Raw genomic sequence first — 288358 nt, 5'->3', positions numbered from 1 at the left:
TCATCGGGCCACCCTGACGCCTAAAAGTGGGGTGGGCTCAACAACAGTGTTGGGAGCTCTTTGGATAAATGAAGACCAGGGGTATTAAAGGGATCCGGGGGTGGGGGGGATGTCTGTGAGGAAAGGTGAGGTGGATCACAGGTGTCTGGTTGGTTGGTGGAAGGTAATTCATTTTTTGATGTATGCTGGTCCTTCGTCATGCAGGGCTTTGTATGTGGTGATCAGTATATTGAACTGGCATCTCTGCTGGATCAGAAGCCAGTTTAGCTTCCTGGGATGCGAGGTGATACGAGTCCATCTGGGGGGTCTAGGATGAGTCTTGCTGCTGCGTTTTGTATTGGCTGTAGCCTCTTCAGGAGGTGTGCCGTGATTCCAATGTAAAGAGTTTTACTGTAGTCCAGCCTGCTGGTGCCAAGGGCTTGAGTGACGGCCCTTCTGATGTCAGTTGGGAGCCACTTGAAGAATTTACGGAGGTAGCTTAGGGTGTAGAAACATGTGAACGAGACTGTATTTACCCGTTTCTGAATAGTTAACTTGCTGTCATAGATGATGCTGAGGTTGCGGGCATGGTCTTTAATGGCGGAGGAAGGCCAGCAAGTGTCATTCCAAGATGAGAACCTCCGTCTTGTCCAAGCTGAGCTTGAGACAGTTGTCCCTAACCCAGTCAGCGATGTTCATCATACATCTGTGGTAGTTGGGTCTAGTGGTTGAGGGGTCTTGTGACAGCAAGAGAATGAGCCAGGTGTTGCCGGCAGGGGAGATGATGTTGAGTTCATGCGATCTGACAGTGTTGGCCAGGGGGTCCTGTACGTGTTGAAGGGGGGGTGGCTGAATGACGATACTTGTGGGACTCTGCAGATGGTCTCCTTGGGTTCCGAGGTGAATAGTGGGAGACTGATTCTCTGGGTTCTTCCGGTGAGGTATGAGGCGATCTATTTGAGGGTGTTTCCCTGGATTCTGATTTGGTGGTGTATATTGATCAAGATGTGCTGGGAGACGGTGTTGACGGCAGCTGAGAGGTCCAGGAGGATGAGGACCGCTGTGTCGCTGCTGTCTAGGAGGGCCCTGATGTCGATGGTGGCTGCCATCAGGGATGTCGCGGTGCTGTGGCTGGCTCAGAATCCAGATTGAGAGGGGTCCAGGAGGTTGTCGTGTTCCAAGTTTTTGGTGAGTTGCTGGTTGATTGCCTTTTTGAGAACCGTCACCGGAAAGGGGAGCAGGGAGATGGGTTGGTAGTTCTTCGGATCTGCTGGGTCAGTGGAAGGTTTCTTCAGGTTCACACAGGTCTTGGGAGAGGGCGATGTTACCAGTGGCTGCGGAGTTGGAGAACTCCTTTACGATGGTGAAGAGCTGTTTGCTGTGGTATGTGCTGGCTTTTATGAGGTCCGCTAAAGTGTTTCCTTTGTTTCTCTCAGGAGGTGATGGTACTAGTTGAGTGATGTTTTGAAGGTGGTATGGTCTTCTGTATTTTTGCTACTACACCAATTCCTTTCTAGATGCTGGCAGTTGCGTTTGGAGGATTTTAGCTCCGCAGAGAACCAGCTGGCTCTTCTGGCTGGTACTTTGGGTTTGGTTAGCTTGGAGGGGGCGATTGTGTTGGTACATTCCGTGATCCAGTGGGAGAAGTTCTTAGCAGCCTGTTCTGGGTCGGATGATGTGTCTGGGAGGTGAGAATTGAGAGCATTGTTGCACTGGTCTTAGAATACCTTTTAAAAGTTTCTGCGTGTGGAGCGGAGGGGCGTGGTGCCCGTGCTGGTAGACTTGCTATCCTGGAGGAGGCTTTCAAGTGCTTTGCGGCGAGTAGTATGCTACTCTGAAATCCAAGGTTATTGGCTAATTTAGTGGTTATTGGAATTAGTCTTGAGCTCTCAAGGAAACAAGATCATGTCTTTACTCCAGTGTTTTGTGACAGATTAGATTACTGTATGTAAAATTGGAGTTCATTTAAGGTCTTTAAGTACCTCACAAAACAACACACCATATTGGACCTATTTTGAGGTCACATCAGAGAGCAGTAGCACCATTAAAAAGACAACATTATGTTTAAGATACAAAACATTAGTTCAAAAGCATAGCTGTTCGGTATCCTTAGAATGGTAACATGTTATCCAAATTATTTTGCAACTTCAAGTTTAATTTTGTGTTTTAGTCCCTGATACAGAAAAATAAGAAAAAATACCCTTTTTAGGTCACAGCCTACCAGACAGCATAGCTGTCTGGCTTGCTAAAGACATTCAGAAAGCAGCCATAGGAATGCATTCCGCCTGTTGCTTACCATTGGCTTTTTGTTTTGTAATTCACACTTTCTGGCTTTCTAGTTGCTGCCTTTATTTGCTTTAAGCTGTCCAGGTTGAGTTCCTCCAAATCGGGTTTACTGTAATCTTCCAGGAACTCACTTTCTGTTAACAGGCCTTTAAATCTTGTTCTCATCTTGTCACATTTGTGGTGCATTCAAAGAAAGAGGTCAAATGTCAAGCTCTTTCCCACAGGGAGCTTGGTGTTTACTTATCTTTCTCGGACTTAAAAGTGAGAAAATATTTGTGACAATCCTACTGAGTATCCATGTAAGAGAAGAGGGTGTAGTATGCTTTTTTTTAAGGCACACAATTTATTTTTAACTGTGCTGATGTTTCAAAATATATCACAATTAGTACAAATGAAGCACTTTTTTTTTAAATTCTGAAGTGAGGTGGAAACAAATATTTGAATATGATAAAAACATCAATACACTAGGTGATGACATTTGCACACATCATTTGTACGCAGTAAAACTGTATTTCTGTGCAAATTTAATTGAAAACATGCTGTCTGTAAAGGCAGTGTGCTACCACTCCATGCATACTCCACACCACTCAACTTCACTCTATGCTCTTCCACTCTATGCCACACAACAACATTCTACAACACTCCACTCAACGATACCCCACTTGACTCTATGCCCCTCCAATCCTCACCACACACCCCACACCACCCCACTCCACTCCACTCCAATCCAATCCGCCCCACTGCTTACCTATAAATCCCACCCCACCCCGATCTCCCTCAATCTACACCATTCCAATCTACCCCACTCCAATCTACCTTACTTCACTCAAAGCTACCCCACCCCAATTTACCCACCCCACTCCAATCTACCCCACTCCGCTTGAATTTCCATAACTCCACTCCAAACTACCTTAATCCACCCCACTACGATCTAATCAACGCCACTCCAATCCACCCCGCTTCAGTACAATCTACCCCACTCCACTGCAGTCTACTCCAATCCATTCCATTCTATTCGAACCCACTCCACTTCAGTCTAACCCAACAATCCCACTCCACTCCACTCCATCCCAATCTACAGTAGTCGACCGCACTCCACACCAGTCTACTACGCTCCGCTCAGATCTACCCGCACTCTGCTCCAATCGTCCCCAATCTAACCCATTCCACTCCAATCCAATCCAATGTACCCCAATCCAGTTCACTCCAGCTGACTCCACTCCACTCTACTCTACTCCAACCTATTCCAGTCCAATTTACCCCACTCCATTCAAATTTACCTCACTCCACAGCAATCTACCAAACTCCTCTCCACTCTAATCTACCCCACTCCACTCCACCACAATCTGCCCCACTTAAATCTACCTCAAGTTACCCCACTCCATCACAATCTACCCCATTCTAGTGGTTAATTTGTAAATATATAAGTGCCAGGGCTCTGGTCAGGAGGCAGCTTCGACCAGCACGTTTCTCCTATTGGCTCTGCCTAACAGAGAACCAACTACTAACAGTGAATCCCTACAAGTGGGAAGAAGATGTGGTGTAATGGCAAGAGCTGCCGACTTAGGAGCAGGGGAACCAAGTTCAAGTCTCGGCATCGGCATCGGCTCAACATCCTGTGATTCTGGACGAATCACTTAATCTCCCTATTCTGACCAAAATTAATGTGTCCTTAACTAGTGCTCACGCCCCGGTGTTGATGATGAAGTGCTGGTGCTGAGTACCAGAAAACACAGGCTCAAATGAAGCACTGCCCCATTCAAATCTACCACACTCCAATCAAACCAATCTACCCCGCTCCAATCTACCCGACTCCACTCTATTCTACCCAAACGTACCCTCCTCCACTTCACTCTAATCCACCCCATTACAATCTACCTACCACACTCCACTCAAATCTACACCTCTCCAATCTACCCCTCTCTACTCCAATCTACCCCACTCCACCCCACTGCAGTCTATCCCATTGCACTCTACCCCAACCCACTCTATCACTCTCCGATCAAACACAGTCCACGCCAATCTACCCCACACCAAACTACCCTTCTCCAATCATCCCTCTTCCAATATACCTCACTCCACTCATCTACCCCACTCCACACCAATCTATGCCACTCTGCTCCAATCTACCCTAGTTTACCCCTCTCCAATCTACCCCAATATACCCCACTCCAATCTACCCCAATCCACTTCCTTTCCAATCTACCTGCTGCCACTCCAGTCTACCCCACTCCACACTAACCCAGTCCAAATTACCCCAGTCCATTCCCATTTACCCCACTCCACTCCAAACCTCCCTGCAATCTATCCAACTCCTCTCCACTCTAATCTACCTTCTCTACTCCACTCCAATCGACCCCACTCCAATGTACCACAATCTGACACACTCCAATCTACTACCATCTACCCAACACCACTCCAATCTAACCCAATCCACCCCACCCCACTCTACCTGCCCTACTTCACCCCACTATAACTGTCTCCAATCTACCCAACCCCAATCTACCCCTATCTATTCCACTCCAGTGTACTCCACTCCAATCTACCCCACTCTATTCTAATCTACCCCAATCTACCCCACTCCAATTCACCATACTCTAATCCACCCAATCTACCCCACTTCAAACTACCTCAATCCACTCCACTATGATCCAATCTACCCCACTCTGTTCCAGTCTACTCCACTCCACCCCACTCAATCTAATCAACCCCACTCCACCATAATATACCCATCTCCACCACACCATGATCTACCCATCTCCGATCTACCCATCTCCAATTTACCACACTCCAATGCACCCAATCTACCCTACTCCACTCCAATCTATCCCACTCCACTGTACCACACACCACTCTACCCAGATGTACCCCACTCCACTTCACTCTAATCCACCCCGCTCCAATCTACCACACTCCACTTCAATCTAACCCGCTCAACCCCACTCCATTTTACCCCACTCCAATCAACCCAACTCCAATCAACACCTTCCCAGTCTACCCCACCCCAATTTACCGTTATCTACTCTACTCCAACCTGTCCCTCTCTACTCCAGTCTACCATGCTCCACCCGACTGCAATCTACCCCACCCCACTCTAGCGCACTCCGATCCAACCCAGTCCACTTCAATCTACCACACACCAACTACCCCACTCTAATCATCCCCCTTCCAATCTACCCCACTCCACCATAATCTACCCAACTACACACCAATCTACTTACACTACACTCAATCTACACTGCTCTGCTCCAATCTACCCCAGTTTACCCCATTCCAATCTACCCCAATCCACTCCAATCTACCCCAATCCAATGCTCCCCTCCAATCTACCCACCTACACTCCATTCTACCCCACTCTACTCTACCCTAGTCTAATTTATCCCAGTCCATTCCAATTTACCCCACTCCCCACTTCCCTGCAATCGATCCAACGCCTCTCCACTCTAATCTACCCCTCTCCAATTTTCCACAATCTTCCCCACTCGTCTACCAAAATATACCACCACTCCTATCTACCACACTCTAGTCCATGCAATGTACTCCACTCCAATCAACCCCACTTCACTCTATCACATTCCGCCAAACTCTACCCAAATGTACCCCACTCTACTTCACTCCTGTCTTCCCCACCCCAATCTACCACACTCCACTCCAATCTACCCCACTCCAATGTAACACAGTCCACTAAACTCTAATCCAACCCGCCCCACTCCAATATACCAGACTCCAATCTACCCCTCCCCAATATACCCAACCCCAATCTACCCCATTTTCCCCACTCCAGTCTACCCCACTGGACTCCAATCTACCCCACTGTACCCCAATCTATTTGACACCACCCCAATCTACTCCACCCAACCCCACACTTCTAGAGTCTAACTCACTCCAATCGACCCCACTCCAATCATCCCTCTTCAATCTACCCCACTCCAATCTACTCCACTTCATTCCAATCTGCCCTACTCTAATCCACCCATAGCTGCCAGGGTTTCAGGTTGCTATGTGTGACATTTTCATAATTTCAGAGTAATTATGGGTGACATTTCAACAACTATGAGTGACTCTTTCTCGCAAGCAAAATCAAGCAATGACGACGAGGGAAACATAAATATAGGAAATCACACCCATTTGAGCAACGAGAAACTCTAAGAAGATCTTAAAACTGCTGCAAAGCACCAGAAACAGAAGAAAGGATAATAACCAGAGACAGACTGCATGACTGCAGTTCTCAGTAACCGAGGGCAGGCTGGCACTGCAGCTGCTCAGAAGATGATCTCATTGATCTGATCATTCATGGCCGCATGCTAGCCTGAACAGCTCATTTTTTAGCATACCAAGTCCAACTAGGAGATTATATCATCACTCAGTCTCAGGCATAATTGGTTGCTAAGGCAATAAGGTACACAAGAATGCTGGGAAGTTCCAGCTCAAAACCTTGAAGTGTAAAGCTCTAAACATGTGGTAGTGAAAATAAATGAACAAATACAAATTACCTCCAAAGTTCAGGGTAGGGTGCAGGAGCAGATCACACTCCCAGCTCTTCAAGGTGGAAAGCACTATTTATTGACCTATTGCAACACTCTGTGCCGGCTGGTGTGATTCCTGTGTGAATTCCTTCGTCAGGCCTGTCACTTCAGTCTCAAGACCTGTGACGTACACAAAAACAACCTCTTGTCTAACCTATATACTTTAGAACAGGCAACAGCTCTGCTATTTCTGGAATGCACAAAGCAGAAACAATAAAATAAGCAATACCTTGATTTACATATAGGAATTCTTTTTATTTATATGAGTTCATTCATTTGTCTTTTTTTTAAATAGTAAGGTAAAACATTTTTGTTAATTATTTTTGCTTATACAAATTTAAACAATTATTTTTTGATATACATGACAAAACAATCAATTGTCACTCGTGTATAAAACGAGTGACGATTGTTTTGTCATGTATATCAAAAAATAATTGTTTAAATTTGTAAAAGCAAAAATAATTAATAAAAATGTTTTACCTTACTATTTTAAAAAAAGACCAATGAATGAACTCGTATAAATAAAAAGAATTCCTATATGGAAATCAAGGTATTGCTTATTTTATTGTTTCTGCTTTGTGCATTCCAGAAATAGCAGAGCTGTTGCCTGTTCTAAAGTATATAGGTTAGACAAGAGGTTGTTTTTGTGTATGAATTTAATTTCCCCCTCCTCTTGAACCTAAAGTAATTAGGGGGTGCCTCAACTTTACATCAAGACATGTGACGTGCCATGATTTGCAGGTACAGAGGGACTAGAGAGATGACACCAGTGATTCGCACCAAGCAACACTCCACTTATAGCGTTACCTGTTTTAACAATCTACAGTTTCGAATAGACAAAAGGTTTGGTGGCTTACCCGTACTCCATGTTGTTAATTGCTAAGAGTGTACAGGCAGCAGAGAAGGTTGCAATGTTTTCGGATATTGCATGGGAGGCAAGGGCAGGGCTCTGTGTACCGGTTCTCGTTAATTAACCGCTTGAAGCCGGCTTCCTCCTAACAAAGGAAAGCTGCACCGTCAACAAACATCTCCTGGGCTGTACCATGAGTGTGCCAATGAGAAAAGTAGCAACTAAAGGGGCGTGACACACAGTTGAGTCCAGACACTGTTTGAATTTGAGAATTGCAACTCTTTTATTCCTTCGTTTTTTGTAGCTCTTACCGTCTACTACTTCTGAATATTACCCAGCCTGCGGGCAGCCTAGAACCAGCCCCCAGAACAACTTCAGTATTAACACCTACTGGCAGGCAGCTGATGATGAACGCGCCCTGCAGCCTAAAAGCAAATTAAATGAACAAACACTCAGCGGGCTGCACGCGCACTAATTCTGCTTACTTGCGAGGAGAGCCTCGCACGTTGTTACCACGGCGGCAGGCAGCCACCCGCCTCCTCAGAGTCCTGGCTGCTACAACAACTCACTCCCCTAGCCAACGCGGCGACAGGGTCATGATGATTGATTTTGAATTAACATCGCAGCTGTACGAGCATCGCTGCCATGATTTGCTGCAGCCCCCTGTGAGGTCTCAGGCCGCCGGCGCTAGTGTTACACGGCGCCGCGGCATAAGGAACACACGGGACACCAGATTTGCTTTCCGCGTGGTCCAGACTGACTTCGCCGGCCACGCCCCATTTATTTTATACTCATGAGCGTGACGTAGTACGCCCGCGCACACGCACCTTCTAGGTTGCGGGCAACTAGACCGCTGCCTCGCGATCCTCGACATTACACCCCCCACAAAATCTGCAGCAGGACTGGACGTCCCACTGCGCCTAAGTCTGACTCTGTGACTGTGTTACTCAACCTAACTAGTTGGCGGATGTCTTGGTAGTAACCATTTGGTACTGCCTCCACAAGACGTCATGTAATCACGTCACAGCGGGAATCGCCTTCTAGAGGTACATAGTAGTAGCAGCAAGTCAGCCAGCTGAGTCCCCATGCCTGTAGGGAGCAGCATGTGCATGTCACAGTGCGCTGACAGCTGCTACAGCTTAATTATATCAGTATAGCAGCATCAGGCAGCACTAATCGGCTTGACAGCCAAGGCACTATGCCTATTATGCATGACAATGCATTTCCGTGTAGTGATGCGGACCACCACACTGAAATGCGTTAGTCGAACGCCTGATGCGTGATACTTGGTAGGACTGTCCACCCAATCTACCTCACTCCACTCCACACTAATCTACCCCACTCGACCTCAATCTATCACCCTCCAACCTGCCCACTCCAATTCACCCACTCCACCCCAGTCTACCACACTCCATTCCATTTTACTCAAGCTACCCCCACTTCATTCCAATCTACCATATGCTACCCAAACTACCCTACTCCAGTCCAATCTAGCCAACTCCACCCCAATCCATCCCATTACATTCTACTCTACCCCATTCCATCCCAAACTACCCACTCCAATCTACCCAACTCCCCCACTCCAATCTACCCCAATCCACCCTACTCCATTCCACCCCACTCTACCCTACTCCATACTACCCCACTCTACTCCAATCTACCCCACCCCAAACGAGGACCATTAATGTTTAGCCATGCTGAACAGCAGCCACACTACACTGGTGTATATGACGGCTAAAACACATTGCCAAAACAAATTGCTCTGGTATATGCGAGATCTATTGGATTTGCCAATGCTTGTTTATGTGTGGAATCTTTGCATGACACAAGCAGTCCCTAATTAAACGCCAGCGCTGACTGAAGGTGCCCACATGTCATAAGGCACTTCACATGTATAAAATAAGGTTTTAAGACCGGTTTTACAACACTTCACATATTGTAATCATTTTTTCATTTTTATGGCAAACATTGTAGTTCCTCTCTGTTGACACGGTCTCAGGTTTGGTTTGAAAAATCTGGTCACACATGCACTAGCACCGGGTGCTGTTTAAATGGGCCTCTCACCCTTACTTGCCCCACAATGATCCCCCATCCTCCTAGGGGTGAAGCCTCACTTTAAAGTAAAAGGGGACACAAGTGGGTTAATATGTCTCCTGCAAAGCACATTATGCAACATGCAGATGACAGATTTTTATTTTATGTAGTTAGGTAAGTGGGTTACTGCCTTTAACATGGAAGTCCTTTTGTCACTTGCAGTTCATAAATTGCAGTCCTTATAATATAGCAGACTGAGCTATGAAAGGCATGAGACTTCTACTCCTTGTAACCCCAACAGTCTTATGCAACACACCCTCCACAAGATTTACACACAAATGATTTATTGTCTATCTATAATGTGCATTTGTGATGTAAAGCGCTCTAACACCCTGCATTGGGATGAGTAGCGATATCAAAGAAATAAAAGAAAATAGTAGTTAAATTGTTTTTTGTGTAAATACTGGGACAGACCAACACATCTGACATTCTTACAGTGCATGCATATCTCTCATGGTTTTGACTTTGGTCAGCCCCTGTATATGCCTTGTACTTGTGAAGTAACAAGCTGTGTTCCTTTGTTTCCCCTCCATTGGATTTGAATCTCGGTGTAATGCTCCATAAAGCCCTGGTTCTAGGGGGGGTACACCACCACCGTTGTGTGGGGGTGCCTTGTTTGCAGGTATATCATGACTTTAAAAATCACCTGTTGCCCCCTTGCCTCCAGCAAATTTCAGTCTACAATACAAATTTCAAAGATAACTCAGGTGATTGGAGTTTTCTCTAGTGGAAGTTTTGACTCATCCTAAGGTAGCGCAGAGGGTTAATATACCTGCTGCACAGAATGTGTACCTTGCAGGTCACAAGGGGCATATAATGTAAATATTGTCAGTGGGTTGCTGTTTTTGGTCAGAGAGACCCTTTTGTTACTTGCAGTTTATAAGTTAAAATCCGAATATAGGACAGTGAGTTATTAACTGTCAAAGAGTTGTATGCAAAAAAGCAAGGTATTGATTAGAGCGTTCAGATTATTTGTTCCGTCTTTCATTATCCTAATGTTGCAAAAAGGGTTCATTGGGGTAGAAATCAATTCTTATTAGTAAAGACAACCCCCCAAACCTGGTGTTACGTTTTAAATTCTGAGTTTGTGCTTCTCCAACCCAAGCACTCTTAAACTATACTGCTTACCATTATGGATGAAACGTGACTCCTACATCTTGTAGTCGGTCTTATATAACCTTTCATATACACTAATTTACACATGTATGATTGATTGTCTCTGTGTAATGTGTGTGTGATATAAAGTGCTCAGACACCCTACTCTGATATGAGCGGAGCAATAAAATAAATTAAATGCATCTGCGAGATGCATTGAGGGGCACTGTTAAAGGGTGGTAGTGAGGGAATCTAGGGAGGAGGTGGTCATTGGGGGGTGTCAACAAACATTTTCGCGCTAGGCACCACCAGCACTAAAACTGGCCCTGGCTCCCAGCCAGGGCACTCGAACAAAAGGAGGCCTGATGGCCCCTTAACTTCAGCCTTTGTTTTGTGCCCAGCAGGAATATAAAATAACAAAGCCCCCTTGCCGCCTGCACGTTGCTTCTCGGAACTAAAGCGGACAACTTGCAGCTGTGACCACATGTGTCCCGGTGTCACTGGGATGAGTTCAGCATACTTTAATGGGGTCTGCCTTCTTGGAAGGTAGGATGGCGTCCACTTTGTGAAAATAGTGGTTAAATGCCATCGACCCACGTGTACCTCCAACTTCTGCCCATAGTGCAGCGCTCAATGACTTTGCCTCTTGTAGCACCAAGTCTTCGATAATTCATGCAAAGTGCCCATCTTGGCAGGAACATTGCACAAAGCCCACCCGTTTCATGGCAAGCCAGATCAACTAAAGTCATGCCAACATGCTCGACACGTATTTGAAGAGAATTCTAATACCAAATGAAAACTGCTGCAATCAATGGGTAAAAGGAAAACTGTGTGATTTTCCAACTTAAATTGGTTTAATTTCAACTGCATTCTTTGCCATGCAGTTCTGCAGAATTGCTGCAGATTTCCACTCATTGTTGCATTGACTAACATTGGTTTAGACATTAAGATGCTTGGCATTACCTCTTGTGCCAAGGGCCTTTAGCGACCCCCATTATGGTTTACGTAACTCAGCAATAGGGGCTGCTCATCTATTGGCTGAATCTGGGCAAAATGCGATCCGTGGCAAATAAAGTAATCACCTCTGATCACACGGTTTGGCGGCTGGTGACATTCCAAAGCATTCACACATAGAATTGCTTTATAAACCTTGCATTCTCACAAAAATGTTATTAAAATTAGCTTTAAAATGCACCATTTCCCCCTCTTTTTTTCAAACTTTTCTCGGGGAAACAACTTCCCCAGCCTACCTTAAATGAGTCAGGGTTGCTTGCATTTCTCGCTCAGAAAGTAAATATGGTCACCAACTTACGGCTCACCACTTTGAAATGTCACCAGCCACCCCTGCTCTAGTCTATGATTGACAGGGGGCATATGATACGGCGTGCAGTGGACCATTAGTAAGTCGACAAAACACATTTCCTCCCAAGAAAACTTGCTGAGTCAAGATCATAGGCTGCTCTGTGGCGTAGCCTTTGTCAGCTGTGCGTTCCAGTGACGTGCTCTGCGCAAGATGGAGGAGTTGGTCAAACCAAGGGGATAAACACTGCTGACAGATACCCTGTGTTGCAACCTGATTGGCTAAGATCCACTCCTCTTGCTCCCAAGCAGTGTTTGCATTTCAGATGAGAAGACGGTTCTGATATGTGTTGTGGAGATGAATACTCGACAACGAAGGAGGCTGTTCATTGCGGAAAATAAAAAACGCCACGTTCCAACTCTTAAGCCGGGCCTGGCTCTGCCGCTCACCACAATACAAAGCCCTCATTTAGGCTACAAGGGAGACTGTGATGTAAAACAATGGAGGCGGTCGCACTGGGAAGTGATGGTTGAACAATTCACGTTTGAATCAGTCTTTGTTTTCGGGAAACCGAAATTCAAATTTTGATTTTCGATTTGGTTCTGAAAACAGACTGCCACAGGGAAAAGGATGGGATTTAAGCTTACCTTCCCATCTCCCCTCAAGCCTTTCCAGGAGTTTGAATCCATTGCTTTAACAGTCATCTGATGGTAACCTGGCAGCGGGCACCCTAACCTTCCTATTCACCCCTTCTTAGTCTGTGCTTAATTTGTAAGAAATTAGGTGCCAGAGCCCTCTTCAGGAGGTCACTGGCGTTTGCACCACCCATTGCACCTGCCAGCGTTGCCATTAACAATACCAACACAGCTACTAACCACCAGACTGTTCCAGGTCCCTAAAGCTATAAGATTGGCAGGTATTAGTCGTTGTCAGGCGGGCAACCAGAGCCAAATTTCAGGGGGGGTGGGGCTGAAAAATATTTCGGGGGCGGTTAATTCTTCAAACCATAGACAGAGTGGCTGTAAGAAGGGGTGAAAACACAACAAAAGCCTAATTTACAAGTAAATGGTCTTTTAAAGACCTGTTCAGTACTCGGGTGCGGCTGTAATTAGATGGTCGCCAGCCCGCAAAGCTGTGTCAGCCCGGGCTGACACACGACAGGGGGGGGGGGGGGGCTGAAGCCCTGTGCGCCCAATGGGTGTTGCGCGCCTGGTTGTTGTAATGTATTTTAAATTAATAAGCAACTGTTGTTGGGCTTATCTCTAAATTAAAGGAGGAGTGCCACCATGTGGCAGACTGTCACAAGTGCCGATGTTGACAAGTAAGTGCCGGTGCAGAGTATCGGAAACCACAGTCTCAAATTAAGCATGGTTAGAGTTTTTTTTGTTGTTGTTGCTAATTGAGTTTAATAAAGAAAGAACCACCCTGCTCTTGGTGCTACAGCCATCTAGAATAGAATCATAACAAATTGTCAACATACTTCATGGAACAAGGGCGGAATATGAGATGTGGGCTGTTGACTCGATTCAACGTGGCTGTGAGCCACACCCTCACTCCGGGAAGAAGTCACACTTAATAAAGCCTTTTGCTCAATAAGCCCTGGTAGTAAATAACGCCTAAGAGCATCATCAGTTAATAACCACTAGAGTGTAATTTTTGCAGCAGGAATGCATGAAGGTCACTTTCAAAACTAGCCTGACAACAAGATTCACATTTCTTACCATAGAAGTTGTGCACATAAAAAACAAGCATTAGAAATGCAATCGGGCTCGGATTTATTTGAGTTTGAGCTAATGGCATTGTAAATGCCAATGTATTGTTGCTATGTGTTATGGAGTGTGTTCATGTGGTGTGTACTGCCAGTGATCTCCTTGTGAGTGTGAGAATATTGCACCGTTACTGCCTGTGATGTCCTTCTTGTGAGTGTGAGAAGCTTGCACCTCTGCTGCCTGTGGTCTCCTTGTGAGTGTAAGAAGCTTGCACTGCTGCTGCCTGTGATGTCGTTCTTGTGAGTGGGAGAAGATTGCACCTCAGCTGCCTGTGGTCTCCTTGTGAGTGTAAGAAGCTTGCACAGCTGCTGCCTGTGATGTCCTACTCACTACTCTACTCACTACTCTACTCACTACTCTGCACTCACTACTCACTACTCTACTCACTACTCTACTCACTACTCACTACTCTGCACTCACTACTCACTACTCTACTCACTACTCTACTCACTACTCACTACTCTACTCACTACTCTGCACTCACTACTCACTACTCTACTCACTACTCTACTCACTACTCTGCACTCACTACTCACTACTCTACTCACTACTCTGCACTCACTACTCTACTCACTACTCTACTCACTACTCACTACTCTGCACTCTCTACTCACTACTCTACTCACTACTCTACTCACTACTCTACTCACTACTCTGCACCCACTACTCACTACTCTGCTCACTACTCACTACTCTACTCACTACTCTACTCACTACTCTACTCACTACTCACTACTCTGCTCACTACTCACTACTCTCCACTCTACTCACTACTCACTACTCACTACTCTACTCACTACTCACTACTCACTTCTCTACTCACTACTCTGCACTCACTACTTTACTCACTACTCTACTCACCTCACTACTCTACTCACCTCACTACTCTACTCACCTCACTACTCTACTCACCTCACTACTCTACTCACTACTCGACTCACTACTCACTACTCTACTCACTACTCTACTCACTACTCACTACTCTACTCACTACTCTACTCACTACTCTGCACCCACTACTCACTACTCTGCTCACTACTCACTACTCTGCTCACTACTCACTACTCTACTCACTACTCTACTCACTACTCTGCTCTGCTCACTACTCACTACTCTGCTCACTACTCACTACTCTCCACTCTACTCACTACTCACTACTCTACTCACTACTCACTACTCACTTCTCTACTCACTACTCTGCACTCACTACTTTACTCACTACTCTACTCACCTCACTACTCTACTCACCTCACTACTCTACTCACCTCACTACTCTACTCACCTCACTACTCTACTCACTACTCGACTCACTACTCACTACTCTACTCACTACTCACTACTCTACTCACTACTCACTACTCTGCACTCACTACTCTACTCACTACTATACTCACTACTCACTACTCACTTCTCTACTCACTACTCTGCACTCACTACTTTACTCACTACTCTACTCTACTCACTACTCTACTCACTACTCTACTCACTACTCACTACTCACTACTCTACTCACTACTCTACTCACTACTCTACTCACTACTCTACTCACTACTCACTACTCACTACTCTACTCACTACTCTGCACTCACTACTCACTACTCTACTCACTACTCTACTCACTACTCACTACTCTGCACTCACTACTCACTACTCTACTCACTACTCTACTCACTACTCACTACTCACTTCTCTACTCACTACTCTGCACTCACTACTTTACTCACTACTCTACTCACCTCACTACTCTACTCACTACTCTACTCACTACTCTACTCACTACTCTACTCACTACTCTACTCACTACTCTACTCACTACTCTGCACTCACTACTCACTACTCTACGCACTTCTCTACTCACTACTCTGCACTCACTACTTTACTCACTACTCTACTCACCTCACTACTCTACTCACTACTCTACTCACTACTCTACTCACTACTCTACTCACTACTCTACTCACTACTCACTACTCTGCACTCACTACTCACTACTCTACTCACTTCTCTACTCACTACTCTGCACTCACTACTTTACTCACTACTCTACTAACCTCACTACTCTACTCACTACTCTACTCACTACTCACTACTCTACTCACTACTCACTACTCACTACTCACTACTCACTACTCACTACTCTACTCACTACTCTACTCACTACTCTACTCACTACTCTACTCACTACTCTACTCACTACTCACTACTCTACTCACTACTCACTACTCGCCACTCACTACTCACTACTCTACTCCTCACTACTCACTACTCTCTACTCTCTACTCACTACTCACTACTCACTACTCACTACTCACTACTCTGCACTCACTACTCACTACTCTACTCACTACTCTCCACTCACTACTCTACTCACTACTCTACTCACTACTTTCTACTCACTACTTTCTACTCACTACTCTGCACTCACTACTTTACTCACTACTCTACTCACTACTCACTACTCTACTCACTACTCTACTCACTACTCACTACTCACTACTCTACTCACTACTCTGCACTCACTACTTTACTCACTACTCTACTCACTACTCTGTACTCACTACTTTACTCACTACTCTACTCACTACTCTACTCACTACTCACTACTCTACTCACTACTCACTACTCTGCACTCACTACTTTACTCACTACTCACTACTCACTACTCACTACTCACTACTCACTACTCTACTCACTACTCTACTCACTACTCACTACTCTGCACTCACTACTTTACTCACTACTCACTACTCACTACTCACTACCCTCCACTCTACTCACTACTCACTACTCACTACTCACTACTCTACTCACTACTCACTACTCACTTCTCTACTCACTACTCTGCACTCACTACTTTACTCACTACTCTACTCACCTCACTACTCTACTCACCTCACTACTCTACTCACCTCACTACTCTACTCACCTCACTACTCTACTCACTACTCACTACTCTACTCACTACTCACTACTCTACTCACTACTCTACTCACTACTCTGCACCCACTACTCACTACTCTGCTCACTACTCACTACTCTACTCACTACTCTACTCACTACTCTGCTCTGCTCACTACTCACTACTCTGCTCACTACTCACTACTCTCCACTCTACTCACTACTCACTACTCTACTCACTACTCACTACTCACTTCTCTACTCACTACTCTGCACTCACTACTTTACTCACTACTCTACTCACCTCACTACTCTACTCACCTCACTACTCTACTCACTACTTGACTCACTACTCACTACTCTACTCACTACTCACTACTCTACTCACTACTCACTACTCTGCACTCACTACTCACTACTCTACTCACTACTCTACTCACTACTCACTACTCACTTCTCTACTCACTACTCTGCACTCACTACTTTACTCACTACTCTACTCACCTCACTACTCTACTCACTACTCACTACTCACTACTCTACTCACTACTCTACTCACTACTCTACTCACTACTCTACTCACTACTCTACTCACTACTCTACTCACTACTCACTACTCACTACTCACTACTCTACTCACTACTCTGCACTCACTACTCACTACTCTACTCACTACTCTGCACTCACTACTCACTACTCTACTCACTACTCTACTCACTACTCACTACTCACTTCTCTACTCACTACTCTGCACTCACTACTTTACTCACTACTCTACTCACCTCACTACTCTACTCACTACTCTACTCACTACTCTACTCACTACTCTACTCACTACTCTACTCACTACTCACTACTCTGCACTCACTACTCACTACTCTACGCACTTCTCTACTCACTTCTCTACTCACTACTCTGCACTCACTACTTTACTCACTACTCTACTCACCTCACTACTCTACTCACCTCACTACTCTACTCACTACTCTACTCACTACTCACTACTCTACTCACTACTCACTACTCACTACTCTACTCACTACTCTACTCACTACTCACTACTCGCCACTCACTACTCACTACTCTACTCCTCACTACTCACTACTCTCTACTCACTACTCACTACTCACTACTCACTACTCTGCACGCACTACTCACTACTCTACTCACTACTCTCCACTCACTACTCTACTCACTACTCTACTCACTACTCTGCACTCACTACTTTACTCACTACTCTACTCACTACTAACTACTCTACTCACTACTCTACTCTACTCACTACTCTACTCACTACTCACTACTCTACTCACTACTCTGCACTCACTACTTTACTCACTACTCTACTCACTACTCTGTACTCACTACTCTACTCACTACTCTACTCACTACTCTACTCACTACTCTACTCACTACTCTACTCACTACTCACTACTCGCCACTCACTACTCACTACTCTACTCACTACTCTACTCACTACTCACTACTCTACTCACTACTCTACTCTACTCACTACTCTACTCACTACTCACTACTCTACTCACTACTCTGTACTCACTACTTTACTCACTACTCTACTCACTACTCTACTCACTACTCTACTCACTACTCTACTCACTACTCTACTCACTACTCTACTCACTACTCACTACTCTGCACTCACTACTTTACTCACTACTCACTACTCACTACTCACTACTCACTACTCACTACTCACTACTCTGCACTCACTACTCACTACTCACTACTCACTACTCACTACTCGCCACTCACTACTCTACTCCTCACTACTCACTTCCCTACTCACTACTCTGCACTCACTACTCTACTCACTACTCGCCACTCACTACTCACTACTCTACTCCTCACTACTCACTACTCTCTACTCACTACTCACTACTCACTACTCTGCACTCACTACTCTACTCACTACTCTACTCACTACTCTACTCACTACTCTACTCACTACTCTACTCACTACTCACTACTCACTACTCACTACTCACTACTCTACTCACTACTCTGCACTCACTACTCACTACTCTACTCACTACTCTACTCACTACTCACTACTCTGCACTCACTACTCACTACTCTACTCACTACTCTACTCACTACTCACTACTCACTTCTCTACTCACTACTCTGCACTCACTACTTTACTCACTACTCTACTCACCTCACTACTCTACTCACTACTCTACTCACTACTCTACTCACTACTCTACTCACTACTCTACTCACTACTCACTACTCTGCACTCACTACTCACTACTCTACGCACTTCTCTACTCACTTCTCTACTCACTACTCTGCACTCACTACTTTACTCACTACTCTACTCACCTCACTACTCTACTCACTACTCTACTCACTACTCACTACTCTACTCACTACTCACTACTCACTACTCTACTCACTACTCACTACTCGCCACTCACTACTCACTACTCTACTCCTCACTACTCACTACTCTCTACTCTCTACTCACTACTCACTACTCACTACTCTGCACTCACTACTCACTACTCTACTCACTACTCTCCACTCACTACTCTACTCACTATACTCACTACTTTCTACTCACTACTTTCTACTCACTACTCTGCACTCACTACTTTACTCACTACTCTACTCACTACTCACTACTCTACTCACTACTCTACTCTACTCACTACTCTACTCACTACTCACTACTCTACTCACTACTCACTACTCTGCACTCACTACTTTACTCACTACTCTACTCACTACTCTGTACTCACTACTTTACTCACTACTCTACTCACTACTCTACTCACTACTCTACTCACTACTCACTACTCTACTCACTACTCACTACTCTGCACTCACTACTTTACTCACTACTCACTACTCACTACTCACTACTCACTACTCTGCACTCACTACTCACTACTCACTACTCGCCACTCACTACTCACTACTCTACTCCTCACTACTCACTACTCACTTCCCTACTCACTACTCTGCACTCACTACTCTACTCACTACTCGCCACTCACTACTCACTACTCTACTCCTCACTACTCACTACTCTCTACTCACTACTCACTACTCTGCACTCACTACTCACTACTCTACTCACTACTCTCCACTCACTACTCTACTCACTACTTTCTACTCACTACTCTACTCACTACTCTACTCACTACTCTGCACTCACTACTTTACTCACTACTCTACTCACTACTCACTACTCTACTCACTACTCTGCACTCACTACTCTACTCACTACTCTACTCACCACTCACTACTCACTACTCTGCACTCACTACTCTACTCACTACTCTCTACTCACTACTCACTACTCACTACTCACTACTCTGCACTCACTACTCACTACTCTACTCACTACTCTCCACTCACTACTCTACTCACTACTCTACTCACTACTTTCTACTCACTACTCTACTCACTACTCTGCACTCACTACTTTACTCACTACTCTACTCACTACTCACTACTCTACTCACTACTCTGCACTCACTACTTTACTCACAACTCTACTCACAACTCACTACTCTACTCACTACTCTACTCACTACTCACTACTCTGCACTCACTACTCACTACTCTCCACTCACTACTCTACTCACTACTCTACTCACTACTCTGTACTCACTACTCTACTCACTACTCACTACTCTACTCACTACTCACTACTCTACTCACTACTCACTACTCTGCACTCACTACTCACTACTCACTACTCTACTCACTACTCTACTCACTACTCACTACTCTACTCACTACTCACTACTCTACTCACTACTCACTACTCTACTCACTACTCTGCACTCCCTACTCACTACTCTACTCACTACTCACTACTCTACTCCTCACTACTCACTACTCACTACTCTGCACTCACTACTCACTACTCTGCACTCACTACTCACTACTCTACTTACTACTCTTACTACTCTGCCCTCACTACTCTGCCCTCACTACTCTGCACTCTGCCCTCACTACTCTGCACTCCCTACTCTGCACTCCCTACTCTGCACTCCCTAGTATGCACTCCCTAGTATGCCCTCCCTACTCTGCCCTCCCTACTCTGCCCTCACTACTCTGCCCTCACTACTCTGCCCTCACTACTCTGCCCTCACACGGACAAACAGTTGTACGGCAACACTCTCCGTAGAAACCTTCTTTTAAACATAAATATATTTTATTTCATGTTAAGAAGTATATATAAATAAAACAAATATTGTTATTACAAAATATGTGAATAACTTTTAGTCAATGTAAGTATTTCTTTAAAAAACATTACATTATTTTAAATAAATTCTATACGTAAACTTTAAGATGCATGCAGAGGGGTGGGGGCAAACCTGAATTTGTCAATATTTGTGAAGCACAGCTTCGGCGTTTCCTCTGCACTGGGAGGGGTCAGAATTAAGGGTATGGAAAAAGTTTTGGTTTTTTTTTTTACACAGGCTACTTTTGCCAAGTGTCTGGATTCCGACATTCAAGTTGGAGAAGTTCCTCAGTTTAATTGCATCTTTGCCCGTGTAAATATGAGCCACAGGTCAAGATCATTTCCAACCTGATCGAAACAGCCAAGATGGAAATTGTACACAGAGCTTTTCTTTGCAGTTGTTTTTTAATGCACAAAAGCACATTAAGCAACTGCCTCTCCAAGTTTAGCTTCTGAGACACATTGTCCCATATTTATAAGGGAAAAGCATAAAAAATTCACAACATCGTAAAACTGCCAAGGTTTCCAAAGACGTTGGCTTCATGCAATGCCTGTTTCTGCAGCGAGTTCTGGATGTCTGCTACCAACGTGTAGCATTTCCAGTGTTCTCTCCACTCTCAATGTCCTTAAATTCTATTTTTTACTGAATGTCTTCGGTGAATGAAGTACCAAGTCGCCATTTTGAGAATGAAAGCTTCGACACTCCTTAACACTATTCCATTGCCAGGAAGCCCATTAAGGAATTTCCATATGGTTCATGGCATCATCTCTCGTTGCTGACATACCATCGAAGCCCAGCATGCAGGGGCTGAAACATTTTGCACTAACAGTGTTAAGGCACTAGGATTGCGAAGGGTGCCGCGGGCAGAGAGCCGGAGCGTTAATGCACCACACTGCGCTGCAGAGTCGATAGGAACCCACTCTACATTCTGACCATTTCTCTACAGAGAACATGCCCATCCTCAAAGAAAACACGTGCACTTGTCAGTGGCCAGACGAGAACAAGACATGACCATCCAACTTGAGCACTGACATTCCAACAAGGTGCCGTGCCCCCCTGAGTGAGGATGGCTGCAGAGCTAACTTTGCCTATCGTGTTTCGACGCAATCACAAACTTTTTAATTCCATGGTGACCAATAACTGGAACTATACATGCCTGGCTATTGTAGGCTCACAAAGCTGAGACGGGTCGCCACTTATATAACTTGCCTTGAAATTCCAAGGGTCAGGGTGCCAGAACAGGAACAGTGATTGGCAAGTTCCTGGCATAGGAATTCTAGCAGACGAATTAGCTGACATTGTAACTTTGATGCTTAGATTTACTTACATACAAATTGTGACTATTATAGTCCCCGGCACAAGAATGTCGAGCACAATATGTAGTTGTCAACAGCGCTGTTGCGATGCAAAGCTCGAGTGATGACCACCCAGACAGGTAGGTTCAGAGGATCTCGGATGTTCCCTCCTTAGTTAGTGGCTATTCCATGATCGCTACTGTGTTAGGAAGTATTTCTACTGAGCTTCGTCAATGGGACAGGTATTCTGAGGAGCTGATTGGTTGGCATCTGAATTCTATAGGACCATCAATGGAACAGGTATTCAGACGGCATATTGAAAAAGCGCCGGGATTGTGATGGGCGGGGGTAGAAGTACAGAAGCTCTCAAGATGTCCTGACAAAGCAGTTCAGATGGGAATGTTCTAATAGCACGGAAACCCACCAGAAGGGAATGTTTACCGGCTCAAATTTTGCCTGCGTGGCTTTTAATGGACTCATTCAGCACTATTGAGCTGTGTTCAGCCTCTTCCCTACTGAATTAATTAAAACATTTCACCGGCTTATCAGACCGCAAAAGTGGTCGATGTTCCCCAATCATTACGAGTGACCCTGCCTCGCGTGTGATTTTGCTTTTGAAAACCAAGGACAACGACTGTTGCAGGTTTATTTCCAAAGGTCAGAGCCATGACGAACAGGCGAGCTAATTATCTGAAATTCACCTCTTGGGAATTTAAGAATCACTGTATTGATTACCTCTTATATTGTTATCAATACAGTATTTGCACCCGTGATGAGAAGCCAGCTGGGGTGAGACCAAGTAGGATGCACTATTAACAGCGTTTAAACAAGACAAAAATAGTGCAGTGCAGCCAGCGTTCGAGGAAAAGAAGGAAATGGCGCCCTTTGGAAATGAGACTCTTCAGGAAACACAAGAACTACAGTGTGGACGAGCATGTATGAGTCATCTTCTGTGAGCCTCGCCTGCTGCCTCTCGTCATTTAACATTGAACGCGCTCACCGCTGTGAACGCGTTCGCATCATCTGGCTTGCATTACACGGGCACTCTGACAGCTCGTAATTAAGATTAATCACTCTGCCGTGCTCGTTCTCCCACACAAAATGCCACATCGGGCACGCGTAAATTACTTACAGCCTATCACTTCAAGGCTACTACATACACAGCACAGGGAAGACGAATCACTGACCAGATGACAGAAAACGCTAAGGAATGTGTGGAATTCCTCTCACCAAGGCCCTAGGAGATACTTCTTTTTTTTCTCCTTTAACATTAGTTCTCAAAACTCCTCCCAGTTTCACTGGGGAGGAGTCCAAGCCCTAAAAAGGAAAAAAGCAGTCATAGGTTTCAGAGTTTAAATGCAGATTACACCTAGGTATTACCCAAGATGTTGTATAGTGGATCACCTGCATGGCAAGGATGGGCCTGGACTTAGCCTAGAGAGCGTATGTCTCACTGAGTGTTAATTAAGATATAGCCAAAAGTAGAGTTAGAATCAAGTGCATCCAACTTTTTAATCAACCCTAGTCATAGGTTCAAAGCCATCTGCAACGCCCATGGAAAGCTTACGGTTACAGCTGGAGTGAGGTTAGCTCAACAGGACTGAATTTTATCCAGAATAAATACAGAGAGGACAAGAGCATAATACATAAAGACTATAGTAGAGCGATAGCATCCCTCAGAGATTAACATGATTACCCAGATCTGAGGATTAGGACCAAGGTAGTCCTAATTTCATGGTTGGAGTCCTTCAAATGTTTTGCAGTAGTGTTATGGAAGATGGGTCCGAAGGTATGAAAAACGTGTTCTAGCACATGAAGAGTCAGAGCATACTCTGATGGCTTTTCATTTTCTACGGGTGCATACAGGTAGCATTTTCAATGTTCTTTGGTTTAATGAAGAGTGAGGTGAGATTACCTAGGTCTTGCACACAATCTCCACCACAGAAGGATTTTGCTGCCATTTGTGGTGTTACTTTCTCTGACTGCGCCGCTGGTCTACAAAATTCCTTTACTCCTTCATGGCGTAGGATGACAAAGAAGATTGCCAGCGTTTGAGAGCTGTATGCCACAATATCAAGGTCATTCATATAGACCAACAAAAATATTGCATCCACTACATCGAGGTGAGCTTATATGTATAGGAAGAGTAGAGTTAGCATTAGTCATTCCACATCCACTCACCTTGACAATGTAGTGGAAGTCGATATCAATCAAATAAACATTTGTAAAGTGCGCTACTCACCTGTGAGGGTCTCAATGCACGGGGGGGGGGGGGAGGCAGCTACTGATCATACTGCCAGGTCTCGAGGAGTCTCCTGAAGGTTAGCAGGTCCTGGGTCGGTCATAGGTGGATGGGGAGGGAGTTCCATGTCTTGGCGGCAAGGTGGGAGAAGGATCTGTCACCGGTGGTTGTTCAGTGGATGCTTGGCATGGTAGCGAGGTCAGCAGAGCGGAGCAGGCGGTTAGGGGTGTAGAAGGTGAGTCGCTTGTTGAGGTATGCTGGTCCTGCGTTGTGGGGTGCTTTGTGAAAGTGGGTCAGGAGCTTAAAGGTGATCTTGTTGACGGGAAGCCAGTGCAGGTCCTTCTGGTGGGCAGTGATGTGACTGCAGCGTGGGATGTCGAGGATGAGGGGCGGAGGCGTTTCGTATGCATTAGAGTCTCTTCTGGAGTTTGGCTGTGGTTCCAGCGTAGAGGGCGTTGCCGTATCATGGTATTCGTATCTTTGCAAGTCGATTAATTATTTTGACAGCTATATAGTGACTTTCACATTGAACTAGAGTCAAGCCTCCGATATAAATGGATGCCTGCCCGCCCTGATGCTTTTCTTTTTTATATAAAACATCTTTGGGGCTACCTGTCTTGTTCGGAATCTTGTTAGCCTGGAGGAAAACAAATGCTTTTTTATGAAGAAAGATGCCCTCCAGCTAAAGGGCATGTTTTCTTCTGGTACCCAGATGAAAGATCATTACCTCAACAGGGACACATGACAAATCCAGTCCAACTCTATTTAGTGTCACTAATGAGCCAATAGGAGTTTCTGCGACAATGAAAAACATTGAATGAGGGCAAAACGTTTGACTCCACTAGGAATAAATCAGTCTTGGTTTCTTTCAAGGTCACTATGATATTACTCGAGAAGATACCCCACAACAAGGGTCAAACTAATCCCACCCAAACTCGTGATCAGGGTCTTTTTTTTCCTGAAAATCGGCAAGTACGCCTGGTACAAACTTTGGACTGGGCATACTTGCCGACTTTTTGGGAAAAAGACATCTGATTCCTAGTTTGGATTGGATTAGTTCGACCCTTATTGTGGGGTATCTTCCCGAGTTGTTATACGTTGATTTCAAATATTTAATGAAAGTGGTGAATACTCTTCGTAATATTTGAAGCCCTGATGAAGTTCCTTCAAAGGAACGAAACTCGTTGGCTGGTGGCCGGTTTTTACTCCTATGACCAATAAAGAAAACTGATGGGCTTCTATTTACGTTTTTCACTCCATTCGTGGTGCACCTTCCATTTTCAAAGAATTTGCTTTTTCCGGACTCCAGTGGAGCTCGCTGGCAGCAGGTTCCGGAAGTGGATGCACAGGACTCTTAAAGTTTGTGAATAGGGATTGATGAGCTGAACCTTGGGTCAACCGCTGTCAGGAGTATTTTGTTTATTGATATTTCAAAGGCTAATTTTGCAGGTCCATCAACTCGGACCACACCCAGGGTCCCTTTTCAATGTCCTTGCAACAAGAGATGAAGTTTTTTCTTTAAACTAGAACACCTGCTCTATCAGAGCTAGATGTCTCCTGGTGCAGCTTCTTATTGCTAATAACCGGAGTTTTATTTACCACTGTATATCCCAGAACTCCGCATCTCTCCACCCCACCTAAGCACCAACACAGCACCACCAGCTTAGCATCAGCACTGCACCATCTCAGCATCAGCACCACCTCCTCAGTTCACCACCAGCAATTCGGCATCAGCGTAGCCCTGCCTCACACCCAGAAATTCGGCATCAGCCCCGCCTCACCACCAGCAATTCGGCATCAGCCCCGCCTCACCACCAGCAATTCGGCATCAGCCCTGCCTCACCACCAGCAATTCAGCATCAGCCCCGCCTCACCACCAGCAATTCAGCATCAGCCCCGCCTCACTACCAGCAATTCAGCATCAGCCCCGCCTCACCAACGGCAATTCAGCATCAGCCCCGCCTCACCAACAGCAATTCAGCATCAGCCCCGCCTCACCAACAGCAATTCAGCATCAGCCCCGCCTCACCAACAGCAATTCAGCATCAGCCCCGCCTCACCAACAGCAATTCAGCATCAGCCCTGCCCAGCATAGCCTCACCTCAGCACCAGCAATTCAGCATCAGCGCAGAACCACTTCAGCACCACCACCCCAGTATCACTCAGCACAACCACCCCAGTTATTCGGCATCAGCACGCCTCACCACCAGCAATTCGGCATCAGCCCGCCTCACCACCAGCAATTCAGCATCTGCCCCGCCTCACCACCAGCAATTCAGCATCAACCCAGCCTCACCACCAGCAATTCAGCATCAGCCCCGCCCAGCATAGTCCCACCTCAGCACCAGCAATTTGGCATCAGCGCAGAACCACTTCAGCACCACCACCCCAGTATCACTCAGCACAACCACCCCAGTATCACTCAGCATCCCCTAGCACCATCTCAAAATCAGCACCACCACTCCAGTATCAATCAGCACCCCCACCACCATCTCAAATCAACACCACCCCAGTATCACTCAGCATCCCGCAGCATCTCAAAATCAGTAGCACCCCAGTATCACTCAGCATCCCCCCCCACCACCATCTCAAAATCAGCACCTCCCCAGTATCACTCAGCATCCCCCAACCATCTCAGCCCCACCCCAGCACCAGCCCCAGTGCAGCACCACCTCCTCAGTATCACTAAGCAGCACCTCCGTATCACTCCGCATCACCACACCACCACCTCATCAGTGCACCACCAATTCAGCAATAGTGCAGCCCCAACAGAGCAGCAATTCAGCACCACTTGTGTAGCACAACATAAGCATTGCTTCAGCACAGCAGCAACTCTGCATCACCTGAGCACCAGTGCAGCAACACCACCACTTCTGTATCACTGAGCACCACCTCAGTATCACTCCGCATCAGCACAGCAGCCCCTCAGCACAGAACCATTCAGCATCGGCCCCACCTCATCAGTGCACAAGCGCAGCCCAACCTCATCACCAGCACAGTACCACCAACTAAACATCACTTGGCACCACCTCAGCACCAGCACACCACAATCTCAGCCACACAATACCACATAACTATCATTCAGCATCACCACACACCCTGAGTATCACCTTTTTTTGCCCTTGGAATCGGTCATCTGTTGATTCTCGCCTAATATCCGTCTGCTGCTCATGTTGTATTCAGGTACTATTTCCGAACATCCACCTTCACATTGTTTATGGCCCCCCTCACCCCCACCATAACAAAAAAAAGGATATATAACAAACAAGCATTAGAACAAGCAGGAAGAAGTTGCCAGTATTTCAAGAACAAAAAAGAGAAACTTATGTTAATTTATCTTTAATACTGTTGTTCAGTTGTGCATAATGTCTTCTTGGTTATAAATAAGCAGGGCTGGCCTGGGCGCAGCGGGCACTGGAGGTTTTCCCAGTGGCCCGGAAGGGTGGGGCTGTTTCATTACTGGGTGCCAGTTTTGCAGCAGGCCTGGCGTACCCCCCTCCTCCCCCTCCCCCTCCCCACTGAAAAGGGGAGGGGGGGTTGAGCAGATTGCCAGGGCTGGGGCTGTTCCCAGTCAGCTTCTGTATACAAACTAACAAAATTGCTTAGAAAACTAGTTTGTTACTTTTCAACATACTACACAGCAGACCGCTCTACTACATAGCTGAAAGACATTAGCAAAGGCTATGGCTAAACACTTATAAAGTCACAAAGGCTAGACCTGTTGGCTATGCCAATGCTGGTTTAAATGGTGGGTCCATTTACTCCAGGAAGCTGCAAAAACCACCTATCCTAGGAAGAAGTTCGGTTTTGGGGACGTTTATTTCTCTCAACACTGAGAACTACCACTACAGCCAGTGGCTAATACTCAGCAAAACTTCAGAGTCTCGAGGCAAGCCTGCTAGTCTGCGATGCAGTGGCGCAACAAAACTTGAGGGGGTCCCCCTGCAAAGTACAGAGAGCCCCCTCCCCCCTATGCTCCAGACCCAGTCAGAAGCTCAAGGCAGGGGCCCCTGTACAGTGCTGGAGGGGGCCCACTGGAGCTCTGCACCCCTCCCCTACCACAGGGGATAATGTTACACCATTGCTGTAGGGCCAAACACTGCTGATTATCTAACAGGGATGAGCCCGTCCTCATTTGTCAGCCTAGCACAAGTTCAAGGGCGTAACACTCATCCCTGGAGCCCCCACAGGGAGACCAGCTTTACTTAAATATTTCCAAGTGCTTTGTTTTATTTATTTATACTAAATTAGTCTACTAAGCAGATTGCCTTTGTTTTACATACAAAGTTTCAGTAAATTAAATCTTTAAAAAAACATTTTAAGTTGCAGTATTGTGAATCAGCTGGGTCAGACGCCGATTTGGGGCGTGTTGTGTGCGGGACTGCGAGGACCAGTCTCCCCTGCGGCCAAGTGATCTGCCACACCTGTGTTCTCTTCCCGCCTCCTCCCACCTGGTGCTCACAAAACTACTCGCGGCCCCCGCTTCGTGGGAGCCGCTCGCAGTCGGGACAGAGCGCCGGAGTGTAATCTTTTGCTGCTCCACTTCCTGGGACATACCTTCACTGGCAGCTGGGTCAGACGCCGATTTGGGGCAAGTGTGTGTGGGACTGCGAGGACCAGTCTCCTCTGCGGCCAAGTGATCTGCCGCACCTGTGTTCTCTTCCCGCCCTCCTCCCATTTAGGAACACCCCTACCCGCGCACGCGGGACCCGCACGGGCAGCCGCCAGGGCAAAGGGCAGGCCTTCTAAGGCCGTCCGAGGTCAAAATTGGTAGGGCCGGGCCCCCCCCTCTTTGTCTGCTTCCTGCTAATGAACCTTTGTATCCTTCTATTTTTTGCCAAGTATCTATTCTGATTTTGCATGACCTTTTATACCTATGTTAAAGTACTAAGGAAGTAGTTAATATGTCTTTAAGGTCTGGGAAGGATAGACATGTAACTCTCTCCTCCTCGGGGGGGGGGGGGGGGGGGGGGGGGGGGGGGGGGTTACTGGTACCCTGGATCAATTCTTCAAAAGGGCTACCACAATCATCAAAAAGCCGATCGCCTTTACTGAGAAGCACTTGTCCCTAGATCTATTAACGGGGAAGCGTTCGTCCCTAGGACGTATTGGGACTGTGGTCTTCCCTGTACCTACAATTCAACCAGGTTGTGACATTAGCCCCCCGCCCGTCGACATTGTGGATGATGTGGGTAGTTCCATTGTAAATGTTTCTTCTTCCAGTCCGGTCCCTAGTAGCAATACTTCAGGAGTTTCTAATTCTCGTTTGGTTCATAGCTCACCCCCGATAAGTCAGAACTTTGGGACAACACCCAAGAATAAGCCTAATAATAAGAAAAGAGGGGGTGGTCCTCTGAAGGGTGGTCGGGCTAAAATACAAAAGAATTCCAGTATTTCAGAACCTCCACCAGTTGTCCAGCCCCCTAGCCCATATAAGGCTCCAACAGAAGTTATCCACCATTCCCCCCCTAGGTGTATTCGATGGAGGATTTCTGGGAAAAATTGAAATTTTGGTTAAATCCTTGATCTTACCTCTTTTAGAGAGAACCCGAATGATCAACTCCAAACTAGATCAGATTGAGAAACAGGTTAAAGATAACTCTTACATTGGCTGATCTGGTAAGAAAGATGGATAGTACCAGGGCCCCAGATATTAACAAATGTCTGGGTCCTGGTAATAATTCCAGGGTGGCTCTTCAGGTCTCTGGCGCTAAGTCTTGCAGTCAGCTGGAACGATTGTGCCTGAAGAAACAGCCAGTAGGTAAAAATGTCTCAGATACAATCAGGATTAGGGGGAGGGTGATGGAGGCGGTGCCCAAGCTACAGCTTACAACGAGCGTATCAAAACCAGGTAAAAAGACTAATGGGCAATCCTTGCAGGAGAAGGAGGACCGAAAAGAATGTCTCCCTTGTATAAATCTTCCCCCAGAGTCTGCACCATATTCCATAATATTGGTGGGAGTACGAGCATTAGGGGGTGAGAAAGTAGAGTCACATGGGGGGTTGAAAAATAAGGTGGTCTACTGGTGAAATAGAACTCTTCCTCCTTCTTCGAAAACAGACTTTAGGAGTTAGAAGAGTGAACTGGGTGGGCCACAATCCCAAGGATTTAGAAGGGGACTGCATTGTAGTGAACTTTAGGGATCCCTGGGTGGTAGACCACATCAGAAGAGCACCTAGGTTTGAAGAGAAGGTGATATTCAATCTCTGAGTCTGGATTATTTTTATCCGGGGAGAAAATATTGCCCCCAAATTCCATATCCTAATTATCGTCTGGGAGGACCGTATGGTGCAATTCCCTCCAATCGGGTGGCGCATCATCCTTTCTTTCCTGTGTTTAATAGGTTCGATCCTCACAGATTTAGAGGGTGTGGATTGATTCCCCAATGTATCTGATGGAACTGTCACACCCAGGCAACCCGGTAATCCACACTTAGTGATGGGTTTACATGGGGAGAATGTCATCATGGGGAATAGGACTGGAGTTGCTAGGTGAAGAATCTTTTTTGGTGGTTGAGAGCCCACCAGATTTTAATATAGTTCCACCCCAGTTGGCCAGCCAGGAAGTCCCCTTTAAAATAGTTTCGTGAACATTGCAGGGTTGAAAAGTAGGTTAGCAATTGGGGAGTGGGTTGAATTTGTGGACATTCAGGATATCCTATTGTTCCAGGAGACCTTCACAAACCCGCCATTAGGGCCAGTAAGGGTAGCACATCAGGTGGCCTTACTATTTGGGTAAGACAGTCAGTTAAATACAGGCCCACTGAGGTGACGGTGTACAACCCAGATATTCTTGGAATAAAGCTTACCAGAACTAACCACCGAGAAATTTTTGTTGTTAATGTTTATGCCTGTGGTTTACCTGGTGGACGGAGTCCGGTGTCCATTCGAAAAGAGCTCGATTCCCTACTTAGTTTGATAGGGAGGGACAAGATAGTAATTATAGCCGGGGACCTTAATTGTACTTTTGAGCCCCATGTGGGCAGTGGGGAGGACCTTGCTATAGAAGATACCCTTTGGAATGTTCCACCCCTTGAACTAAAATCAAAAATGCGACTGAGGCGGCACTACATTGGTTAGGTTTTTGTCTCGAATGGGGGTTGAGAGCAGTAAATGGGCGATCACTCTCAGACAAAACGGGTAGGGCCACATTCGTTAATGGGGTTAGAACGAGCAGAATTGACTCCATTCTTATAAAAGTAGAGTACTGGTCATCTTTGTTGGACATGTCTGTTCTTCCCCGTCCGGAGAGCGACCATAATCCCCTGGTCCTCAGTTTGAAGCTTGAAAATAGTCAAGTATATACTAGCGGCACTGAGTGCCACAGCAGAGGCCATATTAACAAATGATAGGCAGAGGGTAAGATGGAATAGGATAGTGGATGACCCTGCAATTTTGGATAAGATCTCCCACATAGTTTCATACACTCTGCATGCTATGCAGGCATTGGTTGACCCCTTGGTTAATAATCTAGCACTTATAAGTGCACTACATGAACACCTCTTTAGTTCTCTGAAAGCGCTTTTCTCTGAAAATACCAAGCCCGTGGATATCTTGGCCATGAAACCAGGACACAAATGGTACAACAAACAGTGCCGGCAGGCTCATAGTGTCCTGATTACTGCATTAAAGACTTGTGTTAGTGCAGATATTAGGAAGGCAAGGCTTGAGTATAAAAAGATCCAGAGTGAGGCAAAAAGGGAATGGGAAGATCTTCACTGGTCGGACCTATATGAGGCAAGTTTGTCTAATAACCAGACCAAGTTTTTTGCAGATTGTAAAGTGGGGGTGGAGCTCTGAATTGCAAACCCCCTCTAATAATGTTGCAGAAGAGGACTGGGTAGCTCATTTCGAATCCCAGTTTAAGGGTTCTGAAACAGTGGTCACTGGTGTATCGGAACGAACTCCCGCACTGCCCAGGTTGCGGTGCCCTCCAATGGCTTTTGAGTCCAAAGATACAGAGATTGCATTGGGTCTAACAAAAGCTGGTAAGGCCCCAGGCATGGACTGCATTCCGGTAGACTTATTCAAACATGCTCCCGGGTTGTGGGTGCCTTATATTACAATACTTGCGAACGCAATTTCAAATGGGGCTCCGATTCCGGACTCTTGGTTGGGAGCTGAAATTCTTCCCATATCTAAAAAGGGGGATCGTTCGGCCCCGGCGAACTACCGTCCAATTAGTCTGATAGACGCAATCCAAAATATATCTAGGATGGTGTTGGCTAACATTCAGGTCTGGATGGATATTGAGAACATCTTATCCCCCATGCAGGCCGGTTTTAGATCCTGTGTCAGCACGATCGACCAGGTGTTCAGATTTATTCTTATTTATTGGAAGGTGGTGTCCCTGGGTGGAGGAACAATCTATGCAGCGTTTGTTGACCTAAAGTCTGCATTCGACCTTGTCCCCAGAGTTAAGTTATGGGAGGCTTTGAGAAATATGGGTGGGCCTAGTGATCTTCTGGATCTGGTTATAAGACTGCATGAGGTAAACTTTGCACAAGTCAGATGCAGGGGCAGGTTTCCCAGATATTTCAGGTCCCACGTGGTGCCCGCCAGGGGTGTGTATTAGCTCAGACCCCGTTTTTATTATTTATTAACAGTTGTGCAGTTTTTTGTGGACACATCAACCGACGCTCCTGCTCTGGGTGGCACTAAGTTCCCACTCCTTATTTTTGCAGACAATACCCTTATCCTCTCCAAAACCCAACAGGGACTACAAATAGCACTGAATAAATTTGAGGAATTCTGTAAGATTAATGACCTACAGGTCAATGTGAGTAAAACCAAATTTATGGTGCTAACCAAAAATAGGCCCCAGGCGGGTTATGTTAGTATGAATGGTACTGGGTTAGAACAGGTGGAAACGATGACCTACTTGGGGGTTGTCCTAGAAAATAGGGCTAGATGGAAAGCTCAGATTGACGTACTTTCTCTGAAGTTGGCCCATCTGACTGGGTGTCTTATCAAGGAACAGAGAACCTCAATAACCAAAAGAATTGGTCCTGCACTCAAAATCTACAATGCTAAAATAAACTCTGCAATATGGTATGGTGCGGACCTTTGGGGTCACTCAGACTTGTCCTCCCTAGTTAGAGTACAAAATAAATTTCTGCGCTCCCTGGTTGGTTTGCCCCAATCTACTCCTATGAAACCCTTGTTATTGGATCTAGGATGTCAACCGATTGATGAAGCCGCACGTTTTAGGACTATTGCCCTGTGGAGGAGGATTTGGTCAACCCCGGAACTCGCATCTTTTGCAAAGGAAATTCAAGATGTTAGATCTGTAGTAGGTTCTGGTAGTCTCCCGTGGTTTAAGTCTGTTAAAACCCTACTAGAGAATATGGGCTTAAGTCAACTGTGGTTAAACCCTGGTGGTAATGTATTCCCCTCTAAAAAGTTATTTAAAGAACTATATTGGGCGGCCCAAAGGAACCAACTTATAGTTCAGTCTGATTTAGTATCCCTGACTGGTAGGTTCCTGAATCACAAGCTCGACCCCTTGTTTGAAATCTACTGGGACGTTATCACCAAGAGTATTGACAGGAAATTGTACCACCAGTTCAGGGTTGGGACGTTACCACTAATATCTTTTACTAAGAAATGGGGTGGTCTGACCAAGGCTACCTGCCCATGGTGTAGCGATCAGATAGAGTCTGTTGACCATGTCTTTTTTTGTCTGTCACGCATACCTAGCCCCCCGGAGAAAATGGTTAAAACCAATTTTTAAAAATTTGAGAACACAGGTGGGAAAGGAGGCTTTATGGCTGCCGAGGAGAATAACTTCAGCCCCGGTGGCTATAGCGGTTGCTAAATTTCTGGGCTGGACTTGGGTTATCAGAGCGAGGCACCTAACAGCTACATGTTTGATAATCAATTGATGTTTTAAACATTAATGTATTTTTGAGACGTCTTTATATGCAAATTTAATCCTGTTTTATGCATATTAATCAATTTGACCATCTAGTATTGTGTAATTGTGTAATTTTGTATAGGAAGGAGATGAGTCAGGGTACTTATGGGCAAATTAAATTAAGTTTTTAACACTTCAAATATTCTTTTCCTTATGGTAATTGTTGTAAATAGAAGATAAGTGTTTTAGGTTGTCTTTTATGATGAAATATATCAAAATAAAGACGTTTGAACTGAACTGAATCAGAGGTCTCTACCTCGGTCTTGTCAGATGTATATTTATATGCAAATTGGTACTTATTTTGCTTTTCCCATTATGATCTGGACTACAAGTGCCAGAATGCAATGCATCCACTACTCACACCTGAATTGGAAAAATGAGAGGTCACTGTGGGGCCGAATTAATGATTTCTGGTACACACACACCAGTAATAAATTCCTTATGAACAACCCCCTCAGTAACGACTGTTCTTCCTACCTTTTAAGATGTCCTACTAAGGTTTGCATAGCTTGCAGCATAACCCTTAGCAGAGGGGTGTTATGCTCCTCACTCTTACAATGCGATACCAAAGGCGATGGACGGAGCATTTGAGCAAAGCAAACTCACCCCCAGTCAACTGATCTGGGTTTAATCCATCATCATTCCTTAGCTCACTCCACCACCCCAGTTCAGACATGGCCATATGCAAATCAGTCTGACCCTGTGCCTCATGGGAACAGTCCAGCGCCGAACTGCCAAGCCATGTCTTCCCTGGACCAGAAACAAGCATCCTGGGACCGGTTTCGGGTTCATAACCCTCATCAGCCAGGCTAGATTGAATCCAGTGGCAAAGTGAGCAAGGGACCCACGTCTGGGCATACCCTGCCGACTTAGGGCGAACAAGCGATACCAAAGGCACACAATACCAAACATGATTAGATGTGTATTTGCCGGTTCCAAGAAGCTGTTGCCACTCAAGGCTCAATCGCCTTGCAGCATAGCTCCAGAAGGTCCCACCTTTGCTTAGAATGGCCATCAGCTGGTAATCTTGGACTGTAGTGGAGCCAGTGGCAATGGGCCCAATAGGACATGGTGGACGGAGCTCCATACATTTTCAGCAGTACGGATTGAATCCTTTCCTAATCAGAGGACCTCGACAGGGCTGCAACTCAGCTAGATTCCCAAACCACTTGCACACTGCAGGCAGGGCAACGAGCTGCATCCTTTTTGCTGCATGCAGTGTGGATGATAATTTGCTTGAGCAAGGCCATCTCCTAGCACAAAGCCTTGCTCATGCAAAGTCCTCCAGACCCCTCACACTATGCTGATTGACCGAGCAGGAAGGGACCTTCTCAGGATATGTGGGAACAGTTAATCATGACATCTTCCTGCTCCTGCTGACCGGCCTTCCCCCCCACTGCTACTGGGCCTGAGCACAGTGCTGAAGAGTCTCCTGAAGATAAATCAGAAGAGAATAGAGAAAGTGAAGAACCGTGTGCATGTTTGTATATGCACACGTATGGTCAATGGATACACATGCATGGATGTACAGTGGGAGGATTCCTGGCAACATTTTGGCTTTCCATGGCAATGGAGGTCCATCCTTGACATACAGTGGAGATTCTTTTGAATATTGCTGACATAATAGCCCACCCTCAACATAGTGCATCTGTTCTGGACAACTTTCCAATGATGGCATAAACGTGGCCCGTCGTTCAGTACTATCAAAATGGTTAGAATCCCTTCAGGCCATTGCCATCCATGGTTATTTGATGGTTAGGAGAAAGGGCATGATTGAATCTGTGAATGTGTGACATTAGCATGGTAAGTGCATGGTGAAAATGAACTGGCAAGTTGGTGTTTGGAGACCAATCACATATGTACTAAAAACTCCTTTTGAGCTTTCTATATTACACACGTTCACACTTTAAAAAAAACTTCAGATTGCACAAATTTAGCGTATTCACCGATAACAAAATTGTTGGATTTCACGGTGAAATGTCACGATTTTCATAATATATGATGCTCATGTTTCAGACTAAATACATTTCTGAAACTCATTAATTTGAAGTCGCTATGTGAGGAATAATTCAATCAGAGTTAAGTAGACATGTTGCGGATTTTGTTTCGTTGGTGCCCCAAGGCACTTACTTCTGGGTATTTTATTGGAAGACATGTGAGGCAGCACTTAATCATGTAATCTGAATAAATATTCTAGGACATCACTTCTGCTTTCTGTGCATCATTTATGACTGGTATAATATGTCTTGCTATCTGATACTGTAAGCTCTAGGTAATGCAGCAAGAGCATTGTATGAGGCTACAGGAATGGTCTAGCTCCGCTCTATAACTTGTGATTGTGAAATTTGTACCATGTGATTTTTCCACCCTGTCCCTTTCAGTAAGATTTTCAGAAATACAATGATACAATCTATATAGAAGGGGCAGAATGGAACATGAAGTAAAGAAAAGTGCAGTATACCATTGGAAAAATTAGACATTCCATAATCAGATTCCTTTAAACAGTCGGAGGACACTTTAATCAATTTCAGAGGAATGTGGGACCCAGCACTACAATTGAGACACGAGTTTGTCTGGCCCACCATGAAATTAAGGAAAGATTGCATTACTACCCTCTGCGATTTTCTTGGCGACCAGACAATGTATGTGGCATTGTGCTGTTCACATCACTATTTGGCTCAATTTATTTAAGAAAATTTGCCTAGGGACAAAGCCATCTTGAATCTCTGAAAATTCAGGGATGCTGGATTTGCAACTGTAGTCTAATTCGAGGTAGGTCTCTGAACAGACCAAAGCAATGGATCTAGACTTCCTTCAGTTATGTTGCACTGGAGGGGTGGGGCCGATGTTGAAGGGGGCCAGAGTGCAATGAACAGGGTTCTAACAGTTTAAACAAGCATTAGAAATGCAATCGGGCTCGGATTTATTTGAGTTTGAGCTAATGGCATTGTAAATGCCAATGTATTGTTGCTATGTGTTATGGAGTGTGTTCATGTGGTGTGTACTGCTAGTGATCTCCTTGTGAATGTGCGAATATTGCACCACTTGCCTGTGATGTCCTTATGTGTGAGAAGCTTGCACCTCTGCTGCCTGTGGTCTCCTTGTGAGTGTAAGAAGCTTGCACGGCTGCTGCCTGTGATGTCGTTCTTGTGAGTGGGTGAAGATTGCACCTCAGCTGGCTGTGGTCTCCTTGTGAGTGTATGCACTGTCATTGCTAGCCTGTAGATATGCACTGTCATCGCTAACCTGTAGATATGCATTGGCTTCACTAGGCTGTAGTTATGCACTGTCATCACTAGCCTGTAGATATGCTCTGTCATCGCTAGCCTGTAGATATGCTCTGTCATCGCTAGCCTGTAGATATGCATTGGCTTCACTAGCCTGTAGATATGCACTGTCATTGCTAGCCTGTAGATATGCATTGGCTTCAAAAGCCTGTAGGTATGCACCGTCATCGCTAGCCTCTAGATATGCACTGTCATTGCTAGCCTGTAGATATGCGCTGTCATTGCTATCCTGTAGATATGCGCTGTCGTAGCTAGCCTGTAGATATGCATTATCATCGCTAGCCTGTAGATATGCATTATCATCGCTAGCTTGTAGGTATGCACTGTCATCGCTAGCCTGTAGATATGCGGTCATCGCTAGCCTGTAGATATGCCCGGTCATCGCTAGCCTGTAGATATGCATTGGCTTCACTAGCCTGTAGATATGCACTGTCATTGCTAGCCTGTAGATATGCGCTGTCATCGCTAGCCTGTAGATATGCACTGTCATCGCTAGCCTGTAGATATGCACTGTCATCGCTAGCCTGTAGATATGCACCGTCATCGCTAGCCTGTAGATATGCACCGTCATCGCTAACCTGTAGAAATGCATTGGCTTCACTAGCTTGTAGTTATGCACTGTCATCGCTAGCCTGTAGATATGCACTGGCATCGCTAGCCTGTAGATATGCACTGGCATCGCTAGCCTGTAGATATGCATTGTCATCGCTAGCCTGTAGATATGCTCTGTCATCGCTAGCCTGTAGATATGCTCTGTCATCGCTAGCCTGTAGATATGCTCTGTCATCGCTAGCCTGTAGATATGCACTGGCATCGCTAGCCTGTAGATATGCACTGGCATCGCTAGCCTGTAGATATGCACTGGCATCGCTAGCCTGTAGATATGCACTGGCATCGCTAGCCTGTAGATATGCACTGGCATCGCTAGCCTGTAGATATGCACTGGCATCGCTAGCCTGTAGATATGCACTGGCATCGCTAGCCTGTAGATATGCACTGGCATCGCTAGCCTGTAGATATGCACTGGCATCGCTAGCCTGTAGATATGCTCTGTCATCGCTAGCCTGTAGATATGCTCTGTCATCGCTAGCCTGTAGATCTGCGCTGTCATTGCTATCCTGTAGATATGCGCTGTCGTTGCTAGCCTGTAGATATGCATTATCATCGCTAGCTTGTAGGTATGCACTGTCATCGCTAGCCTGTAGATATGCTTTGTCATCGCTAGCCTGTAGATATGCTTTGTCATCGCTAGCCTGTAGATATGCACTGTTATCACTAGCCTGTAGATATGCATTGGCTTCACTAGCCTGTAGATATGCACCGTCATCGCTAGCCTGTAAATATGCACTGTCATCGCTAACCTGTAGATATGCATTGGCTTCACTAGGCTGTAGTTATGCACTGTCATCGCTAGCCTGTAGATATGCGCTGTCATCGCTAGCCTGTAGATATGCACTGTCATCGCTAGCCTGTAGATATGCACTGTCATCGCTAGCCTGTAGATATGCACTGTCATCGCTAGCCTGTAGATATGCACCGTCATCGCTAGCCTGTAGATATGCACCGTCATCGCTAACCTGTAGAAATGCATTGGCTTCACTAGCTTGTAGTTATGCACTGTCATCGCTAGCCTGTAGATATGCACTGGCATCGCTAGCCTGTAGATATGCACTGGCATCGCTAGCCTGTAGATATGCTCTGACAATGCGAGCCTGTAGATATGCTCTGTCATCGCTAGCCTGTAGATATGCACTGGCATCGCTAGCCTGTAGATATGCACTGGCATCGCTAGCCTGTAGATATGCACTGGCATCGCTAGCCTGTAGATATGCACTGGCATCGCTAGCCTGTAGATATGCACTGGCATCGCTAGCCTGTAGATATGCATTGGCTTCAAAAGCCTGTAGATATGCATTGGCATCGCTAGCCTGTAGATATGCACTGGCATCGCTAGCCTGTAGATATGCACTGGCATCGCTAGCCTGTAGATATGCACTGGCATCGCTAGCCTGTAGATATGCACTGGCATCGCTAGCCTGTAGATATGCACTGGCATCGCTAGCCTGTAGATATGCACTGGCATCGCTAGCCTGTAGATATGCACTGGCATCGCTAGCCTGTAGATATGCACTGGCATCGCTAGCCTGTAGATATGCACTGGCATCGCTAGCCTGTAGATATGCACCGTCATCGCTAGCCTGTAGATATGCACCGTCATCGCTAACCTGTAGAAATGCATTGGCTTCACTAGCTTGTAGTTATGCACCGTCATCGCTAGCCTGTAGATATGCACTGGCATCGCTAGCCTGTAGATATGCGCTGGCATCGCTAGCCTGTAGATATGCACTGGCATCGCTAGCCTGTAGATATGCACTGGCATCGCTAGCCTGTAGATATGCACTGGCATCGCTAGCCTGTAGATATGCACTGGCATCGCTAGCCTGTAGATATGCACTGGCATCGCTAGCCTGTAGATATGCACTGGCATCGCTAGCCTGTAGATATGCACCGGCATCGCTAGCCTGTAGATATGCACCGTCATCGCTAACCTGTAGAAATGCATTGGCTTCACTAGCTTGTAGTTATGCACTGTCATCGCTAGCCTGTAGATATGCACTGTCATCTGCACTCTGCGCCGCCACTCTGCGCCGCCACTCTCAACTCTGAAACTGCACTCTCAACTCTCATGCTGCACTCTCAACTCTGAAACTGCACTCACACTGCACACTCACACTGCACTCACACTGCACTCACACTGCACTCTCACACTGCACTCTCACACTGCACTCTCACACTGCGCACTCACACTGCGCACTCACACTGCGCACTCACACTGCGCACTCACACTGCGCACTCACACTGCGCACTCACACTGCGCACTCACACTGCGCACTCACACTGCGCACTCACACTGCGCACTCACACTGCGCACTCACACTGCGCACTCACACTGCACTCACACTGCACTCACACTGCACTCACACTGCACTCTCACACTGCACTCTCACACTGCACTCTCACACTGCACTCTCACACTGCACTCTCACACTGCACTCTCACACTGCACTCTCACACTGCACTATTCAATGTTTTGATATCGTTTACTGCGTATTTGAGCTTGAACGTCACCATTTAACAATAACGAGTTTTAGTTTGTCAGACTTTCATAGTCTATGCCCTATTCAGTCCCCAAGAATGCTAAAATCTGTTAGTTATTTAATTAAAATTCTAGTAAATAACCTCATCTTTCAGTTCTTAATTAACCACCAAAGCCACTTCTCCATTCACAGAAGAAGCTTCGTTGTGCTTCTTTTAATGTTTTTGCTGATGTGTGTACTACTTGTCCATGCACGTGGACTCTGGAGCACGAACCAAGAGAAGACGGTTTTCGCATGACTGCCTTTTGTGAGAAGGGAGGGCGAAAGATGTAATTGTGCTCTGTGTGGAAGCGTTTTAAAATGCAGACGGCACGAATTAAAATGTATGAAATATTTTAACACAAAAATATATTTTATATTCTTCTTGAGCATGCCCCATTCCTTTGCTTACCTTCAGTAGCTTTACCGCAAAAAATGGAACCTGCAAGTTAACCTTAAAACCTTCGTCATCAGTTATCTTTTAAAAGTTGGCTACTCGTGACTCCGCCAGCATGCCCTCTACAATGGAAAAACATATCCATACAGGTGAAATGTCGGCCCCCGTGTCTTGCTGTCTCAGCGCCGGATGAGTGAGGCTAATGAAGCCCTTTCCCGGCCTGGCATGCAGCAGCTGCGCGCAGAGCGCTGCTGAATGGTGAACGCGCCCGGCCATCTGGATTCACTTACGGAGGCACCCTGACAGCTCCTAATTATAATTAATGTACTTCTGTGCGCGCACACGCACAAAATATGCCAAACATGGCGGACGAAAACTGTAGTAGCCTTGACGTGATAGGCTAAATGTAAAGACACCACAGCGAAGACGAATCACTGGGCAGATGACAAAAGACACTAAGGAATGTGTCTGGCCAAAGCCCTAGAGATACTTTTTTTTCTCTTTAACATTAGGAGCTCGAAGCTCCACCCACTTCGTGGGCGTAGGCCGAGCCCTAAAAAGGTTTATAGTCTCTTCAATTTTACATTCCACGTCCTATCGTTTTAAGGCTGCAGTGCTTATCACAGGCAATTCAAATGATATTGGCATGCAATTTCCCATAGAATCATTAGGCTTCATTTATTCGGTCATGTTTTCTCATTTCTAGTGCAGTCTTGGGGTTGTTAATAGTCAAAATAGTTTTGTATTCTGGAGTTTATGAAGCATAAAGGGAAGACTCGGTTCTCACTTTAACAATTAGAATGTTCCTAGGGCGTGGCCTAGCCGCCAACCTGTGGTGGCGCCGAAGGGGATATCGCAGCGAAAATGACCCCCAGAGGCGAGTGAGGCCAGGGGGTTGCGGCGGCTGCAGCTCCAGACCGCTTGTTGTCTGTGGAACGGACCAGCGCCATGCGGGGAGATGCTGCGTGGTTGGGCCTGGGACTCAATCCGGGGCCACGCGTGCTGCTGCAGGCAGGGCCTCAACATGGGCTGTGCCGCATCGGGGAAATTGCTGTGGCGTTGGCGGATGAGGCGGTAAGCAGCTGCGGGGGGAGGTCAGCGGTTCCCTAACCATTGAGGCTGTGTGCGGGCTTCCATGGAGGCCCCGCGGTGATAGAGGCCGCCGGCGTGTCAGCAGACCAGCGCCCAGCTGGAGCCCTACACCACTATGCCTGGAGCGGTCCCGCCCTCGAGTTGAATCCTTGGCTTGTGACTGCGGCTGCCCCGCTTGCAATATGGGTCTCTCCTGCGGGGGCCCCCACCGAGGCCCCCATTGACGCCCTTCTCCACTGCTGCCTGGAGCTAAGATCACTGGTGCCTCGCCCTGTGTTTGGCCTGCGTTGATGCCCTGCATCTTCATTTCTGGCACTGCATCATTATTGCTTTCTTGTGAAGCCTGTGTTTGTTTGGGGGTGCTAGTTGCTGGTGCCACATGACCCGGACCTTCGTCCTCCCCAGTCGGTGGCTGCTCTGGGTGCTGCAGGGATGCCTGCTGACTACTTGCCCCGGGGGCTGCGACCCTGCCTCGCCCTGGATTTCTACATATTTGTGACCGCTGGCTACCTATGGTGGCTGTCTCGTGCTGTTTCTAGCCACCTCTACTTACACTGTGCAGCCAGTACAGGGGTACACCCCGCCAGAGTACACTTCCTTTCAAAGCTTCGGGCCTAGCACAGCAGTGCAACAGTCTATCATGGCGGAGGGCAGCGAGGTTCCCGCGACAGCGGGGATGGAGAGCCTGCTAGCTGAGCTGCGAGCAGGATTTAATGCCCTGGACACCAGATTTGATGCCCTCGACCAGCACCTGGATGCGATTGGGGCCCGGTTGGACAAACATGAGGGGCATCTGACAGTGGCAGAAAGTAGAATCTCAGGAGGATGGTGCAGCCCAAACTGCCAAAAAGTATGAGAGGTGGAGAGGCTCCTTATAACGGTAGCAAAGAAGAATGAGGATTTGGAGGCCGGGGGCGCAGGAATAATATCCGCATTATGGGAGTGGCTGAGTCGACCAACACGGGCAGGTTGGACCTTTTTGTTGAGAAACTCTTCACAGAACTCTTTAACAATTGGAATGTTCCTGAGCTTTGGCATTTTGCATATATGAATCCCATATATGAAATCTGGCTGAATGTTTAAGATAACTACGAACCAACACGAGCACCAATATTGCCTAGCTATTTCCACACTGGATCAAAATGAATGATCGCTCGAATTACTGAGTCAAAACAGTAACTCAGGGATTGTATTTCTCCGGAATTAATCCAATACTTTTTTATTAATTTTGCATCAAAAGAACCATATAAATGAGCAATTTTTTCATTTTACACATACAAAACTATTTGAACTCCACATGACATTAATAAGGACAATTTCTTGCAATCTAACAACTTTCATTCAAACACTCATACACAACAGAACATTGATATATATACACACAAAATTTCTGGAACTATACAATGTTATTTACAATTTCCTGATTTTGAAAACATAGCATTGGAAAAGACAAATGAAATTTTTGATATTTAGTAATCAAATAGAGTATTCCTAATGCTGGGTAGGGGGGTCTACGCGTTTCGATAACCCCTTGGTGTGGGGAAATCTCATCAGGACCAATGGCCTCTTAGGTGCTCGGTTTTCTTTCGTTAGGTGAAATTGGTTAGGGCGAGTGTGGCGGCCGGACTTGGGTTCCGGGTATGGTGAGCGTGCTTTGCACTTGAATTCGCCGACTAGTCGGCATTGAATGACGGATGCCGAACAGTGTGGACCCCTGATTCACTCAGCGCGAGCGAATTTCAAAGCGAATTCAAGTGCAAAGCACGCTCACCATACCCGGAACCCAAGTCCGGCCGCCACACTCGCCCTAACCAATTTCACCTAACGAAAGAAAACCGAGCACCTAAGAGGCAATTGGTCCTGAGAGTTACTGTTTTGACTCAGTAATTCGAGCGATCATTCATTTTGATCCAGTGTGGAAATAGCTAGGCAATATTGGTGCTCGTGTTGGTTCGTAGTTATTGATTGTGAGGCTTGTCCTTATTGCCAGTGAGCCCAGACCCTGTCTTGGTAATGAATGTTTAAGATGGCATTTCTTCATTTGAAAACTATGCCTCAGTCAATGGAATGCCAGTTTCTGAAGGTATGCTGGGCCTCTGCCGCAGTGGGCTAGTTTATGCAAAGGATTTTATCCTGGACTCCACTTCAAGTCAACAGAAGTCTCACAGCTGGTTTGGTAGGCTTCCATGAATTTGAATCAGAGTCTGGCCATCTGGTTTTGCAATTGCCACTGCAAACTAGCTTGCAGCCGCCAAGCGAAGGCATGCTCTTAAGAGTTCAGTTTTATGGTTGGTTTCCAGAAATGGCAAGAATTTACTTTGCAGTGGGAATGGTGTTCCTGTCCATCTTATTAGTGAATTGAAAAGTTCTGGATTTGAATAGAATAGAGAATTGATCCAGAGTTACCTTCTGTACTGGATCACTGGTGGATCAGACTGTTGCGGACCTTTTCAGGTGCCCTCATAATTCTATATCAATATACCTCTTCTCTGCTGCTATAGATGGGTCATGCTGAATATTGCTGTTCTTATCAACAGACTGGTTTATTACAGATACGCTGTGTACATTTGCAAGGGAGGCGAAGACCTCTAGCTGTACGACCTGTATTCTCAGCTGCTGGTGATCCAATTATTACCAGGGGGCCCAATGGTTCTGAGTACTCCTCAGGCAACACTCCATCCAATACTTCTTTAATGTGAGCCTCTGAGAGAATAAGTTAGGCTTTCATAGTAAATTAGGCAAGACGGCGGACACTGCTGTGTCCGAGCGAGTCTGGCTGTAGGTGCTCTGTAGCTACCCATCTCTAAACCCCTGCCTTCATGAGACACGTGATCATTTTTAGGATGATTAGCATACCGGACGGCTTGTGAACACGGCGCGTTGAACAAGAAACCTCTCTTGGGAAAAGGTTCGGATCCCTTGGCATTTTTTACCTCTCACCTTCGCTGGACTGGGGCTGTCTCGTCATTGGTAAACAATGCAACCTTAACGGATTTCTTTACTCTGCTATGCGGCCATGCTAAGCGTTTTTACCCTCTGCAGAGCTGCCTTTCAGAGACGCCGTCTCCAGTTGCTGTTTACGGTCGGTATCCGGCGTCTCTGCCTTGCTTGTCCGGTAAACTTGGCGGAGAAATTAGTACCGGTGCAGTACAAATAAAGAATTGCCATAAGAGCTATTTTTCCACCGCTCAGCGCCGCAAACAGCGTATACTTAGCACAGAGAACCACGTGATTCAGCAGAGGGGAGTTTCTCCTACCAGAGTGCACGTGGAGGGCTTTGGTCAGAACCTGGAGCGGAGTGGTGCATCACGCATAATGAGACCCAAGAATACTGGCTCTAACCGCGCCAAAAGGCGCAACTACAAGGGCAGCGGCTGCCGCGAATACACCGGCTTAAAGTCTCCCTACTGCGCAGGGCTCACGTGGTTCTAAAGGTATGGATACCATTGGTAATTCGCATAATGGGAGAAAGGCGGACTGATCAAAGAATGGAGATAAGGGGCCTAACGAAAATGTGAATCATTTCGGATCTGCAGGGTCAGCTGTTTCTAGCCCTTCTACGCAAGTCCAAAAGGTAATACCATCCATTTTCAAAAAGAAAAAAAACTTGGTATGTGAGGAAGTGAGTGAGCGGGTGCCAGTAGCTGAGCTGCCTAATATCACGCTTGATACGCTCGTGGGAAGTATTCGGCAGTCTCTGGTCAATAATGCCCCTGGCCTCATCCTGTCTGAGTCTACCCCCATATACTCTAATAAGACTGTTGGGTCTGATGTGGTGAATCCTTCAGTGGAAAAGGAAACATTGAATGACTTGGGTAAAACTTCTCTCCAGAGTTACAAGAATCTATGTCAGATGTCTGAGGTATCAGGGGGTGAGGCTGGAAGTCTGGACCTCGACCGGGCAGATGATGGAAGTCTAGCGAGCTCTGCTTTGATGGAGGAAGCGGAAAATCTTTCAACTTCACCCGGGGGCGACAACACTGTAGTAACTATGCAGGAGTCTCATAACACTCAATTGACACAAAGCCCCTTGGATAATGGCTTTCCTTCAGTAGATCCTGGGTCTGTAGTGCTTGGCTCTGATGTGAATAGGGACGCAGAGTGTCATAGACTTCCTCCTGATGCAGCCGATAGTGGTATCACTCTCCACAATTTACCAGGCGATCATGATCCATCGGGAGAAGACAAAGGCTGAGAGCCTTTGCATTCATGGGGCAGTAGGAAAGCTCCAGAACTCAGTGCGCCGCATCGTGAAAACAAATGCCGAAATTTCAATTAGTGGCTGAAGGTAGAATCTCTACAATGGAGGATGACTTCTGTCTGTAAGGCTGATGTTGCTGCCCTGCATTCAGTTCGGGACAATATTAACTGGAAACTGATTGATATCGAAAACAGGGCAAGGAGAAATAATCTTCGAATATTAGGGGTTCCTGAGGGCGTGGAGGGAAAAGACATACATCAATTTGTTATAGAGTTATGTATGGAAGCCTTTCCTGAGTTAAAAGAGTGGAAATGGGAATGGCAGCTCCAACGGGTTCATAGATTTCCTTTTCAGATTCGTGCTGTGTCTAGGGCAGCCAAGGTTAAACAGAGGGCAATCTTGATTTGACTTAACAATTTCATTTTATGTGAGCAATTATATGATCTAGCTCGCCCCGACCGCAAACATAAGGCCAAAGGATGTGAGTTTTTTGTCCGGTCTGAATATTGTCAAGCCACGGTACAACTAAGATGGCATATGCGCCAACTTATTCCCACCTTCCAAAGTAAAGGGGCACAAGCATTTTTACTAAATCCTGCGAAGCTTAAGATTATCTCCAGGGATAAAACAATGTTCTTTATATCGGCGATTAAGGCAAAGGAATTCTTAGAGACTCTTTAACCTTTAACTAAAAACTTTTTTTTCTCCTTTTTCCCCCCCCCCTCGCTTGGTTCACACATGACATGTCTTTCCTGTGTTTGATAAAGACTTTTTTAGGATCTTTAAATAGTGCAGGGGAGAGGAGGTGGGTCGGGGATGGCTTACTCCTTTCCTCCCATCACATATAGGGACCCCTCGGTCCCTTTGCCTCACAGGGTTGGGTATGATGGGTTGTGGGGAGGGGGTGGGAGGTCGGGGGGTGGAAGGGTTTTTGGGTGGGGGAGAGATTGGGGTTTGGGGGCAAGGAGCAGAAAAAACAGGTGTGAGATCGGGCTATATGAAGGTGCAACTGCAGTGGTGCAATAATAAATGTTTAGTGTCACTTACAGGTCTTCTCTTGTATGACAATGAATACATTTTCTATTTGTTCATGGAATGTTTGCGGGTTGAACAATAGAAAGAAAGGGGGGGTTATGGCACAGATTCTTAAAACTATGGGGGTTCAGCTTTTAGGTCTTCAAGAGACATAGTGTGGAATAGCAGGGCTTGTTTGAAGGATTTGGGTTTTGAAGTTTTGGCATGTACACAACAGGGATCAACAACTAGAGGGGTGGCCATATGGTTGGGGGGGGGGGGGGGGGAGTGTAAACGTGAAAAAGCAGACCAACATGGGCGTTGGGTCATTGTTGAACTTAAGGTTAATAACTCTCCAATTACCATCTGTTCCTTATACGGACCGAATTTGGATGATGCAGATATGTTAAATGAGATCAGTATAAAATTGGCTTCTTGGTCCTCACAGCTCGTTATCTGTGGTGACTTCAACCTGCATTCTTCCTGCAGATTTTGATATTCGCAATGACCGTTGTTACGCTGGTAGAAAGCATAAGACCTTTAGAGCTATTCGGGGTATTATCAATGAGTTTGGGCTAGTGGATGCCTGGTGGCTCAAAAAATCTGGAGTCCCCGGCTATACATTCTTTTCAGCGCCACACCAAAAGTATGTTCTTATTGACTATTTTTTGCCCCCCTAGAATTATTAACCAATGCAAAAAAAATTATTTTTCCCAAAATTATATCCGATCACAATCCTATTATTCTTGAATTAGTCATTGATACCGTGTTTCGTCCAATTATGATTTCGTGGACTTGAGCGTCAGCTACTGCTGGATCATGCTTATTGACAACATATGGCCAATTGGATACCAAAGTTCTTTAAGTTTAATGCTGGCTCTGCCTCAGTTGGTATAGTTTGGGACGCTTTCAAAGCGGGAGTTCGTGGAGAAACATTCAGCTTTTCTATTAAGAAGCAGTGCAAGATTAGGGCCAAACAGGATAAAGAATTGGTCAAATTGCGTGACTTAGAGATTGGATTAATGCAAATAGATAGCACCAATCATGCCTATGAACAGAGGGTTCGAGATCTTGCCATCCAAAAATGAAAATATACGAATGGTTCGCTGATAAATTCGCTGCCCAAATAGATATCTATCGTGCTGATATGTATGAGGTGGGTGAGAATTCGGGACGACTATTAGCTAAAAGGCTAAGGCAGAAGGCAGTGGCCAGGAAAGTAGTTGCGATACAAGTTTGAATGGGTGTGATACATACTAATCCGGAGAAAATCTTGTGAACATTAAAGGAGTTCTATAGCAATCTATATTCAAATGAGGACTCTTTGGATAAGGTAGATCAGCTTGCTGACTTTTTGGGTGATCAGGAATTTCCCATATGCAGAGTGCATCCCTAGAGGATGATTTTCAATACAAGAATTTGAGGCTGCGATCTCTTCCCTAGCTTTAAGGAAAGCGGTTGGTCCCTTTGGAATTTTTTTGTACTTTTTTTTCCACTCCTGTAGGAACAACTGCTGATAGTTTGTGTAACTGCACAAAGAGGTCTACCACCGGCTTCCTGGCAGAAATCTATAATTACTATGTTTCTAAAAAAGGATAAACCCCCTCTATCTCCATCTTCGTATCGGCCAATTTCACTTAATACAGATAGTAAGCTTTATTCGAAAATCTTAACCATGCGACTTTAATTATTTCTCCCCTGGTATCACATTTACAACACGGTTTTATTCCAGGCCGCGATACGACAGATCATGTGCAGAGAGTCATTGCTTTGATGGACTGGGCCGAGGCCACCAAAACCCCTATAGGTGTTACCCTGTTGGGTGCCGAAAAGGAATTAGACAGGGTTGCCTGGCCTTATCTATGGAAGGTACTACGTCTGAAGGGGTTTGGACCAGGAATTTCTCAGGCAATCAGAACTCTTTATCTGGGCCCCTAAGGCAGCAATTAGTTTAGCTGGTAGAGATTCCGATTTTTTTTCCCATCCTACGTGGTACTAGACAAGGCTGTCCTCTATTATTTGCGTTATATATTGACTTTTTTGGCCAAAATAACAGAGTGTATGTTGATTAAACCAGTAAACATAGGTGATGTGGAATATAGGGCCATCGCCTATGCAGATGACATTGTTGTCATAACTACAGATCTTCCGCTGGCTTTAGCAACCATAGAAAACATTGCTGGACAGTTTGGCCAATTTTCAGGCTATAAGTTACACATGAATAAGACTCAGATTCTGTACATCGGGGGTGATCCCCCGAGCGATATTCCAATTGCAACAGAGGCAACATATTTAGGGATCAAAATCACATCACCAGTTAATAAGATTCCCGAAATTAACATCAACCCGGTTTTAGATAAAGTGAATTCCATCTTAGAGCGACTTAATCATCTTCATTTATCATTATACGGCAGAGCAAACTTCTTAAAAATGATGGTCCTCCCCAAATTTCTTTATTTAGAACTATCCATTTAGAATTTCCTTTCAGTTGCTTCAAAAGACTTGACAATATTTCCTCCAGATTTTTGTGGGGGTATAAGCGACAGAAGGGCTCTTAAAATGGCACTTCAAAGAGTCATCGGGGGATGGGGTATCCTTTATTTCTGATTTTATTGGGCATCGGTTTTGCAATTTATCTTTCCCTTAGTTGTAGGTGAAAAAACTATTGCCCTGTTACAGCCCATCAATTTATAATGTTGCTATTGACGAAGAGGTCAACAGTTGTTTCCTTAAAATTCTAGAACCTAGTTATTATAAACAAAATAAGTTTAAAGTGCTGATCTCTGCTTTCTTTACCTGGAGACGAATCAAGCGTCATTTAGGGCTTCCTCAAATAAATCGCTATACTCCTTAAGACTCAGTTGGTCTTCTCTCTATCGTTTTTCGAGATTTAATTACCAGGAATTGACGTCAGCTAGGTATTAAGAGTTTAGGGGATTTGTTTCTAGATGTCCAACCCCTGTCTTTTACTGAGATACAAAGTAAATATGGTGTGCAAAAAAAGGATTTCTTTACATTTTACAAATTTGTAGCTACTATGTGTCATTTGGGCAATATAATTCTCGGTTCATGAAAATTCCCCTGATAGAGGGGATGGGAAAAGGGATTTCCATTGTTTTTTTTTTATTCAAAGCTAATACAGCTACTGCCAGATGATTTAGACCAATGTCAGGATAAATGGCGAACCATCTTAAACTTAGGGTCAATCGATCTTCATCCCTCTATTATGCTGGCTAACGAAGTTTTGATTTCAGGTAGGATGCGGGCTCAGCATTACATGGTTTGGTATGTTTTGTATTATTCTCTCAGGAAAGTTTCTAAATGGTGTACCGGCGCTGGAGCTAGCTGTAGCAGATGTGGCTGTTATGCTGCAGACGCCCAGCATATGTTTTTTTTTTTTAGGTCTTAATATTTCAGTTCTGCTACAGTCTATCCAGCAATTTCTGATAGAGAGACTTGGTTCCCCGATAAGTATCTCAGCAGAGTTGGTGATGTTAGGCATCGATTCTAATGTTCAAGATAGACCTAAAGCACGTGTTGCATTTCTTTTTATATGTATGGCTGTCCTACGTGCCTGTATCACCAAGGACTGGATATCCCCTGATCCCCCGTTATTTTCTTCATGGAGGGCACAGTTATCCATGTATAATATTGAAGTGGCTATACTTAAAACTAAGAATACTCGCAAGAGGATTACAAATCTGGGCCCCCATAACTGAATGGATATAAAGGATTGTACCTCTACTTGTTTCTTTGTATGTAAATCTTGGCAAAAGATTAGTTTGTATTTTTGGACGCTATTTCTTGATTTGCTTATGTATTCAACCCGCATTCTTTTTCTCTCAGATGTTGATTGTATTGTTTTGTTTATCGTTCAGGTCTCTGTTCATCTTCTGCTTCTTGCATAAAAAATAAAAACTTTAATAAAAAATACATTTTAAAAAAAAGATACCATTCTAACCAACACAATACATCCAACGTCCTGGTGCGCTTTTGAGTTCCTAGTGAAATATGCAGACATCAACACTGCATAGCTAGTATAAGTAAGTAAAACACTTACTTTTCAGGAACATAAAAGTACTTCAATACATAAAGTCACATGAAAGAATAAACCATCACAGTAAAAAAACGTGCCTACAAAACCTCAAAACATTTCATTTGGACAGGATCCAGCGTCACTTTTCCTAATTTTTAAAATGTGCCATCTATGAGGCCATAGCACAGCAGACTAACAGATTATTCAATTGTTGCAGGAATAATGGAGCTGGTCTACACAACCTTATATTAAACATTTTAAAAAGGGGGAGGACACATTTTCTGCATATCTAATGTATTTTGCATGTCTTGAGGGTGACTGTGTAAGAGTCAGAAGGAAGACCAATTAGTGTTTTGTCATCCCAGTTATATAAAAAAATATCCATTTGTATGCAGTAACCCTAAAGCTAAAACCACAAAGCAATCTGTCCGACCAGTCTAGGTCTTTGGAAGACGGGGGCAGGGGCTTTAATCTGTAAGTCAGTGTTGCACTCCATTAGAAACAAATTTAACTATCATGAATTTAACCTCCCTGGCCTGAAGGACTATAGTAGTTTGAAGGCATTGGATGCCACATTTTTGTATCAGAAGGTGATCATGCAGTTCAGGGATAAACTATGTACCCTCCTACTCCTGGTTAAACTGATCATAGAATGGGGATCTTTAGAGCCATGCATTGAAGGCAATTCTCAGTTGAATCTTTGAAGTCCCTATTAAAAAGGGGATTATACTTACTCAAATATTTCTCTACACCAACAAGAAACTTTACCTCTATTCAAAGAGGACATACCTCGGACCAGTCCTCCTAAGCAGGTATGTATGGGAAGCACTATGTTTCAACCTGATTAATGAACCTCTTACTACTGGGTAGTGGCAAAGCTAACAGGCCAACCCACAACCTACATTCAAGGTCCAAGAACCATGTCACACAGGAAGACCTGCCCAAAAGCATGGTAGTAAATGGTCTGAAGAATTTGTTAAGTAAACTTGGTCGACGAATCCACCCTTAGCAAGGTTGCAAGTGTGAGTAGGATGGCCCTTTAAAATGCTCACATGGAGCTCCCTTTAACCAAGGCCTCCTGTTTGAAGAATATTAAAACAATTCAAACAATTTTAAAAGACAAAAATAAAACTTTATTACTTTAATAAAACTTGGTGAAAGGTCAACAGAAAACAGCAAGATAGACAGGTGTAAATCTTTGACAAAATGCAACATTAATGTGTTTAAATAAGAAGGTGGTCTATTGTCAAAACAGGCAGGGTAAGGATTTCACTTTGTACAAGAGAAAGTAACACTGTAAGCTTGCCCTACAAAGCACACACAAGTGTTCAGAGGGTCCTTCACAATACAAAACATTAGTATGGCCAACAGATAGCAAAATTGGTATTTACCCAATTTAAAACTTTCCTTCACTGCATCAGATTCACAGCCTTCCACGGTCCTATTGAACCCAGAAATCTATGTCTAAAACAGTCAGGACATTGGACTCTGTGACAAGGCAGTATTGACAAGCCTGTTCCCCCCCATGAATTCTGAAATTAAGATTTAATATTGAATTTTGTACAAGAATAACATTTTTTCATTGAATGGATCCAAAGAATTAATCCTTTTACTTTTCTGCCTTCATTTTCCACCCTGCTGACTTCTCTGGTATAAGTGCTGCTGAAGTCAACCAACTTTGGTATTATTTATCGAACCATAAAGGTTTGAAAAAAATACTTGGACAAAAAAAAAAAGGGAAGCATAGGCAGCAAAGGAGATCACAATATCAAATCATATTAGTTACAGTGGGCTGTAAGCAAATCAAATATAAATAAATCAAGGGAAATTCCCTTGGAAAAAATAGTGATGAGTGAAGAGTTGGTGGACGGAGGGCCAGTTCAGAGGAAGGGGGAGCGAGCAAAGCTGGATATTTATACTAGTGCTGCTTCGGAGTTAGTTTAAATGTCAAATAGCTCATTCATATAAGTAATGTGTACTAGACAAACTTCCTCCACACTGCAATGACAAATCCGATATATGCTGAATATTAAAGAAGTGACAGTTTGAGATTTCAATGTCCAAAACTCAAGTAAACACATAAAAAGCAAGTTAAAGTCAAGTGTACTAAATACATAAAAATATTTACAGAGGGTTCCCTTTAATGGCCTACCCTGTGAAATGTTAGCATACAAATTTAAAATACACTAGAGTGTATAGCAAAAGTTGAACATGTACTGAAACAAGTGCAAATGGATGAGGATGCACGCCTTCGCACACGCATGCCTAGGTGCCAACCTCAGTGGACCTAAAACTAAATGGATGCCAAAAAGTGGGTCATCTTTGGTTCACCAGACGCTTCCATTCTACTATTTTGGTTCTTTCCATATTGCCCACCCATCAGGTACATTGTGCCCTCGTCCCTCATGCCCACCCGCTTCAGGGGTAGCTAGACAGAATACAACCCTTGCAGGATACAGCTTCAACCGACCATTGTGGTTGTATAACAAAAATGGCAGCCTTCTGTCATCAAAACTGCCAGTACCGCCGATAATGCTTGGTCTAGGAGAAATGCAGAGGAGTTAATGAAGCCCTTTGTTATTGATGCTCAGTTACAATGTATGTACAGCACCTAGAAAGGCAACTATTGTGGGTTACATTAGTCCAAGGGAAAATAAATCTGGTTTGGAGCAAATAAATTGGATACGAAGGATCAAAAATAAGAGGGGTGGCTTATCAACTTTTTTTTGCGCTCAGATTGTGCTCTTAAGTATTCTCTCGTTTAAGTATTAGGCTCCCACTCAGGTTTTTTAACTTTCTACACTCTTAAAATTGGAAAAAAATAAAGTCAAATCCAGGTGTTGCTCCTCCCTGTGCACCTCTTGCTGGTCATGCGTGTTCTTTGTACTCGCTCACATCTTCCATTTCTTTATGAACTTCAAAGCTGTTTGTCTTCAAGGAGTTCTGTTTGTGAAGACCCTTCAGGTTCTGGAGAAGTTCTTCGATGAAGGCCTAAATGGACAGAAGTAGTACAAGCATTTAGAAACATAGCGGTAGTTCATCCAAATAGTGGCGTTTAACAGAATCAATCCTAAATGGGATTGCTGGACATTGTACATTTGTAGCCCTTTTCTGCATTAAATAGGTCTAATTTTCTTCAACATAAAACAGAAGTAAAACTGGACAGGGTTATGACAACCAAACAATTGATTCCTATATCCCAAAGACATTTTTGCCTAAGACTGCCCACAGATCGACATATTTGATGCCAGTTAAGGTACAAGAAATTACTTATGCATTGTGTATCTTAAATATTAGATACCATTTGAAATAAGTAAGGACACTTGTATAGGCAGAGTACCAATGCAGCACTAACAAATCAATGAAACACCTCAAAATAAAATAAGTGGTTCAAAATTTAGTAGGATGACTATTGTAAAACCTTTACTTGGGGTTCCATGGTCAATTAAGGTTACTGGGCAGTAACGGTTACTGTTGCCACCGGGGTCCTCTGACCACAAAACGACTGCACTCTGAGAAAATAAATGTTTTACTCAAGATGGAGCCGAGCAGTCAAAGCTTACTTAAGGAGGGGGGTGTCAGCCTAGAAACAAACTAAAACAATGGGTAGTAATTAATCAATGGGTAGTAATTAATAAATTGCTAGGGCAAGTCTTTACTTTAAAGAAGAAAGCTTTTTTTGCTGGTATGTAAGATATTCTAACTTGTAATACAGATATACACCAAAAAAAAAAAAAAAGAAGAAAGAGGTCAGGTTGTACCATATTATGGGTCCAGGTTACAACCCCCCACTAGGGTTTACACCGCTCTTACGCTAGAATTCTAAGATTCTAACATTTAACATTTTGCCCTCTACTGGGGATGTTGATCTTTGGAACAACTTTGGTTCAGCATTGGACTGGATTTTTAGTCGGTCTGACGTTGCCAGATAGGCCAGCTTGAAAGGGCCAATTTGCAGACTGACAAACACTGGGCCTTTATGTGAAACAGCCCGTCAAGGTCAAATTCAGTTGGCAGAGGTACCCACAATGGCTACTGACCTAGACAAAGAGGGATCTAGACAAATGCTTGAACCAGCGAGTGCTCGGTAAGCATAGCAACTAGTATGTTTCCATTGGTTCTGAAGTCAGAACATCAGTGTCTCAGCTGATAGGATTGGACCAAGGCAAGTAGTCAAAAAACCGATAGCTCCAGGTAGCACCAGGCGAATCGCAGCAGGGAAGTACAGTCACCTAAAGAGCACAGGGAGTGTCCAGTAGGATGAAGGCTCATCTTGGTCGCTTGATGAGACTGGGTTGCCCCTCAACCCACATTGAGGGTCTCTTGGGCATCTGGACTGTGGAACCTCATGGCTCCAGAGCAGGGATACAGATCTTCCACTGAGTTCAATCAGTCGGCTGAACTGGTCTGTGGCACTATGCTGCTACACCCTAGGGAGAGCATTCTTCAGACTCTAGGTACAAATTAGTGGGCCCTCTACCAACTCTCCCTTCTGGGAAGACATTAACCTGGCTCGGTGGATTTGTAACTGCCATTTCACAGGGGGCACTGTTCACAGGTGGTAATGAAGAGGTGGATTTGGCACGGGCAAGGGTACTCGGCCCACTGTAAAGGGGAAGGGCCATCGCTCTGCCTCCAACCACACTTGGGTTTGGTAAAGGGGACAGATGTGTCAGGTAGCGTGTCGGGTCGTAAGAAAGGGGGTTATTATTTGGGGTAGTGAGTCACCCACTTTAAGAACTAATAGCACCAACATGTTAAGGTGAACCCTGAAGTCACTAACTTAACCTAAGCTCAACCCTCTGGGCTATGGCACAGAACAGGCAGTCTTAACTTAGAGCAACGTGTGAAGTAAATATGCAATACCAAAACAGTAATAAAGTCAAAATGTCAAACAAAAATCTCAAACTGAATTACAAATGGAACAACATTTAATATACAAAATGACACCAAGGTAACAAAAATCCGATGAGGGGAAACCAGACCTATGAACTTTTAACGTTTTAATAAAACTAGCACCAAAAAGCATTATGCCAATGATAGTCTAAGGAAGCAGCAGACCAGGACATAGGCACAAGTTTAGGCCAAGCTCGATGGATTACCTCCTGACTTAGTCTATTATGGGCGAGTCAAAATTCTCCGACAGGGCAGGCCGGAAGCTGTATCAGAGAAAGGAGCATTGAACTCCAACACCTTTGCGGAGAGATCTCCTTCAAAGCTCTGAAGGTCTTGGAAGTCCGAAACTCCAAGGGTTCCAACATTTCAGGAGCAGCTCCTCTAGGTTACTTCTAAGGCTGCCAGGGTATCAAGGACCGCATTTAGGGACCAGGACTCATTGCAACAGATACAGCTAACAAGGTCTATCCCATGTCCAGTTTGTACTGGTCACTTGGTCACTTCAGGGAAATAACTCTTGCAGTTTGTGTGTACTGGTAGCCACATTGGAGGTCAGCCAACTGACCTTCGGAATCCACTTCTTTGACCTGGGTCCAATCCTTCAGGGCTTCTTTCACGTCACAAATAACAGGTCCAGTTAGTTTCCTATTTTTTTTGCAGTTTCAAAAAGTGTTTTGAGGGTGCCTTTGGGTGGCAAATTTATGGTGGTCACTAGCTAGGGGGTGGGGTGACTCCTGGCTCCTCCCTAACACCTGGATTAAAAGTTCCCAGGGGCAACCCTACCCACTTCGCAGCAGGTCTTGTTTACCAGACTTCAAATAATCCCACAGTGCCCTCCCTCCCAAAATCCAAGATGAAAAAAACCCTTACTAAGGCTGGTGTACCCACTGAAAGATGCAGCCAGGGAAATGGGCAATCCCCCTCTGTGGTTCCTCAAAACTGATTTGGAGGCTCCCCTTCCACTGGCTTTGGTGCCAGTCTGACTTTGGGGAAGCAAATGTATACCTTCTCCAGGTCTCACCTATTTACTTGTGAAAGGGCAAAACACCCTTTACAAGGTAATAACGTTTCTGAATCCAACAGTCTTCCTGTCAGGGGAAGGAAAATACCTCCCAACATCCAGGTAATTGTCCCTGCTCTGGGAGGAGTTTTCACACGTTATTAAGACCAAATACTGGCATTCCAGCTGTCAAAAGTGAATGCTAATTAACCAGCTGGAGGTCTAGGCAGGTAGAAGGTAACTTCCAAAATTTACATTTCCTTAATAGTTATTAAATATGTTACTTTACCACTGAATAGGACTTTTAATCAATATGAAAAAATTATTTGAATGACTATTTTTGCAGTTTTCTGTAAAATGTTACTTATTAAAGTTTGTAATCTGTGCTTTGACATTTTCTAGGATACAGCCTTAGCCCTACCAGTGAATAGGCTTTGGGGTCCAGTCACTAGAGGAGCATTCCAACTTTGTTTGCCCAGGTTTGACTTTTAAATATCAAGCACCATACCCTAATAGGCGACAGGGTTATTGACAGTTGACTTATTAATATTTATAAGGTGTGTTATGTTGATGGGATTGACCGTAGGGTTGTAGGCTGCTGCAGCGAGGCTACACATGGTAGGCTGCTGCAGCTAGGCTATACATGGTAGGCCTAAAGCCATGTTTTACAGGCCAACCTTGTGGATGGCACCATGGGTGCTGCAGTCGACTGATGGCACTTAACTTCGAGACCCTGGATATATTTCCTACACCATGTACTAGGACTTCTATCAAAGTTAAATATGTCAATCAGGGGTAACGAAAGATAACCATTTTAAAGCGGGAATCACATGAACTGTACTCCTGTTTAGTAGGGGTATGGCACACAGTGAAACAAAACAGCACAAATTGGATCCAGAAAAATGTGAAAAATCAGGTGACCATGCAGTAAAGGCAGATTGATGTGAGATCCATGGGGAAAAGCAGTTTGGGTTGATAATGGGGTTGCTTCTGATCCAGTTTAGAAGGGAGACTAGAGTATAGTCTAGATATTGTCCCTAGTGCGAGTAGGGCCAAGACTCATTTCAGTATGGTGCGCCCCATTTTAAATAGCACCCAAAAAATCTGGAAAAACATTGAGTGGAATGCAACCCAGAATAATTGCTAATGACCGAGATCAAGTAAAGTATTCCATGGAGTGTTTTGTGCTGTTTAAGTGAGTTTCTGGAGTGAGTCCTGAGCTCCCTTTGCCATTCAATTTAAGCTGCACCTCACAGATGAAATGTAACCGGGCCAAAACTGGTCATGGGTTGTTTGCATTTGTTTGTAGAGAATCTAAAATGGTAGTCTGTCCGGAGTATTCACATTTTCAATTTTGAATCTTTAAAATGAATGAAATATATACAAATAATGTATTACATTTTTTTATTTAATTTTGTAAAAGTCAGGGACCCCTGCATAGGCCTCCTGGACCCCCAGGTGTCCCTGGACCCATGGTTAAGAACCACTGCCTTCAAGTCTCATACTTCCCAATCATGGGGGGTGGGGGTGGGGGGGGAGGGACATTGTTTTTGGACCATGTAGCCAACTGATGAACAGCAGAAATATTAAGAGATCAGTTACATAAAAATGAAGTGCCAGTTTTCCAATAAGAGTTATCCGGTGCAATGGTGAGAAATGGTATCAAATAGCCCCTTCATGTTGGCAGAGTGGCTTGAGGATAGGGTTTCAATTGTTAGAAGTCACAGGGTCTCCTCAACTCCAGGGCAGATTGAAAGGCTAGTGGTAATCAATGTGAGGATGTCTACGTAATGGAGCACAGTTTGTGTCCAGTAGCTGGGATGACATTTTTCACACTAAAACCCCTCCAATACCCGGTCCATCAATTTCCCAACGAAGTGTAAAAAACCCAAAACTTAACAGGAAACCGTAATATCGGCCTATCTTGCCATGAAGGGCTTATGGTGACATTTACAAACCATGAGGCAATAGGATGAGTGGTTTATAAAGGTCACTGGATACTGAGGTGGCATTATAAGAACATAGGACACATTTTTGGAATGCATTTATATATTTTGTGAATTGGCTTTAAGATTTAGAGCATTTGAGAGTCATACGTTTAGTATTCATTGTTGCTGGAGATGGCAGATCTCTAGATTGAACATGGTTCCATGGTTACTGGCCTTCCCTAAAGGCTATTTTAAACCGGACTCAGCAAATTTGTGCACCTGTGACAACTTCTCAGAGCAAGACACTTTACATATTATGTTCTTTTGCACTCACTATGACCCCCTGCGCAGAAAGCACATTCTTCCCCTGTTAAGGGGCCAAAATGTTGTGCAAGTAAGACCAGCCCTGGTTTATTTACCAATGTTAGGCTCACCTATAATCTGTGTCGGGGCAGCAAACTTCTTAACTGGGGCAGTCAGACATAGGAATGGGATGACGCAATTAACCCCTCTGAATAAGTTGGTAGTTTGTCTAGGTCGATTACCACTCAATGTAACATTACAGTCATAAGTGTGGTTTTTATCCTTTTTTTATATATAATATTTTAACGGGTTTTAAGCACATCAAGACATGAATTGCTTTTCGATTTATATGATGCTTTATACTGATTTGCTGTCTTATGTTACACTTTTATGGCTCTAACCAGCCGAATAAAGTTGATTTTGACTTTGTGTGCTTTTGTAGAGGATAATGTGCTAATATTTAAAATGTGTTTTATGCAAAAATATGCATTATAAATCACATTTTAAATGGAAAACACATTGTAAGGAAATGAACAAACATGCTTTCAAATGTGATTTTTTATAGTACATTTAACAAAATACAGTGAAGTCTTGCAGACAGGCATCTGCGTTTACGTTATTTATTTTCACACACTGAGGATTCACTGGTAGCTGCTAACATCAAGAATGGGCCTGCAAGGGTGAGCATGTCAGGGGCGTGGTTTAATGGTCTAAGAACAGGACTATCATTGTGAAAGCACAATGGTGTGTAACTTTCTTTAGGGAACTTAGATACCCTGAATTTAGCACTGTTAATTAAGGGACATAATTCACAGTGAAACCTCTTTTCTGTGAAAGATGAGCTTTAAAGCCAATGGCAAACAGTCGATAAGAGGACTCGCCTGTGAGATATTATAGAACACACATACACACAAACACATGCATAGATGCTATTGTCGTAAATGTTGCCATTTGTTTTTTGGGTCTTGCTTGATTGACAGCAACTATTTGGCAGGCGTTATTCGAAAAATTAGTTTTCAGAATTAGTAAAAAGCGACACTGGCTCGGTTCAGATGTTGGTTCACCCAAGTACAGCTGTTGATTTGGACAAACTGTTCCCAGAATAGAGCGCTTACCCTCCAAACATCTGTGATCATTTTGTTTTTTGTTCATCACTAACAAGCAGAAAATGGACCATACATGCCACTGCGACGCTATTACACAGTGCCTTCTGATGTATGTGGTCCCCACTGAAACAACTGAGCCCGCCCCCAAGTCTTTGCTACGATTTTTTCCTTCACAAGAATAACCAAAACATATACAAATCTGTGCACACAATATGAACTAAGCACATCTACTTTCCTCTGAAACGTTTTGTTTAAACAGGAGAGTGACTAGACAACGGTATAAGACCCTGGTTGTATTCACAAATCATGTTCTCTGCAGAAGTGGAGGGACAGAAGTAGTAACTGGACTGCTATTGGCCTCTGGCAGATACAGTGCAGCAATGGAGCTTGGTATGGAGATAATGGTGGAGACCAGGCACAGTCTTAGTGTCAAAGGGTGACAAAGAATGTGCAGACTAGAAAGGTCATTTGGGCATGCTAGCCTGGAATATATAGAGACAGTGTCCTAAGCGCTCAGTGATCTAAGTGTGCAGTTGCATAGGATTTTCTTTAAAATATATATATATTTTTAAATAACCCAAATCAAAATTGTTCAGCCATTATCTTTTAAACATATATTTATTTAATTAAGACTTCTCAAATACATTGGGGAGGCACTACAGTAGACCAAGTATTGCTACTTGATGAAATTATCCACGTAGGAGGATACATCTTTATAGTTACTTTGCTCAAAATTTTTACGAGTGACAAATATAATGGTTAGATGGGATATGGGCCCCTGAACCACAAGTTAAGAATCTCTGTTCTAGATAAGTAAAAAAAAAAAAACGAACACATGTCTGCACACCCACAGTGCATGACATCGTTCACTCTACATTCAGAGTGAGCAATGTATGACAGTGAAGAGTTAGTGTGGGCGCAATAGGAGTGATGACTGGGGCAGAATGATCGGTGTGATTGCACGGTGAGTGGTGTGTATAAGCAGATGGTGAGTTAATGCAGGGTGAGTTCAATTTGAGAGCTGTTCGAGTGCCCAGGGTGAGCACTGTGTTCGCATGGCAAGTGGTGTGTGAGGGCAGAGTGAGAGGTGTGCAAGTGTTGAGGGTGAGGTGGGAGAGTGCAGTGTAAGCGGTGTTTTTGGTGGTATACGAGTGCACCGTGAGGTGGGCGAGTGCTGTGTGAGTGCAGGGGAAACCGTCATTGTTCAGGGTGAGCAGTGAACGAGTGGTGGGCCCAGTATAACAATGCAGGGTACATGGGTGGCGGGTGAGAGGGGTACGAGTGCATGGTAGGCATTTTGTAAGTGCAGGATGAAAGGTGTGCCAACAGGGTGAGTGGTGTGTCTTCAAGTGACAGGCTTGTCAATGTGGATGCAGAGTGAGCTGCATGCTTTTGTGCATGCAGCACAATCAAGCCAAGCCTATTGGCGTTGCCAATGCTTGATGTCTATGTTACAGGATAGCCTGGGTACTGTCTAACTAAACTAGGCCATCACCCAACTAATGCTCTCCAAATGCGTTAGGCAAAACATTTTTCCTGTTGCCGTTTTGTGCTGAGAGCAATTCAGTCAAATTAAACCATTAACTTGGAATGTTTTCTGGAATGTTCCTGTGGGCAGTGACGAACACAAATAGGCTGTTGATGAAAAACCCTTTATTCTCACGATCCACGCTGCGGAAGGAGACCTAACACTTCCAGCCCCCTCATGCGCACGGATCATCTTATTTAAGCTGTCTCCTGCCTAAAATTGCCTTTGCTTCAATAGGTCAGTGTGAAAAAGGTATCCCTCTTTTTTCCCCAAATACTCCCACTTTACAGCTTTAAAATGTTGCCATGTACGCGGCCCAGCTACTACTCCATGCCAATGCTACCCCTGGTTCCTGGCGTAATGAGAGCAGCAACAGAACAGGCATTGGCAAAGCCAATAGGTATCACCTATGCGAGATCTATCCTCTTATTTTTTATGTTTTTAGATGGGTTGCGTAGCTGCTGCGCAACATGGCTGGAGGTCAAGAAAAAACAAGCATTTGCAATGCAATAGGTCTTGCATTAGCGAGAGTTTAAGCTATTGGCATTGTAAATGAATGCTATTTTTATTTATCTGCTTTGATAATTGACACAAATAAAAGCCAGTGTCATTTACAATGCCAATAGCTCAAATTCTTGCAAATGTGAGACCTATTTAATTTTAAAAAACGGCTGCCGTTGTCCCGGGCTGCTTTGAAAGTTAAAGCGCGCATGGCGCTCTGAATATTGCAGGAAACCATTTTGTGCCTGCAGTAGGGGAAACTCATTAAAGAAAATAGTCCTTACAGACTAAATAAGACGTACTGTGTAACAGAAGTAAAAGGGCCAGTCCTCATGGGAGGTTAAAAATGAAGACAAGGCGGTACTAAGGAGGGACTAACAAGCCTATTAACGAATCAGAAGCCAGCATTTACAAAGGACAATGACCAGCCAATGAAAGATATGGGCGGAGATTGGGCAGAGCTTCAACGCCATACTTGAATACAGACTTGACCTAAAAAGATGCTATGACTAGGCCAGAGTTGGAGTCATCCTGTTTTTTTCAATTGAAAGAATGTTGCACAGTGAAGCCAATCAATGGGGAGTAATAGGGGAGCAAAAAGACAGTTTTAAACTTTTTTTTGTTAAAGTATTTCGGCAACAGTGCATGCCTTGCCTCAGGCGAAACCGAAGTAAACAGGACTTCAAGTACCCCATATGCTCTATCTATTGTTTCCATTCCTTCCTCAAGCAAAGAGTAGGCTTTTGCTGGCTGAATGCAGAGAGCAGAATCAATCCTGCCAAGTTATTAGGGGTCAAAGGGTGGCAGGTCACTTCCACTAGCCCTTATGTGCATTCCACGGCTCACTCCAAGTCATTAGGATGGGTAAAGGATCCATAAAACATTCACTTATGTGACTTGTACAGTGTGTAAACGTGGCATCTATCTCTGAATGCTCTTGAGATGACACTAAACCATTGACAAATTCATTGCCCTCTTCTACTCCTTTCGAGAATAAAAAAGTAATGTTCCTCTCTGAATGTATATCTTAAAAAGTAAAAACATCCCCGCTTTTCGTTGACTATATGCCGTCGGCTACAAAACCCTTAGCTCCTCTCAAAAAGAATTTTGGTGTTCACACTCCAACACCCCACCACATGTCTCCTGCATCAACCATCCCATAATCTCCCCTGTGAACAAATCCCTCCCATAGCACCAACACCTCAACTAAACTCTCCCACAACAAATTCCTGCCAACCCAGCACTTCCACAGCGCACTTCAAACTCATCCCTAGGCCCAGCCCAACATATCCTTGCCATTTGCACTGTCGAACCGCATTCCTTCTAGACTACCCCCCCGCCCCCCCCAACAAATTTCTTAAAACTCCACTGCCCAAACCCCATCCAAAGCCCCTCTATGTACATCCCGCCAAGTCCAATAGAACCCTCCTAGAGACCTATCCCAACACATACCTCCAATTACTCCCCCTGCCAATCCCCTTCCACAGCAGTCTTTAACCACTTGGCCGCGGAGGTAATTCCGCCGCGGTGCTAGGGGGCAAAGGGGGCTGCGCAGCACCACCATGCTCGTGACGGAAACACTCCGTCACGAGCCGCAGTGGTGCTATGCTTGTGATGGAATGGTTTCGTCACGGCCCCGCCTACTCAATGGAACGCTCAGCGCAGGCACGGCGGCCGGGCAGTGACGGAACCATTCGTTCACCAGCACAGCCCCACCGTGGCTCGTGACGGAATGGTTCCGTCACGAGCACGCAAGCGTTTAAATAAAGCACTGCTGCATCCCCCACAATACAAGGCCGCATTCCCTTGGTCCTCCACTCCCTCAAATAGGAACCTGTCCCAATAAATCTAGGTAGCGCCCCCAACCTTTGTTCTAACCATCCTGCATCTCAGTGCAGAAGCTCCTAGACTCTTCCGCTTTTGGGCACTATGATTACATACACTGACTATACCATTCTATCAGGCGTCGGGGTGGGGGGGGGGGGTTTGGTGACCAGAATTTTAATGCCAAAAACCGGTACCTTTCACAAAAACAGAAGGACTACAATTTTACTTCAAGTGATGACAGCGCTCCTCAGCAGAGAATTACAGAACACGCAGTAAGAACATACATAAAATGCAATTTTTTAGCCCAGGAGCTTGCCTGTTTATTAAATTGCTTTCTTGAAACAACTGCTAACTATCCCTGCTTTGTAAAACATAAAAAACACCTCCCACGGTTTTCAGTCGACACTCTCTAAAAAGACCACAGTCCTCGGTGATTAGGGGCGAACCGAACATTACGCGGGCGTGATCCGAACGACCAACTCACTGACTGCAATAATTAAATAACTCCAATCTCGGCAGACTAAACTGTTGTAGAAACATTTCCAAACCCATCCGCGTCCGTCATCCAGAAACAAATGCCTAAACCGCACGATTGCTTTGCCTTATAAAGGGCGGTTTGGACTCTGGGACGCAGGCAGTTGACGAGACTTCCTTCGCGGCCTGTGGTGTGAACGGGGCTATTGTGTGGCGAGGCCGCAGAGGCGCGCGGTGCACCCTACAAAGGCGCCTCTGTCCAAGACCAACCGCCCATGCTGGCAGCACAAACTCACAGGTGCCAATCAGAAGGAAGCAGCGCGAGGGTGACGGTTTAGAACACCAAGTGGTGGCGGGGACAAACACGCTGGCATAGAAGGTTTAAATACATTGTAGGACATGCAGGGTGCGTGAACTGGGTCAAAGGGGCAGTGGAAAGGGAAAGAAATGCGGATTGGTTGGAGTACTTAGGGGGACAGCACTATATTTTGTGAAACACCCAATTATTTTGAGGAGATTTAAAATAGAGGGAGAGTGTGTGGGTGTGTTTGTAAAAGTTTCTGGTGAAATCCCACCGACATCTTATCATACCCGTCTGAAAGCTCTTGTACCCAAGTATTTATTGGAAAATAAATTAGGGGGCTTCAATACCCCAAACACCCCCACTGATGGCACGGCCCTGCCAGTGGGGCATGCAAGATATATCGAAACAAAATCTAACTGCCGGATCAGGAATTTATCCGGTCCAAAAAATATCTAAATCGCACCAAAAATCCACAACTCCCTCTATTTACCGGGCCAGACTTCATTTTTTCACATTTTTGGCAGGTTTGTCCTGACACATTTATCAGGGGTACTGTCTTATTGCACCGGGTAATAACTGGGTGTGGTAGTGAATTCCACACCCCTTGCAATTTCAACCCCAAAGCAAACTCGTTGTTGTGCCTGAATCGTAAAGCTACGACACTTGTAAACGAGGTACCGGACAGATGTATGGATTAAAAAGGAAAATTAACGCCATTTTGGGGTATCAATGAGTACAGAAGTGTTCTAAATATACCAAAAGCCTAGGCCGAGGTTAATCACTGAAAATGAGGACTTCAGCGTTCCAGTATGTGAATGGGCCAAAAGTTCTTGGAAGACACTGTTCCTGGAAGCTTACAAACCGGCGAGCCAAGAATGCATTGCGTGACCTATTATCTCACTTGGAATAAGGAAGTGCAATCACAGCCACTACAAAAGGGTGTGGGAAAACCCTCGAGCACACAAGACGCGTGGTCACTTTCGGGCAGGATGACGCAATACTCCAAGGGCAGAGACAACAAAGAAAATTAGCGACTGTCCACATAGCATACATTCGTGGCCCATGTCAAGGAAGAAAACAGTACTTACAAGCAGAGAGATGAGCCAACCGGAAGAGCCAAGGCGAGGCTCTCTGGCTTGGTTCAAAGAACCTGTTCATGAGCAGAGCCATGAAAAAGTTTGGCATGCAAGTTGTGCAACAAACAAACTTTAAAAGATTTAAAGATAATGTATCATTTTTATTTTATTTCTTAACATGGGGAAATCTTTAGTGTCTGATTATATCACTGCATTTGGAGACATCTATTAAACATGATTGTTGTTAAACATGAAGTCAGAAACATGCATGACCTCCCAGCGCCCCAATGAAGGTCAATGTCATTAGTGAATTAAGTGGCAGCTGTCATGCGCCCCCTATATGGGCCTATGTTCTTTTCCATGGAGCAACAGTATGGTCTAGTAAATCAAACTCAAGACGTGAACTCCTGTATTTCCAGGCGCTGTCCCACGCAATAACGAAGGCGGCAAAGAGAAACAAACTACTTGCCTAGTATCACAATTTGGTCAAGTGGAGCAACTGTGATTGATCTTAGTTTTTCTTGTTCTACTTTGTGCGATTCGGCCACTAGTTGGGTATCTCCTGTTTTATATACTTAATAATCCATTAATTCTTGGTGCACGAGGACAGAGTGAAGGCATACATCACATGAAAGTCCACCTTGTTTTAGGCTTCACGGTCTGAGAGGCCCTCGAGCTGAGCCGGAGCCAGGCATCTTGCTCGAGCCTTCAGGGCTCGCCAGTGCTTAAATTGAGCCGGTGGTTGCTGGTGGGGGTGGGGGCACCGGCACCTATTTCCCATCAAATATTTAAAGAGTGCGAGTCTGCAAGATCACAGATCGGAAAGGCAGAGGAAGAGAAAGACAGCAAAAAAGTCAAAAGGAGAAAGCAGGTAAGGGTAAGAAAAAAGGTGCAGGGAGTGTGGCAGTAGATTAAAAACAGCTAATCTTCGTATTCGGCACGCTGATGTTTAATTGCACCGACCTGTTGGCTTCTGCTCAGAGCTTCGGCCACCTGCATTTTCTCACAAATTAAGCACAGCGGCTCACTCACATCTACATTCAACCATAAGGTTAGCCAAAGCCCCATGGTCACGCTTGCAAGCACAGCACCCAACCCCCTCTGGGCCAGCTCTGTGGATGTCCAGAAACCACATTCCATCAAGCCACAAAAACCCTTTACATCAGATACTTAAGCCCGCCACGGCTATTGATTGAGGCACAAAGGGTGACTGTGCCGGCTCCATGCCAGATTGTTAGGCTATTCACAAGAGATGATGCAATCTAACATTTATAAAAGGGTGTTTCCTTAAAATCAGACATTGTTCTTTGCTCAAATGTGTTACATCCCTGCTGTAAAGTGAGAGCTCAGAGGCAGATTGTCATGTTGGAATTTGACTGATTGAACTTGGATACAGAGTTATCAGTTTTATTCAGTGCAGGGTTCAGCACACCTCATGACAAAATTACATTTAAAAAAATGTTTTTTCAAAATAATGCCGCAGGGGCAAGAACACACAGTATGGTCAGCCTAAGGTCCAAGCCCAGTGATCTGTGTGAAGGAGCAAGACAACCCCAACTCTCCCCCCCCCCCGGGGGGGGCATGTTATTGTTAAAGGTTTTGTTTGGGAGGTAAATCGCTCCCCTCCAATTCCTCCTGATGAGCTAGCCCTCTTGAAGGGGCATATTCTGGGATACCATCTGACGAGTCCCTCTGCTCTCCACACATGCTGTAGCGGAGCATACTTTAAAAACTGATTTGCGTTCATTCCAAATTCTCCTTGGAGGGAGGAAAATGCCATAATATCTTCAATTAGGTTCAATTTGGTATCCATCCCTGGACATTCCAATCAGCTCCCAGGCCTGAGATCCCTTCAGTTTGCGTATCTTGGGAAGCTGGTTCCCCCTCCCATAGGGGACTTGTCCTTGTAGGCCATCCCATAGTAGTCAAACATATTCCAGGCTGCAATTGTGACCCAAGTGTCAGGGACGAAACTCTGGGTCCCTCTTTCTCCGTACAGATAGTGCAAACATGACCTTTTACACCATTGTGCCCTCTCCAATCCGAAGGTAGTGTTCCAGGGAGCGAATATCTAGTCATTGACATTCATAAGGTGGGCAGCACAATAATAAGCATATATATCGGGCAACACCAACCAGCCATTGTATTGATTTTGTGTTGTAGGGTTTTGAAAGCAATCCTGGGGTGTTTGCCATCTCATGGCAAAGTCTGCATGTGCTCTCTCTCTAAACATCTTGGGAGGGATCCGGTACTATGTATGTTGCAGTACTCCTTCTCAGCAGATCCGCATCACCCTTTAAAGACTGTGGTCTAAACAAACCACCCTCTTCAATGTCATTATACTTCTTCCCTGTGATGGTCAACCTCTCCTCCTGGTCCATCTCCAGTCTCCTGGTCGGGCCCACTCCTCCGTTCCGGGAAGTGTGCCAGTTTCTCCCCCACCCCACAAGTTTGGGGCACTCCTCTAGCAACTCTCAGGCTTCTGCAGGTGTTTGGAAAAACAACAATTTCCCTTGTAACAGGGCGTTCAATTTAACAGGGAGCAATAACATTTTGCAAATAGTGGTTTACAGAGTCGAAAGCGTGCCATTGTCGCTGGATCAGGAAAAAAAAAATCTGAATTTTGGACTTTTCATTATGCACCTCCCCCATCTTGTGTACTGCAGAAAAGATCATAATCCAGTCTTGGAAATTCAAGAATTTAGCCATCACCAGTTTCGGGGGGGGATGATCAGCACCCTGTGCACCAGTGCAATGATGAAGTAGAGAACTTGGTGTGGGCAGGAGTTTTAGCAAACACCCTTTGAGGAGCTGCACCACATTGGAGCCCTCAATCCCTTTAGGAAATCCAACAAATCGAAGGTTGTTGCGGTGAATGCAATTTTCAGCATCCTCTATCCACCACTCAACATCCTTGTTGGTAGCCCGGGATTCTGTAACTTCTTTAGAGAAACTCTAGACTGTATCGTCCAACTAGGATATCCTGGTCTCCTGCAATGAAACCCTTTCAGCCACGTTGCAGATATCTTGCGGCAGGAGGGACACCTCAGATCGTACCTCCCCCACTGTTCCTTCCAGGGCCTAACGGAATGACTGAATCCCCAATTGGAGAGCTGTGTTATTCGGCATCACAGGGGAGGCTTCCACCTCTAGCGGTGCAACTATCTTGTTATACTAGTCCGTCTTCCGCTGTCTGGGAGGCTTTGGCACTTTATCACAGGCCATCAAACCAGGCACTGTGGATCTTGGACTGAACCTGCCCTCCGCAGCAGTGGCAGCAGCCCAAGCAAAATTATGCAGGGGTAATGTTGAAATGCAAATCTATTCTGGCCTGCCACTGGCTTACAACGGAGGGGAGGGGACCCGCTCACTCCAAGTCTCTGCACTACTGGGACATATATTGCCAGGGTCCGTAGGTATCTTTATCCAGGGGTCACAAGGATAGTTAAAAGCACTCTGGGGTCTGCAGAGTATATATATCTCACATAGAAAGGGTTGGGGGGGGACCACTCATTTGTGTCCACAGTCGTGCAGAAACTGTTCTCCTCCAGTCCTATGAGGTCAGAGCCTGCCCATGTAGTACCGGTGATTCCAGGCCAGTCCCCCCTCAACCCCCCGCCTGCCACACCAAGGCACTGGAGGGGCCAGTATTTAATTTACTCCAGGCTGGCCTAAGTGAGAGCTCAGGTCTCCAGTTCGACTTCGTTGGTGGATCAAGCCCATTGGCAGGCCAGCATGGTGCAGACAAGGGCACAGTGGGCACACCAGCCCCCACAGCACCACCGGGTGGGTGGCAAAGGAAGGGAGGGGTGAGTGACGGCCAGCACCAACCGAGTCCTCCCCCCCCCCCCCCCCCCTGCGCACCAGACCAGGCCCTCACCTGCGGGATGACTGCATCCATGTTCAAGGTCTCAGTCCTAAAGGCTGGCACACAGGACCGTCGCTGCACTCCTTTAGCAGCCACAGGGTTGGGGTTAACACGGTCAGCCCAAAAGGAGTATCCTGGTCACGGCTGGATCAATCATTGTATCAAGGAGTACATCTTTTTCTGCCAATGTGGTCAGGCCTGCCCTCATCCACGGATTGTGACAGAGGAAGGAACGGGCCACCACCTTTGGTGCGATGCCGCCGGCGATCCCAGGCTCCTCTGCACACCAACTGTGCTTCAGGGCTGGCATCTTGTAGTCGCCCATCTCATCATCCCCTCAAGCAAGAGGACTCAATTCACTGAGGGCGCAGCTAGGTCCACCGTTCACCCAGGTGGGTCAGACTCAGCCACAGAGCTGCCACGTCACAGCCTTTGCATCCCACCGCAGCCCCCCACCCCCCAGGTTAACTGCTGTCTCCCTGAGCTGCAATGCCTGTCGCTGGTCTGCTACACTGCACTTGTCGGTCGGTGAGGATTAAGACCAATTTGCTATGGGGCCGGTGCAGCGTGTGCTTAAAAAGGTGTCAGACTCGGCCACCATCCTGGGCCCGCCCCCCCAAAATATGATACAATTAAACAATAACTGTAGCAATTTTAAAAATCGTTGTTCAACATTTTAGGTAAACCTGTAGCACCATCAGCAGATCATTAACATGCATCTGGAAAACTGACATTCTGCATTTTTTTGCATTTATTCGAGAAGACCAAGATGCCCCTCTGTGCTGAATATATAGACTGACCCCGAAAGCAAAATACTTTGTAAAGAAACAAAGCTGCTTGTATTTGTCACTTACATTTTACGGTAGCAACATCGCTCAGGCACCACCAACATCAGTCTTTTTGCACCTAAACTCCATCTGGACATCAGCTACCTGTGCTCCGATCACAAAGTATTGTCTCCTACAATACTGAACACATCCTCCAGCTATTTCCCAAAACCAAACACAGCTGCTAAGACACTCGAACACCAACATCACACTCCCAACTAACCAAAACCACCAAGCTTTTAATAGTTGGCTACGTGCTTCACTCCAACATAATTAAACACAACTAAATACGCTGAATCAAACTCAAAAGCGTGAAGGCAAGCATTAATCGGGTCTACACTAAAAAACCAGAAAGAACCAGAGGACCAACATTCATACAACCAACAGTAGCTAACGTCATACATGAGAAAAACGTGTTGTCCCACAGTACTATAAAACAAATACCTCAACACATGATGGAACTAATACCCTAACACAGCAGGTACTTTATAATATTCCGGATTAAACATCACTCCTAAAATATTCATGTAACGAATTTAGACGGCAAATGTAGGAAAGAGCCCTTTTTGGACATGGTAGACTCCCACTTTTTGCCTGTTCTTTAATGTGATTTTGACTGGAAGTGCACTGGGTTCCTGCTAACCAGGTCCCCAGTGCCAGATCTTTCCTAAAACTGCAATTGTTTTCATGAGATTGTTCAACTGGGTACTATTTGTGGCAAAAATATTTAAAAAACAGAAGTGATTTATTAATTATAATTAAAAAAAGTTCACATAATAAAATCTGTACTACTTACAAGGGAACTTATTTCAATCAGTGTTAGACATGGCATGTTTCTCCTGAGTTTTTGCTTTTTGACCTCCCGGTTTTGACTGTTTTTGCTGGCTTAGTGTCTCGGCGCACTTCTTACTGCTGATCAGTAGTAAAGTGCAAGTGCTCCTGTTGTAAATGGTGCTATGGATGGGTGTTTACATGATTGACATATTTGATTTACTGGTCAGTCCCTAGTAAAGTGCACAGAGTGTGCCAGGGCCTGTAAATCAACTGCTGCTAGTGAGCTGTAGCACTGGATTGTGCCACCCACCCAGCAGCCTGTAAACATAACTAAGCCTGTCATTGCAGAGCCTGTGTGCAGTCTGTGGCTGCAATGTCAACTTGGTAAGTGTATCCACTTGCCAAGCCCTAACCTTCCCTTTTCGTACATGTCAGTCACCCCTAAGGAAGGCCCAAGGTACCCCTGTGGGCAGGGTACAGTGTAATTGAAAGGTAGGACAGGCACTAGTGTGTTACATATCCTGACCGTGAATTACTGCCAATTACGTTTTTCACTAGTGCAAGGCTACCTGTTCCCATAAGCCAGAATGGGGAGTTTGTTTATAACATCTTATAAACATACCTGGCCCTGTGAATAAAGTAGAGAAAAAGTTTAGTATGCCTGTACCCAGAATTTAAATATGCATCTTTTAGTGAAGGTGATTTTTACATTGTTTGTGAAAATTCCACTTTTAGAAAGTAGGTATCTTCTTGCTCAGCCATCCAGTAGGCCTCTGCTGTGGATTGACTTTGGTTGACATTGGCTAGAGAAGAGCAGTTGCTCCAGATAGTGTAGGTGGGTCAGGAAAGGGCTGAATAGACCTGGGCTGCATTTAGGAGTAGGGGGAGATTTCCTTTCACCTGAATAGGCCTGGTCAGCCTCATTCAATGCGGTCTCCACCTCCTGCCAGGAAGCTACACCAGAGAGGACAAAACTGGTTCTGGCTGGGCACAGACACTCTGCCCAAGAGGACAAAGGATTTTGGGCTATAAAAAGTGGGCCCTAAACTCCTGAACTTTAGAACTCCTTTGGACCAAGAAGACTGCAAAGAAGAATAGCTGGAGAAGCTGTGAGGAGGAACTACTACTTTGCTGAGTGCTCTGCTAGGTTGGTCTGCAGTGTCTGCCTCTGTCTTGGGCAGTGAAAGGACTGGATTGACCTTTCTGCAATCTATTTTTGGGAGTTTCTCCAAGGACTTGAGGTAAAGCTTGCCCCCTGTTCAAGAAGTCTCCGGAACAGCAAAGACTTCAAGCTTGTCTGCCCTCAGCACTGGGAACTGTGTGTTTTGTGCTGCAACAAGAACAAGCAACCAGACGCAGTCTGCGACGTCGCTGCCGACTCAGTGTCCTGAAGGCCCAGCAGAGGGTACACCACACCACGACCCTGGTCTCATGGACAACACCTGCTGACGCTGCCACAGAGCTGCTGCTCACACCGCGACCTGTGGGCACTGCACTCCACAACGCCTCATGACCCCGCCTTGGAATCCCCGACGCCGCTGCTGCTTGCACTGTAGTGCAATGCCGCCACAGAGCCGCTGCTCGCACCGTGAACTGAGGGCATAGTACGCCGCAGTTCGCACCGCAGCACCCAAAGCCTGCAGACGCTCCTGACTTCAACGTGAGGAGTTCGATCTACAACACGTGTGACTTCAAGGGTCCGACAACTCCTGCACTGACCTCCGTAACAGACGCCTGCGTACGCCATGCTTTTGGAGCTTAACGAGAGGCAGCCGACGCCCTGCATTTCTAAAGGTACTATTTTGCGAGTCTTCCAGACACCGTAGTTGGCCCACTACGCCGTGGTCAGCCAGAACCGTTTGGATTGGTTTGTTCACGACGCCATGATAGCCCCAGAGGAAGCTTTCTACTCCAAGGAACTGCTTTTCAAGGTTATTTTGACAACAGAAGATTTCTAAATACTTTATTGTGGATTTCATCATTTTTGGTCTTGTCTTGAGTACATAAAAATATTGGATAGTTTTCTTAACTGGTGTGGCGTCTTTTTGTAGCACTTACACTTGGTTAGGTGCAAATGGGTTACACACTGCCTCCAAGAAAAGCCTGACTGCTCATGACAAGCTACCAAGGGAGTGAGCAGGGGTTATTTTAGTAAAGTACCTCCCTTATTTTGAATAGAAGGAAGGGTCCCTACTTGGGCAAAGGTGCAATCCCTTGCCAACTAGAGACCCCCATTTCTAACAATCGGATGTATGCATCAGCATGTACAAAATTCATATATTTAAATCATTCAGATTTATAGCATCTGTGTAGACATAACCACCTTCAAGCATCATTTTTGCTTCATTAGCCAAGACGTTTTGATTTCACTAAAATGATATGCATAATTAACTTACTCATATGGGCTTTCAGCCAGTCCTCTTAATACAGTTTTCTGTTAATCAGTGAGTCACTTTTTTTGCTGCCCGCTACAGCATGTAGCATGGGGCAGAGGGTCCGTCCACTTCAGCAATTTTATAATTTCACTGAGGGCATCCAGCTCTTTCACATGGAGCACATCCACACACAAAGTAGTTCCTTTCAGTGCCAGAGACTACTACGGCAATGCTTGCTATTCAGGCTAAAACATTTTTGCTTTAAGTATTGAGGGTCCAACATCTTCCCCTCTTTCTCCCAGACGAAATTCTGTCTCCTTCACTGGACATTCTGGACTCAAGCCCGACTCCATAAACTGTCCTTCAGGGAGAGCCCATCTTGCTGGATACGGCAAAGTTATAAGAGACCTACCCACCTACTCTTCCATTATAGAGCAGTTTCCCCTTTTTGGGTTTCTATATTCAATTGTATACACACTGTGGGGCTCAGCTAGAAAGACACCTAAATTCAAGGATTTCTAGACCCACAAATCAAAAATCAAACAACCTTCTGGTAGATATTCTTTTAACTGCTGCCTGTAAATCAGTGCTTGCTAACTGTAAAAACACAGCAGCCACCTCATTTTGCTCCTGGTTCAATTGGGTTTTCTAAACGAGCGGGTGGACAAAGTTTCCCGCCAAAAGTCCCTATGGATGTTTTGTAGCACTTCCGTATGGAAAAAGCTTGAACGATTTTGCAACCACCAAACCCCCTTGAACCTTTTGCCCACAACACATGGCTTGCATACTAGGTTTGATGAATCATCTGTAATTGTCCCACTTTTGTAGTTTAAATGAACTTCATCGTCAACGGATACAAACTCTCAAGTCTCTATCTACTGGCTGATCCACAAAACATATGTATGTAGCAATAGATCAGCAACTGTTACTATGCATGCTAAAAAGCTGTATTGGCAACTTACGCCTGTATTTAGGTCTACATGGCTAATGGATGAGCCTCCATGAGTACGTTAACTGATCACTAATTATTCTTGTTTTCAGTTTAGTTATTTACTTACTACTAATTATCTTATGTTTATATGTGAATTAGTCCTGATTTGATGTGACCCTTCTTGGTTTGATATCAGATTACTACTGCTTAGCATCCTCCAGACTTGTATAGGCATACTACTGCTCTGCTTTTCGCCATGTATACAGCATATGGTTTTTCCCAGGTTCCATTTGTTTAAAAAATAAAATTCTTTGAAATATATATATTTTTTTAAACAAACTCCGACCAAAACAAAAAAGGCTGACAACCAATGCCAGACCTATTGACCTTGCTAATGCTGGTTTAGTTAGGTTTCATCGCCCTGTGCCTGTGTTGGATAGGTCTGACGTGGGTTCAATTTATTAGCTGGACTCCGACAAGCGGACCACTGCTTCGACCTTAATAAAAATTCTTTCCATAGCATTAATGTCCTTAGACCGCAAAGCCAAAAACCTACCAGCTCAATGAACACGCCTCAATCAAGAATGACCATAACCCCCATAACCAATAACAAGCTCAGACTACCTGAGGTGGTAACACTGGAACCACGTGAAAAAGACACAAATGCAGCTAACACAACATTGGCGGTTCTGTGCGTGGCACTGGAGCATGCTATAAAAAAAAAATTTAAAAAAATGCAAAGCAGCAAGCAAAAAAAAAAAAACACAACCTAAAACGAACTAAACACCCCACAAAAGTGTGATTTTAAGGCCCTTGCCTTGCTTTATTTAGATCTTCCAAAAGAACGTTTCTGTGGCAAAGGGAGAAGTGGAACTTAGAAAAGATCAGGGTGTGCACATTAGAAAAGGATAATGTGCAGCAGGGTTTGGTTAACAAATTCCTCAATGGCAAGAGAATCTCTTCCACGCATGTTAACCCTACACGTCATTGTGCTGGAAACCAGGGAGTGAGTTGAAAGAGGGCAAAGCCGCTATCAATTCGGTGACATCTCCGAGCTTGCACGAGGCGAGAGCACCGGCCAAAAAAGAAACAAAAATAGCAACGGCGATGAGTCAAAGGAAAATTGAGAAAGAAAGGGGTTGAAAGTGGTGTGAGAAACCACAAACCACAAGGAATGTGGAGCGCTCAGTTACCCAACATGGTTACGAAGAAACACATCCTCGAAATTATAGTACATTCCAACCGCAAACTCGATGCTAGCTTTGAGGGCATGTATGCGGGCGGGACCGCTGCCCTAACACCGGTGTTTTTCCAAAAGTTTTACTTCGAAATGCCAATATGATATTCATATTTGGATATCTCTTGCAGAACACCAGGCAGTGTAGACCTCAATTATGGGCAAAACCGACCAGCAGAGACAGCAGCTTCTGTACAAACACTTTTGGGGTTGAGCTGGCAGTGGTTTAATTTGGGCCTAGACACTTTACAATTCGCACTAGGGTGATGGATGGCAACTTCGATGGATGGCAACTTCTCTAAACCCATATTAGAGTGCACAGATTAAATAAGTCTCTAGAGGCTACGATTTTCAAATAAATACATTCTAAAATTCATTTTTTCACATAAACTTACGCCTATAGACTTGAAGCTAATATTCACTGTTTTTTAAAACTACAAGTGCTTCTGGGAAAACTGCAACAGTCTGCTTTCCAGGAGAAATGCTGTAGTGCTTGGTGAAATCCAGGTCACATGCATAGCAATCTATTTTCACGTGCATAAATTTAAGTCGGTAAATGTATGCACTTCAGTACTTCGAACTTCCCAACCAACTGTTTCTGGTTCTCTACGGGTAAATACGTTTTCCTGTGGAAAACCCCCTCTCCCTGTGCCTCCATCTGATACTACGGTCAAGTTTCCTTGCCATTTCTACCCTGGATTTAGATCGACAGCAGAAGGGACAAGGGGACGGACTGGGATTCACTAAAATACTTTCCTAAGGGACGCACTAGATCCAATAAAGGCCCTTGGTCATTACCTCGTCCACAGTGAGGCCACTGATTAAAAACGGGGAACGGATTAAACAGAAATCTCTCCCCAAACAGACCATGCTTGAATAACGAACTGGTGTTTCTGAAATAAGACCTATGCACAGATACTTGTGTTTTGAACGAATATATGACGTTACAACGAATTCCGTTGCAACGCATGCCTTTACCACGCATGCGTTACAACGGAATTAGTTTACCACGCATTACATTTGCCACAATTACTAGCGTGGTGACGTCATACGCCGTTAAGAGAAAGCGGAAGTTTATTTTCCGTTTTCTCTTAAACGACGCTGATACCCTGTTAAAAGTTAGATTGAGAATGTCAACATTATCGGCACCATCTTGCTCTCCTTGGGCCCATTCGTGCACGTAAGCGGCAGCCATTTTGAGCACCATGGCCTCCTTGCCCCTCGCTGATAGCCAGCGCGCGTCTCTCTCTCTCTCTCTCTCAACCTCACAAGCATTCCCCCGCACGCTGACAACCCCCCGCTCTCACATGCCCTGAGTCATAAACCCCTCTTCAGCGCGACTCTGCCTCAGAACCCCATCCTGTTCCCAGCGCGACACCTCCCTTCATTCCTTTCATGGTCCCAGGCCCTTTGATACAAACCCCCTTTCCTGTGTGCCCGTTTGTCTTCCTCTTTCCCAGGCCGACACCTAGCTCTGCCGATACTGTTTATTGCCCCTCCCCGTACAGTAGAAAGCTTCCCTCATCAAAGGACCCCCGAGTTGATCAAAGCCCCCACCCTAAGGGATCCGATCAAACCCCCACATTCCATGAATCGGCGGAATGTCCAGCTGCGCGATAATCATCACCTGTTGTGACCGGGGTGGGGACTTCAACTGTAAATGTGTGTGGGAACGGGCCTGTAGGGGAGATTCAGAGGATGTCCTTTCATACTTCAAAGCATTACAAGACTGTTACCTGCAATAAAATTCATTTAACTGTGTATAAGAGGCCAGGCCTCTGAGATGCGGTTAGAGCACCTCGTGACGATACTTGCTGTCCGAACTGACGTGTTCTCCTCCGGAGAGATTCTGAATAAAAACCCTTGTTTCCTGCCTTCCAGTCTCCAGCGCCCGCCTCTTCATTGATTAATATCTTGTGGGTTTAGGAGGCGACACCGCCGGGCAATACTTAAGGATCTTCTAATCTGGTTGGTAGCCTGACCTTTTACAATTGGCGCCCAACGTGGGGCCCATCAGTGACTCATGGATCCAGGGGGAGAGGTCCTGACGACAGAGTGAACGACTGCAACGATCGGGAGCGCGCCTGTCCGATAGACCCTCGTCTGACAGCCGATCATCCGAACTTCACTGGTTCCGAACAGACCTCGAGTGATCTACGGTCCTGACTGGGAACCATCAGGAGTGCCGCGAGGAATACGAGGAAAAGAGGACGATCGGGCGCTGGATTCGGAAGACAAGAAACTGTCCATGCGGTCCGGGTAAGGTCGTGTAAACACGACGAATTGCGAAATGGTTATTTGAATTGTCCAGAAAATGCTAGTATTACTCTTTGTTAATTTATTTGGAGATCCTCTGTCTGCAAACGGAGAAACAGGCTCTCCCTTTGTAAACAGTGGAGGATAGGTAATGCAACTGTCGTGTCTCTTTCTCCCCCACTGATTAATTACTTGAAACTGAACTATTGTTCACAGACTGTCTTCTGGAGATTCTCTGTCTGCAAACAGGAAAGAGGCCCTCTCCCCCCCCTTTTTACAGATAGTGAAAGGGTAGGTAACGCAGACCTTTGCGAGCCTACTTCTCCCCACTGAATTGTTTTTATTTTTTTGATATTGGTTCATGAGGTATTCACTGCCTGCAAACAACGTAGAAAAGAAATATTCTGTCCAGTCTTTGCACGCAGTGATAAGATAGGCAGTGCTGACTTTTTGTCCCTCGTTGCGAGCCGTCATGTCTGTCTTCTCCCCACTGATCGGTAGCCTGTTTAGCCCGGACCGCTTATTAGAGATGAACCATCCGGCTCCACCGGAAGGCACCCCTAATAAGGACATGTTCATGAAGCATGGATTGATCGCTATAGCCTATAACAAACTGGCATAAATATACGAAAAAGAATGGAGAAAGTCAGTGGCCACTGATAGGATCCTTCGATGATGACAAAATAAACGCGCTAGAAACAGCCCTAGGTAAAAATAAGACAACGCCCACTATGCTTGATAGTTTCGGCATGTGGCGCAAAGAAACTGAACAACATAAAAGGAAAATTGAGAGCAGGTTGGAAAAAGAGCTGCGAAAAGCAGCCCACCTAGCTGCTCAGAAGCTAGAAGGAGAGATAAAGGAAAGAGAGAAAGCCAAACAGAAACTAGAAATGGAAACATCAAGCCAGTGCCCGGTTAGAACGCCCTCCATGCTCTACCCTGATTTATCCTCGAGACAAAAACGAGTGAGCGATGATCTGCTGTTAGGCCCTCCGGCCATCTACATGCCCCCTCCATATGCCCCTTCCCAACCCTTAGCACAACACCCACCACCCCCAGGTGCAAATGAGGGTAGTGCCACAGCTTCGGCCCCCATGGTCTGTGCCGGCCGAACCCCTTGTACCAAATACTCCGCAAACAACAACGTTGGGCGACCCTGAGACCCGGGGGGCCGGTTCCGCAAGAATAAACAGACTAAGGAAAGATGAGCGAACAGGGATCGATAAGATAGCAAGGACACTGGTACAAAAGGAAGGAAGGCGAAGAGTACATCACGGATATGTTTAAATCATATACGGGGAGTCACAGACGGCACTTTACTGTACGACTGTTACCATGTCTTGAACGCATACGAGGACCGATATCGAGACAAAGGTCCCGAGAGCCTAACGACTGTACCGGAAGGTCGATATCGGGGATGAGGGCGAGTGTGATGTGACGGACCTCCTTACACGCACGCTTGAGGTTTTCCGCCACCTCACTGAACGAGAATCGGGAACTAAACCCACGACATCCGTGGCGACCGAACCACAAACTGAGCAACCTAGCACCATGATGCCAATACGAGAGGCTGCCCCTTACTGGGTTCCTCCATGAGGTGCAGGGACTCACGATGATGCAAACCACCAAGATGCAAAAGGAAGAGTAGTGTACAACTGGGTCTACCAGCCATGGGACCGACAAGAGATTCTGACATTCCGAAAATCTCTGCCTGACCTACGTAAAAACCCCACTGCCTTCTATACTGAATTGGGTACAGCCCTAGGTTCAACGATTATGACCCTGGCTGACATCGACTTGTTTTTTGGGTTATGTCTACCAGCTGATGTATGGAAGCAAATCCGGAAAGTCGACCACCTTGAGCTGCTCGGACATACCTGGACACAACTCGAGGAAATTGACAAACAACGGGACCGGGACAAAAGCCTTTGAAATCCATTTTAGACCTCCCGGATAAAATCGTACAGAAATTAAAAACCCTGATTCCAGAAAAGAAAGTGGACTGGTCGATAGTAACGGCCTGTCGCCAGAAACCCCAGGAGGATGCATCGGAATACTTCTCCCGGTTCGAAACGGTGTTCTCCGATTACAGCGGCCAGGACATGACCACCGCAACCGGACACCATCTGTTTGTCCAGAATTATGTTAAGGGTCTGTCATCCGAGGTCTCCCAGAAACTGCAGGCTAGCGAGAGTAGTTGGGCAGCCTCCAAACCTACGGCTATCCTCCAGATGGCCCAATATTATGAACATCAGAAAAATGAAAACAATAGGGCAACCGAGAGAAAGAAGAAGGATTTGAAAGAAAGGGTGATGATAGCCCAGCTGCAAGGGGTGACTATAGGACGAGACCAATACCGGGGAAACTATCAGACGAACACCCCTAAATCCCAAGACCGTACTTCGACTCCCCACAGTGGACGTACAGACATTAGAGAGGACCAGTGTGCTTTCTGTAAAGGGACTGGCCATTGGAAATCCCAGTGCCCAGTTCTTCTGGACATGGTCAGAAACAAAGACCCCAAGGACATAGCAAATGGGCCGAGAAATAAGGGACAACAGCGAGGGCCCCCAAATGACACGACTAACGACAGATCAGGTAGACCAAATACATTTGATCGACCCAGGCAGAACCAATACCAGCAATCTGACTATGATGACACCCACAACTTTGCATAGGACTGCCAAGGGCAAGGGAGGGATCCAGTCGAGCTCTATGTTGACCAGCAAGGCCCTTACGTCACTGCTAAGGTCCTGGGTACCAAGTCTCCATTTCTGGTAGACACTGGCGCAACACGTAGTGCGTTATCTAAACGACTGATTCCGGGGGCACCCTTGTCTGACTCAATTATAACATCGACAGGTTTCGATGGAACGCCCTCCACTAACCCTTTGTCCGCCCCGATCCTCTGACGTAGAAAACAACACCACTGACACCACGTTTTTGCTTTCCTCCAATAGCCCTGACGCCATTATGGGACTTGACCTATTGAAACATTTCCGAGCGACGATTAGATGTTCTCAAGACGGAGTTCGAGTTTTTCTTTACGACAACCCTGTCCTGCTTAGACATTGCCCTCCCCGACGCATGTTTTCCATCACCGACACCGACACATCCCTACTTGACACTCTGCCTCCATATCTATGGGCCAAGACGGATTCGGACGTAGGGCGCATGTTGATCGACCCAGTGCACATTACTGTCCGACCAGACGCAACTCTCCCAAAACTTCCACAATATCGGATATCGCCGAGGGAGAGAAGGCATTGGTAAAAATTATTCAGTCGCTAGTCGACGCCGCAGTGGTGGAGGAAGTAGTTAGCAACGTTTGCAACAGCCCTATCTTGCCCATCATCAAGAAACAGGGAGAGGGAGATGAGAAAGCATACCGTTTTATCATTGACCTTCGAGAGATCAACAAAGTGGTGGTACCCCAGTACCCTGTGGTCTCGGACATCACCACCATCCTGACTTTGATTCCTTCTACTGCCACCACCTTCACTGTCATTGACCTCAAAAATTCATTCTTTTCCATCCCCATCCACCCAGACAGCCGATACCTCTTCGGCTTCACCCTAAAAAACCGCTCATAGGTTCTGCCGAGCACCCCAGGGCTACACAGAAAGCCCTAGCATCTACAGCCAGGCCCTCAAGAGACAACTAGATCAAGTCCAGTTACCCGACGGAGTGGCGTTAGTGCAATATGTCGATGACATCCTCTTAGCGGCCGACACCACTCCATTAGCAGTCACAGCCACCATTCAACTCCTGCACTTCCTTGCGGAAAATGGCCACAAGGTCTCCAAGAAGAAGTTGCAATTCTGCCAACCCCAGGTCACTTACCTAGGCCACCTTTTGTCCAAAGAAGGAAGAAAACTCACTCCTGATCGAATCCAAACCATTCTAGATACTCCTGTCCCTAAGACCCAGAAGCAGGTTCGCTCCCTATTAGGCCTCACCTCCTTCTGCAGACAGTGGTTACCAAACTTTAGCCTCGTTGTGAAACCACTGCTTTCTCTGCTAGGTAAAGACGTCCCTTTCCCACTCCCTTGGACCTTTGAGTGTCAAACCTCCTTCACGGAACTACGAGATGCCCTTTGTTCAGCCCCCGTCCGAGGTACCCCCGATTACAAAAAGCCCTTCTCCCTTTACACTCACGGAAGGGAGGGGTGCGCTTTATCTGTCCTGACCCAGGCCATTGGCCCTAAGCAACGACTGTGCGCTTACTTCTCTGCCACTCTTGACCCTGTAGCCAGAGCCTTGCCTGCCTTCGAGCCGTAGCTGCTACTGCGATCTCTATCAGACAGAGTGAGGGGATCGTACTCTCGAATTCCCTCACGGTACTGGTACCCCATGCAGTCGACACCCTCCTGAACCAAACCAAAACGCAACATCTGACGAGTGCACGACTGACTGGATACGAACTGACTTTGCTTGCACCCCATATCGCCCTGAAAAGATGCACCACACTGAACCCGGCAACTCTGTTACCCTTGCCAGAGAACGATCCCAACGTGCACCCTGTACATGACTGCGTGACTCTTACGGACGAACAGACTAGAAGCAGGGTTGACCTTAGAGACACGGCTTTCCCTGACCCTGACGGAGAGCTGTGGGTGGACAGTTCTTGCATCAAACTCCCCGATGGCACCACTTCCGCTGCCTACGCAGTCACCACGGCCCGAACTGTAGTGGAGACAGCCCGTATCACGCAACGATCTGCCCAGGCGGCGGAACTGATTGCCCTGACCCGAGCCTGCATCCTGGCAACAGGAACTACGGCGAACATTTACACCGACAGCCAGTATGCCTTTGGGGTGGTTCACCACTTTGGGCTCCTTTGGAGGGAAAGGGGATTCTTGACCTCACACGGCACCCCCATTTTGCACGGGGATCTAGTCTCTGCCTTGATCGAGGCCGTCCTTCTCCCCAACAAGCTTGCAGTCGTCAAATGCCAGGCACACAAAAAGGTGACAGACATCATTGGGCAGGGAAATGCGCTAGCCGACATCACTGCCCGAACGACAGCTGAAAATAGGACGACAACACATATGTACGTGACCAGGTCACAAGCAGAAAAATGGACTGACGCTAGAGACACTATTAGGGACATTCAAACGGCTAGCACACAACACGAGTTGACTGAATGGACACGGGTGGGATTAAAAGACGATGAAGGCTGCTGGCGGACAAGAGACACAAACAAATGGTTGCTACCTGATTCATACCTGATTCCCATACTGGCTATGGCACACTCCCCTGCCCACATAGGATCAGCCCCCATGATTGAACTTGTCTCCAGAGTTTGGCACAATGATAAAATCACAGATTCCGCCAAACGTCTGGTCCAACAATGCTTGATATGCCTGCAACAACCCCGGGAAAGGAACTGTAGTGCCCCGGGGTGGATTTGGGGTCCCAAACCACCCATTTGAGGTCCTGCAAATGGACTACATCCAGCTAGACAGGTGCCAAGGCCTGAAATATGTACTTGTCGTGGTGTGCGCCTTTAGCAAATGGGTGGAAGCATACCCAACCCGTGACAACACTGCTATGGCCACTGCAAAAGTTCTGCTGGACTAGTTGAGCGACACAATGCCACTCTAAAGCTTAAACTGGCCAAGATAGTGGCTACCACGGGTCTGAAATGGCCATACGCCCTCCCATTGGCATTGCTATCAATGCGCTCCACCCCCACCAGACATCACTTAACACCCTATGAAGTTGTTTTCGGTCGACCCATGAGTATCTGGTCTGCACCGAAACCAACTTCCATTCATGACGTCCCGGACGTCCTAATGTCCGATTATCTGTATAAATTGACTGAAACTCTGTCTGTCATTCATCAGCAGGTGCAGCAGGCCATCCCCGATGCTTCCAGGGGTCCGGGTCACGCCATCCAACCCGGGGATTTCGTGCTGATCCGAAACTTTCAGCGGACGAAAAGTTTGGAACCCCGGTGGACGGGCCCCTGGCAAGTGTTAATCACCACCCGGACGGCTCTTCGTGTGGAGGGGAAAAGGCATTGGCTGCACGCGCACCACTGTAAGACGGTCTCCCCGACCCTGGCCACGGCAGAAAACATCGGCGACCAAGAAGAGCTCCTGAACAAGGACCGACCGTCACTAACCTGCTATCCTGATACCGAAGCCCTTGAACTTTCCAAATTCTCTGATCCCACTGTGCCATCCAGAGAAGGGTATTTCCTGCGTCGAAAGGAGGGAGCTTCGGCTAAGTAGACCACAAACTAAGTTAAATCTCAAAACGGTGACCCAAAGCAATCAAGGGTTGCCTGGAGAGAAGCTAAACTAAGTCTGTGGTTCTGCCCACTACCGAGCACCTTGAAAATGAAGATGATGGAAGCGCCAGATAAGAAGATGATGGAAGCGCCAAATAAGAAGATGGGGACAACAGGAAATACCCACTACAGAAACCCAAGAACAGACAGACTCCACAGCTCAAAGACAATTGCACTCTTCATCGCAATCCTTTTTTGCTTTCTCCTCATGACCACACTCTGGATCGTGGAAGAAAATGCACCTGCTCATGAGACATTCCTGACCACTGCTCAGCCTATCACCACGAAGGAACATTATCTGATTTCGCTCTCTCCCCAACTCAGAGAGAGACGAAAGGAGTTTTGGAATAACTCTTTCGTACAGCTCCTTCACCAACACAATCTCGCCACCAATGCCACCAACTGTTGGATCTGTGGGTTGCTACCCCACGCCGCTGGACACTCGATACCATTCATCCCCTCACCCTTCTCGGTTCATGGCTCCTGCCTTGCTTGGCTGATCCTCCTGCAAGAAAGCTATAAGGACAATGCCACCTCCAGCAAACCCGTAACGCCTTTCTCCCACGGGGTCCGGCAAAACAAAGACACACTTCTGCCCACAGACCTCCAACGACTCCATCCACATGGACATCCCTGCTAAAGAACGAATTGAAATGCAGGTGTTCAACAATCCAACCAGACCCACCTTCTCCTACCTGCGGAAACGAACGGCTGCCACTCTGACTGTGGCCCTATCAGTCATCAACGTCACAGGCCACATGTGCATAGAAGGACATGGGACACAGCTGGTGGGCCGCAGCGCGTGCCGATTTACCCGAACTTTGGACACTGCGGATCCACCTTCCTTTGTGTCGTCCCCAAACATGTATTTCGTCTGCGGCACAAAGGCCTACACCTGGCTCCCCAAAGGCTGGGGGGGCACTTGTTTCATCTCCTTCGTCCTTCCTCCGACTTATGTGGCCCCAGCGAATCATCATAGGCAAAAACGAGCCAAGGACATTGAGCAAGCCGACTCAACAGGAGCACAGTTCCTCGATGCTATGAAGGGACTTGTTCCTCTTTGGGGCCCGATGGCAAACAGCCGGGCCATCCGACATTTGACTCAGGCAGTTGAGACAACAATGAATATCACAGCTGGTATCTTTGCCAACAACACCGCCGAACTCCAAGCGGTCCGCTTGGTGGCCCTACAGAACCGCCTTGTCCTAGATGTGGTTCTTGCGGACCGTGGTGGAGCATGCCGCATTATTGGGTCCAGCTGCTGTACATACATACCGGACAACTCGCCCTCAGTGTACAAAGCCATCGAACATCTTCACAGACTCTCTTCGGAAGTTCACCAGGAACAGGAAGAATGGTCGCTTGGTGGTTGGTTCTGGAACACTGTTAAGAACTGGGGCTGGAGACTGTTCACAATTATCCTGATTCCTATAGTTGTAATATGCGGTCTATGCTTAGGAATCCAATGTCTGCCACCCCTGTGTTCATTATGTGCACAATGTATTTGCCCTAAGACTGTGGACTTTGGAAACGAACACATGGGAGCATTATATGATGCCGAGGTTGGGAATTTGATGAAGATTGACATTGAGTAGGCAAGTTGGCTAGATATGTTGAAAAGGGAGGACTGTTAAAAGTTAGATTGAGAATGTCAACATTATCGGCACCATCTTGCTCTCCTTGGGCCCATTCGTGCACATAAGCGGCAGCCATTTTGAGCACCATGGCCTCCTTGCCCCTCGCTGATAGCCAGCGCGTCTCTCTCTCTCAACCTCGCAAGCATTCCCCCGCACGCTGACAACCCCCCGCTCTCACATGCCCAGAGTCATAAACCCCTCTTCAGCGCGACTCTGCCTCAGAACCCCATCCTGTTCCCAGCGCGACACCTCCCTTCATTCCTTTCATGGTCCCAGGCCCTTTGATACAAACCCCCTTTCCTGTGTGCCCGTTTGTCTTCCTCTTTCCCAGGCCGACACCTAGCTCTGCCGATACTGTTTATTGCCCCTCCCCGTACAGTAGAAAGCTTCCCTCATCAAAGGACCCCCGAGTTGATCAAAGCCCCCACCCTAAGGGATCCGATCAAACCCCCACATTCCATGAATCGGCGGAATGTCCAGCTGCGCGATAATCATCACCTGTTGTGACCGGGGTGGGGACTTCAACTGTAAATGTGTGTGGGAACGGGCCTGTAGGGGAGATTCAGAGGATGTCCTTTCATACTTCAAAGCATTACAAGACTGTTACTTGCAATAAAATTCATTTAACTGTGTATAAGAGGCCAGGCCTCTGAGATGCGGTTAGAGCACCTCGTGACGATACTTGCTGTCCGAACTGACGTGTTCTCCTCCGGAGAGATTCTGAATAAAAACCCTTGTTTCCTGCCTTCCAGTCTCCAGCGCCCGCCTCTTCATTGATTAATATCTTGTGGGTTTAGGAGGCGACACCGCCGGGCAATACTTAAGGATCTTCTAATCTGGTTGGTAGCCTGACCTTTTACAACCCGACGTGACTTCAGGTGTTTCTTTTGGGGGGGGGGGAGACCCCCCCCCCCCAAGCCCCCCTTTTTTTACTTTTTACCTTTACCACATATACCTTTACTACAAACCTCGTAGTAAAGGTATGCGTGGTAAAGGCTTTCGTGTTAACCACGCATGCGTTGTACTGCATGCGTGGTTAACGATTCCGTTGTAAAGGCTTCGTTGTAATGGCCGTTTCCCGTTTTGAACAACCGTTTTCCTCACTTTCACGTTGGTGTATTTTCTTTCACGAAGTTGATTCACGGGTTTGTTGGGGGCATGGTCAAGCACAAATAATTTGATAGAACGTCGAACGAGGATAGTGAGATGCAGTATGCTCTAACGTATTAATAAAAAATGTAAAGAGATTTAGTCAGTATAGCTAGCTGACTGTCTGACTGTCTCCGTGGGCGTGAGTGTGTGGGTTTGCAGGTGTAGGAGTGGATATATGGGTCTGTGAATGGGCGTGTGACTGTATGGGTGCATCCATGGCTGTGTAACTAGGTGTAGGAATGCATGTATGGATCTGTGAGTGGGTGCATGAGTCTATAAATGGGTTCATGAGTGTCTTTAAAGGTCTGTGTGGCTGAGGAGTCAGAGTAGGTGGGATGGCGAGTGGGTCTGTGGATGAGTGGGTAGATGTGAGTGGATATGCGAGTGGATCTGTAGGTGGGTGAATCGGTGAGTGGGTCAGTGGGTTGATCTGTGAGTGGGTCAGTGGGTGGGTCTGTGAATGGGAACAAGCATGTCTGAGTGGGTCTGTGGGTGGATGAGTGTCTGCATGAGTGAGTCTCTCAGTATGTCTGTGGGTGAATGAGTGCTTGAATGGATCTATGAGTGTGTGCAGGAGTGTTGGTGGGTCAGTCAGTGGGTGCATAGGTACATGAGTGTACGAGTGGGCCACTCAGTGGGTGTGTGGTAAAAAAGTAAGGGGCACACAGGAGCAGGTCCTCCAGCTTCCCCTGTGATGGTCCTCATGTCCAGCATGTCTGCAGTCTGGTACCCTCTGTGGCATTTGGTTTTGGGTCTCCCCTTCTCATTTTCTGCCTCTTTATGATGGCTCCAGACCTTTATTCTGCCTTTCTGCTCGCTCCTGACCTTTATCTGACCTCTTTCTGCTCATTTGACCTTTGTTCTGCCTTTTGCTGCAGGGTCCTGACTTCTATTTTGCCTCTTTCTGCTCATTTCTGACCTTGATTCTGCCTCTTTCTATCTACTCCCTTCTGACCTTTATTTTTGCCTCTTGTATCTTGGGAAGGACGGGGGCAGCCTCAAAGCACGGTGTTCCCAGCTGGCTCCCTGCCTCCTGCTGGAGCCGTCATTGCTCTTGTACAAAGGAAGCTGCTGGAAATGCAGCTCCCTGCGTGCGAGAGCAATAGTTTCATCTCGCTCCCTGCCCACATGTCTGGGCAGAGAAAGATGAAACCTTTGCTTCCAGCAAGCAGGAGCACTTGGACAGCTCCTGCTTACTGGAAACTGCTTTTGCTTTGTGGAAGCTGTGCAAAACAAATACTCAAACAGCTATGACCTTGGGAGGTGGCGTTTCTCAGGGTAATATAGGCTCCAGAAGCCCCCCACTTCTTTCATTCAATAAAAAGGGCCTGCCATTGGGAGGTGGTGGTCCCTGGGGCAGAGTGCCGCCAGGGAAGGGGCCACGTGACCCCCTGCCCTAAAACAAAGAAAGCCCTGGGGAGATAGTGATCTTCGGGTCACAGCCCATACTAATTTTTTAATATAGCCCGGTGGTGGGCTACACTGTGGCTGGGGAGCTTGTGCCCCCATACGATTTTATTTAATATAGCCCCTGGAGTCTGGGAGCCCCCCCATCTGTTTATTGTTAGTATGAGCCCCGAGGAGGTGGTCCCTGGGGCATCAACAAGTCCTTGGAGGGGGTGGGCCCATGCTACCCCTCCATTTATTTATAACAATCTGCATGCCTCCAGGACCTAGCCCACCCGGGAGCCCTTCTCAAAACAAGCATGGGAGAGACTGCTTAGTATTTAGTTTCTATAAACTTTGCTGCAAATTCACGAAATTTGTGAATTCATGGAATTTAAAAAAAAAATTCCCTGGAACCCCACCACTAGAGCATGAGGGCAGGGTATTTGTACCCCATCCCCTTTTCTTGGAGGTTTTTGGGGGGACTCTGCTGAAGCAGAGTCCCAGATGGCTGCTAACACTTCCTGGTTGAAGTGTTGGCAGCCAATCACAGCTCTGCACTACTCTGCGCAAGGTTTTTTGCAAAGTCGTTACGATAGTAGCTATGCAAAATTGGATTTCCTTTAACTACTCAGAGGATTTACACCAAATAACTGAAAGTGTGATCTGCTCAACAAAATCGATCTTTCTGCCAAATTCAGTGTCATTCTGTCCAGTGGTTTTGGCTATAGTTTTGTTCAAAACTCCTATGGAAATGAACATGGAAACACTTTTTAGAACCCCTTCCGCCCTTGCTTGAGGGATCATCCTAAAACTTTCCATGTGCAACAAGAATCACTGGCACACTTGAAAAATTACGTGACTATTCAGCAACGACCTCTAAGATAGGCATGTCAGAAAATGCATTTCCAATGGAACATGGGCCTAACTATACCTACCGGCGACTGCCACTAGGTAATATAATACCTAAAGGCGACTACCAATAGGTTATATATAGGGCTCCCGGTGTTATGGTATTTCTTTTTTGACATTTGTCGGTGTTTCTTCATATTTCTTTTTTGCCAACTTTATCTGTATTTATCCATATTTAATATGGATTTTGTGAAAAAAATAACTGGACTGGTATATTTCCACATTTATCTAACCAATAAATATACAGTTATGTATGAATACCTGCCAGGTTTCAGGGATATGAACACGCAGAAGATGAATCAATGCACTTCTATCAAAATATGCACATTTCAATATCAGCCTTGTGCATTTCTACTGCGGTTTAAGCCTCTTTACTAAAATTCCTTTTTTTAAAACCCGTACCTATCAATCCACAGTTATTGACCTGGCAGTCATGGTAAATTGTGTTTAGAATCACTCAAAATGCACCCAATTTCCATTTTTATCCACATTTTAAAATAAATACAGACAAGAAAATACATGGTTCTGTCTGTATTTATCTGTAAAAATCAGTAAAAATAGAAAACAAGGAGCATTAGTTCTATTTTACCCATGGTCGCCAGTGGGTATTTATAGTATAGTTTGGCGGCCCTGCCATGCACAGCGTGGTCATCAATAATGTAATTTCAGATGTTGCATTGATGTTATCAATAGTGTCAGACTATTTCATGAGTGATGTAATATGCAAGGTCATTAGCAGGGCAGGTCACGGGCGGGAGTCCTAGTTAATTTAGGGCCCAAGTTATAGTTACTTAAGATAACTGGTGAATTTCAGCAGCTTTATTCTTTTAAATCTGAAGGCACCCAAATAAAACATACCTTCAACTTTTTTTCCCAATGGTGTATGTATATACTTAATCTCAGTTACTTGCCCCCACCAGTATTGTAATTCTAATACATAAACCAAATTTACTGAGTTTACCAACAAAAAACATGAAACATTCTGGTGTGGATTTCTTTTTTATTCTTTATTCAATTTCTCTCGATGCATCATGATTATACAGCAATACTTCCTACGGCCAGCCAACACGCACACTCGCTTCAAGGCTTCTACTTTGTGTTTCTGTTCTGGTTATGTGTAGAATATGAACCCTTGTTTTTGTCCCAAAATTAAGTCTCAAAATGCAATTTAACTGAATCTCACTTTGTCTTCTTTCTAGATTTTGGTAAATTCTCCCTGCTCCATGTTTTCTTAGTATAGAACTATTCTGCACCGTTCACCTCTAACTTTGTATTCATGGTGAAGTTTCCATAGTGTCTCATGTGATTACCTGTATCAATTTTTCCATAATCCCTTTCCAGGGTAGGTCTACTAAAGTTGCTTCAGTGTGTAAGCACTCCCCTGATACGGGATACACAGCTGTCTCACGCCACGTTTGCTCTCCAGTCAAGGCACCCCCTGGACTAATTGTAGTATTCATATGGGGGGGGTGTCTGGCATTTTAATAAAGCAAACTCGTTGAAATAGACACGTTCTTGGCCTAAGATAACAAATCTAATTTAGAGGGGACGGAGGAGCAATTGCCCACAACTTGATGCCAATATGGATGCCTCTATCACAAGTTTGATGTCCTGGATTGGTGCTACAGTTTCCCAGCTTGCTCTGGTGAAAAACAATAAAAGTCATAGAAAGTGCACCTCTTCCCCTTGGTGTATCCCAGATTTAAAGGAAAGGTAACAAAAATGCAGAGCTTCAGAACGTAAATGGAGGAAGGACAATGATTTAATTGATAAAACTAAATCTATAGCAGTCTGCAAAGAATTTAAAACTGATACTCTGTGAAAACGCAATCTTTCTGATAAAATATAGTCTGCCCAAAACATACAGAATTGTTCAAAAGGGTGACCTCACTATCGTTTATGGACCAAGACAACTTTGCCTGGATCAATCCCTTCGTAATGAGTTGGCCGACTGCTTTCAAAGTAAGGTACATAGTATACATGCTGATTTTGCGGCCAACAATAAGACTTAAGCTATACACAGGGGGGGGGGCTCACTCGTTAGTGGATCCACATACCTACCAGAGTACTACAAATAGTCAGAATGGTCTGAGTAATTTCTCCCCTTTGGAGGAAAAAGTGGAAAAGTTGATTGAAACCACAAAGACTGGTACCCCCTCAGATCCTGTTTTTTTTATTTTTTCTCCTGGCACCAGACATGATTGCAGTTCACCTAAACAGTTTACTGAATAATATATTGGCAATATCCGGAGGCCTGGAAAAGGGCCTCATTCCACCCTATTTTGAAGAAATCTTCACTGGATCCCAGTCACTAACAACTATAACCCTATATCTTGGTTGCCTTTTCCTGCAAATATTTTGGAGAAAGCCTTAAATTAAGATCTCAGTTTTTCTGTACTTCAACAATATTTTGAACCTTTTCCAATATGAATTCATGCCAAAAGTTGCACTGAATCAGCTCTAGTGGTCGCAGTAGAGGAAATCGTCAGGTTGGTGGATGAGAGTGGCAGAGCAGTGTTCTTATTGTTGGACCTCTGACACAGTGAACCATGATTTGATAATCAATCAGCGATCAATGGTGGTGAGGGGGGCGGGGGGGTTGGGATCGGGGATACTTCCTTGGCTCTACTTAGCTCCTTTTTAACTAGCAGAGTACAAATGGTAGGGATAGGCAGTTTCATCTATAAGCCCTTTTTCTCTTTCGCAGAGTCTCGAAGGGGTTTTCAGTCTCCTACGCTCTATAACATTTACATCACTCCCTTGGTAGAATGGATTCAATCACTTGGTTTCTCCACCCTATCTTATGTTGATGACCCGCAGGTAATTGTACCCATTCCCGCAGAGGATGGCGTAGCTGCTAAAACTTTTAAGAATTGTTAGACTCCTATCTCAGTCTGGATTCAGGATAACTGCTTAAAATGAAACACAAAAATCGGAGGGGGTTCTATTTTGGAAAAACAAAATCAGTCTGGAATAACTTTTGTTGGTCTGACAACTTTGGCCCTCTACCTTGGCCTCTTCAGAAGGAAATAAAATTAGGGATTGTATTTGATGATCAGCTGAATCAAGATGTGAAAGATATTTGCTTTTTATTCCACACGATGTGCAAAAGATGGTGGTGGTTGCTCTGATCCTTTTAAGGCTGGACTATTGTAATGCCTTTTATTTAAGAATAAACAAGCGATAGTAAGCCAAGCTGCAACTATTACAAAATGCAGCAGCTTGGCTCCTATACAAGATACCCAAGTTTTGGCCAATCAGAAAAGTTACTGGAATTGCCCAGGTTGCCAGTGCCTGAAAGGATAGAGTTCAAGGCGCTGTGTACAATGCATAAAGCCATGCATGGACCAGGGCCTCACTACCTTCAAAATACTTGTTATTCCCCATGGAGAGAACGGAGGTCCTCTTTTACTAATCTGGTAACCATCCCAAAAATAAGGAAGGCTAGCTGGGGTGTTCGAAGATTTATGGGCCCGATTCAGAAAAGTAATCTGAGAAAATCCTAACTTTACGACTTTTGGTATTCACAAAAGGCATTTAGGAGTAGTAAAATTATTCCTAACTTTACTACTTCTAAATGCCTTTTGTGAATACCAAAAGTTGTAAAGATAGGATTTTGTCTCAGATACTTTAGTGAATCTGACCCTATATTCCTAGCTAGCAAACTGTGGAATTCCATGCCTTTGTATTGAGGAAGAGGTGTGGCGCCGCGGCCAGGGCGACTGACGCTGGAATCTGGGGACCACGGTTCGATCCCCGGCTCCGGCGGCAGGTTAGCCCAGCACCATGTGACTTTGGGCAATAGCTTGCTTAATCTTCCCGACGGGCCCTAGCGCCTAGAGACCCTTACGGGTGATTGTGCGCTTTACAAATGTGGACTTTACTTTACTTACTTTATTTAAGATTGGAACCCTGCCTTATCCGTTTTAGGAAATCTTTAAAGACATGGCTGTACGGTAGCCGTTTTAAGTAGCCTGTTTTGTTCTTTGAGCAGTTTAGTTAGTTAAGATACCTCGGATACAGATGTCTGGCTTTTATCGAAACTGAAGCACCTGTTTACAGAACTGTCCCCTTTACATGTCACAGCACTCGGCAAAACTAAATTTTTGATTGTTTATTAATCTGCGCTGCTTAGAGAAGCTAGTAATAACACCGTCCATTAAGACCAAGAGTTGTTATTATAAGCCCTCTGTCGATAGTAAGGGCTGTGGTTGCAGACACTGCAAGTACAAAATGCCCGCGAGCTGTCTATGCTCTGAGAGACATCTTGCAGAACAGGGGATTCATAGACCCATTGAGTATGGATGACCTACTTACCAAGAATTTAATTAAGAGTATCAAAGTGATATAATACACCTCCGTCAGGTTTCAGCATATGAAAGAACCCATGATATCACGAGCGATTATAGCAAATGACAGTCAATGAATTTTGTTTTGCTTCATTTCAAAAGTAAACAAGCATTGGCATGCCAATAGGTCTCGCCTTAGTGACCTTATAAGTGTTTAGTTATCCAGCACAATATCCTTGGTGAAACAACATCAAGTGTTGCATGGCTGGTGGCGGTAGACGTGGTGGGGGTAGACGTGGTGGCGGTGGGGGTAGACGTGGTGGTGGCGGTGGTGGTGGACGTGGTGGTGGTGGTGGTGGTGGCTGTGGACGTGGTGGTGGTGGTGGTGGCTGTGGACGTGGTGGTGGTGGCTGTGGACGTGGTGGTGGTGGTGGTGGTGGCTGTGGACGTGGTGGTGGTGGCTGTGGACGTGATGGTGGTGGCGGCGGCTGTGGACGTGGTGGTGGCGGCTGTGGACGTGGTGGTGGTGGTGGTGGCTGTGGACGTGGTGGTGGTGGCTGTGGACGTGGTGGTGGTGGTGGTGGCTGTGGACGTGGTGGTGGTGGTGGCTGTGGACGTGGTGGTGGCTGTGGACGTGGTGGTGGCGGTGGACGTGGTGGTGGCGGTGGACGTGGTGGTGGCGGTGGACGTGGTGGTGGCGGTGGACGTGGTGGTGGCGGTGGACGTGGTGGTGGCGGTGGACGTGGTGGTGGCGGTGGACGTGGTGGTGGTGGTGGTGGCTGTGGACGTGGACGTGGTGGTGGTGGTGGCTGTGGACATGGTGGTGGTGGTGGCTGTGGTCATGGTGGTGGTGGTGGTGGTGGCTGTGGACGTGGTGGTGGACGTGGTGGCGGTGGCGGTGGACGTGGTGGCGGTGGCGGTGGACGTGGTGGTGGTGGTGGCGGTGGACGTGGTGGTGGTGGCGGTGGACGTGGTGGTGGTGGCGGTGGACGTGGTGGTGGTGGCGGTGGACGTGGTGGTGGTGGCGGTGGACGTGGTGGTGGTGGCGGTGGACGTGGTGGTGGTGGCGGTGGACGTGGTGGTGGTGGTGGTGGCTGTGGACGTGGTGGTGGTGGTGGCTGTGGACGTGGTGGTGGTGGTGGTGGTGGTGGTGGCGGCTGTGGACGTGGTGGTGGTGGCGGTGGACGTGGTGGTGGTGGCGGTGGACGTGGTGGTGGTGGCGGTGGACGTGGTGGTGGTGGCGGTGGACGTGGTGGTGGTGGCGGTGGACGTGGTGGTGGTGGTGGCGGTGGTGGTGGCGGTGGACGTGGTGGTGGCGGTGGCGGTGGACGTGGTGGTGGCGGTGGACGTGGTGGTGGCGGTGGACGTGGTGGTGGTGGTGGCGGTGGACGTGGTGGTGGTGGACGTGGTGGTGGTGGACGTGGTGGTGGTGGACGTGGTGGTGGTGGTGGTGGCGGCTGTGGACGTGGTGGTGGTGGCGGTGGACGTGGTGGTGGTGGCGGTGGACGTGGTGGTGGTGGTGGTGGTGGCGGCTGTGGACGTGGTGGTGGTGGTGGACGTGGTGGTGGTGGCGGTGGACGTGGTGGTGGTGGCGGTGGACGTGGTGGTGGTGGCGGTGGTGGACGTGGTGGTGGTGGACGTGGTGGTGGCGGTGGACGTGGTGGTGGCGGTGGACGTGGTGGTGGCGGTGGACGTGGTGGTGGCGGTGGACGTGGTGGTGGTGGTGGTGGCGGCTGTGGACGTGGTGGTGGTGGTGGTGGTGGCTGTGGACGTGGTGGTGGCTGTGGACGTGGTGGTGGTGGCGGCTGTGGACGTGGTGGTGGTGGCGGACGTGGACGTGGTGGTGGCGGCGGACGTGGACGTGGTGGCGGCGGACGTGGACGTGGACGTGGTGGCGGCGGACGTGGACGTGGTGGCGGCGGACGTGGACGTGGTGGCGGCGGACGTGGACGTGGTGGCGGTGGCTGTGGACGTGGTGGTGGTGGTGGCTGTGGACGTGGTGGTGGTGGTGGCTGTGGACGTGGTGGTGGTGGTGGCTGTGGACGTGGTGGTGGTGGTGGCTGTGGACGTGGTGGTGATGGTGGCTGTGGACATGGTGGTGGTGGTGGCTGTTGACGTGGTGGCGGTGGCTGTTGACGTGGTGGTGGTTGTGGACGTGGACGTGGTGGTGGTTGTGGACGTGGACGTGGACGTGGTTGTGGACGTGGACGTGGTGGTGGTGGTTGTGGACGTGGTGGTGGTGGTGGTTGTGGACGTGGTGGTGGTGGTGGTTGTGGACGTGGTGGTGGCTGTGGACGTGGTGGTGGCTGTGGACGTGGTGGTGGCTGTGGACGTGGTGGTGGCTGTGGACGTGGTGGTGGCTGTGGACGTGGTGGTGGCTGTGGACGTGGTGGTGGCTGTGGACGTGGTGGTGGCTGTGGACGTGGTGGTGGCTGTGGACGTGGTGGTGGCTGTGGACGTGGTGGTGGCTGTGGACGTGGTGGTGGCTGTGGACGTGGTGGTGGCTGTGGACGTGGTGGTGGCTGTGGACGTGGTGGTGGCTGTGGACGTGGTGGTGGCTGTGGACGTGGTGGTGGCTGTGGACGTGGTGGTGGCTGTGGACGTGGTGGTGGCTGTGGACGTGGTGGTGGTGGCGGTGGACGTGGTGGCGGTGGACGTGGTGGCGGTGGCGGTGGACGTGGTGGCGGTGGACGTGGACGTGGTGGTGGTGGACGTGGTGGTGGTGGCGGTGGACGTGGTGGTGGTGGCGGTGGACGTGGTGGTGGTGGCGGTGGACGTGGTGGTGGTGGCGGTGGACGTGGTGGTGGTGGCGGTGGACGTGGTGGTGGTGGAAGTGGTGGTGGTGGACGTGGTGGTGGTGGACGTGGTGGTGGTGGACGTGGTGGTGGTGGACGTGGTGGTGGTGGACGTGGTGGTGGTGGACGTGGTGGTGGTGGACGTGGTGGTGGCGGTGGACGTGGTGGTGGCGGTGGACGTGGTGGTGGCGGTGGTGGCTGTGGACGTGGTGGTGGTGGCGGCTGTGGACGTGGTGGTGGTGGTGGCGGCGGCTGTGGACGTGGTGGTGGTGGCGGTGGACGTGGTGGTGGTGGCGGTGGACGTGGTGGTGGTGGTGGCAGCTGTGGACGTGGTGGTGGTGGTGGTGGTGGCGGCTGTGGACGTGGTGGTGGTGGCGGCTGTGGACGTGGTGGTGGTGGCAGCTGTGGACGTGGTGGTGGTGGCGGCGGACGTGGACGTGGCGGACGTGGACGTGGTGGCGGCGGACGTGGACGTGGTGGCGGCGGACGTGGTGGCGGCGGCTGTGGACGTGGTGGCGGTGGCTGTGGACGTGGTGGTGGTGGTGGCTGTGGACGTGGTGGTGGTGGTGGCTGTGGACGTGGTGGTGGTGGTGGCTGTGGACGTGGTGGTGGTGGTGGCTGTGGACGTGGTGGTGGTGGTGGCTGTGGACGTGGTGGTGGTGGTGGCTGTGGACGTGGTGGTGGTGGTGGCTGTGGACGTGGTGGTGGTGGTGGCTGTGGACGTGGTGGTGGTGGTGGCTGTGGACGTGGTGGTGGTGGTGGCTGTTGACGTGGTGGTGGTGGTGGCTGTTGACGTGGTGGTGGTGGTGGCTGTTGACGTGGTGGTGGTTGTGGACGTGGACGTGGTGGTGGTTGTGGACGTGGACGTGGTGGTGGTTGTGGACGTGGTGGTGGTGGTGGTGGCTGTGGACGTGGTGGTGGTGGTAGCTGTGGACGTGGTGGTGGCTGTGGACGTGGTGGTGGTGGTGGTGGTGGCTGTGGACGTGGTGGTGGTGGTGGCTGTGGACGTGGTGGTGGTGGTGGCTGTGGTGGTGGTGGTGGTGGTGGCTGTGGACATGGTGGTGGTGGTGGTGGTGGCTGTGGTGGTGGTGGTGGCTGTGGTGGTGGTGGTGGCTGTGGACGTGGTGGTGGTGGCTGTGGACGTGGTGGCTGTGGACGTGGTGGCTGTGGACGTGGTGGTGGTGGCTGTGGACGTGGTGGTGGTGGCTGTGGACGTGGTGGTGGTGGCTGTGGACGTGGTGGTGGTGGCTGTGGACGTGGTGGTGGTGGCTGTGGACGTGGTGGTGGTGGCTGTGGACGTGGTGGTGGTGGCTGTGGACGTGGTGGTGGTGGCTGTGGACGTGGTGGTGGTGGCTGTGGACGTGGTGGTGGTGGCTGTGGACGTGGTGGTGGTGGCTGTGGTGGTGGTGGCTGTGGTGGCTGTGGACGTGGTGGTGGTGGCTGTGGCTGGACGTGGTGGTGGTGGCTGTGGCTGTGGACGTGGTGGTGGTGGCTGTGGCTGTGGCTGTGGACGTGGTGGTGGTGGCTGTGGACGTGGTGGTGGTGGTGATGGTGGCTGTGGATGTGGTGGTGGTGGCTGTGGACGTGGTGGTGGTGGTGGCTGTGGACGTGGTGGTGGTGGTGGTGGTGGCTGTGGACGTGGTGGTGGTGGTGGCTGTGGACGTGGTGGTGGTGGCGGCTGTGGACGTGGTGGTGGTGGCGGCTGTGGACGTGGTGGTGGTGGCGGCTGTGGACGTGGTGGTGGTGGCGGCTGTGGACGTGGTGGTGGTGGCGGCTGTGGACGTGGTGGTGGTGGCGGCTGTGGACGTGGTGGTGGTGGCGGCTGTGGACGTGGTGGTGGTGGCGGCTGTGGACGTGGTGGTGGTGGCGGCTGTGGACGTGGTGGTGGTGGCGGCTGTGGACGTGGTGGTGGTGGCGGCTGTGGACGTGGTGGTGGTGGCGGCTGTGGACGTGGTGGTGGTGGCGGCTGTGGACGTGGTGGTGGTGGCGGCTGTGGACGTGGTGGTGGTGGTGGCTGTTGACATGGTGGTGGTGGTGGTGGTGGCTGTGGACGTGGTGGTGGCGGTGGACGTGGTGGTGGTGGTGGACGTGGTGGTGGTGGCGGCTGTGGACGTGGTGGTGGTGGCGGCTGTGGACGTGGTGGTGGTGGTGGCTGTGGTGGTGGTGGTGGTGGCGGCTGTGGACATGGTGGTGGTGGTGGTGGCGGCTGTGGACATGGTGGTGGTGGTGGTGGTGGCTGTGGACATGGTGGTGGTGGTGGCTGTGGACGTGGTGGTGGTGGCGGCTGTGGACGTGGTGGTGGTGGTGGTGATGGTGGCTGTGGATGTGGTGGTGGTGGCTGTGGACGTGGTGGTGGTGGCGGTGGACGTGGTGGTGGCGGTGGACGTGGTGGTGGCGGTGGACGTGGTGGTGGCGGTGGACGTGGTGGTGGCGGTGGACGTGGTGGTGGTGGTGGCTGTGGACGTGGTGGTGGTGGCGGCTGTGGACGTGGTGGTGGTGGTGGTGATGGTGGCTGTGGATGTGGTGGTGGTGGCTGTGGACGTGGTGGTGGCTGTGGACGTGGTGGTGGTGGTGGTGGTGGCTGTGGACGTGGTGGTGGTGGTGGCTGTGGACGTGGTGGTGGTGGTGGCTGTGGTGGTGGTGGTGGTGGTGGCTGTGGACATGGTGGTGGTGGTGGTGGTGGCTGTGGACATGGTGGTGGTGGTGGTGGTGGCTGTGGTGGTGGTGGTGGCTGTGGTGGTGGTGGTGGCTGTGGACGTGGTGGTGGTGGCGGCTGTGGACGTGGTGGTGGTGGCGGCTGTGGACGTGGTGGTGGTGGCGGCTGTGGACGTGGTGGTGGTGGCGGCTGTGGACGTGGTGGTGGTGGCGGCTGTGGACGTGGTGGTGGTGGCGGCTGTGGACGTGGTGGTGGTGGCGGCTGTGGACGTGGTGGTGGTGGCGGCTGTGGACGTGGTGGTGGTGGCGGCTGTGGACGTGGTGGTGGTGGCGGCTGTTGACGTGGTGGTGGTGGCGGCTGTTGACATGGTGGTGGTGGTGGTGGTGGCGGTGGACGTGGTGGTGGTGGTGGCTGTGGACGTGGTGGTGGTGGTGGCTGTGGTGGTGGTGGCTGTGGACGTGGTGGTGGTGGTGGCTGTGGACGTGGTGGCCGTGGTGGACGTGGTGGCGGTGGTGGACATGGTGGTGGTGGTGGTGGTGGCTGTGGACATGGTGGTGGTGGCTGTGGTGGTGGTGGTGGCTGTGGACGTGGTGGTGGTGGCGGCTGTGGACGTGGTGGTGGTGGCGGCTGTGGACGTGGTGGTGGTGGCGGCTGTGGACGTGGTGGTGGTGGCGGCTGTGGACGTGGTGGTGGTGGCTGTGGACGTGGTGGTGGTGGTGGCTGTGGACGTGGTGGTGGTGGCGGCTGTGGACGTGGTGGTGGTGGCGGCTGTGGACGTGGTGGTGGTGGCGGCTGTGGACGTGGTGGTGGTGGCGGCTGTGGACGTGGTGGTGGTGGCGGCTGTGGACGTGGTGGTGGTGGCGGCTGTGGACGTGGTGGTGGTGGTGGCTGTTGACGTGGTGGTGGTGGTGGCTGTTGACATGGTGGTGGTGGTGGTGGTGGCGGTGGACGTGGTGGTGGTGGTGGCGGTGGACGTGGTGGTGGTGGCGGCTGTGGACGTGGTGGTGGTGGCGGCTGTGGACATGGTGGTGGTGGTGGCGGCTGTGGACATGGTGGTGGTGGTGGCGGCTGTGGACATGGTGGTGGTGGTGGCGGCTGTGGACATGGTGGTGGTGGTGGCGGCTGTGGACATGGTGGTGGTGGTGGTGGCGGCTGTGGACATGGTGGTGGTGGTGGTGGCGGCTGTGGACATGGTGGTGGTGGTGGTGGCGGCTGTGGACATGGTGGTGGTGGTGGCTGTGGACATGGTGGTGGTGGTGGCTGTGGACGTGGTGGTGGTGGCTGTGGTGGTGGTGGTGGCTGTGGATGTGGTGGTGGTGGCTGTGGACGTGATGGTGGCTGTGGACGTGGTGGTGGTGGTGGTGGCTGTGGTGGTGGTGGCTGTGGTGGCTGTGGACGTGGTGGTGGTGGTGGCTGTGGACGTGGTGGTGGTGGTGGTGGCTGTGGACGTGGTGGTGGTGGTGGTGGCTGTGGACGTGGTGGTGGTGGTGGCTGTGGACGTGGTGGTGGTGGTGGTGGCTGTGGACGTGGTGGTGGTGGTGGTGGCTGTGGACGTGGTGGTGGTGGTGGTGGCTGTGGACGTGGTGGTGGTGGTGGTGGCTGTTGACGTGGTGGTGGTGGTGGCTGTTGACGTGGTGGTGGCTGTTGACGTGGTGGTGGTGGTGGCTGTTGACGTGGTGGTGGTTGTGGACGTGGTGGTGGTGGCTGTGGACGTGGTGGTGGTGGCTGTGGACGTGGTGGTGGTGGCTGTGGACGTGGTGGTGGTGGTGGCTGTGGACGTGGTGGTGGTGGTGGCTGTGGACGTGGTGGTGGTGGTGGCTGTGGACGTGGTGGTGGTGGTGGCTGTGGACGTGGTGGTGGTGGTGGCTGTGGACGTGGTGGTGGTGGTGGCTGTGGACGTGGTGGTGGTGGTGGCTGTGGACGTGGTGGTGGTGGCGGCTGTGGACGTGGTGGTGGTGGTGGCTGTGGACGTGGTGGTGGTGGTGGCTGTGGACGTGGTGGTGGTGGTGGCTGTGGACGTGGTGGTGGTGGTGGCTGTGGACGTGGTGGTGGTGGCGGCTGTGGACGTGGTGGTGGTGGCGGCTGTGGACGTGGTGGTGGTGGCGGCTGTGGACGTGGTGGTGGTGGCGGCTGTGGACGTGGTGGTGGCGGCTGTGGACGTGGTGGTGGTGGCTGTGGACGTGGTGGTGGTGGCTGTGGACGTGGTGGTGGTGGCTGTGGACGTGGTGGTGGTGGCTGTGGACGTGGTGGTGGTGGCTGTGGACGTGGTGGTGGTGGTGGTGGTGGCTGTGGTGGTGGTGGCTGTGGTGGCTGTGGACGTGGTGGTGGTGGCTGTGGACGTGGTGGTGGTGGTGGCTGTTGACGTGGTGGTGGTGGTGGCTATGGACGTGGTGGCTGTGGACGTGGTGGTGGCGGCTGTGGACGTGGTGGTGGTGGCTGTGGACGTGGTGGTGGCGGCTGTGGACGTGGTGGTGGCGGCTGTGGACGTGGTGGTGGTGGCTGTGGACGTGGTGGTGGTGGCTGTGGACGTGGTGGTGGTGGTGGCTGTGGACGTGGTGGTGGTGGCTGTGGACGTGGTGGTGGTGGCTGTGGACGTGGTGGTGGTGGCTGTGGACGTGGTGGCTGTGGTGGCTGTGGACGTGGTGGTGGTGGCTGTGGACGTGGTGGTGGTGGTGGCTGTTGACGTGGTGGTGGTGGTGGCTATGGACGTGGTGGTGGTGGTGGCTATGGACGTGGTGGCTGTGGACGTGGTGGTGGTGGTGGCTGTGGACGTGGTGGCCGTGGTGGACGTGGTGGCGGTGGTGGACGTGGTGGACGTGGTGGTGGTGGCGGCTGTGGACGTGGTGGTGGTGGCGGCTGTGGACGTGGTGGTGGTGGCGGCTGTGGACGTGGTGGTGGTGGCGGCTGTGGACGTGGTGGTGGTGGTGGCTGTGGACGTGGTGGTGGTGGTGGCTGTGGACGTGGTGGTGGTGGTGGCTGTGGACGTGGTGGTGGTGGTGGCTGTTGACGTGGTGGTGGCTGTTGACGTGGTGGTGGTGGCTATGGACGTGGTGGTGGTGGTGGCTATGGACGTGGTGGCTGTGGACGTGGTGGTGGTGGTGGCTGTGGACGTGGTGGCCGTGGTGGACGTGGTGGCCGTGGTGGACGTGGTGGACGTGGTGGTGGTGGCGGCTGTGGACGTGGTGGTGGTGGTGGCTGTGGACGTGGTGGTGGTGGCTGTGGACGTGGTGGTGGTGGCTGTTGACGTGGTGGTGGTGGCTGTTGACGTGGTGGTGGTGGTGGCTGTTGACGTGGTGGTGGTGGTGGCTGTTGACGTGGTGGTGGTGGTGGCTGTTGACGTGGTGGTGGTGGTGGCTGTGGACGTGGTGGTGGTGGCTGTGGACGTGGTGGTGGTGGCTGTGGACGTGGTGGTGGTGGTGGCTGTGGACATGGTGGTGGTGGTGGCTGTGGACGTGGTGGTGGTGGCTGTGGTGGTGGTGGTGGCTGTGGATGTGGTGGTGGTGGCTGTGGACGTGATGGTGGCTGTGGACGTGGTGGTGGTGGTGGTGGCTGTGGACGTGGTGGTGGTGGTGGCTGTGGACGTGGTGGTGGTGGTGGCTGTGGACGTGGTGGTGGTGGTGGCTGTGGACGTGGTGGTGGTGGTGGCTGTGGACGTGGTGGTGGTGGTGGCTGTGGACGTGGTGGTGGTGGTGGCTGTGGACGTGGTGGTGGTGGTGGCTGTGGACGTGGTGGTGGTGGTGGCTGTGGACGTGGTGGTGGTGGTGGCTGTGGACGTGGTGGTGGTGGTGGCTGTGGACGTGGTGGTGGTGGCTGTGGACGTGGTGGTGGTGGCTGTGGACGTGGTGGTGGTGGCTGTGGACGTGGTGGTGGTGGCTGTGGACGTGGTGGTGGTGGCTGTGGACGTGGTGGTGGTGGCTGTGGACGTGGTGGTGGCTGTGGACGTGGTGGTGGTGGCGGTGGCTGTGGACGTGGTGGTGGTGGCTGTGGACGTGGTGGTGGTGGCTGTGGACGTGGTGGTGGTGGCTGTGGACGTGGTGGTGGTGGCTGTGGACGTGGTGGTGGTGGCTGTGGACGTGGTGGTGGTGGCTGTGGTGGCTGTGGACGTGGTGGTGGTGGCTGTGGACGTGGTGGTGGTGGTGGTTGTGGACGTGGTGGTGGTGGTGGTTGTGGACGTGGTGGTGGTGGCTGTGGACGTGGTGGTGGTGGCTGTGGACGTGGTGGTGGTGGCTGTGGACGTGGTGGTGGTGGCCGTGGCCGTGGCGGTGGTGGCCGTGGCCGTGGCGGTGGTGGTGGTGGCTGTGGACGTGGTGGCGGTGGTGGCTGTGGACGTGGTGGCTGTGGACGTGGTGGCGGTGGTGGCTGTGGACGTGGTGGCGGTGGCGGCTGTGGACGTGGTGGCGGTGGCGGCTGTGGACGTGGTGGCGGTGGCGGCTGTGGACGTGGTGGCGGTGGCGGCTGTGGACGTGGTGGCGGCTGTGGACGTGGTGGTGGTGGTGGTGGTGGCTGTGGACGTGGTGGTGGTGGCTGTGGACGTGGTGGTGGCTGTGGACGTGGTGGTGGTGGTGGCTGTGGACGTGGTGGTGGTGGTGGCTGTGGACGTGGTGGTGGTGGTGGTGGTGGCTGTGGACGTGGTGGTGGTGGCGGCTGTGGACGTGGTGGTGGTGGTGGCTGTGGTGGTGGTGGTGGTGGTGGCTGTGGACATGGTGGTGGTGGTGGTGGTGGTGGCTGTGGACATGGTGGTGGTGGTGGTGGCTGTGGACGTGGTGGTGGTGGCTGTGGACGTGGTGGTGGTGGCTGTGGACGTGGTGGTGGTGGCTGTGGACGTGGTGGTGGTGGCTGTGGACGTGGTGGTGGTGGCTGTGGACGTGGTGGTGGTGGCTGTGGACGTGGTGGTGGTGGCTGTGGACGTGGTGGTGGTGGCTGTGGACGTGGTGGTGGTGGCTGTGGACGTGGTGGTGGTGGCCGTGGACGTGGTGGTGGTGGCCGTGGACGTGGTGGTGGTGGCCGTGGACGTGGTGGCCGTGGACGTGGACGTGGTGGCCGTGGACGTGGTGGTGGTGGCCGTGGACGTGGTGGTGGTGGCCGTGGACGTGGTGGTGGTGGCCGTGGACGTGGTGGTGGTGGCCGTGGTGGTGGTGGTGGTGGCCGTGGTGGTGGTGGTGGTGGCCGTGGACGTGGTGGTGGCTGTGGACGTGGTGGCGGTGGCGGCTGTGGACGTGGTGGCGGTGGCGGCTGTGGACGTGGTGGCGGCTGTGGACGTGGTGGTGGTGGCGGCTGTGGACGTGGTGGTGGTGGCGGCTGTGGACGTGGTGGTGGTGGCGGCGGCTGTGGACGTGGTGGTGGTGGCGGCTGTGGACGTGGTGGTGGTGGCGGCTGTGGACGTGGTGGTGGTGGCGGCTGTGGACGTGGTGGTGGTGGCGGCTGTGGACGTGGTGGTGGTGGCGGCTGTGGACGTGGTGGTGGTGGCGGCTGTGGACGTCGTGGTGGTGGTGGCTGTGGACGTCGTGGTGGTGGTGGCTGTGGTGGCTGTGGTGGTGGTGGTGGCTGTGGACGTCGTGGTGGTGGTGGTGGTGGCTGTGGACGTGGTGGTGGTGGTGGCTGTGGACGTGGTGGTGGTGGCGGCTGTGGACGTGGTGGTGGTGGCTGTGGACGTGGTGGTGGTGGTGGCTGTGGACGTGGTGGTGGTGGCGGGCATGGTGGTGGTGGCGGGCATGGTGGTGGTGGCGGGCATGGTGGTGGTGGCGGGCATGGTGGTGGTGGCGGGCATGGTGGTGGTGGCGGGCATGGTGGTGGTGGCGGGCATGGTGGTGGTGGCGGGCATGGTGGTGGTGGCGGGCATGGTGGTGGTGGCGGGCATGGTGGTGGTGGCGGGCATGGTGGTGGTGGCGGGCATGGTGGTGGTGGCGGGCATGGTGGTGGTGGCGGGCATGGTGGTGGTGGCGGGCATGGTGGTGGTGGTGGCGGGCATGGTGGTGGTGGTGGCGGGCATGGTGGTGGTGGTGGTGGCGGGCATGGTGGTGGTGGTGGTGGCGGGCATGGTGGTGGTGGTGGCGGGCATGGTGGTGGTGGTGGTGGCCGACATGGTGGTGGTGGACATGGTTAAAGACATTAGATCTGGCATGTTAAGGAAACACCCTCAGAGTGAGTGTGAGTGTGTGTACACGTACAATGGCTGAAAGGCAGTAGCTTTTGGGGCCAAAGCCTTTTGATGCCTCTGTTCCCTCTCCACTTCTGGCCACACACCGCGCGCATGCAGACGAACTGTGCCTCCTAAGTGTATTGAGGTTGAACAGCGTTCGGGTAGCAGGCAACTTGACAGGCAGGAAGGCACTTCACCAGTTCAAACGGCGGGCCTCGACAAACATGTGAGTGTTTTTATATTTCTGTAAACCGTATCCTGCTAAAATATATAGCTTCAAAATGTATTTGTGCTACAGAAGGCAAACACTTAACTATTGGGTGGGTTCTTGTATGCTGTAGCAGTATGGGTGGGCGAGAAACAAGTAATGTTACCTCTATCAGTTGGTGAATGAGCCCAATAAAAAAAGTGAATTCTGCCGGTCACCGAAGTCTAACCTTCTTTCAAGAATTAAGCAGGAAGAAGAAACCTTAGAAATCATAATGTAATACCAATTTAGTAAATGAGTTGTAAAGTCTGAAACTGGGATCAATCCCTGCTTGGCCAAAATGTATAAAGGCAAATACTTTACTTTTATTAAGGGCTACTGTAAATACTTCAGGATGGGTGCTGTACAAAAACCTGTTGCGTGTTTGAATTAATAGCTCAAAAAGTTGCTCCAAATATACCATAACATGTGTATTTGTAAAGCGCACGTTCACCCAGAGGCATCTTGGCGCTGAACAACATTTATTGTTACCCAACTCAATGGTTCTCATTTGATCGACCTCAGTTGGATGAAAGGCTGAGTGGACCTGTCGGGATTTTAACCTGTGACCATGAGGTCAAACACAGGCCCCTGCAGAGGATGCATTAGTCCACTGAGCCACCAGACCCAGTTTAAGAATCTAGGCCACGTTTATTTCAATTTTATATATACATGACAACTGACTTGCTTCTTAGTTTACTAATAGCACTGTCAGCCGGGAGGCGGAAGGAATGTTTCTTGCATCGGGTTTCAAAACCCATACTTTTGATAAATACTTTTCAAACAATCTGGCATATTAGGGTGAAAAACGTTTGTCTTAAAAGTTTTTCCAGCCATCACAAACCCTTTCAGTAACTTTGACACACGTTTCAGCACTCCGACAACTGCCACTGCTGATTAATATATAGTGAGAAATGGTTCAAGCCAATTAGCAGGCTGGTAATCATAGTTAGGCCCTGATCTTTTCCCTCCCACACTAACTTTGTGAAAGTATGTAGTCCAGGCCAGTAATTGATGAACACTTCTCACGATTGTGCACAGTATGTGCAGTGTCCACAGCTTCCACGTTAGTGATGGTGCCCTGTTCCTAGATAGGAGTGCATACATTTTTCTTTATGTTGCTCTGCTTTAATGTTGCATTATTTCAAAGTGATTTTGTTGTGTTGTACTGTTTTGGGAACCTGCAGGACGTTAAGTGAATTTCTTTAACATGATATCTTTGAGATAGTGCTTTATTTTCAAACACCACAGCTAAGTAATAGAAAGAGGCAAACCCATCCCATTGTTTCCAAGTTGTGCTATCTCAAAATAAATTACTACATTAAAAGAAAATCTCCAGTTAAACTCACTATGTTTTGCATGTGCATAAAAGAGGCAATTGGAGTATTTGTTTGGTATGTACTTGTTTGTGTATTTTTTGTGAGTTACTATTTAAATCTTACAAATTGCTTGGGGGTCCCCAGCTTCCAGTAGTGATTCAGTGGGGGTCCTCAGGAGTACAAATATTAAGAACCACTGCTCTACAGGGTGGGGCAGGGTAAGTAATGCACGCAGTGTAAACTGCAGTGCACATGCAACAGCACTAGCCGTCTGAGCCTGCCCCCCATGGACGCTACTGAAGCAGCCTGCAAGCAACTAACTTAAGTCCCGTCTCCTTCCATGTCTCCCCAGGCAAAAAGCCTTCCTCTATTCATTAAAATGTTTCCATTACGCTGCGGCCACATAGCCAGAGATTCACATTTGGTACTAATGCTCATATTACCACTGCCTTGCAAGTAAAAGTACAAATCGTGTACATTGAAAATTGTGAGCGGATAAAATGGCTTATTAAAAAAAAAAATGCACCAACAAAAGGACATAAAAAAGCACCAGAAATAAAACGAGTGCAGACGGGTGCTGCTTTTAACTTGCAAAGATTTACAGAGTGTCCAATTCTTTGCATTTGCGAAGCTTGCAGTTTCCCCATTTCAATACCGCAAAGTTGGTCTCTGTACAGTGTGATCATTTTTACTGCATAGCAATATATTTCTTCACATTCAACAAAGCTAGCCAAGATGAAAAATGTGTCAGAAAAGATCTGCAAAAGGTAAACTTTCAATGTGTAATAGCATTGCAGAGGGGAAGATACAGGCCACAATCTAAGGTTTAGCTATTGCTTAATTTTGTGGTACTCCTGGCTTACTCTTGAATTCTGTGAGCAAAGCAGGAGCAAGTCTACTTTATGTCTACAATTCAAGAGTAAGATAGGAGTACTATATGTGTAAGTCTCACCCATTTCCAGCAAATCTTTTGTGAATTGGCTCATGGATTCACAAAAGGTTTGCTACGAGTAAGTATGGCGTGTTCTTGCAGTACTCCTGGATTGCTTCTGAATGTCATAACTAAACCAGGAAAACTCCTGGCTTAGTCTTGGAATTCAGCCCCTACATCCCATTCCCTGGTCCCAACTTAACATCTTCTACTACATCAGAACCCATTGCCTCTAATTCCCCCTGAAACCCTACCCACCCTGCAAAGGCTGACCTGGTCCTGCACCCATTTATCGCCTCCTAATAGCTGTGTTGAATTGAAGCAGATGAATCCACAGAAGGGAGGCTCCACATGCTGTTTTGGACCAGGTAATTCCCAGTTCACGTGTTAATTTCACATTCTTCTTGGGACCAGTACTCAGAACAGCAGGATATACAGTCTGGAATCGATCTTTCTGGCTAGACGGTTTCCTGGCACCTCAATCCAAACCACTTGAAAGTAGGAGCGTAATGTTTCCTTTGATTTAAACCCTTTCATTTTCACTGCACTATTTTTGGTGAAATATTGCATTGGCTTCTCGTGCGTGCCTACCCGATGACCCTTAACTGCTGCATTTTCTGCTTTTATAACCATAGTGAGAAATACCACTTTAGCATTCAAAAGAGATTACAAAATATTTTAATCTTGAAGAGAAATATTAGTGGATCTGTTTTAGCAGGAAGAAACTCAAAATAGACAAAGTAAGATGAGATGATATAGAAAATCTGTTTAAGCAGGAAGAAACTCAAAATAGACAAAGTAAGATGAGATGATATAGAAAATCTAAGTGTTTCCTCAATTTATGGTACCATGCCCACCTCCGGCTCGAGAATAGTAACAAGCTATTTGCCTATACTATTCTGGTTTCAAAGAGGTTTTTAAAGCCTACAATCAAGATCTTGATTCTAAATTATTCCCCCCCTTTAAAGAATATGGTATCTATCTACCTACCTGGGGTGGAAAAGTCCTGCCTGTTTAAAGATGTATACCTATTAAAGATTTTTTGTCATAGGTGAGTAGGTGAGCACAGATCATGTGGGTGTGTCATGACATAGGCCTTTCTCACTGAAAGCGGTCTTGTTGGAATTGTAGGGGCACCCAAAGTGCTATAGTCAGTGGTGGAAGGCTACCGCCTTCAAAAGGAGTTGAGCAGCACAAGGGCAGTGGTGGCCGCATACTGTGTAGTGATCAGTAACAGTGAACAAGTCCTTTTAACCCAGTGTCATTGGAGTGAGGCCTACAGGCTCAGTTTTTTTTTTTAAAGTTCAGTGTGCTTGACTAACCCTTAGCCTACTTCAGGTAGATGTGCAGTGCTTCGCAGGAGTAGGGACTCTGGGATAGATGTGTGTGAGATGTGTGTGTGCACCTAGGTGGAGTACAGTATAGGGATTTTTGTATGCTGCTGCCTGCTGTACCTGTTATTGTTTTAACAGACACTTTGAAATATTTGCACCTTCATGCACAAACCAAAGGGCCAAAGTCTGATTAAACTAGTTTGATTTTTGTATGCTGCCGTGCTTGTTATTGTTTGACCAGTCACTGAAATATTTGCACGTTTATGCACAACCCAAAGGGGGGGTTGTTTGACCAAACTGGCTTAATTTCTGCATTCTGCTGTGCTTGTTATTACCATGCACTTTGTAAGTGTTTTCACCTTTATGCAAGAAGAAAGGGGGATTGCTTTACAAAACACGCTTAAGTTTTGTAGATTGCTGGATTGATGATTGTTTTATTATGCACTTTGAAAGTATTTGCACCTTTCCTTTGCTTCATCAGCTACAGTTAGTATAGACTCTTGTCATTGGGTACTTGCTGATATGAGGTGTTATGTTGGTGTTTGCACTGGTCTATAACATGTGCACCTTAAATCTTGTAATTAGCATGGTTTACAATACAGAAATGATAAATACAGACAAACATCTGCATCAGTGTTGTGAAGCATCCCAGCAGTTTATCCTCAGCCTTGTTTGCCTGCCTGTTTTTGTCCTGCTTACTAATAAGGCCATGATGGTAGAAATTTAAATTGCTTCCTCAGTTCATTTTAAATGCTATAGAGCGGTTATTATCATGCACAACCCCTGACAGACGCAAGTGTGTGGCATGCACATAATTCACACCAGTTTATTTCCCTTGGAGCTGGCAGGCTACAGAGTTAAATCTTGTGTACTACTTTTGTATATTGTCAGTCAAGTCTGAAATTGCAGGAGTGGGATGGTCTATAAAAGTTACAAATTATTTTCCATCAATGTCATTTCTAATTCTACCTTATGAAGTTTTCCTTTGTTTTTCAGCGATAGTCAGTTCCTGAGACAATAGGACCGCTCCTTGCTATTGTTCTGATTTCTGTCTCCGTTAAATAAAATGCTCTTAGCATATAAGCTACGCCATTTGTAACATTGTCAAGAGTGTTTCTCACTTTCTTATTAGAACTTTGAGCATGAGAATATAAACGCCTTTTATTAAATGTTGGAGGTTTCAATTCAAAATATACCAGATTTTTTGGCTGCGTGGCAAAGTGGTAGGTGGTGGGTCCCCTCCATGTACTTTGCAGGGGCCCCCCTCATGTTTCGTTACGCCACTGCTGGAAAGATAATTCAGGAATCTGGTTTATGGAAATTTATAGTGTGAGTTGAAATGCACCAGTCCCTTATCAAGACATGCATCATGTCTTGAGTCAGAGCTGATCATTGCCCTATGCTCGGCCCTGGGCTCAAAAAGGCAGCCATTGAAAGTGAAACACAGCAGTGATTGCCAGCTGCAAGTCACTGTTGATAAGAGGCAAAGTTTCCACATTTGCTGCAAGGACATCTTGGATATGAAGGGACCTGTAACAGCTAAAGCATAGTGAAAGTGTGCAACAAGTTCAACTCCAATCAATCACAATATTTCAGGACAAAGTCTTAACCAGAGAAGCAATTCAGCCACTTACCTCTGTGTTGTTGCTGCAGGACTCCAAGATTACCTGAAATAATAAAAATCATTAGAGGTGGTAGGACAGAAGGCTTTCGTTCAATATTCGAACACTACGGTCTGGCTATCAGAAGTATTTAATGAATTGTGACAAGTAACATTGTGCCATACCAAGATTTACAATAAAATATGAAACTGCAGTAGTACAACTCGAATAGTTACTAAGCGAATAACTAAAGCTTTGACTTTCAGAGGGCAAACGTGGATCCTGTTTTACTGAGGCCTCATTCAGGGAACTAATACAGTCTTTAAGCTACATTTATGAATTGTCAAAGGGTTTTCTGTGGTCATCTCCACCACTTTAGGAGGGTGCAGAGGCAGTCAAGAAAGAGGTACAGCTGCCTGTAAAAAACCTAACTAAAGCCAATAATGGTCCAGTATGAAGACCACGAGGCAACCCAGCATGGGCCAAATCTAGAACAAGCATTGGCATAGCCAATATGTCTCGCTTTTGGGACCTTATAAGTATTTAGTTATGCAGCACAATATCCTGGATGCAACAACAATAACTGTTGCATGGTTAAACACTTATAAGGTCCCAAAGGCAAGACCTATTGGCTATGCCAATGCTTGTTGTGCATGAACATAGTGCTAGGTGAGTGTGTAAGAAACCGCAAAAGGGCTGCAACTTAAAGAATGCGTCCATCCTCTGTGCAGCATGCTGCTACCAGTGCGTTTCACACCACTAAAGGTAGGCAAGTGAAAAGGCATTAAAAAGGCAACTCACAGCCAATATTCCCTACATCCTTTATGCAGTGCCGTATCCCTACAGATCCGCATAATTCTGAAGTTGCTCGAACGTTGCATTATTAAAGGGTCAATGTGCAAAACATCGAGTGTTGCCTCCGGGTACTTGTTTCAAAACCAGAAGGGTGGCGGGGGGCTCCATTCAAGCTTACGCAATCGGAAGGCTGAAATGTTAGTTTCACAAGCGAAGTTACACTGCAAGGGACTAAACCAATGGCAAAACAGCAACTGCCTGCTATAGCAATCGATACCTTAAAACTTCACACAAGGGAGGGGTAAAGGGTAACTGGGAATAGCTGGTTACACATACATATGCCAGAGGACGCCGCTCAAACCCATCCTGCCCAGGATTTCCAAACAAAGGCTACAATTACGAAAGCTTTGGGGGCTTCTTAAATACTTGGACATCTGGCAATTCCACTTTAAAAACGAGAGGAAGTGGGTGAAACTCAAGTTGCAGTGTTACTCTCACAGTATGTAGCCACAAGGGACTGTGTGTTGGCGTCACTTGTTGCTCGCACTCGATGGCTTTGTGCTGGGGTGTATAGTGTTAAAGCGTGCTCTGACACCGAAGTCTGGCCGTAGCATACAATACTAAAAGATAAGGTGGCCATAAAGCGTGCAACCTAAGCAAACAGTAACATGAGCTAGGTCCATGGAACCAATGAAAACAGGAACAAGCACCAGAAAATGTCTGTCTGAGGTGGCATTGGTTTAGTTGGAAGTGAATTGCTCCTTGAAGAGTTCACATCCGATGCTCCGAAGTTAAGAATAACAAGCGAACGAGGAGAGAGGGAGAGAAGGGGGGGAGAAGGGAGGTGGTTAGTGAGAGCAGACAGTAAGAGGGACAGTTGATGTTGCACCAAGAATATTGTGCTGCATAACTAAATACTCATAAGGTCCCAAAGTCGTGACCTATTGGCTATGCCAATGCTTGTTATATTTTGTCTTTATACAAAGTGTTACGTTCAAAGATATAAAGGCTGTGAAGAATATCGGTCTCCCAATATGCAATTAGATAAGCGCTTCTCCTTAAATTATTTTTCTTTAGGCCACTGAAAAGCTTATTAGAGCCTGCATGAATTTATTCCTAGAGGGAATTAAAAATGAAGGCGTTGGGCTATTTTTCAGCTACTGATAGGGCTACTTCAAATCCGAAAAGTAGCTCAACATAAGCAATAAAATAAAGACATATTTGATGAGTTGGAACTTCAGTGGCGGCTTTATCCCACTAATTAAAAGCACAGATCTAGCCGTATTTCCACTTTGATTTTTTTTTTGTAAACTGTTTTTATTGCAGAGTCATGGAGTATACAAACAATCGTTCCGACAGGTTAGCCTCTGGCATCTGCTGTCCACAGATCATAATGGAAACATCAAACAGCCATTCAGCCCACAACCCGGAGGTCGGGCGGCGTCAGCCATAAAATGCCATGGACATTAGGAAGAGGTGGAAAAGAAAACACATGGAAAAGCAATCATTTGTAGTCGGTAGAATGGTCTATCATCCGCATTTCTATGTCCTCTCAATCATCCTTCTTAACAGAACAGTTATAATCTTAAAGGAATCCCCAACTCCCCCTCCCGCCTCCCCCCGCACTGCTGTTGGTGTGGGCCTTGTTCAAGCATAAACATCCATAGTCCGAAAAGAAACAGAGGTCAAAATGCATTCCCAATTGTGCCTCACGGAACTTCTTATGATGATGGTCCCTCACCCTATTCCTCATCTGCAACCGTATTTCCACTTTGATGTTGCTTATGCAGTAATAAATATTTGAGTTATAAACATTCATTCTAGACTGAATGGTAATAGTATTATATATATTTTTTATTTGTTTATCTACTTCATAATATTATTGTCATTATGAGAGAAGGGTTTTAAAGGTACGAGTAACTACTCTAAAATGATGTTGCTGTGTGCATGACACCTATTTTACTTAGGGGGGATGGCATTCATTTCACAAAAGTTAAAGTCACCGTAAATATTTCTATTCAAACTTGCATAGCACCATGTGTGTCTTGTTATGGTACTGCAGCCTGTGGTGCTGTGGATGCGAACACCTGCATGTATATCAGATAAACTTGAACCTTTCCAGTAGTTGAGTTTGGTCCCCCATCCAGCTTTATTGGGCATTTGGGCCAACGCTCTTGATGGTTAATTAATATAATATGACAAAGACTTACACAGATATGCCAAGACAATTTTAGGAAGCATGTTTCACAAAACAATGCTTGGAAAACGCTGCCAAAAACATAATTCCTAAAATGATTCAGCATTGATTAAATACACTAAAAACTCTTACTTAAGTTCGGCATAGCTTCCATTTAAAATACATGAGCAACGCTTTACGACCTAAATTTGCCTACCTCCAAGATATAGTCATATGGCTTTCTCTTTTAAAGAGTCGTGAAAGGGTTTCCAAACAGTTTGATGGCAAGCATCACCACTCTTAAACTTGCAAACAATGTGTTACTAAGGCAATAGAACGATCTGGCCTTTAGGGGGGAATCTTCTATTTATCATACGTGAATTAAGCGGAAGAACAAATGTATTTTAGGGATGGTTGATTTGAAAAAAAAAATGTTTGCAGGTGCAAAAATATTTAACTGCGTATACAAATACAAAAATGTGTCTACATGATTATTAGACAACTAGACAGGACTGAGTGAAGGCAGCAAAGCAGCTGCCCCCCCCCCCCCCATTAGAGCAGGCTTCAGCCCAGACATGCATTAAAAAAATAATTTCTGCAAAGCGACAATCTAAAATGGAATAAATTACCATTTTCTAGGCAGACTCTTTAAGGCATGTCAATGGATGTGCCTTTCCCGACACTTGGGAAGAACTCATGTGGCCTTCTGGCCCGAGCAGGCTCCTGACTCTCTGATGTGCCAATAGCACATGTCAAAAGAATGGGCAAGTGAGACCTGCTTTAGTTTAGAATGGTAACAGAGTTACACCAGGCTGTGCAGCACTAGCCGTGGCCTATAGGCCCCCTTTGTGTACCGGGTCCTCAATTACAGTGGCTTATCTGTTAGTAGTGTACCAGTTACGAGGGTGCAGGGGTCTGAGGGGCATCTGCAAACCAGTTACGTTTGTCTTTTGTTTTTCAGCTGGGAGAAATTGGAACTCATTTCCCTTACTTTTACCAGGGCCCATTGCACATTAGATATGGGAGTGTTGCTGTACGCATAGTAACTTTGAACACACAGGTTTGTGATAATCACATTAGTGCCTTTTGCTCTTATGTATCAGTTCCTCAATACAGGCAGGGTTGTGAAATGTGGTCTTAATAAATAGGGAGCAGTGGTTACTAGACAAAGATTACCCTATTCGATATAAAACACAGCACCACTAAAAAATGTGCTGTAAAGAGAAGTTTATGTTTACACTGAAACAAGTCAGGTACTTGAGTTTACAGATGCTGCAAAATAGTCAAACTCGATTATTTTTATTTTTGACGTGCAATACAATGTTTTATAATTGTCCTTTGTTGTAGCAGGAAAAAGAATCAGGTCTCTGAAGTAAATCCCGTAGAACTTTTAAATATTCATAGAAAAGTGATTTAAAATCATGAAAACAGGAACAAGCACCAGAAAAGGTCTAGTGTCCGAGGCGGCATTAGCTTTGTCGGAAGTGAATTGCTCCTTGAAGAATTCACATCAGATGCTTCCAAAGTTCAGAACAACAAGCTAACGAGGAGGGAGAGGGAGGAGGGAGAAGGGAGGAGGGAGGTAGTGAGAGCAGACAGCAAGGGGGGGGTGGAGGAGCATGATTCACACGCTGGAAAGCTTAATGAGCCATGACAGAAAGGCAGATGGCGGCTGCGCGCGTGCACGCTCACGTGCATGCCAGCTTTAGCCCACCAAAAGCCTCTGGTGGTACTTTTAAAAGTCACTTACTAAAGGTCTCGAAGATTCAGCATGCGCAGACTCAGGTGAGACCTAAAAAGGATTTGTCTCTTCAAAGTGGATTTGTCTCTTCAAAGTGTTTTGCATAAGAGGCCATTTTAAAGCCAGCATCGGGACAACTAGTAAGCTTCGCACACTTAAAAAGCATTTTACACATGCAAGACAGATGGCGTAAAACAGGGTTCGGAATCCTGGGGCCACATGTATCAAATAAGCATTTTGCAAATAGCGATTCGGTAAAAATTGCTATTTGGTGATCACAAAATGCTAAGTATGTAAGGAATCACCAAAGATTCAGCGATTCAATATTACCAAATAGCGATTTGGTAAATAGCAAATCTTTTAGGTAATTACTCAATTTTTTCGTAGGTGCGAATGGTTTTGCATTAGCTAATTGGAGATGTTTTAATTGGCAATAACAAATTATATAATGCAAAGCCAAGTGTGCCCGGGGGCCTAAGCCCCCTCCTGTGAAGCACCACCAAAAAAATAAATGTACACATGTAAAAGCGCACAATGCCGTTGGGGCATGTGTGCGCTACATGGCACTTTGAAAAAAGCACAAAACGGCATTTTTCAAAGTTTGCACATGGTTACCATTGACTTGAAGTCTATGGTAACTGCATTTTCCTAAATGCACAGTTTGCATTTGGAAAATGCTTCATACATGTGCTAAGGGAATTGCTATTTGAGATTCCTTATTTGTACTTGCAATTTTAGGTAATTGCTCTTTTTTGCGATTACCTATAATTGAGACTACAAAGCTTTTCATGCATCATGAAAGGCTATTTTGCTTTCGCAAAGGCTAATATTACCGAATCGCAGCGTTTACGAATGCAAAAAAACAAAACATTCATACATATGGCCCTTGGTCATGTGCAGTAATTCAAAGGAATAGCCACTATCTTACACTGTAGAGCTTCTTTATGAACATAAGGTTCCACACAGAAACTCGAAATTTCTGTGAATGTGCCATCTAACAACGTCCATTAACTTTACACCCCTCTTCCCCATTTCACCTTTTAAGTAAAACCAAAACAGTCTCTAATGTTGTGACTTTTGTATCTTTGGTTTTATGTAATGGTTTTCAGTAACCAACAATAAAATATCATTCAGTCTCTAAATCAGTTTCTTACCTTGAGTTTTCTGCGCCTCTCCTCATTACTTTCAAGGTCCAATAGATCATCAATATTTACTTCATCAGGCATCTCCGATTCCTGTGACAAAGAAACATGGTCATAAAACATTAATATACCCGTATCAGATCATGTATCTATACACTATCCTTAGGCTCAAGGATGAGAACGGTTTCTACACATACAATATTAAACTGCAGACTCAAATTGCTTGATTTAATATTTCTATTTTCCGGGATTTATATAATGTATGGCTTCCCCTGAACGGGCCTCCCAGTGCTGAAAAAGACCTCCGCTTTGGTGAAATATATCTATAGGTTCCTAAAACAGGTACGTTTTCAATAGGCAGAAATTACCTTTAGGAAACTAATATTAAGAGCAAAAATTGAAAGGAGGTTCCACCATCCCTTACTCTTACTAATAAAGAATTACATCACTGAAAGAACTCTATGGAAGGTTCAATACCAGTCATTTCTAACATTTTCTTATACACCTGGAGATTAGAAGAACCTGCTAGTTTGCAACATCCCATAACGTCCGCTACAAGCAGGCCGACATTTTCATACTGAAACCCACCAAGCAGAGCAAGGTATATTACAATCTAGTTAAGGCAGATTTGATGCTCTAATATAGCCTATGAGACAAACCGGAAAAAAACAAATTCCCGATTCAAGCATTGCTGGTCTTGGCAACAAAAACACTGCAGAGACTAGATTCACCATAACAGAGGAAGGTCCCGCAAAGAAACTTCAGGCGGGGAAAACCCCATACATAGAGTGCCTACGCCAACATGTTTGTAAGTCACAACACTCACGTTTACAATTGTTCACTATTTTCCATAGAAAATAGGTACATTATTTATCTTGATAGTGCACTTATGATAAATTTCCCATTTCATTCTTCAACTAAATTCTTTAAAAAAAAGTCTTTGGGCCTACCCACAAGTGTTTACACTAACCTATATAAAACAAGTCACATTATTTCATCACCTTTTATGGCTCATGACTGACTTCACATTTATATATATATATTTTTTAATATCTTCATTTGCATTTTCTATCGACTAGACAAGAGTGAGGAAAATCTTGCATGTACAATTAGGGCTTCTATTCAAGTTATACAATCCAGAATGCAGTTCAGGTAATATTTTAACATTTTTGGTTTAAATGTGATTACATTTCACCCACCTAGCATATCGATATTATGTTACATTCAGCTCCTAGTTTACTCATTGTGTCTATGAGGAGACCGGAATAGTGCTGTTTCGTAGGTATCTTAATCTATAATAATCAAACATAACATTGTGAAGAGGCTAATTGTTTAATACTTTACAATCATATTATCCTTATTTGAATATATTTTCACTGTTTCTGTACTGGTGACGTAGGTTGGTGTCAAAATAATAGCAATCTCCAGTAAATACTCGAGGAGTACTAAAGAGGGTCTATATCGACTTTGTACTGCACATGGGCGATGACCTCTGTTCTTTGTCCAGAAAGCAGTCGGTCATAACAGTAGCACCGCCAAATCAGATGGCCCCACAACACAGGCATTGGGAGTGACCAGAGGTTCAGACCTGGATGTCAGCCAGAGTGATGTGTATCAAAAGGTCACCCCAGGGCCCCGGCACTGCTCTTGGATTCTTATTAGCACCATTTCCTTCCGAGATGTGCCCAGGCCCCTTCCTAGTAACCATTCTCTGAATCAAAGAACACCCTTTGAAGTGTACAAAGAGCATGGCTCTCCCTTCCTCCACCGTGTCCCTCAGTTTACAGGAATGCAGCAATACACAAATCTGTCTGGGGGATCCTTTACCTCTCTAGCCATGTTCCTCCATTCAGCTGCGGGTCTCCGGACAACGAACCAAGAGTCTTCCCTGTTTTGTGCCATTCACAGGCACACAAACACCCAGTACATGCATATAATACACTAACCGCACAGCACTACATTATCCTGTATTGCACAGTTCAAAGGCACGCATACACCCATCACATGCCTACCACACTCAGTGCACAGCACTACACAAAATAGATGCAGGTCAAGGATGTGCTCAACATAGCAGCAGTACTTTAAATGCGTCTCTTTAGGCCTCAGGATCTAGACAAAGGGTTTTTAGTCAGGTAGAGAAAGGGCGCACAGCTAATAGTTGGCGCTCGGTATGGGTCCGTTCAAGTGAGATGTGAGGTGCAAAGAGGTGGAGGGGATAAGCCCTATAACCCCCCCCAATTTCAGTAATAGCCTGAGCCACCACTGTATGAACTACAAGACAAATCACCTATGCACACTTGTGTATACAGTAGTTTTGTATAAGTGGACATAGAAAGCAAAGGACACAAAGCCTATCAAACAAATAATTTCAAATAACACAAAATGATAAAAAAATCTTGTCCTTGGAGTAGGTTGATTCAACAGTGGTGTCTTTAATGTTCGAAAGAAACTAGCCGACACGCGTTTCGTCACACAGGGGACAGTTTCCCGCGACTCCTCAGGGCTAGAAATACAAAGTGTTGTTGCAGAAGTCGCTCGGTCGGTGATGATTCCGACCAGACAGGGCCCAGGACTTGTAGGTGGGCAATGGTGGTCGTTCTCAATCTTCCAGGATCCAAAGATGCTGGAGAAAGGGTATTGGACGGGTATAAAGGACACTCCAGATGGAGGGATAGATAATCCGGAATGTTTAGTAAAAGCTCGCTGTTATTCAAATAGCTGATTTAGAAAGATAACGATAAGGAACGAATTTCTAGTTAAGTCTGTAAATGGCAGATGGGTGCATATGGTCATGGTTCCTCGTACCGTGATCTTTAGGCCTCACTCCAGTGTCTGATAAAAATGACCTGCTCGCTCCTACGGATCACTACACGGTATGCTTACACCAGCGTGCTTGTGCTGCTTAGTTCCTGGTAAAAGCAGTAGCCTTTCATCACTATGAGGGTACCACTTGGGGCGCCCCTCCCATAAAAAAAAAAAACAGACCACAGTTGGTGAACAGGTCTATGTCTTGGCATACGGGTATAATCAGTGTTCGCACACAAAAAGAAAAAAAATCTCCCACTTCCCGTCTCAAAATGTTGGCATGTACGGAAATGTGCAGACTTTGCCTGGTGCAATTTGCCAATACCAGGTCACATTGAGGCACCCGCAATTTTACTGCTGTGTGTTCAGAGCAGCAACCTTCAAGAGGTCTCTTGCTTTAATTTCCTGAAAGGACCAACAAATACTTCATTTAGAAGACCATCGGCACTCTTGTTCTAGTCCCATTATGGCTGTGGGCTAGCTGGAGTTTTAACATGTTTAGGTCATCGAAGAAATGCAGACATTCAACTTTCAACTTCATAAGTACTTGAGCTAAACTAGGATTTCAAGGCAGGTTTTTGTATTTTTTCAAGCCGTTTGTAAGAAATATGAATGCACAGTAAGAATATCAGATACATCTAGATTAGTAAATACACTAACATTTATACAGCATTTACTAAGCAGCCTTTATTACTACACAAACCCCTTTTTAGCTACCCTACAGTAATGAGATTGAGAAAAAAAGCAAGGTTCTACACTTATGCCTACTAGTTCATGAAGCTTTCATACTGGTTCCTAACTCCTTGAGCTTGATTATAAAGAATATAACTTGTGGGCATGAAATCAACATAAGCATCACTGCAGTAACCCACTGAGAGTTCTGCATACAATACAAATCAGCGACCTGAAAGTTACTTGGGCCTGCAACAGGCACATTAACCCACTATCCTATTTTACGACGAGTCAAACTTTCAACTACACTGCACACAGATTTCTCCAGCAAGTACATCAACTACTAGGTTTATTCGTGTTCTTAGAGCCTGGAAATTGCTGGTTACAAAAAATCTTTGCAATAGTTGTCTTAACATGAAAGATCTTTTAAAATGCAGTCCGTTTTGAGCACTTCGGTAACAAATGACAAGGTTTTCTATCCCGTATTTTCTAGTTTCTAAATTCTTAGTGGCAGTGTTGAACAATAAACGTGCAAGTTAAGTGCCTGATTTTGCTCATAACTCCACCCCTTATGACTCCACCCTTCCTTCTGCCATCTATTGAGCCCCAATTTATGGAATCCCAGAGTCATGTTTTCCATCAACAGGACTGTGGTGAACTAAGAAAAAACAGTGCAGTTACAAACCTTGACACTAAGGACTGCTGAAAAGAGACAATTCGTCATGAATGTCTGGCTAATACTGAATGTCTCAATTTATCAGATGAATACATACACCCATCAACAGAAGTGTTGCAGTTAAACTTTGCAAAGGGGCTGCCATTGCGGGTAACGTGTGTGGCACTTTTTTTTAAACTTTTATGTGTTTGAACTAGAAGCAACATGCATATTGGTTGAAACCTGCAAATTATGTAGAAGTCGGTCGATTATGTGGCAGGTGGGTTACATCTGTAATTATGCTGTAAACAGTGTGGCAACAGAATCCCATAATTCTAATGGTTCAGTGAATAGCAGGTGAGGTGTCTGGTTTTCAGTTACAAAAACAGGGTTATTTTATTTGGGCATTTGTAAGGGATAGAGTTCACTGTAAAAAAAAAAAGCTCGGTTGTGTTTGTTGTGCGGGTTTGGTGAGTTCATGTTGTGTTTCTTTGGCGTTTAAGTTACACTGCTTTCAGAATGGTGAAGCAGAGCATTTCATGTACAAGTCTGTTTTCATGCCTTCGGTCTAAGAAGAGTAAGATGTGGCGTAACAGCCAGAGCTGCCACTTTTGGATGAGGGTAACCAGGTTCTAGTCTCGGCATAGGCTCAACATCCTGTGATTCTGGGCAAAACACAATCTCCCCGTGCCTACCAAAAGTGAATGTGTCCTTGTGTAATGTAACTGGCGCTCACATTAAGTGCTCCAATACCTTTGGGTCGAGTTTGCGCTATATAAAACTGCAAAGAAAAAAAAGAATTCCAGCTACAGGGCGGAATGTGGAGGAAGCAGCAGTCACTCAATATGAAGTTGAGCCCAATGTCAACAAGACATTTTACTCGCTCATTTCCTTTGATAAGGCCGAGGCTGCTGGGAGGGTTTCCTGGTCCAGAACATTTCTTGTCAGCAGTTTTCCTGGACATCCAGTTTCCTGCATTAATCAGCAGAAAAGAAACAGGCAGACATGTGCCACCACTTATACTCACTGTGCTGACTTCCCTCTACCAGGACCAATGCCAGTACCGAGGTACAATTATGGTAAGAACACAGTGGGGGGGAAAACTAGGCGATTAGAAATGCTTTGTAATGGAATTGGATTTAGAATAGTTTTTTTTAATCAAACTTCTGCTCTCGAAGGCACAAACTGCACAGGTGAAATGTTCATACCAACATAATACATGTGATTTATTGGGGAAAAGGGAAAACTGGCCATAGTTATCTTTCTGAGAAGGGGAAAAACCCAAGAAACCGAGTTTTCTGGGAAAGGTGTATCAAGTGTTAAACATTTGGAGTAAGAAAAGTTGTTTCCAAAACAAAGTAACCAAACCAGTAGCAACAAATACACAGTACTGTTGGGAAGATTAGTGATAGCATTGTGGTATTGGGTTTGTCACATTCAAGACCTGGCAAAACCAACAGGTTTATCTTTGGAATGGTGGTATAGGTGCTGGTCATGTGATACTGGCTGCGATGGTATTAGTGGAGGCAATGTAGTATTGGAACTGGGGGTGGTAGTACTGGTGCACTAATGGTAGTTTTGGTGGTGGAACTAGCCGGTGTGATTAGCGGTGGTATAGATAGTTTCGTGGTGGGCCTATTGGTGGTGATTAAGCCAGTGCATCAGTATGTGCAGTGGTGAAGGTGCTATTGGTGTTGATATTTGAGGCGAATCTATATGTAATTGATTAGGTTATTGATGGTGGTACTGGTGGTCTTTCTATTTTTGCTGTAGTGTTGGTGATACTTGTGATGTGTGTATTGGGGATGTGTGGCACAAGTGTTGGAGGTGTTAGTGTGACTGATGGTGTTCGTGGTATTGGAGGTTCTCATCAAGTACCCACATAATAATGTGTACTTCTAATGTATGTACCTCGTAATTGCTTTTGGTTTATCTATCAAACTTCGTATGATTTTATTGCAAAATCGATTAAGTACAAAAAAAGTGATAAAACGCAACTAAAGTTGCAAAATAAATTTCACAGGCTGAGAACGCCTCTAGGAGTATTCCCCTAATGTACCGCTTTATAAACAGCCAAGAGAAACATTGTAACAAATTTAGTAACAAAAAGTCTGGCCTAACTTGATCAAAATCAAAAAAGGCGTTTTAAAATGTGCGACGAAGCTGTGCAAACATAGGGAATATCATCACAATGTGCAAAGTATCACATTTAAAAAAGGTAATTACATGAGCAAGACGGAGAATCAGTAAACTTGTACCATATTCCCTCTAGGTACAACAGCTGGTGGAACAGACCCAGTCTAAAGAAAGATAAAACTACACTGATGGATAGGCATGTCATATAGCAAGTATGGCTCGATCCCTGGAGCCGTCTTGGCCATAATAACTTTACGAAATAGTGGTTTAGCCAAGGCTAGAGCTTTTTCCTCAGATACCATTTTTACATCAAAGAACTCCTTTAACCAGGTTTGGTGATATTTAGTGGATTAAAAAATAGTTCCTTTCTGCCAAAATTTATAACATCTCGGTTATAAGCCAGCCAAGGTATGTTGCGTGCTTCGTCTAAGTTCATGCAATCCACTATAATCAATCTATTTAGACTTGAAACATTAACCAGACACTACACCAGAGCAAAAGGTGATGCAACATTATATGATCTAACATAACTAGATCCACGTTCATGTTAGATTTCTGTGGGGATATATTGACCCAGAAGCCCTCAGTTCTCAGCTACCCAAGAGATTCTATATTTGCGTAGCCCCATATTGCACTACCAAAAAAGTGGAAATTGGTAAGCATTTGGCTCTGTATACGTCCTTGTTTTCAAAGGTTTGACTCATGCAGGAAGAAAATTCCTTAACCTCAGCACATGCTCCCATAAGAGGCCATATTCTTTTTAGGTCGAGCCTGTAACAGCGCGCATGCACTGTTCTGGCAAAGACTTCATGTAGGGGCTTTCGAAATTGGCCTTTGCATGTGTCTTTTTAACAAGGACAGCACCCAATTGGCCAGAGGCAGCACGCAATTGGCCAGAGGCAGGCGCATTGCTCCGCCCATGGCCTATTGGTGTTTGTTACCCACACGGCCGCCATGTGGTTTCAATTATCGTGCCCAGACACGGGTGCGATAATTGAAACCAGATGTCTGGTTGTGGCGCATGGGCACGCACGCACCACTCGCGGGCTTGTTGCTACTTCCAGGCGAGTGCCCATGAGAAAGTCCCGGACGCAATCTGATAGGGTTTGGGGTGCAAAAGTACACCGACATGTGCATCCACTAGTGCAAGATTTGTGCTTTTGCATAGGACTTATTTTTGCCTTCGGTGGATGGTGTAAATGTCAAAATATATCTGCACTGCAGTAACTTCGGCAATCTTACCCCATGTCACATTGGAACTGCTCAAGTTGGGAGGGGGATGGGGTGAAAAATGTGGACTCCTGCACCGGCACTAGTGCAAGACTTTTTTGTAGTTGGCTGTTGGACAAACAGAAGTAAATGGTCGTTCCATTCGTCAGTCAGCCAATAGCGAGGAAATATTACATGCCACCACTTTTACATGTTCTAACAGGCACAGCTCACCTCGCTGTCCTGTTTGTGCTTTTCCAACGCGGGCGCTGGGCAGTACAAGTCGAGTGCTCTGCGCGCACTCCCAAGAGGCGTGCATGGCAGGGAGCCTTGGAAACGCGTCCATTTACCGCTCCCGTGAAGCACATTCCTGGGACTGGCGCCAAATGCCACTTGATGTTAGGGCTCACCCAGAAATACTGTGTCCTGGCAGCGGGACAGGGCCCGGCGGTGGAAAAACACAAAGAGCCGGAGCGCCACATCTGCCCACTCTTCAGCAGCGCACAGGCAGCGGATAAGATACCCCTGTTTAGACTTATTTTTTTCTGTTTCCTATTGTGCAGAGTTTGCACTCTTTCAAATAGGAGTGCTTTGTGGCTTGTGTTTTTTTTAACTAACCGTTCTGTCACGCAACAAAAAAAACCTTAAAACAATCCACCTAAGTTATGTTATTTCGGACATGTGTTTTCTGCATTTCATGCATTCGTTGGGCGAATTTCTATGATACATTACTGAATGACGGAGACCTACTTAGAGAAGAGCTGTGAAGGCCAATGAAGGCTCACAATGTTGTGCGTAATGTAAGTAACCTATACCCCATTGTTACAATGCTACCACCCCCCTCCCGTTGTCTGCATACCCTTCGTTCCCCCTACCCACTTGCAGCAACCCGTGAGGTATACCCCACCTCCCGTTGTCCATGTTCACCAGGCTGCCGCCCCCTCCCGCTGTCCGCATACCCTTTGATTTGTTTTCGCCTCCTCCCCACTTGTGGTGGCCCGCGAGGTGCTCCCCTGCCCGCCCCGCCCCCCGGCGGACCTCCACGGTTTAATAAAAGGCTGAACAGAGTGAGCAAAAAGCATTAGGAAAGCCAAAATGTGGGCACCATTGCCTTTGCTTGTTCCCGCAGTCTTGGTTAACCTGAGACTTCTTTAGTATTCTGAGCAGTAATATACAGGAAAGGCCCATCTTGGCTTATATGCAGCTTGTCTGTGCTGTTACAGAAGAGCACAACAGTATAAAGTCATTCATCCTTGTGCAAAAGGATCCTTCTGTCCAGAACCACTAGTCCTTGCCCGCTCTACACGAGACTATTGAGCCCTGAAACATGTGTGCCTCCTACCAGATTTGTGAGGAGCAGACCTATGTGTAGTTGAAAGGATTGTTACTAAAGGCACCAGAAAAAGAGCATTGCCATGCTTGAGGTTTAAGCCCTGTTTTAAAGTGTATGCACGGTTTCAAATAGATCCCATCAATTGATTTAAGTGCATCAGCATTGGGACATCTTGCACATTAAGTCGCTGAATCACCATATTGAAACAAGCATTGGCATAGCCAATAGGTCTCGCCTTTGGGACCTTATAAGTGTTTAGCTATGCAACCGTTTGTTATTGCACCAAGGATATTGTGCTGCATAACTAAATACATAAGACCCAAAGGCGAGACTTATTGGCTATGCCAATGCTTGTTAATTAATAGTTGGCAACCAAGTTTAGAATCAAATACCTAGGCATGTAAAACTATCCACCTTCCTTAGAATGTGGCCCTGGACATAAAAAGTAGCACTTTTTTATTCTTTGGTCCCACAACGTGTGACTTTTTAAATTTACACCCGAACGCCAGCTTCGCTCCGCCGACCTCGCCACAGTCCCAAACATCCGACAAACAACCGGCGGCAGATCATTCTCCGACCTCGCCGCAAAGACATGGAACACCCTCCCCATCCTCCTTCGGCAAACCCAGGGCCTGCTAACCTTCAAGAGACTTCTCAAAACCTGGTTGTTCGACCAGCAGCTTCTTCCCCCACCCCCTTAGCACCTTGAGACCCTCATGGGTGAGTAGTGCACTCTACAAATACTCGATTGATTTGCTCCTCCATGTCACTTCACTCTTCCATGTCACTTCACTCTAAGACACGTTACTCTATGCCCTTCCCCCCTAGTCTGACACTTCACTCCACAATACACTATGGCACTCTACACCGCTCCCCTCCATAACTATGCTGCTCCGCTCTACGCCCCTCCGTTTTCCGACACTCCATGCCCCTACACTCTATACATCTTCATCAATGTTCTCTGCTTCCCTCCACAACGCACCACTACACTCAAATCTATGCCCCTCTACCTACCCTACTCTATGCCCTGCCACCCTACTCTACACCCCTCCATTCTATGCCCCTCCGCTCCACAACACTCCATACCCCTCCACTCTACCCTACACCAGTCCACGCCACTATACCAAAATACACCACTCCACACCAATCTATGCCACAGAGTCATGACACTATGCCACTCCACACCACTCTACGACACTCCACTAACAATTAGACATGCTGAACAGCAGCCCCACTGGTGTACAATATGGTTAAATCACATTGGCAAACCCCATGGCTACTGCATAGGTGAGACCAAAGCTTGGTTGACTATTGTCCCAGTCTTAATATTTCTGTGCACAAGTTCGGCCCATTCCACATCGCATAAATGGATGTAGAAAAACTAACTGCATAAAGGGGGACACAATTCTTCTCATGGGCCCAGTGAACCGAGCCCCCTCTTTTCGTCATGGCCTGCAGCAAAGGGCCTGTCCTAAACCTCGCTGGATGAACACTAACCTGGAAATTTCAGGCTGTCCCTCTAAATCTAGTTCTTGAACTCGGCCTTTAATTTGTACAGTCCTACATGGAAATTCTAAAGTCCCCCATCACCAGTCAGGCCATGACTAATTTTCTCCAATCCTTTGTCATCATTCTTAGGGGTATACAGATGAGGTTATCCAACAGCATATTCCTGGGCCTTCAATCATATTGTTTACTGCCCACTGAAATATGCGACAACTACTCCCTTATTATGCGCATATATTCTAACACACTAAGGAGACTGAAAGATCTTATGCAGGGCCTTACAAAAACAAAAATAAAACAAAGTGCTCTACCAATCCCTTAAAAACAAAATGTGTGATACACTTTGCAGGATTTCCACTATAGGAGGCATTGGAATATATGTATCCAGTATGTAATCCATGAATTGGATGTTTTCGTGCCAAAAGTTAGTAACTCACGGTCAAGACTTAAACATAACAAAGTCTTTCTAGGAAACATTTAAGATCAGAGTTGTTTAGTAGGCCGACAGTCTGGTATTTCATTGTTGGTTTTCTGCAAAGATACATTCTTTTAATTAATAACTTTTAGGCACGAGCTTCAACTGTGCAACAAAGTCTTCCTCCCTTACTGGGATTAACCTAGTAAGGGTTACACACCAACACTGCAACCGTTCTTTGCTAACCCGTTCAGCTGAAATCCAGGGTTGATTGTATCAACACCCTCAGAGGCTAGGCGGCATGGGTGCGATTGTGCGGCAACCACCATGGGTGACTAGGTGTTCTCTGGCGATTAGTAAGGCGGTTTCAGGCAAACACTAATGTCATAAACAACGCCGGCCTTCACAGAGTAAGCCATTTCTCTGCAGAGGTGTAGAAGGTTGGTGAAGACAGTTTCCAGGCCATGCCTAATGCAGTGTAGCCACAAATGCAGATTTCAGGATAGTGAGGAGTGAGCATGTAATGTAGGGCGTTCAAAACCCATAATACACAATGGGCGCACTGCCCCAGTTTATATGAGGAACACCTTTAAACTGGTATGCCCAATTAAAAAACAAAGCTCCAACTCTGGAAGCAGTTTGTACCTGTGCTTGGGAAGAGCATCCATGATAGGATGGGCTGAGGTTTGAAACTGTTTCTCTGCCTTCACGGTCCTCGGAAGCTTGTTTCCGGTCCAGGGAAGGCATGGCTTGGCAGTTCGGGCTGGACTGTTCCCATGAGGCACAGGGTCAGATTGATTTGCATATGGCCATGTCTGAACTGGGGTGGCAGAGTGGGCTAAAGGACGGTGATGGATTAAACCCAGATCTGTTGACTGGGTGCGAGTGTTTGATTGGTTCAGATGCTCCGCCCATCACCACCCCCTTTTGTACCACTAGAAACAGACCAGCCTCTTTGAGGGGGCAAAGGCATCCCCAGTAGGTACGTGCCTGCTGAGGGATACCGATGTCCCTGGGACCACTGTGCATCCCTCCCAAGGGGCACCACCTGTGCGCCACACTTGAGTGACACACAGCGCTCCCTCCTAACTGTTTAGTTAGTCTTTGCACCCCTGGTGTGATGCAGATGCAAAGTGCGCCCTCATTTTCATGTGGCCGCACCCCATGAAAATGGCAGAACTGAGTCGTGATCAGTCCAGTGCAAATAGTGCGCCACTGAGATCTGTATCCAGTGGCGGATCCTCCGTTATGGCAGAGGGGCGTCACCCCAGTGCTTTCGAGCAGTGCGAAATACAGCAGAAACATAATGATAACTTATCCTCATTTTAGGTTTGTGCTGCTTTGCTGGGGGGCGGGTAGGGCTGCTCTGCTCTTGGACCAGGGCAAGAGTGGTTTGCTCACTCCTAAATATGCATTGACTGTTTGGTCAGCCCTCTCGGGCCGCCCAAACCAGTCATGAGCACTTCGCCGTTCTCCATGCAGGGTGCATTACATCCTGCATATAGAACATGCCCAGATCCCCATTCCCTGGTTGAGCGTTGAACCAGGATGCTCAAAACTAATCGCTACACTGCATTGCAGCACTGTGATTGGTCAGTTGGGCCTGGCTGTGCTTCCTGTTCCTCGAGGAGAGCAGGAGCAGATATGTGGGTCCCGGCGGTAAGGTAAGTTAATTTTTTTAATACATTTTATGCACGACTAACCCCCCCCCCCCCGTGAACGCCTGCCACCACGACCAGCCCCCCCCCCCCCCCCGGCCGGCTCTGCCACCCACGAATCATGAAAACCGCTACGGTCTCTACTACACAAGAACCTGCAGCCCCTTCTATTACACCCAACTGTACAAAGTGGACAAGCAGGCATAAACACCTGCTGCAGAACAATTTGGGCCAGATTCAGACTTTGGCGGTGGGTCGCATAGTCTGCCCTGCCGCCACACCACCAAAGCCGTGGTCAGACCGCCCACCATATTAGGTGTTTCCGCCCGGCTGGTGGCCTTTGTTTTTTACATTCCCACTACAGTGCCCTGAAAAGGAGCATGCCAAAAACAGTTTCTGCATGGTATGGACTGGAAAGTCTATGCCGTGCAGGAATTGGTTTGAATGGACACAAGGGGGTGTACATGTTGTGCCTCCCCTGTGTAAATCCACAGAGTGCGAGGCACCAGGTGGCCCTGAAGGGCCTCCTTGGTTTCCTCTCCGCCGCCGTTTTCATGGCAGTGGAATGGCCATGAAAACCATGGTGGAGATGAAACTTGTAATATGCTTGGCAGGAGCGAGACGGTCCCTTCTAGCATATTGCTGCCTACTGCCGGAAGCAACATTGACAGGGAATGGCTGTTCCATGGTTGCTGCAGCAGGGCTGTGGGGATCCCACTGCCCATAACTTTAATAGGGTGGTCACGAGACAGCCACTGCCGTACTCCTGCGAGTCTGGCGGTCCATGAACGTCAAGACTCTTAAATAGGGCCTTTGTCGCTGGTGTACTGAATGCTGAAACTTTCAGCAGCTTGACTATTTGTGGTCAGGATGGACAAACTCAGACTGGTGATCATCATAATACAGATGTCCTTGTAGGGGAATGGACACCTTTAAAAATGCAAAGTTTGAATTTTCGGATTTGTGAACTGTAATGAACTTCAGGAAGATGGGAACAAGGCTAGAGGGTTCATAACGTGAGGAAAAGCAACAGCCTAAAGGTGCCACTTTAGAGGCCAAACAAAGCAGAAACTAGACAGAGGTTGCTTGTGTTCCTGCTAGAGGGGATCAGACTTGGCAGTTCAGGGTGGACTGTTCAATTTGGAGCACGACTTAGTCGATTTGCATGTGGTTGGTCCCTCTGGAGTGGCAGGGTGGCACAAAAATGGTTTGCAGTTCAGCACAAGTACATTACCAATGACTTGGTTAATTCAAGCAACCCACTCATCTTTTCTTTTTCTCCTTAGTGAAAAAGGCAAATTTTCTTCCAGACCCAGTTTCCAGAAGTTCAGTGCAGCGTTCTAGTTTAGATGACGGATATCTGCGTTCATCTTTACTTGGTGGGACTGATCAGCCAGTGGGCAGATCCTACGTGAACCTTATTTAGATGACAAAGTAAACACAAGGAGATGGACGTCACAGATCTGGGTTGAATCCATCATCGTTCTTTAGCTCACTTTGCCACCCCAATTCAGACCCAGCCATATGCAAATCAGTCTTGACCATGTTCCTTATGGGAACAGTCCAGCCTGAACTGCCAAGCCAGTTCTTCCCGGACGGGAAACTGGCATCCTGGTACTGGTTTCAGGGTAAAACCCCTCATCAGCCAGGCAAGCTTGAATCCAGTGGCAAAGTGAGCAAGGGACCCAGGTCTGGGCATACCCTGCCAACTTAAGGTGAACAAAGCAAACCAGGAGTTGGACGAAGCGCTGAAACCTTTCAGACACTCACCCCAAGTCACCGATCTGGGTCGAATCCATTGAATATTTAGATGACACCATGTAACACTATTTCCATGTTGTGGGCTTCAATTCACCACACTAATGCATTCTGGGAGCTGCAGTATTGGCCAGCTTCAGTTTTATAAATGGAACCCGAGCACCTGGATATCAGAAGTCTGGGAAGTGTCCCAATGTCTGGGGTCCTATGGACATTACCCATGACTATCCAGGGGCAGCTGGCATGAATGGGGAGGTGTGTTGGGGTGTTTCCAAATAAAATGTAAAATTAATGGGCGCGCGAGACAAACGTAAAATATAATAAGTCAACTTACCTTAGGACAGCACCTTCTGCTTCTGACTGCAGCTTGGCCACCAGGCAACTCCCTAGACCAATCCTAGCACTGCTCTCATGCTGTGAGAGGGAGCCGACTCATTCAGTGCTCCACAGTGCCCTGGAGGTGTGCACTTACTGTAATCCACCTGTCTTAATACAGCTGGGTTAGAGTTTTCAAAGTGCGCATGTCTTGCTGGCTGTCGCAATTTTGAAAAATGCACATACGGCCCCCCTTCTCCCGGTTGCTGTCATGCAGTAGCAGCCCGGCCCCATCCTGACGCGGAGTTCAGGACAGGAGGATAAAAAATGGTTAATTACCATTTTATTTTTTATCTCGGGCTTGGGGGGGGGGGATTTTTACGTGGCGCGATGCTCCTCCACTCAGAGGAGCCGCCCCTGGATTTGATAGCAGTATAATCTTTTGGACGGCAGCACAATAATGAGATACCCGTGCAGACTGCGCATAAAACAGCCTGATCAGGAATGTGACGCTGAATCTTAAGACATCCGACCAATGAATAATTGACCTCAAGGAAGGCCGATTATTCTCTGCAAGGATTTGTAACAATCCGTCCTAACCTTGAAGAAAGCTGTCCTTTATTGAAGGACGAACCTTCATGGCTCGGTTTAATCTCTTGGAAATGGAACAGATAAAGTCTTGCCCAGTGCACTTTCAGTTGAAGTGGCTGGATCTCTGTTCCAATGATGGATCTGCAAACTCCTTAATCCTTCACTATCCTCTGAAATGGACCTTGGAGAAGCATCGATCAAGCATCCCTCTCGGATTTCACTAACCTCTCCAGTATGTCCTTCTCCCAGGAGAGAGCAAAGCTGCAAAGCATTTTTTCCTTCTTAATCTTGTGATTTTTTTCTTCACTTTACAATCCGAACAATTAAAAAAAAAAAAAAAAAAATCAGGATAACGTTCTGTAGATCAATGATACACTTTTAGCTGGAGAATCCAGTCATTTTGGTGGACGGATCTTGTAAGTGAAATTGGGAAAGTCCAAATGTATGCAGTTTGCCGGCCCCTAAATCTTTCCAAGATTAACAGCTATGCTAGTGTTTCTGGTGAAGACCATCAGAGCCAGCGTTTTATAAGAGTTATTTAGGGAGCAGTGCAAGGAATTTATATATCATGCTGGAGTGCTCAAAAGACACCTTAAACAAACAATTCCCGGGCCTTTTGAGCACAATTTCACATGTTCCTGAAGCACCACCGCTTATTCTCTGCAGCATTTATCCCAAGCCCCGTCTCTCATAAACTGCATCAGTAAAGGCTTATACAGGCCATTAATTAATACTGCACTGGGGGTTACTGCGCCACCCAGGTAAACTATCTGCATTCACACTCGCATCTTAACAATCTACTGGATATATAGGCCACCAGGCTGTAGGTGAAGATTTTCATTAAGGCAGGGTCTGCCCTGCCCGAGGGCGCATGCGCAGGGCTTAGATCATAACCTTTGGGTAGTTTAAGCTTTTCTTTATAGTATTCTTTATTGAATGTTGCCAAAGTTATAGATACATGAAAAATCCAAAAGCAGAAAAGTGCAACACAAACCTGAAATGAAACAGGACAAATTTACACTGATTAGACTACAACTTGTACGTTTCGTGGAGTACAATATTTAAGCTTCTTAAATGGAGTGCTAAAAAGGCATAATTGGGGTGGTCAATGTAGAGAATTGTGCAGTGGTGGCTGCTACGGAACGGAGGTGGGATTAAAAAAAAAGCTCTTACCTCTGTACAATTGCCGCCTCTCCACCGTCCATCCTCTATAGGAAGCACACAGGCTCCCAGACTGTCCTAGTCAATCACGACACTGCTGTCACAGCACATCTGCAGTGTCGTGATTGGTCTGAGTGCCATGATTCTGCACTCAGAGGGGGAGCTTGTGCATGTACTCCACCCAGTCTTGCAATACAGCCGGGTGGAGAAAATGCTAGGTACCCATGTCTGTTTGGCCGGCCCAAGACCACAGACATATCGTCATGTGCACTTAAGTGCACCAACCACTCCTCACCCTGCTGGCTATGACAGCCCCGCCTCCTAGAACTGGTTCAGTACAGAAGAATAAAGAGATGGTGTAATTTTATTTTTCCCTTTTTGCACTGCTCAGAGCAGTAGGACAGTGCTCCTCCACCTTAGTGGAGGGGTCACAAAGGTAATGTGTTAGTCATGGCTATGGATTTATTGAGAGTTTCTGTAGCTTGGAATTCTGGCCACTCTGCCTTTGATTTTTGCAAATAAATGGGGCTTGCACGTAGGGTTTCAAACAGTTTGACACAGACTGTCGTATTCATCAAAAGGTTGGCCAGTTTGATGCAGCAGTCCATTGATGTTGCTTGGATTTCTGCTGGCTGCACCTTCATTTCCTTGACCAGATTTAAAAGACATGCGCCTGTTTTGTACTCAGCCGGTATGTGCTGAAAGTAGTTTGTCCTTTTCTTTTAAGAACTTCTGCCTGAGGAAACCGTGCGTTTGGAAGAAGGTGTTTTGTATGTCTGTTGGTGGAGCACTTCAGCATTCCATTGAGCTGAAAGTTTAACTCTTTGTTTTTGTTTATAGGGGGGTATATTGTCATAGGCTGAGATTCGGGGGCCTCCAGCCTTTTCTGTATTGAGAGGTACTTCTGGTAAATGAAACGCATGGAGAGCTACTAATATTTGTGTTGTATCATTTCAATTTTTTTATTTGTATAATACGAGTCTTTAACCGGAGACTATGGCAATTGATTTTATATCGGAGTAGGTGGATTGGCGTGGACGTGCATCTTGAAGACACATTTTTAGTTGAAGACAAATGTATAGAGTGCACAGATGTTCCTGGGATTCTCCCAAAGATAGTCTAGAAGCAAGTAGAAAATTGCAGAATAAATGGTCAGGTTAAGATTTTTTTTAAATATATTTAAGAGCAAGTTCTGAACTTTCCTGCCTCAGATGAAGATGGAGTGTTCCAAACAAAGTGTGCCCACCAGTCCTCGTCCACCTCACTCTTGGCACTCTAAGGCCATATGCAAGGACCGCAGATTCTTGGCAGGCCTGAAAAAATGGACATGGGAGGCCATGAAACTAGGACCAGTGTTGTTCAGGGCACGAAAAATCTATTCTGAACAGAAATATCTTCCTTATTGGAACTCAGTGCAAGGGAAAAAGACTCCTGGTAATCTTTGTTCTCCATGGCAAATTCAATAAGAGGTATGCCACAGCATTTTGCACCATTTGAAGTCTGAATGGCACAGTCCAGAAGTCCAATATCTAATGCATTAGAATACTCCAGGCGAGAGGTTATCAGAGCCTGAATATCAGTTCTCCTGGCAGGAAAAGACAGGGGGGAAAAAAAAAGGAACTTTTTCAAAGCCCGTAGGATCGCAATACATATTCCAGTAATTGCGCTAATCTGAGTTTGTAAATTTAAGCGGATGTCGAACTTCACTCAAGTTCTTGGCTGTCTCCGTAAAAGACAAAGGCGGAGCACAGCCATCCGGTGGACAGTTACATTGCATTGAAAATCCAATTTAGGTTGTCCATGTGCTTTTTGTGCTTTATGACATTTAAACAGTGAACTGATCTTAGTGTCTGGCCAGTCTATAGCAACCGGGTTCTGGACAGTTGGGCATTTCATCTACTTTGATTCGGTCAAGGATACCACCTTGGAGGCAGGTGGGTTAGAAGAGTTTATGTACACTCCGAAAATGTTTCACGGCAAGAGTAGCCAGATCTTTTGAGTCCCAATTGGAGATAAGACTCTGGCCAAACAAAGGCATTAGCAAACCTGATGAAAATGGACAGGCATTCCAAATATTGTTCCATCAAGTTTAGTGATCTCCTCAAGCATGAGTCTACAATGGGTAGCTCGAGGGCTAATGGTAGCTTGCCAACACCCTGGAAGTAACTCCCTGAAGTGTAGACTAGCAGAGTAGAAAATTGAGGGTTCAGCCATTTTGAAGATGACAGAGCCACACATTTCTGTATACTTGAAGTGGTTGCCAGTCAAACGAAAGTCAGGGTTACATTCTTACAAGGAAACACACTAAGCCTGTGGTTCCTCCAAAATGCCCACTCAATTTAGTAGAATGACAAGGATATTGGTTAATTTGCAAGCTCCACTCCATCAGTCATACAATACCTGTGAAAACTGGGCCAGAAAAGAAGTTCAAGCAATAGCCAGAGTGGAGTAACTACTTTTTGGTACTGCCGGAGAAAGAGCAGAAAAATGTGTTAATAGTAGTGTTTGCAAGTAAAGAACTGACTCGATTAAGAGAGGCGACCGATCATGGCCTTGTCCCTTTGCTTCAGAAAGTGTTTAAATGTTTCACTCTACATATGTATCAATATGTGCGCTATTATGTATGAGCCATGGTTTCATCCTGGTGTCAGGGAATACCAAACTTTTATTGCGCTCCTAATAAAACGAGTTCATATCTGCACTACTAAGGCTATTCCAGACATAATGGCAATGGCATAACAATGGTAAGCCTTGACATAGGTTTGGCATCCTTGGACTAATTATGGCATAACTGCTGTCGTTAAACTAGTATGGTTGGTCCAATTGTGGCCATCTGTTGCATAATGGTCGCCATCCTTGGAATAATAATGTCCATGATTGACATGTGGTGGTTCTTGCATTATGGTGGGCAGCCGTTGCACAATTGTGGCCTTGACAGGATGGTGGGCACCCGTGCCATAATGTAGGCATCTATGACATTGTGGTGGGCATTCCTGGCATTTGATGGTGATACCTCGGATGTTGGGAGCAGAGTCGGTCAATGTGATGCATTTGTAATCGGGAAAATTCCAAGTTGGCATTTGGGAACCATGCACGAATACAGACGCAAGTTTTTTTGTGTTTTTTTTTTTTAAGATAACGTTTTTGTCGAGAATGTTAACCTAATATTGAAAGGGCATGTGATAGAAAACATGCATTGAGAAAACAGTGACGCAGACTAAAGATCCAAAACATATTTAAAGTTGCTCTCTAAATGATAGTTTAGAGCTTAGGAGATTTGTAGCCATTAGTAAGTAGTTCCTTTGTGCCTATGGGCACTTGAACTGAGGCTGTTATTTTATTAGTCACATGGGAGGCATTTTAGATTGATAAAGCCGTTAGCAAAACAATCTTATGCATTGTGGTGGTTAGGATTATACTACAATATTAAGATTTAAATATTGGATACAGAAAACAGACCACAATATCATGAAGGTAAGTTTTTATCGGCAAGTGTGATGTTATCTACTTTTTAAAAAATATTTATTGATTTTGAAGATGCATACATTTTTAAGGTACGTAGATGTGGAGTTAATAGTAACTATACGTAAGCACCTTCATGATATTTTATTAGTCAGTGAGTATTCTGGATATTCTATTTTGGCAGTCAATGTTGTGACATAGGTGGTCTCTACCAGTAATCCTGCAAGGTGTGGTCACTAGTGTCATTAGATTTGATGTGGTCACTAGTGTCATTAGATTTGATGTGGTCACTACTGTAACAATGGTCAAAGTCATTGGAGCTTGGGTATTGTTTCACAGATCAGAAATAGCCCTGGTTATAGAACAGGTTGGAGACTCTGGTCCCAGAGAATGATCAACTGCACTCGGACGAGGAGGACAAGAGCACGACATACACAGACTTATTTGTGGACAATAACAGAAAGACAAGTAATGTTACTCCTCGGAGTTTCATAAATAACTCATTAATATTATGTATTTGAACAGTAAGATTGAAGCGTTTCAACTTGAGCTGAGATTTGTTCCCCCACCCCCTACCCAACAAAAAACAAACAGTTTGTCGAGTACCTCTTGATACTGGTTACTTAAGCTGGACTTCAAGCTTTTCAGGAGTATGTCATGCATGGAGGTCTGCCTTAAGTTGGTTATAGAGTCAGGGTGAGCCAAGTGTTCTTAGAGGCGCATATTCATGTCTAATTGAAAGTGCATTTTCTTGGTCAGTGTTGACGTGCTATTTCGAAGCCTAATGGAGAAGTCGGATTAGATCTCAGGCAGAGTTTCCAGTTTATGCACATAGAGAAGTGCCGGGAACAAGTAATAGCCAGAAAAGCGGGTCCATAAACCGTACGTGCAGTACGTCTCATTGCACATGGATCGAAATGCAGCTATATGAACACTGGAGAAGGAGACATTGTTGGGCAGTCACCAATCTTTAACAGCTGATCTACTTTACTCTGATCTATAAGCGACAACTTAAGCCTCTTAAACCGAGGACGCTTCACATTCCTGAACTTGTAACCCCTTACCTCGAATGGGAAGTCAACCTACAAGTCGCACCATGCCAGTGCCGTCAGCTAGCCTACTAGGACCGGCTGATGTTGTCCCAATGCCCCAGGGTCACTTAAAACAAGCATTGGCAATGTAATAGGTCTCGCATTTGTCGGAGATGGAGCTATTAAAATTATAAATTCCCATATTTTTACATATGCAATAGATATTCCGTCCCCATCTTAAGATAAACGGTTGTGATTTTTTTAAGCAATACACTTGCTAGGTTACTGTAGTACTAGGAGTGAAAATGGCAATTCCAACTCCACGTGAGGAGACCTACTGATTGGTGAGCTGGGGGTCGGTGTTAGAGTCTGCTGGAAGAGGGATAAAAGAAGGGAGACGAACGACGAGACATTAAGTCTTATAAATACAGCAGAAGAGGGAATGAGATAGTTTGAAGCCAGGGGTACGAATACAGTGGAGGAGAGAACAGGAGATTGAGAGGGGAGGACATTCACTGAGGAGTAAACGTAGAGTGAGAACAAATAGTGAGCTAGGCTTAAATTAGTGAATAAAGCCAAAATACAGGGTGGGTCTTGCAAAATCTACCTTCCATATCGAAGAAACAAACCCCCCCACATCTTTCGAAAATTATCGAGCTTATTAATTACTGAATTTAGGGGGCAATGGGTGCAAGAGATTTCAAAATACATAAAATGCGTCCTCATTTGTAGAAAATGCAAAAAGAAGGAAACCTCTTCCACTGCGATAAAGGGCAGCACCTGAAAAGCACTCAGGTTTTCCATTAACACAGGAGCAATGGTTGATAGAATACTGGTGCATGTAGGAATTCAGAAATGAGGGAGTTCGTACCTTTGCTATAAGCTCAATAAAGCTCTCGGCCAGAGGCAAAAGTAGAAATCGGTGCAAGTGCCTCGACGAAAAAGGCAGTCACCTAGGATGCCATGTAAGGTGGGGTGTCATTCGATGAAAAAAATAAACTGAGAAATGTTTAAATAAAAAAAAAAATGAAAAAATAGTACAGATGTGACTGCATAATTTGCTTCCGGCAGTAACTGCTGACAAAGTTAGTCTAGGGCAGGCAGTATCCAGAGTTTAGACTGGCCTAGCTTTCAATGTGTGCAGTCTCAGAATATCCTGCAATGCTGCCAGCATTTCACGCAGTGGCGGGCACACAGAAGTAGGGTTGATGGAGCAAGGACACGTAGAAAAGAGATTTGCTCGAAGACAATCCTCATTCAACTTCCAATATTGTATTAAAAAATGTATTGTGTAAATGAATATTCAGAACATTAAACATGTATGCCTATGTGTATTACTAATGAGAAACTCAAGTGAAATTCTAAAATGGCCGCTAACTGAAAAACTGTACTGCGCATGTGTCTGCTGCATCTACGCAGTATGATGAGCTGTCGCTTGGAGGGAATTTCTTGCACTCGCACAAATGCTATTAATATGGCTGCCCAAAAGCTCACATGCTCAGCATCTGCTTTGCCAAAACTAAAAACACGCTATTTTACTAAGGCTAATGCGGGGAAAGTATAAATGAATAAAATGGGATTAGAGTAGATAGGTGGTATACAGTGAAACCATTTATATCCAAAATAAACAGGTCTTTTTGACTCTTATTAGTGCGTATCTTGGGCCTTTCATATGAGAAGAGGCTGTCGGCTACTTGATTTCCACGCATGCGTGATATGAGGGAGCTGAAAGAAGTGATGTCACTCTTGAACGTTGTCCAAGGGCAAAACGGATACATACCCTGGGAACCAGCTTGAGAACTTTTAAGATGAATGGGAACGGATGAAGTTTATACTTGTTGCTAATGTGATGTGAATATTGATAGGAATTACAATTTGTAAATAAAAATTAAGGGGTGGGATTTTGGAACAATGGACTAAAAGACTAAATTGAAAAAAAAGCATGGCTTGATGATCATCCCCCCTTGCCAGTCCAATCAGAGTTAGGAGTTTTAGGATATTGAAACATTATTGGGAGGCACATGAATATTGTAGGGTATAATTGAGGTAGTTCTTAGTGAGACATCAATGCTGAATGCTGCAGAGCTCGTGATACTGTCAGAGTGACGAGAGAAGCTGAAGAAGAATCAAATGCAGAACCACTTTATCTTAAATTCATTTACTTAGAAGATCGCGGAAGAATCTCGAAGAGGGAGAGTGTCAGAGAGGGGTGCTATGCAAGAGTCTGTGGAAGTGAGGTCATCTATCCTGTCCTGAAGCCTTTGTCACCTGATCTTTCCCGGGGGACCCTTCCCAGGTCTTTGGCCAGGGGGCTGGTTTTTACACCATCCTAGGTAATATAATCTCTACATATGTGCTAATGTTCTGTTCTCTCTATCCTCTCCTTTCTGAGCATAAATAATTGCTTGATATAAAAGTATGTTTTGATTGATTGAATCTTCCTTCCTAAGAGAGACGGAGACTGTACTTTGTAAGTGGTTCATATGAAACTAATCTAAATAAAGATTCAAAATATTTCTAGAGTCTGGAAATTTTATCAAATGTAAGAAAATTATATATGTCATTTCACCATCAACTAGTTCAACTAATTGGGTCCATTGACCAGAAGAAATAACTTTTCAGTGAAAGGTTAGTTAAGATTAAGAAACTAATCTTGAATGATAAAGAAGCACAAACAATTGACCCCAGTGGCCTATTGCCAGGTAGTGTGAATATGCGTTTATACGCCCAGGTGAGTATATGGTATTGGAGTACCTGTTGCTGGTAAGCCGCTGGATCAGGGTGACTGGGATTGCTGCCTTGTGATGGACAGTACAATTTAGCCTTCTAGCCAAGGGAGTCTTCCCTAAAGGACCCATGCAAGCTTTCTTTGGGACACCTTGCATGGGTAGGTGTCAGTCAGTGACCCTTGCAGAGCACTTTAAACTCTGCGTAAGCCTGCTGTGGCGGCAGGGCACTCCGACATCAAGGCCTGCAGCAGCTAGTTTCCTTTACTGTAATGGATCGCCCTTACCCCCATACATAACGATGTGTAATTGTTGAAGATTCCAGCTGTATTTCACGAGGGCCGTGTGTAAGCACAGCCCCAGTAATGGAATAGGAACTGCCATCACCTCAAAATTAAATAAGGTTACCTCAAGGAGGACTTACTCCTAGTCCATATGCTGTCCCCCCTATTCTAAAATCCCTCCTGCCTACCCCACTACCACTGATCAAGGCCGTTACATTCCTAGTGGATGGGCATTAATATTGTGGAACTGGTGTAAAAGCAGGCATGGTACCAGCTGTGAATAGCTCGTCTTCAACGGTGGAAGAAGCAGTTTCCTGTCCTGCCAGCAGGTGACAGTGTATCACAGGCTAAAATAAGCGACATCATATGGCCCAACAGTCACACTGCTAAAAAAAAAAAAGAAAAAAAAAAAAAAAAAGATGTTTATCCTTTTATTGCCCAAATAATTTGTATGCCGTTCCTTTAATCTGAAAAGTGGACAGACCGATTATACCCTTCTGGGACCATTGCTCCAATAATGAAGTGGCACTGGTGCCCATTTAAATTAGGGACCCACAGCACCCCAAAAATGGTGGACTTTCACGAACTAATTTGAGCCAAGAAGTGGTGAGGATGCAGTATTGCAGATTGTCACTAGGTGTCCCTTGGGACATCGATTGGCCACATATTGTACTGCACCCAGCAACATGACTAGGCAAAGGATATGGCGCAGTTGAGAGCTGCAGACTGGTGAGCTGGGATACATGTTAGAATCTCCTGTTGGGTCAATTTCCTGTGATAATGGGCTGATTGTTTAATTTCCCGCATCCCACTGTGAGGTGGGCTATATAAATGAGTGTTTAATGTAAAATAACATAATTCAATGCAACGTTCTCTGGGACGGTAAGCAGTGTTGTGCAGGCGGTGGGCGGTAGACGGCAAAGGGATATTAAACGAGGGCTCTGCTTTGCAAATTGAGTAAAGTAACAAAAAAGTTAGCAAAACACCAGTGGATTGGAGGGGTGGTGGCGGCCTGTGAGCAGTGTTGTGTGTGGGGGAGGCACAGGGAGATTAAAGGACATGAAGCAACCAAAGTAGTGTTGTGGGACGAGTGAGGGGGAGGCACGGGAATAAAGCGACAGCAAGCAAATGAGACTGACGCTTCATTACACAAGTAAATAGAACAAGTAACAAGCAAAGAGGCAGGCCAGCTAAAAAGAGTTCTCTCCAAGTATAAATAACCTGTACAGTAACATGTAAGAGGGGCAGTCCTCATGGGAGGATACAAAATTCCAAAAGGAGGCACTACTAAATGTATTCACCAATGGAAAGTCAGCATGTCTAAAGGACAGCAACAGGAACCAATGAAAAAGAGGAGCGTTTCTCAAGCCCATATCCTAGATACAGCACGTCTCAGAGACCTAAACAGTGAAGTTCCATTTATTCTCATGCTAAATGGTTTTGGCACACAGCTTTTCCAAGAGCCGTAACAAAGAACAAGCAAGCTTACAACAAGCAGAAACAAAAAAACGAACCCTCTGGTATAAACAAGGGGAAGCTAGGGAGGATGCTTGGCACCCAGCAGGGGTTAGAAGCCAAGGGAGCCAACAGATGATTTACGTATATTGCAAGCCAGCTCTGATCACATGCCAACACAACTTTGAGCCAAACGTTCGAGAGCAACACTTCAGCAGAGAGTCTCTGGTCTGGATTAAAACACAGGGACCCAGGTTTAAAAAAAATCTTGTGGCTTATCTAGGACAGAAGATCTTGCTTCCAAGAAAACACGAGGAGACACCTGCACAAAACAGACGTCCAGTAAACAGTTTATTTTACATATCGACACCCACACAGCAAGGTTTACTAACCAAAGACCCAGGGCACGGACAGGACCCAAAAGCAGGTAACCACACTGAGTGCAACCAGCTATTTACCCATTCTGCAGGGACCTGGTTCGCCTTGAAAAGGACCATTTAACAGGCTACCTGAACCCAAACTACAGCTACAAGATAATAAGGTGTGGGATCAGCCAACTACTACACATTCAGCTTGGGGGTAGTTCACATCCAGAAGAAAATCCAAAGGCCCAAACTGAGCAACTAGGAGGTACCTTAAGGAAAGTGGTATACTTTGTATTAGCCACTCAAGCCAAGCAACTGATGTGGTGCAGAGCCATGATGTGAATATAACAGGACCAAACTACATCACTCGACACTCATCAGGGCAGTGAACCAGATCGGCAACATTAGGCAGAGCCATTGGAATATTGCAATTGCACAGCCACAGCTATTTTCGCATAATTATAGATTTGCCGCATTTGTCAATCAATACATCTGCTGCATAATATTTGTTTTGTTTCTAGCTCTAACAGTTCAAAAGTTACAGAAAATTAAGAAACGTGTTGCTGGACAGCGAAAGGTCCTTTGCAAAGCTGGACTGGTCACCTTTGTTGCTTAAGGCTATATTTAAAACCGGTGCTAATGAGGAGCAACCAGTGCTCGACAGTGTTACAAAGTTTAAAAATAACAAAATAAAGTATTATAACCATATCTGCACATCATGCTGCATAATGAATATGCTACTTACCAGTATGCATCTGTTCTTGGCATGTAGGGCTGCTAACATTCATATCTTAGCATTAGATCGCCGCCTAGTGTTGGGTCCGGATGATCGCACATTGTTGTCCTGGAAGAGTCTTCGAAGTATCCTGAGATAGGTGGCTCCTCCCCTGGACTACAGTGCGCATGGGCATCGGCTCCATCCCCAGATTGTTTTTCGCCATTGTGGCAGAAGATGGAGTGAAAAGTGTAAAGGATGTCCATGCTAATAAGTGAATACAATAGTATATCTGCAGCTGCGACAGGCACCGGGGAGGAGGGTGGGCGATATGAATGTTAGCAGCCCTACATGCCAAGAACAGATGCATACTGGTAAGTAGCATATTCAGTTCGAGGCATGTGGGCTGCTAAATTCATATCTTAGCATAGAATACATAGCAGTCCCTCCATCAGCGGCGGTTGCCCGATCCTGGAGGGTGGACGGGGGTGGCCGTGGAGGGGAACGGCTCTTACTGGTGGGAAATGTAGAATAAGGCTGCTATGTGTCACCACCACTGTTTTCCTCCCCTATACCCTCCGTTCCCCTTCTCCACAGTGACACTAGATGAGCCCCGTGCTGGTGGCACCGTACAAATTTCTCACTGTATTTGCTCCTAGCTGTGGTTCCTATTATTCACTGCTGTCTCGCCCTGTACCGTATGTAGCTCTGTATTGTTACTATATGTTGAAATAACAATAAAAAACATTCAAAAAAAAAAAAATAATAAATCTGCGGCGGTTGCCCGTGCCAGCTGCAGAAACCTGAAAGAGTGTCTTGAGAACAGCCTGTCCGACAGCTGCTTGCTGCTTGGAATGTACGTCAACACAGTAGTGTTTTGTAAAGGTATGTGGTGTAACCCACGTGGCTGCTCTGCAAATATCCTCTAAAGGAATGTTCCCTAGGAAAGCCATGGATGCCCCCAGTTTGCGTGTGGAGTGCGCCCTTGGGGGTATCGTTAAAGTGCGCTTGGCCTTTTGATAACATATTTGGATGCACTTAACAATCCACCTGGCTATTCCTGCTTTGGAAATAGGGTTGCCTTTGTGTTGTGGTGCGAAGGCAACAAAAAGTTGTTTTGTCTTTCTAAAGGGTTGTGTCCTGTCTATGTAGTACATCAACGCCCTCCGTACGTCTAACGTATGGAGCATTCTTTCCGCCACCGTTTGTGGGTTTTGGAAGAATGCCGGTAAGTCAATAGTTTGGTTGAGATGAAACTGTGACACCACCTTCGGAAGGAATTTGGGGTTAGTACGTAGCACTACCCTATTTGGATGAATCTGAATGAATGGCTCTTGGATTGTGAGCGCTTGCAGCTCACTAACACGCCTTAGCGACGTGATAGCGATGAGGAAAGCTACTTTCCACGTTAGGAACTGGAGTTCACACGAGTGCAGTGGCTCAAAAGGTGGTCCCATTAGTCTGGTGAGGACCACATTGAGGTTCCACACCGGAACTGGTGGTGTTCTTGGGGGAATGACTCGTTTCAGACCTTCAAGGAAAGCTTTAATGGCAGGCACTCTGAAGACAGAGATGCTGCCTGTTCTGAAGATAAGCCGCTATGGCGGATAGATGTATCCGAATGGAAGTGTACGCTAGATTGCACTTGTAAAGATGCAACAGATAGCAAATGATGTTAGGGATAGATGCATCTAGCGGGTTGATGTCATTGGCTGTACAGTAAATGACAAAACGCTTCCATTTCGCAGCATAGCATGCTCTGGTAGTCGGCTTCCTTGCCTCCTTGATGATGTCCATGCATTCCGGAGGTAGGTTAAGGTATCCAAACTCTAGGACTTCAGGAGCCAGATTGCCAGGTTGAGCTGTTGCGGATCTGGATGCTGAATTTCTCCATGGTTCTGCGTCAAAAGACTGGGCGTGAGGCGCAGTCTTTGATGCGGCACCACAGAGTTCGAGGAACGTGGTGTACCATGCTTGGCGCGCCCACGTTGGAGCAACTAGGATGAGAGTCATCGCGTGCTGCCTTAGCTTTCTCGCGACCAGCGGTATCAGAGGGGCTGGTGGAAAAGCGTACGCAAATTTGCCTGACCAGTTCATCCATATCGCATTGCCCTGCGACTGTGGGTGAGGGAACCTGGCGGCAAAGTGTTGGCATTTTGCGTTTTCTTTTGTGGCAAACAGGTCTATCTCCGGATGACCCCACTGCTGGAAGTACGGGTGGAGTACAGATGGGTGTAACTCCCACTCGTGCATTTGATGGCTGTATCTGCTGAGCAGATCCGCCATCTGATTGTCCTTGCCCGGGAGGTGTTCTGCCATGAGGAAAATGTTCCTCTGAATGGCCCACTTCCACATGCCCTGAGCCAGATGAGACAGCTGTGGCGAGTGGGTGCCTCCTTGCTTTTGAATGTAGTACATCGCTGTCATGTTGTCCGTCCGGACTAACACTACCTTGTTGCACAGATGTACATTGAAGGACTTGAGCGCCATGAAGATTGCCATCAGTTCCAGATAGTTGATGTGCATCTTCTGTTGCTGCGTCGTCCATAGTCCCTGCACTGTGTAAGTGAGCAGATGAGCTCCCCATCCCTGGAGAGATGCGTCCGTTGTCAGGATAATTTGTGGCACTGGCTCCTGGAACAGTCGGCCCTTGCAAAGGTTGTGTGGAGTCCACCAATGCAGAGAGTCGTATGCCCGACTGGTAACCAACACTAGGTCTGTCAATTGTCCCTGAGCCTGTGTCCACTGATTTGCTAAGCATTCCTGGAGCGGACGCATATGCAACCGTGCGTGAGGGACTATGAAGATGCAGGAGGCCATCATGCCAATCAACTGCATGAACACTCTCGCTGGAAGTGAGTGTTGTGGTCTGAACTTTTGGATTAGAGACTGCATGCTGTCTATCCTGACTTGGTTTGGCTGAGCCATGGCCATCAGGGTATTGATCGTCGCACCTAAAAACTGCCGGACATGTGCCGGCTGAAGATGCGACTTTGGGTAGTTCAACGAGAAGCCCAGATCGTGAAGGAGGTGAATGGTAGTTGACATGTCTGCGGCGCACTGTTGTTCCGACTTGGCCTGAACGAGCCAGTCGTCTAGGTAGGGGTAGACATGAATGTTCTGCCTCCTGAGGTGCGCTGCTACTGTCGCCAGACACTTGGTAAACACTCTTGGGGCTGTGGTCACTCCGAAGGGTAGGACTTTGAACTGATAATGCTTGCCTTGGATAGTGAATCTGAGGTATTTCCTGTGGGACGGTGTAGTGGAATGTGGAAATAAGCATCCTTGAGATCTAAGGTTGCTAAGAAGTCCCCTTGGTTTAACAAGGGAAGAATTTGTTGCAGTGTAAGCATATGGAAGTGTTCTGATAGTATGTACAGGTTGAGGGGACGTAGATCTAGAATGGGTCTGAGAGATCCGTCCTTCTTTGGAATAAGGAAGTACAGGGAATATACCCCTGTGCCTTCCTCTCCCACCGGCACGAGCTAGATTGCGCCTTTTTGCAGCATCACCACTACTACTTCCTGCTGCAATAAGTGCAAGTGCTCTGCGGACATAGGCCTTTGCCTTGGCGGGATGTTGGGTGGAGTGGATTTCAACTCTAGGCAATAACCATACTGGACTAGTTGTCGCACCCACCTGTCTGTGGTGATGTTTCTCCGGACGGGCAGGAATTGCTGCAGTCTCCCCCCGACAGGTGTTAAGTGGTCGGGGGGCAGCGACAGAGTCACTGTTTGCTTGGGGTAGAGGAGCGGGAGCTGTTTCCTCTGCCGCGACCTCTGTTGCTGTTATTTCTGTAACCTCCCTTGTTCTGTTTTGTGAACGAGGATTGTGCTCCACCTCTTGAGAACTGAGATTGTTGACCCATTTGTCCTCTGGTGACTCCACGTGCACCTGAGCGACGAAAATTGCTGCCACGAAACTGTTGTGACTGTAGGGCCCCCATGGACTTAGCAGTTTGTGTCTTTTTTTATTTTTTCTAGGGTGGTGTCAACATCTGGACCAAACAGACTATCAGGATTGACTGGCTGATTAAGAATGGTTGTCTGAATATCTGGTTTAAACCCCGAGATGCGGAACCACGCCTGTCTCAGCATAACGCTAGTGTTGATAGCTCTAGCAGCTGTGTCTGCGGCGTCAAGTGCACACTTGATGGCTGCGTTTGAGATTAGCTTCCCCTCCTCAATAAGCAGTTTGGTGCCTTCTTGGAACTGGAGGCAGGTGTTGTATAATCTGTTCTAGGGTGTCGTAATGCGCCCTATCGTAACGTGCTAAGAGTGCTTGTGTATTGGCAATGCGCCAAAAGTTTGCGGCCTGTGCAGCTACTCTTTTGCCCCCTGCCTCTAGCACTTTGGACTCCTTATCCGGGGGAGGAGCTTCACCCGTCGTCTGGGAGTTGGCACGTTTCCTGGCATTGGCGACCACAAGAGAGTCCAGTGGCAACTGTCCCCGAATGTATGCGGGGTCTGCAGGTGCAGGTCTGTACTTTTTTTCAATACGTGGATTGACCACTCGTGCTCTGGTAGGCTCCTTAAATATGTCCCCAGCATGCTTGAGGACTCCTTTAAGCATAGGCAGCGTCTTTACTGTCCTTTCAGAGACTGAAAATGTGTCGAAAAGGAAGTCTTCCTCTATCGGGTCAGCATGCATGTCCACATCATGATTGGCTGCCGCCCTCTCAATTAGTGCATGAAAACCTGCTGAATCCTCAGTTGGGGTTGCACGTGCATTAAAAAGCTGCGGGTCATGCCCCACACTTTGGGAGCCCTGGTCACCAGTGTCATCATATGAATCCGGTTGTGCATCTGGTTCATTGATAGGGAAATTGTATTGCTCGTCCTCATCATACCCCTCACCCGCAGAGTGTTCTGGTGAGGGAGTAGGGCTCCGTCTCGGAGGAGGCTGGATTGGTTCCATGAGGCCTGAAGCGTCAAGGGGCACCCTTTTCTTTTTCAGTGGGATGACATATGAGTCCACTGACTGAAGTGATTTTTCTCTTATAGAGGGTCAATTTGCCTGTGTCAGCGTCGATGAAATGCTCTGAATCATCCTCTGATTCGAGTACCCGACGTGGAAGTGGGCCAGCCGTTGAAGAAACCGTCTTCTTTGGTGCCGATTTGGTGGAAAAGGCTTTCGGCGCCTCCTTCGGCGGCAAAATAAAGAGAAGTTTGCCAGAAGGCTTTGCTGGATTGTCCTTTTGCGCCTGCGGCGATGATATCGGAGCCGACAGAGCAGAGGCCTTCTCCCTGATTCTCTGTAGTGATTCGGCGATGGGGGACGTCGTCTCACTCACAGTGGGTTTTGGCGCCGACGAGGATGTCTTGACCTTTCCCTCGGATCCGACGTCTTTGTGGGCCTTGTGCGCTTTCGACGCGGATCCCGCTGTCACCGACCCCGATTCCTGGGACCGGTGCGCAGACGTGCCAGTCTTCGATCCGTGCGCCTGCGTAGCCTCCGTGGAGCCGGCTTTGGCGTGCTTGGACGGCGGCGCCGCTGTTGACCCGTGCCGACCATCTTTCTTAGAGGACCCCTCCTCTGGCGTCGATTTTGATTTTGCAGCAGCGGAATCGACGGACTTCTTCGACTTCTGCGGACCGGAGGTCGACGGAGTCGATGGAGTAGCGGGTACAGTCGTTTTCGCCGGCACGGCAGCCATCTTAGGGACACTCGAGTCCTTAAGTTTCGTTTTCGGGTCGGCCATCTTAGATGTAGTCGATCCCGATGCTTTCGGTTTCGGTTTCGATACAGTCTGCTCAGCAAGTAAGTCCGTGGCCGGGCCAGAAGGCGGGGCTGTGGCTTGCGGCACTGGGTCTTGGGTAAGGCCTACAGGCGATCCCGTGACCCGGTCGGTATCCTCGTAACCTTCGGGCAGAGCTCGTCCCCTGAGCTATCCGCCGCGGCCCCATAAATCTCTTCGTCGTCTCCTACCTCGTCGACGTATTCAAGGCCTTGACCCACGACTCCGTCGTCGTCTACCGGATCCGCCTCGACCTCCGTCTCGGGTGGGGAGATTTGAAGATGATGACCCTGGTCCTCTTCTTCCTGGTCGCCGAAGATGTTTTCCGGATCCGGGGCCGCTTGTCTAGCTTCCATGCGCACCGCGCGCCGAAGCTTGAGAGTCTTCTTAGACCGGAACTGTGCACAGGCTTTGCACTTGCCGTCGTCGTGGTCAGGCGAAAGGCATTTGTTACAGACGGGGTGTAGATCGATGTGTGGGTACTTGGACCCACAGAGCGGGCAGTACTTAAACGGGCTCCGCTCCATGTTCAGAAAAGTTCTGCAGTCGTGTCGTGATGAGAAGGCCTCAAAGTCCGAAGAGCGAAAGAAAACTCCGCTTATTCCGGCTCCAAGAGACGGAAGACTCGAGACCGTGCGCAGACAATACCGACGCAAAAAAAGCGAGGCCTTTTGGCCGCTAAAAGTTAGTTTCTCGGTTTCGACAGAAAGACGTCGAGACCACATCCGAACCCAATGGCGGAAAAAAACAATCTGGGGATGGAGCCGATGCCCATGCGCACTGTAGTCCAGGGGAGGAGCCACCTATCTCAGGATACTTCGAAGACTCTTCCAGGACAACAATGTGCGATCATCCGGACCCAACACTAGGCGGCGATCTAATGCTAAGATATGAATTTAGCAGCCCACATGCCTCGAACTCGTTTTTTTCTTGCCGCATCATTGGGGGGGGGGGGGGGGGGGGGGTTCTTGCCGCATAATTGACTCAAGCCTGCCACATAATATAGCCCGCTCCTGCCACTTATTTCCAGTGGCCCTGACCTTCGGCAACCAAGGAGGGAGCTATGCAACAACAAAAAGTAGCAATGCATAAGGGCAAACTACTGCGGCGGTTCTCTGCCTGTTGCCCTCAATGGAGTAACGAAGGTTGGTGCATGCAAAAATGGAAGACCACATACATTTGATGACCTCAGGTGACTGACAATCAGTTTCTTGCAAATTTCCTGACCAAAAAAAACGCAAAAACCAAAGGAAAGAGCAAGGAAGGGTGAAGAGAATGCAGAAATTGATACGAGTGAATGAACACGATGAGGGTTAAGAAACGAGGAGGGAGAAAGGCCAATGAGGACACAAGACTCCAAAATCTAATAGATTTAATTGTTTGTACTTGTTGACTTGAGCTAAATAGGTTCAGAAGGTTTATCTGAATTTGAATGGAACATTTTCGACTTCAATTAAATGCAGATACCCGTTGCGTAGCATAGCTAAAATGGCAGAACAGTATTAAGGGGTGTAGCCCACATGGGTGTGAATCCAAGCATTGCCAGCAGTTGGTTGGCTTGCAGGTCGTTTTTGTAATGATGCACAACCTGGCTATTGTTAATAAAATATTTGCTACATGGCCACAGTTTTATTTATGCCATCGCTACAGTATTGAGCTGCAAAGTAGGGGAAACCATAATCTTAATTGTGGAGCACACTACAAAATATCCTTTTAAGTGCATTTCATTTGTTTGCATTTTATTTCTATTTTTATGGTGTCTCAATACTGTACGGTAACACGATCAGGTAAATATACATTTGATGTGGCAATAAAGTGGATCTTCACTGGCTGAAATCAATTGATATACCAGAAACATCATTTATAGATTAAAAAAAACAACAAATTGCAGTATACTATCAATGTATGAACAAAAAAGCTGCAGCACTTAAATAGGACAGGCAACCCTAAAAAGGGCAACAACAAAAAAATATGCACTCTAGATTTTTAACTTTACAGATTAAACAGCGTTTGTGAATTTTAAGTGTCATTTCTGCAGAATGTGCGGGTCACAGTTATGAGGATTTCACACATCTGATTTACAGGCGCTCTTCAAAACGTAAACGTTTTGAGAGTGTGCCTTCCGTGAATGTGAATTCAAAAAAAATTAACTACATTGCAGAATGATTCGACTCCAGCAATCTTTGTTGGATGTCATGACATTTTGTGAAGCTGTTTAACGATTCACAAATTAAACCCGGTGTTGTTCTTACTGTACTTAATCTTACCAAGTGTGGATTCATGGGCTTGGGAACGGTTCTCTTATAAGAAAGGCCAGCTCTTTATTAGCTTGTACTGTACTACTTTAAGGTTTTTATTAGCATCGCACTAAACAGGTGTGCACTTTTGAACCTTGCAACACTGAAAAGAGACAAGTAGCAACATTCAAGTGTTACGAAAGACAATGCCTATCCATTTTAACAGTTGAAATCGAAAAATTAAAAAAAAGAGTTTAATTGATCATATTACATCTCTAGCAGTCAAACGCGGTTCAAAAGGACCACACCGCCCGAGTTTTCCTCCTGAAAATTCAAACACTGAAAACAAATCCCGGGACCCCTGCACCAAGAATTAAGGTGTCACTAAAACTAGAATTATGCGGCATTGTGGGCAAATTAGGCAGCAGGGTTGACTAACTTAAGCAGTAAAAACAAACTGATGCAGCGAAACCCAGTAAGTTTTGCCATAAAATTCACCTTTTCTTCATTTTTACACACTGCAACACTGTCGAGGTAAATATTTCACACATCAAGCTTTTAGTAACTTGTTTCCATTTGAGATGGAAACATTTCTGTTCAAATCTGCAGATTATCCAGCAAATGGATTATGTAGAAAATGCGATAAATAATGCTATAAACGTCGCAGCATCGCATAATTCCAGCGGCCCCGATTATGCTTCATCAATTTAAATCTGCAGATGGCCTGAGGTAGTTTAGTTGCGCGCACCGACCCCCCCCCCCCCCCACAGATCGTTCACTCCCAATTACGAAAATAAAATGGGGACGGAAACATTCTGAAGACAAGGAAAAAACAAACATCCGTCAGACATTCAAGTGATGAGCAGTGAAGGTCAGAGGTTCAACTTTCAGTGAAAGGGGAAACCACTAAGGCCAGCTGGTCCCGCAGACACCCCCTTCTGGTAGAAGCAGTCAAGACATGTAAATGTAAATGTTACGCATTTGTAGAGCGCACTGCCACCAATCGCTTTCCTGGCGCTATTACTCATACCGCTGTGGGCCCCTCCCTGGCTTTCCCTGTGAAGTGTCCACTCCTGGGCACCCCAGGGTGAAGCCAGGCATCCTAGCGCTGTTGGGGCCGGTGTGGAGGTTAAACAAGCTATTGCCCAGAGTTGCAGCATGGGGCCATGATTAGAATAGGTACCGAGGCGAGAATTGTCAGGTCCGAGGAAATTGAGCCCAAGACCCGCCGAGGTGGGAATTGAACTCTGGTCCCGGGCCAGAACTCTGCATCAGGGTCTGCCATTCTAACCATTGAGCCACACTCCTCCACCATGTGGGGGAGAAGCAAGACCGTGTCCCACAACATACAAACAGGAAGAAAAAAACCAAAAACACATAATGAGTTGGGGAAAGAGGTGTTAAAATCTCAAAGATTTAAATAATCCTCGATTGATTACACTTCCACAAAGGCCATAAAACTACCAGAAAGCTCTAAATCGCCACACATAATGCAATGCTGGCTGCCAGTCTCTGAACTTCCTTCAAACATGCAATGAAGTTTACACCACCTCATTTTTCAGTATTCTGAGACACAACGGCCGTTTAATGACCTGGTTGCTCTGATGTATGCAGTCATGGCCCTAGCTGCCACCCGTAGCATCCGCTGGACAAACAGCGGAGGCCGCTCCTTCGCCCATCTGGCGGCCAAGACCTGGAACACCCTCCCCTGCACCTCAGCCTCATCATCACTCCAGGAGTTCAGGAAGGACCTCAAGACATGGATGTTCAACCAACAGGAGAAAAAGCCGCATGATCACAGTGCCTCGAGAACCCAATGGATAAAGCAGCCGCACTCTACAAACCCCGATTGATTGAGGCGGCGAATCAATGGCTGAAAAGGATCGACCGAACGACAGAACGACCTTCCTTCTATGCATGGATTTTGTTTGGGAGGCTATTACAAGCACCAGGAAGACAACAAAAATGTCCTGGCATGTCCCAAAAAATAATTTGACACATCTAAAATACTGCACACAAAATTGTAATTGTGTACACAATAACAGTTTACAAAACAATATTCAGCCTCTAAGAGGGCTTAGAGCATAAGCTTTCCCATAAGGTAAAATGTGCAACTCAAGCACTCTAAGTGAAAACACACACTTTCGAGAGCTGCTACAACCCTCTGTAAGGGGCTGGACTGGCCATAGCAGTCACCAGGAGTTTCCCCGGTGGGCCACCAGGGTGGGGGCCAGTGTAGGACCCAGAGGGGGGGGGGGGGGAGGAGTTTATTACCAGGGCCGGTTTGCATGCAATATCAGCCCCTTGTAACAAAAGCAGCTGCAGTGTTTTCCATGCGCAGCCCCCGCCCGACCCCAACCCGCCTCCACCAACCCTGCCCCCCCCCAACCCTGGCCCACCTCCACCAACCCTGCCCCCCAACCAACCCTGCCCCCCCCAACCAACCCTGCCCCCCCCAACCAACCCTGCCCCCCCCCCAACCAACCAACCCTGCCCTCCCCCCCCCAACCAACCAACCCTGCCCCCCCCCCCCATGCGCACGGCCAGCACCACTCAATTGCCAGGTCCGGTTTGCATTCCCAGCTGGCCCGCCCTCGGTCTCAAAATTGTAATTGTGTATTTGTCTAACCTTAATCACTCCACCTTTTCTTAATATATTATCTTGAGTGAATATATCATTTGTCAATCTGTAATTTACCACAAGTAACTGTTGTACATATAAGTAGTGATACCTACTATCATGTAGGTCTTTTTCCTGATGTAATTTACTTTGTTCTATTGTAATGTGCTTTGACACGTATGCACTTATAAAAACGTATGAATACAACCAGAAGCTTTTGGCGAGGAAGCTAAACATATCGGAAGAGCCGAATGCCTCTCAGTACTGCTTCTCAAAACGTTCTGGTGATCACCTTAAGGCCTGGTGATAGTTGAGGCACCAAGCCAGAGCCAAACACAAGGTGGGTTGAAAATAATTTTTAACACCCCCATAAATGTCTACCACAATTAGATCAAGGGGGTATTACTAAACTCTTGCAATACAATAGCTTTAAATCACAGCGACTGGTAGCATGTAGACAAATATTCATCCAAATGTTTTCCAGAATCATGTAAATTAATATACATTTTTTTCACTGAACAGCTAATCCATCAGTCCCATCAATTACTTTGTTACCAAAAGTTACATGGCAGAAAAAGGGTATGGGTCCTTTATGAATGGTGCTCAGTTTTGCTTCAATTTGAGAGATTCACAGACTGGTCACCTACCAAACGACAGACACTAATCAAGCAACTTCTTCCAAGAAACTCAAAGGTAACCATTCAAAGGGCAGACAGCAGGCATTTACCACACATGAGACCAAATTCACAACCTCTATATAAAAAAAATGCTAACTAACGCAGTTTACAGGTGGCGGTGTGTGTTGGACGCTGTATTGTATTGTAACTGTGCCGCTGCTGATTTTAAGAGCACACATGAATCTTTTTTAACTACTTAGCTTATTTGCACATTGATCTCCAACGTCCGCGGCTGATATTAAAGCACGCTGGACAAACTATTTTAAAATTGCACATTTTACCTTTGTTATGTGTTAGCTGCATTTCCTGCACTCTACCGCCCTCGTGGTCCCGTTCCGCCCGGCTTGTGCAGTTTGTTGCGGAGGGCCAGTTCGAGGAGCGCACTTCCTGTAGGCTGACACCACTTCCGCCCTGCGCTAGTCCTTGCAGGTGAGCGGTCTAGTGGTCCCTCACCCCTAGTACTTAATGGTGGCATGGAGGAAGCGCAGCGGACGAGCGCAGCGGGAGCGCCGACTTCGCGCCGAAGTCGCGCACAAGTCAAGCCCGTCTGCGCCCGTCCGCGCCCAGGGCCCAGTTCCTCTGCCCACGATAATGTTACGTATACTCGTACCGCTTTATTGCGGTTGCGGGGACCTTCTTGTTCATCGAACATTGTTTTAAACTGTCACAACGCTCCAACTTCTTGTCCATTCTGCAGCCTCTCACTGGAATCTTCCACTTCAAGTATAGACTGTATGTCCTCTACTTTTTGGAACATCCCCTCCCGGAGTCACACTTCTCCCTCCATTCCACCCAATCCTGGCTCCTCCCTGAGGTTTATTAGCATCAATTGTCGATCTCTCGCTAAACACAAGAGACATTTTTGACCTTTTAGAGACAGTTAGCCCAGCTGCCATGTTTGTTACGGAAACCTGGTTAAATGACAGCTCTGGCCCTGACATCGCCATGGCTCTCCCCAATGATTACACCTATGTTGGGCGAAACCGGGCTCTTAAAGATGGCGGGGGAATTGCCATTATTTTCAGGAGAGAATTCTCTTGTAAATGGGAAGATCTCGATTTCCCTAATTGCGAAGCGGGTTTGTTTAAGTTATTACTTACCCCGCATTTTACTTTAACCGGCACGCTGATCTATCGTCCGCCGGGCTCTGCTAGTAGCTGGGCTCTCTCCTTCCCTGACCTTATTGCCCCATTCCTTGCGCAATCAAATAATTTTATTGTTGTTGGTGATCTAAACATCCATTTTAATTCTGCTTCATGTGCTATCTCCACACGCCTCTTACAGGATCTTGCAGCTTTAGATCTCCACCTTCACAATTCCGACCCTACTCATAAGGCCGGTAATCTTTTAGACCCCATTATTTCTAACCTTACTAGCATTTCCTACCAATCTTCAATGCCGGTCCCTTGTTCGGACCATTTTATTGTTAATTTCTCTATTGAAATGGCTACGTTAAACCCCTCTAACCCTGCTCTCCCTCACAAAGCCAGCAGGAACTGGAAACGTTTAGATATAGATAAACTAAACTTATTTCTGACCAATTCAATACCCACGTTTCCCAGTATTTCTACCAAGGAGCTACCTTCTGTCAGACGGTGGTTGACAACTGCTTTGGATTCTTGTCTCCAGATTCAAAAAAATAAATCTCATATCCATCACCCACCAGCACCATGGTTCACTGACGCCCTTCGCCAAGAAAAATCTAAATGTAAAAAACTGGAACGCATATGGCGCTCCAATTATGATGCTGTTCAGAAAGCTGAATATAAGGCTGCCCTTAAAGCCTATCACGCGGCTTGTGATAGTGCCAGAGCAAATTTTGCTAATACTACAATCCTCACGGCGCAGAATAGACCCAAGGCCTTGTTTAAAATTGTGAAGGAGCTATCAGGTGCATCTACTGTACCAAAGGCCCCCAGTCTGGACACTTCCCAGTGTGAAGTTTTAGCTAATTTCTTCTCGATTTTCTCAACGAAGATCTGAGACTTTTAACTCCACTCCCGTTGCGTCCACTTACCCTGTTCCAACCGTATGTACTCCCCCACCGGTCATCTCCCCTTGCTCCACTTCTATTACTCCCCAACTTCATGCTTGGGACCCCCATCTCCCCTACGCTTCTAAAAAAGTATCTGCAGGACATAAAATCTGGTTCCCCCCTTGACCCTATGCCTCCTCAAATTCTGAGCTCTTTGGACCCAGCCCTACTCATTATTTTGAAGGTTCTGAATGCCTCCCTTACTGAAGCCACCGTTCCCAACGAATGGAAGCACGCTATGGTGGTCCCATTATTAAAAAAGGCCAACGCAGATCCTAATAACCCATCTAATTTTCGCCCTATTTCTTTGCTTTCATGTTTCTCTAAAATTTTAGAGAAACACGTTAATTCTTTGCTCAATTCTTACGTGGAAACCTCTAGTTTGCTTCGTGGCTCTCAATCCGGTTTCAGGGCGGGTTTCTCGACTGAAACCACTCTCCTTGGTGTGTCAGAATCCATCAGGCAAAAGGTGGACAATGGGGAGACTGTGGCACTCATATTGCTTGATCTGAGTGCCGCATTTGACACCGTCTCCCACTCCATCTTGTTGTCCACCTTGAAGGCGGCAGGTGTCGATGGTTCCGCCCTGGCCTGGATTTCTAATTTCCTTTCTAATCGCATGTTTCAAGTTTTTTCTTCTACATCTGTCTCATCAATATTCCCCTCCAATTACGGTGTCCCACAAGGTTCTATCCTCAGCCCTCTTTTTTTTAAATTTATATGTTAGACCTTTTGCTTTTTTGGCGGAACAGGCAGGTCTCACTATTTATTCCTATGCCGATGACACACAAGTCATCTATTCACTTTCCACCAACAAACATCTTCCCTCCTCCTCTCTTCAAGCGGGACTGAAACAGATTTCGGCATGGATGTTTGAGCACAAATTAAAACTGAACGGGGAGAAAACAGAACTGCTCTTGTTTGGCTCTGACACCCCGCTCTGGGGCCCACAACATTGGCCCCCGGAGATGGGCCCTCTTCCTACCCCAACTACTACTGCTCGTAATCTTGGGGTCCTCCTTGATAATCAACTATCCTTCAGGCAACACGTCGTGAAAGTCTCCGCCACCTGTACCACCATCATCAGGTGGCTGAGGAAAATCACGTGGATGCTGCCTGCTGACACCCTGAGAACTGTAGTCCAGGCTCTTGTCATCTCACGCCTGGACTATGGTAACATCCTACTCCTGGGTGCCTGCAAGGAGGTAACTAAGAAGTACCAGGTGGTACAAAATATGGCTGTTCGCCTTATTTGTAACCTACCCGCCAGAACCTCAGCCACGTCTTATATGCGTAAACTACATTGGCTGCGAATTGAGAGCAGAGTCAAATTCAAGGCACTATGTCTTATGCACAAGATCATGACTGGAAAAGCTCCACCCTACCTATCTGTTCTAGTGCAGCAATATCTTCCACCTCGCACACTTAGGTCATCTACCCAGAACAATCAGGGTACCACGTGTTAAGAGAGCTAAAATGGGAGGTCGCTCATTCTCCCTGTTGGCACCTTCTCTTTGGAACTCTTTACCCCTCCCTCTACGGAAAGTCAAGAAGCACATTTCATAACGCAAAGGAATTAAAACTTGGCTCTTCAATATGTAAACTGCTGTCCTGACGCTCCTCCCATTCTGTATACTGTTCTATTTGCCTAGCGCCGGGAAACCTTCGGGTAGCTGTGCGCTTAAGAAATGTAATAATAATAATAATAATAAGCAAAACTATCATGCAAAATCACATCACTATCCTCAGGAACCACACTACACAGGACAAGTTACCTCTTATCCCTATGGCTGATCTCACTACGCATTGCTATTCTTGGAAGGACTTCCACCAATAGGAAAGTGTAAAAGAACCAATCCATAGCTTAAAAATCGAGGCGCCATGATCAAGACTTGCAGTCGAACGGGAGCTCACTGAGATGGATTCTCAACCAAAACAGACTAGTCAGACAGGACAAATCTACTCCAATTATAAAATCAACCCACAGGACAGCCAATGACCCCCAACACACAGCAAAACGTAGAAGTGAAAAAATGACCAAAGACCAGATTCTTCCAAAACAGAAGACTCCTCCCTTCAAAAGAGGGTCATAGTCAACCCCTAGCACTATTCAACACCCCACTGAGTGGAAAACAATGAGTAATGGAAAAATAATTAAATTCTGAACTATAATGGTTCATATAGCTAAACACTAATAAGGGCAACCGAACATGCCCCGAATAAATCAGGCATCAGAAAAATACATCACAGAACAGCAAAGTTATCCACACCGCAGGATAGCTCAGGGAGCTTTAACATTCGCGGCAGATTAATGCAGTGGCCAGGAGACCATGAGTTTGCATCCCAGCAAGGCAGGCACAGCCTTCCATTCTTGTCAGCTGGGTAAGCGTAGTACTTCTAAACGTGGATATTCTTCAGTGCTTATAATCACAAGCATCTTTTAGGCTATACGAAAACAAGTTATTCTCCCATCAAGATAGGCTAAAAACAATTACTATTAAAGGTAAAGTCAGTCGATAATTTGTCAACAAAGTGTTATTTTTTCCCCAGAGGTACACATTTCCAAGTAAAAAAAGAGTATTGCTCCTGTCATTTGAATGGCGCTTTAAAATTCATGACATTCATAAACAGTGCCCAAAACAAGTCACCATAATCAACACTAAGAAGCGGACAACCAAAGGGTGATCGCAAGACCTTCACAGTTCCCCGATGGAGCCATTCACTAACCAGAAGGATTCATGAAAAAGGAATCTTTTCCTGTTAAAGCCTACCTGACTCACAAAATATGAAGCTACTTGAGTAGTAGGCCCACACTCCGATCCAAGCCAAAGTCCTGTGGTCTGAGCACCCGGGTAGGAATACAGCATATAGAAGATTCAACAAGGATGCACAAAGCAAGCATAGCTTCAGCGGCGGTCGCCACAATGAAGAGGTGGTTGGTAGAGTGGGCGCTGGGAGCACGGGGGTAATTCATTTTTTTTTTTTTTAAACAACTTATTTGAAGATGTTGGCCGCATTGCTACTCGCACCTCTGTTCTGCTGTGCTGCTTCCTGGTCCCAGCAGGCAATGGGGCAGCTGTGCAATCCAAGCTGCTCTCATTCTATGAGAGCAGCGCAGGGATTGGTCTGAGCGGGGAGAGGCCACTCCGCTCAGGACAGGGAGTCTGTGCCGTTTCTACAGCCCGCCTGTAGAATACAGCCGGGCTGGAGAAACTTAAATGCACGTGTATTTGGCCAGCCTGAGATGGCTGGGCAAAGACACATGGGCCCTTAGAAGTGCACATAGCACTCCTCCCCCTCCCATGCATTGGCCTCACCCTGCACAAGCTGGCTCAGAGTTGGCAAATGAAAAATAAAGCTATTATATAGATAATTTTTTTTTACCTGCTGGCTCGGAGCCAGTAGGGCAACGCTCCCCCGCCATTGCGGAGGAGCCGCCCCTGCATAGCTTAAGCCTCCAGAGTGCAGACCTCAGAAGTACTGACATGAACTAAAGGCATAATCACAAATGTGCGTCTGCCAGAAGGGCTTCTTTCATAAACATTATGCAGTGATCCAACTCTAGAGGTGTAATATCAATCTGCCATTTAAATTAATGCATTTTACGGGAGCTAAAAAAAAAAACAAAAAAACATTTAAAACAAAAGTGTACGCTTTTGACACTCCAGAGGACTGCAGAGTTCAAAATGAAAAGACATTTACATTCATGGCGTCTACAACTGGAAGACAACCTTCAGCAAGATTACGTTTATCTACTAAAATAGTTACAAATCACTTTCTGTTCCAGGTCGAGATAAGCAGACAGTATCCCTGGGACCACTCTAAAATGATTGCAACTTTGTGAAATTATCTGTGCAAGGTCTGTCAGTTCGTGGCCTAGGAGATACAGCAATGACCAGATACTCCGGATAACATCATAATCCAAGCGATGTGACTGGATGGACAGAAATCCGTTCCTTCATCCTTTTGCAGGAGCTCAAAACACTGGGACAGGGTATCCTATATTCAGGTCATGGCAGTTAGAATAAATGTGGCATCTTAACGCGTGTTATTTAATACAAGAGCACTAAACACCTTCTCATTTATTACTACAATGCAATGGTGAAATTGTTTATTACCCAGCGCAGTGTAAATGACTTGAGAAAAACAATGCGGTTTCAGATTTCTAGTAGTATCCTGGCGCGTGAAGGGGACGCGAGGTGGAGAGTGGGGGCAGAGGCGGCTCTAGGCTCATGGTGGCCATGGGCAGGGAGCATGGGTAGTGGGCCCCGGAAGAGGGGGTTGGGCTGGGGCAGAGCCCCCCGGAGCTCAGGAAGGTGTTTTAATAAAATTATCCAGAAAAGGCGTTAGATGGCCAGTACCTGCGGCTGCTCCTATCCTTCCGAATTAGTCTCAGAAGGAGATTTAGGAGGAGGAGGATATTGTGACATGACCTGAGGAAGTGGGTAGGGAAAAAAAGAAGCCAATCAGGAACCAGGAGTAACCCAGGCCCGGAGGCCAGTGAAGAGGGGGGGGGGGGGTCCGAGTGTTTGGAAATGGAACAGCCGGAGGCCGCCAAATCTCTGCCAGGGGCCGCCACGCAAATATGTATCCATCCTCAGAATTATCATATTAAGGATATATATTGGCGTGGTGGCCCCTGGGGTTTGGTGGCCCTGTGCAGGTGCACAGCTTGCACATGCCTAAGGCCGGCTCTGATGGGTGAAATCTAATAAAATCAGACTTGCCACGGCGTTCCTCTGCTTCCTGGTCCCAGCAGACACTCCCTGTGCAATCCCCGCTCTCCTCATTCGATGAGAGCAGAGCAGGGATTGGCCTGAGCGGGCTGGTTTAATGCTCGCTCAAACACAGGGAGCCTGAGCAGTTTCTCTAGCTGTGCAATACAGCCAGGTCGAAGAAACCTAAATGCGCATGTGTGTTTGGCTGGCCTGCGATGGCCGGCCAAACAGACATGCACACTTAAAAGTGCACATACAGCTCCATTCCTCCTCCCTAATGGCCCAGCACCACCCCTCCCTTCACCTGGTTCAGCCAGCAGCCAAAAAAAAAAAAAAAATCGCAAGGTCCAGCCTTATGATCATGCTCTAATGTCCGCGTTGAATGGACTGCCAGCTAAGGGTTTCTCAGCTCTGAACCAACAGCCTCCAAAAGTAAATGGGACGTAGAGCCTAATAGATGGTGTCCTTTTTAAATTATAAGTGTAATATGCTAATCGGAGTCTGCAGCTAGCACTCTTGATCCTTTGGCTGGTTTGTGTGTCAATTTTCCTGCCCACTACGGTATTCAGCATATGTTCGGAGGGGGAGGAGGGGTAAGCCCATTACAGACACTGTTTAACTTCATTATGAGGGACTGATTTCAGCCCCTTCAAATGGAGCCTACCTACACACAGAATCTCCATTCAGTGCCAGAGAGCAATATGGCAAAGTGAGCTTGGTTGAGACCCAAAATAATATTAGTTTTAGATACTCTTAAGATTGCAGAGGGTGTGGCAACTTTCAAAACAATATACCTTTGCAAAAATTATGAAAAGAAAACAAGCATTGACAAAGACAAGATTGACAGCTAACAGATCCATTGGCTTTGCCAAGGATTGTGCTACAGGGGTGCCAAGCATCAACTAGGCCATTAGAAGGTAGGAGATTATATAATATAAAAAGGTGTGCATTTCAAGCCAAGGTCAGTTCAGTCTCTCACCAAATTCATAGCAGTAATGTGGAGCTGCAGCCAACTGGCTGTGCAGTACCACACTGCACAATCTGACAGTACCACGAGTTTTTGACTAAGTTGATTTGAGAATCTGTCGGACGGACCCTACACCATGTTCAACTATAGCGGTCCCTTCCACAATCGGCTATTCCTGCAGGGTTGGGGCTGCCTTCCCTCACTCACTGGCAGGATATCATGGCTCCCGGGCCAGTCCAGTAATTCCTCTTTCAGCTCAGACTCCAGGCGATATTCCGTCATCTCTAGGAATTAGCTGCCAGTGCAACACCAAACCTTGGCTGCGTAGTAGTCCCTGACCACTTCCAGGGAAAGCCGGTCTCCTCTTTCCTCACCATAGCACCAGGCGCTCCCCTCCCCATCTAGGAGATGCCAGCCATACACGTGCCGTCTGTGGAAAGCACGCACTCCTCCCTACTGTACTCAGGCTGTGGGCTTCTAAAAATGGAAGACATGGGCCTGTATCACTCATGCTTAGCTGACTATCACATCTAGCACCTATACAACACACAATGCTGCATACAGGATTCGGGGTTCATAGGGTGCAGCTGAACTATAAGTTAAAGGGTATGCAAGCAGGATTCAGCAGATGATCCTCAAACCATATATCCCCATGGGCCATTAATTTTTTGGGTGCAGGGCTCCGGAAGCAGGACACAAGCAGCAAAGTTCGCTCAAATTCCCAGCTTTGAAGCACTCTGACCACGAAGAGGACATTAACAACAAGCTAGTTACTGGTCACTCATGAAATAAGAAATCCTTGAATAAATAGAAGCTTTGCTTGAAAGAGAAAGGGTCTTTAGAGATTGGCAGCCAAAGTACTCCAAGTACTCTAGCAAAACATGGCATATGTCCTGTCTGCGGTGGAGTGCAAAAGACTAATGCAATTATAATACGGTAGAGGGTGGCGAGGATAGATGAGATTTCCTTAAAACCAGCTTTTTAGGTCTGGGCTGAGACTGTTTTAACTGACACCAAACTATTTCCCAAACCCCCCTATACATTATATGTAAACATAGAAGAGGATTTATCCATTGGTCTGGTAAATGTCACTCATATTTCACTGCCGCCCAACACAGGATACAGCATGGGGGCAATGGGTCAGCCATTTTCCTTAATGCCTCCCTTCGCTTTGAGTGACTGCACTTGGCTTGTGCACATTGTTTGCATCCACCTGAAAATAGCTCCTTAAAAACGGTTTCCATTTTTTTTTTAAATGAACTTAAAATTCTGGCTATTTAGTCTTCAAGCACGGCTTTATTAATATTGGTTATTATGTGTTTAAGTGACATTGTAACACTATAGCTGTTAGCAATTTGAATACGTGGCTCTATTTTTTACAAAGAATTACAATAGAAATAACAGCACAATTGAAAAACCAGACTCCGCAACACTGATTTTTATTTTAAGCATAAAGCAGCTATGTTTAAGAAACTGCATTTTTCCTTTTTGTTCTTCGCATATGCGAGTAATAGCAAAATAAACTTGCAATAGAAAATATATACCACACTGAGGCGAGATTTATTAGGTTTGTCAATGCTTGTATCTTAGGACAAGGTCACTCAATGAGTTAAGGGCTCACTACATCTGCAAGTCACTGGTGCCACCGCTAGTATGGTCACCTCAGAAATTCATCCTGCCCTGGTCAATCAATGGCGTACTACTGAATTGTGATTACTTCTAGTACTCAAACCGTAGTACTCTATACTTCTAAATAACGGAGATGTTTATTGCATTCTTTCCAGATAGATGTGCACGCAGGGCTTTAAGTGGGATGAAGAAACTGGGGGGGAAATCACTCAAAGGGGCGTGGCCAATGTAATTAAGGGCATGGATTAACTCGTAAGCTAAAAATCTGTGTTTAGCATAGTGTGCCGCCCAACTTGTATTTTGCTGTTTCTGGCATTGCATCCAGATGTGATACAACAAGTAACATCATACTTAGTACTATTGGCTTTGTCAATGGTTGTTAGTTGCATAAGATAAACAAGCAGCAACTATGGCTTGTATACAACATTGAAAAAGATTCCACCTAGAGCACTGGTGACACCACAACAAAATTGCGCCTCCTGAGTTTTAATAGTAGAGGGAAATCGAGAGAAAATTACTTTAAAGGATTTCCTTTCCCCTAAAACGCTCACCTGGCATGACGTCATGACGTAACTTCTCCACTAGTGAGAAGTGAGCAGTGTTAGCACGTGCACATCGATGTGCTCGTGCTCATACTTAAGTCCTTAAAAAAACAGACCGCCTGTGCCAGGGCACAAAACAGAGCCCAATAGAGACCAGTTTCGAGTCCCCCCTTTAAACAAGCATTAAAAATGCAATAGGTCTCGCCTTTTATTAAGTTAAAGCCATTTGCTTTGCTATACAATACCATTAGCAAAGCAAATTGCTTTAACTTAATAAAAGGCGAGACCTATTGCATTATCAATGCTTGTTTTACAAAAGCTACAGTCTCTTTATTTGTAATATGTCAAAAAGTTTATGGGCTGTGATTAATTGCAGATAGTTGTTCAAAGTTTTCAATTCGGTTCTCGATGAGTAGTTTTACTCTCATATGCAATTACTATCAGCATCTGAAGCTTGCAGTATAACGAAAGTACATATGGTCTGATGATTTTATTCTGGAGGATGATTTTTTGTATTTTATTACGTGCTTTTATGATTTCTGAAGTAAAATGGAATGTCCGGCAGACTATCATCTCCCTCTACCCACCAAGATTGTCCCATAGGTCACTTTATAAAATCCTCTCATTTTGAAGGCAGAGAAATAAAAGTAAACCCTAACCTCCCTTTTAAAAGAATGTACAGCAATTTGTGCCAAGATGAAAATAAAACTTAAAGGGCTCTTTATTGCTTATTCACCTTCTGCACTCCAGAATAGTCAGACATGCACTAAATAACTCGTACCAATTATTGTGCAAGAGTTGGCCACTGGTCTGCTCGTGGAGGTGGCAGAAGACGACCAGTCAATACAGGTTACTAAAAGGCAGAAAATTATTTAGTAACAGTTAAGCTAATTTCCATTACCACAGTGCTGCATTAGACGACCAACATTACACACCAGTCTGGCACAAGGCTACACACCAGTCTGTTCGCAAAACACTCCAGGATTCACAAAAGACAGTTTTAATTTAGAGCCATTGCATTATGGAATGGTTTTAAAATATACAAATGGAAAAGACCAGAAGGGTGGTGCCGATTATAAAGAAGCAGTCAGACAGCAAGGCAAGCATGGGGGATATAAGCAAAAAGGGAGCGGATGTAGCCTAACGGCTACGGCGCTCGATTTCAAATTTGGGGAACCGGGTGTGAGTCTTGGAAATGACGCTCAACATCCTGTGATTCTGGGCAAATCACTTAATCTCCCCTGCCTACGTGTCCTTGTATAACGCAACTGGTGCTCATGTAAAGCACTCGGATACCTTCGGGTCAAGTTCGCGCTGTATAGAAGTACGAAAAAGAAAAAAATATTGGAGCCGGAGGAGAAAATATTTTTAAAAAACCAAGAAAATGTGTAACACGAAGTGAGAAAAGATGAGTGAAATCAGTAAAAAGTCAAAATGAAAGACTTCCAGGAATGAAGTAACAAACAAGCCAGAGAAGAATTAGACAGACTGCCAAAAACAGGGGAAGAGGTGTAACTGATGGGCTAATGGGGAGAGGAGACTGACAGACTGGAAGGCGGAAGCAGGTATTAAATAGATAACGTTCCTTTATAGTGACTTACTTTTAGTCCGCTGGGTCTTTACCATTATCAACAAATGGCTAACTTTCCACTCAAGTGGCAGGACCAGAAATTGTTCCCAAAGAAATAAAATATTTGAGAGCTTGTGTGTTGGTACATACACGTTTGCAAACGTGACAGGGAGCACACACCCTCAACCATGCACGCATACAGCAACAAACCGTTTTCTTTCACTAAGGCGGTGGCAACCAAAATACGAGTTAGCTCATAACTGAAGGGTGAGAAAGAGTGTTGGAAGTTGAAGGATTCTAAGTACCAAGGCCAAACAAGGAAGAAGGAAAGAAAGGATGGAGGCTGAAGGCACGCTGAAGGGCGAGGGAGGCGAGGGAGGGAAGAGATTGAGAAATGCGAGAAACGTGTGAAGCAGGGGGCGGGGGTAGCGGATACCTTTGAAGTGAAGCTAAGCTTCACTTCAAAGGCTTGTTGGCACAGCGCACGCTGGGCAATGACTGTGGGAGGGGGGCTGGTGTCTGCATGCGCTTTTTATGGCCATGCACATGCGCATTGAGCGAGCTTTCACGGGCACTGCATGGAATCGCCCGATCTCGGTAAGCTCTGTTTAAGCCCCTTTATCTCTCGCTCCGCTCAATGCGCATGCGCATTGATAGGTCGCGAGACCTAAAAACTGCTGGTGCTCCGACCCGGTGAGACCCGGCCCACTTAAAGCCCTGAGTGCACGAGACGGTGGCACCATTCCAGCGACATGAGAAAGGATTCCTATGGCATCTCAAAGGGTACTTTCAGTGCAAAAAAAAAAACACACAAGGAAACCTCAATTAAAGAGTTTCAGTTTACACCTGGAGGCGGCTGGATTGGCATTTTGCTAGAGGGCTGCAGGGGTTGGAGGCAGAGGATGAGTTTCAGCAGCTGAAGGCTCAATCAAGAGCTTCAGGCTCGACTCCTAGGTAATGGCGCAGCGACAACAAAGGTGTACTGTTGCAAAATGAAGTGTAAGTGCTCGTTTGAGCAGACACTAGGCCTGGGGGTGTCCAATATTGGCCTGCATGGGAGCCAGCCGTGCCAGTTATGCCATCCAGAAATGAGCACGGTACAATTAATTAAACTAAACGGGAAACAGTTTACATAGCGTTCATTGTAAAAAACCTGGCACGGTTCAGGGCGCGTAATACAATACTAAATGTATTATAAATAGGGTGACCAAATCTTGAGAACCAAACACGGGGACATTTTGTAAAAATAAAAGTACAATTTCACATCAGCGGAGCGGCGCAGAATGACAGCTGTTAACAGAAACACAAAAAAGGTTTCTAAAACCAATATCTTACTTCTAAAGCAGTGCTATTAAACAGCTGCTATAACACCCAAAAAGTGCCTCACTGGTTTCAGTCTGTCCCCTCTTAAAATAGGGACAGCTGGCGAAATCCCAGGAATGTCCAGGCAAAACCGGGACGCCTGGTCACCCTAATTATAATATGAATTGAAACCACAGTCACTTCACAGGCAACAGTATAGAACACATACATTGTTACATAAGACCTGTATGAGGTTCTCTGCAGTGATAAAACTCAATTCTGATGTAAAGCACCTTCATTTAAAAACTCAATTGTTTCAAGAGTATTCAGAACAAAACAAAACTACTCAAAACCTATAAAAATGTGGCTCAATGCAGCAATAAAACAATTCTCTAATCCCGTTTAAAAGACCTCAAACAAAATCTCTAAACTATCAAGGAGTAAGTCAAGTCAAAAAATAAAGTTTATTTAAACCATCTCATCTTTAAACCACAGCACATACATCATCATTTAAAAAAGAGAAAGAGAATGTCTACATATTACAAAGTCATTTCTTTAAGCAATAAGAACATTAATAACCTTAAAACTACTTTCCTAGCAAATTAAAACCACAGATTTTTGATTTAAAGTTACATGGCCCCTTGCTTCCCTTAGGCCTCTATTGGACCAGGGAACCTATAGACACCCTGCATAAATTTCCCAATGGCTATCGTGATATCTAAATATTCCTCATCAGCGAGACGCTCCCATGCTTGTGAACGCGCCCTCGCATCATACTTTAAAAAATTGGACGGAGTATTAATTTCCGTAAATATAAAAATTTCCGACAGTCCAATAAAATATGTAAAATACTACATTTCATCCCTAGATTACACTTGCATTTGCAATCTTCTTGAATTAGGCCAGATTTTATTGCACTATTTATTACGTCCGGATTGATACAGATTCGGTAATGTAGCAAGGTAGGGATAGCTTAGGTATTTCTCCCAGCTGTTACTCATACATTTTTACAGAGTCTTTCATACTCAAATACTTTGTCGGCTGCTCGTGACAATTCTTTACCCTGCATTCTAAGTGCACTTTGTTACATTGATTTGCAATGTCTTCGGATCTATTTCCACATTCAGGTGATCACAGATGGTCTTAAGATTGCATCTTGTGGCTTTAGCCCACTTTCGCTCACTTGATTGAATCTTTCATGCACCACTGGAACACCTTTGTGACCTCCCCACGACCCAAACGGTTCAAAACCTAAGTAAATTTAATTGCACCTGAATGTTCCATGCAGTCAGTCCGAGTTCCAGTCTAATTGCCTGGATCATTGCCGAGTTAGGGAGAGAGTAAAGGATTAAGCATTTCCCTTCATCTCTATCCCAGGAACTTTTACAATCAATACAAAAATTTTCTGAACCATATTGGAGCTGCGGAGGGATCATTGCTTTATAGGCCGTCAATAGAGGTTTATGGGACATATCACCATAGCTATGATTAAATCTTTTCAGCCCACATCGCCACGTGAGCTTTTACTTTCTGCGATTCTAGGTGCATACCCCCACTTCAAAGAATTTGTAAACCACATCCCGAGGTATTTATATTAATTTACAATGTCTAGTTTTGTTTGACCCAGTTACCAATTAAACTTCCGATTTCTCTTACCAAAACAGTATTTTTGTTTTGTCCATGTTTACTGCTAGTCGTTTTGCCGTACAATATTCACTGAATTTATTCAGCTTCCTTTGTAAACCCACCTCGGTTTGGTCCAGTATGACTAAATCGTCGGCATACAACAGGACAAATGCCTTCCATTTACCTTTGGACATGCGCCTCTGGCAGACCCTAAAATAAGGGGCAAATCTGCTAGGAATATTGCAAAAAGGAGCGGAGCCAGGACACAGCCTTGCCTCAATCCGTTATTTATCGCTATTGCAGGCGTTATGCCACCAGAAGTGTCTTAATCGCCTGCACCCAATTTTGGCTATGCAATTCCTGAATTACCAGCAAAAGATCTGCAGGGACCTCATAATTTCTCAAGGCCTCCCACAAACACTTCCTATCCACCAGATCAAAGGAGAAAAAAAAAAACACAAAAAGGAACATTGTTAATTTGTACTAAACTCTACCCTTAGTGTGCCTCGGCAACTTCCATTTATGAACTAGATTCACTGTCATTTGTAGTCTGCTGCACTTAATGCAAATCTCAAAGTCACTATTGCCCGACAGCACCCCCTTTAGATGAACAAGGATTGGTCAACAGGTCTTGCCTATTGAGAGTGATTGACTTTGGCAATGTGTTTTAGCCATGTTGTACACCAGTGTGGCTGCTGGTCAGCTTGGCTAAAAGTAGGGTGGAGTAAGGTAGATTAAGTGGGGCAGACTGAGGTAGAGATGAGGAGATTGGTAGAGTGCAGTACATTGGAGTGGGGTGGAGTAGATTGGAGGGGGGTAGAGTCATTACAGTAGGGTAGAGTAGGGTAGCAGAGGCGCACCTAGAGTCAAATTTCGGGGGGGCTAAGAAAAATTTCAGGGGAGGGGGCTGATTCTTCAAGCAAAAGGCAGAGTGGAGCTGCAGTGGCCCTAACAAGGGGTGAAAACCATCAAAGCCTCACTAACAAGCAAAAGGTCTTTAAAAGACCTGTGAAGTGCTCAGGTGTGGCTGTGTGCGCGCCCGGGAAGCTGTCTCATCCAGGCCTGCCACACAACGGGGGGGGGGGGCTGAAGCCCTTTGAGTCCAATGGGCGTTGCGTGCCTGTAGGGTAGGGTAGGGGGCAGTGGGGTATATTGGGTTAGACTGAGTGGGTTAGAGTGTAGGTATGTAGAGTGGAGGAGGGGTAGAGGGGAGGGATGTAAAGTGGAGTGACATATTGGAGTAGCAGGTCTTGGAGTGTCATACAATGGAGGGGCATAGAGTGGAGTATGCATGGTGTTCTAGTACATTGACATTACGGACACCACATTTTGAAATGACAATGACATAGTTTTACTGCACACAAACGTGCAGCAATGTCACCCCATCTGTATTGATCATATTCAAATATGTTTCCACCACACTTCAGAATTACAAAAAATGAAACTTAATGTGCTTTCCTAATTCTAATATATTCTAAAATTAGAATACAGTTCATTGTGTGCTAGGAAAAAAGGCTTTTTTGTTTCAAAGCAAGATTGCACATTTCTCTCTCGGACTTCAAAGTGATAGAATTAAAGTAAATACCAAGCAGCATATGTACAAGGACTGGCAAAAACTACAGCTAACGCTAGTTAGCTGCAGTTCTCTTACGCTATGTACCGCTGAAAACTATTGCCTTGTTGGCGACGTATGTACAAGATGTCACTACATGGCGATAGCTTGAGGGATCAGCAATGAAAACTGTCACTAACAGTGTGATGGCGATAGGAATTACGGCATTAGCGGGCGAAAACCAACGAAAGGCCCATTAGTGGCAAAAAAGAAAATGCACCTTAGTCAGCCCAATGTGAGTTTTTTTGCCTCTAATGGAAAAAATAGCCTATCCGTCGACCTCCAATGACCTCCAATAAGAAAATGGGCACAAAAAACAATGAAAATCAGAATGGAGCAGCCAGGGCCAAGTGCAGCACCCATCAACAATCCCCTCAAGCCACCCAACATCCAGGATGAGAGCATGGTTGCCTCACAGGCCACGCGCCTGGAGCCTGCATGCCTCTGGATGCCTCGCTGGGCCGGAGCCTGGATGCCTCGCTGGGCCGGAGCCTGGATGCCTCGCTGGGCCGGAGCCTGGATGCGGCGGAGCTGTGGAGTCGATGACCTGTGGTGGTAGACAGACCCGATAATCGCCCGTACCTGGGGGTGAAGTTTGGCTGGTCGCACGGAGACACATTGCGGACCTGTGAGTAGACAGTCTTGTGCCCCTTGGAGCTGTGAATGGTAGAGGTGCTCCTGTGCAACAACGTAGGGAGGTCTGCATCACCTACTATGATCCACCACTACACCGGGGTGCACAGAGGGAATTACCAACGGTGGGCAGCACATCTCTGCATCACAGGCTGGATGAGGTTGCGCTGGACGGACGCTGTGGAGGGTGAGGCCAGAGCTGCGCCAAACTTGTGTTGTGAGAGTGCTGCAAGTTCCCGTCTAAGGGGGCCCTGCTGCATCAAATGCATCAGGAGGTTCACCAGCGGACTTGGCAGCGACTGCTATATCCAGGCTTGTGCAATCCCACCTGGCTGAGTCACAGATTTGGAGAGAGTTTAGTGGAGTGCGCCACGTTGTCAAAGTCCAGGTAAAGAGAAGGTGGGACACGTAGCGGAGGAGGCCCGGGGGTAGAGTTGCCCAGGCCTAGCAACTGTAGATAACGCACCCCCGGTGTCGGCTCATCAGATGGCAGAAGAGTCGCCCCACTGCTTTCAAGCAGTGCAAGAAGAGGAACAATCACATTATCATAACTTCCTGATGTAATCGTGCCTAGTTTCCTTTGCGGGCAGGAGGGTGGGTAGGCAGGGCTGCTCCACTCACGGAGCAGTGCAGGGGCAGAGTGGCATGCCCACTCAAGTGCACAGTGACTGTTTGGTCAGCCCGCTCATACTGCACAAAGCAGTCATGTGCACTGTCCTGTTCGCAATGCAAGCTGCATTACAGCCTGCATGGAGAACATCGAATCACCTCCAGCCCCTAGCTGAACGCCTCGTGCCGGCACCAATGACTAGTCCAAACGCCGCATTGCAGCACTGATTGGCTTTGGGGAGGGAGCCTAGCTGCGTACTTCCTGTTCTTGGAAGCAGACTCAGGACAGCAGGAGCAATGAAGACAGTACCCAGCCTGGAGGTACGATTTCTCTCATTTAAATGTTTATATACACACACACACACACACACACACACACACACACACGCACACACGCCTGCGTCCACGCCCCATCCAGTGTTCATTCCGGCATTTCCCACCTCCCAGCGGTCTAATCCCGCCCACAGGACTTTTCAATGGTGGCCACAGTGAGGCGCAGCGGGCATACCACTGGCATGCCAAAGGTATATATGGAGTTACGACGCATACCATTATATCGCATTTCAATACATTGTATACTAATACTAGGCATATTGCAACAGTAGGGAAGGTATTGGATTGCAGAGATGTTAAACATTACTATTCCCAATTCAGTGAGCGCAACCCAACGGCGACCATGGAACACTAACTTCCAGATCTATACCAACCCCATCCCCTGCGGCACCCTCATCTGCAGGACCCCCGGGCCATGGACACCCATTCTCCGATACCATTGTAGACCTCATTGCACCCCGGGCTCTCCCAACCACAGACATCCTACTCCGCGAACTCAAGTTCCACCTGGACAACCCCAGTGACCAGACCCCCCCCCCCTCGGGTAGCTCCCCAACACCAGACTACAGCAGCTAGTCACATCAGCAAGCTCATATCAGGACACACGACGAGCAAGTCTCCTCCGCCAGCGGGACCTTCAACTACAGCAACGGACTCTCCTGGACCGACCATTATTGTATACATCACATCTTCACCATGCCCACTGTACACACCCACCATCATCGCCCCCCTCGCAGCTGGATCAAGGCCACCAAAATGAGTCTTGTCAACTCCCTCAGCACCACCACTTTGCCAACACTTGCAGACTAAGACACCACAGCGTGCAACAGATGGATGCCCAACTGTGCTGACACCCGGGCACCCCTCAAGAAAGACACTGAGTCAATACCTAACGCCTGCATGATGGCAGGTGCAAGGGTGACACAGTGATAGGCTGGCCCCATGCATTGCTGGAGTTGCATCATGGTTGTGACACGACTGCAGCAATGCGCGACCATAGTGCAGACAGATACGTCATGATTCCAGACGTATCGGTCATTACTTGTGTCATGGAGTGCTGTCCAGTGAATATAGCGCATAAGTGGTGTCGCAAGAAGGGGGTAGTGAGGAGTGCTGCAACGCGGTCTTGTTGCAGCGCTGCAACACTGAGTGAGACCCAGGAATGATCACGGTCTTATTGATTGTGCGCAGTCTTGCCCTGTAGTTTTGTCGTAGGGTAGCACAGCAACATTACTTACAGGGTCGTCCAGCAATAAAAGCTGCTGAAATGAGGCCCCATGGGTTATCTCCATTTTTAAGACCAGCTATTTTCTGGTCTTAAAAAACTGCTTCCAACTGTAGTTCGAGACAGTTTTTTTGTTCCTCCAAACTGAAAGAATCCCCTTGTAAATATCGCGAAGTGGGGTTAGCAGCAATTTTTGCACGGGAACGCCTCCCTAGCATGTCATTATCGCCAACAGAAGTGGCGATCTTTATAATGGACGTTTTTGCCGGAAAACTGCCGCTAACAGAGGTTAGCGACTGCTGGTACATATGGCAATAAAATATCACAGCAAAAACGTCTGAAAAGTGCTGCTAAGAAGGCGTTAGTCCCTTGTACATATGCCCCCCAAGTTCCCAAAAGAGGAAGCCTGACATTTGACCTCAGTCTTTGAATGCACTGCAAATGTGACAAAAACAAGGTTAGTCAAACCCTAGGTGGCAATATTTCCTTAGCCTCAACTAAAGTATCATTGATTTCCCACCTTTTCCCTTTGCATCACTAACAACGTGAAAGAGTAGCTTTACCAGCATCAACTGCTAATTTGTTTTTTATTTCATTTGTTGATGACTGCCAGGGACTTCTGAAGGCCTGATGCGTTTTAATTAAAATAATTGTGTCATCTGTGCGTTGCTGCGACTGAATAGAAAGTGTGTAGCTTTAGGGTGTGACTTGCCCTCGCTCTGATGGCATCTCGCAAAACTGCCATGTACAGACTGAGTAAGAGCAGTGCCGACACCCACACCCACTACATTGTCATTTGCCTCGGACATGGGCCAGTTTGACCCTTACCCATGTGTTCCAGTATAAAGACTGGATGGTCTGAAGTAGCGGTGAGCAAATGTCCCATCTGGCTAATTTTGACCAGACAATAGCGCGATGCACTCCATCAAAAGCCACACAGCAGTCAATAAAGCAGACCGATTACTTTAAAAAAAATTTTTTTTTACTGTCGTGAGTTAGCAAGGATGTCAGACGTGTTACTATTCAGTCTAAATAGAGTCGGTCACCGGTATTAAATTATTTTGATTTATCCTAAGTATCAAGGTCCCTCAGTAGCTATTTTTTGCATAGGCAAACGGTATTTATGGATGATTGGAGAGGATTACGAGAAATGTAGCCTTATATGCGTCATTCCACTCCCCTCCTTCCTATGTCCTCGACCCAAAGGGAGGCTGCTTTGTTAGAGTTTAAAAATACATGAATTTGATCCCGGACAAGGGTGTATGTAGTAGGCAGTTTATTCAGCACCAAAGAAAAGGGTGCATTTGCTTCCATTCGAAGTTTCACAAATAGATGGGGTTGAACAAAGGAGCGAGGCCCCTCTCCCCTCTGGCAGGGTCAGCCATACATTCCACAAAATAGTAGACAAAGGGTACGTCATGTCATCACCTCCTCGAGGCAATTCTGCATGCGACTCCCCGGCCCAAGCATGGCCGTTCTCCATGACGTATTGAGCCACTAATGTGACATGAAGAGCTCTCTGGTGTCTATTGATGGAGTCACGTGACCTTCCTTTGTTAAGGATCGATTAGACGGGTGCACGTGGGAATAGTCCCGATGGAAACAAATCGCTCCATTTTTCCGCTCACCCCTAATCCATTTCGCAGGTGCCCAATCTAGACCTTTACGCAGAGTATTGTGTAAAGCCGGATTCAGGCACAAAGCATAGTTTCGACTCCAAGATGGCGTTAGACTTTGGCGTCAATTGCAGCACAGCCGTTAATGTAACGTGGGGAAATGGTCAAAGAGACTAAACGTAGGTTAAACGGGGCGCATGCATCAGGGCTGCAGGTTATGCCTCATTCCAGCCTTTGTAACACAGCAAGAGCAGCTAATACTGCACGCGGCAACTACTGCAGCCTCTGGTAGCTGTATTTACCCAGGGCAGTAGTACCATGGCCACTGGAATATTACAGAAGTGGAGGTCTAAATTATGCAGCAGGGCTGTCTAAATTAAGTGACATAAAATTGTACATTATGGGGCTTAATGTGGCATATTCTGTAGCAGCAGGTCACCATTTGGCCATTTAAAACGTAATACCCCAGGTAAGTTGCCCTCCCAAGTATCAGATGGGACTGAAAAACCGCAACTAAAGGTGACCTGTTAACCCCTGCAAATGATCGTGTACTGTACAAGAATCCTTTTCCCCCGTAACTTTGATAAGCATGCTCAGGGCCGGAATGCCTTAGCGGGCATCGGGCGTTTCCCCGGGAGGCTGTTTTGTTACTGGGGCCGGTTTTACAGCATTGCTGCAATATCGGCGCCCAGGAACAAAAAGCACCAGTGCTTCACACTTGCAAACTCCTATGCATGATCTCGAACAAAAGATTTCTATGTATCAAAGGGTTTTACCATTCATTGTCTAAGGTGGAAAAGGTTGATAAATTAATGAATACAGTGATTTTTAGCATGTGGCTACGGTCAGTGTCCCGGGGCTAGACAGAACGCCCAGAAACGGGGATGACAATCCTTGAAAAAGTGAATTGAATGGTTTGCGATACTATTTTTTTGTTCGCAATGCATTTGAGGGGAGAGAGGAAGATTGCCCCAGTGCTTAGCTGCCAGGATAGAGCAGGTAGATTCGCCCCACCCAGGAGTATAACTCCGGCCCCCACACCCCCACGGTGCGGGAGACCCCGAGCTGCAGGGGGCCCCCTCAGCACAGTACTCTCATCTGAGAGCTTCTGGTAACATCCGGAGCGGGGTCCTTCCATGCTCCTTGCAGGGGGGCCATCTCAAATTTCGTTACACCACTGGCCCCATCTTACCAGGGATGGCTAACAGATGTGCTGATTGGCTACTGTCTTCAAAAAGCCCTTGGCTCTCAATTAGTCAATTTTTCTGGTAGTAGGGACTGGTTTTGCAGTCCCTGGAGTGAGCCATTTGGAGAGCAAAAAATAAACAACCAATTTTTCTGTGGTCTACAAATTATGCAGCAGTTGGTGGATTTCGCTGCTCGTGTTTGTACATCCAAAATTATGCAGAAAACGCTGCGCCTGCAGTATCTATTTCCAGGCCACACTGAATGAGACTTCTATAGTGGTTTAAGCTTAACATAGTCATAAAGATTACTTTACCATATGGTTAGATTTTTTTTTGTGGTGAAATTCTAACAAGGCCAATAGATCTGCCTAATATAGGTTGAAGTGCTGACCGCTTCCTAACGCCAATTGGCCAGCCTTTCATATTTTGGTGTTCTGACTGACAGCCAGTAGGTCTGCCTTAAGGCATCTCTTAATACTGTTAATTTTGTCTATAATATTAATTTTAGTTGCGGTGTTAAAAGAAACTCCGTAATGCACAAAAAAAGTTACAGGGATGTTCGATAGGTCTAATATATTACTTTACATTTAACCTCAATAGCCTATATTTTTATAAATGCATGTTTTTTCTATTTAAGGATGGGAGTAATCATAGCACCCCCCCCTTCCCCATATACAGATTTTTATGCGGTACTTCCCCTTCCATAATATACGTTTAATTATGTGTGTTTGAATACCTAAAACCATAGGTCGATTTCAAGTTACCCACGTAAACATGTGAGAACCACTACATTAAAAACTGGTTTAGAACCCAAGGTGGTAGAGAAAATGTAACGCCAAAAACCACCACAAAAATATTGATGGGCAGCTCTATCCAGTACAAGGCTGCACCCTCTGAACTAGCTCTTTCAGCAAATGATGGAAAAGGGCTCCCTGAAATCCAAACAAAGCCTAAAAACCTCTATTTCTCTTAGGGCCTAGACTACAGACCTCTGCTGGCCTGCTGTTTGACTCACTCATGCACATTGAACAACTACTTGCCATTCAGGGATCAAGACTGGCCCGTTATCGGCATAGACTTTCCACTTCAAGGCTTTTCCACTTCTAAATACAAGGACTCAAGATCTGGCACTTAAACTGAGACATGGAAACCTCAGTACCCAGATAGCCCGGGTGGGGGGGGGGGCAGTAATGCGCTATACAAATGATTTATTAAGGACTTTGCTGGCTGGATCACTTCCATTTCATCCTCCCCTTGGTATATACAATTAAGCAATGTTTAAGAGCCCTCTGGATCCCAGTGCTGAGACCTGTGGTTTGAGTGCTCTATAAAAGCTATGAATAAATAAAATACTCCTTACGAAGATATTTTATTACCAAGGCTTGAAAAGACCAGACCCACTACATGCATTCTAGAAAACCATCCGTTAGCAGATTTACAGACAAGTTTGCATACACCAGACTAGAATTTTATATGAACATCTTTACTTTTGTTTAAAGCTTCTTTCATTTAGAACACGGTCCAACACTAAGAGTACCCCCTTAAGCCTAGCAGGGCTATCAATGCTACATTTTAGGAGATCACGAACGATGAAAAATTACATTTACGTTCCTGCATGGCTATTCTGAACATCTGTCTTGGACACACGTTCGACACCTTGGGGCTAACAGGGTCATGTCCCCAGCTGTTTCAGTTCCTGTCTCACCCCCTTGCACCTTACTCTTCTCTTGAATTCATGATTCACGGGTGGAATGTTCAGGCAGGAGGGAGCTCAGCAGATTCTGAAAGTGCCTAGTAGCAATTTGGATACCATAAAAAAAAAAAAAACACCCGGGAGCCAAAAAACAAGTGAAGATCAATTCCTGAAGAAAATGCACCTCCTCTTCATTTTTGTGGACTTGAGTTTTTGAAGTTTGCATTGTTCAAAAAACAATCCTGCCTAGTTTGGAGAAAGGCGTGGCTTGCTTAGTGTGTGGCCCAATTCTTGGAAAGACTGCGTTAACCAAAGACCACCTGTGAGCTCAGACATACCCTTCAATGGACTAGAGAATGGAATTTGAACATACCCTGCCCCCTCCAATCGGCCTTTATTTCAATTTACAGCAGCTTAAGCCAAGGCTCTCCTTTTACGTTTTTTTTAATATCCAATTTAGCTCACTGCAGTGGCGGCTGCAAACGTCGGCGAGTGGAGGGCAGGCAAATGGGTGGTTTAAAAAATATATATATTTGTATCAAAACAATGAAGTAAATAAAAGTGTACGGACCATGGTTGCTGCGTCATTGCCATCGACTCTGCCATCCCTAGTAACTCCAGGGCCCCAGCTAACTCTTAACCAATCCTGCCGCTGGTCTCACAGCATCAGAGCAGCACCAGCATTGGTGGGAGCAGCCTCTATCGGTGCTCACAAGAGCACTGGAGGCTTTTGCTTTCTCTAAGCCAGCTGTCTTTAGACAGCTAAGTTAAAGAGATTTAAAGTGTGCATGTGTGGCTTACCGTCGCAAGACGGCAAGCCAAGGAGACATGCACACTTAAACAAGTGCAAAAGGCAGCACACCCTCCTCTCTGCTGCCATTCAGCAGCAGCTCCACCCCTGTCGTGACACACCGTTCGGGACGGAGTGATGGGAAAAAATATATATATAATGAATGAACTTTATTACCATTTTATTTTTCCCAATCAGTGAATATTTCAGTGAGGCGATGTTCCTCAGCTATAACCGAGGAGCCACGCCTGGCACTGGATACTTGGTCACCTTAGCGCAAACTCCTGCAGTCAGATTTCTGTTCTCATCCCTTTTACAACTATAGCAATATCTTTCATTGTATGCAGACTAAAATCCATAAAATGCGGTGCTTGGGGACCAGATTCAACTCAACCTGCAGCGGGTTTGGAATCCACCAACAAGGCAAAGTGTCCACTGCTGACATGGGCTCCATGGATGTGGCTAGCCTCCAGCGTTATAACAGCAAGAGCATGACAAACAAGCATTTGCAATGCAATAGGTCTCGCATTAGGAAAGTGTGAGCTATTGGTATTGTAAATGACACTTTTTTTTAATGTGTTGGCTTTGAAAATATATAAAATAGCATTGTTATTCACAAAGCCAATAGCTTACAGTTTCCTAATGAGAGTCCTATTGGCTATGGCAATGCTTGTTGGTAGCAAGCAAGGACCGCGATGTGGTGGTGCCCCAAGTGATGATGTGGTGGTGCCCCGAGTGATGATGTGGTGGTGCCCCCGAGTGAGGATGTGGTGGTGCCCCCGAGTGAGGATGTGGTGGTGCCCCCGAGTGAGGATGTGGTGGTGCCCCCGAGTGAGGATGTGGTGGTGCCCCCGAGTGATGTGGTGGTAGAGTTGGAGGGTGGAGTTGGAGGGAGAGCAAGGAGTAACAGAAAGAGCGTGGGTGCCAGAGCGAGAAAGACGTAGAGGGGTAGGAGGAGAAAAAAAAAAATAACACGAGTGGTGCGCACGTAGAAAGTAAAACAAGCATTGGAAATGCAATAGGTCTCGCATTAGGAAAGTTTGAGCTATTGGTCTTATAAATTAAATTCTTTTTTATTTATGTGTTTGTTAAAATAGCTAAATTATTAGCTCTGTCATTTACAATGCCAATAGTTATAACTTTCGCAAATGTGACACCTATAACATTTGTAATGCAACATGTTTTTTATTTACGTGACTTAGATGTATTAATTTTACAAACAATGGCTTTTATTTTTTGTTGTTAAATTAATTGTTAATTTATTTAATTTGTAATGGCAATAGCTTAAACTTTTGTAAATAACTTGTGAAGATTATATTCAGTGTTTTTTATTGTGACGAAAATCCAAGAAAAGTGAAATATTAACATCTTTTTTGTGATTTGTAATAAAGCTTGAAAGCTTGAAAACAGCTTGAAACAGTGTCGCCTGTCGTGAACTGAGGGCTGTAACTCACTGTGTAATGCACTATGTAAAGGCGACGACAAAATGCAGAAACTGTGAATTTAACTTTACAGGAAATGGGAGCCGAACAATGGGGAGAGGGAGGGCGGGGTGATTTATGCTTCCAGATTATGAGGTGGAAGTGCTCTGGCGAATACACCGCCCCCTCCCCACAGTTGCAAGTCAAATTAATTGTGAATCCGCATCAGCTATTTGGCCATTTGTGTGGTTGCATAGCGGCAAAGAAAAAAAAACACATTTAACTGCTCCTGGAAAAGGCAGAGAATGTCCTTGTCAAAGCTCTAGGGGAACTAAGTATTTAATTACTCTTCTATTCTGAGTACTTTAGCATACAAAATTACATAAAAATACATCCTACGCAAGAGTTTGTGATATTTCTCGTATGTGGCAGAAAATGTGCTGCACGTGCTTTCCTTGTGATGGGAAAACATAACACTCCTTGGATGCCGCTAGTTGTGCTAGTTTGCGTGTGTGTCTGAGTGGGAGTATTCATGTGAGTGTGTGTGTGCATGTGTGTGTGTGTGTGTATGTGAGTGCATGCATGGGAGTCTGTTTGCAAGTGCATGTGTGTCTGTGTGTGCGTGCGAAGAATTCTCATGCTGTATTTTGAAGAAGCTTTTGTGTATGCTGTCTATGTTTGTAAGCGCTGTGTTTAAAAACCAAGACGGAGGGAAGGCAGAGAAGGGGAGGAGAAATGTGACACGGCGGGCAGGGGAGGGGGCGGAGCGGGTAAAAAAAATAACAAGACTGAGGGAAGGCAGAGAAGGGGAGGGGGAGGAGAAATGCAATGACAGACTGCTATAGCGCGATCACTTGCTTCAATGAGATCTTATCACTTCAGTTAATTTGCAGGAAATAAAAAGTACAAGAAATCTACTACCACTAATCAAAGTATTCTTACAGGAAAAGGTGAAACAAAAGCATATTTGTTTGAACAAGACGGAGGGAAGGCAGGGGGGGGAGGAGAAATGCGACACGGCGGGCAGGGGAGGGGGCAGAGCAGGGAGAGCGGCGATGAGGGTGTGAAGCAGCAGGGGCCTTTGAAGTGAAGCTAAGCTTCACTTCAAATCGCCAGTCAATCACCAGCAGCACTCCTCCCACACCTTTGATGAGGTGCACGCACATTTTAGGTCAATGCGCTTGCGCATTGACCTAAAAAAGCACGGGCACAGCATCAAATCGCCAGTCAATCGCCAGTCTAGGTAAAGCTAATTTAAGCCCCTATAGTCTCGCTCTGCTCAATGCGCATGCGCATTAAGAGGCGAGACCTAAAAAACTGAGTTAAAAAACCCTGGTGACTGCTTATATTTTTCAATATTCAGCATTGAAAGGGAAAGTAGGTTAGCGAGAGGGATGTTACGGGGAGCGTGAGGGAGAGCGCGCAAATGAGAGAACTACAGGGGAGGAATGGAGATAAAGAGAGCAAGGAGTAACAGAAAGAGCGTGGGTGAGAGCGAGAAAGACGTGAGGAGAGGAGCTTTTAGTGTGGGGCAAAAGGCCCACTGATGAGTTTTAGCTAATGCATGGCGAGTGTAGTGCTAAAAGAACAAGATAGCGGGGAATGCATTCCTTTAAAGTCTGATGCGGGGGGGGGGGGAAGAGGCAGCCTTTGAAGTCTGATGGGGGCGGGGGAGCAAATGGTGAGGCACATGCACTGGCTATAATCCGCATTCCAAAGCCCGCTGCCAGCAAAGGAAGGGTGGGAGGGAACGAGCATATGGGGTGTGAGCGATAATGAAAGTAAGAGGGGGAGCAGGTAGTGAGGCAGAGTGCAAGCTGGCGAAAGCAGTTCAGATGCCAGCTTCGCGCTTGAATGCCTCACATGCACTGGCCATAAACCGCATTTTTAAAGCTCTTTGGTAGACTTATCTTTTCCCCTTACTATAATCGCCAGCAATGCGCAAGCTCATTGTCTCAGGAGAGACCTAAACAACGCATTGAACAATCATGACACATGCACATGTTAACCAGTACTCTGGTTTATCTTATTATTGTTAAGGTAATGCTATCTAATATCATTAGGCTATTTCTATATTCTTTGTGCTAACTACCCACCAATATTGACATATGTACGTCGTTAGTTTAAATTGCACATCTCTGTCTACACCATTTTAACATTTTCTATGTTGAGACGCATGCATCTGTTTTGTGTCTGAAATAATTCATGTACTCTGAAGTCCTTATGTAGTGTAACTGGCTAGATTGTAAAACGTGCGGACTCCTTCGGGTAGAGTATGGGCTATATTAAAATGCATAGTTTTGCGAGCGTGCATGAAAAGAGCGTGAACTTTAGCTCCGAATGGTCCCTCGCATCTAAAGTGAAGAGGGGTTGGCCTAACGGCTAAGGCGCTTGACCTGGGGAACTTGGTTCGAGTCTCGGTAACGACGCCAAAAACCCCTTGTGATTCTGGGCAAATCACTTAATCTCCCCGTGTCTAAAATGAAAGTGTGGCCTCATGTAACGTAACTGGTGCTATGTAAAGCGCTCTGATACCTGATTCGGTTTGGTTCGGTTCTAGTTCGCGCTATATAAAACTCTGCAAAAAAAAAAAAATGTAGGGACTCATTTAGCTCTAAAATAGTGACAAATGCAGTTTTGCATAATTATACTAAATTGTCAGGATTTTGCTAAATTAAGCAAAAGCAAATTGTACACATCCTATTATCCGTCTTGAATATTGCAATATAGACCTCAAATATCGGGCAGTTGTATTACATTTAACATGTCCAAAGATTTAGTTTGTGTGAGATACCTCGGTGTCCAGCACATTGGTGGTGCGGTCATAAACCAAACCATAATACTGTATGAATTGCATTTCCAAATTTAGATTTGCATTTTAATATCTTGGGTGAGGGGAGCTTGTTGGTCCCATCTGGCAGAGCTTTAATGCTTAACCCCTTAATTGCTGCCGTCGGCCAACGGTCGTCACGGCCACTACCTCCCCAGTGCTGCGCACGACCGTTGGACGTCCAGTTCAGCACTGGATAATGGACAGCGCAGCACTGGGGAGGTTTGTTTACAAGCTCTAAAGGGGTTAATGGACACATCGGAAGTCAAAACAATTAAATACTTGTGATTCAATGACCTAGTGCCTGGTGGTGAGGCTATGTGCCTTGGCCTAGAGCACAAGGATTCTATTTGCCTCCTATAGTCTCAATAGGTGCAGGAGGGCTGTATATGCGCGGTCCTACGGGTTGAAGATGTTCCCAGGAAGGTCACATCTTAATTTCCTTTTCTCTATATTTTTTTTAGTTGTACAAGAAAAGACCCCTGTGGGTGCTCCAAGATCCAAAACCTTTTGTGTTCCTATAATACACTGCTCGCTCTACTGATGCTCCAGGATATGTAGACTTAAGCTGACCTGAACAAAATGGACTTCCCATTTGGTGGAATAGAGGTAGCCTCCATTTCAGAATGTTGGCCGGTGAATCACTACCTTGAAATGATGGAGAGAACCTCAAAATGGAGGCAGCAGAAAGATTTCAAAATTAAGTTGCGACATGTTCTCCATTAAACACAATATCTGATCATCACCCAGAAAGTCTTATGGACTAGAGGATCTGTAGACCTGCCGGCTCATATGGTGCCACCATGTGACACAATGTTGGCTCCTTTCACACCGTCATCTGGCGAGAAGCTAATATCACACTGGAGCAGGGAAAACGAGCTGAAAACCACAGTAAATTGTGAAATTCCAACTCGTTTTCAGAGACTTTAAACTGCTGACGCCCATTAAGTGGTGTAAAAACCCCAGGAGATCAGGGCCAGCCTGCGTAAGCTTTTTTGGGGGAGTCGTGTGTTTGGGACTGCGGGGGGGGGGGGGGGGACATTACTGACAATACGCACGAAAATTACTTAGACACTGCCCTGGTCAGTGTTGGAGTTTGCGCTCAAGTAGGTGCACCTTTTACAGACCATGGCAGTGTGCCAAATTAGTTAAAAAAAAAAAAATACATGACCTGCCCCCAGCACAGGCACAAAGCTTGCACCTGCACTGGAGAGCGTGCCCCTGAAAGACTTAACCTTGCTTTGAAATCATGCCTCCATTTTTCAATTCAATAAACTTAATTCGGCTCAATAGTGCCATAAAAGAACACAGTGCGAAATAAACAATACATGTTTAAAAAAACTGAGCTTATGAAAAAACATTGGGGATTATCGCTAGGCACCCTAAGGCACAAGTTCCTGTTAAAAGCAAATAAAACCAATATTCAGCCAAAACACTAATAAGCCCTAAAAGAAATTGGGCTAAAAAGAGTGCTTTGACATCGTACCTCCATCTTTCATTGAAATCTGACATAGCCTCATATGAAGAGGAGGCAGGGGTTATAATAATAATCCACATTTGTAAAGCGCACAATCACCCGTTAGGGTCGCTGGGGGTTGTCGGGAAGATTAAGCAAGCTATTGCCCAGAGTCACATGGTGCTGGGCTAACCTGTCGCCGGAGCCGGGGATCGAACCGTGATCCCCAGATTCCAGCGTCAGTCGCCCTGGCCTCGGCGCCACTCCTCTTCCACCCGGTCCCTGGCCAATTCCACCAGCAGGCTCATTTTCTGCTCCAGTCTGACCCTTCCGGTAGGCATCATGGCCTAAAAATCGCTGCGGCGGCTATTCCGCTGCAGCGCTAAGGGGGCAGGGGGGGGCCACGCGGCGCACCCATGCTGGTGATGGAACCGCTCTGTCACCAGCCGCGGTTGAGCTGTGCTCATGACGGAGCGGTTCCGTCATGGCCCCGCCCGCTTAATAGAACACGCCGCGCAGGTGCGAAATCACCGCTGCGTCGGGCGGGCCATGACAGACCGCTCCGTCATCAGCACAGCGCCACCGCGGCTGATGACGGAGCGGTTCAGTCATCAGCACGGAAGTACATTTCTCACAGGCCCCTCTGTGGTCTTAAAAAGGGCATCCGCTTGGGAAAGGGAAAAAATAAATAGGACATTGGGTCACACCCCACAGTGCTAGAAAACTTACAGAATATTCAAAGAATATTGTCGTCATTTGTGGTCTTCTCTGTTAGAAGAGCAACTATGGAACACGCAGACCATAGTTACAACCGCATTAGCATGGGGCATTAGATGGGCCGCATCTGTGAAGGGCTTAATTAGTTTTAAACACAGCAATATCTCCCCGTTAGGGACACAGGGTTTCGGTAGACTGAACAGGAAGGCGCATTAGGGCAAGTGTTACAATAGGCTGAACAGAAAGAACGTCCATTGACCTCTATTTTCCTGCCATAAAAATCAGTGAATAAAACGGTCCAGTAAAAGCGGAGAGCAGTGGGGAAACATTGCCGGATTTACGACCAACCACAGCATTGCCATAAAAAGACCCGGCACGCTGCGAGCCAAGCAGGCCTCACACCCCTTTCAGACATTCCTCGCGCGGTTGCTGGTCAGGTTTGTGAACATTCCTGAGCGCCTCTCTAAACAAAACCCGCCAAACACCATAATAGCGATGTTGACTTCCACAAAGTGGGACGCTCGAAGTTTACGTCACCACCCGCCCTCTTCTTTCAACCGAGCTTCCGGGCCTTGAGGGGTAAGGTCACTGCAGAGCACGCCGTGTCTAGCATCAATTTAACGAGACCTTCCCTCGACCCACCAGTCCCTCGGGGGCAGCGTTGACGCAATTAGTGCAGAATCAATAATTTACACACAGCTGCCACTTTCGGCCACCATTAAACGGGTTATATTGTGTGGGGGAGGGGAGAAGGACCCGGCTGGTCAACACCATTTCCAGTCAAAGGTTATTAAAACACACTTGGGTCGGGGCAGGGAACAAAAAAAAAACAAAAAAAAACCACCCACACACAATTCGCCTCGTGAAAGATTTTACTGAAAAATCCATATTGCACAGGGTTAGTGCAGCAATGGGCCCTGCCATCACCAGAGGGGAATCGAAGAAAAATAACAAAATGACTCGCTTTGCAGTATATTTTCTCTCATACATTGGCGAAAAGAAATGCTTCCACACGCCATCCTAAAGGTAAACGTGAACTTTTTAAACAGTTTAGTCTGTTCATTACACAAGAGCAGCAGATTGTGCGACTAGAACACAGTTGTGAGCTAGTTTCACAGTTGCAGGGGCTCCTCAGCCCTGACGGACGTCCGTTGTTCCCGGTGTCACACTGAGGCAGGTTGCCTTTCAGTTGCTGACATTAATTAGATTAAACCTTTGTTCAGACAGTCAACATGTAAAAGTGACAAAATAGTGAAGGGATACCGCTTCAAAATGTGTAGCATAATTTGCTTTTTCTTGTCACATAATTTAGTCCGCCTGCCACAGGATTGGATTCTTCCATATAATTCCAGTGGCCTCACCTGTAGTGCTGCCTATCTAATCAGGGCGGCTTTGGCACCCCTTTGATAAATGTTAAACTGTTATGTAGTCTGAGGCACTTGGCCTTGCCAGGCACCCTGTTCTCTCTAATCAATGGGGTGCATTATTTCCCTCACTGGCAACAAGCCAAATCGTACATGTCCCCCATTTACTCCTTTCCACACCTCTTATTTCTACTTTAACTGAATTTTTAGGGTCTTGGAAGCAGGGTGTCCCCCAGGGTTCCAGCCTCAGCCCTACCCGGTTTAATTTGTACGTAGCGCCGGTGGCTACTATCACCGAGCAGTATGGGATCGAGGTGGTAACCTATGCCGATGATACTCAGCTGGTTGTGGCTTTACTGGCTGCATGCTCAGCTGGCTGCGACAGATTTGCATCCTGCCTTCAAGACCTGGCAGGATGGATGGCCAAAAACTGTCTCAGGTTGAACGGGGACAAAACCGAGGTGCTCATTGTCGGCCAGTCCCCCTCGGTGTTGACCTCTGCCTGGTGGCCTCAGGCTTTGGGCCCATTACCTGTCCCCAAGAATCAAGTGAAGAACTTGGGCATGTGGTTGGATTCCAGAATGTCCTATGATCATCATACTCGGCGTGTCGCAGGGACATGCTTTGGAACCCTCCGCAGTCTAAGAAAGACACTAGACCTTCTCCCAGCGTCTGCCAGAGGAGCCCTGGTCCATGCCTTGGTTACATCTAGGCTGGACTATGGGAATGTCCTCTACATGGGAGCTAACGCGAGCTGCACCTTAATACTACAGCATATCCAGAACGCAGCCGCGCGACTGGTGCTACAGCTTCCCAGGAGAGCCTCCTCAAAAAGAGCCTTGGAGACACTGCATTGGCTCCCTGTCAGGGAACGCATAGAATTCAAAGCACTTTGAATCAGTCACAGGATTGCCCATAGAAGGGGGCCCTTTTTTGCGCAATTTGCTTCTTCCATACAAGCCTACCCGGCTCCTGCGTTCCATGGGCGCAGGCCTGTTCTCGGTCCCTAGAATTAACAGGGCACGAATGGGAGGACGCTCTTTTCGCTACTTAGCCGCACGAAGATGGAACTCCCTCCCACAGAAGCTTCGTGCGGAGCCCTCTGAGGTGTTGTTCTGGAAAGAGCTGAAAACTCTGTTTCCCGGCGCATGTCTTGCGCCAACTCTTAGCTGCTGCTCAGGCCTTGATAGCGCGGGGACACACCGGCAAGTGTAACCAGGCGCTTTAAAAATTCAGAATTATTATTAGTGCTCAAGTGCCAGGGCCCTCGTCAGGAAGCCACGGCTGCATGCACCACCCATTGTCACTACCAGCTCTGCCAGTGACAGTACCTGCAAGTAGTATTCTTGCATTAAGTTTCATTTCCTAGGTTAGCCCCTATGTTACCATGTCCTAGCTGCTCAGCCTGTGTCTGTCTTCTGTATGGATTGTTGGTGAATGGGCGATGAGTGGAATGCCTGTGTGACTGGATGAGTGATGACAGTTGGTGGATAGGGCTGAGCAGCTAGCAGGCGGCTCCTGGTGGGGCTGCCCTAGAGGACTTTTATACATACCTGTTGATATGGACCGATGAAGATTTATACTACCTGTGTCCTTACCTGAATAAACCTACTTGGATTACAACTTAACAGCGTGTCATTTTTACTACACTACACAACTACCAACAATCACACTGCTACAAGTGTGACAATTCAGACTGCTTCAGGACCCAAATGCTACAAGAATAGTGTATGTGACCAGTATTAGTTCATATTTATTAAATAACGGTTGTGCTGCACATCTATAAATTACACATATAGCACCACAATGTGGCAGCTGTCGTGCCAGTGTTGACAATTAAGAGCAAGGGCCGAGCACCGGGAACAATCTGCTCAAATTAAGCACTGCTTTGAAGTCCCAAGAGCACGGCTCGATTTTCCCCAGGCCTCTAGCATGGGGGACCAAAAGGCTGTCCGTGGTTGGATCAGTTTTGCTTGCACAGCACTTTGATGGTCTCCTCGCCAGGCCAGTCCTCAAGCATTCCCTGATTCATAAGAAAAGTCTCTAGAAACCATAGCTGCATGCTAGAAATCGAACACTATAGTGTTCTAACTTCTAACTCAGAGGAAGTGCAGGTGTGCACCAGGAGAGTTTAAATAGGTCCTTCCTTTATACCAGATGACCGGGCATAGGTGTCAATAGCGCAGCAGGTGAAGTGGCACCAGGGACCAGGTCTGCGGTGCCCAATTTATCCCAGTTAGTGGTGGTTTTTCACTAAGAAACCAGAGGATAGGGGGGCCAAAACCTTGATTGCATTAGCACCTCCTGCACCCTTGCTAAACTGCTGTAGCCGACAATAGTATTTTAGTGCTTTGCAAAATGTTTTGTAAGAAAATAAACTTCACTTCGGGAACTGATGTGTTGCTTTCACCCAGTGGCGTCTGCCTTCCTCCAACAGTTTCTGTAAATGTGGCAGCTCTTTACTTGAAAGAGTGGAGACATGTTGATGGCTGCTCAGCACTGCACCATTTTCCTGGACTGAAAAAAAAGCCCTTGGGTTAAAGTTTCTTGCCCATCATAGTGTAACACGTCGCCGGGCACGCCCTGCGACGTTACATGTACACACGCATCCTGAGCCAGGGGCTCAAAGAATAAAGCCATGGATAGAGGATGAGCAGTTCAGACAGCACTGCAGTGCTCTGCGTCCCTCATTTCGCCCGCTATTTGCTCCGCCGTTTCTATTAATACACTGCCGACGAGGGGAGTCAACCCCTCACCACAACATCTTTTGCCCCCAAGTACCGCATAATGCACGGGGGTGAAAAGTAAAGAAAGCCGTTGCCGCCATAAGAAAGACCTGCCACCATAAGAAAGACCTACAGACACGTGGTCGTGTGCCAGCCAGCCAGCCGTAAGCACCACCCAAGGCCTCAGCCACCCGCAGGATAGCAGCACCCCCTTTTAATGCCGCCTGCCCATAAAAGGCCCGATGAGGAGCGAAGGGCTACAAGGAGGAACACCTACTGTGCCCAGCCAGCAACAGGCACCCCTTCATGCGGGAGCAGCTGCCCACATGCAAGTCTGGCACCATCCCAATAGAGGTGCCTCCATCTCATTAACCCCTTCGGAGAGCTGAGTGACCCTGCCACGGACGCACATGGGAGGCCCACGTTGGTGGCGCAGTTAAACAATTTCAAAGCCACCAAGGAAACAGACAGTGACACTAAGAAACCCATCCTCCTTACTGTGCAGGGGAGGAGATTTTTAAACCCTTCAGTAGCCTCCCCAACACAGGTGGGGATGTGGACTAGGATGGTGCAATAGCTGCATTGAATGCTTGCTTCAACCCTTTAATGAACCCAGTATTTGAGCAGTTCAAGCTTTGGCAGGTCCACCACCGAGAAGGAGAATCCATAGAGATCTTCTATGCTAGGCTGAGGAAGCTCACCAACACCTGCACAGCAGACGACCCTCAGAATGCGGTGCAAGCCCAGCTCATCCAGGGCAGCAGGTCAGCCTTCCCCTACACCACATCCTCGTCTGGGTCGGGATGCCCCTGGATGAAATAATTACCTTTGCTTGCTCCCACGAATTCTCCAACAGGTCAAAACCAATTGAGACGGCATTCAACAAGTGGTCAGAGAAGCAGGAAGCTGAACAGGCCACCAAAGGCTGACACTGCTGCTACTGTCTTGAGATTCCCACCCTGAAGTCACTCACCCTGGAGGAATGGGGACAGATCTGGGCAAATACTGTGGGATCTCGTCACATCACCCTCCAAGTGTCCAGCCATGAGCAAGAACTGCTCCGCGTGTCAATGACTGAAACATATCGCAAAAGTTTGCAGAGGCAGGGACTGGGCCTCTGAGCAGCACCTCATGACAGCAAGGGGCGCATGCCATCATGTACATGAACAGCCCGAACCAGTAAAGAGAATGACACCATGCCTGAGTGACAGCATCTACAGAGAAGATGACAAAATATTCCTCATCACATGTGCCTTCGGCTGCCATGACGGCCCGCAGCGCGCCCGGCCAACATGGCAAGTCAATAGACAAGAGACCAATAATATCCATCAGACACAGGCGCATCTGTGAACATCTCCAGCAAGTCCCTATTCCAAGCACTACAACCATGCTACGACCTGCTACCCAAGACAGCAAAGATGCGTATAAGGTGGTACCTTTTCTCTCACTAGAAGGGATGTTCTGCTGTACCCTCACACACAAGGTGGCATGTGCCACAAAATTCTTGGTCATCTCGGAAGGCACAGAAACAATCAGCTGTGACATCACTGAGAAACTCCAGCTCGTCAAGTTTGCAACCACCATAGACGACAGTTTTGTTAATTGCATCTTGAGAGACTTGCCTCACCTCTTCAAAGGATCTGGCTAACTGAGTGTACCCTATATGTCACTCCACAGACTAGTCAGTGAAGCTAATGGCTCTGCGCCTTAGAGGGGTCCATTTTCACCTTCAGCCCACAGTAAAAAACGAACTGCAGTGACTAGAAGAGGAGGTCTCCTGCCCAATTCTGTGGGCTTTGGAGATGGTGGTTGCTGGTTAACCGCAACAGTTGGGCAGCAATGGCATCTGTCAACATGTGGCTACTCAATAGGGCCATTAGGCGGGAGCGGCTAATCACCCGACCATCGATTACTTGATGGCTGACCTAAACGGCTCTTGGTGGGTCACCAAACTAGACCTCAACTTGGGCAACCACAGTTTCAAAATCAAGGAGGTCTGCTGATACAGAACCCCTTTCTCGACCCACAATGGTCTCCACCATGACAGATGGCTCAACTTCGACATGTCAGTGTCGGAGGTATTCCAAAATGCCATTCAAGAAGTACTCTCTGGGCTGGAAAGAGAAATAAATGTCAATGCGGACCTTCTCATACATGTCCCACAATCAAATGCCAAGAACATAGACTAATGGTTGCCCTTAGGTGGATCAGTGATGTGGGGTTGATCAACTAGCAGAAGGGCCAATTCCTGCAAAAGGAGACCGAATTATATAGTTACAACTTCTCAGGCAAAGGAATCTGTTTTGGCCAAGAAAAATTGGCTGACAGCGAAGGTGCGGCAACACCCTCACCCACTCAGAAATCTGCAGCGTCAGATTAGCGACCTACTGTAGGAGATTTATCCCCAACCTGTGGACTCTGGCATGCCCATTGAGATGCCTTACAAAGTTGACTGTCCTGTGGACAAAACCAATCTTCAAGCCATCAAGGAAGTGCTTCTCCCAAATACCATCATGGCGTGCTTTGAGCTGACTAAGGGATCGGAGCTAGTCATGGACACAAGTCCAATTGCACTGGGGGCAGTGCTCCATCAGAAAATTTGATGAGGGGCAATGGGTACTAATTGCATTCACAGTAGGGTCCACAGAGGCTGAAGAGATGAGGCCACATTGAAAAGGAAACGCAATCAAGTGGGGATGCACTCACTTCCATTTATACTTGTATGGTCGGCCATTCAAAGTAGTGACAGATCAGAAACCACTGATACCACTGTTTGCAGGTACAGCACTGCATCCCCCACCATGCACTGAAAAATGGGCCCTTCAGCTCCGAAAATATCAACTGTCTGGTGCAAATTGAGGTGCACAACTATCTTTCGAGGCACCTCAAACCACAGGTGGAAACATCATAGGACATAAACCTACAGCAGGATAGGAGGACTATCTCCATTAGGTGTAGAGAATGGATGCCCATGCACGATACAGCTTACCAGTGCCCACCCTGTCAAATAAGTGGAAGGAATTTCTCAGAAACTTTCCTACCAGCGCAACCCAACAGCACTTTGGAATGTGAGAAACTAACTCCACGTCACAAACCAAGGGAACCTCCTGAGAGGCCACCGAATTGTGATCCCATGACAAATGGGACTCTGGTATTAAACCTGGGTCATGCTGGCCACCAGGGGGCAACAAAGACCAAGGCGTGGTTGAGGCAGAAAGTCTGGTTCCCAGCCATGGACACAGACGTGGATGAACTAGTGGCCAAATACCACTGATGCCAAGTCAGCAGAGCTCAAGAGAGGCAAGCTCCAATCATCACAGAGCCCCAGTGACGGCCCCTGGTTCAACATCAGTGTGGGCTTCGGGGCGCTGGCCAATGGGCACCAAACGTTAGTTGCATCAGACTGCTACTCCAAATTACCTTTGGTGGAGGTGCAAGCATGATCGTCTATCACACCTTGAATGTGTTGGATAAAATATTAACAGTTTTAGAAATCCCATAGTCCTGTAAGAGCAAAAGTGCCCCCCCTTGCAAGGCCAGGAGCTTTGAGATCACAAGGAAGCACTGGACATCAAGCATAGAAAGAAGATGCCTCACTGGCCACAGGCCAACTCAGAAGTAGAGAGGCTAATGGAAACACAAAGAGGCCCTATGGATGGGGTGGAACACGAAAACGGAAGACGTCCTGAACTGAACCCTGGGGGCCTAGTGACACCCCGCACAGGGCACCCGCTGATGTCCTATTGCGAAAAGCCTGCAAGGACGACATTCGTAAAGCATGCACATGTTCCCTGGAGCCTCTGTATGAATGGGCCAGCCAAGGCCCCAGAGAACAATCCAATGCAATGCAATCTAGAGGCAAGACCTTTTCGTATCAAGCACCACTAATAGGGAATTGGTTCCCTATCTCCTTAAGACAATGCCCAGACCATCGAACATTTAGGAAAGCCTTGAAACCGCTCTGTTCTAGACTAGCCCACTACAGTTGCCTCTGCTGTGTATCCAGAGCGCTGAGATAACCTTCCGAGGGGGGATTCAAGCACTATACAACACTATAAACTAAACTATATAAGACTATAAACTAAATACCAAGGTCAGTAAGATCCTAAGTCAGAGAGAGTCCAACATCCAAGTGGGCAAGTGGCTGCTGATATACAACCAGGAAACTGGGAGCAAATTATGCCTCCCCTTCAAAAGCCATCCCCTTCAGGTAACCCAGAAGAGTGCACGAAAATGACCAGTGCAACACTTACGTAGAATATATATGTATTCACAAAAATGACAGTCTGAAGTGAGGGAGAAACACCGCCCGAGGTCCCGAGTCCACCCGATAATGACCCATCTGGGGGGGGGGGGGGGGGGGGCATTTTCCCAGTGGCCCAAGGTGCGGACACTTACTGTTTGGCAGGACGCTCCTGGGGGGCTAACGCTGTAGGTCACCCCGCCGCCACCATCCAGATCACCGCGGCCGGGGACTACAGCTCCCAGCGAGCTTTGCGAGGACTTCCTGGTTCCCGCCCACATCGCGCCCGGAGGCGGTTCTTAATTGGAGTTGCTCCCTCGGTGGAGCGGGGGGCATTTTCCCAGTGGCCCATGGTGCGGACACTCACTGTTTGGCAGGACGCTCCTGGGGGGCTAACACTGTAGGTCACCCCGCCGCCGCCATCCAGATCACCGCGGCCTACAGCTCCCAGCGAGCTTTGCGAGGACTTCCTGGTTCCCGCCCACATCGCGCCCGGAGGCGCTACTTAATTGGAGTTGCTCACTCCGCGTCGCGGGACGCGCGCGGGTGACGCCGGGCGAAGCCCGGGACAAGGGCGGGACCATCTAAGGCCATCATAGGCCAGAAGAGGTCGGGTCACCCCTCCTGGCCGTGCTACGAAAGGAGGTATAGACCTTGGTATACCATATTTAGCTATATCGTGTTAAAACATTCCCTGTAGGTGCCTGTTGCTGTATACGTGCTACTTACATCATGACATGCAAGGGGGGCGGCAAAAACTCTACCCTGACAGGGGACTTGGCTAAGGGGACATTGGACCACTACTTAATCAAGACAATACCACCTAGTGTCCAACAAACAGTAGGAATAGAACAACGACGACTGTCTACAGACTGTTCCATCAGCGATTTCTCCCCCTCACAGTCAGTTGCTGCACTACCAAATCTATCACTGCTGGAGGAACTTAATAGCTTATGCGAAACCAAGTATACTGTCGTCTAGTCGACAACTGAGCAATGTAGTGCTTCTATTTGCTCTACAGTCATCACAAGTCCCCCGTCCAGTATATTATCCCCACCTAATGGATGTCTCCTGGGTATTCCGCTCTGTACACCTGTTATAGGTAACATGAATCCCAAAATGTCCCTTACGGACCTTCCTGGTAAAAGGAAACGACTTGTGGATAAACATATAGGCAGCCAAGCAAAACAGCAAGAATTGAATCTGAGCTCTCCATTGCTGATCACCCTTTCCCCGGAAACATGCAAGGATCCCGTGAAACTGTTAGTTCCTGCACCCTCTACCCCACCAACCCTCTTGGCCCAGTTAGAAACCATGATCAACTCTCTGATATACCCCCTGATAGAAAAAGTGAACAATCTAGGGGATAGGATCGTGGCAATAGAGGAAATGACCAAGACAAACTCGCTACTACTAAAAAGTATGGCAGGCTCCAATCACATACAGCCCTTATGTAACACTGTAGCGCCTTTAACAACTCCTCAAAGTAATGTTGACCAACAGCAACCAGCAGTCCCACGTAAGCCAACCCCACCCATCCTGAAAGCGCCCACCAAACCTACAATAGCACATAGCTCTTCCTTTAAAACCAGGCAGAATAAAGAAACTATACCATCCAAAGTGTCATATCCCAATCTAGGGGACATGCCATCGAAATCTAACCACATACAATTACCACCGGAGGCTGCCCTGTTTGTGTGCGTTCTTTCTGGAGTGCCAGTACTCACACTTGGAAAAACTGAAAGTCAACAGGAACTAAGAAATAAGGCACTGTTCTGGCTAACAAAGAACAGACCCTTGCCTACTGATATTGACGGGAGAATACAAAGTGTTAGAAGGGTGGGTTGGCTAGGCCCGCTTTGTAAAGAGATACCTGGCGATCTGGTGTTGATAAAGTTTAGAAATAGCAATGTTGTCCCATACCTCCAGACCTGGCAACCGCAAATAGGAGATGGACCTATACACACCTGGGGACTATGACTTTTATCCCAGAGTATCAATTCTCCCCCATTCAAAGAGAGTAACCTTTGGTTGGTCTAAAACGGCTCCGGGGTGAGGGGCGTTATCATCCAGATTTTGATTTGATACACTCTGTAATGCAAAGATTTTATGCCATAATGTAACTTGCTGTGAAATGAAATGACATGTAATGATGTATACTGTTATTAAAAAGTAAACAACAAAGAAGGTCAAGGGGAAATATTTTATGACCATCCACTGATATTATCCCCTAGAACAATGAAAGAACAAAAAATATCAGGAGGTCAATCGGTTTTCATTCCGCTTTAGACCTTGCATGATTACGATGTGTCCTAACTCTACTGGCGGTCTGCCCGACATGATCGGTATAGTTTACAATACAATGCGGGTCACACCGGGGCAATCGTACACGTGGGACGCCAACGCTCTGACTAGTCAACTCTAGAGAGCCCATTTTGCGATGTCCAGTCAATGTGTTTTAGTAATGGATAATAAGATTAATGACGACGTTTCAGGAGTGATGATTAGGCTACTGTTGTAGCTAATGGTTAATGAGATTAAACACACTACCCCTGAATGTACGATCAGCTTTCTTTAAATGAAATTGATGCATTGTTAACAGTTTTATATCTTTCCTCGATTTGTTTCCTCTCTCCCTCCCTCTCCCCAGAGCGGTGCTCCGTCTATACCTGCGCTGTAGCCAGGTGAGGTGGGGTATGCATTCCCCATAATTTGGGTGAGTGAAGCTATTTTGTTTTTCAAAATACAATTTCTATAAAACCTTTTTGCTATAAAAATGGCACTCAATCTGAAAGGTCTACTAATTTGAGACCTAGTGACTAATAAAACTATTGGCTATTCATAATTTTACACATAAACAATGTGGGTTGCAAACTGTCGCAAATGTTAATGTGTTTCATTGTATCTTATTTTTTGCCCTGTTTTGCCACTGTGATGATCTGGATCTTGTGAACTGGCGAACTTCAGGTGACACCTTTTTCTTATATTGTTAAATTTCAAACACTCAAGCAGTAGCATTAAATATAGGTCCTGATGAAGCAGGCGGAGATCGAGACTCCACGTTACTGCAGAAACATGTTGACCTTTTTTCCATCTGGGTAGCTATTTGTATAAAACTACCTTGCACTGTTTTTTAACATTGGGTATGGATAGGATACCATTAAATCATATTTTTCCACTTTCATAACCCATTTTATATCACTCACGTTTCCAAGCACTACTATTTTGCTTATTTTTTGTTGCACTGCTAGTCATTTACCCTCCTGATGCATTCACAATAATTCCCTACTTGTAGATCCTGTTTGTTCAATTGGGTGGCACATCACTCAGTTTGTGCTTACATCTCACAAACCTTGGTTGAAGGATCCCAAATGATGTAGGGCGGCACAGGATGGGTATCTGATGGGAATCAATTGATGGTCACGTTGTATCATTTCCATATGGACTTTGTGATTGCTCCCCAATGTAACACTTTGTATTTTGGACAGTATACTGTTATTAAACATAGGAAGCAGCTGTAAACTGTAATTATATTACTGTATCATGATGTCAGACTTTAATAGTCTAAGCTTTCACATTTCTTATAAGGATGAATTTTGTACATTGCTTTAAATTGTATACTTGGTCATTTTAATCATTGTATTGCTGTATTTTATGATTCACTTTGTGACTTCGAATAAAGCTTATTTTGACTTTGACCCATCCAGTGTGGACTCGGGAGACCCCACCAGCCCAGAAGAAGGATACATTCAACAGCTTGACAGGAAGGAATCCAGAGAGCAGGCACAGGATTAGTCTGGGAGATGTTTTCCAGGTCACCCGAGGCCCCAAATCCGTAGGCTTCGAGGCTGTCAGTGGTGTAGACTATAAATAAGAACTATCTACCCTTCGGTAGCAGAGACAGACGCAAGTGTTTTGATTACGTTCATTGTTCAGCATTTTTCAAAACGTTTGGAAGGAATGTAATATTGTGACCCCGAGCTGGGGTCAGTGGCGTTGTAAACAGAGCCAGTAACGCGCAGGGCGGAGGCTGTTCGGACAGCACCTCGGTGTCCTGCGCCCCCATTTCGCCCGCTATGAGCCCCGCGCCCATCACCGCCACACATAGAACATCGCACATCATGTCGAAGTTAAAGACTTTATCTGACCGAATTTATGGATTTGGCGGTCATGAAAACGCCTGCGTACGCCTCAGATTGAGAACGGGGCGATGAGGCCACTGCGTGGAAGAGCCGCCGCTGCAGTGCACACGACCAGCAATAATTTAGCGCAACCTAACCTGATGCGCACAGGTGCGCTACGCACGCAGCGCCAATCCCCGCAAGTGCACCGGGCAGGGCCGTCAGACAGCCGCTCCCAGTCCTTGATGAATGATGACGTATGTGGCAGATGGCCAGCGTAACTGCGGCCTAGCGTAGCCATGCTTTCGCCTCTTAACTTCCAGAAGCTTCTGAAACCACATAAGCGTCCGAGGATTCATTCCAGTTTAATTTCCCACCATCACTCAGCTGTATTATGAGCCGCTGGGGGTGGGGGTGAGGGGGGGGGGGGGGGGGGGGGGGGAAAGAGAGGGGGTTGTTTTGAGGGTCTGCTGCTGCAGGTCCAATCTGCCTCCGATCTGTTCCCTTATTTGGTGGCAGCGTTAATGCTCGGAAGGAAAGCGCGGCCATTCCTCGGAGGCCCCCATGCGCAGCTGTATTTGGCACGGCTGCCGCACCAAGGGACAGGGCTCCTTTTAAGGAGAGTGGAGGCGCCTGTCCAATCTTGGGGGACCACAGGGGTCACTCCACAGTCCCATCTTTAAAGGACCGCGGGGAGCACGAAACAAAAATGTGCAACCTAACGGTTTTAACAAGCCATGAGATCACAAAGGCATGGAAGGAGTATGAGCAACTCTAGACAAACTTAAGGCTGCAAAACAGGGGTGCCCAACATGGAACTGGGAGCCAGGTTTTCAGAGTATCATCAGTTCAACCAGCTGACTCTTAAAGAAGGGTGAAGCCAGATACTCCGACAGATGCTCTCAATAAAGAATACGAAACTAAAGTGTTTGGAGGTTGATGCATGTATACAAAAAAGCGTGCTAATGGAAGTAGCAAAAGTCGAGGTTTATTGCTACCATGGGGTATAGATTTTTGGTAAGTAACATCCACCAAATGTGGATGAGTTCATGAGTAGGTTTCCAAATACAATTCATACAAATGAAATGGATCTGAAAACAAGCTCTGGCTGTCCTAAAATCCTGGCATGGATCCAGGCAATAGTCTTAGAAGTCTGTTTGGTATAAACTCTGGGGACACAGAGGTAAATAAAGGCTGGCATCATGAACAGGGTGTCACAGAACATTACTGCCGCCACCTGCATCAGGGGCGCCAACGATTAATCAAATTCATGTTTTAAAGGCTGTGCAAATTTGCTAATCCAAGTGAAAGTATCCAGGGCACACATACTAAAACAGATAGGCAGTATGCAGGTCCTATCATGGGGAGTCGCAGCACAGGACGTCACATTGTGCAACATCACCGGAGGGGACAGCATATATTAAGGCCGCACATATGTTTAGCAGATCTGTCATGAGTACATTTAAGCACATTGCAAGATTTAACAAATGAGATTTTGCATTGGGTTGTACCAAAAAAGTGGCACAACCCCAATGCAAAATCTGGGCCTCAACAAATACTTTTATTTATAACTCTGCCACAAAGAAATGGAAAGCAAGGAGAAACATGGCAATAGATCTGTTCTGCTTAATTGGTTGCAAAGTCAGTGTTTTATATCATATGGGGGTTAAGGTAACAGCTGCAGAGATCTGTGTGTGCCCAGTAAGCCTCAGGGAATAATAAGAATGGTAAAATAACATTGGAGGCTAACACTTTTGCTGGAGAGATCTGGGTTTTGTCTAGTCCTAGATTTGAATCAAAGTAGTACAGAAGGTTAACGAGTCTCCTGTTCAGCATATCAAGTAACATGCAGATGACCGATTTTTATTTTACGAGATAGATAAGTGGGTTATCACTTAACAAAATTGTAATCCTTCTAGTATAGCAGTGAGCTATAAAGGAAATGCAACTCCTACACCTTGTAAACCTCACTGTCTTCAGTAACATCTTGTATATTAATTTACAGACAGGATATATTGACAATGTTTAATGTCTATGTCACATAAAGCATTCAGACACCCTGCATTGGGATGAGCAGCGCACTAAAAGAAATAAAATAATGGTATTCAAAGGGTTATTTGTAAAACCAGGACAGAACACATGGCATTCTTACAGTGCATGCATATGCTTTATATACAGGGACTGACATTTTTCTATTTATTTAAAAAGCATGTCTCAAGTACTTGCGAAATGAAAACCAGCACTGTGCCTTAGTTTGCCCTCTGTTGCATTAGCATCTGCATCCAAGTGTGATGCTACAGACCATGTCCAGCCAGGAACATATAGGAACAAAAGTAGGTCTGGATGTCCTATTATCTTCGGCACAGTAGGAGGAGAAAATAAACAACTATTGGAAAAGCCAATAGATCACACCTAACTGAGAGCAGCTAATTGGCTTTGGCAAAGTGTTTTAGCCATATTTACACCAGTGTGGCTGCTGCTCAGCATTGCTAAAGGTTAGTGGCATAGAGTGTTGGGGGTAGAATGGATTGAGGTAGAGCCGAGTGGGGTAGACTTGCATAGCGTGGAGTGGTGGGTAGAGTGGAGTGGGGTGGATTGGTTTAGTAGATTGGTGTGGGGTGGATTGAATTGGGATAGATAGGAGTAAAGTAGATTTGGGTAGACTGGAGTAGACTTGAGTGGGCTAGATTGGATGGAGTAAAGTAGATTTGAATAGAGTGGGGTAGATTAGGGTAGACTGGAGGGGGGTGGGGTAGACTGAATTGGGGTGAAGTAGGATATGATATATTGGGGTATAAGGGATTGGAGTGGGGTAGATTAGAGTGGATCATGGTAGGGTAGAATGGAGTGGGGCAGACAGGAGCAGAGTGAGGTGATTGGAGTGGAATTGATTGGAGTTGGATAGAGTGGAGTGGAGTAGATTAGAAATGGGGCAGATTTTATGGGGTAGAGTAGGTTAGACTGGAGTACAGTGGCGTGGGGAGGAGTGGAGTTGGATAGATTGGAGTCAAGTTGAGATTGGAGTGAAAGATTGGGGAAGAGTGGAGGAAAGTGAGGTAGATTGGAGTGTAGAAGGATAGATTGGGGTAGATCAGTAACTAGTGTTTTCTGCACAGCTTAAATTTAGAAACACCTTTATTTTCAAAGAAAACTGGCAGCAAAAGTGTAAAAACAGGATAGTCTGTTCAAAATTTGAAAAGTCTACATCATTAACATGCAGAATGGTTTAAATTGTTTTCATTCAACGATTGTGATAGTTCTCTAACATTATTTTAGAAACTTTTACCTCTAACCACCCCCCCCGCCAATTGTAAATTAAAGGAAATTCAGTTACGTGCACTCTTTAGGTAGCCTCGGTTTATATTGTAAATGAACATTATTAAATGTATATGCTTTGCTTCCACTACACCGACCTGACAATCCCCACAAACCACTGACTGCCATCCTACTGGTATAATGTTAGCCCTCCATCACAGACCAACCTTTGTGGCCCCTGGGAAAATGTTACTCATGCTATAGAACTTAGCTTGGCGCGTGACCTACAGACTAAAGGCCGCTCCTCAGGGCGCCGCCGCCCGCTGCTACAGAATTTCCGCTGCTACAGAATTTCTGCCTCGTTGCGCGCGCAGATAGTCCCACCCATGACGTCCTCCGCGTTACTGTAGGCCAGTGGTTCCCAAACTTTAACCCGTGGCTCCCTTGACCTAATTGGCAGTTGGCCGTGGCTCCCCACCATTTTTTTACCGGTGGGCGGGTTGTAAAAGAAAGAAAGAAAATGGGTTTTCGCTCGTTACAAATTAAGCCTGTGCGCGGCGTTTGTTCAGTTGGTGGTGTTTGTGTGTTGGTGCTGTAGGTGTTGTTAGATGATTGTTGATGTTTGATATTGGTGGTAGTGCAAAAGGAGTTGTTGGCAGTATAGTGTAGTTAAATATAGTAAATGTTTGTTAGATCTGTTAATGTTACATGTTAGTGCATATTAACAAATCGTAATACAATTTTGTTTTGAAAGTTCACGTTTATTAAGTATACATGCGATACAGCGAGTGCTGGAACCTGCCTTAAACCCGCACATCTGGCCCGTGATCCAGGGGTATTTCCTCTTTAGTGGCTCTCCGCGTGCTGGGCACTTCGTAGAGGTCTGTAGAATTTCCGCCCCTCGGTCGTGGGGTATTAAGATAACAAGAGCAGGTGCTGCCTTTTCATGAGGTTTGGAGGGGGTGGGGGTAGCTATGACAGGATCAATCACCCTAAACTGCAGTTGTCAATCGTGCAGCAGGTGAAGTGGCACAGGAGTGAAAAAGTCGAGCCAGCAAGAGAGAAGGAGTGTTAGTGGGTGGATGGAGAGACTGAGTCGACGGGTGGATTCATGGATCTTTTGGAAGGGGTGGTAGATGGACGGTTATGTCGGTGAGTGGGTGGCTTGGCAGATGTCTGTGGGACCGCCATGACATGAATCCTACAGATAAGAATGAGGCACCGACAGAAGGGGGGGGTGCTCATGAGAGGGTAGCAATGGAGAGGCGATGTGATGAAAAGTGGGCTACTGGGCCAACCGAGAAGTAAGAGATGTTTTACATGCACCAAGGGCTTTCTCAACCCATATTTATTTATTTATAAAGTTTTATATAGCGTGAACTTGATCCCGAAGGATATCGGAGCGCTTTACACAATACAATAGTGTTTGCACTACCGTGTGTTACAATTGATTTCACTCCTTCCTTCCTCCCTCCAAAACCGTACAATAAACTATGATAATTAGAATACAGATCATTGAACTATATAGTAGACCGTGCTTTTCTTTACTTTCAAGCTGAACACATAAAAACATACTCAGGTTGCACAATTGTTTATACCAGAACTTCATGTCAAATATATATTTAGAAACCCTCGTGGCATGCTTAAACAGCCAGTATAAGTCTGTTTTGTAGTTTGTACAATTTGAAAAATCAATTTGCATCACATAAATCTCACTTACAATGAAATACAAGGGAACTTCTCAAGGCACCATTCCTGTTTTATGCACCTCTTTCCGAACCAGACCACTAACCTTCCACGCCCCTACGAATCCATCTGTCCATGAGCAACAGCGAGATAGGACTGGAATGACCGGACCACCAGCAGGTCGGTAAACCCTGCAGCCAATCCCTTACCCACCTCAACCTCTTAGACAGCGCAGACATCAAGAAACACAAGATGCCAGTGCGCCATAATGTTAGCTTTTTCTATGTATTTCGTCAATTTACCCCTAGATTGTTCAAGAATAGGAGCATGAGTGGATTGATTGTTTTTTTGCCTCTCCGCATGATCTTGGAACTGCTGCCTGTCCCAGGAGCACAGTGATGGTGTGACCCCCGGAGTCTAGGCGCTGGCCGATACTCACACCTGCAGTGATGGGTGAACGCCCCGAGTCAAAGTGCTTAATTAGGGGCAGGGCAGCCTATTCATCCCGGAGGCAGGGGGGCGAAAGAAAGTGGCACATGCTCAGTGTGACTTTCACACTTCCTTTTCTAAATCGTGCGCGGCGCCCCTGGCTCCTGATAACGGCGCACAGTTTGGGAACCACTGCAGCGTAGGCACTCGAGCGAGGCATGGTCATCACGCACTGCGTAGTCACAAACCGTACCTCGGCATGCACGGCTAAAGCTCAACATACGTTGTGTGCAGATTCAGAACACATCTGCCCCACCCCATAGTGGCATCTGATACAAATCGTGCATCCACTGTATGCAGTTTTGATTTACATTACATGCATTTTTTTGCTTTCTGTAGCACCAGAATTTGTGTTGTCGCAGCTGAAGTACCCTTGACCGATAAGGAACAGAACGGATGTTTGACAGCTCTGTAACCCCGCAGCACGAACCCTCACGACGCGAGTTAACTTGGAGAATGCCCGCCCGCTGGCCCAACAATCTACCTCGAGTCAAGTTTGGCACAGAGGAAGGAAGTCTGGAATGACTGTCGCTTCCTCATCAAGGAGATTGGCTTGCAGGGTTTCCTCAAATTGGAATTAAAAGTCACTTAAATGTTCGGTATGATTACACCCTGCAGCTTCCTTACTCCCAAAGCTCTCCCTCTCATAGGAACAGGCCTTCTGCTGATAAAGTTTACAAACGGACCAACAGCTCCATGTAAATATAATCTTTAATAAAAAATTACGGAAAAAAAATAAAGCAGCACCTTCACAGCCTCAAAACAATCACGGACACCAGTATTATAAGACGCCAAATTATAGTTGAAAGCATTTTTTTTATAGTTTTATTTTGCACGAAGTTTGCACAAGGCCTTAGGGGGGCTATACACGAGCATTATATTAAATTACATATTTGAGGCAGGAGATTATGAAGGAAGGAGAAGAACAGAGAAGCAAGAAGGAAGAAAGGAAAGACAGGAAGAAGGGAAAGAAAGGAAGAAGGGAAAGAAAGGAAGAAGGGAAAGAAAGGAAGAAGGGAAAGAAAGGGAGAAGACAATACTGGTATCAAAATAAAGTTTAGGAATGTAGTCTTTGCTTTTTCAAGAGAAGTGAACAGACAGTATTCCACGATTTAAAAAGGTACCTAATTTATCAACCTGGGATTCAAGATTGGTCCTATGATTTAGTGATACCCTTCACTTTATTCGCACACAGCTATAGGATGGCCTATGGAAGGGGTTCATCATTAACTCCAGGGTCTCTGCCTCAGACCAGAGTACAGATAGAAAAGCCATGGATCCAGCAGCACAAGTTAACGCAATCAGAAAACAAGCATTGGCAAAGCCAATTTGTATCGAATTGTTGACCTCTTGATTTGGCTAGTCCTTTTTGCCAATGCTGCACAGCATAATTAAACAAAAAAAGCACAAAGTGTGATAACAAGGTGCCATTTTATCAAACCAAAAAACCAGAAGCCCCTTAGCAAGAGTAAAAAATATTAACTGAAAGCACCTTTTGAAATGCAGCAAGACCCAGAACCAAATAAATGGCAGATTCTGAGCGGTCCCCCAAAAATTAAAATTGTAATAGTTTCAAGAGAGCGTGGCAGGGGAGCAGGAGCTGTGGTGCGCGGGTGGGGTGAGCACCTGGGAATGGGCAGGAGTCGAGGAAGCTGCACAGGTGTGTTAAAGTGCAATTTGGAATGTGTAGTGGACCGTGAGCAAATGTTACCTGCCAGATCCCTCCAAAAAAAGTAGCCCTTTTATCCAAGTACTGCAAGGGGGACGGGAACAATAGAAGTGCTGAAATAGAAGCAACGGAGAGCAAGCACACATACACTTAGTGCTTAATAAAAAAAGGAAAAGATAGTTCCTTCCATTTGAATAGTGCAAGGACATAAGTACGCAGATCAAACAAGTTGTGATCTTATGACAAACAAGAGGAAGGAAAGCCATTGAATAAGTACAAAGCAAATGAATGACAAAGCCGACAGATGGTAAGCAATGGCCTCCAAGCCTACTAAAAGTTGCTGGTATTGTCCACAAGTGATCTTTAGCAAACACAAAGAAAAGACTACAGGACCCATATGGCAGAAGCAGTCTGGTCATGGAGGAAAAAACAATCCCCTCTGAACTCAGATCCTGAAGCCACCCTTAAAGATGATTGGCTCCCTTACTGATCACTGCACACCTAGTATTTCCATAGATCTTTCAGCTACATCTGGAGCAATTTCAGTTTGAACAAAAAAAAAAAAAAAACACACACACCAGACTTCACCTTTAGTAGCATCCAAGACAGCTTAGGCTAAACCTTTGCTACAGAAACTAGGACTAGATCGTATGGATCTGGTTCTCTGCAGATGCTTTGCTAAGAGACTCCTCTTCGGATCGAGAGCAGCTTTTAAACTACCACCACTATTCAGACGTGACAGCACTGCATGAGACTCCAGACTGCTTTTAGACTCAGAAAGACAGATATCTGAATAGAGATTGGCAGTGTCAACCTGATCAATTAACCATATTCAAAAATGAATTGGCTTGTGTCTCAATTAAGAGGCCAACATTGGCTAGAGGAATGTTGTGCTTTGTAAAGGAGTCCCTCTATTTTCCCATGTAAAAATGAAAGCATTTTGAGAATGTTACGGTTGACTTGCCTTGGTCCTTGGAACATCTAGAAAAGGTTTTACTTTTTCCCCCAATTGAAGAGTTAAATGGTCTGTACAATAGCTCAGCCTATCCACTGTGATGATACAATTCAATCAATTACTCTTTTTAGTCTCAGATTAAATCAAATGAGATTCATCTAAATCAGAACATGACAGATCCAATAGTCCAGAGAGTTAACTAATGCAAAGATTACACAAAGAAACCAGGTGAATATGCCTCACAGAACTCCGGCATATTGACCTGGTTTCTTTGTGTAATCTTTGCATTAGTTAACTCTCTGGACTATTGTATCTGTCATGTTCTGATTTAGATGAATCTCATTTGATTTAATCTGAGACTAAAAAGAGTAATTGATTGAATTGTATCATCACAGTGGATAGGCTGAGCTATTGTCTAGGACCAATTGTTGACTGTAATACATCCAAGGATTTGGGCAGACAGTAAAGCGACAGATTAACTTCCTCCACTTTAGGGCCTGCTGCATAAGAGCCGGAGCCAGGCCCGAACTGGCCGTTGCAGGCACCGGGCAATCCCCAGGTCGGCTGCGAGGGTGGGGGCCGGTTTTGTTACAGGGTACGGCACTAACAAAAATCGGTCGAAAACAGGCCCTAGCAAAGAGCGCGGTCGCACCCCCGACCCCCGGGGGGGGGGGCGGGGGGGGGGGAGGGGCCGGCCGAGCACTTTGCCAGGGCCGGTTTCGGTTCCCAGTCCGGCCCTGGCCGGAGTCTGAGAACCAAGTATGTAGCAGGCTACATGCCCCACTGTACAGAACTGTACTGCAAACCCTGTGGGACGTGGGCTCTAACACGTTAGTCTGAGCTGAAGGCTTCCTCACTATTCTCCCAAATGTCAACTAGTGATGTCTGCAGAAAATTGTGGTTAACTAGAGCGTATCACTGAGGAATAGAATTGAGGCAGGCTGGAAGGATAGTCCTGGGGGTTAAGGCACCGATTACAGACATCTGTGTGACCTCATGGAAGCATCTGTAAAGCACAGTGGGATTTAAGTAGTGTTAGAACCGGCTATTTCTGGTAGGCTAAGGCCGATGCCAAAGCCAGGCAGAAACCACCATTCTAGTCAGGGCAAGGAAGTCACACGCCAAGATAACCCCTGCTCACCCTCTAGGTAGCTTGGCACGAGCAGTCTAGGCTAAACTCGGAGGCGATGTGTAAAGCATTTGCGTCAGCGCACAACAGCCACAACATACTAGGCACACCACAAAAGAGACTCCACACAAGGTTATATTAAAAATAACTTTTGTATTGTCAAAACATATCAAATAGAAATCACATGTACATTGTGCCAACTGGCACGGCAATATTCACAAGGGATTTTTTTACACAGGACAGGGCCACATGGGCCGCTGTCATAATCAGCACTAATAGAAATAGTACTTATAGAACTTAGAATAAAAGTGTATAAAATCACTGTAACACAAAGTAACAGTTATAGATCACATCCAGTAACTACTGGGGACAGGTAAGTACCACCTACGTAACCCTAACCCCTTAGGAGACTGTCACGCAAGGGACCAGAACCTCACTAGGACCACCTGTACTAAAAAGAACCACCTAAGTATCACACAGCATTTAGGGGTCTAAGCAAGAAGACATTACCCATGATGTATGAACCACATTCAGAGGAGTAGTAAAGAAAAACACATAATGTATAAACCTACACATTCAGCGGTGTTAAGAATAAAGCACATGATGCCATAAAAATACATTCAGAGGTACCATAACAATACAGTTGCACAAAAGTCATATGTCTAAAAACATTCAGAGGTGCAGGAATAAAACAGGATGCAAGGAAATACATTCAGAGGTGCAATAACCATACAATTGCGCAAAAACTCACATAAGCCACCACCTGTGGCAGTCCCTAGGCCAACTGGCCTTGTTGGGGCTAGAACGCCCTGAGTCTCAATGTCAGGGGCCTAAACGATGCAGGGGCCCACTACTTGCTGGGCCCCTGGGAACACTCACAAGGGCCTAAACGCTGCAGCTGGCACTAAGTGCTGCGCAGCTGTGACTGGCCGGGCACCTCTGTGCCATCTCTATCCCTCTCAGGGACTCCTTCTCCATCTTGCGCCTAAACGGTGCAGCTGCCCACTAATTGCTGGGCAGCTGGAGAAAAACTGCGCCGGGCTGGAGCCACATAGGCTGGGCGGGGAGTCCCTCTCGGGGGACTCAGTACAAACTGCCCCACGATGCGGCCGCGGGGCTGGCAACCCAATGCCCCCTGGACGTTGGAGCCTCGCTGGCTCTAGACTACGTTGGGGCGACCCGCTGCCAACTGGGGCCGCCCTGACTGTGCCCCGAAGCGGCACCAACATCCAGCAATGCGGGCCCTCAAGAACCCCTCGCGGCTCTGTAACCCCCGGTGGGGCGACCCACTGCCATTCGGGGCCGCCCTTACTCGGTGCCTTGACCGGCACCGCACGGAGCTTCCTCCCCCGCAGCCCTTCACTCACCGGCTCTGCTGCGGGGAAGGCTCCATCGTCGCGCCGCTCTCTCTGCGGCGTCCTCCCGGCACCTCTCTCTCAGCTCCTAGTGAGTCCGGTCTCCCTCTCCACACGGGAGACCGGCGACGAGGCAGCCAGGCTTTCCCCTTCTCTCGGGGCTCCCTCTTGGTCACGGGAGCCCCGCAACGGCCGCCATCTTCTCCTTGGGGCTCCCTCAGCCGAGAGGAGCCCCACGAACGGCCGCCATCTCCCGCACATTCTTCAGCTTCCAGGGGCCGCCTCGACCAGCCAATCCCGTCGCGGCCCCGATGACGAGTCTCCTCTCCTCCTCCAATCACGGCACGACAAGGGCCATGACGCTGCGCCGCACGGGCCTATCCCGTCGCAGCGTTGGTGAGGGGGCTCGGCTCTCAGCCAATGAGAGCGCGGCGCCTTCGGGTCTTCAGGCGATTCCAAGCCCGGGCGGCGGCGGTGAATGGGAGGCAAATGCCGGGTGGGCACCGGCTTCTTTAAAAAAAGAATAAATCGAGGTAGACACTCGATCGGCCCACTCCATCAAATAAACAGAACACAATAAAGCGCTCCTAAGCGCTATGGCCAAGGATAAAGCGCTCCTACGCGCTAGGGGGAAATAAAGCGCTCCAAAGCGCTAGCAAACAGGCAGAGCACTCAGGGGGAAGCTCAGCGCCTCCAGGCGCTAGAAACAGAAAAATGCAGCTCCTCCATGCTGCAATGGTCCCAGAGCTTCCCAGGGGTAAAGCCAAGTCCCCCCATCAGCCCAGGTAGGGCAGAGGGGTCCCCCAGGAGTCCAGGGATCCAGGAGAGTCCATCAGGAGTCCTCCAGGCATCCAGGGGCTGGGCAGCGCCCGTCCCTGGTAGATTCAAGTCAGAAGAAGAACAAGACAAGAACCTTTTGGAAGGGGCCACAGCCCCTTCTCATACACAGAAAAGGCTTTGAAGTCTTTTGAAGTCTTTGTGTAAGCGAGCCCTAAACCCTGGGTGTATCTGGTTTCCCTCTCCTGTCAGCCTCAGGTCAGAGGTGACAGTGGGCCATCAGGAGGGAGAGGCAGCAGGGTGGGCTGACAGGCACAGCCCGGCACCACCAGAGCTCTTCCCTCCCATCCGTGACAGCAGATGGGGGCCTTTCATCTACGGCCGACTCACACCCCCTCCTCCAGGGCCCTGCAGACCCCGTCCTACTCACCAGACAGTCCATCTACCAGCAGGCCCAGGCACTCCTGGGCCAGGCCCATCAGCCAATCACGTGCCAGCAGACTCACTACACAATTATGCCAACTTCTAAAAGTGGTGCTTCTAGACTAGACAGCCATGCCGCATACACCATTCTGCAGCATTCCTTCTCACTAGTCATTTTATTTATTTTATTTTATTGAATTTGTATTGCGCTCAGCTACCCGCAATGGGTTTCCCGGCACCAGGGACAGACTGAAGAAAGAATTCAGGCAGGCGCAAAAGAGATCATGAAGGAAAGAAATCAAAACAGAAAAGTCTTCAACTTTTTACGAAAGGACAGAAGATTAGTTTCTGTTTTTAACGCCAGCGGGAGAGCATTCCACATCTTTGGCCCAAGATAAGCGAATGAACGGCCTCCCATTTTTGCCAGTCGGATTCTTGGAATCAAAAAAATTGCCATTATTGGATGATCTTAAAGAACGGCCAGGTAAATAAGGCTGGGCAAGGTTATGCAGGTAGGTAGGGGCAGAACCCTGACGGATCTTGAACAAAAGACAGTGTTTTAAAAGTCACACGATCTGAAATTCTCAGCCAGTGCAGGTCACGCAAAGCTTGCATTGCGGACGTTCTCCGTGGAACATTACGCAAGAGGCGAGCTGCTGAATTCTGTACCACTTGGAGTTTATAGATTGTTGCTTTATCCGCTCCAAGATAAAGCACGTTGCCATAGTCAATGCGAGACATCACAAGGGCCTGTACGACAATTCTTCGGGTGGACTCAGGCAGCATCCATAGGATCTTCTGCAGCCATCGTAAGGTGTTAAAACAGACTGCAGCGACCTTGGTCACCTGCTGCCTCATCGAAAGGTTGTCATCAAGCAGGACTCCGAGGTTACGAGCGACAGGCACGGGGGTAGGCAGAGGACCCATGTCACATGGCCAGTGTCTAGAGCCCCACAGATCTTTATGCTTGCCGAATATGATAACCTCCGTCTTCTCGCCGTTTAGCTTCAGCAGATGGTCTTGCATCCAAGCTGCAACGCGAGATAAGCCAACTTTAAGGCCAGAAACTTCCTGAACCCTGCTGCTAGAAAGAGAGAACACGATCTGCGTGTCGTCTGCATATGAGTATATGGACAGACCGGCGTCCTCTACGATGGAGGCAAGAAGTCTGATGTAAATATTAAACAATGGGCTTAATATAGACCCTTGAGGGACGCCGTAAGCTGAAGAATGAATCGCAGATTCAGCCTTGTTTGAGAAAACCTGAAAGGTGCGCTCATTAAGAAATGAGGCCACCCAGGCAAGCGCAGATCCATCAACACCAAGGGAGCGGAGGGACTCCAAAAGAATGGGATGGGACACGGTATCGAATGCAGCGCTTAAATCAAGAAGAAGCGCAAAGGTCTCACTGCAATCGATAACGTGTCGGAGTCGCTCAGTCACCCCGAGGAGTGCGGATTCGGTGGAATAGTTAGCGCGAAAGCCTGATTGGGATGGATGGAGATATCCCACGTTTTCAACAAACTCATTAAGCTGGGTGTTAACATGGCGTTCCAATATTTTGGAGCAAGCTGGCAGCAGGGATATAGGCCTGAAGTTGGCAAGGTTTGTAATGTCAGCACCAGATTTTTTGAGCAGAGGAACAACCATGGCATGTTTCCAATCCTGTGCCACCCGAGATTCAGTAAGAGATGTTTAGTAGCCTCATTAAGAATCTCCGTGGTTCAAGGTCTAGTTGTTTTAGTATCTTCATAGGAACTGGGTCCCGAGGGGGAGCCAGACCTGACACTATTTAGACAGGACAGGAAAGGAGTCATCAAATGGTAACCAGTTATGAATAAATACAGTGGGAGAGAAAAAAACACTGCAAGAAGAGCCAGGTTGGGAGGACTCAATTGGCAGTGGAAGAGAGGCCAGGGATTGATGGATACCCTCAACCTTGGATATGAAAAAATCCGCAATGGCATTACATTGCGTACCATTTAAAGCCAGCAAGGAGGGGATAGTATCTGCTCCTGTAAGTTTCTTTACAGTGGCGAAGAGAGTCCGAGGACAATTTTGCGCTTGAGTAATAGTAGAAGCGATGTAAGTGGCCTTGGCATGTTTGCAGTTTGCATGGTAGACTTTCAACTCATCTTTATAAGTCACCTTGCAAGGGGTGGAATATGAAATCCTCCACTTCCTCTCCAGGGCTTTGCATTTGGCACGTTGGATTTTCAACTCGTCAGAAAACCAAGGTGCAGGGGGCGTAGGGATCTGTACTTGCGACTAGAGCGGGGGGCAAGAGCAGTCACGGCATCTGTCAGCCAGCAAGCAATGGGAATGTTCAGATCCTGGTCTGTCTTGACAGAAGCCGGAATCGACTCAGTCAAATGCAAATTAAAAGCAACCATGTCGAGCCTATCCCATCGGTAGGACGATTTAATTTCCTCCGCATGAACGCTGGCCGAAAAAAGACCAGGAGGTAGCATAAAGTGTATCGCATAGTGATCAGACCAATGTAGCGGACGCGCCGATTGAGTACAATCAAACGAAAGAGTGGAAATAATAGGGTGCAAGAGGTGGCCTGCGATATGGGTAGCCCCTGAATTACAAAGTTTGAGATTAAAAACCTCAAGATCAGATAAAAAAGATTTATTCAGGGGGTTATTAGCATCTTCCAAGTGGATATTTAAATCACCAAGAATAGTGAAATGGTTTGATTTCAATAGTGTTGCTGAAAGGCAATCAACAAGTGAGGGAATCCACGAAGCTGCATTCCCGGGCGGCCGATAAATAGCAGACCGGAAAGCGTCAATCGGGGATTAATCCTTAGTTTAAATAATGCTGCCTCACTACCTGGAAGATGTACATGTTCCAGTTTACATTGATAAATAGATTAAAAAATGATTGCGATTCCTCCACCACCTTTACCGGAGGGTCTATCCTGATGCAACGCAACATAGTTGGAATGGATAGCTGTAGCAATATCCGGACTCGAGCTAGCATGTAGCCAGGTCTCGGTCAGGAACAATGCATCAGGAGATTCATCACTTATGAAATCATAGATGTTTAATTTGTTCTTAGGAAGCGATCTACAGTTTAAGCTCAAAAAATGGAGAGGAGAAAGAGATGAGGTACAGCCCTTGGTAGGCTTCCTTTTCCCCCGGTGATGCTTTATATTTAATTGCGTCTTAGAAAGCTGCATTTTACCGGTGGAAAAACCACAACCAGCACATGTGAAGTAGTGAGAGGGCAGAGTACATAAAGTACAAGAAGTAGAGGTGGGGGATCGCAATGAATGTAATGCCATAGAGGTGTAATGTATGCGGTCCTCCCGAGTTGACATACCTGAGAACATGTTGGCAGAGAGCAGCCCGTCCTGCAGCCCGTCCTCAGCGCAGACGGGCAGGACTCTGGCACGACTCCGGCCACGCGAGGACGCGCCCGCTGCGCGAACCCGCTGCGCTAAGGGAGGAGCTTGAAATAGGCGTCCCTAGCCGGCACCTGCGCACTGAAGCGCGCGTAGGGAGTGTCTCCAGCACAAACACACCCCGCTCTAAGATGGCGGCACCAGAGATTCCACCCACAGATCCCGGACCCGCCAAGCGGCGGTGAAAAACAATTAAAATGCAGGTAAGGGGGCTAAAATCAGGGTATTACAAAGCGAGACAAAGTAAATACAAAAACGGGCTCTTAAAACGATTCCAGGACTGTGCGCGAAGCACTCCTGCAGCAAATGCGCTACCTGACTTCACACATATCAAACTCGACCCTGCACTCCCCACGCATCAGGAATCTACCATGGGCATACATATTCCCCATTCATTCCTATGAGAGGGCAGGTCACTCACCACACCTACACAGAGCACACGCACTTTACACTGTACCACAGTGAAAAAGTGCACAGAGGCCTAAAATCACGATCCCAGGTTCCAAAAACAGGCTAGGAAAAAGCAAAAAGTCACCGGGTGAACCTGCCCAAAGGACCGGGTCCAACAAGTAGGATAAACATGAAATCAGTCTTAAAGCAGAGGACGTGTTTAATATCAGATGAGCCATCGCAGTAGCTTGATTATAGCCAATATGTAATCTTAAGAAAAATAATAATGTAACTTAGTGTTTTAAGATCTATAGTTTGGCAGCAGCGCAGCGGACCTAAAAAAACAAAAGCGCGGAGCAACGGATTATGGGAGTCTCACTATTCCAAATAATCACAAGCGTTGGCAAAGCCAATACGTTTGACTTGCACTTTGAGTAAAACTTGTCAAAAAGCCAACTGCGGGGGGGGGGGGGGGGGGGGAGCTACGCGCGGATCCAAGATGGACGCGTGAGCGCAGGGCTCTCGAGACCCCTTCCACCTCCTACGACTATCCTGATTTAGACGACGGGTTTGACTGGAGGAAGCCCTGCTGATACGAAATAGTCCTTCAAAACTTCGATTTGGCCGCCGGACGCCGGACTCACTGCATCTCGAACTTTAAGGCCTACGCCGGCGGATGCCCACGGTCTCGAGTTGCCTTAATGCCCGAGTGGTAATCGAACAACAACGGTCACGGAGACTTGATCGCAACCCTCGTGCTACTTTCGGTTTTGGTCGCTGTCCTCCGTGGCTTCCTGCCTGCCAGTACTGCTGGTCCACACTTGGCGGCCCGCCCCCAGCGCATCTCCTGTCTCTCGCATTTCCCGACTGTACACGGCGGATCTCTTGAGGGTTGCCTCGCTGTACCCTCTTAGGGGTCTGCTAGGATTCCTCTGCCATCATGTCGGGTAAACCTGAGAAGCGGGCCACCAGGATTACGAACCGAGGGGGGTTCTACTCAGTCTAATACCCTTGATCGCTTTACCCGCCCGAAAGGCACCCCTGGGGGGCTGGGTAAAGCCCCGGGTGAATCTGGAGAGGACCTTCCTGCGACAGATGACCTGACTTTGAGAGACGTCATGGGCGCCATTGCACAGACCTCCATGGGCAAGCAGTACGAGACACTGGCCTTGAAGATCGACACCGTGGCTATCGAAGTTAACCTCATCAGGACGGATCTCGCAAAGACTAATGAGCGGGTGAAATCGCTGGACATTAAAACAACGAGTCTCACTACTGATGTTTCGGACCTTCAGGCTGAAGTCCACAATCTCCGGAAATTTATTGACTTGTTTGCTCGTCGGCTGGATGATTACGAGAGCCGTGCCAGACGAAACAACGTCCACATCATTGGTGTTCGAGAGTTCCGAACCCGTTTCTATGGATCTTTTAGTTGAGGACCTCGTGCTGAATCACCTGGCACCTAAAGGCCTTAGCAACTTCTTCACTGTGGAGCGTGCCCACAGAGTCCCAGGTGGGAAGCCTAAATTGGGCGCGGCGCCGCGGCCCATTATAGCCAGGATCTTCAACTTTCGGGACAGAGATTCTATCCTCCAGGCTTCCCGCACTGGCAGGCCCACAAAATTTGACAATGCATCCATCAGTTTTTACCCGGATTTCACGCAGTCAGTTCAAAAACAACGCATGAGCTTCACGGGCGTGAAACGACGCCTCCGTGATATGGGCCTAAAGTACGCTATGCTGTTTCCGGCCCACTTGAGGGTCGAATACGAAGAACGCACTTTCTTTTTTGATCGCCCGGAGGTTGCTAGTGACTGGCTTGATGCTCTGCCGACGCCGCGTGATCGATCTGAACATTCCGGCGGTGCTGAAGGTGGACTGGAGGAACGGGTGGAGTGAGTCCCCGCCGGGGGGACCGGCTTTATAGACTTGCAGCAGTGGTTTGACTACTATTGAGCGCATGTATATTGTCTACCCGGGGGTGGGAGGGTTCGGGTCTCTTCCTCCTCTAAGGGGTTCTTCTTTCTTCTCGTAGACTAGTTTAATGGGGCGACAGGCACACTGCAAGTTGGGGTGGTTCTTTGGATCGACGCAGGGGTGCAGGGTGGTTGTGTGTTGGGTATTCTTTTGGGGGCGGGGGGGGGGTTCTGTTCTTGTTTACTCCGAGGGTTCATTTTCAACCATGATTTCCTGGATGTGACTGTCCTTATGCAGGGGGGAAGCTGGGTACACTTTTGCAATGGGGGTAAGGGGCTGAGGGTGTATAGTTGGAATGTGAACGGGTTGGGCGATGGGGTTAAACGGGGGATAGTCTTGCAGTATTTGAAACGTCTTTAACCCGATGTTGTCTTGCTTCAAGAAACTCATTTGATAGGGAACACTTGCCATGCGCTGAATAGGAGGGGGTATCGTCTGGTGGCGCACTCCGGTTTCACCACGGGTTCTAGGGGGGCGGGAGTCTTGGTTCGTAACTCCCTCCCCTTGGAGAAAAATGACGTCGTGCTTGACGATCGTGGCCGATATGCGGCCATCATTGGGCGCTGGGAGGGGAAGACGATTTCCATACTCTGTCTATGTCCCTCCAGGTCTACAGTCCACTACGTTCTCTGATTTAGGTGGGGTGGTTCTGAGCTTTCCCGAAGGCATGTTGATAATGGGTGGAGACTTCAATTCAGTGGTCAGTGGTGCTGATGATCATAACCCCCCCAGGGCTCTCTTGAAGTCGCAGTCATGGTTGGGTGATTTCCTTGATGTGATGGGCTTAGTGGATAGCTGGAGGCACTTACACCCTGGACAACTGCAGTACACCTTTCACTCGGGAGCACATAGTAGTCTTTCGAGGCTTGACTATATCCTTGTGCCAGCGGTGCAGATGGTCTCCGTAACAGAAGTGCGTCACCTGGCTAGGGGGACTTCAGATCACTCTCCACTCTGGCTTGGGATTGATTTGTCCTTGGGAGCGGAGGGCCGTGTTGCCCCGATTAACCCCTGGCACCTACGCAGCCCCAAAACTAGGGCTGCGGTGGTTAAATGCATGGACCACTACTTCAATGAGAACGTGGGCTCGGTGTCCTCTTCCGTTTCCCTCTGGGAGGCCTATAAGACTGATTCGGGGTCAGGCCCTATCCTTGATTGCTAGCGCGAGGAAGAGTAAGAATGGGGAGATGGTTTGCCTTGAAAATGACATCACAGCTTTGGAGGAAGATTTGGGATCTGGGGTTACCCCTGAGAAGTTGCATGTTTTGGCCCTTAAACAGGCTGACTACAAGGCTCTGGTGACGGATGCGGCCAGGATGATGTTTCATGTGCAACAGGGGCGAATGTATGATGTTGGTGATAAAGCCGGGAAGTTGATTGCTTGGTTGGACAAAAGGGAATGTTTGAATAGGGTTGTGCCCGTTGTAGAAGGGGTGGATGGTTCGTGGGTTGTGGACCCGGCTGAGATAGTCGCGGCTTTAGCTCAGCACTTCCAGAGGGTTTACGCGCCGGTCTCGGACAGGCCGGAGGACTCTCATTTACTACTGAAAGATATTGCGCTGCCTAGCCTCTCGGAGTCCGACCGTGAGCTTATGGAAGCGGACTTTTCCGTGGATGAAATAGCACTTGCTATCCGTTCCCTTCGTTCAGGCAAGGCCACTGGCCCGAATGGTATTCCGGTAGAGCTGTATAAGCTGTACCCGGACAAAATGGCGCCGCATCTACGTCACATGTTCTTGGAATCGCGAGATCTCGGACTCCTTCCCCGGGATCAGAGATTGGCGTCCATTGTGGTAATTCACAAAGATGGGAAACCCCGTGAGCAATGTTCGTCGTATAGACCGATCTCGCTTCTGAATGTTGAGCCTAAGGTTCTGGCGAAAGTATTGGCGAATCGTCTAGTCAGTGATTGGTGACTTAGTACATCCAGACCAGTCGGGATTTATCCCCCATCGTAATACTGCGCTTAACCTTCGCCGTCTTAATGGCGTCTTGGCGCGGGCCGGATCACTTCGTAAGCCGGCCATCTTGGTTTCTTTGGACGCCTCGATGGCCTTTGACACAATAGAGTGGCCGTATTTATGGGCGGCTCTCACAAAGTTCGGCTTCGGCCCGCGTTTCATCGGGTGGGTTCAGCTCCTCTACGAACAACCGTTGGCTCAAGTGGTGGTGAATGGCAGGGCTTCGGAGCCCTTTGTTCTCGGCAGAGGCACGCGACAGGGCTGCCCGTTGTCACCGTTGCTCTTCGCACTTGCTCTTGAACCCCTTGCCGCGTGGCTTCGATGGGAGCCGTCGCTTAAGGGCATTAGTTGGTCCCCGGGATATGAAGATCGTGTCTCATTGTATGCTGATGATATTTTGTTATACTTGACGTCCCCTCGTAAATCACTGGGAGTTTTATTTGACGTTTTGCGCTCCTTCGGGAGAAATTCTGGCCTGTCCATTAATTGGACCAAGTCCTGTATTTATCCGCTCACCGGAGAACTGCCCTTGCTGCCCAGTGTCTGCCCGATACCGGTAGTACGTGACGGCTTTAAGTATTTGGGGATTTATATCTCCTTGGTCGCAGGTTGGTGTAGCTTGCCGCTGTCCCCGTTGGGGAGGGCCGCCCTGTTTAAGATGATGTCTCTCCCCCGATTCCTCTATGCCCTTCAAAATACGCTCGATCTGGTCCCTGCTAGTTATTTCCGTGAAGTTGAGGGCCTCCAGAGGCAATTGGTATGGAGCGGGCGGCCTCGCATTGCGTTATCGAAACTGACTTTACCTTGGTATGATGGCGGTATAGCGCTGCCCGACATCAAGCGCTATTACTGGGCGTCTCAGTTGAGTGCTATCAACCACGCCATGTATGGACCTACCCCTAACCCTAACCCTGCATTTGAGATGGATAAATGGCAGCTGCCGGGTGGCGACTACAATAGGGCGCTCTATTCTAAAACGGCTAGGAAGACACTTACTGGCCCTACTGAGGTCGCGGTACGAGTTTGGATTAGTGCGACGGCTGCCACGGGATGGCCTGATAAGCTGACTAGAGCAACTCCGCTTTACGCGGCTGAACGTCTGGGGAATCTTTGGGCGACGAACGGGTTTGACAAATGGGATCGTATTGTTATCAGCCGAGTAGGGGATCTCCTGATCAAGGACAGGATCAAGACTTTTGCCGAACTCCAGCGGGAATATAGCCTGAGTGATAGGGAATACTACCGCCATCTTCAGATTCGCCATGCACTTGCTTCGGTATTTCCGGCCGGTGCCGTTGTCCCGGAATCCTCCCCCCTGGAGGATAGGGTGCTTGATGGACATGTCCCCGATAGTACCATCTCTCTTATATATAAGAAGCTTATTAACGACTGCTTTGACCTCCTAGTACAGCTCCGCAATGCCTGGTCCGCGGATGGGCTTGAGTTGGATGACTAAGACTAGCAGGCCGCGGTGTCGTCTCCAAAGGAAGTCGCGATTCCGGCGCGTCTGCGGCTAGTGCAATTAAAGATTTTACCCCGCGTCTATGTCACGGGTCCACGCCTGATGAGGATGGGTTATTCACTGGATGGGTTGTGCAGGCGTGGCTGTGGTATGCTTGCTACTTTTCTCCATATCATATGGGAGTGTCCGAATGTAGTGTCTTATTGGAGAGGCGTGCATGACATTATGGAAGAGGTGACGGGTGTGTCTTTGATGCCGGAGGCTAGGAGGTGCCTTCTGAACGTCTCGGAGCCCAATGACTATAGCGCGGCGCAGACTCGGTGGGCTACCCTCAGCAACATGATCACCAAAAGGGATATAGCCCAATTGTGGGGGTCCCAGAGGGCGCCTCAGCGTTGGCATGGATGGAATGGTGTATGTTTAGGGAGAAAACGGTGTATATCGCCCGTGGCAGGCCTAGGAAGTGGGGGAAGCTGTGGGGTCAGTGGAATGCATATCGAGGAGAGATTTACCCCCCCCCTCCGTAGATACCGCTACTGTCCCTCTGTCTCCGTCACCTCGCGGTCTGCCGTTCCACTCTTGGCCCTCCTTTCCACCCCCCCCCCCCCCCTTAGGATTTATCCTTCTTTAGATCAGCCTTAATGGCTGGTTCCCCCCCCCCTTGCTAGTGGAGATGGTCACTTCTACAACAGTCTTACCTCGGATTTGTTTGTGATGTTTTGTTTTGTTTAAAATAAAAAATGTGAACCTTTTTATTATCCTTTACAGCAGCGTACCCTGTTAATTGATGTGTAAACCTTGCGCTTGTTTCCAGGGGTTGATGGGCCTTGTACTGTTTGTTGGCTTTGCTGCGGATTATTACTGACCGGCCCTGTGGGGTTGTAGGTCTGTATTTGTATGACTTTTCTGAAATAAACGTTTAAAATAAAAAAAAATTTAAAAAAGCCAACTGCAGTGTGAAAAAAAACATGATTTATTTCTATACACTACATATCTATGAGGTAATACATTTAACGAGTGATGGTTTAGAGTATTTTTGGAATGGTACACTAGTCCCTGAAGCATTACAATGCAGGCAATGCTTAGGAGGTGTAACGATACACCTAACAGACAATAGCATAAGGTGAGAGAAGTACTCTTCTTGGTGGAACTAGAGGCCAGAGTGTATATTTGAGAGACTTGCTTACAGCTATAGGTCTTACAAGCAACTACATTGTGAAGCTGGAAATAGGACCCGAAGCTCCCAGACTGGATCGCACCTCCCCCAATCCGAACGAGTCAATGACAGGACAACAAACTGCTTTGGGAAGAAGTTCATGTTCATTACAACTGAAACACTCAAATCTTACAATTTTATTAATTTTCCTTGAATGTAGAAACAGCAAACACTTCGGTCAGAAGACAAAAACACATTTACACTTCATCGATCAAAATTGGAAAATTGTTACAATTTGTCATTATGAGAATTGTTGTTTTTACAGTTCATCACTGTTGGGCCTCCATTGGCTCGCCAACCAAGACTAAGGCCCGTTCAACCTTCCATCTCAAGAAGAGCCATAGGTGGATTCCACCAGCATCCCTGAGGGTCGGTCCCCACTCCCTGTAACCTTGTCCCCAAAGCCAGGGGCCCAGCCGCTCCAACACCAGCCTGTCTGCGGGGCTCCTAAAATGGGCCCAGGGGCTGTAGCCCCATGCCCTACATTGTAGAACCAAGCGCCCTTGCCCAAAGCTGGTGTGAACATTCTCCCTCTGGATTCAGGTTGCCGTCTCCACCCCTCAGTGCTGTCCTAGGTAAAGAGTTTGAGGACTGTCCCCATTGTTGTAAAGCGATCTTGGTGTTAACTTTTCATGGTAACAGCATTAGGCCTTACATACAGCTACATTGTTAAGCTGGAGCAAACGAGGTGCGGCTGAATGTATCCCACTAAAAACTCCACATTAATCAAAGACAAAATTTGCTATAAACTAGGTACAGCTTGACAGCTTCACATTAAAGTTCTTCCTTCAGTCTAGCTACTACTCATACAGTTGAAACGGGGCACACCTCATGAGGCAAAACTAAGTAGCATAGTCCTACACAGCAGCGGCCGGTGTAGCGAAGAGCAGTGGTCCGGGGAGGGAGTTTGACAGACGACCACGAGGGAAAATTAAATTATTCATATTCCCTAGTCATAGTCGGTCGAAATCTCCCCCCAGAAGGCCCCACCGCCCTTACCTGCACGGGCTGCTGCTGGTCCACATGATATATGCATTTCTCCTTCATGGGGCCACGTTATTAGCACATCTGACCAGCAACCCCTTGCATGCACATACTTGAAATTCCATGTGTTTCACAGAAGGTATGGGGAACAAGAATAAATAAATGTTAGAACCGATTGAAAACATGGAGCCACTTGACAAGTAGGCCATGCTGCCTGAGTTTGTATTGCGGACCTTTTCCCTAAAGCGCTTGTTTACTCTAGGTGCCCTTTTCATTTGGTTGTGGGTTCTCCAGCCATTGGTTCGGAAGTGAAGCAAAGCTTCGCATATTTTGCGGCTTGCCGAAGTCATGAACCTCGTTTATGTGTAATAAGGTAACAAATGTGTGTTTTACTAACGTTTATTTTGGTTTGAGTAAAGTTTACGAAGCTTGCCTATGTGTATTTCTAACGCATCTAATCCGTGTACTTAAACATGGCCGCCGCTTGTATTTAGTTACTGCGCATGCGTCAGCCATACTCACGTGTCCAGACGCGTCTGCAGAATTGGAGGGAAATTCCTGCGCATGCGTAATACATAGCTTCTACTGCTCGTGCAGTTCGCTCATGTCATGCATTCTAAATGTTAGCTACACAAAACCAATAAGTAAATTTCTTGATGATAAGTTTAAAGTACCAACCATGTGATGTATTTTCATGATGACATTATTATGTATTAATTTGTTTTCGCTTACTTTTCATGTACCGCGGGGAATTGGGGGTCTGAGTGAGAGGAGAGCCATATTGGAGGTCCCTTCTGCGCCTGCGCAACTCAGAGGCAAAGAGGACCTTGACTGATGGAACACAGCCAGTTGGCAGTGATGTGCAAGATGTTCCTGAGAAAGTCACCTCTGCCCCGCGAGAACAGCGAATGTGGCTTCTTATATGTTACATTGTAATATTGTCCTACTGTTTGCAGTGTAGCTTCTCATGGGAACCCCAATCTTAATAGGCGGTGCCCTAGCATGCAAATACAGGCTTGAAATGTAGTGTTGTGATTGGTGTGTTACCCAAATCCTACCTTAGGACCAATCCACATTGAGGGATTTTGACACTTTGCAACATTGGGGGGTGGTACACTGCCCCAAAACAGTATATCTACCCTGGGTTCACCTAGGGAAATCGTCCGACTTGTCTGGTTTAGCTGACCTGTCACTGACCCATCGTACTCAATAGGTGACTGAAGATACAGAGAGCTGCGGAGCACTCTGTCCGAATTTGACCATAGACTAAGGTTTTACTGAACCTTAAAGTGCTGGCGAAGCACTTTGCTGGGAGTTCGCTGACCCAATCGGGGTCTTGATCGATAGCTGCAGAGAGGGTGGAGCGCAGGCGTTGCTTCCAAACTGCGGGTGCGGTCCTGTCCTGAGCGGTCCTGTCCTGAGGGTTTGCTGTCCTGTCCTGAGGGTCCTGTCCTGATTCCTATTCCGAGGGTATCCGGTCCTGTCCTGGGTGTCCATTCAGCACCTGCTGTCCTTTGAGGGGTATCCTTCCTTGAGGGTTTCCTGTCCTTAACTGACCCGTGGCCAGGGTTTGGTTTCCACACCATTATAGGTAAATACTGTTCTGAAACTCTTAAAATCTTGATCCTTCTGAATTTCTAACTTTTGCTTCAATAAAGTTTCCCATTGCATATGTTATTTTTCCATGCCTTTCCGCAACTATTGAAAGTTATTTGCATTTTTCTCATAAAATTGTTCCTATGTCTTCTCACTTGTTAGAAATTATATTTTGCATTGCAGTTTGTCATTTTCTGATATGGTCTAGAACTTCATTGCCTAGACTGTTTAAAGGCCCCTTTACCTTAAGTGAAGCGTGTTACTCGTTATAGGCCCTCCTATAGTTACACATGCATAGTCTGCCCATGCTTAAATATTACTGAATTGCATAGCATTTTTCCCTTGCATTTTATATCAGTATTTTCAATGATTACCCTGTCTTTATTTCTCTATAGTTACATAATTTACATTATCTTGGTCATTGATTGTCTTATTCTGGTGTACCTTATGCATGATGAAAACGAACTTTAGATAAACATTTTAAAACTTCCAGTTGTCCGTGGTCATTTAAACAGTATTTGAATGTTATTGGTTGGGTTTGTATTTTGTTGCCTTTCCTTTACAGCTAGCTCCCTGATTCATTGTGGTCATTAGGTACCCGTGTTAGTGGATGGTAAGTCGGGTACATTGAAACAATAGTAGGGAACACACAAATTGGTAGAGCTCGTGGAGTCACCTGGTCAATGTGTATGGTGATTTGAAAGTATATGGGCCCTGAAGCCGGAAACGGCGAAATTATTGGTCGGGTGGCCTCGCGCGCTCTATCAGTTTTTCTGGTAGCCAGAGGATGGTTAGGGACTAGTTGAAAGTAAGGCAGGGACTAGTTAGGCTAGTTAAGTCGGAAGCTGCTAATATATCGATGCTGCTACAAGAGTAGGCACTTCGGGAGGATTGATCACCCACTTGAAATGTTTGCTTTGAAAATTCATGAAATGTTTTAAACTGTTTTCTTGCTGTTATATTGATATATGTATTAACCCATGCGTTCGTAAATTGTTATATGTCGTCTGGAACTCCGCGGGGAATTGAAAGGGCAAGTGGTGAATAGAATCCATTGTCCAGAGGTCACAGGCTCGAGGAAAGTTAGGTGCAGGTTAGGATAACCGGGAAGCACTAACTAGGGTTTTCTGAATACATGTGTGAATAAATGTCAGTAACGAGGTTCATTGGCAAAATTCCCATAGTGGCGTAACCTAGTAAGGGTCACATCGGAAGAGTAGCAGGTTCATCGGAGCTTGGGTGAAAGCAAAGGGGTCCGCTGAGAAACCTTAAACTCGGAACATATCCCGGAAAGAAGTGGATGAGTTTAGGGGAATAACAGGTTCACCGATGCTAGAGTGAAGGGTAGGCGGAAGGGATCTACCCGCAGCGTGTGAAAAGTAAATGGAAGTAGTTTACTTGTAGTAAAAGAAATTTTCCTGTCTAGACACTTGAGCACTGTGGCGAATGTGTATTTGTTGTAAAATAACCAAGCACTGAGCACTTTAGAAAGAAAGAAAGTTTCCGTTACCTTGTGAAGGGAGGGAGTCAGCCGCGAAGCGTCTGACGTCACTCCGTGCCGCGCTGGGATTGGTAGACGCAGCGGGCGGGTAGCGGGGCTGAAATTGTAAAGGAGGGGTGAAGCGCCGAGGAGTGAGAACTGTCTCACGAAGGGGCCGCGCACCCATTGGTCAAAACTATTTGAACGCGTGCACCCAATTGGTCGCACGGCGTTGCAAGGCGCATTCTGATTGGAGGTAGTTTGTAAACAAGATTAAGCGTAGAAGTCGTATGTGGCACTCGCAGACTACAGGAACTCGACCTGATCCAAGGCACCTAGGGTTTGAAAGGGATCAGTGGAAGACTAATAGATACAATATTATGTACGGAACAAAGAGAAAATTGTCCCTTGTAAGTAAGGTGAAAAATTATTTCAAAACGGACAAACCGATTAAATCTAGAGAGGGTGTTCTTGTCCCACCACCCAATACTCCCGCCTCATTCATGATGTTTGACCGAGGGTACAATACCTGTGTGTGGTTGGAGAATTGGGTGAAGTACACAAAAGATGACGGAGTATTGGCTTTTCCGTTAGATGGTACTTTCAATGGTAGGATCTTATTTAATTTAAGAACTCGGATGAATGAACTGCATCCCAGACCGAGACTAACGCAGTATGAGGCATTAGAGGAATGGGAAATTGAGGCTTTTGAAAGAGAAAGACCCCGAATGGACAAGGGTTTGACCAAGTGGTACCCCAGGCTGAAACAGGAGTCCAGGGATAAAAGGATGAAACAGTGGAGGCAGAGCATGATTGTTGAGGGTCTGTTTCCCATGATGCCAGCATGTAATAACCCTGCAGCGAGTGAAAAGGGTACTGAAAAATGTAAGCATTGGGGAGCCACTGGGGAGTCAGATGATGAATTGATGGATGAAATCTGTACCAGAAGTCCGCCACCTTATAATGAGGGAACCCGACCTTCCAGTGTAGGAGATGCCCCCCGACGCCCCTTCCTTAAAGAAGAGGACAGATCCCTAGGATTGGGAGGGGGTGGTCGGGTATTACCTTATTTTGAAAAACCCGAATCAGCGGAAGCAAGGGATATATATCCCAGAATGCCCACAAACGAAGAAGAAAAATACTCACGTACAAAGGTTTTCTTTCCCAGACCCCTGTATGAAAATAAAGAGAAACCATCGAGTTCGGGACTGCCTTTCGTTCAACCTCCATATGAGGAAGAGCGCAGGTCCTTTGACACCGGAACTTTGTTCCCGAAACCAAATTATGGTGGGGGACAAAGTGAAACGCATCCTACTGCCCCGAGTTTTACTCCTCCTTTGACCCCACAGATATTGCATGACACAACTTTAAGAAGAATACTAGTGGAAAAGGAGCAAGAGGCTCTAGCTAGACAAAGGACAGAAATAATTCAGAAAATCTCCCAGTTGAACACCAGTCCTGAGGCATTGACTATTCCAGTGACTATTGGACCAGTGGTTCCGTTATACGGCAATGGTCAGGGAAATCCAATTACTCCAGTTATGACCCCAGTCATGGCACCCCCGAGACAGGAGCCTATAATCATAGATGATCAGTCCAGTGAGTGCGAGTCTGAAGTAGCGTTTTTGGACTTGCCCAACAAACAGACCGGAAAGGGAATACAGCCGAGGCATAATCCTTTTAATGCGAAAGAAATTAAAATGGAATCAGCAACAGGTACTAGGAGTGTCTCTCTGGTAACTCCGGATGAAATTGAGAGTTGGAGTCGAGAGTTAGAGAAACAGACTCCGCAAACGAAACCCTTAGACCTCTACAAGCTGAGGGTAGAAATAGAAGAATTAATGGCAGGTAATGTGGGGTTGGAACGATTGAATACCTACTCTGAAGAAGAGTTGTCGTTTATGTGTAAAAGCTTTACAAGGAACACCAGAGTGCTCCACGAGAAACTAACAGACACAGCAGCCAGTATGGGAGTAGATATTTCAAAATCCAAGCCCTTGCAGAAACCGTACAGAGCAGACTTCTCAGATAAAGATATAGAGCACCTGAATGTGGCAGGAAAAAAGTTACAGATCAAAGAATTATTGGGGTACTGCAAAAAATGGGGAGATGTGGAAAGATGGAGAAGCAGGTGGGCAAGAAAGAAAGAAGAGGCTCGCTCCCGACAAGCGACTCCTGAGTTTGCTTTAAGGGAGGTAGAAAAACCTGAGCAGTTATGCCCCATGCGCGAAGTACCAGGAGGGAAATATGTGCATGTCCCTTGGTCCAGACAGGATATTGTGTCCTTCACGAATGATTTTCCAAAATTACGAGAAAAACCAGTAGACTGGTACAGGCAGGTAGAAAGGTTCGTAAAAGTACAAAAATGTTTGTGGAAAGACCTGGATGGGTTTTTCGACATTGTGGTTCCGGTAGATCTATGGACCCAGTGTAAAATAAACATAGACTGGCCTAGTGAAGAGTACCCAAGAAATAAAGAAACAGGGGAGCCATCAAAAGATGGCATGCGAAAATATGAGCAGGTAATTCAGCATTTGAAAGAAAAAGTGCCCGCAAAAGAAACTGATTGGACCAAGATAGATAGAACCACACAGGAAAGGGATGAGACAGTGCACTCCTTCTATGAGAGGTTATTGCAGGTGTTCAAAACATACAGTGGTATCGATAACATCGAGATGAAAGACATGACGCATTTTATTTACAGGTTTGTAAATGGTTTAAGACCCGAAATTTGCCAGTGGATAAAAGATAATAAAATCTGCTGGCACACAAAAAAAATGGATGAGGTCCTGCGGTACGCAAAATACTGCGAGGACGAGATGGCAGAAAAGAAAAAGGCCCTTAAGGAGAAAGTGATGTGGGCTCAAGTTAAGCTCGCAGAACAGCAGGAAAAACAGTTGAGTAACCTGGTTAAAAATGCCGAGAACAAAGGTCCTGGGGGAGGGGGTGGAGGAAAGCCCCGGCCCAAATTTAGCAGGGAAGAGGCTATGAAGAAATTTCCCTGCCATCAGTGCGGCGAATTTGGACACTGGCGTAACGAGTGTCCCTATTTGCTAGAGGATAACGCAAAAACACCTGATTTAACTCCACAGACGCAGAAAGAAAGACCAAGAAAGACCAAGAAAGACCAAGAAAGACCAAGAAAGACCAAGAAAGACCAAGAAAGACCGAGAAAGACCGAGAAAGACCAAGAAAGACCGAGAAAGACCGAGAAAGACCGAGAAAGACCGAGAAAGACCGAGAAAGACCGAGAAAGACCGAGAAAGACCGAGAAAGACCGAGAAAGACCGAGAAAGACCGAGAAAGACCGAGAAAGACCGAGAAAGACCGAGAAAGACCGAGAAAGACCGAGAAAGACCGAGAAAGACCGAGAAAGACCGAGAAAGACCGAGAAAGACCGAGAAAGACCGAGAAAGACCGAGAAAGACCGAGAAAGACCGAGAAAGACCGAGAAAGACCGAGAAAGACCGAGAAAGACCGAGAAAGACCGAGAAAGACCGAGAAAGACCGAGAAAGACCGAGAAAGACCGAGAAAGACCGAGAAAGACCGAGAAAGACCGAGAAAGACCGAGAAAGACCGAGAAAGACCGAGAAAGACCGAGAAAGACCGAGAAAGACCGAGAAAGACCGAGAAAGACCAAGAAAGACCAAGAAAGACCAAGAAAGACCAAGAAAGACCAAGAAAGACCAAGAAAGACCAAGAAAGACCAAGAAAGACCAAGAAAGACCAAGAAAGACCAAGAAAGACCAAGAAAGACCAAGAAAGACCAAGAAAGACCAAGAAAGACCAAGAAAGACCAAGAAAGACCAAGAAAGACCAAGAAAGACCAAGAAAGACCAAGAAAGACCAAGAAAGACCAAGAAAGACCAAGAAAGACCAAGAAAGACTCAACCACAGGTAAAAACAGTTCAGGTGCCTCGCGCACCAAAGCAGGTATACAGGGGAAAACAGGCAGAGGGTGAGGAGATAGAAGTTTGGGAAAGCGGGGAGAACAGAAATGCAGCAACTTCGCAGTATCTGTTGAATGATACCTTCCTGGGTAATGATCAGTACTGACGGGGCCTGAGAGGGGAGGACGAGGAGTGCATACTTGGCGCTTCCTTGCCGGTAGACCAGTCCGGACCATACATTGAAGGAAAGGTTGACGGGAATGATGTCACCTTTCTGTTGGACACTGGCGCTACCCGTTCTACTGTGAGAACAGTGGACGTTCCAAACCTACCCCTCTCGGGAGAAAACATCCAAGTAGTGGGTGTATCTAATCAATTGATTAGTACTCCTGTTACCGAACCAATGGAGATTTCAATCGGAAATTTCAAACAAATGCATAGGTTTGTCGTCTGTGACACCAGCCCAGTGATTCTACTGGGTCGTGATTTGTTGTGCAAAATGAACTGTACTATCTTTTGCACACAAAAGGGGGTTGAAATTCAGACCCCGGATGAAGATGGCATTTATAAATTGTTGTTGCTCAGACCTGACTCAGAGATTAAAAGATTGACCCTGCTGGACTTGCCCAAAGAACTCCAAGAAGCAGTAAAGCCAGAGGTGTGGGACCACTGGAAAAGATGTGGGATTAATGAAGGATGTAGACCCCATACAGATAGCCATCAAGGATAATGCAGTATACCCTAATACCAAGCCCTACCGAATGAATGCTGAAGTGAAAGCAGGTGTGACACTGGAGATACAAAAATTGCTAGAAGGAAACATCATACAGGAAGTAATGAGTAGCCCATGCAACTCACCGATTATGGGCATCAAGAAGCCTAGTGGCAAGTACCGGGTAGTGCAGGACCTGAGAAAGGTAAACAAAATTGTAGTTCCCTGTTGCCCTATTGTCCCGAACCCTGCAGTGATTCTGTACCAGATTCCCTGGGATGCTGAGTGGTTCACTGTGATTGATTTATGTCATGCATTCTTTTCGATACCCTTGCACCCCGACAGCAAATTTCTTTTCTCGTTCGCCTTCGAAGGTCACGTGTATTGCTGGAACCGGGTCCCTCAAGGGTATACAGAGAGCCCCTCTATCTTTAATCAGATCTTGAAAAAATGTCTAGAAACTTTGATCTTACCTGGGAACTCTGTCTTGGTGCAGTACATAGACGACCTTCTACTGGCGTCTAAGAGTCATAGGGACTGTGTAGTTGACACCATTGCCCTACTAAATCACTTGTGTGAGAAAGGACATAAAGTGGCCCCTGACAAACTACAGTTGTGCAAAATCAGTGAAATATCTAGGACACCAGATAGAAAAGGGCGTAAGAAAAGTAACATCAGAAAGAGTGAGAATAATTCAAAAGATGCAGTTGCCCCGTACCCAAAAAGAGATCAGAATGTTCCTGGGTGTACTAGGATACTGCAGGCAGTGGATTCTGGGGTTTGCAGTCCTAGCCAGGCCTTTGATAAAAATGACCAAGAGAGGAATGCCAGATATTGTAGAATGGGATGATGAAAGCCTAATGGCCTTCACCAAACTGAAAAATTGTCTGTGTACAGCCCCTGCGTTGGGAATGCCAGATTATTCCAAAGAGTTTGCCCTATTCTGTGACACTCGCGATAATTGCGCATTGTCTGTCCTGACATAAGAACATGGCACGACCAGAAGGCCTGTGGCCTATTTCTCTGCCACTTTGGACCCAGTAGCTGCTGGGTTACCAGGCTGTCTAAAAGCAGTAGCAGCTACCTGTGCAAGTTTGGAACAAAGTGAGTCCATTGTCATGGGACATCCTGTGACTGTGTATGTTTCACATGGAGTGGTAATTTTATTGACCAGAACAAAAACTCAGTATCTCACCCCTAGTCGGCTGACTAAATACGAGAGGATTCTCGTGGGTGCAGCAAATGTAAGCATTGTTAGGTGTGGTATTCTGAACCCTGCCACTTTACTCCCCGACCCCATAGACATGGATGATGGGGATGATGATGAACATTATTGCATCGATCTGACAGAGTTCAGTACCAAGCCACGCCCAGACATTAAAGAAACTCCATTGCCTGTGCATGACATGGAATTATTTGTGGATGGTTCCTGTCTAAGACATGAACTAGGAGGCCTGAGTGCTGCCTATGCTGTAGTCTCCTTAACTAAAATTGAAGAAGCAGGTTATCTATATAACAAAGTCTGCACAAGTAGCCGAATTGATTGCTATGATAAAAGCTTGCAAAATTGGGAAAAACATATGCATAACAGTGTACACTGACAGTCAGTACTGTTATGGTGTTGTGCATGACTTTGGCCAATTGTGGCTACAAAGGGAATTCCTGACTTCCTCAGGTACTCCCATTCGAAATGGAAAGGTTGTTCATGACCTTTTAGAGGCCATCCAGTTACCAAAGGAACTGGCAGTGGTAAAGTGCGTTGCTCATAAGAAGAGCATGGACAAAGTATCACTGGGAAATTATTTTGCTGATCGCGTGGCCCAATGGTGCGCCAGAGATCAATATATCGTTAATCCTAAACGAGGGGGAATTGGAGCCAGCTGCCAACTTCAGGTGTTTGAAGAAGTGCCCACATGGGATGAAGTGAGAGAGTGGCAGGAGTCGGCCCCATGGCAAGAAAGAGAGAAATGGAAGGAGGATGGGTGCAGACCGAGGCGTGTGGATGGTGTCATCTTGGGCCCAACTGGTATGCCTGTATTACCCAGACACTTGCTTGGCACAATGGCAAGATTAATACACGAAGGATCACACATTGGTAGGGATGCCATGATTCTGGTATTTCAACAGACTTGGTACAGTAAAAAGTTCAGGAAAGTAGCAGAGTCCCTCTGCCAGAGGTGCCTGTCATGTCAACAGATGAACCCAGGCAAGAGGACAATGGTAGAACTGAGCAAGATTGGGAGATCAGGGGGTCCTTTTGTAAGGATGCAGATTGACTTCATCACCATGCCCCGTTGTGAAGGGAAGCGATATGTCCTTGTCATTGTTTGCTTATTTTCAAAATGGGTAGAAGCTTACCCTACTCCCCAAAGTGACGCACTGACAGTAGCCAAGTGTTTACTAAAAGAACTGATACCTAGATTCGGGGTGCCATTCATTATTGAATCAGATAAGGGTGGACATTTCCAGAATGAAATAATGGCTGAACTCTGTAAGGCCTTTGGAATAAGGCAGAAACTTCACTGTGCATATCATCCAGAGGCTTCTGGAGTAGTGGAGCAAGTAAATGGAACTATCAAAAACAGACTAGCAAAGCTGTGCGATGCATCTGGCATGAACTGGGTGAAGGCCCTGCCCCTGGTCCTGATGGGAATGAGAAGTGTTCCTGACCGCAAGACAGGCCTAAGTCCCCATGAAATCATTATGGGAAGAGTGATGAGACAAGCATGGGTGCCAGGAAGCAAACTGTTGAGTATTACTGATGATTTGGTGCTTGAATACTGCAGAAGATTGGGTGACCAAGTGCGTTCTATCTCTCGCCAGATTGGAGACGACGGCATCCTCAATCCAACGACTCCTCTCCACAACTTGGTTCCGGGAGACTGGGTCAAAATAAAGAAGCACACTCGGTCAAGCTGTCTGGCACCAAGGTGGGGAAAGAAACGCCAAGTAATCCTGGTAACAACCACCGCAGTGAAGTGTGCAGGTGTTCCCCAGTGGATCCACGCCGGACACTCAGAAGGTATTACCAGACCAGGAACCTGAAGTAGAAGGGCGTCCAGCAGAGGACTCTGCAGGAGCCAGACCAGAAGCAGCTGTCAACGAACAGCCCAGCACCAGTCAAGCTGCAGGAACAGCAGACGTTGGCCCAGGAGTAGTGGACTACGAACTGCCAAGAATCCAGCCTGCTGAAGAGGTCCAGGAAACTGAGCCAGGAGTAGCTGATGACGAGCTGCCAAGCATATGGCCAGAAGAGTGGATACCATTGATTGATCTGACCGAAGATCCCATCCGAACAAGAGAGCGACTTTGTGAAGGTAGAGAGTGGACTAGTCAGGAAAAGCAAGGCACAGGCGAAGAACCTCAGCCTCTTGAGATTCACATCAAAACTGAGGAAGGAGAAGGTCAGACAGGGACAGAACAGGTGTTCGATACACCTCCACTAACTCCTGATGTGGATAAGGGACAGCTTAGACATAGAATAATAGTTCAAGCAGAAGAAAATCAAGAGATCGAAGTGCTTGAACAGGATCAGATAGGGATAGAAGAACGGGTTCAGGAAATAGAAACTGAAACAGAAACAATTGAAAGTCAAAAACAAAATATTCCTGAACAAGGCCAGATTAGTAACCAGGCAGAAGAAATAGATGCTAGCCCTGGAACTAGCCAGATAGAAGAAGAAGAAGGAAGTGAAGCAGAATTGCCACAAACGAATGAAAATAAGAAGGCAAGAGAAGAAAACGAAGTCCAAGTGCCAACTAAAAGACTTAAGAAAAGAAAGCACCTTGAGCCTAAGTTCATAAAGAAATTGAGGCTAAGGATAAAGACAGTGGAAGAAAAACGTGCAGAAGCAAGGAGAAGTGCGAGGATAGCCGAACAAGAGGAAAACTCTTCCAAAAGAAGGAGTGATTGAATAAAAAGACAAAACAAAAAATACAAGTCTCCTGAATGGACACTGGTTTTGGAAGAACTTGAAGATCTTGATATAACTGACGTAAGCGACGGAGAGCCCGTCCCTGAGTACTCTGCTGAAGAAGAAGACGAGCCACTGTGAATTTGCACAAAGTAAGCTAGTTGTGTAAAGCCACAAAGAGGGGTCGAAAAACTCCTTCTGAGCCAAAATGTCTGATTCAACAGTGAATGGTAGACCTAGTTGCAGCCGTTTCAAGACGTGCTGCAAGGTGTGTATATGTAGTGTAGTAGTACTGATAGTCATCTGGATAGGACTAACAATTTTCATTCCCTTTGCTGTAAGTAAAGATACTAACATTGTCCCTACTGAAGTTGTAAATACTGACAGTGAGGAGCTGACAACACAGAGTGTAGCAAGACATGAGAGAGCACTGAGACAGACCAAACAAGACTTAGAAACATCAGATGAGGGAGGACTACATTATCATGGAGTTAAGAACAAGATACACTTAAATGTTTTCGCAAACTTGTTAATACACTATGTAGAGACTATGGAAATTGAAGATTGCTATGTCTGCATGAAGCTACCCACTTCTGTAGCTGAAGGCGTGACATACCATCACTTGCCGTTGACATATGGAATCTCCTGTAGCATTTTAGCTAGTTTATTTTACAAAAGAGGACCGTTACAGTACTATTACTCTAACAATGATGTGATCTTTTCTGAACTTCCTATACGTGGGAACTTGAATCCTGTACATACCAAAAGTGACACCATAAGATATATGGGAGACTACTTTCTGACTATAGGTAACATTGACATAGCAGACGCACACAGAGATAACTTGACTTGTTCTTTGCGTGAGCAGGAAAAGATGTTCCTGAACATGGCAGAGAAAAGGAGAATTAAAATTCAAAAGAAGGCTAATGACGAAAGTCAGAAAAGGCCAAGATGGGCAGAAAACATGGAAGGCACCTCTTCTGGTGGAGCGGGTCCTGCTCTGTTGCTGGATTTTGAAAAGAAAGGCAAGCTATGTCTTCACCGCGAGAAGACTAGCTATTATAATAATGTTTTCATTGGTTCCAGTGAATGCGAACACAATTACAAGGTAATTGGGGGTTGGGGTTTCAAAAATGGGTCAGAGCCTGTGTTTCCTGGAATTTATTATATTTGTGGGGACAAGGCTTATTTCAAATTGCCGGATCACTGGTATGGAAGCTGCTATTTTGGCATTGTCTTCCCGAAAATATACCATGTGAATGGGAAAGCTGGAAGTAATGAAAATACTAATGGCTTAGTGCGTAGTAAAAGAGAAAGTATAGGTGAAATTATGGGTAGTATTTTCAGTGCACTGATACCTGGAGTGGGAGTGGTTCTGAACACTCATAGAATTTGCAAATTGTCTACTATAGTGGATGTATTGTCTACTGAGACAGCTCATGGATTTCTGCTGATCAACACCGAAATGGTTGCGATTAGATCAATGGTTTTGCAGAATCGACTTGCTCTTGACACCTTATTAGCGAAAGAGGGCGGAGTCTGCCGGATGTTGAGGGCGCAACATTGTTGCACTTATATTCCGGATAAAAGTGTACAGATCAAAAGATATGTGAAAAATATTACTAATTTGACAAAGGAACTCAAACCACTCGAGGTTGATAGTGCCTGGAAGAGACTGGTAGATGGTCTCTCAAATGTAGGTCATTGGCTTGCTAGCGTAGGTAAAAGCTTATTGTTCAAGATACTGATGCCAATTGGTATTATAGGTCTTATCATATTCATCATATTTGTCTGTTGCAAGTGTCGCAAGCACACCAGAAAACATCAAATAAATGCAAGAGGAGTGAAACGAAGTGTGGATGAGATCGAATTAGAGGAAGTGAATGATCAGATATACAAAGAGGTGAAGACTTCTCACCCTACAAAAACTGAAAGAGAAAAACTGGAACGCTTGCTGGAAGAAATAGAATTATATAAAGTGTGAAAGAAAGTTGGCATCTGGTTCCATTATATTTTGTGATGATAGTAAATATCATCAAAGAGGGGATTGATGAAGCAAAGCTTCGCATATTTTGCGGCTTGCCGAAGTCATGAACCTCGTTTATGTGTAATAAGGTAACAAATGTGTGTTTTACTAACGTTTATTTTGGTTTGAGTAAAGTTTACGAAGCTTGCCTATGTGTATTTCTAACGCATCTAATCCGTGTACTTAAACATGGCCGCCGCTTGTATTTAGTTACTGCGCATGCGTCAGCCATACTCACGTGTCCAGACGCGTCTGCAGAATTGGAGGGAAATTCCTGCGCATGCGTAATACATAGCTTCTACTGCTCGTGCAGTTCGCTCATGTCATTGGTTTTGTGTAGCTAACATTTAGAATGCATAAGTAAATTTCTTGATGATAAGTTTAAAGTACCAACCATGTGATGTATTTTCATGATGACATTATTATGTATTAATTTGTTTTCGCTTACTTTTCATGTACCGCGGGGAATTGGGGGTCTGAGTGAGAGGAGAGCCATATTGGAGGTCCCTTCTGCACCTGCGCAACTCAGAGGCAAAGAGGACCTTGACTGATGGAACACAGCCAGTTGGCAGTGATGTGCAAGATGTTCCTGAGAAAGTCACCTCTGCCCCGCGAGAACAGCGAATGTGGCTTCTTATATGTTACATTGTAATATTGTCCTACTGTTTGCCGTTTAGCTTCTCATGGGAACCCCAATCTTAATAGGCGGTGCCCTAGCATGCAAATACAGGCTTGAAATGTAGTGTTGTGATTGGTGTGTTACCCAAATCCTACCTTAGGACCAATCCACATTGAGGGATTTTGACACTTTGCAACATTGGGGGGTGGTACACTGCCCCAAAACAGTATATCTACCCTGGGTTCACCTAGGGAAATTGTCCGACTTGTCTGGTTTAGCTGACCTGTCACTGACCCATCGTACTCAATAGGTGACTGAAGATACAGAGAGCTGCGGAGCACTCTGTCCGAATTTGACCATAGACTAAGGTTTTACTGAACCTTAAAGTGCTGGCGAAGCACTTTGCTGGGAGTTCGCTGACCCAATCGGGGTCTTGATCGATAGCTGCAGAGAGGGTGGAGCGCAGGCGTTGCTTCCAAACTGCGGGTGTGGTCCTGTCCTGAGCGGTCCTGTCCTGAGGGTTTGCTGTCCTGTCCTGAGGGTCCTGTCCTGATTCCTATTCCGAGGGTATCCTGTCCTGGGTGTCCATTCAGCACCTGCTGTCCTTTGAGGGGTATCCTTCCTTGAGGGTTTCCTGTCCTTAACTGACCCGTGGCCAGGGTTTGGTTTCCACACCATTATAGGTAAATACTGTTCTGAAACTCTTAAAATCTTGCACCTTCTGAATTTCTAACTTTTGCTTCAATAAAGTTTCCCATTGCATATGTTATTTTTCCATGCCTTTCCGCAACTATTGAAAGTTATTTGCATTTTTCTCATAAAATTGTTCCTATGTCTTCTCACTTGTTAGAAATTATATTTTGCATTGCAGTTTGTCATTTTCTGATATGGTCTAGAACTTCATTGCCTAGACTGTTTAAAGGCCCCTTTACCTTAAGTGAAGCGTGTTACTCGTTATAGGCCCTCCTATAGTTACACATGCATAGTCTGCCCATGCTTAAATATTACTGAATTGCATAGCATTTTTCCCTTGCATTTTATATCAGTATTTTCAATGATTACCCTGTCTTTATTTCTCTATAGTTACATAATTTACATTATCTTGGTCATTGATTGTCTTATTCTGGTGTACCTTATGCATGATGAAAACGAACTTTAGATAAACATTTTAAAACTTCCAGTTGTCCGTGGTCATTTAAACAGTATTTGAATGTTATTGGTTGGGTTTGTATTTTGTTGCCTTTCCTTTACAGCTAGCTCCCTGATTCATTGTGGTCATTAGGTACCCGTGTTAGTGGATGGTAAGTCGGGTACATTGAAACAATAGTAGGGAACACACACAAATTGGTAGAGCTCGTGGAGTCACCTGGTCAATGTGTATGGTGATTTGAAAGTATATGGGCCCTGAAGCCGGAAACGGCGAAATTATTGGTCGGGTGGCCTCGCGCGCTCTATCAGTTTTTCTGGTAGCCAGAGGATGGTTAGGGACTAGTTGAAAGTAAGGCAGGGACTAGTTAGGCTAGTTAAGTCGGAAGCTGCTAATATGGTCAGTAAAGGTTTGTTAGATGTCTAGTCTTAGTAAAACCTGCATTGATTAACGTGGAGGTAAAATAAGTTTCACACTGCTAAAGAATAATCTGTTAAATGTACAGACGGGTGGGTTGACTGAATTTGCCACTTTTTGCTAAATGCAGTGGTGGAGGGTCCACTGCCTGACCTTACGCAGATTACTTTCAAGAGAGGTCAGATAGGCAGATAAATAGCTATGATTCAGCAGTGGCGGCTGGCAGGGAACGGGGGGGGGGGGGGGGGGGAGGCACACCTCTTCACACTGCTGTCTCATCTCTGTTGTTGCCTCTCTTCCCGACGACTCCAGTTAGCAGGGCACAAGTCCTAAAAGCTGTCACCGGAAGTGACGTCACGAAAGGTGCCGAGCTCCTCCTCCTAGAGAGGCCAAAGCGTGAAGTCCAGCTGTTTGGCAGGGGGGACAGCGTCCCCCCGGTAAAATAAGTGGGGGGATGCCGTCCACCCGCGTGGTACCCCGACTCGAGCCCTGCCAGTTAGGCTCCCCTAAGCCAATCACCATAACAGCAGCAACGTGATTCGGCATTCAGACAGGAACTGGGAGCCTGTGGAGAACATGCCAAGTGTGCATGACTGTTTCGCCAGCCCAAGCATCATGCACACTTAAGTTAGGGTGGCCAGACGTCCCGGTTTTCCCCGGATGGTCCGGTTTTTTCATGAAGTGTCCCCGTGTCCCGACACTTTCATGCAAACTGAATATATGTCCCGGTTTTTAGATAGCGGCTGGGATGAGAACAGAAATGTCCCGGTTTTGGAGTAGTGGCTGAGTGGGCACCGTGTTAAAAAGATGTGCGCATCTGGATGTCACTCCAGATGAAGGTGTTGTGGGAAGGGAAATCCTTAAACAAAAAAAAAAACTACATTTTGTCTTGGGATTTCCCTTCTGGTTCTAAAACACAGCAAGAATGTCACTATGCCAGCCATTGTGGAAACAGCGTGTCCAAACCCCCAGCATGACCTTGTTCACTGGAGTCAGAGGTTGCACAAAGATCCAGCAACCCGCCAGTCTAAACCGTAGTCCTACTTCAATGTTTATGACCTGTCCCAGTTTTGTTTTGGGAATCTGGTCACCCTAACTTAAGTGAATGAATCACCCCATTTCCTGTGACACCAGCCCCGCCCAGAGTTACGAAATAATGCTAATAACCAAGTTATCATTGAATTTTTACTTTTTCCACTTCTCAGAGCTGTGGGGCGACGCTCCTCCGCCTTAGCCTGTGATGCAGTGTTGCGTGCAGGATGGTGTGGTATGTTTAAGATGAATGTATCTGAAAGCCTCTGATGTGTGTCAGTGTGGTGAAGGGATCCCTGCTGAGCTGTCAGCACTTGCCCAAATTCGAGTTGGTCATTTCTGCGCTTTCGAACAGTTATCCCTTAATTTCCACCCTCCGCTCCGCAGCTGTGACCCACCTCACCCCGCCCGCTGCACCAGCTGCTGCCCTGGAAGCATTAATGGCCGCCTGGGAGCGCGTGTCATCCTCCCCTCATGACTATTTCATGCGGTTTATGCTCGCCGGGTAGATCCAGGTCTGAAGCTGGACCGTTTATGAGGGGCGTGGCCAGAGCCATGCACTACAGGGGGGCCTCAAGCCTTCACGGCCCCAATCCTTTAGGGCCTAATAGTTTAGGCCAATGGACAGCCGATATATGGGAGACGGCCCCTCATAGCATGGTTCAAGGCGAGGGGGTCCGGGGAGGGTGCGTGCATTTGCGTAATTACTGTACTGTGAGCCTCTCAGTTTATTGAGATGTGTTAGAAAGCACCGACATGCTTTCTTTCAACTACGGAGCATTTTCAAACAGTGAGCAAGAAAAAATACCGGAAATATGGCATGCACAGGTACAGGTTTCCACCAGCATCAAAGGATTTTAGGCCATATTGTGGTATTAGTACCAAACTACCAGTGCAAAAAATAACGTCCAACCAAAAGTTGGGGAAAACTTTCAGTGAGTGGCTCAGTGCAAGTAATTGATGTCCTCCTTAAGTGTTGGTGCAAAATTGCACTGGTGCAAACTTCTTGTCGAACACAAAATGGCCAACGATAGTTTCAATCTGGTAAAAAAGTAGATATTTACTACATTGGATAACCTTGTGGGTCAAAGAGCTTTACAATGCACATAACATTGAAGACTGCTTCAAACCTCTTTGGAGATGGCACATACATGATGTAGAACAACATGAGGCAAGTTTACGATTTTTAAAGCAACTTTGAGGTACTTCAACGTTTCCCAAGTCCACAACCTAAATCGCTTTTACCACATGCGTTTCTTGGCTCAATCAAATCTCTCTTCTGCATGCATTACAAAGGTTCATGAGTTTCAGATCATTTAAATACTCATCAACTCTCCTGTATTCGAAAGTCTTTGATCTCCCGACAAGAAACTACCCCGTCAAATTATAAGGTGTGCACCCTATATCTTGTTTCCATCTTTTTTTGATTTCAGTAATTTTATTGAAAATAAAGAGCATATTTACATGGTACTGGGTGAAACACATGGGGAGAAAGAAAGAAAAAGCGCCTAATCAGGTCACTCATGAGGTTTCGATTTCAGACATTAATGCAGCTATGTCCGTCACCACAAGAGTATCAAACTATATTCTTCCCACTAATAATTTATTTCAAAATATGCTGTTTTACACTCATCTTCATGAGGGTCAGTGTTGGACTGACCATTGCGGCAGCCAGGCACTGCCAAATTGGCTAACTTGAAGGGTCAGAGTGTGCACCTGGTTTGGTCCACTAGGCAGTGGCTGGACCAACTAAAAAAAAAAAAAAATATATATATATATATATATATATATATATATATATATATATATATATATATATATATATATATATATATATAAAATAACAGCCATCAAACTGGTCCATCTGGGAGTGCTAGACTACCAGAAAAGCCAGTGGAACACTGAAGAAAGTGTTTTATCATTCCAGCCATTACATGCAAATGCAACTAGCAGCTTATCCCGTTGTTTTATTAGGAGTTTCCGGTGGCCACTCATCTCTTCACAATGAAACGCCTGACCTTATGCTGGTATAACATGCTACATTGTGTTTCCGTTTAGCAAGAGTTGGGCCTGTACTTTATTTCCAGCTAATTTGTTATCACCGTCCTGTGTAATAGTGAGCGCTTTAAGAATTAAAGAACTATCTTGTTTTCTTTGGGTATTAAAAAATACTAGTATGCATCACTCGAACCTACAGTTCTCTTCAACCTACCACTTCATTAGTATTCCAGTGATTTCCCCTAGTAACTCCTTACCTGAGGGCATTTCCACATCATGTACAGGAATCCTACCCAATTAGCCCCATATCTTAGACAACCTGGTGATCAGGAAGAGTAGAATTAACGGACTGTCTGAAGTCACACGAGTCCTCTGTAAAAGTTTTAATTGGATCCATTTAAACGAGATTCCAGGAGATGTTATGGAGGATAAGCCAGCATTATGTTGCACCACTTTTCAGTGAGTTCTTTGCCTTGAGCTGTTTCCCAGTCATCTCCTAGTCTTCAGTGAGGTCTTGGTGATTCCCAGAAGGGCTTTATACAGACAAGCTATCAATTTCCAGCCAATTCCCATGGTGTATATTGCGTGCACTATGTCATGTGTCTGGGGTTCGGTCTGAGATTTCCCACCCCCTGCAGCTAGTTTCCCGCAAGTCACAAACTGTTCATTGGGGACTCCAAATTCTTGTCAGTGTTTTGGTTGGAAACAGAAGTCATCTTGAAACATGTATCTCACTGTTAAAATCCAAATCTTCTTCCAGCTGGTCAGTTCTTTGACCGTGTAAAGCCCCACCACGTGTGGGGTCCCCACCAGTGGAACCACAGGGGCGTAGGCTTTAATTACGCAAGCCTTCATGATCACATCCCAACGCGAGCGTCAGTCGCCAGGAAGTCTCCGTTTCACTTGGTATTGGGCAGGGTCATGTGGTATAACCAGCAGAGGCTTCCAGCTCCGCCAGCCAACACGAGTCAAGATAAGTTTTTATTTTAACTAGTAACAAATATATGGACTGCCTGCTGTACTTTATCCGATCTGGAACCCAGTGCCCACTTCTTCCCACCAAACTCAGGTGATTTATTTGAGAGAAAAAAAAGGGGGGACCATCCCGTAGCCAAAGCCTCTGCTCTTCCCCAACAGCAGAAGTTCCCTCATTTCTTGGCAGAGGCTCAAAGAATGTGTTGGACTCAGCCATTTAACTGGAAACGGTCCTACCGGGTCTCCGATATATATTCGCTCCCGTAACCTTATCGGCAAAAACATTTCTCAGAGTGTAAACACCCTTAACCCCTTCCATGCTGATGACGCCCCCTGTCCGTCATGCATCACAGTGGGTGTGTGCTGATGACAGCTGGGGGCCGTCATGAACCCGCCCACTCATTAAAACGGCCGCACAGGCGCAGAATCGCAGCTGCGCCCAAGGGGTTAAAGTATTCCGTATCAGTGGCACATTCGATTTTTATATTTCATGTTCTACATCATGCAGTCACGGAGTGCATTTATTTTTTCCACATAGGTTTGTCTCTTTTTTCATGCAACAGAGAACTCCTGTCTAGGTCATACCTGTCAACTTACATGGTGCCACCACGAGACATGATATGGGCTCCCATCACACGGCCTCCCTGTGAGGAGCAGATACAACATAATGTCAGGGAAAACTTAAAACCACAATATATAGTACTTTTCTAGCTCGTTTTCCGAGGTTTTGAACTGCTGACGCCCATCAAGGGGTGTGAAAATAACCCAGGACATGGCATAAGGCTCAGCAAGCTTTTTTCCCTTTTTTTGAGAGGACGGGGTGGGGGTTCATAAGTGCCTCCCAGCCCCCGCCGCTCCTCTCAACAGTGAGATTATTCTTCGAATTGGCAGGTATGCTAGTGCATACTGTGAACGGAGCGTTCTCTAGCATCTTCCATAGGAGTGGTCCATAAAAAAAGTATTTTTGTTGCCGGGCCATTACAATTATCTAAACATTCATAACGAAGGCCTAGGAACCTGGGTGATTTCAGGCTGAAGCAGGGTGCGGCTCTGGAGTGGAGGCCGAGCGCACAGAGCGACGGTCACATTGTGTCGACTGTAATTGTGTCGACATTGTGTGTGTGAAGGAGATCGATCCAGCCAGTGCTTAATTTGAGCATGTGCTTCAGGAGGGGCCCACTTTTTGTCACCAACACTTTTTTCCTCAACTGACTGATCCAGAGCAAGAGAAAAACAAATTTGGAAGAAAGGAGGTAGAGAAAGAAAGAAAAACTGGCAAAAATTGAGAAAGCAAGGATGAAAAGACCCTGCAATAGTGAGATTCAGAAGCAAGGAGTGTGTAATGGTGGTTAAAGAGGCATCCAGTGGAATGAAGACAACGCACAATGGAGTAAGAAAAGTCCACACAGCCCACGTGGGGTGGGGGGGGTCGAACTCCAGGACCCCCTCTGGCACTAGCAGGTCCTTTGCCTGAGCCCCAGGCTCAGTCCGGAGCATGTGTGGGGGGGGGGGGGGGGGCTCCCTGTATGGACTTTGCAGGGTTGGGCCCTCACATTTCGTTACGCCAGTGCCTACGCAGCCTTGGAATTCTGCACCCCGACATTCAATAGTGCCGACCACGAGCTTCTGAGCAAAGCATGGGGCTCCACCGCTTATTTTACAAATAAAGCACCGGACACAGCTGCTTAAATATTGACGGTACAAAAGGGGGTGGTGATGGACGGAGCATCTGAACCAATCAAACACTCACACCCAGTCAAAAGATCTGGGTTTAAACCATCACCGTTCTTTAGCCCACTCTGCCACCCCAGTTCAGACATGGCCATATGCAAATCAGTATGAACCTGTGCCTCATGGGAACAGTCCAGCCCGGACTGCCAAGCCATGCCTTCCCTGGACCGGACTCAAGCTTCCTAAATATCGACAGCACCAGGAACATTTTTTATGAGAGAGAGATGTGCGTGAGAGGGCATGGTGAAGGGAATGCAACACAATAAGTGCATGAAAACACCATAATGAAGAGAAAAGAGAACGTGTAAGATATGCTGATGGCGGATTTCACAAAGATGCTGGGAGGAAAAGGGGCACATGTGCCTTTAAGGAGACTGCAGATAAAAGTGGTGTGTGAGGCTGAAGGGGAGAACTGGAGTAATTGCAACACTTCGAAGACCACCACTGCTTCCACAGACCTTAGGAATGTTTAATTCGGTCTCATCTTCAGGAACTAACATTTTCAATTCGAAACACCAAAATGATATTTATTTAATACAGGAAACAAGCATTGGCAAAGCCAATAGGTCTCGCTGTTTTACAAAATGTCTGCAGTAACAGAAAACTCAAAAAGGCACCCAAATACTGGTCAGGTGCCACAATGTGAAGCATAGGATTGCAGTTCACATATTATGCCACTCCCTTAAGTACACAGGGCACACCACTTGGAACATGATTTCTAGTTACTCTCCTTTGGCCACACCCCTTTTAGAGAGGTCGGCCCACACTCCGGATAAGAGTCAAGGGTACACGCGGGCAGACTGACGCTACCCACTATTTCCACAGGGTGGACGCAGTCCACTCTACCAAGAATTTGGCCACCACACAAATATGAGGGTGCTTAACACTCCTCCCCTTGCTCTGGCCAACACAGCCCTACCCGCCCCACACCCAAGCAGGAAAGAAAACTCAAATTATAACCGTTATTATCCAGTGCTTAATTTGTAAAAAAAAATAAGTGCCAATGCTCGCATTAGGAGGCCACTGCAGCTTGCCACATATTGCTCTGGACATGCTGCTAATGATCCTAACAATAAAACTAATAACCACCACACTACTACAAGTGTGACAATTCAGGCTATTAAATGCCCCCAAAAGCAACACGTATGGCTTGGGTGACAGGTAATAGTAATTTTTGATGTATAGTGAATTAATAATTACCTGTTGTGGTAGTCTCTAAATTAGCCAGAAGGCGCCTCCTTGTGGTGTACTATCACAACTGCCTCCGGTGTTGAAAATTAAGAAACCACCGGCATAATTTAAGCAAGACTACTAGCAATCCAATTTCTCACTCCCGTTAGCCCTTATCTCGCCTCCTAAGTGCCTGCTGGTATATGTGGTCAAACAGTCTGTCATACCGGTCATCGCCCTCCAGTGGATGGATGGGGACAGACAGGACAGACAGCACAGACACACCCCAAAAGATTTTATAAGGAGGCTGCCACTGTACAACAGGATTTCCAATGCTGGGATTTAAACCATTGATATCTGGTGTGGTTAGTCCAGTTATTTCAAAGGAAGCATACCAAGACTACAACACCCAGAATGCATTAAAGCTCAGGACTGGAAACCATGCCCTTGATTACCTGCTATGAGGTGGCCACCTCACCTGCAGCAAAACAGTGCCAACAGAAGGTGGTCAAAATGACTTACTGGGCTAGACCAGGCACCTGCTTGTTTAACACTTTGGTGATTGTGTCCAGTCTTGGCAGGACCAACAGCCTTTATCCTCTAGAGTTCATGCTGATCAGGAATGGTAAATCTGCGCAGGTGGTTGGCACCAGCACTCATTTTTGAGTACTGGAAGTATTTATTAATCAGCCTTTGATACACAGGAAGAGAGCGAGAAAGGAGAGAAAGGGTGGAGGAAGAGGAAGTTAGCAAGAAAGCTGGGTTGAAAAAGAACCTGCAAGAGTAAAGTAAAGAAATGGGAAGTGTAGGGTCGTGGAACAAAGAGGCCAGAGATTTAATCTAGAATGGGAAGACTTGGTATTGAACACCACCTGCATTAAGCAACACCAGTTGCAGCAAAAATAGTAAAAAATAAAAAAATAAGAGAAGAGTAGTACAGAGACACCCAACCAGCAAGAGACATAACCTTGTAGCCTGCTTTAGAACTGGTCAAGACAATACACTTCTTGGTCGTTGAATGTTCAAAGGCTGAAATCAAGGAGCACCACAAAAACAAGTACTGCCCTCAATGATCTTCACATCCATTGCACGTTCAGATTCATGGCTGCCCTAGACAAAGAAAAAAAAAAAAAATGGGGCATTTGCCAGGAACCAGATTTTACTGGCTACACCAAACCACCTTTTGGCATAGCTAGATTTTTAATTTGTAGATAGGAAGTTAATCTTCATTCTGGAACGGTTTCGTTGCAGATGAGATTTTAGAACAAGCGAGCTACCCAAACATTTGGTGGTTGGCTTACGTGGATGGGCTGCGGTCTGGTGGTTAAGTTGCCTGTGGTCTGGTGGTTAAGTTGCCTTCTTTGAAGCAAGGAGACCCAGGTTATAAGCCTAGCTTCATGTGAATATTTGCATGTGCCTCAATTTCTTAGTTTGCCATATTTGAACTATATTATAAATCTATGTGCAGGACCAGACTAGGCAGTCTGCTTCTCTGGTGCCTTCCTGGTGGGCAGCAACCTAGCGCCTGCTGTGACCCAATCATGACCTAATAGCCCCATTCTAGTCACAGCCACCTCTACAGTGGGGCTGATTTGAGCATTTTTTGCTAGGGATATAGATAGATATAGATATAGATATAGATAGTAATAAACTAGTGTATAGCACAATATAGTGTTTCTAGTGGCTAGTTTAATATGCATAGTGTAATATGCTATTGATAACCATTGTTGTGTGGATATGGGCCAGAATTCTCCCACATCGCACCAAAGACATGGAACGACCTCCCTCAACACATCAGTCTCCTCTTGAGTTCTGCAAGAGGCTGAAGACCTGGCTATTCATACAAGCACTTGGGTGCAACAAACCTGCTCACTTACCTTAGGTGGATTTTCTTTTTCCTGCTTCTGGGATCTGTTCTTTGTGTTATGTTTTACACTGTAGCTGTTGTGGAAAGCGCCGGGACACTCTTTTAGAGTAGCCGTGCGCTATATAAACGCATTTTAACATAACTTACCGAGGTGCCTGGATACCTTCTCTGGTTATTAGTACGCTCTACAAATCAAGATAACAAACCATAACTTACAAAAGACGAAACCTTGATGCCCCTTCCCCTCTTGCAACAGTAGTTCACTGCATATTACATTTTGGATATATAATTTATGCTGTGGCATTTTTCATCTGTACTTATTAAAAAGACATTACCAAAACCAGAAGGCAAAGGATTAAGTTTGTACATTAAATTAAAACTGCTCCAGGGCTATGGGCAGCCTCTTGTATTGTAATTGGACTGCTCCTCGCCACCCCAGCCCTGGGCCATACTATGCTTTGAAAGGTTATTTAGGCCCCATCCTTGCTTGTGGGACCGCAAGTGACTGCCAAGCATGGCATTAATTTACCACCCGCCCTGCATGACCCCTCCGTGACAAAGTACATGTAGTCCTATGCAGCACTAGGGACATTTTGCTGAGCTAGGTAGGGGGATGCCATTTATAAAGCAGATACAAAACAGGGTCTGCAAAGTATATGGATTTGCTCAGGGGTATCCAGCTGTGGCCTGTGCAAGTAAGCGCGGTGGGGCCGAAAGAGGCGAGATTGACGGACGATGACGAGGGGAAATTCAATTAATTAACTTTCATCATCCATCGAAACCCGGCCTTACCGCGCTTACCTGCATGGGCCACGGCTGCAGCGGCGTAACGAACCATGAGGGACCCCCCCTGAAGGGTAAGTGAGGGACCCCCCCTGAAGGGTAAGTGAGGGACCCCCCCTCCGAACCTTATCTAGAGCTCCCCAGCAGAAGTGTGGTGCTGACGGGGCCCCCTGGAGGGTGAGGGGGGCCCCCCCCCGTACCGCGGGGGCTGCAGGGGCCTGTGTTACGCCCCTGCGCAGCTGGGGTGATCATGGAAAATCTGCCAAAAGCAAACAGTGAAAACTTTAAGCAATGCACTTTCACTCAGCAGTGGAGAGTGCTTTGTGTACAATGGATGTCATTGAGACAGAAAGAAACTATCTGCAAAAGCAGGTGGTCTGGCATTGGCAGCAAGCCTTTTGGATTGGTGAACACTAGCGGTGGTTGCACAAGTTTATTGCTGGGGAAACTGCAGGACCCTCTTCAAATAAAACCTACTAAATTAATACAATGGGTAAAAGCAAAAAAATGTTGTCACAAAAAGTCCACGGTGCCATAGAAGTCCCTGGCATTTCAGTGAACTACTTTTGTTCAAGGGTAGAATGAAGTCACTCTCAAGGTAGCCAACAGCTGAAGTGCGCAGCAGAAAGTGTAAATGACAACCCAATGGATGGAGAGGACTGCCTGACAGTCCCTAAAAAGTATTATTGATCTAATTTTAGTAAAATCAAAAAGGTTGTGACTCGCAAAATGGTATATACAACAGTGTCTCAGACACTGTTTGCGATTCCCAAAGGGGTCGCAAACGGTCTGCCTCAAAATTTATGAGGCAAGTCACAATTTGCAACCCCATTGGGAATGGCCAGCACTCAGAAGGATGGTGGCCTGATGGGGTCAGCAGGACACCATGTCTGTGCCTGCTTTGCAAATAAACGATTATTTATTATTATTTTTTTTAATTCCACCCCTTTTTCCCTTAAAGAAAAACAGGATGCACTTAAAGAAAAATGAAACGTTTTATTTTTTAAGATTCGGCAGTGGTCCGTGGGACCCATGCCCACTGTAGAAAGTGTTTGCTGCCAGTCACAACCCCTTCTTGTTTGAGAGGGGATTACCACCTTCTTGAAATGGGTGGTAAACTGCAAGTGTTTTGCGACCGCAATTGCAGTCGCAAAACAATTGCACATGGATGTGTGACTCGCTATTAGGAAGGGACTCCCTTGGCACGCTCCTTCCTAAAATTAGCCAGCTGCAAACCCTAATTTTCGATTCCATAATAGGTAACCGACTCGCAAAATAGTGTTTCTACATAGGGCAGACTTATTTTGGGGTCGCAAACCGGCTGATTTCCCATTTGCGACCGAAAAAATAGTTATACATCTGGTCCTATGTGCACAACGATACAAGACTGCATCGTGGTTGGTTGCAAAGGTTCAGTAGATGGGAGCGGGGCTCCTTGCTAAACGCCGGCAGGTAAAAACATGGCTGCATTAAGCCTGCTTTCATACTACCTTAAACAACAACATTACATGGTGCAGCCACTGGGAAGATGGGTATGGCCAGAGACTTGGGCCGGATTTACAAAGGGCCTCTGCACTTGTGGCAGAGGCCCCACAGTCGTGGTAGGGGTCCCCCACTTGTGCCAGGGCCATCACTCGTGACAGGACCTCCACAATGAGAAACGGCAGTGCGGAGGTCCCACCACAAGGGCGGGCCTCCCGCCATGACTGCGGGCCTTTGCCACGAGTGCGAAGGCCCTTTGTGAATTGGGTCCAAAGTGTTTTAAAATGGGTAGGTTCTGGCCAACACGGAGTACCTGCACTTCTTTAATTAAAAAGGAAGTCACTATTTTTCCCCACGGTCATGGGGGTGGGTAGGGGGGCACACTGGATACAGGACATCAGCAATGAAAAACTGCATTGCAGAGGTCCCGCCACCAAGACCGGCCTCCCGCCACTAGTGCAGGCCCTAACTGCTTTAAATGGGCAGATACTGTCCAGTACGGAGTACCTGCACTTTTAATTTGAAGGGGAGAATCTACCCGCACTTCTCAGCACTGCTACAATGCACGTAATGTGAGAGTACCAGCACTAAGGACCAAATAGGTACTCTCAGTAGTGAGCACCTGCACCTCTATGTTTAAATTTAATGCACTTAAGAGACTGTCTTTGGACCTGCAAGGATGTCTTCAAGCTGTAACAAACTTAGCGTTTCTTCAACCATCCTCACAAAGGACACTTGTTTCCCCAATGTTGGAGTTTCCAAGAAACAGGGGATGTGTAACAGCGGGTGCCTTGTGCCACAATATCCAGAGAGAGACTGGTCCAGGACGGTCTGGCTTTAATGCTGGTGGCACCTGGTGCAAAAATATTTGTTGGTACCCCAATGACCTTTGCTATGGATTCCCTCTCTACCACCCTTTAACAATGCTCCTCAAATCTCCATACCCAATCTCACTTAGCATTTTTATTTTATAGCGCCACTCATGCCAGTGTAGGGTATCAGAGCACTTTACACTGAGACAATGAATCATACGTGTGAATCAGTGTATAGGAAATGTAACAAGACAGGACTACAAGGTGTAGGAGTCACATTTCATCCATACTGGTAAGCAGTATAGTTTGAGGGTGCTTGGTCTGGAGAAGCACAAACTCTGAGATTAAGTTGGTTGGGGTTGCCTTTACTAATAATTGATTTCTACCCAATTGAACCACTTTTGCAACATTAGTATATGAAAGACTGGATAAGAAAGTGTTCTAATCTATGCCTTGCAATCCAGCATGCAGCTCTTTGATGATAGTTACTAGGTCATGGTTCTTTTAAGATTTTAACTTAAACTGCAAGTAACAAAAGTATCTCACAAAAGCAGTAACCTACTGAACTATTTACATTCTATATACTTTTGTGACCTGCATGGTGCATATTCACCCTCTGTGCTACCTTATGAGGAATCTAAACTGCCACTAGACAAAACTCAAATGTTGCCTGGAAATTACTGGAGGCAAAGAAGCTGCAGCAGGTGCTTTTACATCCCAGGCACCCCCTTAAGTCCGCGCCTTAACAGGCACTGGTCGCACCGCCCTAAGACCGGCCCTGGGTCCAGTGCTGGATTTATACAAATAAATACATTTGCGGCTAATGTTTTTGTTCGGAGACTGCGGCTTTCCAAAGGCCAGGAATACTAAGGCGGTCCAGTCTACACTCGTTTCCACCTCATGCCTCCTTACTCAGTTTCTGACTACCGACCTATCTTTTCTGCCTTTCTCGGTCTTGCTCGGAGTCAAACATGATGAAAAAAATATTCCCGGTACCCCCCCCAAAATAGAGCCGGTGTCCACCACCTGCAACTCCTGGCACAAATTAAGCTCTGCTGCTGTACCGGATAGGTCGGTCCCTGAACTACCCCAGGACGTTGCATCGCAAATCCCTACTGCCATCATAATGCGTAGGTATCTAGCTGGCCAGATGTAGTGTTGCAGCAAGTGGTTTTGCCAGTTTACAAAAACAGCACATCTGGACTCCCATCGAGCTCAGAGCTTATGAGTTAAAGTAATTTCATCAAGTGTAAAAAAAAATGTAATCTGCTTCAGTTTAGAGTCTGTAAAATTACACTCCATCTGCAGGGTAGGAAAATCTGTTTTGCTCTAATTTTCTCAGCACTTTCCATTTGTGTTTTACTGCTTTACATACGGGGGTAAGAGCGCTTCAGAACTCGACATGTTGAGTACTATTTTTTTCAAATCCTGAGTTATTATGGGGACCGTGGTACGTAAGAGGTGGGTCGTGGTACAGAATACAAGGAAGGGCTGACGTCAACGCCATCTTGTACAAGAGCATTCGCTTCAGTTGGGCTGAAGGGCCTGGCCGAGGTAGGGGTTGCTTACTGACGGCACATGTGGCGATTCTTAGAAACTTCAGTCACCGCGCCCTTTTCAAAATGGAGAACTAAAATACGGAGACTCCTCTGTGGTGAAATGTTATATAGTGTATGTTTTAACTTGTAAAGGCCTGTTTGTTGCACCTTTTTGTTTTATTTATTTGCGGGTTTATATCGCACTTGAATCGACTCCCGGAGGAGTATCTCTGCGCCCTAAGAACACCACAAGCACAGTCAGAGGGGACACTTAGAAGAATTAATTTTGAAACAGAAAAGTTTTAAACTGCTTTCTAAACAGATGCTCTGAACATTGTCTGAGAGCTAATGGGAGCTTGTTCCATAATGAGGACCCAACCACAGATAGAGCTCTGCCTCTGTGTCTGGCCTTCTTTGCACGGGGCACACACAGTAAAAACTGGTTGCTGGACCTAAGGGAGCGAACAGGAGAGTAAGGTGTAAGTTTGTTTTTTAAATATGCGAGACCTAATCTGTTTAAGCTCTTGTGAATTAGGCAGCAGGTCTTAAACTTAATCCTTTGCCGGACCGACAGCCAATGTAGTTTGTCCAAAAGGTTTGGACGCAGATCTAGGAGGGGCGTTCCAGACCAACCGGGCCGCAGTATTCTGTACAACTTGGAGTTTGGCTAATACTCCCTCATTTGCAGATAACAGCAGGCCATTACAGTAATCGATGCGGCTAAGGACAAGAGCCTGTACCAATGTTTTCCTGATGAAGTCGGGGAGTAAGGGAAACACTTTGCGTAGAAGGCCTATCATGTGGAAACATGAGCCCACAATGTAGTTACCATGCTGCTTCAGTGATAGCTCCTGGTCTAGTTGAACTCCTAAGTTCTTCACGACAGGTTTGGTGTCAGGGACTGGCCCGAGATCTTGTGGCCACCAGTCCGGAGTCCATAGGATTTTGGCCTCCCCGAACAGCATGACTTCGGTCTTCCCTATATTACACTGTAAGCAGTTTGATGACATCCACTGAGCCACAGCCTTCATGCCCTGGGAGAAGGAGGTTTTAACCTCGGTGGTGAGAGATTTGAAGGGAAAAAGGAGCTGTGTCATCCGCATATGACACTGGGATGAAACCAAAAGCTCGCATAATTCTGGCCAGGGGTGCCACATAGATGTTAAAGAGTCTGGCTCAGACAGGAGCACAGTGGCACCCCCTTAGAAATCTCTACCTCCACCGAGCGATATGTACCCATGGTGACACATTGGGTGCTTGTCTGGGAAATTCCTCAATATTGAGGCGGTGGAGGGCAGTCAGTTGGTTAGGTAAAAAAAAGCAGGGCTCAAAGTTTTGGGGCCCTGCTGCTGTGAATGCCACAGTGGCCCAAAACCAAGGCTGCCCTGGCTCGATTCCACTCCCGGCCTTTTTCGTCCACCACCATTAACTTCTAGTCTCTTCATCTAACTCCTGTGTTTTTTTTTTCTTGCTTTGGGACTATTAAACCATCTTTCTCATCGCACTTTCTGGTGTATGCCTCTCTCTTACACTGGGTCAAAGTCTAAAAAAATAAAATAATAGCCCTGTCTCCGAAATGGGGTGCTGGTGCCCACCGCCTGCAGGCACTGGCGCACATTAAGCATCGGTTGAAGTGTATAACCCCAGAGACTCTGGCTGGATAAACTTGCTTGGGGCACTAAAGACCGATTTTAACACCGACCTGCACAATTAGCTACTTGAAAAAATAATTACTTTCAAAACTATCACTGAAACAATTAAAACAGAGGGAAAAAAACTGTCGGAAAAAAAAATGGAGGGAAGAAACTGCCCTATTAAAATGAGGGAAGGAGTCTAACATTCCTTGTTTATATACTCTTCGTAGTGAGTAATTCATGTTACGGCATTATTCATTAACTTTTCAGCAATGAAACCACAAATCCTGTATTGCGATGGCATTAGACAAAATGCTAACCACATAATTAAAATGTAGCGTTTAAGCCACAATCAATCATCACCTACTCACCAACATTATGGGTGTATTAGCTCTGCGGATAATGAAATCGCCAGGGTTAATAGTAATACATCAGCCAGTGACCTCATCGTAAACCACAAGCTTACTGTCACCTTATCATGGAATTTTGATCTGGGAGGTATTTAATACTTGGGAACTAAAGCTGTTGGGGCCAAAAAGTCCTCTGCATGGTAATGGACGTGCACCCCTGCCCTCAGTGCCCAACTGTACTGATTTCTGGATCCCCAAAGGTCACCCTTACAGTGGTGGAAGGCTACAGCCTTGACCAGGAGTTAAGCAGCAGGAGCGTGGTGTGGCAGCATACTGTGTAGTGATCAGTAGGAGTGAACAGGTCCTTTTTGCCCATGTCACTTAAAGATTCCACTGCGGTGTGCTTATCGTTGGCCTACATCAGGTTTGTGTGAAGTGATGCGCAGTACATGAGTTGTGCATTTGTGCTGGGTGTATGTGTGCCTGGGTATGGTACAATACAGGGATACTGCAGTACTGTGCAGTCTGTGCCTGGTAAATGCATGTGCTGGATGCATGTGTTCCGGTGAGGAGTACAATACATGAAGGACATATTGCTGTATAGTGCAAGCCTGGTTAATGTCAGAGGCGCAACTAGAGCCAAACATCGGGGGGGGGAGGGGACTACTAAAAAGTTCAGGGGATTGATTCTCCCAGCAATATGCAGAGTGGAGATGCAGGGGCTCTAAGAAGGGGAGAGGGGTTGGCCTAACGGCTAAGGCGCTCGACCTCGGAATCTGGGTTCGAGTCTCGGTAACAACGCCAAAAACCTCCTGTGATTCTGGGCAGATCACTTAATCTCCCCGTGCCTAAAAAATGAAAGTGTGTCCTCATGTAACGTAACTGGTGCTATGTAAAGCGCTCTGATACCCGATTCGGTTCTAGTACCCGCTATATAAAACTCTGCAAAAAAAAAAAAAAGGCAAAAACACAAAGCCTCATTAACAAGTAAATGGTCTTTTAAAGGCCTTTGAAGTACTCTGGTGCGGCTGTGTGTGCCCGGGAAGCTGTCTCAGCCCGGACTGAGACACAAGATGTGGGGGCTGTAGCCTATTGAGTCCAATGGAGGTTGCGTGCCTGGTTAATGTAGGTGCACCTGTGAGTGGTACAGTACATGAAGGTCACCGTGCTGTGCAGCATGTGTTTATTAAATGCATGTACTGTTTCTGTGCCTGAGAATGGCACAAATACATGGCAGACTATGGATTCCATTTTGGGAGACCCAGGCCTGCATGGTGAAACATGGAGGTAGAAGAATCTCCCAGAGAGGTGTGTATTGTCACATTCCTAAAAGCTGGTTGGGACACACTGACAAAGGAAAAGACAGGGTTCCCCCATACACTTGAAAGGGTGCTTTTTGAGTCAGAGGACAAAAGGAAGAGACAGCCTTTAAAAACAGGCATTACAAAGCACTGCCTTTACACAAACATCTTACCAAACATGTAACTTTACCATGCCTTCACAATGAAATGGTAACTATACATGCACAAAAGTGTATAGGGTGGTAAAAGTGTTTTAGGGATGGGTAAGGGTGTATGGTGGTATGGTGACAACAAAGATGGGGTTGTGCTGCCACCCCTCAAAAAGAAAATATTTTATACTAATTTTTTAAAAAGTGCGAGATATAGGGGTCTCCCCGTCCTATAAAATATTTTAATGTGTAATATTTTTAACTCGGGATGCAGGACCACCATCGGGAACAGTGAATCACATGCTCTCAAACTAGGGATGGACTGAAACACTTACCCTTGCAAGGGGGAGCTGCAAGGAACCCCTGGTCGCTGTGGGAGTATGACCGTGTGTGAGGAACTCTGGGACTGCCGAATGCAGCGACCTGGGACATGTGCAGTGAAGTCACCTGAATGAACCACTGCCGCTCTGGCGCCTGCATAGTGTGCACACTCCGGACGCTCCAATGCACCAGGTATGGGTAAAACTGGATTTGGGTCAAGTCGGCCCAGGGGGAACTTGTTTGCAAGTGAGCGCTTTGGTGCTGGAACACTTTCGACTTTAAAATAGAGTCCGAGTTCGCGGTTGAGACTGATTACAAGTGGGGATTATCCTGGATGTTGCCTAAAGTGAATGAGAAATAACCCCAATCACTAGAGTGGGGAGGGAGAGCGACACAGGAACTGCCTACGAAATAGAGCCCTGACCTCAGGGGGATTGTGTAGTTATATGTGAATGTCGTATTAACCTTTCAGTTAGAGGTAAAAAAAACAACAACAAATAAAAAACACTTTTCCAAAATAAATTTGGCTGGACAATGTATTGCTGCTGCAAGTTGTGAGCCTGTGTTTACCCCCTCCCCCTACATCACACCATCCTCGAGGGAGAATTGGACTGCTCGGACCATGCAAACCCTGAGAGTCATGTGTTGAAGGGGTACTTCCGCCCTGCTGCTCAGGATCAACGAGTAGATCCAGAACAGGCGTAGAAGACCTCAACCCCTAGGGTTCGATCCAGGTACCACCACTTGTCCCATGGAAAAAGTTCTGACAAAAGTATATAAAACCAATCAGATTTTAACCCTAAAAAAAAAATCAGTGTTGCAAAACAGAGTGGCACACAGGTGTTCATGTCCGAGGGGCAGGGTGAGGTTGTGTGGACCCCTGGATCAAAGTGAAAATGTTACTTGGGTGGACCCAATGGTCACTCACAACAGCTGCAGTCATGACTTTTCATTCACATGAAATGAACCATGCTTCACGGACACAACTGTCAGTGAAACAGTGACTGACTCCATGTCCAATAAAATGGACAAGATTTCCTGGATGCCAGAAGCACTGAAACAGACTAGCTAAAAGACCATGGAGTCATGTGTGACATGGCACTGGGATCCATGCAACAAGTCAATGTCTCCTGGGTTCAGTGGGGTAATTTACACATGGCATTTCCTGGTCACATGAAATGCATAATATTTTGTGGATACCTTTATATGAACTTCACTATCACACTCGTAGCTTACTTTTAATTGTAGACTCCCTTTTACCCCTACCTTAGACCTAAAAATGCTACCGATTATGCAAGGAATGACTTGTCACTTGGCGGTGGGTTTTTCCTGCAGACTGAAGTCTGTTGAGTGATGCTTATGTAGTTCTCAGGACCTCTGGTTTTGAGTTATTTGTCATATCAGTCAATTTATCCATTTTGTTTTTTCATTCTAATGGTATCCTACCACCTTTTTTTCGTCTTTTGCATCTAATAGATTTCCATATTGAACCGAAATGTAGGGTCACTTCACTGTATGGTTTTTAGCACACCAAGTTTATATGCTCGTTTGAAAACATTAGTATTGCATTGCATGCACAGTAGCAGTCACTTAAGCTAGAAGATCACATCCGTTTTTTACTGGTGAACCTACCAAAGCGAGGCTAGCATGGAAGTCATAAATGCTAGCATGGAAGTCATAAATGACAGCATGGCCAGATACGCTAAAGGAGGCCGGTTTCGGTTCTTTCAATTTCTAAAAGATGTAGACATTTAAACAGATTCATTTTCATCTTTATTTATGGTTAAACATTAGTAAATGCAGTGGCGGCCAGCACCGTTCGGGGTGGTGAGGGCTGATGCATACATCGAAAAAAAAAAAACAAAAAAAACACACACACACACACACACACCCCTTCTTGCCGCATCTTTCCTCTGCGTCAGGCCACAACAGGAAGCACCCAGGCTCCCCTAAGCCAATCACAACACTAATGCAGCATTGTGATTGGTCTGAGTGCCATGGTTCGGCACTCAGACAGGCAGTGGGAACCTGGGCATGTTCTCCACCCAGGCTGTAATGCAGCCTGGGTGGAGAACATACAACGTGTGCATGACTGTTGGCCCCAAATAGCCGGCCCACCAATCATTCGCACAGTGTCACCCCTCCTTCCCCTGCTCATCCGTCATGTGAGCAGCCCCATCCCGCCCGCAAAGCATGAGGAACAAATAAAATGAGTTAACATTTTATTTTTCCTTTATTTCACTGTTGCAAAGCAGTGGAGTGACGCTCCTCCGCCTTAGCAGAAGAGCATTCACTGAGTAAAGGAGAGAGAGAGACAGACGATAGAGAGATAAGGTATATTAAACAGACATTTCTTACCTCCTGTGCCCTTACTCATTTGATATTTTATCTGAGATATTATTGCCACGAGATTGTGACCTAAAGAAATTTGACTTCGAAATCCACTACACAAATCAAAAAACGAGAGCCTTAGGTCACATCAAACGGCGGTCATAAGTAACCCTGGGCGAAGCGCTACGCTCGCGTAGTTTGCGAAGTTTGCGCAACTTCGCAAGCTGCACGTAGCACAGTGCGAACATGCGTAGTGCAGCGGTAATTTTTTGCTTGTTCGCGGTCCTCAACGTCATGTTCGCGACCGGTAGCAAGCAAAATGACATCCCGGCCAGATTCTCAACGCGGGGAGGTCAGGTTTCTCATTGCGAGTGGAGGCGCATGCTCGCGACCGCTCACGATGAGAAACTACCAGTTCGCATTGAGAAAGCTGCTGCTCGAGTAAAAATCTACTCTAGCAGCAGAAAACTACAGCTCGCACTGTGCAAGATGCCGTTTTCAAAGATTGCACAGTGCCGGATGCTTGTCCGCACTGTGCAATCATTGAAAACGCATCTTGCACAGTGCGAACATGCTACTACGCAGCTCGCGTAGTGCTACGTGAAGTTCGCGTAGTGCAAAGCGTAGCTTCGCATAGCGCTACTTCGCGAACTACGCCCACCCCTAACAGCGAACCTTTATGTTTAGAACAGATGTTTGCCTCGAAATGCCTTGTGCTGCTCTGCAGTGATACAATGTATACAATTACGGGGCCTCGAAGAAAGGTCAAATATTTATCTCAGGAAGACAGGACACCTGGGTTAGTTGGTAATGCTGCTCCAAAGAGGGTCAGTGTCACAAAGATCAAGCTGGTGATAATCTTGTAAATATGGGCTCTCAACCAGCAGATCTGTAAGGTACCCCCAGCGGGGACAGGGAGAGGTATAGTACATTGCAAAAGGCAGTGATGGAAGGGTGTATAGTGCAATAATCTTGTATTCTACCTGGATGGTACCAATGTAAGAGATTACGGGGTGACACTTTGGCTACCCCCTAGAAGTCAGACCAGGAGTGGGAGGGGGAAGGAAGACAGATTAGGTAGGGAGCAAAAATCCCTGCCCAGTTGTTGATGACCAAAAAACAAACAGTCACTGACTTTAAACCAGTTAGCCGCGGCCGCAATTTAGCGGCAGTGCGGCACTTTCGCAAAATGGGCGGGGCCGTGTCAGCCGTTGGCAGCACTAGCGATGTAGTGCTCTAATGGGCCGACGGCAGCACACAAGGGGTTAACAGAGTTTCCATAAATCCGCAATGGTATCAATTTTCGCAAAGTAGTTTCACCCAACAAATGTGTTCAGGATTTGTGAAGGTTAAGTACCCAACCCATGATTCATGACATCAGAATCCAGCAAAAAATCTCAGAATTTTCAAAACTGCAAATTAGCCAATGGATTAGGATTCTGGCTATTGAAGAACGAGGGTACTTTGGGAAAACAAAGTAGCAAATTGATCAGTGGAGTGACTGGTCTAGACTAGTACAGGGTTGTGGGGGTTTAGTAGTGGGATTAAAATTACAGATAACACCCAAAATGCAATATCTAAAAGTGCCATTGAACACTAGAGTGCAATTGTAGTATCCAAAATGTTATTTACAATGGCTATAGTTCTAATTATAAAAATGCTAATCCAAAAAGCATTACAAGTGAAAAACAATGGCAGGTCTAATACTTAACCTAAGCTTATAGTTAACCTTAGGTCACAGCTTTGACCCAAGATTAATGTCAACTGAAGGCCTAAGCATAGACATCTGCCTAGACCCCAATTCCAGTGCTAACCCAAAGCCTTGAACCTAAGCCTAGTGCTAAATTAGAGCTTAACAAACTTTTCCCCCAACTGCAGCCCAAGGACTATGGTACCCTTAAGCTACTTTGCCCTGTGTGCATTCTAAAAGACACATTTGCAATTCAATACAACCAGTAACTGGTACCAAAGCCCAGAACCGAAGAGCGTAATCTTATTTTAAGTTTTGATTTAAACAAGAACATAATCCGTGTATTACATTTTCAAATGCAGGTTTATTTTTGCCATATTTGTGTGTTAACGGTTACCATTTTATTCATTATGGATGTGTAGAAGAAATAAAAAATATATGATGAATGTAATAATTGAATTTGTGAATTTGCTATAGATTGATGAGCTGGGATAACTAAAGACGTGCTGAAGAGACAGACAATGGGAGATTGCAATTCTAGGTGAATTTCTCTATCAGATGACAAACCCGCCGCACTCTGGTAAATTTGAGATTTATCCCTCAATAGAAAATTGGGATGAGTGGGGGCAAGACGGTGATTTAATAACTTTAAATGAATTACCGAAAAAGGCATACGTTTGGGTTTTAAATGGCAGATTAGCTCATGAAATACTACTGCCCATCAGGATCTGGCCCTGTAACAGAGATCATAATCACCCTACAGCATTCGAAATAAATGTGAGCACCCATTAGGGGAGCGAGAGACAGATTGCAAGGTAATGTCATACTGACCGTGGTTTCTAAATAAAGCAGATCAAAATATAATCCTAAAACTGTACTGGACAAGCACACTAAATTATAAATATTACTTAGAATTTATTGGGGGGCAGGCTCTTACGTCATTCTGAAACCTAGTGTGCAGAACATCCTGCAAACATTAACTTCAGTTTGTTAGAAAGTGGTCAACCAAATACTAAAAAATATAATAGACCAAGCCACATCCTGAAGAAGGCTTAGTTAGACCTGTGAAAAGAGAAACATTTGAGGAGCCTTAGACTATGACCACCATTCGACCCTTAATGCTGCAAAAAGGTGTTCAGAATTACTGCTAGCAAACCACATCTTAATTTAGCCACAGAATAGAACTTTTTTTAATGTGGCACTTAACAGGTTTCTCTTTTACAGCAACATGGACAATACAGCATTTAACTTGCGCTATTGTACCATTATGTAAAACAGCCTTTTTAAACATGTTAATATAAACTGCAGAATGGACTTGCCATCTGTATCTTACAAGATGCAAGATTTACTCAACATGCTTCCGCCTCCTGCTGCATGGAATAACCATGTTGGCGGAGAGATCCTTGGTGAAGGGGAGACTTTCCTATAGGATCCATCTTGCATGAGAGCATAGACCCAAGCCCACCAGGTTTCATGTTTGGGCCTCAATGTGAAAGCCAGCAATGTAAAGGTTTTAAACAGGTGATTAACAAACGTCCTGCTTTAGAGTCCTTTATAACAGTAACGGATAGGTCTTTCCTCACATCCAGGTACTTGTACCCAAGTTTGTTTTCAACAAAATCAAGTGATTACATTTGTTTTACTCACTGAAAATGGCCAATGGTAAAGTATCACCCAAATTACCCCTTTTTAAAAAGCATTCAGCCCCTTATAACGTCTACCACCATTTTATATGCGAAAAAGATGCATTTGACACAAAACTTAAATTACTTGCTTACATTTCTCATCGCAATAATATCCAGCTCATGTGACTTGTTAGTATAGCACTCCCAGTAAAGCAGACACTTCAAAGCGCTAGTAGAAGTAGAACATGGTCACAAAGCTTCCAGGTTTCCTGTACAGAGGACTACAGGAATGCCTTATGGACCACTTTAATTTGTAATAAATAAGTGTATCTTTGTGATTTGTCATCACCGAAACTTTGAGTTACAAGTATAAATTATAACAGCATAAAAATGCCATGTTTTTAAAGTAATATTTGTGTGCTTTAGTTTGTGTTTCAAGTAGTGTGACCAGATTCAGAAGGAAAAACCGGAACAGGCCAGACATAAAAGGACTAACCCTTTAAAAACTTTCTATATCTGGCCTGACCCATTTTTTGGTCTCGCCTAGGAAGCTCTTGTGCTGTCTGAGACATGCAGTATTCAGGATATTGGCATAAATCTCTGCCCACTTTCCTCCCATCTTTTTAATTGACCCCTGTCCCTGTCATTGTAAATGTTGGCTTTTCATTGTCAAATAGGCTTAGTAGTCCCTCCTTAGTCCCGCCTGGTCTCTTCTTGTAACCTCCCATGAGGACACCCACTGTTACATTACTCCCTAGGTTAATTACAGCCCCTGGGACTATTTTCTTAAAAGGCTTCAGGTGGGGCACTCAATTTGTCCAAGGCAAAGCTGGCAGTGGTTACTTTACCCACTAGCACATTCCTCATTTATATGAGACGTTTATACATTTTCCTTCATCAGCTCCACACAGGGTACAACCTAATCTGGAATTAATATAATAATTCGTGGTCACATTTCAAAGCCACTAATTGCATATATGGACATAGCTATTTGAATGTACTTGTGGTACAGTCTTGCACACAAAGCAAGAACGGTAGGGTGGATTTACCATATCTTCTGCAGGGTGCAGTACTATGTGGCCAAAAGCGGTCCCGTGGGACTTCTTTCTGGCATCATATGTTACTGCACTCTGCAACATGACTAGGTAAAAAACATTGACATTTATAATGTCGATAACTCCAACAAATGCCAGATTGATTGCTGTTGGAATTGAAAATGTCAATGTGCTTAACTTTTGCTTTTTTATACCATTGGCAATAGTGCTATACAAATATAGCTCCACTGCAAATAAAACAAGCATTAGAAATGCAATCGGGCTTGGATTTATTTGAGTTTGAGCTAATGGCATTGTAAATGCCAATCTATTGTTGCTATGTGTTATGGAGTGTGTTCATGTGGTGTGTACTGCCAGTGATGTCCTTCTTGTGAGTGTGAGAAGCTTGCACCTCTGCTGCCTGTGGTCTCCTTGTGAGTGTGAGAAGCTTGCACCTCTGCTGCCTGTGGTCTCCTTGTGAGTGTGAGAAGCTTGCACAGCTGCTGCCTGTGATGTCCTACTCACTACTCTATTTCTGAATTCTTTATTTTTTTAACGCATAAGAGCTCGGAAGCTCCGCCCCCCACTTCGTGGTGGCGTAGGCCCGAGCCCTAAAAACGAGAGAAATAATATACATGCACCTGTGAAAACACAACTATACCCTCAGAAGCAGACACAAAACTATACACACTCAACACAATGCACAGAGACACAGAACACAAGACACACAGCCCTTTATATAATTCATAAGTTGATTTCATTTAACGTTAGAAATACTACCCACGTCATGTAAAATAAACATACCAATATATTTCCTGCTTTTGAAAAGTTTGCAGTAGGCCTTCTCTTTTCAAACGTATGCTTCGTTTTTTGGTGTAAACATTCTTTGTGGTGGAAACATTTTGGGGGTAAACGTAGCGTCCCTTTAATCCCTTTTAATTAACGTGTTTGTGATATAAATAAGTTTTGTGTTGGTAACATCACATGCATCACACCAGGTGGGTTCACGTGATTCAGTTCTCGCGTGTGTTAATGTAAAATAGCATGCTCTAAAGTAACTAGGTACAGACTGGATAATGTAGCGCAATGGGCTGAGCGTCTGCTGAGAGTCCCGCAGTCTGCGAGGCTCGTACTGACCCTGCCTTTCATCATTCCCAAGCTGTTGTAGAAGCACCTAGAGTCGCTGGGACTTATGGTGCGCGCTCTACAGGTGGAAGCTGTGATTGGGTCAGGCAAAGACGCAGCATCTCTCAAGTACTCTGTCTGCTGTGCTTAGTGCTCGTGGCCTCTTTCAACTCTCTTGTCTTTGTTACTAACATACAGCGAACAGAAGGAAGAGAGTGGGAAAGAGAGTGATACTCCCCACACACGCCTCCCTCTCTCCATCTTTTCCCCTCCACGGGTTTGCGGGCGCCCTGCGGCTCATGGCGGGTCCCGGTCCCTCGGCCGCCCCTGACGGTGTGCACAGGCCCGGCCTATACTAGCCGGAGGTGAGCAGGGGTGCGCGCTGTTTATTTGAGGTGATAAAGCGGCCCTAAGCAGTAATCTGCATCGATATGTGCCAGCAGCGGATGAGGGGTGAGGGGACAGGCCGCAAATATTTGCCCTGTGGTGTGTGGGAGCGAGTGGAGCCAGCGCTGACCAGCCATTGATCCTTCAGCGGGGCCGATTCATCGATTCATCATCCGCGGCGGACGTGGGGCGTTCGGGGACGGGGGTCTGTCCAGGCCCAGCTGCCCCGCCTGGGCACCGGGGCTCTGCGCTCTCCGCTGCAATCAATGCCGGAAGGGGCGGGGGCGGATTCCATAAACCCGCAAACACACACACGCGTCTTAATACACTCATAGGTAGACACAGACTCACGTGCAAATACAAACACACAGAACAGACCGCCAAATGAATGGACTGCCGTGCGCGAAAGGTAAATGTTAAACGCGCGCATGATACATGCAATGCAATGGTGAACGCGCTCGCACCATCTGGATTGCATTACACGGGCACTCTGACAGCTCGTAATTAAGATTAATACGTCTGCCGTGCGCGAAACCGCCGAAAATATGCCAAATCGGGGACGCGTAAATTACATATAGCCTATCACGTCAACGCTACTAAATAGACAGCACAGCGAAGACGAATCACTAGGCAGATGCCATAAAAAACTAAGGAATGTGCCAGCTGGACCCCTTTCTGAATTCTTTTTTTTTTTAACGCATAAGAGCTCGGAAGCTCCGCCCCCCACTTCGTGGTGGCGTAGGCCCGAGCCCTAAAAAGGAAGTAAAAATCATTTATTTTCAACACCAACAGCTTTAACTTTAAAAAAATGCAAGATCTATTGCATTGCAAATGCTGGTTTGCATAGGACACACTTTGTTTTATAGATCAGGACCTCCACCCTGAGCTCCTACTGCCCACCCTGTGGGAGTATGCAGTTGTCCCCCTCCTGAGGTGCCTAATAGAAACCGATAAATACCTAACATTTCAGTCTTCAGAGGAGACTTTGAATGGAGTGTATAACTTAATTCTGCTTTGCAGAATTACCCCACGACCTTTGTCCCAAACATACGGGAAATTGACCTAAAACTAAGAAAAGTGTGGGGACACAGGGACAGTCCTCTGAAAACCAGGCCTATCCAGGGAAATCCGGGACGTCTGCTCACTCTGGTTTTAATGGAATGCAGGTACGATTTCGGACTTCTGCGCTATGTCTTAATAATAGACTCCTTCAGTGCTTTGCAGTAACTAACAGACATGGCTGGATGCTCTCCATCTTTCATTGTGCATCGGATATACTCACAGCGTTGTAGCTCAGCTGTAACTGGAATGTAAACCTTGTTGAAGTGAATAGTGTGGTGGGTCACAACATGATCCCAAGTGACAAATTCTTATGGCATAATGACATCATGGCAAAGGACTATCATAATTACAGATGTGACTCTTTACACCAGTCTTCCAGTGAAGCCACTCGCTGTGTGGCATATTGAGAGCTGGAAACCCCTGCAGAGCCGAATTCCAGTTTGTATTTGGGTGCTCTGGACAAGGGATGGTTATCACTTGATTTGATTTTGAGATTTGTAGAGCGCAACAATCCTCCTAAGGCATCAAGGCTCTAGAGACTAGCCGTCCGCAAGCAGGTTGAGAAGGAAGAAGATCCAGATACACTAGCGCAAGAAAAGCCAGCTCTTATGAACCTTTCTAAAAACGGGAGCAGAAGTGGGATAGACGTAAGAGCCAGGGGAAGGGAGTTCCAAAGCCTGCTCGCTGCCCCAGAGAAAGCTCCGTTTCCCCCATTTTTAGGTCGAGGACTCAGTCGCACTGCTGTAAAGCAGTGTGGGCGGAGCCCAAAGATTTAATGTTTCTTAGAGGGGGCTTGTTTCTTTTTGGTTCTTGGTACGGCCAATTGCATTGGGAGCGAAGAGAGCAGGGGTCTGTTAGGGGAGTGCCAATTAAACATAGTCTTTAATCTAGACAGGTAGGGAGAATGCAGTGATTTGTGAACCATGAAAAGTGCCTTGAAACTAATACGCTTTTTAATCGGGAGCCAGTTTACTGCCTACCCTGGACGTTTACGACAATCTCAAAAGCCATTATGATTTGTTCTTGTGAAGGGGTCAGCTCAGGTTGCGCTGTGCTCTAAGCACCGCTCTATAATTGGCCAGTTAATGATCGTCTGACACCTCCCCATTCTAGACCCGCCCCTTCAAGGCCACTCCCTATCACTAAAATTATTTTAAAAGTTGGCAAGTCTGCAATCAATTAGGACGTCATTTAGGGGGTCGCAACAGTGACCCCTGGCTTACCACTTGCACTGCCTTTATGCCACTGGCCTCAGAGGTAGCAAAATCAGTGCCAGGACTTTATGGGTGTCAATTGGGGCTTCACTAGCCTTGGTTTGTAAAATGTTTTATAACAATAGTGAAAAATATTATTCATTATTGTAATAAATTGAAGAAATTAGCTGCAATGGCTACTTACCCGACAGCTGATGTAAATAAAAAAATACCTTTTAATGCATGCTTGGGAAGTGGGTTTATTTGAGAGAAATCCTGTGAGTATGGGTTTGTAAGTGAAAGTTAAACAGTGAGAGAATGTGAAGATTGTGTGTCATTGAGTATGAATATGTCAGAGTGAGAGTAAGAGTGACTACATGTGGGTGAGTATTATTTAATGTGGAGTGTTTGAGATTGTAAGAATCCATGTGAGTAAGAACGCATGATTGAGTCAGTAAGTGAATCTGAGCAAGAGTGAGTGTGAATGAGTGAGAATGAGAGTGATAAGTCAAAGTGATAAGTCATAAGTCAAAGTGAGATTAAGAGTGAGTGCGTGCAAGTTTGTGAAAATGAATAGTGAGAATGAGTGTGTCCAAGTCAGCATGTAGAATTATACCTGCAAGTCTGCCATTTATATTGGCCTAGTGAAGGTAGTTAATGTCTCATGGAATAACCCATGGTAAAATACCGGCATTGGCAATCCTTAGCATGACAGGCACCAGTGACAAATACTGGAAAGGTGGAGGCAATCATTGACATAATGGTAACATACCGCACACTAGAGGTAAATGTTACCTTATAGGGTTCCTGTGGAAAAATGTTGGAGCTGGCATACTCGAGGAAATTCTTGGCATGGTGGAACCCATGGCAAAATGCTGGCACTAGCACATTAGAGGTAATTATTGTCAGATGGAAGGACAGCCGTGGCATATGCGAGGTGGCAACCATGATACAATGCTGGTCCAGACATATTTAGGTCTTTTTTTTGGTTTTGCCTACGCAATGCGTACGAAGTACGCATGCGCTAGCAAAATCTAATGATCTCTTGATATCTCTATGTGGGGTCGGGTATCCGCCCCCTCCTCCCATTGGCTAGCTCCATAAATGGAGGCTAGCCATTGGGAGAAGGCTCTGTCCGTCAATCTCGGACCAGATTCGGGGGCGTTCCCGAGAATTTTTCCCTTTTGGTGACGTCAGTCTCGGGAACGCCCCCGAATCTGGTCCGGCATTGAAGGCACACGCCTTCCTACACAGGCCGTGCTTTGAACTGGTGCGCAACGTTTTGCTGTGTCCCTGAGGCTGAGCTGCCCCTTTAACTGTGAAGCGGTGTACAGCATCGGAAGACACGGGTGAAAGTATGATGCTTTTCAGGATCGGCAAAAAGGGGATGTTTCTGCAGAGGGGCCAGTGTACAGGAAAGTCACTACAGGTTTTACTTTATTTCACTTCAGGGTGACGCTGGGACGTATAGTAAAACAGATGCATCTTTAGGAAGTCAGCCATACAGTGAAAACATGTACGCACGCCTGATTATCGTTGAGCAGTTGGCTTCTGTAACAGTCTCCTTGTTATCAGTTGTCGTTAAACATTTACAGAACACGATACTTCAATGATAACCCCCCCCTCCCATAAAATTTGAAAACATTCTTGTATGTGAGCATGCGCTGTACAATGTTTTTCCAGGGGTGGGAGGGTGATGGACCACGACAGTTCCAGATCAGGCACGTCGATAAGCATTCCTTGTCCGGGATTGTGTGGCACTACGTGAGCCAGCTGAGAGGGCCTGGGGCGGGGTTGCAGGAGGGAGGGGGAGTGAAGTGTGACAAGCTGCGGCTCCAGCTGAGATGCATACACTTCAGGGAGGGGGGGCAGCAGGCGGGGAGGGGCCCCACAGACGCTCACCACCAGCACCACTGCAATCCGCGATCCCTCACACTGGGGAGCAGCCCTGCTCTGGGTAATGTGAGCCACAGGGAAACCAATCATGAGGCGAGGGACCGCGTGTGATAAACGGCAGCCCGTCACTGACTCTTCTGCTCATACTCTCATCCCGTCACTCACTCTTCCCTTTCACCACACTCTCCTTCTCTCACTGACTCTCTCTTCTGCTCATACTCTCATCCCGTCACTCACTCTTCCCTTTCACCACACTCCTTCTCACAGACTCTCTCTTCTGCTCATACTCTCATCCCGTCACTCACTCTTCCCTTTCACCACACTCTCCTTCTCTCACTGACTCTCTCTCCTCTGCTCATACTCTCATCCCGTCACTCACTCTTCCCTTTCACCACTCCTCTCACCGCCTCTCTCTTCTGCTCATACTCATCCCGTCACTCACTCTTCCCTTTCACCACACTCCTTCTCTCACCGCCTCTCTCTCTTCTGCTCATACTCTCATCCCGTCACTCACTCTTCCCTTTCACCACAGTCTCCTTCTCACTGCCTCTCTCTCTCTTCTGCTCATACTCTCATCCCGTCACTCACTCTTCCCTTTCACCACTCTCCTTCTCTCACTGACTCTCTCCTCTGCTCATACTCTCATCCAGTTACTCACTCTTCCCTTTCACCACACTCCTCTCACCGCCTCTCTTCTGCTCATACTCTCATCCCGTCACTCACTCTTCCCTTTCACCACACTCTCCTTCTCTCACTGCCTCTCTCTTCTGATCATACTCTCATCCAGTCACTCACTCTTCCCTTTCACCACACTCCTTCTCACTGACTCTCTCCTCTGCTCATATTCTCATCCCGTCACTCACTCTTCCCTTTCACCACACTCCTTCTCTCACCGCCTCTCTCTTCTGCTCATACTTTCATCCCGTCACTCACTCTTCCCTTTCACCACACTCCTTCTCTCACTGCCTCTCTTCTGCTCATACTCTCATCCCATCACTCACTCTTCCCTTTCACCACACTCTCCTTCTCTCACTGCCTCTCTTCTGCTCATTCTCTCATCCCGTCACTCACTCTCCCTTCAACACACTGCTAACTCTCTCCAATGCACCACTCTCTCTCACCCTAATTTGTTTTTCCTTCTTGGCTCTATCTCTATTCATTATCCCTCCCCAACTCCTCCTGATTCTATAGAGCACTTTTCAAAAAATTTTGTAACCATCGTCCATTTGCGTGAGATTATGCTATTGGCATTGTAAATGACAATGGCATTAATTTATCTGTTTTCAAAACCAACACAAATAAAAAATTTGTCATTGACAATGCCAATCGCTCTAACTTTGTCAAAGGCAAAACCATTGCATTGTAAATGCTTGTTTATATAAGGGTCCCCCATGATATGGATGGCATTAGGGTAAAATTCTACATCCGGTATACTGAATGTAATTTTTAGCCTACGGTGGCGCCCGTGATAAAATACTGGCCCTTGACCAATGGAGGTAGTTTGACATTGGATGACTTTTTGAAGAAAAAAAAAAAAAGGCTAAACTCCTATGAGAGTCATGTTTCTTTGGCTTGGCACACCATGAAATTACTTGAATATTTAATGTGTCCTTCCAGAGCCTATGGTTTAACAAATGTGAAAGTTGAGCTACAAATTGCAATATATATCCCCATTTTGAAAAGAATTCCCTGGGGCACAAACCCAAACGCTATTAGAAGTCTGGCCCACTTGCAAGCAACTATTTAGGGCTAATATTATGCCCCAGAAATTTCAAAGATCAGGCCAGCACCCCAATATAGGGGTTACCAAAAATAGACGTGTTTTGTCATAATTATGCTTTTATTATTTATGTTCACCGATCTCATTTAGTATGATGTCATCAGGGTTAAGGTAGTGTGACATAACCTCTTGGGAACACGGAGGTTCAAAGGTCATAGGATATCACGACTTGATGTCATTAACTTCGAATTGCCCGAGATGCCACTTCTGCTACCCCTAGCATTTTAGTGAATCTACATCCATGTAATTAATCCCCCATAAAGATAGGGCTGGTTTCCTAATTTTGGTAGAAGAGAGGGCAGCTTGGGTCTCCAGTTCTACTTATTTTAGTCTACAAATTGAATAAGAGGTTTATGCATGCTTCTGGGGTTTTATGCAAATGAATAAGAGGTTTATGCATGCTTCTGGGGTTATGTGTGTATCATTCCTGGATTGGTCCATCTGGCACAATGATTGGGGCATTCTTCAGGCTCTTAAAGTGCATTTGGTTGCCCTCTGCCGTATGCCTGACGAACCAGGAATCCTAGGCACGCTAAGGGGAGCAGCCATTGGTACAACTGTGGCCACTAAGGAAACCTAAATGACACAGGTGGCCAGCACATCCGATAATGTTAACCCTCTAATAGACCTACAAATGTGGGCGCATTCTCATCTTAAAACCAGTTTCCAATGGGAAATTTCAATGCTCTCAAATTTCCAGTTGCATGCACAAGTAGTTCCTTAAGTGTAGGTATCTTTCTTTGCGTTCTGGGATTGGTAGTCCTTTCAATCACTTAAAAAATAATCAGGATTGACTACAAATCCCAGATTTATCAAGAAAAACACATTGAGCCACCCATGCAAGAAGTGGCTGAAGTATTGTGGGTAGTGTTAAGTGACAGGCAGCAAATCGAAACTGGGAAAAGACGCATATCTAAACTTAACAATCAACATACATAGCTTGTTTCGATGCTCGGAAGTTATTTTCTTTGCGAACATGAGGAAGATTGCTGTAATCTCAATGAGGGAGGGGCAGGCCTGGATAGCAGGGGCATTGACTTCCAGAGGAGGGGACCACAGAGGTAAAGAGATCAGGAACTGGGAGCTGCAGGGGGTGGTTTGGGTGGCACTTGAATGTTTCAGTTGGCAGATGAAAGATCCCAGGTGGTGGTGTAGGAAATTAAGGTTTTGAAAGTATTCAGCACTTAAACATGCACTCTGGCCCCACTAACCTATGTATTTAGCACAGGGCTGCCAGACCCAAGCTCTTCCATCAATATTTACATAGACAGACGCTCTTGCTGACTAAACATTTCGGTACCGACCTCCAGACCTCGCAACCATGTAGGAAAGAGGCGGAAACCTAATGGAATGTGACTTTTCTTGCTGCGGTAACAATGAACACACCCACTCAACTGCTCTGATTGCAATCCTCCAGAGAAAGGGCTGGATCTGATCTCGTGGGACAGGTTGCTCCATCACAATGGTGACGTATATTCCCGTCCGCCGAAATATAAATCCCATTATAGCCTACGGGGATTTAGAATTTGATGGACGGGATATCCGTCACCGTTGTGATTGAATAACCAGTCCGACCAGAACTAAATCAGGTCCAAAATATACATCCCTGGGATAGTGTATGCAGCACTCACCTTCATGGCGCTAATTGACCTAGTGTTTCCACCCAACAACCAAGCCATGGGTACAGGAGTGCAAAATTTGCATAATTCTCTTTTGCAACAGTATGGACAAATTACATGAAATGCAAATCTAGCATTTAGCACTCCATTTTAGAGTAAAATGTACCCTTGTGATCAAAACTGAAAAAAAGCACAAGGACCGCAAACAGCTGCTTGTGTTCAGTCACAGTATTTTCATACTCCTGTAAAAGAGGTTTTACATGAACAGACTTGAAACTATGCGACAAGGTGCAATTTTGTGAATGGTCCGTAACAAGCTTAACGTGAAATGCCAGAAATCGCATGCAAAATTACACTGGTGCAATTAAAACTTTGCCAGGAACTGTAAATGCTGACTGTGGAGCCCACATTCTTACACTAGTCTTGAGATCAGCTGCAGAGCTCTTCATGTGGGTAAACCCAGTGGTTAATTTGTAAGAAAAAGTGCCGGAACTCTCATTGGGACGCGACTTGCTCCCATCCCATTTCTCCTGTTAGTGCCGCCTAAAACAGAACCAACTATTGACCAGGAAATTGGGGAGAGGATGAGGCGTACTGGCCAGAGCTTACTACTTCAGGGGCTGGGGAACCAGGTTAGAGAGTCTCGGCGTCGGCTCAACATCCTGTAATGCGGAGCAAATCACTTAATCTCCCCACAATAAATGCATAAATGGGTCCTTAACTGGTGCTCATAAAAAGCACAGGTGTTGATTAAGTGCCAGTGAGCATGGGAAAACCACCGGCTTCAAATTAAGCCCCGAGTTTACCTTCATATGCTGTGAGTGTTTCAGATTTGGTAAATAATGATCAGTGTTCACTGCCTGCCAGGACCCTAAGTGGGCTGGGTCCTTCAGGGTCTTCGAGCCAGCAGGAATTAGAAACGGACTTTGAAATTGGTCCATTTCAAAGCCTATCAAGGACTGTAAAAACACTTCAGGTAATCCACGTCAGCGATGAAGTCGTGGTTTTCACATGGTTTTACTTTATCCTGCATAACCCAAAGAAATGTGCTTTCTCCAGATATTGTATCTCATTTTTTTCATGCAACATATTGTGAATTGAATCACCTGTAGGTGTCAGGGTGAGGTCAGGTTGTAGGTGGGTGTTTATGACAGGGCACTACTACATGCTCTTGAGCTCAGGCTGAAGGCAGTGCAAGTTTCTCACAGAACATTTCAGTGGTCATAAAAGGGTTCAGACTATAGCGCACATCCAATCATTGGCCTCTCCGCAGAGCGCAATGGCTACATATGTGCCGTTCACAATTGTGAGTCAATGAGGAAGTGTGGGAAAGAGGTATGTAGTTGTCGAAATATTAACAGCACACAAGAAAAGAAAATCGGTGCTCACAGGAGAGTGTTGAGGGGGGTGTCTCTCTGAAGGGGAGTTGAAAGGAGTCGAAAGGGGTCGTACAAATGGAATAAGAGTGAGAATACACTGCTGAAGAAAGATGGTGTGTGAAAGACGCAGTGAGGATTGCAGAATGAAGTGTGGGGGAAACACGGCATTAAGTATCTAACAAAGAGAGACCACAAAGTTAAGTGAAGGTTTTAACATGATTGACTGACTGAACTACCCCTCCCAGAGACCTTAAATATGTCTAATTTAATATCGTATTTTCAGAATTGAAACATTTGTCAATTCTGTTTACCACAGAATCATTGTCCCTCCTCATGTATTTTACATACCGATAACAGCCATTGTCAAAGCCAATAAGCCAGCCTTGTTTTAGACTTATCTTTATTGCATCCAGGTTTATACAACATAATTGACAAATCATAGAAGGATACCCAAATACTTGCCAGGTGACACTATGTTAAGTACAGTACTTTAGTATACATGCTTTAAGCCACGCCCTTAATTACAAAGATACGTTTCTAGGACAAGATTCTTGGTTATACAGTTCTTGAGCTTACAACCCCCCCTTATCTACCATGACAAACACAAAGCTGTGTCCCTCCGCGCACACCCTCATCCAGCCGAGTGTCACTTATTTAACTAGTCCCAAAAGATTTCCACCCACACCTAAAAAAATAATAATGTAAGAGTGCTAATTAGCATAGAGATGGGACACGGTTTATTTCCAGTCCATCACTGCCTGGTGTGCAGTGTATTCACCTAGGAACCTTTAGGACTGGGCTGCTAGAATTGAACAGGTGTATGAATCTCGTGCTGGTTGGCACGTGTGATCTTGCCACGGAAGACCGCAGGCTTATTTCAAACCAACTAGGAGGGTTCATGGCCCACCACTAAGATGTGACCTACAGGTCAGCAGGGGTTCAGATCCCGGCAAGGTCAACTCAGCCTTTCAAGAACTCTTAGAACAAACATTAACCAGTACTATTTTCACACAAATAAATAGTTAAGTAAAGGGCTACAGATAAATCGCTACAGAACGAATTATAAAATGCCCTCAGTCATTAGCCGAGAAAGCAGAATACTGTTGACAGGTTTTTCCTTCAAAGCACAAAGGCTAACAAATTCGCGTCATTATTTCCTCTGAACCCCGACCGCAACAAAAAGATGAAATTGTGAGCAGGTTCTTGTTCAGAGAAAAAGTGACACCCAGGTCCCCTCAGGCTCGAGCTGTGGGCGGGAAGCAGAGGTAATAAAAAGCACCGTGTGAATGCCCTTTGGGAGGACTCGACAGCAAACACTGCAGATATGATAACTGGTAGTGAAGTAAAATGTGACTGCGTCTGACGCCTGGTAAGGGCGCATCCCCTCAGCCTGAGTCGGGGTGGGAAAGCAGCGCCCCCCTGCGTCTCTTCCGAAGTCTGCACCATTGTTGGAGATGAACATGCACACACACATATCCTGTTCCCACTCACCAACTGCCATATCCCCCGACTCCATGAGAGCGCACCTACCCAGAGACACCCACAGAGACAGGCCTTTTCCACTCCCCTAGACAAACTAACTCCCACCACCATTACTGGAACCCCCAGGCCCCCAACACAGCGACTTCCTCCATGCTACCCACACTAGCTCACGTGAACCAAGGTAGGAAGGGCCATACAGAGGTGAATCCACACGTGTGCTAGGCACAGATGTCACTCATTTGGTTCCATGTCTCAGACGGCAATGATAGGCACAAAACGATGGAATGTAATGCAGCCCCGACTAATTACTAGCGGCTGAGATTTCAGGCAGTCCACTCCCACCCATCACTTTGTTTTCCTCGATCAATCAGCTACCCCGGATTTGTCCTTCGGTTCCCCTGGAAATGACCTTGCTATCTCGGGTGTCAGGGGTGACGAAGGCAGCGCAATTATAAATTAAATGCGGTTCTCGGATCCCTCTGTAGATGCTATGGCTGCCAGTCCTTGCCCATCCGGTAACCTGGCCCCTCGACCGTAAACACGAGGCTATTCAAGGGATAAAGGTGGGACAAAGAGTCAAGCAGATGACGCCATCGGTTGTCTGATGGTCCCTGATGTTATTTTTTGTTACCCCCCAACTTGCGCTACCCCTGACATTCGGAGGCACGGATATACCACATGAATAACCCCGTGAAAGGGAGGAGGGGGGTGTACTGCCCGTCACTCACCCTGCCCAGGTATAGCTCGTCCAGCCGGTCGTCGATCCACTTCTCCACATCCAGCCTCTTCTGCAGCTCCTTGCGGTCATATTTGACCGTCACTCGGGCTTGGCGCTTCTGGATGCCCCCGTGGCCCCCCGGGGACCGGTTACCCCTGCACGGGGAGGAGTGCAACTTGCCCAGCCCCAGCTTCCCCAGCTTCTGGGCTGCCATCGGATGGAGGAGACCGCGAAGTGACGCACCTCTGCTCTCCCGTTTCTAGTTCTCGAGTTTCCTGTCCGGGCTTTAATCCAGTGCAGATGCCCGGTACTTTATGAACCGTTGGATGTTGCGGTGGAACGTGCACAGCTGAGTGCAAGGGCTAGAAGACGAGGGTAGTCCGGTGAGGAGGGCGGCGTCCAATGTATACTCCGGGTGTATTTAGCTTAAAGGTTCTGTGTACTGAAGGTGTAGATGGAATACCACGCAATCCCTCTATGTGCTCCTGCGTGCGTCCAGGTTCACTCCTCGGTTTCCTCCCTAACCCGCTGCTCTATCCAGGGCTCTGTTCAGCACTCATCGTGGTCTGCTCCGCAGCCGGTCTTTATAAAGCACGCCGGCTGGAGGCGGCGCCGCTGGGTCCCAGCGCGATCCTTCTGTCGACTCAGCTCAGCTGCGTTGTTATGGAATGATACAGAGCAGATGTGAGTAATTATTTTATCATGGGCAGCCTGTCCAGGCTACAGAGATCTATTGACCCCTTTCGACCGTCCAATATTTCATTAACAAGTTCTTAAGTCATAACAAGTCATAAGCATTATACACCACTTCTAACAAGACAATTCGCCACAAAACTAACGAAAACGAGAACACGACGAGCGCTACAAGTCACAGGCACAAAAAAGCATTGGAAAAACCAACAACTAGGTTATTCCTTTGAAATTTGAGAGCAAAGCTATTGTCTTTCCCAATGCTCTTTTGTTAAGTTAATGTTTAAAAAAAGTAAAGAAAACAAACATTTGCATGCAATAGGTCTCGCATTAGGAAAGTTTGAGCTATTGGTCTTGTAAATAATTTTTTTTATTTATGTGTTGGTTTTGAAAATAGCTAAATAAATAGCTTAGTCATTTACAATGCCAATAGTTATAACTTTCGCAAATGTGACACCTATAGCATTTGTAATGCAACATGTTTTGTATTTACGTGACTTCGATGTATTGATTACTAACAATGGCTTTTCATTTTTTTAAATAATTAATACTTAAGAGTGGTGTCTTTTCTTTGTTCCGTGCTTGGTTTAGGCTTATTTGCTGGTTTTGTGAAAAGTTCACGTAATGGCAGTTTGCAGAGGCAGCAAGTGCTGCTTTGGTGTACTATTTGGGGATGTTTGCATGGCACCACTAGATTACTGTTCTGGATCCTCTGCTGTGTCGTGAACTGTTTCTCTCTTCTGGTGCGCATTAATTGAAAAACACACGCACCTCCATTTACACCATATTGCTGGTAATTACAATGTTCGTCATTAAACGTTTCATTGCCAGAGCATGCTTGCCCATACACAAAGCTGCACTGCACGGCACGAATGCCAATGCTTTGAGCTACCCCATTATTAAGACTTTTTGGAAGCTGTTCTGAGTAGATCAGCATTCCATTGGACCCTACAGACCTTTCAGGGGTCGAGTATTTAGTGGCACAAAATTAATGGCAGCAATTAAGCTCTCTCACATCACCCCCCCCCCCCCCTGCTTCCCTCAAAACCCCTGAATCTGGGGCCTGGCTTCAACGACACCGCCTACTGGAAGCAGGCCCATGTGTAGCTTTTTTTTATTTTTTTTTATTTATTTCTACATAATATATGTGTAGCCTTCTTACACCTCCTGCTTCCCTGACAAACCCCGAGTCTGGGGCCTGGTTACAGTGACACAGCCTCCAGGCAGCCCCCCTATACAAGGACAGTAGCTTAGTGCCCTTCCATTTCTGGTGCTCTCTCGTCGCTCAAATGGTTGGTATTTCTGATTTATATGTTTCCCTCGTCTTCATTGCTTGATTTTACTTGTGAGAAAGTGTCACTCATAGTCGTTGAATGTCACTCATAATTACACTGAAATTATGAAAATGTCACACTTAAGCAATCTGAAACCTTGGCAGCTATGCAGAAGAATATACCACAGTTTTGTACTACAGCTTCAGGGTATGCAAAAAGAAACATGTACAGATGGGAGGGGGTGCGGGGAGAGCGGACACACAATGGAGAAGAGGGGGCTAAATAAGACGGACAGAGAGGGGTGGACATCGAGACAGACAGCACATAGAAGAAAGAATATACACAGAAGAAGAAATATGTGCAGACAGACAGTTAAGGTGGAAATGGAAAGAATGAGTAAAAGTAGAAATTATTAGACAGAGGTTGGGAGACAGAAAGATTGAGAAAGAAGGAAATGGAGGGAAATATGAAAAAAAAACTGCGAGAGAGAGGCCAGAGAATGAGGCAGGGGAGAGTGAATGGTACAAACAAAGTGGAACGAGAGGAAGAAGAGGGCAATGCTTGTAATGGAAGACATGGCAGGATGTAGAGAAGGCAACAGTAAGAGAAAATAAGAGGGTGGGAGAGCAGGCGACAGGAGTACGCGGCCGCCTGGGGTACGTTCTGTGCGCTCACAAGGCATGATGAGAACTTCAGCATACAAAAGCACACACATCGGGCTACTTTTAAGGGACGAAAAATCCAGACAGGAGGGCCCTTTAATTGTTTTTGTTGTATATGTGATTCATTTCTCAGTGTTTACATGCCCTAAACATAAAAAAGGCACAATATAAAGGAGTTTTTGCCTCCCAGGGGTCGGTGATGCTGACTGGCGGCCACGAGCATTTTATACTCAATAGCAAATAGTTCAGAATTATTATAAAATAAAGGCAACTTCTCGCCGCTCTGATGGCAAGACACAACAAAACCTTCCGGCACTGGGGCAAGACATGCTTTGGTGTATTTCCCCATGGCTGCATCGATGAACGTTACAGACAAAAAGGCAAATTAATATCTCGATATTGACAGCTAGGCTATGTGTACCAGCCACTATACTCTAATAATTACTCCATATGACTTTCAAAATATGTACTGCCAACCTTCAACGTATTCACAATAATAGTTCTACTCTAAAGTTCCTTCGCATTTCTGGAAATATTTACATTAGAAGTGTGTGCCTATTTCAAGCGGAGATAGAATATAGATAATAAATACGTTGTTAATGTCATTTAATTATGATCTGGTCAAACAATGAATCTTTGTAGGAGAGGCAACACGGAGCTCAACGACAGCTAAGCCCAAATTTATTCGGTAAAATATTGCATTGAATTATACGCAAATAAAACATGAGCTCAATACTGTGGTGTTAATGTTGAATAAAATCTGTGCATTGTTCTGGAGCTCGCCACTGCACGCGCCAGTGTGTGAACCATCTGCCAGGGCCCAGAGTGTGCACCGAAGGCAGTGAACACCTCAGAATGCACTGCACTAAATTAAATTGTGGCGGGGTAACAACTGCTTCCCTGGCCCAGAGATACTGTCTTTCTAGGTTTACACCCGCCCCGAGCAGCAGCCCCTGTGCCTACACACACAAAGCTGTCGGCAAGTGACACAATGAATCTTGGAAGCCTTCGCAGACACAACCACAGTTGGCGTAAGTCTATACCACCACAAAGGACTGCGGATGTAACTGACAACTACCACAACAGTCAACAGCATTAGGTAATTGTCTGCATCAAGTAAACATACAGCGGCAGGCAACCACAAATAAAATCAAAATTATATTTGTGTAATCTGTAAAAAAGTACAAGGCGGCAGAAGAAAGCCAAGCGCTCGGATGCGTGTGCAAGAGCAAAAAGGTGTCACAGACGGTAAGCCAGGACTCAAGTCTATGTGTGCCTGGGGAAGGGCTCCTCCAGGGATGCGCAAGCAGCGATGTCTGTCCCGGTTTGTAATGGCAATTGAAAGTGGTGTGGTTTCCGGTCCCCTCTCTCGCTCTCCTCAGCTCTCCGCTGTGTAAACAGCGTGACTGATAAGAAATCGTAATAGATGCCCCATGAGAGAGCAGACTGGCGCGTGTAGACAGCGTGACTGAGAATGCACTCTCGGAACTCATCATGCCACCGCCACGCGGCCATGATGCTGCCTCTGTCGCCATTACGCCAACGAAAGCTGCTGGTTTAGATTTTCATCACGCTTTCACTTTCAGTGAAAGCATGAAGCAATTTTAAACACGCGTGTCTGGAAGAGACGCTGTGCACAAGCTAAATCTCCAGTCCGGGTGGGCGAGCCTAAGGGAGACAGGGCAGACACAAACCCCACCTCCAAAGAAGCCGGACAGAAAAACAACAACCTCAGATCTCATCAAGGCGAGTAGCGCATGCGCTGCAATGCAAGCGAGACCTAAAAAGGCTTAAACTGCTGAGTGTCATGTTTCTTTGGCTCAGCACATCATGAAATGACTTGATTTAAAGAATGTATCTTCAGAGCCTATGGTTTTTTTAACAAATGTATCTGAAAGCTGTGCTACAAAATTCAATATATAGCCACAGTTTAAAAAACAAATCCCTGGGGCACAAGCCCAAACCCGGTTAGGAGAAGTCCTGCTCACTTGCAAGCTACAATTTAGGGCTGGTATTATGCCCCAGAACATGGGTACTCAAACATTTTCCCAGGGGCCAATAAGTTTGGTGTGTGATGTGCCAGAGGGCCACGTGAATGCTAGCGGGGTGGCAGTCGGGCGAGTGGAGTGGGAGATTGGCGATATAGTGGGTGCAAGGGAAGCGAAGCATATACATCTAGTGGCTTAATTGAAAAACTAAAACCTGAAAAGCTGGAATTATTCCTGGCCTTCCCAAATTGTGTGATGCCAGGGAATTATTTTATTTCACTTTCCCTCTTTTTTCTTCATTATCATACATAAGACCTTGAAATACATGGCGTCAGGATGTGTGCGTTTCGAAAAACGTCTCCTGTGGTTGATTTAATAAACTATAATGTTGTTCATGTATCATAGGAACCCAGGTCACCGAAAGAGTGACCATAACTGACATGCCTCTTTTGTTCACTATTGGCATGGTTATAAGGGTAGAGGAAAGAAATAATGTTTCCAAATTCATGTTTGAATTTGGTCACTTTTGAATTAATGCTTGTGAAGGCAATCATAGAATCAGTTGGACTAAGGTGAAAAGATTCTGCATGTTAACTAAATACACTTTTTGAATTTTGAAGACTCATTCTTACGCTTTTGCTACACTTGGTGTTAAAAAAAAAATGTTGTTTCTAAAGTAAAGCAGTGCATAACTACCCGAGTTAAATACTTTCTTTAACACCAATTATGCTTTTATTATTGATCTTCAGCGATCTCCCTTAGTATGTCCTCAGGGTTAAGCTAATGTGACATAACCTCCTGGTAACATTGAAGGTCAAAGGTCATATGCGGTCACTACCTGTGATGTCATTAAGGTCGAAGGCATGAGATGCCACCTCCTGCAATCTCTAGCATTTTAGAGAAACAATATCCATGTAATTAATCCCCCCATACAGGTCGGACTGGTTTCCTAATTTTGGCATCAGAGAGGGCAGCTTGGGTCTCCAGCTCTACTTCGTTTAATCTACAAAATGAATAAGAGGTTTATGCATGCTTCTGGGGTTTCATGCAAATAAGGTGTATGCATGCTTCTGGGGTTTTATAAAAATGAATAAGAGGTTTATGCATGCTTCTGGGGTTTTATAAAATAGAATAAGAGGTTTATGCATGCTTCTGGGGTTTCATGCAAATAAGGTGTATGCATGCTTCTGGGGTTTTATAAAAATGAATAAGGTTTATGCTTGGTTCTGGGGTTTTATAAAAATGAATAAGAGGGTAATGCATGCTTCTGGGGTTTTATAAAAATGAATAAGAGGTTTATGCTTGGTTCTGGGGTTTTATAAAAAAGGAATAAGAGATGTATGCATGCTTCTGGGGTTTTATAAAAATGAATAAGGTTTATGCTTGCTTCTGGGGTTTTATCCAGCGAGGCAACACTACCACTGTACTGTATGTATATGTGAAAAATTTGCTAATAAACCCTGTTTAAATAAAAAAAAATAAAAACATGAATAAGAGGTGTATGCATGCTTCTGGGGTTTTATAAAAATGAATAAGGTTTATGCATGCTTCTGGGGTTTTAGGCAAGTGAATAAGAGGTTTATGCATGCTTCTGGGGTTTTATGCAAGTGAATAAGATGTTTATGCATGCTTCTGGGGTTTTATGCAAGTGAATAAGGTTTATGCATGCTTCTAGGGTTTTATAAAAATGAATAAGAGGTTTATGCATGCTTCTAGGGTTTTATAAAAATGAATAAGAGGTTTATGCATGCCTCTGGGGTTTTATGCAGGTGTATCATTCCTGGATCGATTCATCTGGCACCTTGTTTGGGGAATTCGTCCGGTTTTTAAAGTGAATTTGTTTGCTCTCTGCCGGCCCTGCAGACCCTGTGCCTGACGAACCAGGAATCCTATGCATGCAAAGGGGAGCAGCAGGTGTTACAATTAGGACCTCTAAAGAAACCTAAATGAAACAGGTGGCCAGCACATCCGATAACGTACCCCTGTAGAAGACCAATCCCCACATCTGAACTACAAACGAGGGAGATTGCTCATCTAAAAAAAACAGATTCCAATGGGAAGTCCACTGGGCTCTCAAGAGTCCAGTTCCATGCGCAAGTAGTTCCTTCAGTCCAGGTCTGCCCCTTTGCGTTCTGGGAATTGTAGTCCTCCAATCACAAATCCAAGATAGACTACAAATCCCAGAATGCAAAGACGAACACCTGGAAATTGTGCCAGGAACTGTAAATGTTGACTGGAATACACCTTACACCAGACTTGGGAGCTCTTCATGTGGGTCCAGTGGTTAATTTGTAAAATAACTAAGTGTCGGGACTCTCCTCGGGACGAAACTTGCTCCTTCCCAGTTCTCCTGTTAGTGCCGCCTAAAACAGAACCAACTACGAACCAGGAAAGTGGGGAGAGGATGTGGCGTACTGGCCAGAGCTTACTACTTCAGGGGCTGGGGAACCAGGTTAGAGTCTCGGCGTCGGCTCAACATCCTGTAATGCGGAGCAAATCACTTAATCTCCCCACAATAAATGCATAAATGGGTCCTTAACTGGTGCTCATAAAAAGCACAGGTGTTGATTAAGTGCCAGTGAGCATGGGAAAACCACCGGCTTCAAATTAAGCCCCGAGTTTACCTTCATATTCTGTAAGTGTTTCAGATTTGGTAAATAATGATCAATGTTCACTGCCTGCCAGGACTCTAAGTGGGCTGAGTCCTTCAGTGTCTTAGAGCCAGCAGTAATTAGAAACGGACTTTGAAATTGGTCCATTTCAAACCAATGACTGTAAAAAACACTTAAGGTGATCCACGTCAGCGATGAAGTCGTTGTTTTCACATTGTTTTACTCTTCCTCTTCCATAACCCAAAAAAATGTGCTTTCTCCAGATCTTGTATCATTTTTTTCATGCAACATATTGTGAATTGAATCACCTGTAGGTGTCAGGGTGAGGTCAGGTTGTAGGCGGGTGTTTATGTCAGGGCACTACTGCATGCTCTTGAGCTCAGGCTGAAGGCAGTGCAAGTTACTCAGAGTCACAGTACATTTCAGTGGTCATAAAAGTGTTCAGACTATAGCGCACATCCAATCATTGGCCTCTCTGCAGAGCGCAATGGCTACATATGTGCCGTTCACAATTGTGAGTCAATGAGGAAGTGTGGGAAAGAGGTATGTAGTTGTCGAAATATTAACAGCACCCAAGAAAAGAAAATCGGTTCTTACAGGAGAGCGTGTTGAGGGGGTGGTCTGACTAAAGGGGTGTTGAATGGAGACGTAAGGGGGTCGTACAAGTAGAATGAGAGTGAGAATACACTGCTGAAGAAAGATGGTGTGTGTGAAAGATGCAGTGAGGATTTCAGAATGATTTGTGGGGGAAAACGGTATTGGGAAAGCCAATAAGCCGGCCTTGTTTTAGACCCAGGTCAATTATGTTTTATAGGCCTGGATGCAAAAAAAAGATACTCAAATACTTTTCAGGTGACACGATGTGTGAAGTATACTACTTTAATTTACGTACTTTAAGCCACACCCTTAATTACAAAGATATGCTTCTAGGACAAGATTATTAGTTACAGTTCTTGAGCTCACACTCTTCCCCCCCCCCCTTATCTACCAAGACAAACACAAAGCTGTATCCCTCCGCGTACACCCTCATCCAGCCGAGTGTCACTTATTTAACTAGTCCCAAAAGATTTACACCCACACCTAAAAAAAAATGTAAGTGCTAATTAGAGATGGGACATGGTTTATTTCCAGTCCATCACTGCCTGGTGTGCAGTGTATTCACCTAGGAGCCTTTAGGACTGGGCGGCTAGAATTGAAGAGGTGTATGAATCTCGTGCACATGTGATCTTGCCACGAAGACAGCATGCTTATTTCAAACCAACTAGGAGGGTTCATGGCTCACCACTAAGATGTGACCTACAGGTCAGCAGGGTTTCAGATCCCGCCAAGGTCAACTCAGCCTTTCTTACGAACTCGAACAACAACAAACATTAACCAGTACTATTTTCTCACAAATAAAGTTCTAAGTAAAGGGCTACAAATAATTAGCCAAGAACGAGTTTGAAAATGCCCTCAACCATTAGCTGAGAAAGCAGAATGCTTTTATTTGACAGTTTTTTCCTCAAAGCACAAAGGCTAACCATTCGCGTCATTTCCTCTGAACCCCCCACCGCAACAAAAGGTGAAATTGTGAGCAGTTTCTTGTTCAGAGAAAAAGGGACACCCAGGTCCCCTCAGGCTCGACCTGTGGGCGAGAGGCAGAGGTAATAAAAAGCACCGTGTGAATGCCCTTTGGGAGGACTCGACAGCAAACACTGCAGATATGATAACTGGCGGTGAAGTAAAATGTGACTGCGTCTGACGGCTGGTAAGGGCGCATCCCCTCAGCCTGAGTCGGGGTGGGGAAAGCAGCGCCCCCCTGCGTCTCTTTCAAGTCTGAACATGCACACACAAACGTATCCAGTTCCCATTCACCAAACAGCCATACACTCCCCCCCCCCCCCCGCCTCTCCATGAGAGCGCTCCTACCCAGAGTCACCCACAAAGACAGTCCCCTAGACATATGTACTCCCACACACCACCATTACTGGAACCCCCACGCCCCCAACACAGCGACTTCCTCCAAGCTACCCACACTAGCGCACGTGGACCAAGGTAGGCAGAGCCATACCGAGGTAAATCAACACGTGTGCTAGGCACATATGTCATTGATTTGGTTCCATGTCTCGGACGGCAATGGTGGGCACAAAACGATGGAATAGAATGCAGCCCCGGCTAATTACTAGCGGCTGAGATTAATTCAGGCAGTCCACTCCCACCCGTCACTTTTTTGTTTCCCTCGCTCAATCAGCCTCCCCGGATTGGTCCTTCGGCTCCCCTGGAAATTACCTTGCTATCTCGGGTCAGGTGTGACGAAGGCAGCGTAATTAGAAAGTAAATGCGGTTCTTGGATCCCTCTGTATATTCTATGGCTACCAGTTCTTGACCATCCGGTTACCTGGCCCCTCGACCGTAAGCAGGAGGCTATTCAAGGGATAACTGTGGGACAAAGGGTCAAACAGGTGACGCCATCGGCGGTCGTATGGTCCCTGATGTCATTCTGGTTACCCCCAACTTGCGCTACCCCCGACATTCGGACGCACTGGTATACCACATGAATAACCCCGTTAAAGGAGGGGGGGGGGGCGGTACTGCCCATCACTCACCCTGCCCAGGTACAGCTCGTCCAGCCAGTCGTCGATCCACTTCTCCACGTCCAGCCTCTTCTGCAGCTCCTTGCGGTCATATTTGACCGTCACTCGGTGGCGCTTCGGGAGGCTCCCGTGGCCCCCCGGGGAACGGTTGCCCCTGCACGGGGTGGACGGGGTGGAGTTTAGCTTGCCCAGCCCCCGCTTCCCCAGCTTCTGGGCTGCCATCGGATGGAGGAGACCGCGAAGTGACGCCTCTGCTCTCCCGGTTCAAATTCTTGAGTTACCTGTCCGGGCTTTAATCCAGTGCAGATGCCCGGAACTTTATGAACTGTTGGATGTTGCTGTTTAACGCGCACAGCTGAGTGCAAGGGCTAGAAGACGATGGCAGCGTCCAATGTATACTCCGGGTGTATTTAGCTTAAAGGTTCTGTGTACTGAAGGTGTAGATGGAATACCACGCAATCCCTCTATGTGCTCGTGCGTGCGTCCAGGTTCACTCCTCTGTTTCCTCCCTAACCCGCTGCTCTATCCAGGGCTCTGTTCAGCACTCATCGTGGTCTGCTCTGAAGCCTGTATTTATAAAGCACACCGGCTCGAGCCGAGGAGGCGGCGCAGCTGGGCCCCAGCGCGATCCTGCTGTGGACTCAGCTCAGCTGCGTTGTCATTGAATGATACAGAGCAGATGTGAGTAATTATTTTATCACGGGCAGCCTGTCCAGGCTACAGGGGTTTATTGACCCCTTTCGACTGTCCAATATTTCATTAAAAAGTTCTTTGGTTTCATAAGAATCACACACCACTTCTAACAAGACAATTCGCCACAAAACTCAACGAAAACGAGAACACGACGAGCGCTACAAGTCACAGACACACAAAAAAAGCATTGGAAAAACCAATAAATAGGTTGTGCCTTTGAAATTTGAGAGCAAAGCTATTGGCTTTACCAATGCTCTTTTGTTAAGTTAATGTTTAAAAAACTAAAAGAAAACAAGCATTTGCAATGCAATAGGTCTCGCATTATGAAAGTTTGAGCTATTGGTCTTGTAAATGACAATTTTTTTATTTATGTGTTGATTTTGAAAATAGCTAAATTAATAGCTTTGTCATTTTCAATGCCAATAGTTATAACTTTCGCACATGTGACGACTATAGCATTTGTAATGCAACATGTTTTGTATTTACGTGACTTAGATGTATTGATATTACAAATAGCAACGGCTTTTAATTTTTTAAAATAATTAATACTTAAATAAAAGTGATTGTAATTTATATTGGCAATAGCTTAAACTTTTGTAAATAACGTTTGTGAAGATTATGTTCAGTGTATTTTATTGTGATGAAAATCCAAGAACAGAAGTGAAATAACATCTTTTTGTGACATTTGTAATAAAGCTTGAAACATTGAGAGAACATAATTGAACCAGTTGTTGTTGAATGGTTGCACAGATTGATGCTGTGGTGGTGGTACTGCTGAGTTTTCTCTGAATCTGCACTCTGAATCTGCACCCTGAATCTGCACCCTGAATCTGCACCCACAATCTGCACCCACAATCTGCACCCACAATCTGCACCCACAATCTGCACCCACAATCTGCACTCTGAATCTGCACTCTGAATCTGCACTCTGAATCTGCACCCACAATCTGCACCCACAATCTGCACCCACAATCTGCACCCACAATCTGCACCCACAATCTGCACTCACAATCTGCACTCACAATCTGCACTCACAATATGCACTCTGAATCTGCACTCTGAATCTGCACTCTGAATCTGCACCCACAATCTGCACCCACAATCTGCACTCTGAATCTGCACTCTGAATCTGCACTCTGAATCCGCACTCTGAATCCGCACTCTGAATCCGCACTCTGAATCCGCACTCTGAATCCGCACTCTGAATCTGCACTCTGAATCTGCACTCTGAATCTGCACCCTGCCTGGCACATCGCCCTCAGCGCTCACAACCCGCTTTTTAACCTTCAAAAATCCTCGGAACCGGACCCCGCACCCACAATCTGCACCTACAATCTGCACTCTGAATCTGCACCCACAATCTGCACCCACAATCTGCACTCTGAATCTGCACTCTGAATCTGCACTCACAATCTGCACCCACAATCTGCACCCACAATCTGCACCCACAATCTGCACCCACAATCTGCACTCTGAATCTGCACTCTGAATCTGCACTCTGAATCTGCACTCTGAATCTGCACCCACAATCTGCACCCACAATCTGCACCCACAATCTGCACCCACAATCTGCACCCACAATCTGCACCCACAATCTGCACTCTGAATCTGCACTCTGAATCTGCACCCACAATCTGCACCCACAATCTGCACCCTGAATCTGCACCCTGAATCTGCACCCACAATCTGCACCCACAATCTGCACCCACAATCTGCACCCACAATCTGCACCCACAATCTGCACCCACAATCTGCACTCTGAATCTGCACTCTGAATCTGCACTCTGAATCTGCACTCTGAATCTGCACTCTGAATCTGCACCCACAATCTGCACCCTGAATCTGCACCCTGAATCTGCACCCACAATCTGCACCCTGAATCTGCACCCACAATCTGCACCCACAATCTGCACCCACAATCTGCACCCACAATCTGCACCCTGAATCTGCACCCACAATCTGCACCCACAATCTGCACCCACAATCTGCACTCTGAATCTGCACCCTGAATCTGCACCCTGAATCTGCACCCACAATCTGCACCCACAATCTGCACCCACAATCTGCACTCTGAATCTGCACTCTGAATCTGCACTCTGAATCTGCACTCTGAATCTGCACCCTGCCTGGCACATCGCCCTCAGCGCTCACAACCCGCTTTTTAACCTTCAAAAATCCTCGGAACCGGACCCCGCACCCACAATCTGCACCCACAATCTGCACTCTGAATCTGCACCCACAATCTGCACCCACAATCTGCACTCTGAATCTGCACTCACAATCTGCACCCACAATCTGCACCCACAATCTGCACCCACAATCTGCACCCTGAATCTGCACCCTGAATCTGCACCCACAATTTTGACTCCGGTCTGAGAAAAGACAAGAGCCGTACAAAGGCCCATATTCCAGACAGGCCTCAGGGCAAGAAGGAAGGAGACATAAACGGCAGAAAAAAATCAGGTAAAAAGAGCATCACGTGCACTGACTTTTGGGGACACATTCACTCTTGATCTCTTGTAGAAGAAAGTTGTTCTGTGAGCGCTGGTAGATTTTACCAAATTAACTGGGCCCCTAAACATAATGGCCAGATATAACGACACCTTAAAGTGTTTATTTTATTTTATTAATAAGAGACCACTGTGACTATCGTAAGCTAACTACCCTGCACATGTCCTGTGATTGTTACTTTGATTGGCAGTTTCCTATTAGCTTTCATGACGAGGAAAAACATTACTGAATCTGGATTAACTCAGAGAAAGTGTTACAATTTTAAGAATTTTTAAGTTAAACTACATCTCTCTGGTATACACAGCGCCTATTTACCCAAAGTCACATGAAATACTCCAGTTTAAATCCTCTCCATGAATGAAACAGAAGTGCGCATTGAACACAAGATCCTACAGCGCCAGCTATATCAACAAGAAGACATATACCACTTTATTTCTTCGAGACTGCACCATGGCCGCCATTCTGCTGACAAGTGCTATTGTGGGGCCTTCAAGTGGCCCTACTGAGAGCAGCTGTGCGCGCTAATTTGTGGTTCACTGAGATGTCAATAGAGTCTTCAAACGGGAAAACAACAGCTGCAGAACAATACCAGGCCCGGCTGCAAATATTCTGAAAGGCAACAATTTCGGCTTTTAACGCAAAAATGAAACTAAAACCCTAAGTGATGCTGCACTATGCCCCAAAATGATGTGCATTACGAACTTTGTGCACTTTCGCATGGCAGTGTATGCAGGTACCTTTCGTTTGTGAGTGAATCTGAAATATTTACCTCATCAAGGGACTTCTTTCACTCGATGAAGCACTCGCCTCTGAGCTGAGTTTCTTCTTACCCTTGTCCATGACATTAAGGGCGCCGGGATATAAATCTGTCATAAAACAAGCGGGAGGCGGCTCGGGCGCAGCACGTCTTCCAGAGACGTGCGCGTCCACATAGCTGAGTCGGCTCGTGCACAGGCCAGTAGCGGCTCGTGCACAGCTCTAGACTCCCTTGGCATTGAACACGGCGACTATAGAACTCGCTGGCGGGAGCGCTTCGCGCTCCAACGCCAGCTCGCCCTAAAAATGTCAGAGGGCTGATGGAAAAGTAAACACATACCATGGGGTGTCTCAAAACTGTACACAAAGTTTAATATTTTCAATATTTATAAAGGGCGTGGTTTATTTTCTTAATACTTTTCACTGAAGCTTGGAACAGAATTTCAAAAGAATAAGGAAGTGTTAGGATTTAAAGACACACATTGGCATAGCCAATAGGTCTCGCCTTTTGGACTTTATAAGTGTTTAGCCACGCAGCACATTATCCTGGGTGCACAGCCAGTCGGTCTTGGCAACCAGAGGGTTATTGGCGTTGTCTGTGTCAATGTCCTTGGGCGATACAAATGTTAGTTGTTAGTTGCAAACACACTAATTGCACAACGGCCATTAACTTAGGATCTAGAACAATAACAGGTGCTGAGTAAGTGAATATCCTAGTATTGGTTGCCCTCTTGTTGACAACAGTCCATCTGATGAAAAGAGACACAGCATTATGGCCAAACCAAACCTAACAGCCCTTTAAAAATGAAGTAGCGCCATACCGCCAAAATTTCTCCGGTGTCACAAATGTGAGCATGAAGAAACGCTGGCAACTGAGCGCGGGTATGAAAAGCTACACACATGGGGCCATATTATCAAGAACGGCGATAACATTATCGCCGCTTTAGCGGCAGGAAACTGCCGCTAAAGCGGCGATAAGGGGCTTGATAATATGCCATTGTGAATTCCAATAGAGGCCCAGGTTCTGATGTGAACCTGGGCTTCTATGGGAATTCACAAGGGCATATTATCAAGCCCCTTATCGCCGGTTTAGCGGCAGCTTCCTGCTGCTAAAGCAGCGATAAGGTTATCGCTGTAATTGATAATATGGACCACGGAGTGTAAGTAAAAAGAATGAAACCCTAATAGTACCACACAATGGTTTGTTGTATGTATACCTCCATAACTCAAGAAAACCTTACAAATATAAACCACATTCAATATTCCACATGATTAAAAAAACAGAAAAAAGTTTTATACATTTTTTAT

The 288358-nt window shown here is 46.5% G+C and overlaps 1 protein-coding gene across 2 annotated transcripts; it reads right to left on the bottom strand.

Annotated features, from left to right (window-relative positions):
* Positions 1 to 52747: 52747 nt before the first annotated feature.
* LOC144781570 (protein phosphatase 1 regulatory subunit 14A-like) lies at positions 52748 to 283614 on the bottom strand. 2 transcript variants are annotated; one of them, XM_078660480.1, is made up of 4 exons: positions 283103 to 283614; positions 117411 to 117491; positions 111578 to 111610; positions 52748 to 54628 (listed from the first exon to the last, which is right to left on the bottom strand). In XM_078660480.1, the coding sequence occupies exons 1-4, from the start codon at positions 283310 to 283312 to the stop codon at positions 54506 to 54508; spliced, it is 447 nt and encodes a 148-aa protein (XP_078516606.1). In that variant the 5' UTR covers positions 283313 to 283614; the 3' UTR covers positions 52748 to 54505. The 2 variants fall into 2 exon arrangements, with proteins under 2 accessions (XP_078516606.1, XP_078516607.1); XM_078660481.1 differs by lacking the exon at positions 283103 to 283614 and adding an exon at positions 273302 to 273852.
* Between the last annotated feature and the right edge of the window lie 4744 nt (positions 283615 to 288358).

This window comes from Lissotriton helveticus, chromosome 9 (genome assembly GCF_964261635.1).
Source record: "Lissotriton helveticus chromosome 9, aLisHel1.1, whole genome shotgun sequence".
Taxonomy (NCBI): Eukaryota; Metazoa; Chordata; class Amphibia; order Caudata; family Salamandridae; genus Lissotriton; species Lissotriton helveticus.
This window is presented reverse-complemented; position numbering and strand designations above follow the sequence as displayed.

Bases quoted from the DNA above. Each gene is read 5' to 3' on its own strand.
- LOC144781570 (XM_078660480.1), bottom strand. From the start codon at position 283,312: ATGGCAGCCCAGAAGCTGGGGAAGCGGGGGCTGGGCAAGCTAAACTCC. The intron at 111,611-117,410 runs GTAAGAAACTGA...TTATTATTTCAG, and splicing joins AGAGGCGCAGAAAACTCAAG to GTAATCTTGGAGTCCTGCAG. The intron at 54,629-111,577 runs GTAAGTGGCTGA...CTGTCCATTTAG, and splicing joins CCTGCAGCAACAACACAGAG to GCCTTCATCGAAGAACTTCT.